The following is a 288,358-nucleotide window of genomic DNA, read 5'->3' as shown; positions in this document are numbered from 1 at the left end:
TGCGATGAGTTCTCTTTGCGTTTGCACGTGTTTTAAGTATTCAGGGCACTTGACGATTTGACTGATTTCATTCCACGAACTTCCAATGCAACCCCTGGGAAACTTGTGCTAATCAAAATAAATTATGGCGCAGTTCAATGCTTACAAAACACCTAATGTTCTTCAAATACTGCACAGTGTTTCTTCTATCTGTGCTCTGAGCATCCGTTTCTTTACGGAGAACTTCCAGTTCATATCATGTCGTTTTGTATTTCGTGTCATTCAAACCTCGGTTTAAACATTGCAAACACATATCCTAACGAACGCTTTCGACGGACGCTGATCTATAAAAAGTGCCAAGCCTTCTATAAGATTATTGAACTACTCTCTTTTGAGAGTGGGATTTGGCCGAGTCGTTCTGTCTTTTGCTTCTCCGCTAGGTGACTGGATACAGAAGGCTGTGAGTTCGAAACCGATTGAAAACATCGTATATTCTATAATTTTATTTCGTCAGAGGCAGCCGATTTCCAAAGAGGTTTTATACCACAAACGCACCTAAAAGTTAATGATCGGTTTCCAGCACAGCCGTTATTGTCATTATCTGCTTGCTCATTAAAAAGGTGTATATTATGTTCAATTCACACAGATATATCTGTTGGTATTTCTGTCGGACTTGCTTCAGCAGGGGTCATCATAACTACTGTCGTAGTCGTAGTTATTTGCAGAGAGAGGTAAGCCGAGAAATTAATTTTGTCTCAAAAGAATAAAGGTGGCAGATATTGTATTGACAGTGACAAGCACAATATTGGTAGCACTGTGACAGGAGTTCATGTATTTAAAGCACTTGAGCAAAGAAGCAACAATTGAGTAATTTTGACCTATATATCATGATTCTAATGTGGAAATAGTTGTTATATTGCGAGGGTCTTATCGGTCCTACTTCTACATTAATGCAGTGAAGTAATTGTTAAACAATGGTTTTACAATAAGTTGATGTCAATGCTGACGACTAAATTTCATCCTGGGCTAGAATTAATGTGTCAGCAAAAACACTGTATATTTTACATGATAACTTTGTTTTGTCAAAGGAATATTTTGTATTGCTGTATAATTAAGGAAGAATGGGTATGTAAAGTTTAACGTTTCGTAGAATAATGATAGCAACAATAATATCATTAGTAGCTACTTTTGCAACACTGAAATTGAATTCGCCCACTTTTGAAATAACATCACCCTCGTCACGTTTATATAACAACTGTGATTTTCGGCCACTTTTTTTAAATATGTATCATCATGCCAAAAATACAACTGCCGTCGACAGAATATATTTAGTCGGAAGAAAATAACGTAAAATCGAATATATTCCGCATATCGACAGCTGTACTATGAAGGGAGAAATATTAATGCTAGTAGTGATGATGTACCAAACAAGTAAATATACTGAACGAGACAAAGAACGATACAGCAATACACAAAATAGGTCTGTGCCAGTGAGTTTACTTAGTATACGTGTCTCAAATGGCTACCTCGCATTCCACCCATTCATAAAATGGACCATTCACATTATCCATGACCAAGGCGATTTTCAAGCTTGTCCTCATAGAACGAAGGATGCGTATCTTGACAAGTTTAAAGCTGTATTTATCAATTTTATGAATAGAGCTCTATTTTACATACATCTACACATACATGAAATATGTCTAAAATCGGATTGATTGCAGCAAAATGTTAAAAACATAATCAAGTCAGAATTCTTTTTATCAAGTTTTCTCTCTTTATTACAGGAAAAGGAGTCCTGAAGTTCAACAAGGCAATTACTATGACGACGCACGGTCATCGTCGCGTAAAGATGACATTTACGCGATTGTAGTCGATAAAAACAAGAATGCGCCTCCAATGTACATTGATGTGCTGCCCGGTTGTGACACATAATGCCGTAGAATTCTGAATTGGTGATCGAAGATAAATAAATTGTTATAATTGTGCTTGATTTAGACATGTGACATACATATCGTATGATGATGTTTCGCCGAGTCTTGCTGTTCTATAATTCTGGCAAATTGTCAGTTCATTTTCTAGAAGAAAATGGAAATCTGAATTTTGCTCAACGTATAATATTTGTGTCGATATGAGGTACAATTTTTGCATGAAAACGTCAATGGTAAAGCTATGCTGTTGCTTGACAAGGAAATCACGTGTCCACCATTAACCTCCTCTGTTTCAACTGTCATGAACTGTTTTTTGCGTTTAATTTTATACATAGTAGCAACTGGTAGAGTTGTCTAGAAATTACCCTTTTTATATAATATTTCAAAATCGCATGCACATTATACACCAGCTCATGTATTTTGGGTTTGGCTCATTCAGTTTTTACTTAGTCATCACTTTTAAATCCGATTATTAAAGGAAAAGAATAAAAATATTGTGCAGCACGGGTACACCTACCAATAAATGAAGTAAATACCCTTAAAACGTTATTTTACATCATTTTTCTTTTTTAATCAAGCTTTAACATTAGACGACTCAGCAAAATTAAATGAGCGAACATGAGTGGGTGTTACATGTCTGTCAAATATATTTGGTGTATATTATTCGTATAAATGGCAACAAAGGCCATTACTTGATACACAGAATTATACAGAATCAAATCCATTAGATTAGTACAACTTAGTTGTCGCTGAAAAGTCCAGTATTTACCAGGTGAGCCAGTCAAAAGCAATTTATAATTATTGCACTCATAATATATCGTCATATCAATATATCATATATCATACTTGGTCCTTGTCGACCTGTAACAAACGTATTGTCTCCATTGATGATCAACCAGTGCCTGTCAACCAATAAAATTATGAGAAATACATATTTGGTTTATCTTTTATGCTTGCCTATTATCATTAGTTTTTTTAACTTCAAATGACTTTTTATTTTACTACATGCATATTTTTTATTTATTTCACGTGACTTCCATATTATCATTAAGATCACGGAAGGTATAAAATTAAGCGTGTATATCAAACAGCCAACAGTGTCGACGTAAATTTAAAGTTCCTGCTGATTGTCTGGTATAAACAAGTGTATACATACGAATTACATTCTAATCCTTCTCCATCATCCTACTCTTTCTTGCAATATGCAGCAGCTCGGAAGGTTATGTTTGATTGGTAGATTGTATTTGACATACAACAACTTAAGAAGTCTGAAACTAGGGCTTTTCTGCACCTGATTGGCTGTTTAATTATTTATTTTTCTATTTTATTTATTTTTCTAACCATCCAACAGGCGTTAGCCCAATTACAGGATGAGGTATGCATAACCCACTAACCCCAATGGAGCACTGAGGAGTAAAGTGCCTTGCTCAAGGGACAGCACCGTGCTAGAGTCGTGAACTCACCATCCTCCGACAGTGAGTCCGTTACTCTGGACCTGCTGGGTCTTGAACCGGGTCTCGAACTCACCACCCTCTGATAGTGAGTCCGTTACCTAACCACTAGGCCATGGTGCCTCCTCTAAAAAAATAATTCAATAAGAACACTGAGTTTCAGGCAATCCATTGGCTAAAATCTTCTGAGACACTGAACATTAGCAACCAGTCATGGGAAATAGAAAACGCAGCATCCAATTTTTAGTCATATTTTATGTATGTGTAGTTGTATGTAAAATATAGCTCCATTTATGAAGTTGATAAATACAACTTTAAACTTGCCAGGATACTCATCCTTCGTTCTTCGCGGACAAGTTTGAAAATCGCCTTGGTCATGGTAAAGTACAGCGATTTGAGTGATAATGTGAATGGTCCATTTCATGAATGGGTACACTAGGTAGCCATTTGAGACACGTATACTTACTAAACTCACTAGCTCAGACCTATTTTGCATATTGCTGCACGAATGATTGTTCTTTATCTCGTTCAGAAAGAGATTCTAGGTCTCGCGCATCAACACGGCCATCTAGGCAGTGGAGCTGAACATTCGGAAAATGACGCTTGAGAAAAATAAATAAATCAGCATGACGACTTTAAACTCCGACCACGATGGTTGTGCTGACAGTCGTTACGGAGAATCAAATGTATATTGTGTCAACGTCAAACTTTTCATTAACAAGTAAAGTAAAGATGCAGGCAGGTTATACATGCATCATGAAATAAAGAAAAGTGCTACCCCGGCCTCCTATCAACTGGCCAGCTTTAATCAATTGATACACGCATGGTGTAATGTTAATATAGGGCCATTCGAAGGGACAGAATCGTCCTCGAGTGGAGGTTAATTGTTCAAAGACGACCAAACTGAAGGTAAACATGAACATTTACCAAATAAAATTTGAGCCCCGTTTAACTTTTAGCTATTGCAAAGTAAGAAACATCAGTGACAATCCAGGATTCCATGCGATCCCAAACTTTATCGATTCCGCTAGCTTCATATTGAGTCCCCGCAAGTGCTTGGCCAAAACATGTATTGTCTGGATATCTATCCCTTTGGCGCCTTCTACCTTAACGATGTGAAACATTCAAGTTATCGAGAAGTATCCCTGTTATCCGCCTTACATGGCCTTTGTAGTACTGTCCCTGTTTCACATTAATATTACGAAATATAATTCTCTCCTATCAACGATCACGTTATATGCTGGCATCACAGTCTTCTCTCTCGATGGAGTTTAATCAAAGGACTAACATAAAATTGCACAAATTGAGTTCTTTGCAGTTTGCTTATGGTCTACGATCTACAAGATACCTGTCTTTGAGCACTTTGTACTTCATCCCTCATTTCGTCACCGAGTTGAACTGACAACCCGCGACTTGATTTCACAGGGTAAATGAATATCTGGTCCAATTTCCCCACCTCTTCGAATTCTTTCTTCTTTGCCAGACTTCTATAGAGTAGAAATACTGTTGTAACAGTAGCACATGCCGTTACTTAAGTTCGACATGTTTATGGCCAAAAGAGTGCTGTAGTAAACGCGATCAGTGTTTTGGGTAGGGTGGCAATGGCACTATTGTCTTTGGTATATCGGTCCGTGTATGGTTATGATATGGCGTCGTTGATCACCCGGTGCTAAAGCAACAACCTTGAGCTAAACATTGTGAGAAAGAGAAACGCCACCAGATTTTCATAATATCCAAAGCATAATTACTAAGACTTTTGTTTCTATTGTTCCAGCCCTTGACGAGACTGATTGAAATTAACGAGTCATGTATTTGGCAGGTATTATTATTATCAGAATGGGAGTTTGAAGGCACGGTTCATACTTCAAAACTTAGCAGAGAGATGTCTACGTTATGCTCATGGCCCTGATCTGAACTTGAACATGTGATGCATGTCCGCGTACTGGAGGCATGGCAATTACGAAGAGTCACCCAATTCAACCTCCACTACACGTTGTTGAGCGTAAAGCACCAAGACATGAACACACCACCTTGTAAACATGCTCATCTTTATGATTCAATACGTTTGTAAAACCATTCTAAGTAGCTATGAAACACATCGAAGTTCTTTTCAGAAATAAAATAAAATTAACCTGAGTTTATTATTTTCATTTGACCTGTTTTTGCATGTAAATGGTGTGCCTTCAAAGTGATTCAGCCTTATATTTAGCCCTATGGTGTATTGTGTGAGCTCAGACAAGTCGGCCTACAACTAAGCCTTCGCCTGTCTTGAAAATGGTTTGCGATGTGATCATGGTTTTCTAGTGAACATGAAGAACCAATTGAAAACAAATATTAAGAATAGTAAATCCCCACAAAGGCACAGTTTTAATTTCATTTTTACCTCATAACTGATAAAGCAATCCATTTGTCTATTGCATCATCCAAAATATCGCTTCTTAATTATCATATCTATTTAGTTCATCATTTCACAGCGATTGCAATATGTAAGTTCTGGCATATATATGTGTCGATAAGCTGTGCGTTTTGCTCAACTTCTGAGAGAAGCTGGCACCAAGCGCCCTCTATTGGCAGACTGCGTAAACTGTATCACCCACGCTCAGAGATCCTTCCTGGTCGATACCTAGATGAACACCAAGTAATGGAGAGTCTTTGTACAGAGGTTTGTCTTCTTCCTTGCACTTACGATACCTGTAAAAGATTTATAAAAATTGAAAAGTAAATGACACTGTCTTTTCATCTGTTCTGGCAGTTTATAAAACCAAGGAAATATATGTATGTCAACATGCAACAGTTATACGGGTAGTTGAAAGATCGATATGAATGAATGAAGTTGCGCATATGACGACGGCTACAACTCTTGAGAAATAATTCATTGTTGTTTATTCAAAAGATTGTGTGACAGGAACAACATCACGCTGTATCTAAGCCATGTCAGCGACAAGTCAATTTTGGGTGTAAGTGTAGCAATTAATTTACACTATACAGAGAGTTGTATTCACTCACTTTTTCAGAGTGGTTATAGGTTCTCTTGAATCAGATGCTATGCCAGTGTCTGGGTCAACCGTGGTCACTAAACATCTGGAAATCAATCAGCATGCTGGTTAGATAACATCTTGAGGTGTGTGATGAACAGAAAAGTTATACCTCTCCTGACAACAAAAAATATGACTTCTACTCTGAACAATTCATAGGTATAACCCAGCTCATGAATGGGAACACGTTGCACTATACAATGTCTGTTGGTCATGGGCCAGCTTCAGTGAAACCAAGCCCTTCCCCCTTATTTTGGAGAGAGGGTTTTGAAAGTCTAACAAATATACAAAGTAAAATGCAGTTTGTTTTGCGATCTGGACACTTTGACAGTTTGAATGTATTGGCTGTATACGTTAATGCGGGGAAACACCCATAGGACCATATCTATCCACACAAGGGGTAACTCGGTCTTGTAAAATAACCTTTATGTACACATAATCTATCGGCCAGTCTCATATATTGCATTTCAATAGAATCCTACTTGTATGTGAACAAGCTGGAAAGGTTGATTGTCTTTTAAATTCTTCAAGGGAATGGATAAATTTCACCAATAGTATGTTTGCCCTCAGCTTGTGTATACAGGCACCCTTTAACAGTAACCTCTATCTGAACTTTGCATTGAAAATGTAAAGGTGTGATCATTAGAATTGGATACCTCACCTTTCATCACATTTCATATGGCGTAAAATTGCGCCGCCAATCTTAATAAATTTCCAATTATCCTGTGAACAACAAATAATGGGGAAAACGTCAACGCATGATTTGTAGAACTTGCACAAATATAATATTTACAAAATTATATTTGTTTTTTTTTTCTCATCGAAAATACGCGTTTTATTCATCCATTAAACAGTCAACAGTTATTATTATTATTATTATTATTATTATTATTATCCTTTATTTCAGGTCGATGACCCATACAATAAAAATATACACTAAAAAAACTACATTAAAATATTTAAGAAGATATACACTCAAAAAACTACATTAAAATATTTAAAAAGATCAAAAAATGGTGAATAAAAATCCCTAATAGAGAATACTCCGACTGTGTTTCCAAAAGGTGGAATGAAAATAAGAGTCGGAGTGTACACAGCTGTAAATAACAGTATTTCTGCTGGCCAACAGACGTTGACAAAATGCATATAACATCCTACGATGCAATGATGTAAAATTCAAAATATTTCTAATAGCAAAATTATGACTCATACTAACATCACGTTTAAGATCAAAAACTAACCGCATCGTATTATTATAGGCCACCTTCAATTTTGACATTTGTTTAACACTGTATTTACACCAAACATTTAAACAGTAAACACTGTATAAAAAACTTTTAAAAAGAGTGCACTTCACTTTCTGAGAACATCTGCCAAAATTGCGAACAATGAAGTTGGCTCTGACGTACAAACATCGGAGCTGCCTTTGCATATCCACATCATCGTCAACGGAGGAAGACATAACATATCCTAAATATTTTTTGCTGTTTACAAAATTTAAAGGTTTCCCATACAAAAATACACAAGGGATTCTAGCTGGTTTCCAAGACTTTGGAAAACTTGCCATACACTCTGTTTTTTCAGTGTGGAAAAGAATATCATGTTCATCTCCATAATGCTCACAGATGTTTATCAATTTCTGTAATGCTTTAGTTGAAGGACATATCAGAACTAAATCATCTGCATAAAATAAATGATTAATAATACAGTTAGCCAAGCAGCATCCAACACCAGCCAGCTGAAGCTTCCGACTTAAGTCGTCAACATAAACAGCAAATAAATTGGGTGAAAGGACGCTACCTTGACGCACACCGTTGATGACGCTAAAAGGTTTTGACTTGGATGATGCCCAACGGACAAAGAATAATTGTCGACTATACCAGAACTGTAAGATTCGAATAATGAAAAGAGGAATATTATTCCTAATCAATTTTCCAAACAGGGTCCAGTGGTTTACCCTGTCGAAGGCCTTGGTAGCATCCATAAAACAGAGAAATACAGGTGTATTCTGTCTTTTGTAAAAGTCAACAATTTCTTTCAACACAAAAATGCACATGTCAGTGGAATGATTTCTTTTGAAACCAAACTGGAGATCACTTGTTTTTAACGAGGTATCGATTCGAGATAAAATACATAACTCCAACAATTTCGAGGTAGCGGTGACAATTGCAATAGGCCTATAATTATCTACTGATGTCATGTCTTTAGATTTGTCTTTCACAATAGGACAAATAGTCGAGTGCATAAGGATCTCTGGTAAATAACCATGAATAAAAAAGCTTGTTAGACACATGCTCAATAAAACACAGAGGACATGACTTGCATAAATCAGATGTTCCGCAGCGATACCATCATTACCAAAAGCCTTACCCTTTTCTAACTTATTTAAACACTCTCTGATCTCATTAACAGTAACTACCATCCCATTATGAAAATTGATCTTGTCTAACGAAGACAACACAAATGCTTTATCATCACACCTTGGTACAGAATTCAGTAGATTTTCATAGTGATTTTTCCACATATTGGCGATATTCTCATTACCACTATAGCCATTCACACTAGTAGGAAGATGAGAGGAGCGGCCAATTGTAGAATGCACAGTATTCCAAAACTTACGTGAGCCTCCCTGTGTCAAGTTGTACGCCATAGCCTCCGCCCTAGCTTTACCCTCGTCTTTTTTGCAAGTCCTTAACACAGATTTAAATTTGGCGCGCGTTTTTCGCATGAGATCGAACAATGGACCAAATCGGGGTCTACCATTTGCCACCCAGAGTTTAAAAGCATCACGAGCGGCATTGTGGAAATTACGCACCTGTTCATTCCACCCGGGGACTACATTAAAACCAGGTTTGGAGGGCTTGGAAGTAGGAATGCTATTACAAGCAGCAGATTTGAGACAACCAATAACATTTGCATAAAACGTGTGCAACCCACGGAGATGGTCAGGATTCCTACAGTTGGGGTCGCGACATGTAAAAACTTCATTTGGAATATTAAGTTTGCCAAGTAAATACTCCGTAGATTGTTCATAAGTATGCAGATTTTGAGGAGTTGCTTTACTCCAGTTGGGCTTCACCTCAAGATCATTGCCATAATGTGGACTAGAAAATGTACGAACTAACCCTGCAATTACAATATTAACACAAAGAGGGAAGTGATCGGAAGATACGTAATCATGCAAAATACTGATATCAGAAATAGCGGTATGCACTGCATGCGTACTCAAAACATGATCCAACCAACTAGAACTACCATGAGCTTCACTGATATACGTAAAATTATCGTCATTCATACCAAGCTTTTCAACGTCAGACATGTAAAGATTGTTTTCACTGCAAAAAATATTAAGTTCTTCCCCAAACATCGTACCTTGATTGGCGTTGAAGTCACCGAGGACAATGACATTAGCAGTATCAACTTCATTAATAATATTATTGATTTTTGCTAAATAGGCCATAAAACTATCATAATTGTCATTTGAACAAGTCGGTAAATACACACAGATAATAAATAAATTCGTTAAAGATGTAGTTATTTCAGCACCAATGAGTCTAGTGTCATTCAGATACTTTATCGTGACATTTTGTCCCAAAGACTTACGCCACATTATAGCTACCCCACCAAACGGACGTCCAACTCGAATTCCCGAACTATCGTCCATGGCAGAAACACCACATGCATTGAAGTCCTGGTGAATGTTTGAAAGCAGCGAGAGTTCCGCTTTGCTCAGCCAATGTTCTTGAAGGAGTATTATGTCATGAGAATCACAAAGTCTTTTGACAGAGTCTATGGACGAGTTTATACCGCGACAATTGTATGATGAAAGGCGTAGTGTCATGAACGATCCTAGTAATATCTACGAATGAGTATTCCATCTGGCCAGATTTCAGGATCCCTAACTTTGTCCGCGAGATCACGTGTCGTTTCTATCAAAAAAGATGAATATGTGTCAAACTTTGCTTTCAACTGTTCGCATGTTACATTAGTCTGACAACGTCTTTTTATGTAATCTTTGATATCGCCAGGAGTTGTATCTGGTGCAAATCTTGTGACGAAAAGTTTGATCTTCGGATTCGGGCGAGCCACTTTAATGGAGCATTCGCCATCAGTTTTTGCAGTCCCAATAATTGGTTGAGAACGTCGTTTTGGGCGGCGAGATACTATAGTAAATTCACTTTCTTCCCTATTCGCAGAAAAATTCACGGATTTCTTAGTAGGAAATCGACCAAGGTGCGATGAAGTGTTACTCAGAGGTGCTTGCGATTGAACAACTTCAGCATAAGTGCCCGTGCTCAGCTGTTGCTGGTTCATTTGCGATCGGGATTCTATATTTTGTACACAGTGGGAGGAAGATGATTTCATTAAATTTGCCTCCGCAGCCGGTTCTGGTCTCAACACCTGCGGAATTACAACTCTCTTATCACACTCTTTCTGTGCATTTTCGAAACAAATTTTCATCTCACGAATTTCCTTGCGTAGTACATGCACCTCACTCGCCAAGTTACTCATCTCAGACTGCGTAGCGGTATCTCTCTGCAGTGACATTTCCTGTCTTAGGCATTTAAACTCAGCCATCATCGAGGAAATATCGATATGCGACACATCAATTGGGGGCAGCTTACTCAAGTCTTTAGCCACAAAGCACGGAAGATCCTCATTATCAAGTTCATGTAACAATTTGACCATATCCATTAAATTATTAAAACGTTTGTTTTGGCCTTGACGCTTGACCATCCTACCAGAATCATTGTTACATAGTTCGAACAAAGTCTTTTTAGCAGACTCAACTTCTTCATCACCAAAATGGTCACAGCATAGCTTTATCAACATATCGGTTGTGAGTGAATCCATTTTGTTCACAAGGAAACACAAAAGTTCACTGATTACCACACCGCTACTAGTTGTCCGTGCTCGTCCTTTTCCTCCCTCGGCTTTGGAACTGTTAATTCCACCACCACCAAACCGTTTCTTGTTACAGCAGTAGCACAAATGCATGTCACCTTGGCATAAATGCACTCTCGAAGACACATCACCACAATCCTCGCAACGTAGCGAAGCCATACTGACGGCTTGCAGGTGACAATGAAATCACCTTTCCGAGTATGTTACGTAACACTCTAACCCAAAAAACAGCTGTACAAACCGGCAGCTCTTCGAACGTCGCCCAAGAGAACCAAGAAAAGTCAGCCCGAATTCGCATACAGAGACAAAACTTTCCAGTTTTAACATCAACAACAGTGTCCAGGTACATTCATAAGCAGGTGGACTTGGGATAATCTGCTAAAGTCTGGTAGTCTCCACAAAATTTTGGCTTTCTTGCAGAGCAAAAATGGCGTGTACTCGACGTGCACTCATGCAAATAACAAATATATAACTTTCGACGATATGTTCACTGTTTTCGTCCATTGAATGGATTTTCTTACTGGGTACAGGTACAAAGAAACAAATATCAACCATTCGACACAATGCTCTGAGTGCAGTAAGCAAGGTTATCGCTGACACATGATTCCTCATTGCATCGTAGTTGTCAACAACCGACATATCACAAATACAGGCTGTAGTGTAAAGCTCAATACTGTGCACTTGTATATGATTTTGTGGTTTTGAGGTTTAAAGAAGAAACTGTATATTACAAACGAAACTAAAATACTTAAAGACATTAAAAGTTACAGCTTACGATTCTTACGAAATTGTAATGTACATCATAAATTTATAAATCGGCTCGTGATGAGTCTGAGAACTACTTTCTGAAGAAAGTGGACAAGGGGTATTAATGCCTTCATTCGCAACTGTGAACTGTCCTCATGATTGTTGTATGATACATATAGTTATCTAGTAATTGTATTTCTTATGAAAATTTGTACTTATATATATATATATATATATATATATATATATATATATATATATATATATATATATATATATATATATATATATATAAACACAAATTACTTCAAATACAAAGTAATGAAAACTGTTACTTAAGTTTCATGCATCCTGCAATCTTCAGACAGAAGTGAAAGGATTCCTAGCTCGGCACTCTTATATATTGATTGGGACGTACCATTCTGTTTATAGGTGGTGTTAAAATTCGATAAACAATATTTGTTTTGGTGGCGACATTTTGAAACCAACTCGGAGCGTTTGTTTAACAGTGTAGATTTGTCAGCATTGATAATGTGCAGCTTTTCTGATATACAAAGATTACATCGCTTGCTTATGTTAGAGTAGCTCGATGCTTTGTCAATAATTGACCACGAAATGTCAAAGACTTGGTCCTTACTTTTTAAGTCCTGAGTTGGTTTCAAAATGTCGCCACCAAAACAAATATTATTTATCGCTTTTGGAGTAACAACTGTTATCACGGGCATAATTTTGTGAAAATCGAAAATGTTATTTTCCCCATGGAAATAACACAGGAATGGCAGTCATTTCAATCGCAAATATCAGTAAATATTGGGTAATTTGTTCTCTAGTACAAACCTTTGGATGGTGAACCCCACCCCTTCAATTTTTATCCTTGACTTTGAAAGAGAATGATTGAAAGTTTGCCTGAGGAAAAGTTGAGCAAAGTTTAAAATCTTACATTTTAGAGGACTGGTGTGAACTACCTTCCTTAAAACGTTGTGAAATTAATATATTTCCTTAAAATAATTGTCTAAATCGTTTTTAAAATCTGAAATCAGTCCTCACCTCAGAATAAGCTGAGCAGCCAGAGACTACAATATTTGGCCGGAAGTTCCTGATGGAAACAGGCTTGTCCAGTTTCTGGTTCAAATCGTCCACAGTATCTTGACTCATCAGCGTGAATGTCCCGTCATCATGATATGCAAGCTTGTCAAAATATATAATTCAGATTAAAGACTGAAAATGAGCCTTTTGCTACACACTAATGTGAAGATCTTTCTATCAACAACTAAGAAGAAACTACCGCAAGATATCATAAGATTTAGGCCTCCAATGCACATTTCCAATACAAATATAGGACTGTACTCTCACTATGGTCAGATCAAGTGTGACATTTATTGCATTATTTTTACTTAGTCTTACACTGATCCGATGAACTGATGCATACATACATACATACATACATAGATAAATACAGAGATAGATACAGAGATAGATACAAAGATACATACATACAACATACATACATACATACATAAATACATACATACACACATACACTCATACACTCATACACTCATACACACATACATACATACATACATATACATACATACATACATACATCACACATACACACATACACACATACATACATACACTCATACACTCATACACACATACATACATACATACATACATACATACATACATACATACATACATACATACATACATACATACATACATACATACATACATACATACATACATACATACATACATACATACATACATACATACATACATACATACATACATACTACATACATACATACAAACACATACACACACACATTCATACATACATACATACATACATACATACATACATACATACATACATACATACATACATACATACATACATACATACATACATACATACATACATACATACATACATACATACATACACTCATACACACATACATTCATACACACATACACACATACACCATACATACATACATACATACATACATACATACATACATACATACATACATACATACATACATACATACATACATACATACATACATACACACACATACACACACATTCATACATACATACATACATACATACATACATACATACATACATACATACATACATACATACATACATACATACATACATACATACATACATACATACATACATACATACATACATACATACATACATACATACATACATACATACATACATACATACATACATACATACATACATACATACATACATACATACATAAATACATACATACATACATACATCGACTGGACACCATAGCCTCCTTTCTGATTTATTTCTACAAAGCTTGAATACTCACAACATCTCCTTTCTTTCCCACTTGTTTTCCTCTTGGCTTTTTAAATGCATCCCTGAGTGCAACCTTTTCATTTGCATGAAGCAGCTTATATCCAGAGCTTTTGAAATACTTGGAGAGCCAATCTTCAGCTTCTTGGCCACAGTAAATACCCTGTATGTCTTGATTCCATACTCTGCCGATTAGAGAATGAGGACATTGATATGGTGTACATTACTGTAACATGAAATGCCATTTCAAAGTGTATGCGTCAAAGGTCGTCCCACAAAAAGAGTAGAATCGAACATATAATTTATGCCACATTGAAATAACATGGTGCATATAGTGTAATATGAATTTGCAATTGATCTTTGATACTTTGAAGTTATCCATCTGTGGACATTAACATGCTATACCGGTGTAGTATAACAAAAATGAGAAATATAAATATGAAATATGGTTTTACATTTTCGAGCAGAGCCAGAAAATTAACATAAGGCACAGCTCTTGTCACTAAAGTATCTAATCGAACCTATGTTTGATTGGAATTTATATGTATTTGTTTTGATATGCCTAACGAATATATTGGATAACCTGTTTTTGATGTAAACAAAACTCAATGCCAGATGCGCACGCATGCACATAATTTATGATGGCATGGCAAAATTTGCAGCATCAAAGGGGGAGATTCATAAGCTTTATGTCTAAGGAAATCGATTAACTCTGCACAACTTTCAAAGGAGACAATGGACTAAAATTACGTATTACTAGACATTCAATGTCAACAATCACTGATGTGAGAAACTTTGCGGATTGGTGCTTTCAAACATGATTCAAACTTAATAATCTAGCAAGTAATATACTTTTGAACAATTGGTAAATAGATAAGAATAGATAAAACTTTGAAATCATGGCCCGCTACCTCCGCTATCCTTCGCTACTAAAATCTCATTTGCATAAATAAATCGTGCCCCATATCCTGCAATAATTGTGTAATAAACATCAAAAATGGTCTTTCACAATGTTTTTCTATGTCTGAAGTCATTCTAAGTCACTTTCAAAAGAAGGAAGATGTCAACCAAAATGACAGTTCTGACTTTCTAGCACTGACATTATAAGTTACAATTGTTTTTTTCTAATTTAAACTCCTGGTCGACAGCAACCTTAATATGTGGCTAAAACTATATATAAAGGGTAATGAGATTATCACTTTCAGGGATTTTAACGAAACAAATCCCCAAAATACAAATATGGAGATTCCGGTTGTTGTTGCACTTGATCACAAATTGTTAATTCTTTTGGAAAAAGTGAAATAATTGACCAATACTGTTGTTAACTTGGCAAAAAACTTATCACGCCATCGACTTGTTCGTACACAGGATGCATATGAAAAAATATCACAACCTTAAACCTTGTCTATTATTATAGCGATGCTTCTCGTTCATCCTCTTTACCTTGTATCCACAATTTTCGGGTCACCTTCAGAAACCTCTGAGACATCAATGGGTACTTTCAACGTCGTCATCTCTGGTGCATCCAGTAACAGATAACGACCGTCTTCAGAAAGACTTGGTGTGATCAGTATCATACTTTTTTGCTTCCTTATTGTTGTCATTTGGTTTTCCTCATCGACTACCAACCAGTGCCTATCAAATAATGAAAAATGGTCTTACATTAAAAACTTATTGAGCGGTTACATTTGATATACTTGCCAGAACTTAAGAGTACGCTTTATTTGTCTTTTTGTATACTCTCTGATAACACAGCCTATATGTGTATAATATCAGGGTTTTTGTTAAAAAAACTGAATTTTAGCCCAGACTATATTTCATCTAATAAATTGTATTGCTGTGTTATTGCCCTATTTGGACAGATTGTTTGAATTTTCCTTGTGTTTAGTCCTACCTTTAACCTCATCCATGGTTAACAATAAGTAGTAAAATCTACACGATTCACTGCATAGTAGGACTAAGAGCCACAGAAGCTTGACGCTGCCTTCCTTACAATGGTTTGCTTTGAAGCATTGGCATTAGACGAACTAGTCATATTGTCTAAATCGAGATGTTGCCAACACTGTCAGGTGCAATTAACAGCTAAGCGGTAACATGTGTCGATCATCGATGATAAAGAAATCAACTCTGCAAAAATTTAAACATTGTCTAGCAGACGGTCAGGCGTAGTCTAAACAACACAACCACATGTATGTCCAAGCACTGTCCAAGTCTTATTACTTGCTTTCAGGTGAAGTTGTTTTGACTACGTCTTGCCTGCTGCAAGACAATGTTTCAACTTTGGCAGAGTTAATTTCTCTGTGGTCGACTGGAATTACTGCTCAGTTGATAATTACACCTGACAGTGTTGGCAACACCTGAATTTAGACAATATGTCTACTTCGCGTAATGCCAAAGCTTCAAAGCAAACCACTGTAAAACTCCTTCAAGGATTGAAGTTAACCTTTTTCATTTGGTGGTGCAAGTTTACAACCATTTCTGAAAATCAGTTGTCCAAGAATCTGGTCTTTTAACCAAGCCATATGGCTAATTGTAAATTATATGAATACTGTTTCTGACGATCTGACAACCAAATGAATATCATACTCTAACATCATATCTCATGTGGATCATTTTTCATTTGGTCAGCCAAGCAACACAGTGACAGTGAAAGAAGGCACTTTCAAGCCAACATGTTGTATAAAACTATAATATACAATACTCAATTTTCTTTCTAGTTTGGCTTATCAAGCAGATTACTACAGATTACTAAAACCAAATAAACACAAGACGAAAAGGTACACTATACTCCATATCCACTCTCTCTTTTTCATCATCAAGAATGGCAAAATAAGATTAAGTATGAATAAATTATGTACAGCTGATGATCAACTGATCATTATTGTTCAAATTTCATCAGGTTCAGATATGATCACAGACTGGTATTTCAAATAGTTTAACAGCTAGTGTGTGCGGTTTCATTCAATATGACATGTTTGAAAAGCGGTAGTTCCTTGAGACAACCATTTGCAGACAAGTTTGGTTGTTGCAAGGACCTCTTGCACTAATTTCGAGACAGGCTGCTTGTTGTTGTAAACCCTGGCGCAAGCTAATGAGATAGCTAGATTGGAGTGAAGCATATTATAATGGCTTTAAGCACCAGTCCAGTTGTTACAAGTGTTGTTGGGTGTTCCAACCCTTGTAATAGCTCAAATTTGTATTCTACTGCTTCAAACTTTCAAAGCCAATACGGCGGAAGAAGCCAGTGCACGGCCCGCCGGCTACAATTATTGAAGCCACCCTTGTTATTGCATGACATATGATCAGCTGTGGGCCGCTGCAAGCCAATAAGATGATGGGTCTTTGAATGACCCTTTTGTCACCTCTGAGACGAATGCGTTTGAATCAGACCAATATTACCAAGCCATAATGTACATCATAGTCATAAATTCCATAGTGACAAACTCGGTGTAACAAACACAAACAGCACAGCACAGATAGACAACAAACAAGTACCGGTACACACAACAAAGTCAAATATGTACAAGAAAAACATATGGACCTCCGGTAAAGAAAGCCGAGAAGTAATGTCAGATGTTTTGAAAATGGTAAGCATATTCTGCCCCACTTGTGGCACCCGCCATATATCAATCTGTAAGTCATAATAGGGAGCAATCTTAATCTACAGACAAATGTCACCGATGCCATCAGTGATACATCATACTTATCTATCAGTTCATGACACCTGCCAAAAAAGTTTGAATGTAGGGACAAGCCCTTTTCTTGAGTAACCCTGATTTACAATCTTGCAAGAGAGATGTTGAGATGCACCAGGAGCATACGCATGATCTCACATGTGTGTTAGAACCAGGAACAAATCCTGCGCTTGGCCACGAACCTTTAAGGGAGTACCCGAAATCTTGCAGTTTCGTGTTCTGTCCCGATTCATGAACTGTGTTTATTACAGTCTGATTAAAATCAGATGTACACATGACAGCGTTCCACTTATAATCTTGTACATAAAAAATTAAGTTCTGTTTGATGTTGTGACTTGTTATTTGTAGGAAGGCGTACACTGTATGTTACTGTTAGAAAGTCTTACATGTACATGCAATTGTAATCAGACAGCTTCATCAATTGCTTTTTGTGCCCTCCTGCATAACGATGGGCGTGGTTGATACTAGATGTGGGTCCATAGCTGTGGTGTTTTCAGACGGGATTCCTGCCTTTCACGGGCTGGTTTTGACTTTAAATTTACGATTTTAACTCCTCCACGGGTTAAAATCTTAAAAGTCAAAACCAGCCCGCAAAAGGCAGGAATCCCGTCAGAAAACACCACAGCTATGGACCCAAAGGTAGGTTGATACGAGTATCCATGAGCGTAGAGGTGGCACAGAGACACTGCCTGCAAGGGTATAACAAAACCCGCTGAGGGTCCCGTGTGATGGAGGGACAGAGCATGATGTACTCAATTCTACACTTGTGCAACAATTGTGTTCAACGTCCAACCAAGAGCTTAGGCCATTTCAGTGTGGCCGTCATAAGGCAATTAACGTAACCTACAACCAATCATCTAAGTGTCGTGTATAACCACTGGTACAATATACCTGTCTGTGAGAACGTCATACTTCAACCCTCGTTTTGTGCATTCACCGTGTTGTACAGACATCGCACGACAGGACTTCACCGGATAAACATATATCGTGTCCACTTTTCCAACTTCTATGAATTCCTGCTTCTTTCTTAGACTCCTGTATAGCAGAAACCCTGTAGTGACAGTCGCACATGCTGCAAGTCCACCGATTATCAAAAGCTTGTGGTTACTTAAGTCCGACATCGTTTACGGCTACGTACCCACTGGTTCTCACACACTTATCACACGTTCCTGTGTATTGTGATGACTGAAGATCGCTACTACCTCACCTTTGTAATGACGGCATTGCTTGACTCCTCAGGAGAATGAACTTTACACCCGTGTTGGCATTTGTCTGTTTGGTGTTCGTGAATGCGCGTAGTTAAAGGGAAACAGTCGTCGGAACTGCGCCTATGCGAGTTTCTTGTTTACAAATTGTATTTCTAGATGCATTTCATCATCTTAGCTGCAACATTTAAATTAAATGATATAGATTGTGACAGACATGTTTTCACTTTCATCAATCACTTGGATAGAGTGTTGCCATGGGTCGTATGGGTCCCATGCGACCTTTAAGCGCAGTTTCGACGACTGTATCCCTTTAAACCGATCAAACCGTTTAAAGGCGTAACAGGGACTGCAGTATAACTTTTGGCTAGATATTTTACTACGCATGCGCAAATAGGAGCATCTCCATCACTACATCTGACTGTAATCAGACTATATATATATATATATATATATATATATATATATATATATATATATATATATATATATATATATATATATATATATATATATATATATATATATATATATATATATATATATATATATATATATATATATATATATATATATATATATATATATACATATAAAGCAATATCCTTACCCATTCTATGACCTCATCGAAAGAATTTCGCAAAATACTTTACTAGATTATTAAAACATGTATATTTGTTAGATGGATGTTTACGTGTGTGTGCATATTCTAAAACAAAGTCACGAAATGGCAAATTCTGCACTTCGAATATTTATAATTGGAGAAGGAGAGGATCATATGAGAGTATTTGGAGGATAAAAATTCGAAGCATTACACTTTACACCAAAAATGAGGAAGAAAGTCACATTTTACGTAACGGGCATACTCCGATTTCTCAGTCCATGTCCACCCGCCCGTGATAAAGTCAACAACGTTCTGTACGTTGATCAATTTACGCTGCAAGGTACGGCAAAATTTAACTTCAATGAATCAGACGATAAATGGCCTCGTTTTGTAAACGCTTTTTGGTGGAGTGTAATCAATCATGAAAACGATGTGAAGCCTTGATGAGATATGAGAAATATTTCATACTAACAGCGTGATTTTGTCCTGCAATTGGAAATCACAGAAATCGCTGTGTCATGCATATCTGTAACTTTCTCTAGCAAGGCTTTCTAGGTTGTACATGGCACTTATGTAATTTTTATTTTTTGGAGGTTTAATTTTTTTAAAGTCTGCTATCCCTTAGCCAAACTCGTATATAATTAATCCATGCACACTTCCGGGCCTCCGTCCATGGCGTGATAGACAGACTATGAATGTAGACTTTGGTCCACGTTTTTCAATGGCGACAGCTGAGTAGCGTGGCTGTGTTTGCAAGTCTCATCTAGTGTACATGTCATCACTGTAAGTCATCAAAAAATATTTACACAATCCACATACGTCATTAGAAAATCACAATGTTATCGTTTAGTTTCGAATAGACTATCCAAGGACAGGGCAATATTCATAGGCAGGTCGGCTTGACCTTGAAACTTCAACCGAGAGGTGATGTTTACTATCCAGTGTTTATGGTAGAGTGCGCCTCGTGGACAGAAATTTGGACTCAAAGATTTGTGCAATGCTGTTTTGAAGCTCACAGGGTAGTAAAGTTTTCTCCGTCTTATTTTCATTTTGTTTTCGCTAAAGAGTTAACACATGGGATTGCCACCATTTTGAATTTGAAATGTCAGTAAATACTTTATTCCTCTTGTGCCAAATTTCGTATGTTGACCCCTTTAACTTTATCATTGATCATTGATTTATAGAGGGAGTGGAATAAAGTTCTTTTAGGCTGCATTCATAAATAATGGTGGGGGGCTGGAGGAATTCAGGGGTTCCATATTATTTTTGACATTTTCAAATTCTATAGTTTGGTAGGTAATTCGATGAAAAATGAGTAACATTTTATGTCGTCCAATGGTTCTATTGTTAGTGGTAAGTGAACAAAATCTGGAACCATTTTTGTAGCATTTCAGGATTTTTATTTCGAAAAGTCTAAAAATATATGAATGCCATTGGGTTTTCATAAGAAACAACAAATAGGACTTGTAACGCGGGCAGAAGCTGTAACTGTTGCTATTTTTTCAATATTCTTTTGCAATATATCAAACACAGTTTTTTTGCTGTCTCCCTACAGCATTCTGAAACACGCAATATTCAGTTTGTCTACAAAGTGTATATGTTAACACTAATTTGGCAATAGAGTCCCCACAAGTGGTAGATCAAAAATGAATTGTCAAAATTTGAGAGTCAAAATATCTGTACCCCGAGGCGCATTCTACCTTAATGTCAAGGTATCTTTGGAAAAGAATTCCACCATGTTTTCCAAAATACTTTTATCCTTTTCGAAAACTTAGAGTAGTGTAAGCATATTTAAACGCGAGCAGATTTGCCTATCACATTCTTTTACGTTTAGTTACTGAATTAATACCTGGAAATCAACGTCTTCAAGAATTGCTGAAAGGGTTGTATCATGCGACTTCTTTATTAGAAATGTATGTGTAGAAAAATCGCATAAAATAAGCATATACGTTTAAATTGAGCCGGACGTCTTTCAGATACATGCAACTCAAAATCAAATATTCTTCAAAATCACATCAGTATCAGACGTGATAGAATATGTGCTGTTCGAAATATCTAAGACATCTGAATATCACAAGTTTAAGGTAGTATGCGCCTCGAAAGTGAAAGACCTAAACCCCTGCTCAAGCTTTCCTCAAAGAATATTTCAATCATTCTCTTTCAAAATCAATAATAACAATCGGGGTCACCGTGCAAATTTTGGAACTACAGAAACAAATTACTCAAGATTTACCGATATTTAAAATTCAAACTGGCAGCCATCCGTGTGTTAACTCTATGGGTAAAACAACATTATTTTCGATTTCGAAAAACTAAGCTGTTGAAAAGTTTTCTTTCACCAAGAGCTTTAAAATTAACCCCCACAAGCGGTAGATCGGAAAAGAACTGAAAAGGTTTGAGAGTCCGAATATCTGTCTCCGAGGCGCGATCTACTTTAAATTGAAACTATTCATGTACGCATAGGTACCATATGTACACCAATATCCGAGTCATGAGGTAACTGTACAATGCTGCAGTCAAACTTCACTCATCTCATCGTTTTCAAAACGTGTGATCTTCGGTCGTGCGGAATCTTTCTTGAATGGTCGGTGCAATGGAAATGCATCTGTCACGGGTCAAGAAACTTCAAACAGCACATTCAAGAAAATGATTTATGCACATATCATGATCACGGAGACAGGCGAATTGTAAATTTAAATATTACGACTGTTCATAGAAATAGAATGGAAATGTCGATATACATATATGAAATAAAGGAACACACAATACAAAGGAGGCATAATATATATATATTAACATAGGAACATGCTTTCAGAGTATAAAAAAATCAAAGTTATCAACCAAGATGACGCACTTATACCGGGTAGAACTTTCAAGGAAACGGTATGCTTGATTCAAATATGCAGTTACATACAATTTTGGTTGTAAAAACAGAAAATTTGAACGGTAGGGCCTTTAAAAACTTATGAAAAAAGTAGCCTGGCGCAACTTGTGCATGTATTCCAAACTCAAAAGTAATGCAGTTCAGATATTCATCAAGAGAGTGGTGTGCACTTCACCACAGAAAATCCGAATGTCATTTGTTCCTTCTGTTGGTGCTTCCTTGCGTTTTAGAACTAGGACCGTCTATTGTCGCATATATATGCGTTGGCATCGGCCTTTTTAGCACCAAGGTTTCATGGAGGGACTGTGTTTGTACCTAGTCAGTTAAAGGGAAGCGGTCGTCGGAAATGCGCATGTGCGACTTTCTTGTTCACAAACAATGTATTTCCTGCACTAGATACAGATACATCATGTCAAGCAACATAACTTCAACATTTAAATTTTACGATGTACATTATGACAAACATGTTTTAACTTTTCATCAATCGCCAACGAACTTTGGATACAGTGTTTACATCAGTCGTAGAGATCCCTGGCGACCTTTGAGCGCAGTTCCGTCGACTGCCTTCCTTTAACATGTCCGTTTATCTATATACCTGCCTGTCTGCGTACCATGTAATTGAATTGTTGCCATTCGACGCCAATTTTTAACATGCCGCAAGTATAAACACCTGTATAACCAATAATGGTATCAAAACAGGTGGGTAACCTCAATTTCATAATACTCATCTTGCTTGTATCGGCAAAGCTAGGAATATTATGTTAGATACCATAATAAAGTGCAAAGTATTATATTCGCACGACTTTGAAAACGTTATCCGACTTTTTTAAAGTGCATTTGTAGCGTGCTCATTTTTGATCGATTTCTCGCGTTATTTCTCGCGTCAAACGTCCCAATATTCACACATTAACCATGTTAACGGCACGATTACATTCTCAATGTCATATCACTTCAAAAGCGCCGTTTGTTCCGTGACATCCGTGACCTCTGGATATCCGGACTCAGATTCGAAACTGCCATACCAGTCTTTCTTCTGTTGTACTCCAGCGCTTGAAGACCGTTGCTGATTTGATCCTACCAAAAAAAGAACGGTGCCGTTATGACAGATTCTTTCAGACAGAAAACTTTGCCAACGAGTACAGTATATTCTACCCAACGACAATCACTTCCCACTGATGGAAATCAATTTATCTTCCTTGTTATAACAAGCTTTCGTCACTTTAGATTTTTTCTAAAATTCCCTTGAGCGCCATACGGGCAACGGTGTAAGAGTGCCATTAACGAACGGTGTTTGTCGGATTTTTTCGGAGATTTGATGCAAATGTTACAATAATTGCTTTGAAACTTTCAAAATGGCACATTCTCGAGTTAAAACGAAAGTGCAAAGATGAATGAAAGGAAACTTACTTGAATTCTGTATTTGGCGATGTTTCACACCAATCTGTAATTCCTGAAGGCTGCCCTCGACGTTGAATTGTGTGTCAACGCGATAACACAGACGAATCTAACAAACCAGAAGGAAGAGACGCGTAGTGATTTATCAGGAAGTATAAATTCATTTAAAATTCATCTTCTTGTAAAACAGTGAGATCATGCACTCTTATTTATAGGGTGGTAACAGCATCTCTCTCTCTCTCTCTCTCTCTCTCTCTCTCTCTCTCTCTCTCTCTCTCTCTCTCTCTCTCTCTCTCTCTCTCTCTCTCTCTCTCTCTCTCATGCACCCTCGAACTGGCATACACTGAGATAGTGAGCTGGCCCTAGATCCATCGGTGGAACAGCCCACGTTCCTCCAATCGATCCTGGGCTAACAGTGGGGATATATGTCCAAATAATTATCGTTAGGGACAGAAATCTTGACAATCAATAATCAGATAAATACTTAGCGACATTATTTCAAGGGCTGACAGGGGTAATTTGCATAGTTTAACTATTGTACAGGTCTTACCGCATTAACACAGAGACCGCAGGATATACAAGGACAGCAGAGTACACTGAGCAGGACACCGATCCATTTATCGTAGCCACAAATCATCTGGTTCAGGTCTTCGAAAAACATGTGATTTGTAATTCGAAGCTTCGCATACTTGCACTTGAAGTTTTCTAATCCCCTTTCAGCGAACCACGCCGTCAACACCTCACGAAAATCATACTGAGAACGAAAGAGACAATCATATTGATGGAGTTCCATTTGTCTCACACTTGTATCTCAACATGACAACCTTTCCGTCAATATGTTGCTGTATCAGGATGTGACAGATTCTGAGAAAATCGCTGCTTTTGCTCATCTTGAGTTCATGTTCATTAAATCAAAATTAAAGAGTTACAACGGACTTAAGCAGCCATTTTGAAAGTGAAACATCGGCGATGTTTTGTGTACATTGACTCTCAAACGAAAATAAAAGCACAGTCACCCAAATTCTTCCTTTGATGTCGCACAGACAGTTCAACTTTGAAAATTACGGAGGCGCCCTCTTGCGACAAGCTTGTATATAATATTATTATAAGTGCTTTCTTCGCCCACGCTCTACGGCTTATTTGTTTGTTCGGTTACGATCTTTCGACTTTGGTTTGAGCTATTGCCCCATGCAAATATTTTACATTCTTTGGTAAAGCAATCGAACCCTCAAGAATGATCACTTCACCAACATTTTTCTTACTTTTTCCATGACAGTACAGTCGCAATATTCCGCTCAGCAGAGTTGGATGCAGCCGTACACTTCCTGTACCGAAAGGTAGAACAGTATGGCCCCAGCTCACTAATTTTCCAGAAATTTGTTATTTCAGTTTCACAAATTTCTCGAAACCTTATGCATTTTTGTTTATGTTCACGTCTAACCGCGAGGTAATTAAATGAATATTTTAGTTAACTTTCTTGGAAATTTGAATTATTGCATCACTTACACTCAACAGTGGTTTAGACATTGTTTTTTTTCAAACTTCTGCCTCGCTTTTATGCCTGTTGTAAGGTTTTGTCATTTAAATTTCTATAATGATTTGATACCAAAAGACGAGGTCGTCGACTTATTTACCATGGGCATCCTTTGACGCAGAGCTCTCTTAATTCTTCGGTGACGTCGACAGGGCAAAAAATTCGCGAAAATCAATAGCTTTGTTCACCATTTCGTGGTTGTCTTTTTACTAAGCCTTAAATCATTCAAGTTGTCAGATTTTATAGTTTAACGCCCACTCTTTCTGTCAACCGTTCAGAGTATAGTACCAACATAGGTTGTCCTCTAATCCTTGGTTTACAGTCAGTCAGTTTAGTCCGTTACAAACAATATACGTCATCCTCCGGATAACCAATACGCTTGGCGGGAAAAACACAAACAATGTTCCGCTCAATGTTGACAATTTTATCGGAACATTTGAATTCCTAAGTTGTTTTACATCTCGAACATTTACAAAAAGCGTGAAGTAGTGTACTCGTTATTAGTAGTTTATTTATTCACTCATTTTATAAAGCCTGAAAACGCAAATCATCATCGTGCATGTTGGGTAATTGTTTTACGACGTCACATACTTACCTCTAGCATGTATCGTTTTCCATTCTGTATTGCATGTTTGGCTCTGTCGAAACCATTTTCCATCTGTCTCCTCATACTTGGGTGTCTGGTATTGCAAATTACTGCCCAAAAACCTAGACAATTTTGGAAAGATTGAAACAAAGTCACTTAAAAGTTACATAATTTTTCCTGATGTTTTTCCTGACCCCGTTTTAATTTGTCATCACAGGAGTCCCACATTCGTTTAATATGTCACTAAAATCGTTACAAAATCGTTCCATTAGTTGTAAAAAAGTAATAAAAGTGCGGAATGGTAGGGAGAAGCCCAATCCTTTTTCGTTACAATCTTACATAGTCGGACTTGTCTGTGTCATATTGCTCAGTGGTTGTACTTCGAAGTAAGAAAGACACTATATTCTGTTTTTCCTTAGGAGCCCTTCAGTTATTACTAGGGGTGGGCCGGAGGAATTTAGGGAAGGTCGCATTTTACAAACTTAGCCTGGAGATTACATTTTACATTACTAGGATAAATGCAAAGTCTGAACGAGTTGTGTAAAGAAACTTCACAGCAATCCCATGAGAATTGCAATAGCGGTCACTGAAAACAAAGAACACACAAAGCACTTAAGTACGCTGTTAAAACCATTATGGAGAAATTCTGGGACAAGAGACACTTCAAAGACAGCGGGCAGAAACAGGAAAAACAGCAATTATACAGTTGTTGTTGTTTTTGATGATGATGATGATGATGATGATGATGATGATGATGATGATGATGATGATGATGATGGTGGTGGTGATGATGATGATGATGATGATGATGATGATGATGATGATGATGATGATGATGGTGGTGGTGGTGGTGGTGGTGGTGGTGGTGGTGGTGGTGGTGATTTATAAATGTTCTGAACAGTGGCAGTGATTCAGACTGTAGTGAATTTACAAACAGTGACAATGATATAACAGATGGAATTCACGGTATCAGTATTAATCAAATTATGTTTGAATTGTGTGATTTCCATAGTTTCACACCCACTAAGTATCCCACAAATGTATGACTGCCTTATCAACCGATCTTACATATAAAGCTAAATTGACAGTGACTTTTCTTTATTTTAAGAGTATTTTTTGTTCTGTGTACCAACTGCAATGTCTTGTTCAAATCCTTCAGGTATGATGAAATGCGCAGTATTTGTCGCAGGCACATCCTAATTTGTACATTCAGCATTGTTATTGTTGAATATTGAATTCAACTCCTGACAAAAATTCATTTGTCAACAAAAACAATAGTCATTACACGTGTATGGGCTTTATTGACAAGCAAAATACTTGGCATACTAACATGCTATAGGGAGTTAGACAGGAAACAGCATTTGATACACAGGACAAAAAGTATGACCAAAAGTTACAGCAAATGTCCCTTTAATATCTTTACTTCTAATATACAAAAGTAAGCAATTCTGTTAAGGTTATACACACATTTCAAACTTTTAAGTTTGGAGGGGGAGGGAGGGGAGGGTCACATTTTAGAATGTGGCATCAGGGGAAGGGTCACATTTTACATGATGGACCAACGTCAATTTACCTCCGGCCCACCCCCTCATAATAACTGAAGGATACAAGTCTCCTTTTAGACTCCAGATATTGCCTGTTCATGTGATGCAATGTATTTTAAAACATGACAACCAATTTCCTCTGTGAATTTGCAATACTGTGTTTCGGAACAATGTTCGCCTACCATCTTTGAAAGAAACACAAAGAGATTACACACCCTTTCTCTGAAATATACAAGGTTTCCTTTCCGTTAGAAGACCAAACTACAATCTAAAATGTTTTTGCTTCGTAATTGTTTTCTTTTTCACTTCTGATGAAAAATTACTTCTACTTTTTACTTCACCAGGCGTGTGTTTTGAGAGCCTGGATACGACAAGATTTTGACTTTAATTTCGCAAACCTACCCTCGTCCGGGGCTTTTTCTTTTGATTTGGCTTCACATTTAGCGTCTATTAACATCGGTGACGATAACAAACGATTTTCCCAGCTTCGGAGATCGTCCAAATCTTCCACCATAATCGTCCTGCAAACGATAAACGACGAACTATATTTTTTATATATGCTATGCTTCATTTATTCAAAATGCAATGGCTATAGGTCACAATGTATCGCAAAAACTCAGACATACAGACACACGGACACACACTAAATCTTCTTATTTGTATCGATCTTCTCACAGTGGTGCTCAATGCAGGATTGCATTATTATTGTCTTCTCATTATTATTGTTCCAAACATACTTGATATGTTCTCATTTTTATTACATCACACATACATACATACATACATACATACATACATACATACATACATACATACATATACATACATACATATATATATATATATATAATATATATATAACATACATATATATATATGTATATATATATATAATATATATAATCTGCAATACAACATTTTTCACTTGCAGTGCACATAAGTGTGTGTATAGACAGAAAGATAGATAGATATATAAACAGACAGATAGATAGATATGAGCTACTTTAGAGCTGAAGTTTGTTTATAATTCAATAATAGTGGTGAAATCGTTTGACTTGGGAAAAAATATGTTTCCATTCTGACCACTCCATCCAAAGATCGTCTGGTCCATCCCTAACAGAAATGGTATACCATGCTGTACTCGGAGATTGTGCAACTATCAATCAATATCTTTTCATCGGTTGCCCATATTAATGGATACAAAACGCCATGCACCTGAGATGGCATTCATTTACACATTTTTGATTTTTTCCTCTCTCTCTCAAATCAAAGAGCCTCGCATATTCTGAATCGAAACTTTTCACCAACGATTCACGTTCTGTCGAAAGCCGCCTACTCTAATTAGTTTTAGCTGTGGGAGGCACAATGGTGAAAGGTCACTGAACGGTCTGCAAGAAGACTGACTAGAGGCATGTCAGATGATTAGCTGTCGCCGAAAGCGAAATTAACAAACTTCGTAGATGTCTTACAATGTTCAGAAGAATCTCTTATCCTACCACCGGTGTATTCTTTCACCCTTCATGATCTTTGAAGTTGAAATAACAGGCCAGGACAAAGCAAGACAATCCAAACAGACTCTCATAAAATTTTAGTGATAGATACAGTATGTCATAAAATCGCAATGCCGCCGCACTGACCTAAATACGAACGAGCACTCGATGGTACTGATCGGCGGTGTGGTCACGCCCACCCGCTTACCCAAAAATCACCGTCACTAAAGAGTGTCTGATATATTGTTCTTTCAATATATTTTCCTTGACTCATGACAGGAGTTATTGATTTCAAGCTATGATTACTTAACAGCTATAGCTAACCATCGTTTTTCCACTTGTGATGGAAGGGGCTGTGATTTTACTTACCGGCCATAATTGTGAGGGAAATGATCGCGGTATGCAGGTGAGCCAATGAATATGTTGACGTTTGTGTCGTTGTTGAAGGACGTATCACTTCCTTTCTCGACAAGAACGTCACTGATCGGATCGCTCAGAAAGTCATCCATCGGTGCCACCGCTATCATCAGCTGAGGGTCAGTAAGTGATGTGATTGAGTTCGACATTGTTTCCCCATAAAATAAAAAAAAACAGGAATTGCTCCAAGTCGGTGTCCCACTTCTCGATACGCTCTACTGCCAAGCTACTCTTTGACTGAGGTGACCGGATCAACCAATTGCCAGTCCTATATCACAGAGTCCGTCCAGAGGTCGATTGGATAAAAATTTGACCGTGCAATTGACACACCTCAAAAAATACCCGGCAACTTGAAAGTATAGACATTCAAAATCGCAAGAGAAACACTCAGTACCTCGGCCTCATACAGCTATAGTGCACCAATGGAGACGGTCTATGATACTGAGTGCGTAGACGGAAATGCATGTATACCAGTGACTGACATAGTTGGAAACCCCAGATATTTGAGCAATAACAGGTCACCTGGGTTCATCTAGACGACTACGACAAAAGCACGTGCGCCCTCTTATCAAACAAATGTCGAGGTTACGAGGCTAACAACAAACACAGCCGCACGGTTATGAGGTGTCTTAGAACCTATATGTGCAGCTAACAGACAAGAAATATTCTTGAAATACTGTTTATTCGAAAGGAATAAATATTTAAGCATAGAGGGTGGCTTATTAGATATGGGGAGAGTGATTCTGGAAATGAAATTGAGAGATGAAAATTGTTAATAGCTATTCAGCCCTGCTGATTTCGCAAAAACGTTCTCACCTCCTGACACAATGAAAGGTTACCGTGATACAATGCAAGGTGAACAAACGCTAAAAAGTTGAGAAAAAAATGAGTATGTTTTGCCAACTCTCTGTAATAATTATTTGTAAAAGTTTTGGAGATGAAACAATAAAGGTGAACAAACATGAAAAAAATCGCGAAAATTAAGCATGTTTTTGAGTTTTGGAGATGAAGAAAGGAACACCATTCTGACTACGGCTCGTAGGAGCTTATGGTGAAATCAGCTGATTTTATTCGGAGAAAGTTGGGGAACACTACAGACGAAAACACTATCTTTGGAAAGGAGAACTTGAAATCAGGGTATTTCGAACCGAGAGTAATAAACACAGGAAAGGGTCATAGGTGACAGGTAAATATTGCTTTATCTAAGGAGTTAATAAAACGCCTATCTCTATGGAGCTGTATTAGCCAGATTCTCTAAAGTAAATGGCAAAATTCAACCGCGTATGGGGTTTCATGCTTTCAAAATCTTAAAACTCTTCGCTGTGAACAAGTTCCTTTTTACGCATCTGCTATAATCCAAACGTTTGAATGGTACCCGTGGCGCTATTTCGAAAACTGTCACCTGTGATGAGTGTATGACTTTTACAAGTGCTAAATTGGAAAGAGGTTTAGCCTGTAGACACACCGCATTTCTGGTACACTGATCCGGTAGCAGGTCGTCTTGTTACTGTGAAGCACTTGATTTAAAAAGATCACGATGACGGTCACTGGCGAACGTCCGAGTGGAAATCGTGACCCGTCGTCTAGGTTACGATGAAAGTAGGGTGCAGTCCGTTCAGCCCGGGCGAGAAAGATACATTTATAAGTATGGCAATGAGAAAACAGAAAATAGGAAATTTCAAAAAGATTTTCTTTGAAGCAAACTGACAAGTTGTACAAAAGTACAAATACATATAGTTTACATTCTCAAGTAAGTTAATGCATGGGTGTTTGTACCCATCAAGCCAAAAAGTAAGAAAATGATCAATTATCTTTAAAAACCACCAGATTTGATTGATATTTGGCCTAATATTGGAATTATTAAATTCTTCAAAATAATGACTGCCTAAATGTTGACGAGTTGAGTCACGTGACCAAATCTGATAGTTTCCCGCCAAAATTTACGTCTTTTATTAATTTTAATATTCCAACCGTAACCTGTTAAATTTTCTTGATTTTCTCTGCACTTTTGGAAACAACATCTATCATATTCTTTCAAAAATACATGGCACTTATGAAATTCCATCTGTACTTCTTTCTGACATTCAAAACGTTCATGTAAAACGTCAAAAATATTGTATTTGTTGTTTTTTGTGAAGAAATGTTATTCAAAATCAATAATTTTGCATCTGCCAATAGTTTTAACACAAGTTTCTATCCCATTTTACATTAATTGGTAATAATATTTTAAATATTTTGATGTTTAACGGTTGGAATGTTCAGTTATTTGCAATATAAAATTTTGGCGGGAAAATAACAGATTTTGGTCACGTGACCTGACTTAGGTAACATATTATGATAAATTTCAACTTTATTAAATACGACACATATTTTTGGCAATTTTCAAAGTTTTCTGACCAGGTCTGATTAAAAAGTATGTTCAAACGAATTTTACATGTAAGTAAGCCTATGCCCATGCATTAACATACCTGAGTTGTACAGCTCAAAATGAAAGTGAAAATTGTAATAGCAAGTGAAGGGAGAGAGACTACGATTCAGCATCATTGTAAATGGGAAAGTAATCGAACTTGGAAAAAAATCTGTCGAAGCGTCGACTCAAATAGGCCTACAACAAGAGTCAATTCGGCACGGGAAGGGTATCTTGTGATGTTTTTTTAAATTAAATTTCTTGCAAGAAAATATAAATGTGAGGTTTCCAACAGACAAAGGGACAGCGTTTAGCATTCTGAGCGAGTAAAGGTCCAGTGTTGAACAAACTTCGTCGATTAAGTTTGCCGTATCTGGGACGCCCTCGCGCGGCGCTTTCTGCAAAACAGCCGCAAAATTGCCAACTCGCATGCTCAAGTTATGACACTGCCTTCTAAGGTCCTGCTAAAATTTATCTAATGAAAGGATCGAGTCATTAATTTGAATCCAGATAAACCCAATGAAGAATAGTGTAATGTCCATTTGTGTGATTCTTCATTGATCCAAGAATAAACTTGAGTATATCACTGACATCCTTTTTCTACTGTCTGTGAAATTTGATATATAATGCACCATCTAGAAATGCGGTTTCACTTAGTAAGATTTTAACCGACAGGAAATTGTCATGTAAATTAAAGCCCCAGTATTTGTAACTTTTAACCTTTTTTATGTTTGAAATTACATATTATTCTCTTACATCCATAGTGAAATTTGTTCAGTAAAGAAATAAGCCAAATTTGTGCTCCTGTAGTGACATACAAACGCTAAATATTGCCTGATCGAGTTGGATTGCCGCGCGGGTTTGTTGACAACTTGTAGGCTGTGCACGTGATCGAGAACGCCGATTCTGATGACATCATCGAGCCTGCAACATTCCTGGGGCCTTGCCATGCCACGCCACACTGCCTGGGTAATCGCCCATGGTCGCCGGCTGAATGACCTGCGAATGGTTTTATTTTGTTCTTCTCCGTTCAAATACGTACTGCTACTGTGTTTCAGAGGATACAGAACTTTGGCAGAGGAGGCTAACATTCTATTCTGGTACCTTGTGCGTTATATATGGATTATTCAAACTGCAGTCGGCAGTGCACCGATGCGCACCCTGCAGTTGGTCACTCAGAACTCCGGGTACCGATGTAAAATCAAGACGACACTGTATACACTTGGCTCACTTCTGTAGGCAAATAGCTATCAAAATTGAGTAACTTGAAGTAATAAATTTCAGCTGATTGTCGCTTTAGCGGCAAGGTGATTGCGACTGAATCGAAGCAACATAATTTGGCAATGTATGGTAGGCTGTCGAATGCAGTGAACGCGATGGCCTTTGGCAGCAAGTAAGGAAACCGTCAGTATTTACGACCTGGGGGTCATTCAAAAATTGAAAGTTATAAGGGGGTGCTCAAAATGTTTTTTCTTTGTCTTACTCTGTCCTCAATGACATAATGATTAGTTGATTATATATATATTACTCTGATACATATTAAATAAAAAGAAAATAAATACTCTAACAGTACAAATAAATATCAACTAGATGAAGCAAGGCAAAAAACTATAAGTAGCTGCTACTACTAGCAATACTTATTATGAAAGAGAAGATAGTGACGATGAGAATGATATCGTTGTTCATGTACGCAATGGCACCAGCGACATTAAAGATGAGGATCAACAGTGGTGATGATGATGTCACACAGTAGTTTTCTACAGTCGTTACCAGGGTTGGAAGGAGAGGCTGGATCATGGAGAAATGTTCTCGACAGATATCACTATAAGTGCACAGGATCTAGGACAAAACTGAACTGTTGTGAATTCATTCTTTATATTATCATAGAAATGTATATTTTATTTGACTTGAGTTCAACAACCATTTGGACATTTAACCGTACCATAATGACATGCTACCCATCCAAATTTAACAATACTATATGGTCGGAGACTGCTTATTAGGTGAGCTTTTATATAGATATTGTTACATGGGCTCAGGTAAGCCAAACTTTCTGTTAGAGAGGGGTTACTCAAAGTCATCATGGTTGGCTGGGGTGTCACTCAAAATTTCGGAGTTTCTAATGTAACTTCTCTGACCCCCCCAGATCGTAAATAATGACGGCTCCCTAAACAGCTGTGAACGCCCGAGTCAGAACGACCGGGACCGGTACACGCACTGCCGTATCTCAGCGAAAATCTAGAAAAAAAAACAATGGAGCTACTGCTAAGAAATTACAGACTCTTGGCTCTTGATGCATCAGTTACTGAGCTTTTATACTGGTTAAAAAGGCATTCTGAATACAGCGGTAAATTTCCTCCCAAACGAGAAAGGATAACACGCAGGCATTCTGCAATGGACGCCCGGCGGTGGCAGTCCCCGGGTAGGTGGGTACCCATGCTTGTTACCCAAGTTTGAAAAGTACCCCCTTTCCTAGAATATTTCTGAAAAAAAACACCCCCTGTTTGTGGCAAATCTGGGAGAAATTAGCTGTAAAAAACATACCCTTATTTTCAGAATCTAGGAGGTTAGTATGTTGACTTCTAGGGTTGACCCTGGAGGATGACTTTGTATACATGTACATACATCACAAATGTTTGTCCTCACCTGATTTTAGTCACATTCATACACAATCACTTCCTTATTTGTTTGTTTGGATTATGAAAGGACTACCCCTAATCTCGGAGGTTACTCTGAAAAAGTACCCCTTTTTCTCGATTTCACGGACCTAGAATCTCCGAGATGACTGAAGAAAAACACCCCTTTCCCGTGAATTTGGTAACGCGCATGGGTACCCACCAACCCAGGGACTGCCACCACCGGGAATGGACGCTGTCAATTTTACCTTGCTGCTGGCCCCACTCTAATCTCAGCCCAGCTGCCCCGCTGCACTTGTACAGTCTATGTAGTACAGCCTTACAGGACTAGTAGCCGGCCAAACACACAAAAAACAACGTCGCAGTGTAAAATCCGTAGGTCAGAACCGTTGATCATAAATTTTCAGAACCAGTGATGTTTAAAAGTTTTGTATTGATCACTTCATTTAGGTTTATGTGAATGACTTTCTCATCGAGCTGCGTCTATAATTGTCCCGGGCATTGTCCATGCAAATTTGAGGCCTGCCTTAGCTCCCTCCGATCGTCTGTAGACTACAGCCAAACTTACAGTCCTGAGCAAATTGTACAGTCGTGAAAGTCAGAGATGTATCATGAATTTTATACAAAATATATAAACAACAGAATCAAACCAAGAGGTTAGTTTGCTGTCGGGCCGGGTGCGCAGGGGACGACTTTGCAGTGAGGCCGGGATCTCTCTTGTGTTCGAACTTCTAAGCTTACAATGCCTGGAGCTCAATCGCATCGCAGCTAGCCGATACTTGTTGTACTACTGTAGTCCTTGTGAGGATTAGATACCCGTTACGTTCGATATTATTTTGAAATACTTTTAAATTTAATAAGTAAGACTTTTGTACTGCATTCAAGATATAATTTTTCCTTTCTGAGCGTTTTCAATTACGCCGTACGGCAACGATATGCGAAGTTGATAGGCTGTGTTGCCTGCAGCGTAGCCTGGCCGTACACAAAACTTCGTTTGAGTAGACGGAGCAGAATCAGTCCCGTCATTTATTTTCAACGAAGTTTTTATTATACTCCATTATGGAAGAAACGACTAGTTCAATGATTACAATGGTGAAGTGTTGAATTTTTATTCATATATGTTTTTCTCTCTCAATTCATTCAGCAAACTGATCTCCGTACCATCGGTCACAACGTGCAGTGCCTTGCATAAAGCTTACAATCGACTGCTTCCGTCGTTTGTTTAGCCATGGATGTAAAAAATAGATCTATTTTTACATCCATGGTTTAGCTGTTCAAGACCTTTGTTTGCACGGCTCACTATAGTCGGAACAATCTGTAAACACTTACATATTTATATCTTTCCGGTATTTCACCCAACTTTCGCGCGTTTTTAGCTGAGTCTCCAGTTTCGATTCACCAGACCTTTTCAAAGAGCGTATGGTTTCTACGGACGCCACAGTAAAACTTGCGTAGATGTGGTTGAGCATGCGCGGTGGTGTGATTACGTTTCGTTTCGTGTGTCAACAAAGCTGACTTCTGGTCCGGACAAGAAGTCATTTTTCACTCCTTTTACTGTAATCGTGAGGCGGGCTGGGCATGCAAACCATGCGATTCAGTATTAATTATGGTCTACTTTCACATACTGAGGATGTATTTTAATTAAAAATATGAAAAAAATTGTAAAAGTTACAAATACTGGGGCTTTAAAATTCTGCTCAAACTTTTCACAATCAAATTTCAAACCATTCCCTTTCAAAATAAAGAATACAAATCTGGGGTCAAGTGGCGAAACTTGGCACTAGGCAGAACAAATTACCAAATACTTCCGACTCTTGAAATTCAAATGGTCCTCATCCCTGAGTCAACTCTATTTGGAGAAATTAAAAACCCTGTGAAAACTTGATTTATTCAATGAGCTTCAAAATGAATCCCCACACGGGGTATACCAAAGAAGAATTGTAAAAGTTTGAGGATCCGAATATCAGTCCCTCAAGCGCATTCTACTTAAAACTAAAGAGTACATTCGATCCCATCAATAGTGTTTTGAGACGTCGTATCTCTCGCGTAAGAAATCAGTAATAGCCTGCAAAATCAATGGACTCTCTAAATCACGGGACTACTTGTGAAATAGGTGACCTTCTCAACTCTGTCACTTCTTGGGTCTAGTCTTAGAGTATCTGAGAGAATTGCGACCGGGACCGCTGGGTGTTTTGCATCATTGGTCCGCTTTCTTTGGCAACAACTTGAATACACGTGGCAATTCAACGTACTGCCAACAACATACTGACCCCTACATTGTATTTTCTTGACGAGGATAGCAAAAGAAGTGCCCCTTCCCTAACAGACAGAAAAATGTTCTGCTTCATTATGGCCATAACCTGAGTGTATACTGGTACAACAGTTACTATTCACGTAGTTGTAGTGGTTGCTTGCACAAAAATGAAAACGGAAAGCTGTGGACTACACAAGAAAAGCAAATATTCACCAATATGACTTAACATTCTGGATTAAGCGAGTAAGTTGTTATAATACCATGTAGTTTAATTAACACATAAAAGAAAAACTGGAGACGTGGATCGAATCAAAGAAATACACGAATTTATCTCGTTAGGAAGCTCATATCCCCAAAAAATAACGGAGCCAAACGTCACATCACAGAAAGGAGAGTTTTCACATGATTGAATTACAAGGACGGTGGCATGTATTCCAACAACGTTTGAAGTGGTTGACTTTGCCTTATAATCATACATTCCTGGAGATGCAGGTACATTCACTTCGCCCGCTAGAGACATCAGTTTACGTTCTCTGCTGGCACTGTGTTTCTGAGTTGCTATTGAAAATGTCTTGTTTGTCTTTCGTTCCAAAGGGAACGCCCACAGTTTGGTCCTAGTGGCCAGTTTACCGTCCAAAATCTCGGTCGATGCCCATAGGGAGGAAAGTTGCGCAACCTTAAAGCTTGATACAGACAATTCCTGAGTACACATGTTTAACTCACAATCAGTATATTTTAGGTTTTTTTTTAAATTTATTCATGTATGTATCCCTAGTTTTGGACTAGACGTAGTACACAACTAGATTCGCTGTGTCTTCAGTTGTTTCATGGACAGGCTGAGTATCGTCTAGAGTGACGTCATTCACTTCTTTCTCAGTCTTTTGGTTGGAATCATTTTGTGACGTCATGTCGGCAGCCACTAAAGTGGCGGGCTCGAAGGGGGTTGACGGTATAATCTTCTCTGGTTCATGATTGGTCTCGATTTCGTCCGGGGATGACTTGTCAATGGTCGTTGATAGTGTGTTGGTTTTACCTAAAGGAACGAAAAAGAGACAGATTCATAATTTTTCAGCGAATTTTACGTAAAATAGCAAATGCACCTTTCTGCGTACAACACAGGCTCGGCGCCGATTATTTTGGTGAGGTCTCCTGTAAGCTTGACTTGACAATGCACAAAAAGGCGTGCTTTTGTACGTACCATCCACAAACATGGATTAGGAACGTTTCGTGATTATTGCGTCCTTGAACAGAGGCACCTGTCAACGTCACACATTAGAGATTCGCACACAAGCCACGTGCTATTCCCGTTTAACCTCCATTTCTTGGAAGCTGATTAAATATTCCCTTCAGAAATCCTTATCACCACGAACGTAGGAATTTGGAAAATCCAATATATCACGTGAACTTCATATGATCATGGTTTAATAAAATCTGCATTAATCACAGTGAAAAGATGTACTTTCAACCATATTTGTAGTGTTCTGACACTTTCAGGTAAATTCACCCACGTTAGGAAAATCAAATGTTATCGATTACGGACATCAGTAAGGATACCTTTGTCTGTGAGCTCTTGGTGTGTGATGTCCATGGTAGCAATGGCGCCGTCGATTTGGGGACTGAATTGTGTGGTTTTCCCCGATAATCTTACATTGATATTCCGACAAAGCAAAAGCCGATGCAACTGTTCCAAGAAAATATTGAAAAGGGAAAAATGTTAGGTGACTGTATTTAATGAGATAATCTGATAATATAAAATATTTGACTATTTAATTATTGTTATTTAATTATTTATTTATTTATTTACTGTGTTATTTACTAGGTACATATTAATCAGTCCCATCAATGATGAAAATAAAATGTATGCACAGTAAGGGAATATACTGTCAGTAAGGCAACGTTTTGATCAGACTCTTGTACTCCTTTAATGGCAACGCAATATGGTGATGTCCTTCTGCCACAAACACTAAATAATGAAGTCTATGATTCAGCGAGGTGCTAACGTCAAGTCTAGTTACACGCCACGTCAGTTGGCCTCTCCAAGCTGGACTGTCACATTGAGGACACATAAATGTAAAGAAAGAATATAGACTGTATGGCGGACAAGAGGCTGCAACTGAAAAGACTTTAGTTAATGTTTAGATGATACTCACTGTATAAATAGAAGACGAACCGAGAAAACAAGCACAACAAAGAAATTTATCACGAGTTGTACCACAGAAGGCCTCTTCAATGTCTTCGTAGATGTAGGTATTGGCCATGACGATTTTGCCGTATTGGCAATGAACTTGATCCTTGACTTTTTCTGAGAACCATTCTTTGATCACGCCGCCTATATCAAACTGCAAATGAAACACTGGTTGGCAGGGTGATAACGATTTCGTCACTTTTGGCAATGAACTTGTTCCTTGAGACTTTCTGAAAAGCATGTGCAGCCTTTGGTCCAAACCGCCTACGCAAAGTGCGAATGAAGGACTGGTCAATCGCTTCAATCCAAAAATGACAGTGCAATTGCGTGACAACCAGAAACGTTTTCGCTACTTTTTTCTGTTTAACGAAAACTTTTCATTACTGTGAATATTCTTGTTGTTTAATGAAGCTTTCATCTATGCGGTGTTCTTGTTGCAAGCTTCCTGGTAACAGACTTATTCCAAGGCTGGGTGCTCAACACCCACTTCAAGGACTGAGCTCACAGCGACAGAAACTGTACTGGGCGATCAAGCAACCACAATTTGACCTTCCGTGGTTCCTTTCTGAACGATTCCTTTCACCCTTTATTGATCTCAAGATATAAGTGACCGATAAGAAAGTCGTAACTTGAAGTACGAAGACGATTACGCGCTCCTCAATTTTAAATATTTGACTGCGGTACAAAAGCTTAAATTTCACCGCGCATGCGCTACGAAAATGGTCCTTGACATTTGTCCCTTGTAGTTTAATGACACTTACCTCCAAAATGAAGCGTTTTCCAGCTTTTATCGCTGATCTTGCTTCATCCAAAGCCTTTTCTATTTGATTTTTCATGTGCGAATTATTAGGATTGATAATCACAGCAAAGTACCCTATCAAACAACGAAAAGCATCTCAGTCAGACCATGGAACAACGAGTGTGAGTGTTTGTGCTGAAAGTTCAAACTGGCATTTTATTTGAATACTATCAATCGAAAATACGATGCGGATTTTTTATTGTGATCACTTTAGCATGCAAAGATATTTGGCAGTGGTCTGGCCGAAGCCATGACAAGCACGCGACATTTATGTTTAATTTTCTTACCATTCCAGCTTAACCCTGCTGAAGAGCGTTGTGCTCTTAGCCAAAGGACACGCACGCGCACTTACCGTCTCGAACGAGCTGTTCTGAATGGTCGCCTGTTGGTGAGACTCTTCGACAGTGAACATCCACTAGACTTGGCTTTGACAGCAACTTTTCCATCCATCCTTCTAGTTCTTCAAGGGTTTCAACTTTAACAACACTGAACATGCAAATAATGATTGATTAAACATATGTACAAAGTGTGTACTTTGGCAGCTTGAGAAGAGATTAGGCCCCTAAATGTCTCTCTAATAAGTGGAACAGATGATTTGAGGTTGAGATGAATACATTCGGGCACTTTATTGTTTCATGCTTTGTTAACTGCCTATAGAGGGATACGCATAGTCAGTAAAGTTCAAAGGTCAGGTATGTGTTATTAAACGTTATTGTAATATCAGCTGCCTATTGTGTGTCGCAATCCGCCTGTGGAGAAAGTGTCCGTTCAAAAGAAAACACACGAAGGCGGCTGGGGTCAGGAGTTTGGTTCCGTAAAACGTAATAATTCATAGCTTTTATACGACTGACGTGTGTTTACCGTGTTTAGTGATCTAAATCAAACCTTTTATAACAAGGCCCAGAAAGAATTAATTCAGCCATAACCACCGCGCATAGCATATTGTATGCGCATTGTAACGTGCAGACTATAGAGTTACTGACTTTGCAATGAATTATTCTTTGAAACTAGCGCATTTAAATAAATTCCGTTGAAGGGCAAAGTCAATCAAATTACCTCGTGAATGTGGTGTTAATGCTAATATGTATATTACCCCGATTGGCCTTTGTCCACTGTACGCCTTAGCAATTGTCACGTTTTTTGGAATGAGCGTGTTTTCTCCCTTGAAAACACGACTCACTGGCACTAGGTAAATTGTATTTCGATATGCAAGTCCAGAACGTATATATCTAGACACAGCAGACCTAGAGAAATACGCAACATTTAACATTAATATTTCAATATGTGTATATTGTATACTTGTATGTATGCATACACACATACGTAAGCTTACGTACTTTTATAGGTATACACATGGTCCCTCTATCACGACCGGTGATAGAGGGACCGTGGTATACACATACATGTAATTTACTTACATGCATATATATATATATATATATATATATATATATATATATATATATATATATATATATAATATATATTATATATATATATATATATATATATATATATATATATATATATATATATATATATATATATATATATATATAAATATCTCTGTGTTAAATTGCTACATCACTGTTACTCACCCGCCGCAGGTATTTGGGAAATAGCCCTTGTATCCGGGCGATTGGATGAACACGTTTATCTTGTCATCTTGGCGATAAATCCGCTTGATACCGCTCTCGTACTTACTGACGAATATTTGCGAGGGTGGATCATTGTAGAATTCCAACATGGAAGCTACTGCGATCATAAGGTCTGTGTTGTTGTTGAGATCTTCGAGAGCTGCCATCTTCACGGGCTGTAAATGAGCTTGAAATTGAACTTGTACTCACTGGATTCGGGTCAAGATTTCCACAGCACGGAGAATCGCCGAGCGAAAAAATGCACCGTTCTCTTGTCCCCCAGTGCGTCAGTATCTACAGCTGAGGCTCTTGTTCTAAGGGGCGTATCTGGTAGAGCAGTGACCGCAGTAAATTGTATTCCGAACATTCGAAAAACAACCGGCTCACTGTCGCTGGAAAACTCCCCTGAACTTTCCGACGCGGCTTTGGTCAACAGCTGCCGACTTCCTTCATGGTTTCTCGAGACATTCCCGCGGCACGGATACTGATTTACGATGGTCTATGAAAGCTTAACCAGCTGACGGACTATCTATTTTTATCAAATGGTTAATCAGAACCAAATAGCCTTATCGTGTGGTCTTCCTGGGGGTTTGCGCTGCCCGTTAATAAACGCGAAGTTCAGTGCATGGTACCGATCAAAGGTCACGGGGTCACTCAGAAACGCACCACTGAGAAATGATTTTACTGGTTAGTACGGTGGGCGTGTTTGCCTTGGCGCTCAAAGTTTTGCTGGTAGATGGCAAGATTTTCAGTCGCCTGCTGATACATGTATGAAGAAAGAGTAACCCACTTACAAATGGAATGTAAATATTTAGAGGGCATAATTCAAATAGACAATATAGTTTTTAAAATGTTAATGTTTATCTCATTTGCCGTAGTATGACTTCCCTTGGTCTCGAGTGTTTATTTCTCTTTATTATATTAGCCCGTGGCCCTCTCAAGTAGTACATAGCCACAGGCCAGAAAATAATAGTAGTACAGATACAAGATGATCCGTCTGTAATCACAGATCGTATCACTTACAATCGTTTTTTCTAAACAAACCTTGTACTGTGTCACAGGGTGTGTCCATCATCTTCCTATAACATTGGCATTTTGACATAGTGAACAGAATAATAGCAATCATCGATTCGGACGCATGTTATTGGAGTTTTCAAATTAGCATTCCGATCTGATCAAAAAATATGAACAACTTTCTCCAAAAGCCATACATATTTAGTATTTGTTAACCATAATGAAGAAAATTTTGCATGACGTCACTTTTTACTTATTTCAACTATATATGGACCTCGCCGTGGCCATGTTTCTCAGACATGATGGATGCAATTTCTGATTTCTGTTATCGTTAAATAATGTCGTTCTTCGGAGTACTTTAATACTGTCACGTTTAGTTGAATCGCAGGAAACATGTTATGCAAAGTGTTCTATAAAACAGATAAAATGAAGAAATGTATGGCTAAGTAAGAGTCAACGCAATGACGTGTAGACTGAACATGCTGAACGCAAACTCTGACCAGTTTATGATCAGGTCGACGTCTTGACACCTTGCATTAATTCTGGCGCTTCCGAAGTTTACATGGATGAACTCAGAGCAGAGAGTGCTGCGAAAATACAAAATTACATTTCCTATGTGAGAGTACATAGAATGTTTTCCACTAATAATTGTCGTTATATGAGTACCTAAGTGGTATGCTGTACGAGTTCAGTTTGGATGTTCCTAAATTGCAAGCAACACTTGCTTACGAAGAGCATTACAGCCTAAGTTATATACGTTATTTATACACGTCATTTATTTCTACGGTCGACAAGGTGGTAACTATGGACAGATACAGGGAATTAACCTTTGGCAACTCAAGATGAGCCGGATGTTTCTTCCCTGACTCCGGAAAAACTCGCAGAGTATACATAAGGGGACAGTCCCGTCCCTGAATGAAATGTTCCTTTCTGACGTCAACTCAGTTGGATAATCTGCTTTGTAGACCTCCAAGCGACGTGACATGGGGAAAAGAACCCTAAAATTTGACTCTCTTCGACCAGTTCCTTGTTGTCAAAATATAAGTTTCCGAAGAAATTTTGAATGGACAATTTCGTGATTCTCGGTGCATCTCATTTCAGTCATTTGTTCATATATCACAACAACCTACTGCTCTGAAATCACGCAGGTGTATAGTCTCAACAGACAGAACCGAACGCTTGAGAATGTCGGTGAAAGCTAAACAAATCACAGAGAGAGAGAGAGAGAGAGAGAGAGAGAGAGAGAGAGAACGCTTAGGCTTAGCGCCTACACTGATCTTATCAAAATGTTGTCGACACGAAATTTCCTATAATGACAGGAAATACAATATATTCATCTTCTATAAAGCCGCCCAAAATTACGCAATGTCTTCTTTGATTTTAGTCGTAATATGGTTCTACTGAAAGAGCTTGTTCTTGTAGGAAGTGTCGTGATCGAATCAACCCCCGCAGTACAACTGCATGTTTTACAGTTCTTTTCTGCAAACCGTAGCATACTTCACAATATTTCATTTATTCTTATGTAACGACTTGCAACGGACAATTTCTGATTTCCTGAAAGAAATGTCGCGTGACTAATTTCATGCATTACATTCATAAACCAAGATAAGTAAAATTATCTTTGAAGTACATCTGATAACTTGATATGCAGCGAAAACGATCAGTTCTAAACTTTGGGGGGGGCATTGATTTGAGGTCGGCCTTTCAAAGTTTTTTCTATATATTTTAGAATCCTCGATAATCCGTGGCACACTGCCTGAATTTCATTTAACCCCCGTCATTTTAATTATAAATAATCGTCAAAAACAACAACAAAACAACAAGATGACACAATGCCATACGGGCGGGAGGGGGGGGGTCTCTTATGACAATGACATATAGTAGAGAAACACTGTTGGAAGGATTGTCGCGATTTGTCAAGGCTTCAAAATTGTCAATGATACTCTTCATCTATAGTCCAAGCAGACTTACAATTGTCGGTGTCATATTCAGACTTGGACAACCTGAAGATAACTATGTAGTTTGATTAGAATTTGACTTGCCATAGACATTTTGGCGTAGGCCTACACAGCATCATAAGAATACTGTAAATCGCAATGGTATTGCATTTAGCATGCGACGCAGACCTAAATTATTAGCTCTGAGTTCAACTAGAAACAGATGAGACGATGTTGCGACAGTGTATGTGTGATGTCTCGACACATAAACATAAAATCAATCAATTTGGTGTAAAATTCATAGCAAATGCCCATACTTGAAATACCGGTCCTTCTGCCATAAAGGTTGCCCGACGCAATAAAAAAATTCTAGCCCCTTTAAAGGTATACTGTCACCTGTTCCAATTTTGTCACATTACAATGGAAAAAGAAAATCTAACCAATCACAGATTTTAAGCGGGTGGCCGCTTTTTTAAAAACAGCGCCCTCACATTGGTATTTTGAATACCAAGGAACGCCCCTTTGACCACATTTGGGCATATTTAGATTACAGATGACTGTATACCTTTAGAGGTATACCGTCACCTGTTCCAAATTGCCACAATTACCAATCACAGATTTTAAGCGGGTGGCCGCTTTTTATAAACATCGCCCTCACTTGGGCATTTTGAATGCCGAGGAACGCCCCTTCGACCATATATGGGCATATTTAGATTACAGGTGACTGTAGGCCTACCCTTAAATCACAAGAATTTTGAACAACCTCTCCCCTTTTTGATTTTCGGAGGGAACCATCCCTTATTTCTTCTAACCCCCGGGTTTAAAACATTGACAGCTCCCTAGTTAACATGTTGTCTGTGCCATGTCATGCACCAACTTGTGCGCATAAGCACAGTCGCTTGTACACGACGGCAGCTGAGTGGTATGCTCAGAAAAGTAGGAAGTTGGGAAACGGAGTGGTCGCTATCATCATACGCACGTATCGCCGAGTGTAGAGACGGATTTCCTTCTCAAAAAGCCGCAATTTATTCAATAAATCAGCATCGATGGCTTCCAATACATTGGAAGCCATCGATGTTGGTTTATTGAATACAGTTTGACTTTTTTAAGGGGAAATCCGTCTCCGAACTCGGCAATACGTTCGTGTAGCGGCCATTCCGTTTCCCAACTTCCTACCACAGCATACAGCTGGTCGTGGTGACCATACTATGCGCAGATAGGCGATTGCGCAAGCCATTGAAATCCAACATGGCAGCGTACATGGTATTTCGAAATGGGACAAACTCTATGCATTCACCTTATCATTGTAATGTTTCTAAATATAGCAACAGTCGTTAATCTCTCTACATTTGTCACTATCTGGCCAGCTTCTCCAATCGTCATTTTACGCCATGTCCGATACAGGTAAGTATACGTTTAATATCACCCTGATATGAAACTGGTTTTCCACTGCTTGCAAGGCATGCAAGGTGGATATGTACAGAGAGATGTATTCACAGGAAATGCTTGAAATTTGTGACCTTTACAAATATTCAAATTATGTATCATAAACCCTTTCCTTTTCCCAAGTATGATTTATGTAGGAATGTGGCGAGAGTCACGTCGGGCAATGTCAAGGGAACCGTCTGACGGCCGACGGTCACGGTCATGAAACAAGGTCCAGACCACGGTCCCAGAGGGACCGTGATACGCGTGACGCCAAGACACTTCGCACCGAAACCAGGTCGCCCCACACGTGAACTATGTCCCAACACCATTTCGCACCAAAACCACCTCGTCTACAGTACTACCTTGTCCCACGCCACTTCGCCCCAACTACCAACTCGTCCTAAAACTATGATGAATCACAGCGTTGTTTCACATGCAACTTGGAAGCATTTAATACGGTTCCCAGACACTTCGCATCAAAACCACTTCGCACCATACCATCTCGTCCCATACCATTTCGCACCAAAACCACTTCGCACCAAAACAACCTCGTACCAAAACCACTTCGCCCCAAAAGTCACGTCGCCCCAAACCATTTCGCCCCCAAAACAATGCCACTTTGCCCCAAACTTATCGCCACCCGGTAAAGCTGAAAATAACCAACAACTGCTATCGAAGTTTCCATCACCTTTCTATCATCCCAGGACACAGTGAAATCTTGAAATTGTACACATTTCGAGAAAATGACATCGTGCGATTCCGCGCACGGCACCCGAGTTGTAGCATTGAGTAGTTTGCGTGTTCTTCTTTCTTAGTCTACTCTCTCCTACCTCCATGGTCTACTGTTTATGGTTTCATTTCATGCATCGATAAATGTTTCCGTGGTAGCCAAAATAAGTTGCATGTAAAATCAACGTTATGATACATCGTGGCATCGTTGTTTTAGGACGAGTTGATGGTATAATACTTTGGGCAAAGTGGTTTTAGTACGAGGTGGTACTTGGGGCGAAGTGGCTTTGGACGAGGTAGTACTTGGGACGAGGTGGTTTTGGTGCGAAATGGTTTTGGGGCGAAGTTGTGTGGGGCGAACTGGTTTGGTGCGAAGTGTCCGGACCCCTTTAATACTCCGGGGTCCAGACACTTCGCACCAAAACCAGTTCGCCCCACACAACTTCGTCCCAAAACCATTTCTACCAAAACCACCTCGTCCCAAGTACTATTCCGGAATCCCGCCCAACGCCACTTCGCCCCAAGCACCACCTCGTATTAATACCACTTCGTCCAAAGTATTGTACAATCAACTCGTCCTAAAACAACGATGCCATGACGTAGCATAATGGTGTTTTTACCTGCAACTTGGAAGCATTATGTGTCAGGACATTCTGGCTACCATAAACCATTTATTGTTGCATGAATCATAAACAGTAGAATAAGAAAAAAGAGACACGCAAACTACTCAATGCTACAACCCAGGTGCTGTGCGCAGAATTGCACAATGTTATTTCTCGAATATGTACACACGGTCACTCATGTGTACTATTTAAGATTTCAGTCTTTGATGACAGAAAGGTGATGAAAACTTTGATGGCAGTGGTTGGTTATTTTCAGCTTTACCGGCTGGCGATAAGTTTCGGGCAAAGTGGTATTGTTTTGGGGCGAAATGGTTTGGGGCGAGGTGACTTTAGGGGCAAAGTGGGTTGGTACGAGGTTGTTTTGGTGCGAAGTGGTTTGGGTGCGAAATGGTATGGGACGAGATGGTATTGTGCAAAGCGGTTTCGGTGCAAAGTGTCTGGGAAGCATTACTCCATGGGCGTACCACAGTAATGTGGTACGTACGCCCATTCATAGAGCTGCATGGAGCTAGAAATGTTTCAAGGCCCCATGGTCAAAGACAGTACTGTAGCTCGAGGTTTTGCCTGAGTACATGTATTTGGTTTTGCCGTCAGACCCAAATACCCAGGTAAAACCTCTAGCTACAGTACTGCAGCTATACTATACTGAGTCGAGATATTTTGGCTACCATGAACTATTTATATTTATCCTTGTGCAAAACCATACACGGTAGAGAATTACAAAAAAGAAAAACACAAACTACTAAAAGTTACAACTCAGGCGCCTTGCGTGGAATTGCGTGGTGCAGCACAAGCAAGCTTCAATAAGTTATACCGTGGTGTGATCTCGAGCCCTTCCACACTCTAAGTTGTGTTTGGCTGTGTACTGTTCCCCTTTTCCCCATTCTGCAACAGAATACAGCTGAGGGAGTGGTAGGGCTACTGAACAAATCATAGGTGTACCGTGCTGGAAGCTTGTAACATTGACTTGTTTTTTGCTGGTCAGCCCTTTTGTCATTCTACCTTGAGATACATGGATTTGTCCATATTTTGTCATAGTTTTTCAGCAAGACCTTCATAGGAAATGGGATGAGATCTCTGATTGTTGTAGAAGCTGTTTACTAACACATGTGAATTTCTCCTATTTCCAGATTCAGCAGTGAGAACGCAAAGTTTCAGACTAAATCCAGATGCAACACCCTTCCAACAAACATCAAACTATCAAACCAATCGACAACATATCGGTGAATTTCAGCAAGTGCCTCAATCTTTGCAGTCATCTGGTCACCGTGCGCAGGGTAATTATAGAGCACCTATGACCACCCATAGCTACCACAGTCACCATAATTATCCTGATTATCATGGCTACCCAGGCCCTTGTTTTACAGATCAATATAATAACTTTCCATTCCACCAAGCTCAAAGGTTTTCTTCACCTCAGCACTCACCGAGAGGCTACCACAGTCAGTCATACCAGAGACGCAGAGGAGGGCCACCTCATCTCAGACAAAGTGAACAACAAAGGTCGCCGCCAGGTCACTTCTACCGGAGAAGTGGTTATGACAGGCAGGGAGCTCGGCCAAAGCAATTCAGTTCAAAGAAAGAAAGAGCAGAAAATAAGAAGGATGGTGACGCTAGGCTGTCAGATCAAGGACAGGAAAAGTCTGACAGAAATGAGCAGACAAACTGTGATCATACAAACAGTGCAAAGATAAATACCGACAAAAGCATATCACCTGATGCGAACACAATCGCATCGCCAAACGTTGGAGTATCCTTCAAAGACAGGAATGACAAGTCGGGAAAGAAGCTCACCAGAAGTATGGAAGACCTTGAGTCAGCATCTCATGATTGTGTGCAAAGAGAAAGTGATTTGCCAAGAAGTGAGCGCGTAAAGTACGCTACTTGGCATGCTAAGGACAAAAGGAAAATAGAGCCGACTCAAAAGAATCAGAAAGATGTGTACAAACAGTCAAAGGATGAAATGAAAGACAAAGATGATGAGAGTGGACAGGGACAATCTCTGCCATCGGATCGTAGACAGTTTAGTTCGAATTCAGGAAAAGGGCTTCCCAGAAATGCTGGTATTGCATCAGGATCAAGTCAAAACACAGACAAAATAAAAACAGAACAGTCAAACAACAATAACAGTGCTGAGCCTCTTGCTGGGCAAGGAGGTCAGAGGAGTGAATCAGCACTGAGAAAAGTGAGAGATAAACCATGGAGAAAACATAAGGAAAGAGAGGGCGCCAAGTCTCCTGATAAAGACAAACCTTTTAAAAAGGAATCCGGTGGGAAAAGTAAATCTCTGAAATGCTGGTCAACACCACAGACTTCCAGATCATCAAGTTCAGGAAATTTCCAGACAAGAAATAGAAGGAATGCTGGTAATGTCTCGGAGGCTAGCGCCGAAAGCCAGACAGGTAAGAAGGTATAAGCTAGTCCGGAGACCCAACATGGGACCTTGTCACAGTTTTTCAAATAATTTAGTTGCAGTTATTTTGTGACCAAAATGATTACTGTTTTGCTGACCAGAGTGTATTTCATCATGGGGAATCCAGTATTTGGCTGTCACTATGCTGACAGACAAAATAGAAATGCCTTGCTGACATAACTAATGGTACACAAAGCGGAAGTTATATCATCAAAGGGATTCTGTTATGCCCATAGGCAGAGCATAAATAGACATATTAATTACTGGTGCCGTAGAGCAGTGGTTATATCACCAACATGAATTTGTTATGCTTAAAAATAAATATTTAGACATTGTACAACTGATGTTGCTTACAATGTATCATGTTTCAGTTAGCAGAATTCAACAAGTAACTCCTTTCAACCAAACATAAACATAGTAAGTTTCATCAATTTTGATCAAGTCCATAAGATAAATATACCTAATTATGAAAATTCATTTAATATTAAAATTAGGTTTTGGCTGAAGTAAAAATGTCTTTGGACTTTCAATAATGTTATATCACAGTATCTTTGATGTATATAGTAAGTTTCAACAACTACAATCAAGTTAATTCAGATATATATCCCTAATTGGGAAAGTTCATTAAATATGCAAATTCGGAATTAGCTGAAGTAAAAATGTTTAATGACTTTCAAAAATGTTGTATCATAGTGGCTTCAATACATGTAGCAAGTTTCATCAACTTTGGTCCAGTCATTTCAAATATATATTCCTAATTAACAAAGTTCATGAAATATGCAAATTAGGAATTGGAAGAAATTAAAACGCTTAATGACTTTCAATAATGTTAAATCATAGTATCTTTAATATACATACCAAGTTTGATTAATTTTGATCAAGTCAAATCAGACATATATCCCTAGTTAGGAAAGTTCATTAAATATGCAAATTAGCATTTATCTTTCATGTAACCCTTAATGGTTCCCACTGCTGATATATCTTGGTGTGATCAACATTTGTAGCAAATCTCATCAAATTTTGTGTAGTTGTTTTTAATATATATCCATTTTTTCTAAAATCATTAATTATGCAAATGAGCAAAAAGTATGCAAGCCAGACCCACCAAAAACTAATCAGTTCTTGCCATTTGCTAACTGAATATATGTACCAGATTTGATTCTGATCTGATAAGCTGTTTTTGAGATAATGGACCAACAGACAGACAGACAGACAGACAGACAGACAGACACACAGACGGACAGACAGACAGACAGACAGACATCGCTGCGACATATGCCCACGTGTGTAAACACGTGAGCAAAAAATGAGCAAAGTAACATCAGCACATGTTTACCTTGCCCCTCCCCCAAATCATTTAGTTTCATAGCAACAGTATGGATATGAATGCCCAGACAGGCAGTTTCAAATCATTTAATGTTACAATAGCCGGATTTGATGACGTACCTGGAAGCCCTTGGCCTAAGCTTTCCTCAGATCAATTCGCTATCCTTGGGGACTCCTCCAGTTAAGAAAGGGGACCCTCTAGGATTATGTTCGATTGACCTGTAAAGCTGTATATCACCTGATTCAGTTACGCCTGATTAGTTCTCAATGAAACCAGTGTCTCACAGGTTAATTCTCGACCGCAGGCCATCCGGGTACTTCTGGGTTCTTACGTCATTTTTGCGTCACAGCGCCGTGAAAACAAATAATTGAAGTTCGGATTTTTCAACCACCAAAGCAATATTCAAAGTTTCAATATACATAAATGACATAACTTTTAGTTCTGCTTTTTTTCCACACAATTTGTGTATCATTCTCTCTTCTGTATCGTCTGATCTCTCATTCACCTCGCTCGTATGCGTTTCACCTACTGACGTCACTCCGCTGTCGAGAATAAATGGATTCCATACAATTTACAGCAAATTAGATGACCGAATACAAATGTATACTGGTCTTACTTGTCATCTTTTCAGACAACTCAGATATTGTAACATCAATGAAGCTTGATAGAAAAAAAACTAATCGTGATATATCAGTATGATACAGACAACATTTTATCACTTAAAAAAGTTATGGCTTTTGAAAACTTCACTGTTAAGTGTGTAAGGCCCAGTGAACACTACATTAGTAGTTCAGAGGATCAAACATGTTGTTCATTACTGGCACTCCCGTAAAATAACTTAGCCAGGGAATACAGAAGGGTGGTGATGTGTTGCTTTTGTCTTGTGGACTCACTAAGATTTATGTATATCTGCACACAAAAATAGCAAATGGTGATTCTTTCATCATTTCATGGGGTGCAGAATTGTCTCTTTTTATATTTTTTATTTTAACCAGGGTCAATGATTGAATCTCTGAGTGACGGTAGCTACGAGTGTATGGTTTGCTGTGACGTCATCAGATGTGAGTCAGCAGTCTGGAGCTGTCAGAGTTGTTACACGGTCTTCCATTTACACTGTATCAAGAAGTGGGCCAGGTCTCCGGTAGCCACCCTAAAAGGTATGTACCTAGATTATCCTTGATAACAGCCCTGAAAAGGGATGTACACATGCCCAGGAATTAGGATAGGATGACAGTAATCATTGTTCCCTGAAACAATCTTAAACGGTACTTCATGGACCCAGAAATAGTGATCCTGCATTGTAACCCTGACAAAAAAAATGTATTCATGTACCTGGAAACTAGGTTAGAAACTCTGTGATCAAAGTTCCCTTTGGTCACCCAGAAAGGTACATGCATACACAACCAGAAACTAAGGCAGGGAGGTCATTCCAGGATATCCATTGTCGCACAAGTAAAAGGTACGTACCCAGAAGAACGATTGGACATTGGTCAGTAGGCCAAGTACCATGTAGCAACCCCAAAAAGGTACTGTGTACCCATGAAAAGGGTTAAAAAGCAGTGGGCAAGCCCCCTTTAGCCACCTCAAGCATTACTTGGATAGAGATCGCCATTCGAGTTTATTGAACCAAGTCATCACCTTCAACAGAAAAATAAGTTCCTTTTAATGGTTATTTGTCCCATGTGTTGTGTTGATTACATTGTAGTTGAGAGTGCTGATGGTTGGAGATGTCCTGCTTGTCAGAACGTATGCACCAAAACACCAAGTGTATACAGATGCTTTTGTGGAAAAGTTCGAGATCCGTCCTGGCAGCGAACAGAAACACCCCACAGCTGCGGGGAAGTCTGTAGAAAAAGACGCACAAACACGTCCTGTCCTCATACATGCAATATGTAAGTGTGTATGTATGTGCTGTAGAATTGTGTGTCCTGTGTGTGTTGTTAGGAACTGAGATAAAATTGTAAAGATGAATTTCACCATGCATCCTGTTACGATCTTGTTGGAGCGATTCTTAATACAATGGATAGCTGGCAGCTTAGTTTCAAATCAAACAATGTTTTCAGAAAATAATTCTCCTATTGTCTTCTCATCATGATATCTGTTGTTGTATTACAGATTATGTCATCCAGGGCCATGTCCAACGTGTCCACTCAATGTCACTAAAACATGTGCCTGTGGTAAAACAAAGTATCCTTTCAAAATCATCTGTATGTAATTCAGAGATCCATGCAAAGAAAATAATTTCTTTTCTCCAAACAATCAATTTCATGCTAAGATGAATGAAGTTGTCTCTGTATTTTGTTTTCCATTGAAAAAGCAAATCTATGAGTGTGTAAAATCTGATAAAAAATGACTGTTTTTAAGTGATATAACAGCAACCCTTACATCAGGGTTTATACCCAGGTGCCATAACAAAAATGCCTTCCATAGATATACTGCATGTAATCTCTATATCAGTGCATATACCCTAGGCTATTACCTAATACAGGGTGTAATGTTTTACCCTTTCACCACCATGGTTTGGCCCAAACCTATTGTTATCAGTGGTGACTGTGAACCTGTTTACGGGGAATTTAGGTGAACAGGTTAAATATGGTTTTCTCAAAATCATCCTTACACAGAAACTGTTTATATTTACTGGTGAGATATGTGGAATCGGACAGTATACTTCAGTGAACAATACAAATGTTTCATCGTACTGCATGTATTCTGATGTTCAGTGTACACTTATTAACAATGTTCCAATGTAATTTAAGTGGTGCATGGAGTCATTTGGACTACCAGTCAGTTGTGTACATGTTGCTTTATTTTGTGACAAACTCACAATCATGACAAGTACGACAGTTACGCACTGCAGACCGCTTCACAGACCTTAACTTTTTGAACAGAAAATCCATTCGCTGTGGTACAGCAAAAGTGGTCCACTGTGAGATGATCTGTGGTAAAACACTGAATTGTGGGATACACAGCTGTAAAAAAATTTGTCACCAAGACAAATGTGGTGCCTGTGATGTCATGATCAAGCAAGGTGAGTATTTGGTTTATTTACAACATATTAATACCGTAATTGTCACTGAAGCAAGCCAGCAATCTACATCAGTTGAACTTTCAGTGCTTTTTCACTTCTGCATGTGTAATCACTAATAACATTTTTGAATGTGGCAGGTATGAGTCATTGCAGTGAAGGAATTTTGATGAAACCATTTATTAAGATGCCTAAGTAGAGTTGTGAGCTACCCAGGTTGAAAATGGAAATTATGCTGCCTAGTACCTTCACACACTGTCAACACAACAGTGACCAGTGGATGCTGTATCATGAAAGAGATTTCATGACTGTTATGTTTGCAACCCAAGCTGCAAGGCATGTGAAATGCATTCTGTAAGAATTAGACTGAGTAGCAAAAAGTCGACATCTTGGAGGATACTGTACATGTAATGTCTTGGTATAAAAGGCTATGGAGATTTAGTGATGGCATGAATGTTCGGGTTGTTTTAAAGTGACTCAAAAATGTGTTCATGAAAGAAGTGAAGCAATATAATGTGCCTTCTACTTTTTTTTTTCTCTGAAAGAATGTTTCTGTGGGAAATCCAGTCAAGAAGTTGTGTGTGGGACTGAAGTTGACATAGCTGAGGATGGACCTGGTTGTTACCCATGTCAAGAGAAATGTGGAAGGTATGTCTGTTTGGATGTTTCTGAATACTTTTGCATTTGTTGTTTTATATCAAATTTTGGCAAAAATCAGAAAAAAATTTATGGGGGTATATTTTATAAAGGCAACAAAAGTTGACTATGGCCCTCAAAGGGTCAAGTTGGTGATACAGAAGGTTCTTCTGTTTGTTTTGTATTTGCTAGGCAACTGCCATGTGGTAACCATGTATGTCAAGATCAATGTCACGCAGGGCCCTGTCAGCCATGTCAGTTGGTACCATCAGTGGTCACTCACTGTCACTGCGGTCAAACACCTCTGACCTCACTCATGCCAAGTGGAAAGGTCAGAACATCATGTCATGACCCCATACCAACCTGTGAGGAGATCTGCAACAAGAAACTCAAGTGTGGAAGTGAAGGTGAAGTACAATGTATATCATGTTTGGATATTGCTTAATATGAGGAGCATGAATATGCAATATGAGTCATCATATACCCATGGCCATATCGTTTCATCCTAGTGACGTTTACTGCATAATACCAGCCATGATATTTCACAGTAAACGTTAAGATATGCACGATAAACATCATCCGTTTGGAGTTCTCCCGAACTACATTTTCAATTTGACAGTAAACAATGTAAACAAACAAAATGGCTGCCACTCTCTGCCTGAGAAGCGATGTCGCAGACGTGAAAATTTGAAGGGCTTTGAGGAACATGGATATTTCGGGCTGCTAAATACGGAAATAATGTGTTGAGTCCTGTAATGTTTTCCCTCGGTTTTTCTGTTAAAGTTCTTGTACTTTTTAAGACAAGCTTTAGCAAACATTTTGCCATCCACACGACCATGGTCTACCTCCGAACAGATTCCGAGCCCATGGCGTGACAGCGATGTCACGTGCCTGTAGACTCAGCAAATCTCAGTGTCATTTTCGCTGCGCCGGACACGAAATGAAGTCGAGTGTCTGACGCAGCACAAATGACACTCATGCTGATACGACACAGGCAATACCTCTAATTGTTATCAGATCTACATATTTAAACAATACTCATCATTCCGTGTTGCATAAATAAATACAATTTAGAATATGTGGCACTTAATGCACGATAGGTTTGTTTTATGAAACCTTTGACTTAAAGCCCCAGTGCTGCTAACTTTTGATGATGATTTTACCATTTTCATTTTGAATGTTAACCATAATTCCTTCTCCTCCCGAAAGAATGTTGATATACACAGTATCCAGCTTGTCAACTCAGCCCCTATGAATGTAAAGTGCATTGTTATTGTAGAAAAGTGACTTCTGGCCCGGACTATAATTCAAATGTAAACAATATTCATGCATTTTACACATATAGACGCTGAGTTGACAAGCTAAATAGTGAGTGTTTCAACATTCTTTGGGGAGTAAAATAAGAAGTTGCGATTTATAAAATAAAAATAATGAAAAAACCATCGAAAGTTAGCAGCACTGGGGCTTTAAAACTTGGCTTTCATTCAAAGGTTATCTGGTGTTAGGTATCTCTTACATCTAGTATGCTGTGTATCTCCAAGAAGTGTACCCAAACAGATGTCAAATTATTCCTAACGATAATGTGTATGCCTTAGACATTGGTAAAGGGTTATCCAATATGGCTATCACTTTATTAGGGTTGACAATCTGTATAGCGTACTCCAGTTACAGGGTAAATAGTAGAGTACAGTGGAACAGTGCCAGGTTTTCCAGAGATGGAGTATTCAGATACAGTTCTTGGTCTAGTCTCTTGTTGGGCTTTGCAAACTGAAAACACAGTGTACAGTGCCCCAAATTAATTTGGTGAGATGCCAGACTAAAAAGTTCTGTTTTTAAATACTGCACAAATGTAGATGATCCTCACTACTGCAAGTATACGTGCCATGAGGGCGATTGTGGTCCGTGTACCGGATCATCCACAGTCAGATGCCAGTGTGGCTTCATGGATAAAGATATGCCATGTGCAGAGCTAGCTGTCAAAGGAGGGCCGCCGCTTTGTGACAAACGATGCAACAAGAAACGGAAGTGTGGAAGACACCGCTGTAATCAAAGATGCTGTGTGGTGAGTGGAAATTAAGTTTATGACAAGTTTCAGTGGAAATAATTTGATCATTTGAATTCATTAGATATGTTCATGGAAATGTGACTTGCTAACAATACATTTATTTTCCTGCTGTGGTTTAATGCAAACTATCACTCCTCCAGCTGTTTAAATGTCACTGTAGATTTCCATTGTCTAAAGCCCACATGCAGCTACAGTATATTAACCCTTTCCTGCCAAGTTCATATTTCACCATCAGGTGAAGATGGTTAAAATTAATGAAACACAACATATTCCATATGGTGTATTTTACCATAATACTGCACATTTGAAAGCTGTTGAAAACATAAATACTGTAAACTTGATTTTTTTGGACAAAAGATGCTATAACAGACCAAACCAAGTGGGTGAAAATACGTCATGTTATACCGCTTTTTACTGACTTGGCTGATGAGGAAGTGATACTGTCTGGCAGTAAAAGGGTTAAGGTTGAACCTGTTTATGATAATGTATTCATTGTGTAACATTTACTAACATTGACTTAGTCTTTTATGGTAATTTGCAACATTGACACATGCCTTAACATTGTTTCACAAGGGTAACCCATTCGTTGACATTGCTTTACAACATCGACTTATTCATTTAGTTGATTTACAACATTGACTCATTCACTGACATTGACCCACAACATTGACTCATTCATCAACATTGAATCACAACATTGAATAGTTCATTTAATTGATTAACAACATTGACGCAGTCATTGACGTAAACTAACATTTGACTCCACCATTGACATTGATTCCATTCATTGATATTGCCAATGATATTACAATGTTGGCTCACCCATTGACATTGATTCACAACATTGACTCAACCATTGACATTGATTCACAACATTGACTCATTCATTGATTCACTGGCTTACATTGACACTGAAGGATAAAGAGCACAAGTGTCCATTGGTCTGTGGTCGCAAACTAAGCTGTGGTTTACACAAATGTGAGGAACCATGTCACCCTGGCAACTGCGAACAGTGTTGGCAAACAGGTAAATTTAGCATCACATATTTTGCAGAAAGTTTTGTAAGAGGAACACAAATGCAGATGAATAATATGTATGTACACACTCAAGTGCATTGGGTACTTCAACAAAATGTGTTGTAAAGATTGAATGTTGGGTTGATTGAGTGATGTTCAATCTTATTAAGGTTCCAAGACAAGAAAAGGACCTCTTTAATCTAACAATTCTCTGGTGGTTAATAAGCTCAGAACCCCCGTACATTATACATTTTCTAAAAGCCTAGATATAGGGGAAGATTTTGGTAATCACAGTGTCACCATTGTTTACATATCACGTGACAGGTAATTTGCATAACCTTTCAAAAATCTGTTTTCCCTATGAATGCAAGCTGTCACATCGCTCTTGAAAAGTGTGTCTCAGATTTTTTATATCTTGCTTAGTTTTTATTTGAGCACAATTTTAAAGAAATCAACTAGGGTTAAATTCACCGCTCTGGAAGTTTTTCTGGCATAAAAATTGTTTAAGAAGGTTTAAAAAGATTCTGAGACACACTTTGGAAGATCTTTAGAACAGCTTGCACTCACACAAATTTCAGCCAAATATCTATAGCATTTTAAAACCTGTCACGTGATAGTTATGTAAACAATGGTGACACTATGGTAACCAAAATGTTTCCCTATATCTAGGCTTTCCGAAATATATCATTTACGGGGGTTCTCAGCTTATTAACCACTAGAAAATTGTTGGCTTAAAAAGGTCAATTTCTTGTCTTGGAACCTTAAAAATCCATTGTGGTGTATTATTTGAACTGACACTGAGAAGTAGAGTATACCAGTAGACCCTCCAAAACAGGGTATGAGTAGATGGCTGGTTGTTGTCCCAAGACCTCAAGGTGACAGTGAAATCCGTGTCCACCCTCACAAGCATCTACTGAACATCTGGACTTTCAGTTCTTTCCATAAGCTTTAAGGATTTTTTCAAAACTTATTGTCATTCATGGCAATCTACATAAAATGAGCAAGTTTGGAAGCATAATGATAATGAACTGTGAATTATGACCCAGTTAGCCCTACAACAGTGGTGAAGGGTGGGTCGTTACTTTCATAGTAAACTCATAAAAATGTCAGGATATGGGGTCTAATAGGGTTATGGATTGAAATATTGACCAATACATGTCAATTCAACATGTTGTATAATCCATTTAAAATACACAGATCATAAAATCATGTCTACATGTAATTCAAAATAAGTTCCCTGGAGTGACCGACATGCAGGAAAGTGCAGAGTTCAAAGAACCTCAAACATTTTCTTGCAGGATTTGATGAATTAGCTTGTCACTGTGGTGCTACCATTTTGTTTCCACCAATACCATGCGGAACCAGAGTACCGGAATGTGGCCGTCTGTGTGTCCGTGAACACGACTGCGAGCATCCCGTACAGCACTCGTGCCACAGTGAAGAACAGTGTCCACCTTGTACATTTCTGGTGAAAAGACAGTGTATGGGAAAACATGAGGTAAGATCGCAATGCAGGAGATGCGCTTTGCTTAATTCTCAACGATGAAATTTCATTTAGGAGTTCCTAATTCCAATCACTTAACGTCAAGCGCCAAATGATTACAGCATAGAAATGAAATTTCTTCTCTGCACTCACAGAAGACGTGTTCTGTAATAAAATGTTTTTCTTTGTCAGGTTAACTTATTTGTTTCGTATATTCAAATCATCAGGAAGATACGGTCACTAAAGTAATTCATTTAGTCAATAACTTTTCTATAATAAAGAAAGAGTTAGGATTTTTTATTGTTTGTTAAATATGGGTGAAAAGACTTTTTGAAATCCACCATGAATTAAAATAATGGCAATATATAACATGACGAGTTCAAAGGTTAACCTTTTCAAGCCAAACCTTGTACCAGAGGTCCAAAATTACCACTAATAAAATATCATTTTGGGTCAAACCATGCTGGTGAAAGGGTAAAAACCACCCCCTTACACACACACACACACACGCACATACTCACTGTATTGCAGACTAAGCTTTGCATTTTTCTATAATTGCCAATTGCTCATTTGAGCATGTCCCAGTAGATGCCTGAAATTGCATATACATATTTGCTTTTCTGTCTGCAAGTTGAGCTGAAAGTCTGTTTTACACTCCTCTCTTTCAGCACACTTCAAATCATTGATAATGAAACAGATTTCTAAAATAATATAAAATTTACAAAATTAATTTCAATTTCAGGTTTGTTCATTGCAGATATATCAGTACCAGTACATTTTATATTTTAAGATAAACACTGATGATATGTCCGTCAAAAATTCAGTCAAATTGGAAGTGTGACGCTTGATGTATCTGATGTTGACTATATTAACTTGTCCTAACTCAAGCTAAATCTTGTCGCTCTTGTTCCAGATGAGAAGCAATATTCCATGTCACATCAAAGATATTTCTTGTGGAAGAGCATGTGGAAAAGCTCTTCCCTGTGGTCAACACAAATGTCTAAAGATTTGTCATAAGGTAAAAGAGTCTTTAAAATTATTGTCAGCATCGATGCTTTTATTCCCATGATTAATTAGAACAAAATAAACACTACCAAGACAATCTCAGGGTCTGTTGTTGTATGGTTTCCAACATTTGCACTCTGACCTTTGACCTCACACTTCCATACCCTGATTGCATTGGCTGAGTTTTACCTAAAGTTATATTTGGATTTTGCAGAAATGAATGATATAATGTATGAGGTAATCTAGCTGATGGCTAAAATATGGCAACTTTTGACCCTTTTAAAGTTCACTTGACAACGTATAGTTGACTCAGGATGACTAAAGTTCACACCTGTTATCAGGTGAAGTTAATGAGTAACAATATGAGATGATATCATGAAATGATTGCACAGTCATCAAGTATTATGCAAAATAGTGCAGTTGAAAGGTGACAGACAACCATGTGTGCATATGCATGATAACAGAGCTGATTGAGTTACTATAATTTTACCTTTACTGTGCAAATTGCGTGAGATTTCTGATATCCATTAGTATTACTCAGACTGGCTGTGTACTATATAATATACAATGTAGGTCAGACTTGTTGAAACTCTTCCATTTTTCAGAATGACTGTGATGAGGTCTGTAACCAACCGTGCAACAAAATCAGATCAGAATGTGGTCACTGGTGTGCTGCTCAGTGTCACCCAGGCAAGCCATGCCCAAAGATTGCATGTAAAACATTGGTAAGTGACGTCAGGATTTCCTATACCTTGTTCTTCTATGCAGGTTCCTAGAGTGACCTGACCCAGATTTGTTGAAATTATGGTGAAATGTGCATACTTATATTTTTGGAGCAAAATTGCTGGATTTGGTCAAGCAAAACATTTGTTTTGAGACAGTTGAGCTATGGTCAAACATTGGTACTTGAGTACTCAGACAAAGTGGCGCCACCAACGATATACTCCACCAACAGTCACCAGCCGGCACTGATGTATGCAAACAATCACTGGCTGGACTCTTTCCCATCCAAAAAGATTATATTCTAAAATTTGCTGCATATTTTCAAATATGTCTCATGTTCATTAGTATTTTTTTTATCGACAAATTAGCCCATACCATTATCTAAATTATCCTAAGTATCACGCAAAACTTTATCAGCCACTAAGTCGCTTGTTTTAATAAAGGAGAAAAACTGTTCATGATCTAGTTTGTCAGAATTTTAATGAGATTTTTGAAATTTTTTAGATCAAAATTACATGTAAATGTGGGAACAGACAAGAGAAAGCACCCTGTCTGCAAGGCGGAGACGCACTTCAAATGGTCCAAAACTTTCAAAGGTGAGATTTCAAATGAACCAATCCAGTGATCATAGGTCTCGGGCGACGGTTCATTTGATCAAGTGATGTGGAAGAGGGCCTATTCATTATGATTTCACAGTTCCAACATTAACTGAGAGAACAAACATTAGTCTGAAACACTTAAATAAGACCTTCAAAATTTAGTCCTACAGTAATGACAAAATTGATATTTTGTCAACCGATTGTCATTTGTGAAACTGTTAAAAGCTTTATTACCAATCATCCTCAGTGAAGGGTTGAAAGCTTTGTTACCAACATTGTCCTGGGTGAAACGAAATATTCACATGTCAAAGGATCTTACCACAATCTACAGTAATAGAGACAGGAGCGCAAAGACAAATTCTGTCCAAAACACCAAATGTTGTGTTGTCAATCGGATTTTCAGTGAGTCAATGTTTACTAGTGCTGATGTATGATACATGTATACATTTGTAAAATGAATCTAAGAACACTGAATCTAGGTTTCAGGACCTCTAGATTTATCTGTACAGTGGTTAAATGTCTCTATCCCTACTATAATATAAGACTAACATTTATGATGTACTGAAATTCTACATTGGCATATGTATACCTACAGTGTACTTTTACTGTACATTTACAGAATGGCAACATCTCAGCTGGCCAGTACCATGCATACTATACAGTCTGGACAGAGTGTGGATATCAGCAGCCTGATGCAGTCGAATGACGGACTCAAACAAAGACAGTAAGGGATCAACCATTTGGTATTGTGGGGTGGGAAGCTCAACGTAAATGATGGAATCAATGACCAATATCATTGGGCATTGGTGTAGGTTGCATAAATAGTAAAATTAACAAAAACTAAAATTAAGCATCTGTCTTTGGTGGTGTAGAGGGGAGGATGATGTGAGTGATTGAAAACTTAGGGATAAATCATTAGTATTTTAGGGGTCAGGTGGTTGATATAAAATGACCAAGCTATAGTAAAAGTAATGAGTTAAACAGATAAAAGGGCCAGGCATGAATTCTGTTGTAGACATTTTACAAGACAGAAATGAGGGTATATCATGTTGAGGAAAAGCAGGCATACATTTGGATTGACTAAATTACATGTGTATACACACATACATGTAGCAAGCATAGCCACTTTTAAACCACCATATCATTCCTGTTGACAGGTTGGAATGCACTGAAGAATGTGCTGTCGTGGAAAGAAATAGGTGAGATGAATTAATTGTGTGAAATTGAAATTTGTATAAAAAATTCCACTAGTACGTACTTGTATCCAAGACTCATGAAATAGAATTGGCAGTTTAGCCATGGTGTACATAAATGATGAAAGACTGCATTTTCACCGGCGGACTGACATCCATGGTGGAGACTTCATAGGTTTATCTGATAATGTACACTGTGCATTTCTATCTGAATGTTTCCATTCAACAGATGACATTTCATCAAAACTGATTCCTTGTAAATAATTCATTACTGATGTTAGTAGCTGCATGCTAATGATATTGGCTGTTGCGTGTTAATTGTAATAATAGTGACCTGCACTCAAGAGTACGAATAAGTTTACTCTGCTTGTTCAACTTCACAGACGATTTGCTGATGCCCTTCAGATTCAAAACCCTGATCTGTCGTCCAAAATCAGTTCCACAGTCTACTGTCAGTTCTTGAAAGATCAAGCCAGGTGAGTGAAAGACCTGTACCTATATTGCCACATGTTATTGAATAGTCAGCACATCTATGAAAGCATAAGCATGTGTTGGGGATGTCGAGCATCACAGAGGATGATGTCTTCAACATGAATGACCATTTTTGCCTTCAAAGTCCGGTAGACCACTGCACACCTGATTTTAAAGTGTAATACAAGATGTGTATTGATATTACAGAGTGTAACAAAGATTGTTTCACAGAAATAGCATGTCAAGTTGGCTTGATGAATATGTCTCTTTCTCCCTCTTATTTTTCTTAGACAAAATGCGACATTTGTAGCTTCTGTAGAGAAAGACCTTGCAAACTTGATCAAATCTTTGCAGCAGGTGAGACAATTATTTCCTCTTCTACAGAAAGAAACCATCCGATTATAGTAATCCCTGAAGAGTTGAAAAATTATATTACACTGGCTCATAATTTGTCTTCATAAAGATTAATATTAACATTTTACAACTTGGCCCGTAAACCATTGTGGTACCTACAGTGAATGATAGCAATCCAGCGTCCGTTTGAACACCGTCGGCTAAAGGCCCAAACGGTGTCCTGTGTGGCTACAATGTCTGTTCATGTGTCTGTTTGTTTGTGTGTCAGTCTTTCCGTCCATCCGTCTGTAGATGGATTTTGTTCCAGTCATTACTTAAAAACCATCGGTCAGAATGTCATGCAACTTGCTGCAATCCTTTATTAGCACACGGTGTCCACCTAAGCCTTAGTTCGACTGTTCTATCCTACCACTTGTTCTGTGTCACCATATTACATCATTTGTTGCAGTCTAAGCTGCTGAGGAAGAGTCATTCATTTCCAAACATGAACAGAGACCAGCGTAGAGTTGTTCATGAATTAGCTGAAGTCTACGGATGTGAAACGCAAAGTTATGATCAAGAACCAAAGAGAAACACCATTGCAACAGCTGTCAGGTAAGATACCAGTACCTAGGTCTTCATAAGAATGTCCATCAACAATCTGTCAGTAGTTGACCTGTTACATATTGCAAATCATGATTCAACTATTCAAAATTTATCTGGCATGCACTCTCATATAATGTTTTAATCAACAGTATTCTGCATGAAAAATGGCACAAATGATGGTAAATATCTGGCAAGTTTAAGGCGATACCGAAGGATTCAAATTGCTGAGCAACGGTTGCTAAGGGTAATTTCCAAAACAAATTAAAATACAAAGTTTTCATGGTTTTCTTCACGTAATAAAGATTTACAGAACCATACCATTCCAAAAGACGCATGTTTGTCGCGCGATTGGTCAGTGACGTCACACATATACAAATTTTCATAGCTCTACTTTAAAATGTTTCAGCTCCTACAAATTTGCACCAAATTTTCCAAAATTTCAGATTTTAACACATGAGAAACCTGTTTAGAGCCCCTAGCATGGATTTGGTTATCTGTTCAAGTACAAACGATTTTTGAACAGGAAGATATCTACTGTGTCATTTTGTGAAATTTTGAAGGGTTTTATGGCGATATCTCATAAACGGTCCGGAATTTTTAGAAACGCATGCTTATCTACATTCTCATGTATGACTTCAACAATCCTACCAAACGTCAGCTACATTGGTTTACGATTGAGAGAGTTGAAAGATTTTGAGCATTTTCAAAATGCCAGGAGTCGAAAATCAATAGAAACAACGGAACGGCAAGATTTTGCACGTGCAAAAGTGCGCGTTTGGAACGTTGCCAGCGATAGCAACCAACGTGCGCTTTGAATACTTCAGTATTGCCTTAATCAATTTTTCTATTGGCTTTGAAGGGTGAATTCATGACAACACACTGCTCTCTGTGTTGCTACAGGTATATACATTCCGGGCCTGTCATTTCTTTACATTGTCACACATGTGTCATGTGACTTTTTTAAACCAATGAAAATGTCTCATTTTGTCAAAACTTGTTAATGGGGTGTAACTGCTTGTGTCAACAGCAAACATTGACAAGAGGTGTTTCCTTTTGTGCATTTGTCAAATCTGTCTTTGTTGAATTGTACCAAACAAAATAATTCCAAAGTAGCAATGGTGCAGAGCAGTGATCGTGGTTTTGTTGGACGGAATCTGGGTTTTACTGTTGTTCACACAGTGACTGTCTTTTTGTCAACAGGAACAAGTCCCAGATTCCATCTGTAACACTCACCAGTCAGACACAGAAACTGCTACACCCTAAAGCACCGCCTCCTATACCACATTTCAGCAATGTTGATATTGTCAGGTAAGACCGTGTTTCACTGTATTGAGTTTGCATACATGTAGATGGTCATAGACAGTGAGAATATGTTGCTTTATTCAGAGTGTGAATTCCATTGCCAAGTGTTCTGTGCACTTTTCTGAAATTGCATTGACATTCAGACATGTGTACTGTGGTTTGCTTTGAACTGTTGGCAATACGGAACTTGACATACTGTCTAAATTGAGGAGATGCCAATGCTGTCAGGCATAATTATCGTCCAGGTACATATAGTAATATCAGTCGATAACAAAGAAGTCAACTCTGATGAAAGTTGAAACATTGCTTTGAAGGAGGTCATGAGAAGTCAAAACATCACCACACAACCACACACAACCCACTCCGAACACATCATTTGCAAGGGTTGATAGGGAATCTAGTGGTGTTGTTTTGACTACATCTGACCTCCTTCAAGACAATGTTTCAACTTTCACCGAGTTAATTTCTTTGTGAGCGACTGATATTACTGGTAGATGACAGTTACACCTTACAGTGTAGGCAACTCCTAAATTTAGACAGGATGTCTTGTTTCTGTATTGTCAACAGTTCAATGCAAACCACTGTAATTTTGCCAAATCTTTTGTCAGTTATAGAATCTATCTCTATTTGTGAACAAATCAGACTGCTTAGTTGTGAGGTATCTGGTGACATGTCATAATATATTAAAAAAGACTTGATGTCATATACTTTTGGTGATGACCAACTCACACTGGAAATACCATTATTTATACAGGCAGTAATGACCAAATGTTTTTTTCTTTCATAACAGGTCCACGGTGCAGGCTTCTAAGCAAAGCACAGAGATCCTGGATTCTAAAAAAGAGACCACTATAGACTACTTTGATATGGTGCAGTAGACTCAACAATGTCTTCATCCATTCCAACTCACGCTTGTTTGTTGCAAGAGATAATTTTACAATTGTTGAAAACTCAGCAATTTATGAAGGGCTACTTTGAGTTTAGGAAGTCAAAATTTACTATCATTCTTACAGTTTTCAAAAAGGTCTGACTCAGAATTTTCAGCTGTCATGTCTCTTGAAGTACAACTCTGCATTTGAGAGAAAGTACATATACACGCCTTCACCAAACTCTTGATCCCCAAGTTAACCCTGATTTCCTTGAAACATGTCATTGATAACAATGCATTGGGGCAAAACCATTGTGGGTAAAGGAGAAGTTCCAATATAGACGGTAGGCAAGTGGTATTTCTATTTGTATGAAAACAAATCAACAATGTGCACAGGATCAAAAAGAAGTTTACAGTCAGCACCCCATGGCTAAGATTGACATTGTATCACGTCTGAAATTTCCTTCCACAAGTAATGTCAGACCACAGATGCTGATTTTGGCACATCTTTCTCACCTTTGACAATTTGACCCCAATTGTGAAGTGACCTTTTATTGTTTCAAGGGCCACTGATTTTGCATTTATTTTACATGGAATTGTCGCGTGCAAAAATCTAAGCTCTACCAATAATAAGATGATGATTGGACCAATCAATATCAGAGTGATGACTCACTGAGATGGAAATTCTCTATCATAGACTCAAGTGAAAATGACTTATGTGTCTTGAATTAACAAATCTGGTCAGGGTATGGTCAATGACTTTTCCCTGTATCATTGAATGAACAGGGTATGAAAAGTACTGCATACACAAGTGATCCGGTCCCTGTAATATTTTATTTTCCGGCTTTTGTTTTGTTGTAGTTTGAGAAAGTCAAAAAGCTGAGAAATAAATCTACTGGTACTCTATAGCTACAAGTGTGATGTCTGACTCACGACAACAAGTAATAAATAAAGTTTAAGAATGAATGAGTAAATACTTCAGTGCATATCTTGTCTTGGCAATGGCATTGTTTGCTATTATTATGGCCCTTTCATTGCCCCGACATCCTCATTTTATTGTTTTGTCATGATTCAAATAGCAATTCAGTCCAACTTTTACACTTTTGACTGATATGATATGAGAATAAAACTTGTAGATTCACACCAGTGCAATCACCAGGATCTGAGGATATACATTTGAATGAATTTAGCGAGGCAGCATGTATATCTATATTGACAGACATTGTGTCAATACTTATGAGTATGATCTGCAGATTTTCAAGACTTGTAATTGCTGAAACTCTGTACAAGAGTGTGTAAATTTAATATTGAATGATAGTGAACAAGTTCTGAACATTAATTTTTTTCAACCATTTTTGCCTTTGTAAGCAATGTCATGACAGAATTTCCTAATGGTGCAACAACTCACAAAGCACAGAAAGTGTACAGATTCAAAAATGTGAACTAATTGTGAACATGAACCAGGAATTACTTTTTTCTGTGCAATTGATGCATGTGAAATCAAATCATATGTTCAGCATCTTTGAATCATAACACCTTAGTTGTAAACATTGCATTATCCAATTAAAGTTCAACACTGACGGAATTAAAGCGATTCACATGGACACCTTGTGCAGATTTCTTTCCAACAAAGATCAAAGTTGGTTGATTAGACACCAGCTTACTAAATGTATGCAACTGACTTGTTACATATCACTTAAATTTGTCTTTCCCAGTTGAGTGACAGCTCTTTCCTCAAATGAAGTTTTCAAGATATGGAAATTTAATTTGAATCCAATAAAGATGCAACTTGTGAAATTTTGAATCTTTAAATTGATTTTATGAATGACAGTGGCACAACAGAACAACAGTAAGAAGCAATTAAATATACTCAAGTTCTCAGAGTTAACTCAAGTATTAAATAGCTTGGACATGTGTAACAATTACAAGAGAGATTAAAAAGGTCCCTATTAAGGTGGTTCATTAGACCATTGACAGTGAAGGGTCTTCCTCTCCTGTTTATGATTAGACTAACCGCCATGAGATCGGGTTGTACTGTTCTGCTACCATGACAGCTGGTTGTATTTGTGTCACAGGAGTGCTGTCATGACAGCAGGTTGTACTGTTGCCATGACAGCATAAATTTGTACAGTTGCCACTTTACTACATGTAGCTGCTGCCATGATATAGGGTTGTTCTGTTGTTACTAGACTGCTACCAAAGTAACAGGATTTCATTCTTCCATGTTACCTATACCGTGCATGATCTCAGAGTACTGCAGTATTGGCAACTGGCTCAATTTGCATCTTTTACTTTACTGCCACCTGGGAAAGCAAGTTCTACCTGCTTCATTTTTAGTGCAACCTTGATCATTTGTTCCGAAGCTTCTGTGAACAATTAAGTCAATACAGTCAGGATATCAATGTGTCAGAGTTATATAAAGGTACAGAAGACACAATTTTGTGATGTCATAAAGTAACATCAAGCAGTTGAACAACTTTTGTCAGTTTGATAGTCCGAGGGATTGCAAGGGTGAAGGCGACAACATGAGGTCTGGATAACTATAGTTAAAATGTTTTGTATTTGTTCTTTATTCTCTGGTATATCGAGTCAGGCAAATAGCAAAATTCATCTGAAACTCTCTCTAACCTCCAAATTTCCTTCTGGAACCTGGTGATAGAAATTGGTGGAAATAGGTACTTGCCTCCTCCTGTCATGATCACAAGTGTATCACGTTACAACTGCCTAAAATAATGTGATATTCAGAGAACACCATCAAGAAAATCATTTCAACATAAAACGGACAGAACATAAACAAATATATTGTACTTCTGTTTTTATTGCTGTAAATTTTACTACCCTGTACGTATACATTATAACATACATGTACAAATTCAAATGTGCTGGTTAAACTAAGACAACATTGAATGACAAGTCCAGTCATTTCAGCATGTCTGATTTGCCTGAAGAGGACGATACCAAAGGACAAATGAATCTGATGCAGGAATGTCCTCTCATTTGAATATTTTTGATAACATATTGATTGATGTTGTAGATAATGAGTATACATGTACCGGGTAAAGCATGACTTTCAGAAACTATCACAACAGGAATTATCAACCTTGGAGCTCCGGAGTCTTTATGGACGGACGGATGCTCAATAAATAACCAGATATGAACTGAATATGCTCACGTGTTTTACAACAGGTTCATTAATAGTAGTACGCTTCACAGAACAATAAGATATATGTTATCACTAAAAGAAGCAGGTTTTTTTCAACATCGCACAGTACTCTCAGATTTTAATCACTAATTACAAAACTTTATTTAATATGCAAATGAGCTGTTAATTAAAATGACACTGCTTAATGCTTCATGGGACAATTAGATATCCATCAGATCAACATTTGTAGCACGTTTTATTTAATTTAATGCAGTAATTTTAGAGTAATGTCACTAATTACAAAGTTCATTAAATATGCAAATAATCCCTATATTAACTTGACACTGTTCAATGATTCATAGCACAATTAAATATTTATCAAATCAATATCTGTAGCACGTTTTACAAAATTTGGTGCCGTAATTTCAGAGCTATATACCTAATTACAAAGTTTATTAAATATGCAAATGAACCCTTAATTAACTTTACACTACTAAATGCTTTACAACACAGTTAGATATCTGTCAGATCAGTATATGCAGCAGTTTTCATCACATTTGATGCAGTTATTTCGGAGTTATATGACTAATTATAAAACTTCATGAAATATGCAAATGAGCTAATTATTAACTTGACACTGCTCAATGCTTCTCTGTACAATTGGATATTTATCAGATCAACATCTGTAGCAAGTTTCATCAAATTTAACGCTGTAATTTTGGAGTAATATCACTAATTACAAAGTTCATTAAATATGCAAATAAACCCTTAAATAACTTCACACAAGTAATGCTCTACACCATAATTAGATATCTGTCGGATCAGTATCTGCAGCAGATTTCATCACATTTGGTGAAGTTATATCGGAGTTATATGACTAATTACAAAACTTCATAAAATATGCAAATGACCTATTTATTAACTTGACACTGCCTAATGCTTCCAAGTATAATTAGATATATATCAGATCAATATTTGTTGCAAGTATCATCAAGTTTGGTGCAGTAATTTCAGAGTTATCTCACTAATAACAAAAGTTCATTAAATATGCAAATGAGAAGGTAATTGACATGACACTCACAGCATCATCATAATGTTCTTAGATTGTCATCCGTGAAAAGTTTCATGAAATTTTGGCAGTATTTCTTGATATATGTCTACACTGTCATTACCGTCTCCATAGGGAAACCATTGTACGAAAAAAAACGATATTGCATAACTTCATTAATATGCAAGCCACACTAACCAAAATCTAATAAGTTCTTGCAAGTAGCATATGGTACCTGTCTACCAAATCTGACTTGAATCCGTTCAGGCGTTTTTGAGTTATCGTGTAAACAGACAGACAGACAGACACACACACACACACTAACACACACACACACACACACGGACAGACAGACAGACATCGCTATGACAATAGCCCACGTGTTTACACACGTGAGCTAAAAAGGACAGAGTTGATGTCTTTTAGAATTATGTATACTGTATATTGTGCATGTGTCAGTCATATTGATCAGAACATTGAAACATGCTTCAAAGGTTACATGACTCGTATCATGCATGATTAACATTATCTGAGTTTTTGCTGATTTTTGGATGGCACATTTTTCATGACATTTCTAAAGCGAAAAAGACAGCAAGCAACTCTGTCCCGTCATCTAAAACCATTTGGCAATTTATGATGTGATCCGCATTAAGCAGTCGATAATAGTGCCTGAGTTATCGTTATGTCAAATGATTGTCATATAGTGGCATGGTGTGAAATAGACAACTACTGCCTTGTAATCTAAAAAAAACCTGGTGCATGTTTGGCCATTATGTGATATCAAATTATGACGATAAAATGGAAGTGATACTTGAAAGTAAATCGCATATTAGCGCCATTTTACTTTGTTGGCATTTACAGTTTCATTACAATGTGTAGCGTGGACAACACTTGCAACAATCAATGATTGCTTTATGTAGCTTTTTAACAGTCGCATATGCTTTTTATCTTATCCCTAGATAGTGGCCACTTTCATCAGGCCAAAAATGAAAAGGTTTTGTCTCTTATCTTCATGTTCATCAATGGTTAAGGCACTAGACAATATTTGTACGGTTCTGAACCATGAATTTATCCTACCAGAATCACCGTTCCATTTACACATTTAGGTCTTGTTGTTTTCACGAAAATATTAGTTGTTTTAAACTAAAAGAAATCTTAAAATAAAGAACAATGTCACTGCATCATTTTTGTAAAGGACAGTATGAGAGCAAAATTTTCATTTTGCTTTTTGGCCTAATGTATAAGTAGAGTTACACCAGTCATGCCAAGCCAAAATTATGAGCAAATCAATGGCCCATGCCATGCTGTACTAAATGTAATTTTTGATACTCACTCACCTACGTATACATGTGCAGTACAATGTTCATGTGCCTAGCATTTTAAGTAACAGTGCAATTTGGCTATGACACTACCAGTAATTGCAATAAACAACCGGAATGAAAATTCTTGACAGTCCACCAGTCAAAACACAATTAAAGAAAACAATTTACTGCTTTTAATGTGACTGTTTGTTATAACAGTATATGATTCTGATACAGTTTTATTTTAAAATGGTCACAAAAAATTTGCCTACAACCTTCAGAAATTATGACTTTGTCACTTGTCCAGCTAGCTGGTTTGGTTGAAGTTTAAATGTGTATGTAGTATTTGGCAAACAAGTATATACATTTTCACTATCAATATCAACCAAATGATAGAGATACAGACATTACTGCTGTAAATAATTTGTTTCATCAAAATCATAACATGGGGTATATTGTCAGCATTGAAACCCACATACTGTAACTGTGTACAATATTTTTTGTCAATATGTGTTTTGTTTTTATTGATGTATTTTTGTTCCAATTATATCAACATCTCCGAAAATTACAGCATTCACCAATATCAAGGCTTTCAGAAAATATACTTAATGGGATTACGAGCTCAATATTTGGCAGAGAATTTATTGTTTTAAAAGTGCCCATCACCTGTCCTGCATCCTTAAGTAGATGAAGAAACTGATTCACAAAACAAACTGAAAACATCGTTAACTGTTACAGTATACAGGGGGTTTATATAAAAGCTTATGATGAATCCTGCGAGACTTTCACAGCAACAACTTTTCTGTCTGGAATCCTTGTAAATGTGGTTATAATCCTGCTTGATTTAACCCTTTGAGTGCTGTGTTTTTTCCCATCAAAATTTTTATTGCAAAATTTTACCAATTTTTATGAACTTTTCTGTAATTTTTTTGATAATGTTGGACCAAGTGAACACAACATTTCATTGGCCACAGTTTTTTAGCTCCCATAGCCATATGTATATATGGCAATGGAAGCTATTCTTATAGGCTAGGGAAATGTCTGTATGTATTTATGTCTGTATGTCTGTGTGTCTGTATGTCTGTATGTCTGTATGTCTGTCCGTCAACATCAAAAACTCCAAAACCGCTGTAGATTTCATCTTGATATTTGGTGTGTACATGGATGATGGGCTGTAGATGAGATTTTGTTCAAATGAAGTTGTCATTGCCAAAAATATGCAAATTAAGTGAAAAAATGTAAAAACAGTCAAAATTGAAAAAACTCAATAATCACTGAGCAGATTACATGAAAAATTAGCATGTAAGTACTTTGGGCTGACATGAAATGATTGTGCACATCTTGGGTCAGTATCTTGGACTTGCTATTTTTCATGAATTTTTTTGTAATTTTCTCCCATTTTTGGTCAAAAATCTCCTGCTCTGAAACCACAAGTCCGATTGATTTGAAACTTGGTATGGAAGTGCATAGGAGTGACCTTTCTCAAATTTGGGCAAATCGTGGTGAAATTTGCATATTTTTAGTTTACACGTCCATAGACTCCCATGTATAAGGCAGATCTCCATAGACTCCCATGATAAGGCCACGAAAAATAAAAATTTAGTTTCTCATCGTATTCATATTGCAAAAAGGATGCAGTGACACAATTTTTAGTCCCCACGGATGAAGTCCAGTGAGCTTATAGATTGGGTCATGTCTGTCTGTTCGTCCATCCGTGAGTCCATCCGTTCACGCAGTTATCTTGGATATTTTGACAAAATGTCATGTGACCTTGATGACCTTTGATCTCAAATATACATATTTGTCCATAACTCAGTAACCACAAGTGCTACCACCCTTCATATTGGTATGATGGGACACCTTATGACGCCACATATTGTACCTCATTAATTATGCACATATCTAATTTTGAGCGAGCCAATAGAGCTAGAGGTCTGATTTTTGGTATATAGGGATAACTTAGCAAAACAATTTTTTTGACAAAATGTCACGTGACCTCGGTGACCTTTGACCTCAAATATACATATTTGTCCATAACTCAGTAACCACAAGTGCTACAGCCTTCATGTATGGTATGATGGGACACCTTATGACGCCACATATTGTACCTCATTAATTATGCACATATCTAATTTTGAGCGAGCCAATAGAGCTAGAGGTCTGATTTTTGGTATATAGGGATAACTTAGGGACCGTCTCAGATTGTCGCAGAAGTTCAAGAAACGAAATTTCTTCGTTTAGATCAAAACCCCCTCCCCCCTCCCCCTAAACGAAACTTCAAAAGTGCGAAATGTTCATGTCTGCCTGAGAGTACAATGTTGCATTTTGCTATAGCTACTAAAGACGTATTCCCCTTGCCACATTACAATTAAAGTAATCGATCAGATTTGAGTACTAACAGGGCATTTTACCGCATAAAAGTTTCATTTTATTTTACTTTCCCTTTTTGCATCTCTTGTGCTGTTGTTTGTCTTTGTGAACACGCAATTTGTACTTGGTAGGGGCGGTAAATAAGCGAGAAACTTTGACAAGGGGGCCCAGGCATGTTCAATCATATTGAAACGACTATGACCAGGTGCATAGCAAGTGACAATAAAGACATCTAGTGGTTAGAGCAGACGCTTATAAATAGCACATTTTTAAAAAAATGATACTTTTTGTCTTTGTATAATTTGATGAATGAAGTGTTTAGGATACAATGTTCCTATTAGTAAAATGTGTTTGGGGCACAAACGAGATGGAAACAGTTACAAATTTGTTGGCACGAGTGTGCAGTTTTTCTTTAATTTAAAATAAACACACGAAAACTTGTGATCACAAAATAAAAGTGCGAAAGTGAAGTTCACTAATTGAATGGAGGTCAAACCCCCTCCCCCCCTAAACGAATAAATTTCGCTTTTTGAACTTCTGCGACAATCTGAGACGGTCCCTTAGCAATACAATTTTTTTGACAAAATGTCACGTGACCTCGGTGACCTTTGACCTCAAATATACATATTTGCCCATAACTCAGTAACCACAAGTGCTACAGCCTTCATGTATGGTATGATGGGACACCTTATGGCGCCACATATTGTACCTCATTAATTATGCACATATCTAATTTTGAGCGAGCCAATAGAGCTAGAGGTCTGATTTTTGGTATATAGGGATAACTTAGCAATACAATTTTATTGACAAAATGTCACGTGACCTCGGTGACCTTTGACCTCAAATATACATATTTGTCTATAACTCGGTAACCACAAGTGCTACACCCTTCATGTATGGTATGATGGGACAGCTTATGACGCCACATATTGTACCTCATTAATTATGCGCATATCTAATTTTGAGCGAGCCAATAGAGCTCGAGGTCTGATTTTTGGTATATAGGGATAACTTAGCAAAACAATTTTTTTGACAAAATGTCACGTGACCTCGGTGACCTTTGACCTCAAATATACATATTTGTCCATAACTCAGTAACCACAAGTGCTACAGCCTTCATGTATGGTATAATGGGACACCTTATGACGCCACATATTGTACCTCATTAATTATGTGCATATCTAATTTTGAGCGAGCCAATAGAGCTAGAGGTCTGATTTTTGGTATATAGGGATAACTTAGCAATACAATTTTTTTGACAAAATGTCACATGACCTCTGTGACCTTTGACCTCAAATATACATATTTTTCCATAACTCGGTAACCACAAGTGCTTCACCCTTCATATTTGGTATGATTGGACACCTTATGACACCACATACTGTACCTCAATAATTATGCACATATCTCATTCTGAGCAAGCCAATAGAGCTGGATGTCTGATTTTTGGTATATAGGGATAACTATAGGAGAGAAATTTTTTTGACCAAATATCATGTGACCTCGATGACCTTTTACCTAAAATATATGTTTATGTCAATAAATAAGTAACCACAAGTGCTATGTCCTTTGTATTTAGTAGGATGGGAGACCTTATGACAACACACGCTTTACCTTATTAATTATGTACACATCTAATTCTGGGCAAGCGAATAGAGCTAGAGATCTGATTTTTCGGCATATAGGGATTAATTAGCAATATAATTTTTTTTTCAAAATGTCATGTGACCTCGATGACCTTTGACCTTGATTATTCATATATATGCATATTTCAGTAACCACAAGTTCTATACCCTCCAATTCTGATAGGATATTAGACCTTAAGATGTCACATCTTGTACCTCATTTATAATGCGCATATGTATTTCTTGGCTGGCCAATACTGCTAGAGGTCTGATCTTTTTTCCCGATTTAGAACCATAATTTAGACATGCCTCATGTGTTTCAAATTGGGAACAACGACATAGACCTATGTGCCCATAGATCTCAACATATACACTCCAGTGATACTTCTTAATGACCACATTTTCCTGCCCCATCAAGACTAATACTCCTATTACAAGTGGGGACTATGTCATTGTAATGACTTGTTGAGTTAATGGTTGTATCACAGTATTCGATATATCTAATTCTGTATTTTTCCATTTTATATTCTGAATAAATACATTAAACATATTTCACTGTCTCCAGTACATTACATTTAAGTATTTTCACTTCATGCACTTTATCCCTTTCACACATGTTCAAATATCTGACCAGAGAACAAACACTAAATAGTCCAGGATGGGAGCTACAGTGTCATTGACGCTATTTTTATCAAAATTTTGGCAAAAATTTGACAAAAATTGACTGAGGTATATTTTTGTAAGGGCAACAGAAATTGACTTTGGCTCAAAGGGTTAATAGGATGGTGAGACCTATGTACAGGCATAGTATATGGAGAGACTGTGGTACAGGGAATTAGTAACGCCCCTGATCACTGTCAATCGATCCACTTCTGTAAATGATATTTTATTAACAAAAGAGAAGTTGTACCTAGGGTTCAACTTGTATTGCCAGTGTTTCATATCTTAAAAATGGAGAAAATATATTATTGATGTAGACAAATGCATAATTTTGAAGGTGTTTGTGCGTAAACGTTCCATTAGCATGCTGACAATTGGCAAAAAGAGCCACAATAATATACACTCGCCTCTCACAATGACCAGTGTTTTGAATAATAATCCTGTTCAAACATCTGTCCATTAAACTAAAGCTGTGCGTTTCTGAAGTTTGACAAGTAAATAAGATACAATAATTCACATAAATATGCTTTACAATAGAAATTTTGAAAAAATATTGACTTTGTTGTATGTAAGCATTCTGTTCATATCGTTTGTATAAAAAATAAGTCTTTAAACAAATAAAATCTCAGAAATTCGCAAGTAAGGATGGAGTACATCATTTGGAGTAGTCAATTTATGATTTCATATAGAACTATATGAAATCATAAATTGTAACTTTACAATTTAACAGTAACATATGTTACAAAAGAAACACGATTCCTTTGGGTTTAAAATACTTGTTCTTAGAACTGTACTGAAAGAGTAATTTTGTTCAAGCTGCATAATAGAAGAATTCTTCAATGAGTCAATTGGGTTGCAAATGTAATATACACCCAGTGGAATGCACTGGAGTTACAGAGAAAACAGTACGATAACATAATGTTAGTGCCATAATTGAAATACCAGTAATTTTGTCACAAGAGTTTAAGATCAAAGTATCATGTTTCTCATAAACAGGGACAGAGTGGATCGGCAGAACTCTATCAGCCAGTCCCTATCAACAAATAATTTAGAGAACTAAACAGGTTAATAAAATAATGTCACAAGATGGAAGTTAATTAAGCTGGTCTCTCTAACTGCTACATAACATCTCTGTCACTACAATTAATTTTTATCTGTAAAATGATCAAAGCACCAGTAGAATTTCACCAAATAAATATGTGATAACCAACTGTATTAGGTATATGAGTGTACCTGTACAGTTTGAATTCCTCACTGAAACTGTAACAAAAAACACCTTATCACTCTAAAACAAATAAAATGCATCATGGGATACATCTGACCTCTCCATCAGGAAACATATACACCAGAATCAACCAATGAATGGCGTTCTTCTTGGCTGCCTCTATCGGCACAAAGCTCATACAGCTTGTGAAACCAGTAACAGAGACAATAGACTGTCATGGACATTAGTGACACCACCATGATGGCTAACCATATGTACAGCAGAATCAAACCAATCCTAGTTGAAAAGAGAGACAAATTTTTGTGAACTTTATATAGCAGCTGCTTATGCTGTTTTGCAATTACTTGTGTGCGTTCTCTTCAAATTTTGAAATTTTTGTGAAATTGTGAGAAATACATGAAAATTTTTTCATACACTGACAAATTTTCGTGGCATTCAATATTGGATATATATATTACAATGCTACCAAACTTTGATTGCTTTAGTCAGCTGTGTTAAAAATCTAAATACCTTAGATTTTGTCGAATAATCTAGTCCTGAGCTTATCCAACTATCAGTTTCAATGTTGGATGAGATTCTTCAAACTTTGAGGAGAGGGAGGGACAGTCTATCCTGCCAGACACTTAGGGTTATGGACATCAAAGTGTAGGGACAATTCTTTGTACAAATCAGTAGGTTCAAAAATGTTTCTGCATGACGGTTAAAGTTTCAGATCTACAAGCGAAAGTGAAGGATCATCAATTTTTCACATGAGGCTTACTGACTTTGTAATCCTATACAGCCACTGACCAGAGTGTGCTGAGTCTATCACAGCCATAAAAAATAGCTGACACTCTGAGGACAAGGGAATTTAGCCAGGATCACGTTGTCCTTTGCATTATCAGACACTAGCAGGTTACCATGTATCTTAACCCTTTGAACCCGGCTCGGTAGAAATGTCCGATGCAGTCATAGAGTACCAGGGGGTCAGGGTGCAAAGGGTTAAGAAAGTTTCTTTTTCTGTGAAGCCTGCCATTCTGTCTGCGGTTATTACACAGACCAAACCTAGTAGCTCAGAGTACTTTTCTCTTTGTATTGACTCACTTGAAAGAAAAGCACATCGCAGTTGGGTTTTTATTCCTTTTACTCAATTAATCAAGTTTCTCTTAGTTTGTCATATTTCTGTTGGATTATTTGGACTAAGAAACAATGACATATTTACTCATTAGGATGCCGTGGAACACAGCAAGTGTAACCATCTTCTGGACCATGACAACACTCTGTTGCTTCCTCCTCATCGATATCTGGTCTTGGACAAGATGGGAATGGATATTCTTTAGAACAGCTTTCACTCAAAACACCTGTGCACACAATAGAGAAATTAATACATAGATTTTTATATTATTTTATCTTTATATTATTTTATTATTTTATATTTTTTTTATATTATTTTCACCATAGACGTTTATATTTTAGGGTTTATATATTTGATCTGATAAATACATGTCAACCTGAAATTTGCATAAACTCTAGTTTAATATGGTATGTATTGAAACAGGCCTCTAATCTACACCCTTTAGGAAGCACTTGGCTCTGCATTCAGTACAGGTGTACCGTGGGCATGTTCTACATCGAAGAAACTCTCAGGGAGGGATCGAAAGTGTATTTTGGCTAAGTACTTTCCGTCGAAATTCCAACTTTACTATAGAATACTGGGTCAAAATAAATCATACGGAACCAAACGCCAGAGCAGGTGTGAAAAGTCTACATTTTCATCGAAGGTTCCTGTGTCACAAGTCTACATGAGGTGAAAAATGGGTCCAAAACAGTGATATGTGTGTGCCTTCCAATGGGAGCACCTTCCCTTCGGCATTCTTTGCTGATATGTCTATTTAAATTGGTTATAATCCATAGAAAATAGCAACATTCCTTACAGGAATGGTATACTCTGAGTACATTGTGAATTATAAAGGAGAGAATGGTGTACTGCCCTCTGTAATGAAAAGCAGACTAATTCCTACCTTTGACAAGAGACAGTCCGCAGACAAGTGTGATCCAGGCCGGTGTCTCTGAATGAGACAAATCCATAGTGAATGACTCTGTCCCACTGTCAATGTCATTTGCAATCTACATCCCATCTGTACGTACAAATAATACAAAAATAGAAAGGGAACAATCCAAATATTATTTTTTTATTTACAGTCTACCCAAATTTCCATATCTTTCACCATTACAAACTTTAGTTACTATCACTGTTTGAAAATGATATTTATGAATGTGTGGAGTACATATGAATGCATTTGGCATTTGACTTGAGGTGATGTTGCACATAACGCAACATATTTTGCTCCAAATCACTTTTTCGCAAAGATTCATTCAATTCTCAAGTCACAGGACATATAAAAAAAAATATTAACTCCAAATAATATATAACAAAACTGCAATTTGGTTTGTCAATAAAGTTCATACATTTTGAATAAGAGTCATTTCAATTCTACTTTATCATGATTTCAGTCACTTTTTTTGAATTTCTGTCTTTCAACCCCTGCCATTTAAGACTGAGAATAGGTGTAAATGCTGAACAAAATTGTCTTTCTTACTACATATACTATACTTTCAAATGAGATATTAAATTTCATATTAAGTATCAATTCTTTAACTTAATTTTTATCACTAATGCCAAAATTGAGGTTTTCTTCCCCAAATATGTACCCCTTCATCCTTCGAGTAAACTATTGTCACCATTCTAAACTTTAGATTCCCTACTTTAGATTCTGCTTTTAGAAAATATATATTATGAGGGAGTTTTCATGTCATCTTTGAGAAGAAATATTGCTTTGAAACAAGGTGTACTGGTAAAATGCAACACTACCTTAAGTGAAAAAAATGTTACACTGGACAAAAATTTACGGTCCAATTTACTGTGGCACACTTTTTCTCTGCGAATTTATACAATTTGAATATAACATTGATTTTAATATTCTGTGTTCAAATTTTGAAACTCGAATATAATCTACTGGTAGATGATTGGCATTCTAACATAAGTAAGTCGCCTCATAAAATTTAGCAACGTTGAAAAATGAAGTCTGATTCTTATTTTCCTTTAAGCAAACTTTTACGTTATGTCAGTATAGAGAGTCATAAGTCTGAGGCCACTCATATGGCGAAATGACTAGCAAAACAGCCAGTCATTTGATGAAGTTGTAAACAGTTTGGTGATAAAGTCAACAACAACAACAAGTTAGTTGTTTGTAAAAAAAATCCTTTGCAGTGTTTTGCTCCCTAAGACGGATCCTTGATAGATTCCGGCGCGCCGACGGTGCCCGGCTTCTTGCTGGCCATGAACCGCGTTGAGGGACATCGTTGTAACTGAATTCTAGGTCAGGGACATGTGTGGTACAATCATTGAGGTCGGTTCACACACGCAAAATGATAAATCAGTGAAGATCTCTGCTATCAGTGCGACCTTGCCATGTACTTGTTTATAGTGACATTATATACAACAAAAACTTGTCGTGGATTTTATGGATTTCACATGCTCTGTGCAAATTTGCCAACACTATTTGAAGACTGAGACTTTCTGGGATGGTGGGATGGATGCGCATAGAGACGTAAGCGATCGACATAGGCTATAGGCGCTGCTACATCTAATATATGATCAGATCATTGTCATCACTCACTGTCACAAATCCGTGCACCCACCGCGCGCCAACGGCAACGCGCAACGCTCAGACAACTTCAAGTTGGAGCAGACGATCAAGACCTATAAACGCCCACGTTTTGATGATCTATCATGAACCTGGAAATCTGACAGCTAAGAGAAAATAAAAGCCTGACCTGATTCATCAGTTCCCACTTCAGAGAGTTGGTTGTTACTTGGTCGTGTGAAAAGCAAAAGTTACCTCAAATGAACTCAGTCACATGACGATCTGCGGTTCAAAGGTCAACAAAGTAATCCATACGTCACACATGCAGACAGTCTGACTCTGATCCAATCATAATAGTTGTTTATTTGCATTAAAAGCTACATAAATTAGTATTCAGAACGTACTCAAGCCAATCACGCCAGTTATTTTGCATTTACTAGAATATAATTTACTTGTTATAGGCCTATATAGTATAATCATGACTGAACTGGACCGTACCAAACACGTTAATGACGAAACGAGCAGAAAACAAAATATGAAATAAATTATGCAATATATAGGGCCTAAACAAATACAGTAGTGGAACGCATATATGGTTGGTAATGTAAACGTAAAATAACGGCATATCTCTTCGCTTGTCGGCTTTCATACGACTACTGCTGATGTTCTGAGACTAAATGTATTATTATCCAATGACGATTACTCCGTAATCTTAGCATTTTTCACAAAGGTAGGCTATTTTCTAACCCTTGCTGACTGGTCATGTACAGTACTACTCGTGTACCGTATGCGTTTCTAGTATTTTCATGCCTGTGATTGTGAAGTGAACTGATATCGATCTCAGAGTCCCCTGACGATCACCACAGGTGGGTGCAGTGTTGCTTGGATGGTCGATCGAAAGTCGATTGAAAGTGTGAGGCAAAGGCTTAACCTCGGTAGGCCCTGGTGCTTTCCCGGGGGTGCTAGTCACAGATGCCGCCAACTAAAGCTGTTCGTGCGCCGTTTTTCAGCGGGCGGGGGAAAAAAACATCGATATTTACTGTTGGCGGAGAAGAAGTTTCATTATTTTCAGCGGGCGGGGAGAAGATGTTTGACAGTGGGTACGTGACAATACGTAGGGGGAGGGGAAAGCAGTGCCTGATAGACCTTGAGTGGAGAAGCGTCTAACTTAGCTTAGAGGGGAGCAATGCTCGAAGGTATACTGCTAGCTGCTCGCGTGGTTGTGCGTTGATCTGTTCGTTGAATAGTATTGGTCAACAAAAACATGACTTGGCGCTGGCCTAATAAGTATAAACAACAATACAAACAACAACCAGATGTCTGGGTACCCTGTGTTTATACCATTGTGTCATGTACACGTACGTGTTCAGCCGTTTTATGGGAAGCCCACCACCAGCGTGGATGCCCAAATGGAATTGATAGAGTAAATATAATAGTCCAAATTGTGATTTCTTACTTCTTCGTCGATGCAAGTATGTTCTCAGTGAGCCGGGTATAAACTGATTCTTGCTAAATTCAATACGTGGTATCGTCAAAGCTGGACAAACGCCGTAGTAACTATTCGTGAGGTCGGGGACGATTGATCTGGTTTTTTTCCCCTTTTCCTTCTTTTTTTCTGAAACGCATGCTAAATTATGCACAAATAAAACTTTACTAAACTTTAAAAAAACAAATAAAACAGATATGCCTGTCATCAACGTTAAACGTCTAGTCTACATAACTGTATGTGAAGCGAACGAAAATAAATGTACATACTAGAGGAAAGACCAAGAAATCGGACCACATTCTATACCCCTATACTTATACAGCTTCATTGGCTTCCAGTACATCATCGAATTCTACACAAACTTTTGTTCATTACCTACAAAACCCCGAATGGACAAGCCCCACAACATCTCAGGAATTTAATTGACACCTTGTGCTTCATAACGACACGAGTTCTTCGCTCATCATGTCTTCTGCACACACCCAGATGGAATCTGACTACCTATGGTCACCGCTCCTTCTCAGCAGCAGCTCCTTGCTTTGGAACTCTTTGCCCCTGGACATTAAACCTCTCATAATGTCAACATTTCAAAACATGCATGCTTAAAAGCTTGCATCTTCCAGAGAGCATTTTCATTTATAACTCTAAGCGCCACTGAGCATTGTTTAACTTTGGACACTTGGCGCTATACAAGTTTGCTGGACAGACAGACAGACAGACAGACAGATAGATAGATAGATAGATAGATAGATAGATAGATAGATAGATAGATAGATAGATAGACTTGGATAGGAATGTTCTTAAAACGGACACTTTGAAAGAATGGAAAACAAGGAATTACAAGTGTCATAATTGTTCGTTCACTATCTTTCAAATATTATACGAAGTATTCATCGACAAAGACAAATAGTTGCATCATGTTTTTGACCTCCTTCGGTATTTTCAATACGGCTCAGTGGAGCAGTCAGCCAGCCCCGCTCACATGTAAGTCTACGTGCTGGCGCCACCACCGACGAAGCGAGACACGTGAAACGCGTGCTCTAAACATGGCGGATGTTTTGAAACGGGCCAGGCTAACGTGTTGCTTGGCATCAAAGTCAGAGTATACTACTCTTCGCCGCTACACGGTGCATTCGACAGGATTTGATGCGTAGCTGCATTCTAAGGTAATCAGCGTGCACATGCCATGATATGTTGAGCCGTCGCATTGAATTTAAAAGGTTGTCGGACGGGGGAGGACCGATGGGGCCAGGCGCTCAGTCAGAAGATTGCCGCAGTGTAGCTGCAAAATTGTAGCTCTACGGTGAGGCGGTCGGTGATTTGGGTTTTTTGCGACCTCGCTCACCAGTAGAGCTACAATGCCGAAGGCCCTGAAGCATACAAAATAAGCACGCTGCACATGGCACGGCATTTTGATGTAAAATCCCATATATTTACTGCATTTGGTTATACTGATTTATCACTACTGAAGATTAAACACTATACTACACTAACCTTGTCGTGTATGGGGTTTGGTATTTGTTCAAATACGTCGATCGCGTTCCAAAAACATTTCTTGGAGCCGCCATTTCCACTTCCGGTAATGGCAGCTCCCAGAAATACGCTCAATGTTTTATGGAACGCGATCGACGTGTCTGTGCTTATACCAAATCCCATAAACGACAAGGTTAGTGTAGTATAGTGTTTAGTCTTCAGTAGTGATAAATCGGTACGACCAAATGCAGTAAATATGTGGGATTTTACATGAAAATGCCGCGCCATGTGTGGCGCGCTTATTTTGTATGCTACAGGGCCTTCGGCATTGTAGCTCTACTGGTGAGCGAGGTCGCTAAACCCAAACTCACCGACCGCCTCACCGTAGAGCTACAATTTTGCAGCTAGCCGCAGTGCAGTTCCGTAGCCGACAACTTTCCCAAGTATCTGCTGGCTATTTTCTCACTAGCTGTGGAGCCATAGCTGTGGTGTTTTCAGACAGGATTCCTGCCTTTTACGGGCTGGTTTTGACTTAAAAAGTCAAAAAGGCAGGAATCCCGTCTGAAAACACCACAGCTATGCACGGACCCTGTGCTGGGATGGGGTGGGGAGATAGTATTAGGGTAGCAGAGAGTCTCTGCTACCTCCATGGTATTAGTAAGGTCGTAAGGACCACGGTGTACGACAGACAAGGCGGAGACTTCTTCTGCCTCAATAGAAAAATAGAAGTTTCGAAATTTGTCTTTCATTCGAGGTACATGACAACTCTGTTATTGGATGCCAGACGTTTCTGCTTGGCCTGCCCAAATCTTTAACAATGTAGAAATCGTGTTGCATACGTCATTGTGGTGGTACAACTTCAATGTCACATGTACTGGTCCGCTCTCCACAGTACAATAAATTACACACAATCATGTTTGATTTGTTGTACCAACGGTGTTTGTTTTCATAAACTTTTTTAGTTCAGCATAAAAGCAATAATTTGAAGTCTCAAGATAATCGTTTAATTATATTTATTAAAATTATGTTTAAATATTGTAGTCTTAATTTCAAAGAATCCGTTAAATAACCATAAAAGTCACGTTCTGCAGGTACTACAAATGTCACACTTTTGGGAAGCAATTTATGACCAACTGAAGGGGTCATTCTCAAAAAAAGCATGTAAATCTTTTTTGTCTTTTCTGATTGGAAAAAATCAGTATCCTTTTGTCTCATAAGACAGGTGCAACTCATCTCTCTACTTTCCATCACTTTATTCTGTATAGCTGAGGACACAATCAGTGGAAAATTAAAAAAATGGTATCTCCTCTCTCAGTCAAGCATGATTTTCTGAATCGCATTCACAGGCATGCAGCATGTCTCTTCGCAATCAGTAATGATTACAGCATGGCTGTACAAAAATAGAGCTCTTAACGTCAGTAACGTCAGGAGGTATTTTTTGAAAAACTATTTCTTTAGGGAAATAGTTTTGACCAAATTTGGAAAAGTGCCTGGTCATGTGACCGGAGTGTCGTCTGCAGCTTTCAAACAATGGCGGGTAACTAGAATGTGATGTGCACCCGGGATGAGCGACAAGCCTCTCTCTAAAACAGATTTTCCATTTCAACAGCGTAGGAACTTGAACAGCTCATTGTTGAAAAAGATTCAAGTGCAACCAAGGATGTTGCTAGGCATGCCTAGAATATATTTTGGAAGAAATTGGTATCATGTGCTACTGTAATAGCTGTGGAAATATTGCCAAGTAAACTTGTCACAATGGATTGTTACGACCATAATATAAAAACATTAAAAACTATAACATGATATATACAAGATGAGCGTGTGGTTTGTTATAAAACACCTATAATCTGGTCTTTAGTAAGTTATAGCACCCGTTTATTACCCCTCGTGGCTGTGTGTTACAAGAAAACACATCGCTACAACCAACGGTCCTCGGGGAATTGCGATGTGTTTCTGGGTAACACACAGCCCCTCGGGGTGATAAACAGGCACTGCAGCCCTCATGACCAGGTAATAGATGTTTATTATTTTCTCATCCACAGAATACAGAGTAGAATATTGAAAGTCAAACCTGTGTCAGTGACATTGCAGTGCAAACTACAGAATTATGGCAGAAGCATCTGTAATAAAGCGATTAGACGAGACGGTCGTCAACAGAATAGCTGCAGGAGAAGTGATTCAGCGACCTGCTAATGCTATCAAGGAAATGATGGAAAACTGGTGAGTGAAGTCTGTCATGAGGCACAATAGCCTTCTCACTTGATTGAGATGACATAAATATCAAGATTGAGATGACATTAAAATACCAATAGACATTTAAAGTTGATTTTACATTTAATTGATGGTTAATTTTGGGTCATTTTTCACTTACTTAACAGATTTTTGAGAATTTAAGGTTTGCACCAAGCAAATATGCATGTATAATTGCACTTGTCTTCAAAGTTTCAAATGGCCTCTGAAAATTTTTCACTGCACGCAAATTGCAACCAACTTCATTCTGAATTTTAATGTATGTTAAAATGGGGAATGTTCTGGCAGTGCATATACATACGTGTTCGTGCGAGTTGCCTGCCACACATAAAAGAGTCTTCATGACAAGTTGCCAATTGAGATTATCACACCTTATGAAGACTCAAGGTTATGTTCTAAAATTTATTTCACAGCTTGGATGCAAAATCAACAAGTATTCAAGTAACAGTGAAATCTGGTGGGTTAAAGCTGATACAAATACAAGACAATGGTACTGGAATAAGAGTAAGTAAGTTACTGCAAAATTACATGGAGCAATATACCAGCAGAACTGCTTTTATTCATCATTATGCCACAAGATGGTGCCATTTTGATCAATACAGATTCTGATGTTGATTCAGAATCAAATACCCTGTCACTGCACTACAACTTGTTCTTTGAATGTCAAATTATTCATTTTCTTTCTATTTGCAAAATCTTCCAAAGAAGTTTATCTGCTTATATCTGAGATATTTGATAGTGGTACTGGATGGCAAAGCTGAATCACTAGGCTGTTTGTGAAACAAATTGCAATCTCTGCAATTGTCCATTAACCATTGATATTAGCGTGTAGCAGAGTTATATTACATTTGTGACAATGATGATGATAATCATGATCATGATCATGATGGTGATGGTGATGATGATTACAATGATGATGATGATGATGATGATGTTAATGATGGTAATGATGGCTATGATTTTTGGTTTCAGAAAGAAGACATGACAATAGTTTGTGAAAGGTTTACAACAAGCAAACTCAGGCAGTTTGAAGATTTACAAAATATAGCAACCTATGGTTTCAGAGGAGAGGTAAGGTTATTGAAACTATAAATATTTATCACAGTCATACAATCTTCAAAAAATGTTTTTGCCCCAATAAGTTCATAAAGTACATCTGACTTTGGGTTTCTGATTTTAGAGAGAGGTCTTTCCACTATGTTTTTTTTAAGCATCATCGTCACACTCAAATCATTTATGTTTGAAGTTATTCTCATGAATAATTCAGAATTCTAGTATAACAACTAATGATACTTTTGTCTTATAGGCCTTAGCAAGTATCAGTCATGTTGCCCATGTTACCATAACAACAAGAACAGCTGATTCAAAGTGTGCCTTCAAGTAAGTTGTGAAATTAGTACTGTCTTAGTGTGAATATTAGTAGAATATTGGAGTGGAAATTCAGATTCAAGAAGTGATTCCTTTGTCCACACCTTTCTGCCTCTCTTTCTCCTCTTTTGCTGGCTCCAAACTGTGTCAATTTTTGTGTTTAGTTTTAAAATTTTGAATTGAAGCAGTAGATAATTAAATATATGAGAAGAAAATTTTCTCCTTATAGGAATTTTAAACTCATTTGCTTTCTCATTTTATTTCAGAGGTAGCTATACAGATGGCAAACTGAAGGGACCCGTGAAACCATGTGCAGGAAACAAAGGCACTCAGATAGTTGTGAGTAAATTCTCCGAGTACAGGTCAAGGTTGAAGGGTCAGGGTCACACTGCCAGAGAGAGAGTTTGCAGTGCACAGAAATTGAAGACAGTCAGTTGAAAGCAGATAGACTGTCACTCTACATTTATTCACAGGCTAAGGTTCAGAGGTCATGGCAGGATAGATGACTTGGGGTAAACATCTGTGACATCTGTACTCAAAGAGCCACTGAGACTGCAGCAAATTGAGAGTCATAGTTATGGGCAAAGGTTAAAGGTCAGTGCTGTATAAAAGCGTGGGAAATAAAAACTATGTCTATGTTTGCATTGTTGGCAGGTTGAAGATTTATTTTACAACATCGCCACCCGGAGGAAAGCTCTGAAAAGTGCCAGTGAAGAACACAGTAAAATTGCTGAAGTTGTCAGCAGATATGCCATACACAATGCTGGTACTGCGTTTACATTGAAAAAGGTGAGAAAGGATTTTTGGTGATGTTACACATTTCATTGTTAAATACACTAATGTGATGTACCAGTCATGTAAAAAAACTGTACGAGTGGCAAAAATACAAAGACACTCTTTTTGTTCATACATAAGCATTTTAATGTGTTTTACAAATGTTATAACTAGTTGCATGCAAATGTTGCCCCGTCATTTGACCTGCAACTGGCCGTTATCTGCATTATTGGTATAATACAGGGATACAATAGGCCTACTTGGGAATAAAATGCCAGATTCTGACAAGAAAAGTGACTGTGTGGATGCTGATGAAATCATATTACAGTGGTATAGACAAATACATGCGGATAAATGCATGCACAAGGAGTAAAAAATAGTTCTGTGTACATTTCTGCACATAATTCACTGTGTACTGTGGTCTATTCAAATTCTGGGTCTCGCCTGTTATACATATATTGACTTGCTATGAGGGTAAACATGCATTTAATTCCCAAAGGGCCCTTGAGTCACCCCAAAACAGTCAATTATACAAGGTTGTGTCATCTTTGTTCATGTAGGCCAGAATGTGTACTGCTCTTTCAGTTTTGTCTAGGTAACACCTTTTCTAACTTAGGTCTGATTGGATAACACTCCACTACAATAAAATGAATTGAAATTTTTAGTTTCTATAGACTATCGAAACTAGTAGTATGGATATTGTTTATCCATGTTTCATGTCAAAATATCACTGTTTATGTAACCGTTAATTGACAGATCACAACAGATATTTTCTAAAAAGGTGTGTCGCAAAGTAAACTAGATTTGGAATTACAATATCATTTAAACTGTTTTTCAATATTTCGATAGACTGTAGTGGAGGGAAAACTAGTATGTAAAAACTTCATGGTGTCACATGTTGTTGGCTTAAACAAATGAATTTTCTCTTGATGGTTGCTTTTGGCAGCAAGGGGAGAGTGTTGCTGATGTGAGAACACCACCAAACGCAAGCAAAATCGATAACATCAGAACGATATACGGGACATCAGTTGCAAAGTAAGAAAGACAATCTATGAATCAGTGAAGTAAACATCACAGGTGGTTTTCAATCACTGCATATTGTTCATACATGACATGTAGTTTTGACCAGGCTAATCCATTGTATCCTAGTGTACTTTATAGAGAAGAAGACAAAACTGTACTTGTTTTCTGGAACAAAAATAAAAATGAAAATATTGCCAAATATTAAAGCTATATTTTCTTAAAGGTTGTATGTGCGTCAGGGATATTCAGCTCAAATTTTCACAATACTTCACTGGCACTGCTCAGCAGCTTGTGAACTTCTTGAAAGCTTTACTGTCTTTTTTTTGAGAAGACGTAAATTTAAACGGTGGTGAGTTGGAACTGCGCATGTGCGACTTTCTTGTTTACAAACAATGTATTTCATGCAAGATATCTACATGCATCACTTTAACACAGCTGCAACATATAAATTTTACGATATTCATTTTTAACAAGCATCTTTCAACTTTCATCAATCGCCAACCTACCCTAGATACAGTATTTACATCGGTCGTAGGGGTCCCTGGCAACCTTTGAGTAGAGTTCTGACGACCACCTCCCTTTACCTTTCCCCGGTTCAGTTAACATAGGGATAGTGGACATTTTGCATTAGTAAATTTTAGGTAAACTAGTTTTTTTAATACAAAAATTTGAATGGTGACCCTGATTTTCAATATTTTTTCAAAGAAGCAGTTAATAGTTTCTTTTGGAAACTCTAAGAAAGAGTCGAAATCCTTCAATTTCAAGGTTGTATCTACTATAAGGAGTCACAGTTGTTAGTTTGTAGTCATCCAGTCTGCCATGCCATTCCATTCATGTAAAGGACATGTAGAAGCAGTTCTCTCATAAAAGAAGAACATTTTGAATGGTATTCTAAAAACAATTTGTTTCTCTCAATATCAGGGAGCTGCTGGAGATATCTTGTGAAAGTTCAAAACTTTCATTCAAACTGAGCGGTCTGATTTCCAATGCCAACTACTCTGTCAGAAAGTGCATATTTTTACTCTTTATCAACCGTAAGTATAATCTGGCTGAAGGACCTGTAATTGATTTCCATCGCTGACTTTGGAAGTGTTGAACGAAATATTCCTAAAATAACACGTTGTTGACTGGTGTGAGAACAAGATCAGCTTGTGCGATACTACATATACAAATCCATGAGAACAAGTTCTGGTTTTTGAAAGACCAGGTTTTGTTGTGTAAATGTTGAGCTTGGTAAAATAGCGCCCTCAGTGGCAATTTGTAAATGTCCATGGTTCATGTTATCCTCGTACAAAAAATTACTTGTATACACCATATTCTTCACACTTTGTTTTTGACACACATCAGGGTGATTTTTAAACTGCAGATTTTGTCTGTATTCACAAACCATCACAGACTTTGTCCGTCAACATTAGGGAAACGGTCAAAATAGTATCAGTGGGTATGTTCAAAGTTGCAGGCATGGCTTAGTGTACATTGTTTCATGGATATTTTGAGATCTAATTTCACTAAAATTTTGATATTTTAATCACAGTCTGTCTCACATTTGATCATACTTTTACATTTTATGGTATTTCTGATCGTTTTAGATCGTCTAGTTGATTCATCATCATTGAGAAAAGCCATAGAAACAGTGTATGCGGCATATCTACCAAAGAACACACACCCATTTCTATATCTCAGGTAAGTGAATATTAAACACAGGTCTCCGTTAGAAATGTTTGATTTTGAATTGTAACTAAAGGATAACCATCCAGAAATAATGTTATGATCACATTATCCATTTCTTCATACAAGAAATATACTTGAAGTTGTTGTAAAAAATAATGGATAAGTGATTATTGTAAATTGTAAAGTTGTTCTTCGGAGTGATCATTCAGAAGAGTTTGCTTAGAAAGTGATTTATTGATACGGATCCGTTTTGAGTATGGATCATTCACGGAAGACATTTACACAGCCACAGACATAATGAGGGCAGATCATCAGTGTATGCAATAATGTAACAACACGTACCGGTACTAACATATCTTCAAAGAAAATATAATCTAGCTTCAGAACTTTTGGAATCTGATTATGGTGCTGTGTTGAATCTGATGCCATTGCTATATGCAATTTTGATGACAATAAATGTAGAATCTTGGAACAGTTGCGTGTATCTTTGAATCTTACAACGTTTCTGTGGGAAATGTGAATCTGTGTGAATCTCATGACAGTGGTGCATCATCTTCTGCTCTTTGAATTACAGTCTTGAAATAGCTCCTCAAAACGTTGATGTTAATGTCCACCCAACAAAACATGAAGTACACTTCCTGTATGAAGATGCCATTTTGGAAGAGATTCAAAAGTGTGTGGAGAAAAAGCTGCTTGGATCAAATGCATCAAGGACATTCTGTACACAGGTAATATTACCAATTGATTATTAAAAACAGGTCCATATGCATGCATTCTATGAACAGACAAGTGCGACAAATGTGGCCATCACGCTACTTACACCAAGATGATCTGAGCTATCATTCTGTTCTTATGAAGACATTCAGTGATATTTTGGTGATGACACGAAAGTTTACAATTGACACGCTATGGTCAAGACTGAAATAATGTCATGTATCACAATGTTCCTCCACAAGCAACATTTGCCCACAGGCTCCGACTTTGCTGCATTCTACATGTATCTTGATCTTAACCATAGTTGTCCTGACAAAATGTCTTGCAGCAGTACTTAACACACCACAGATTGTATTTTTCCCATATACAAAATTTCTACTAGCGCCAACTAGGCTTTATCGATACCCATGTGGCCACCTTTGTAATTGAAAGCAACTCTTTTGCTACAGTGAAACATTTTAATATCTTAGAGTAAGGCTCTTAGAAACATAGCTAACAAATCGTTTTCACAGCATGTGTCATTGAGCCTTGAAGATGGAATATGTGATAAGTTACATGTAGAGAGATGCCCTTTTTGTTGTATATTTTGGTAGGCTTTGCTGCCAGGACCTCCAGTGAAGGCATCAGATGTAAGCAAGTCCAGTACCAAGGACAGCAGCAGTAGTAGTACGTCATCTGATAAACCTTATGCTCATCAAATGGTCAGGACTGACGACAAGATACAGAAGCTCGATGTTTATCTTAGTAAAGCAAGTTCATCATCATCGTCTTCAATGACTGCAGCGTCTGGAAGTGCATCACTAAAGAGCACAGAGCATGGACATTCCTCTAATGAGACAAACATTGTTTTTAAAAGCACTTGTAAGGAGTCAGTAACTGCAGAGGATGACTTTGTGGCTGATCCAGCTTCAGATGAAAGTGCTGGGATGAGATGTGGGGAGTTGGTTCCAGGCGCTGCCGTAGGTGATGATGAAATTGTTGCCATGGAGACAGATAATGCAGCTGCTGCATCATCAAGGTACTCTTCAAAGTGAAAGGTTTTGTGGTAAGGCCCCCCCCAAAAAAAAGAAATGTTTCTGGTCAGGTCTTTCTTTAAAAAATGGTGCGGTGACGCGCATTTTTTTTTTTTTTTTTTCCCTCAAGGGAGGGAGGAGGGTCAGTTTTATAGTTTATCAATATAGTCACATATATACTGTTCATGCAGTCACTGATCATGCCCCCAAAGAATTTTCTCTTTCTCTTCAGCCATTTTGGGTTGGTGTCAGCTGAGCCACGGCCGCCGGCCACAAACAGAAAAAAAGGGTGACGCGCTGTTGTTCAAGTGACGCATTCGCTGACCAGAAACATTTCTCTTTTTTTTGGCCTTACTTGAGCTGAACAAAGGTTCAGTTTCATGTATTTGAGAAGGTGGCTACATCATAAAAACATTGGAAATAGTCCATCATAAACACTCCATACATCTGTATTTGTCCTTACTGAGTCATCATGATAAATGTCTGAAATGTGTGATTTAGGCATCATGTGTTAATGTACATCTCATTTCATCGTACATAATGTAATGTTCAATGCATGCAATTAAACACATACTCAAGCTGTGAATTTCAGGAAAAATAAGACACTTAGCTTTTGTTAAAATGGCCATGGACATACTGGTATATCTATTTATGTCTTCACTCGCATTCTTATGGGTTTACATTGAACACTTTTGTACTGCCTGCTGTCAAAAGCACCAGCTTTAACAGAAACATTTTAAAGAGTACTGGCACAGTACATCAGTCGTTGAGGTCTTCAACTTTTGATATTATAAGTCTGTCCATCAGTATATCAGTACTACTGGGTGTCTTGAGTGAATGTGTTACCACACTGAATCGATGTGAGCATGAATTAATGTAGTGACATCACAAGTGTAAAAGGTCAGACACCAAGCAGTGTTGTCTGGTCTTTAACGCTTCCAGAATGTGCAGTGATATCAAGATTAATGATACACTAATGCAGAGGTGCCCATTAAATGCTCTCCGAATATTTGACCAAATCACTGTTGATAATTATCAGTGTACAGGACTGACTGGCTATGTCTTTTGCACTGTGTATACAGATGGCCAACACTTGACAACTTTTTTTAACAGCAAATGACGGTGTGATTTTTTTCAGGTTGTCCGCACCTGAACGTAAAGAGGAAGACGTAACAGGCAGTTCAACAAGTAAACCCAGCTCATCTGTCAGACAACCTCATCGCAGAGAAATTAAACTGACTAGCATCCTTACATTACAGAAAGAAGTTGAGGATCAAATGCATAAAGGTAAACATGATATTTATAATTCAGTATCTGTACGATAATTATCTGTAATATCTGTATACAGTATCTGTATCATAAGGTATAAATTAATTTATGACTGGAAGCATACTCTATAACTTTTAAACATTCTGATAAGAATTATGATTAGTTAAAGATATGTTACATTTCCTACATGTCAGTTTCATTATGTTTCAAGTGCATTGCGTTTGTCATTCTCTTGGTTTTCAAGGACTCAGAGAGATGTTCAAGAACCACACATTTGTTGGATGTGTCAGACCAGATCTGGCTTTAATGCAACATCAAACGAAGCTCTATCTTGTGAATACAACCAAAGTCAGGTGAGTAAAACCTTCAATAATTATAACCTGGTCTATTATGGAACTAAATGCTCTTTCTTTAAAATTGAGAAGTTAGCTCTGAACAGTTCTCGGACTTATACAGTGGAATTTGATCGAGTGTCCGTTTTGCCTTGCCGAGCTCGACAAGTCTACATGTTGCTTATCATTAGAAAAGTAAACTTTGCAACAAATTGAGTCTTTGATGTTAGATTATACAGCGCGCGCGGCGAACGTTTCCCATACACTGTCTAGTCTACAATCATGACAGTCGTTTCAGCATGCCACTCATGCACAAGAAGCTTGACGCCGCACTATAGCTATAGTAGGCCTACATCATCAAAGTTTTCTTTCAGCTATTTGTGTACTTTGATTTAGGAAATACAACTCAGATAAAACTCACTGGCATATTTTCCTCGAGGAAAGTCCTCAACATCAACCGGACTGACGCTGGGCGTGTATGTTGTCGTCCGGGGAAATTAAGTGGCAAAATACATTGAATTATTTCAGAAACACTGAGTGTGTTATTCAATGGCACAAAATGTACCGTGTTGATTGAATTGCACTTGCATGTGCAAAATCAACACTTTTCTTCAAGTCTATTTTGTAGCTCAGAGAAGTGTCAATTGAGAAAATTTCATTTAGCTGAGACAAAAGAGAAAGCGGGATTAAAGTTTCATGCAGGAGTGTTTAGCATTTTCTGGTACAATATTCAGTGTTGTATCGTGTCAAACTTGTTGATAGAGTAGACTGCACTGGCAATGCTACAGACTATGCTGAAGGAACTGTTGTCGTGATTGCTGACATCGAGAGGAGAAGAAAAGTTTTTTTTTGAAAATAATTTATTTGTTTCTTCATAACGTTCCCAATTTAAAAGTAAACACCTAAAAGGAAACTGGTGATGTGCATGTAGTTCAGTGTTATGCTTGTTGTGAGTGACATGCTGAAACGACTGCAGTGATCGTGACGAGACAGTGTATGGGAAACGTTTGCCGCGCGCTGTAATCTAACACCAACCAAAGACGAAGACTGAATTTGTTGCAAATGTTTACTTTTCTAATGATAAGCAACATGTAGACTCGTCGAGCTTTGCAAGGCAAACGGACACTCAATCAAATTCCACTGTAAAACACATTTCATATTTATGAGGAAAATCTTTCACCTCCATTTCCCTGTATGTCCGTCTACATGCCTTATTGAAAAAAGTGGGAATGTACAAAGTCTGGTGGTCAAGGATAAATGATAACATAGCAAAGGAACCTGACAGTGAATGACCACTGCTGTCACAGTTGGTAGTTTAGCACTTGCACAAAGTGCAGTATTTATAATACCTGTAAACCTTAATGTTTGCATTGCTCTAAATACATGACAGAGGTAAGCATCATCTGCTAATAAGACTTTTACCATCCTACTTTTCTTCTTTTCAGCCAAGAGTTTTTCTACCAACAAATGATTTTTGACTTTGGTAATTTTGGGATCCTTAGGCTCTCTGTAAGTACAATACATTTTCATTCTCTGTGTTTATTAGATATCAACAAATAATCCCGGTATTCTTGCTATTTTCTTGGTATTTATGCTGATACAAGAGCCAACATTCATATTTAGTTTGTTTGCCATTACTTCTGTCTGTGACAGACAATCATTGATTTCCAAGTCAGTGTGTGATCTTTGGGATATTTAGACAGTACTTACTGATGATAAGTTATCCATTGTGTGTAATTGCCTAGCCATCGTCCTACAACAGTATCTGTGTAAATTGTTCATGATGTAAATGAATATTGGCAACATGTGCAGTATGTGTATCTTTTGTTTAAATCTATTTCATTGTTTCCAAGACAACAGTAAAGAAATCACCACCAAATTATCTTAGTCTGAATCACTGATCATACAGAGTACTCAGATAGTACATGAAGAGAAACTGTTAATGTTGTACAGATATTTTTGCATTGCTTCTCAACCTTAAAGGGGCAGTCCTCAATCCCTGGTTCTTGCATTAGTCCTTGTTGACATTTGATCCTAACGTAATCTTAGTCCTTTGATTTGCATTGAAATATTTATCGATTTACTTGTAGACAATGCTGATAAATGACCTAGCTCTTTAAACTTTCATTAATATTTACGTAAATTTCACTGAATGCATCACAGAATATTTGAACTTTTTTTCATAATTTTTATTCCAAGCTTTCAAAAAGGATTTGATATGTCCAAGATAGTTTATAATTATTTTCATGCAAATATGTTGAGAGTGACGAGGAAAAGAACTGGTGAGGTAGTTCCTTGAGTTACTCAAAATGATTGAAGCAGGGACTTTGTCTGAGAATCACACACACACTGTGACATATGGCTTATATTCAGTGATTTGACTGTTCCAATCATGACATATTATGTATTTCCAGAGTCCAGCACCGCTCTATGAACTAGCAATAATGGCGCTGGAATCAAGTGAAAGTGGATGGGAAGAGAGCGACGGTCCAAAAGAAGAGTTAGCACAGTACATCGTTGATTTCTTGAAATCAAAAGCAGAAATGTTACAGGATTATTTTTCCATGGAAATTGATGAGGTGAACAAGATGTAGTTTAGTATATTTATATTTTATAAAGTGAATTTTGTGGTATCAAATTAGCATATTGATTATCACCACTTTCCATTCCTAAGAGAAAGTAATCTTATTTATTTATTTATTTATTTATTTATTTATTATTTTAATAATCTATTTAATGTACTGATTACATATTAGTGTGTTTGTATCTTTTCACTTATGAAGATGGTCAGTTGTGTACCAAATATTTATTTATATATTTATTTATTTGTTTATTTATCTTGCTAATCTTCTCAACTTACTGATTACATATTTGTGTGCATACATTGTCTTTTCACAAAGGGTGGTCAGCTGTGTACCCTATATTTATTCGTTTATCTATTTATTTAGTCATTTGTTTATTTATGTAAGTAATCTACTTTACTTACTGATTACATATTTGTGTGTTGGTGACGTCTTTTCACTTTCTCAGGATGGTCAGCTGTGTACCCTACCACTGCTGCTAGACAATTACATCCCTCCACTGGAAGGCTTACCTCTATTCATACTAAGGTTAGCTACAGAGGTAAGTACATGCATATTGAGTACACTTTATCACTCACAGGGATTAGAGAATGATAAATCCACTGCCTGGTTGTTACTAACTAGAAAATTACAGTTCGAGTTTTGTCATCTTTGTGTGCTGTTAACTTTTTCTTGGCTGTCTTTCAGCACGTAGACTTACAAACCAAACTTAACTGATATGTTTCTGACTTTCTGAATTGTGCACTATCACCTTGCCATTAGTTGGTGGTGTGGATTTCTTCTTGCATATTCATGTAGAGCTGTAATGGAGACAGGCTTGGCTTGACTTCTGTCTGCATAGCTGGACAGTGTTCCAATAACACAAATGACACTTTCTCTGTTATGGTACAATCAGTGTGGTTGCCATAGTGTGTCTCTGAAGTTCTGCCATGTAAATTGATAAATACTGTCGTCATTCTGAAATATCTGATCACATCACACTTGTGAAGTGTACCCAGTCTAGTAGGTGTTTTCTCCTTCTAGCCATTGTATTGCATCTCAGTTGTAGTATTTCTCAGTCATTTTCATTCAACAAATCATTTGCATTTCTGTGATTTAGGTTGACTGGGACAAGGAGAAGCTGTGTTTTGAAACTTTTTGCCGGGAATGTAGTCAGTTTTATACAATTAAGAAGGAACTGTTACCAAATGGTGATAGTGATACGTCAAATACACAGGTACGTGAGATTTCTGATTCTTGGCACAGCTGTTATCACCATGTCCTCTATCAGATTATTTAGTGATATGGTAACGAATGTATAGCGTATTTATGAATGACAATATCTAATTGTACGTTGTTAGTTTCTATGAAAGAAGAGAGCTGAACACTTGCTGTGTTAAAGAAAGTGAATTTCTTCTAAATATATTCTGCATGTCCCTTTTTTCATTCATTTGTTTTGGAAATGATATTTCTGTCAGTACTTCAAGAGGTACAGCTAGTATTTCCAGTTTGGTTTCAAGTTAATTTCAATGACAGAATGTTTTCTCCCAATGCTTCAAGCTTTTCTCTCAGTGCTTTACTTATCAAAGCCTGTCATTCCTCTGACATCATCCAGTAAGCATGCACAGTTTATCGTTGATAACAACATCAAACCCACTTACACTGTTCTGTAAACATTTTGAAGAGCTCTCCCGCACAAAAATATCCACAAATTCAGTGTTGTGCATTCCACATATGCAGTGGTTTCTTATAAAGTTACCACATATTACTACTGCTATTACATTCATTCTCTGCGCTCGTTCAATTCTTTATCATACTTCATCATGTATCCCATATTTTATCATCATAAGATGTTCTGTTGAAAAGATTAACATTTCATAGTTGTACCAGAGTGAATCTTTAATTCATGCAACTCAAGACCTGTAATTAACTTCACATACTCTACTATATTAGGTTTGAGCTGAATGACTCCCAGAACATTAACCTGTTCACCCCCAATTTCTTGTAAACAGGTCTGCGCTCACCATCGATTACAATGGGTTTGGGACAAACCATGGTGGTGAAAGGGTTAAGTAACATAAACCAATGTGAGTGGTACCAGAACAACGTCAGCTTTTAGTAGTTATGAACTACATGTGGGCAGTCCATCAACATTTGAACAGACATGGAAAATAGCGCCCTCAGTTTTTTCCAGTTTAACTCTTTCACCACCATTGTTTCACCCAATCGCATTGTTTTCTATGTAAAAGCTGGACCTCTACAAAAGGAACTGGGGTGAAGAAGTTGATGCACGATAGCTATCTCCTCTCAAAATAGGGTTTGCACCCAAGCTCAAAGCTTATATACCCATTCGTAATTGTTTTGTAGAACTATCTTCATGGATAGTACGCCTGGAAAGTAATTACATGCCTAACTCAGTGTTTCCCATCTCCTATACCAATCAGCAGAGTCCACTGTAACTTGGTTATCAATATCACCATACAGCCAACTTTACAGCCATCCAAATGTCCAACTATCTATATATTGAATACCCTGGCCAATCCATGAAATCATCTCTGTCATTCTCAACATCAAATCAAAGGAGTTCATTTGATCTCATATTTACAATAATCCACTGTGAATCTTTCAGAGTGAAGACAGTGACAAGTTATCTCCATCATCATCACCAGTCAGCTCACACCAATCAGATTGGAAATGGACAGTAGAACATGTACTTTACCCAGCATTCAAAGCAGTTCTTTATCCTCCGAGTCACTTTGCAGAAGACGCTAGCATCCTTCAAATAGCCAATCTTCCAGATCTCTACAAAGTCTTTGAAAGATGTTAGGCAGTGTGGTTTATAGGGCAATGAGACAGTATCCAGTTGCATTATGTAGTTCATCTTTGATTCCACAGTGGACATGTATATGTGAATGTACACAAGCCTGGCAGGGTTTTACCCAATGAAAGCCATGACAAAAAAAATAGAGCATAATCAAATGCATTTTTTTACAAATTTTGTTTCATTAAATCAGTAACTTCATCAAGATCTTTATATCTGTTTACCAATTTACATCTAATCATCACTCATGCCAGAGCCTATTTTTGGGGCTAAACTTTCACAGCCCATGACGATTGGAAGATATCAAATATTCCTACAATTGACAGAGTGAAGACTGTAGCACTAGAAGGGAAATTGCATCATTTTCTGTGTTTCCAGATTTCATCAAAAAAGCACTTTTTCAGAAGACTATGAATAGCTGTTTTGAGGAGTCATAATTTCATAATGCCCCAAACTGTACTCTCAGAAAGTGACAGGCTTCCTGCATAACTTCATTTCAGTTTTGCTGGTCTAGAAATAGCAGGAAAATACTTTTCAAGCCAGAAAGTAGCAAAACTGTCATTTTATGCACTTACTCATGAAACCAATTTCATTTTATGGTTTGAAAGTGCAGGACATCAATTATCACAAGGGGCAAAACCAAGTAGTTTAAAAGTTAAGTGTAGATATGTGTTATATTTAAAAATATGGCATGGTCTTACTGCAAAACACTAACTTTGTATTGGATCAAAAATTCAATAAATCAAAGAACAAATTATATACCTAGGAGAGCTCCATCGAATTTGTAAATTTGAAACATTAATTTGGAATAGTAATTACTATTTCAAAAATGAATTTGAAATAGTAATGACTAGTTCATGACAAACGATAAAAGGACTGGTAGAAGTTCTCTCTGAAATAGCACAAGATGAACCATATTTTACTAAGGGTCTTATTTTGGAGAAGAACCCACTTATACATTAAAACACACAGCATCAGGAGATGCGTTAGAAGAACACAAAATATTAAAATTTATGAAAACAGACAGCTTTTTGAAGGAAAAGCATTAGGTAAAAATATACACTATTGACTTGCAATGAGGGCAACAGCATACATCATAAGTCAATATGTGTTTTATAACACACCTCATCCGCAGTCCTGCATAAAAACGTACCATACACAAAACTTGTCATGTGATATGTTGGAGTGGTTCAGCAAGAGATTTTTCCCGACAGCGTCGCAGTACTTTTGCAAAACGTTCAATGCACCTTTGATTATCATTTTCGTCCATATCAAGTCCTTGTTGGAAACCAGAGCATTCAGTTCTTCAGAAGTAGTGGCCGCAGACGACATCTTTGTTTACATTCCTGTTCACGCTTGCGCAAATGTTTTCAAAATCAGCGAGCATCATTTTTCAGAACTGATGCCTGGCTGGCAACAGTTCCGACAAATGATGCCCGATGACGTCGTTTAAGTGGATCAGCACAAAAAGAACGCATCCCACGTGACAATCAATGGTAGAATTAGAACGCAGACTAATTATGAGGTGTGTTATAATTTTTGAAGATGTGCACTAGGTATTTTACTCATAACAGAAGTAGCTTTGTTAGAGACCATTAAAGTGGTTACAAAGTACCTAATGTAATTCCTGATGACATCCTGAAAGGTATTAAGTGCGTGCTATGTAAGTTCCTATGTCAGTCTAATGACATTATCCTCAGGTTCCTATGGATTAAACTATCAAGACTACCTTTTCACTCAATGAAGTAATACTTGCCTCTCCCTTTCTTTGTCTTCAGTATTTTTTTCAACTAAGCAAAGTGCATCAGGTCCAGCAGTCGCACCGTATTACTCATCTTTGTAGAATGTGTGCAATGTTCAGTGTTATTATTGATGATGAAAGATTTAGAGTCTGGCCTAGAATTCTTGGAACAATAACATTTAACACATTGTACACAATTTGTTTTGTAGCCACCACTATAACTAAATATTTCAACATACTTCACAACATACTGAAGGGAGAGGAATAAGAAAAGTTAATGGTAATAAAATAGAAAAATGAGGAAAATCAATCAACGTATGGCAAACACCTTGAGACTGATTTTCAGAGCACTGACTGACACTCACTGTTATGGTTTATGGACGATCCTACTTATCCGGACAAAAAAATCACATGATCATTGATTATACGCCTTTCTTCATTGGCACTACCACTTTTTAGCTCACATTTGGTATACAATGTGAGGTTATCGTATAAGCTGAATCAGTTCATTTGCATCTAATTTGCATGTCTATATGTCTGTATATTTGTGGGTATGTGCGGATGTATGTCCATCACACACAAAGGCTCCCATACCGCCAAAGCTACCATCTCAGTATTTGGTGTACAGGTAGATGCAGGGGTTGAGATGTTAATTTGTTCAAATGAACACATCAGTGTCAAAAATGTGCAAATGAGGTAAGAAAAAGTGAAATCCTGCAAATGTGCAGGAGGCATGCCAGTGAGAAACAGGCCAACTCCACTGATCTTGACTCATTTCCTGTCATTGTTTATGAACTGTTACATATTAACAGACCAGCTGAAACCATAGACAGTAGATGGGGGAAGACCGTCTATACTAAACTAGAGGGGCTTGTTTCTGCCATGCATAAGCTGAAGTTGACCTCCAGTACCTAAAGTTAGACCTTAATTACTTTTGTCATTCTTGTTTTTCTGGTTTAAATATTTCTTGTTGTTTTTCTGGTTGTACTGTGCAGAAATCATTGTCATAACATCAACGTAGAATTTTCCTACACTGAACAGATAGAAACAAGATTTATTGTTGATCATAGGTAAACCATACTGGTATATACCAATTCTGATCAAATTTGAGCGACACCGTATAATTGCGGTATTTTTAAAGTCATGTCATCGCAAGGGAAATCCGTTTATACTGCTGCCATGAATGACTAATATTATTACTATAAATCTAAATACGTATCAATTTCATGTAGTGTTATCCTGTCATTGAAAACTCACTCAGGCTCCAATGGCAAAAAGTAATAGCTCAAATTCGCGTCAATGGCTGATTATCAAAAAAAGCCGTTCTCACTGGTTTGGCGCTCTGGTTAACACAGTAGCAACGAGCAAACATTAAATTTCATTTTATTACAGTAATGGTCGAAACAATTCCTAATTCAAACACTGTATGTTGGAAAATTGAAATTCTTCAACTCAATCACTCCAGTGTAAAATATTTCTCGTTGCCAACAACTTTCTCGGCCAACTTGAACAGCGCCACCCCACTTTTGAGCCAATGAAAAAACAAAGGCAATTTTGATTTGTGACTTTGAGGCGGTATACATTGTCATAAGCGTCAGCCATACGCGCCTGTTCTGTGGAGAGACTACAAGCGATTTGTATCCTTCATTTCATCGACCATCCTATGGTGATATTGGTAATTTACAAGATTTTTGTGCTGTTTAATACTTAAGTATTGTTGTTCGAACAGCATTTTATGTTAGTGTTGCCCATGGTGGCTTTTCGTTACACGTGAAAACCGACGCTTGGAACGCTTTTGTCACAAAACAAAATGGCGGCCTCCATGTAAAAGAAACTTTCAGTGAACCCATACAAAGCTAATTCTTTAGTTTCTGGTATTTCAGCCAGAAGATTCTAATTTTACAGTTTATTCGATGGCTCCAAACGAGTGACCGAAGGTATGTGTGCGACAATGTTTTCGGGAATTTCGTTTGCAAATGCAAGAACGGTCACCTGGTAAGAGTGTGGAGTTGCCCCCTCTGTCTGTCTTGTGCATGTTGAATATGGCTTGTCCGTGCTTTGAACAAAGTTCGGGAGAATCGTCAGCTCAAGCCTTGAGCTACTACTTCTCTGTTCCGTTTCCTAAAACTATAACGCTACGCAACAACTGTTCCAACAAAAGTTAACTTTGCAGTGCACTGCAGCATCAACATCAACAATCAAATTCATCGTCCATTCTCAGCTGACCTTCACATTAACACACGGTTGAATGTTTAGCAGATAAATAATAGGCTGTAAGAGCTCTGTCTTGTCATTCATACCACGGGGACATTTAGGCTTTAAGACCCATTTTGCCAACCTTTCAGGAAATTCATCTCTCTCTGGAAATGTGTTCCAGGTCTGCAGAGATTTTTGATTTTCACAGCATGATCACGTGGGTGCATCTGTGTGGCTGCTCTGTACCATTTTATGATTGTAGACCAATCTTTTGTTTCATGACATACCCTTGATTCATTGACCTTGACACAGACCTTTATAAAAGCAGAAACATGGAAAACCGACCAAACAACACCATCTACATCAACAACTTGAATGAAAAAATTAAGAAGGATGGTACGTATGTTTTTTCAATTTTGTACTTTCTAACCTATTTTAGCGAAGTAAAAGTTACTGTCTTCACAACTTGTAAAAATAATGCATGGGTGTAAGTTACACTTGTGTACGGTAAATTGTGTAGGTCGCAGTATACCAGGAACATTATACTTTGCATGATCACTTCAACCATGGTACCCTGGTCAATTCAACCCCAGGGATGTAGAAAATTTTGGTTACAGGTGGCAAAAATAGAAGTCCAGGTGGTTACAATTAGTGTATATGCACATTAGGTTTGTGCAAAATGTCCTGATTTTTTACCAAAACTAAATTTTCACAGCCAGCATATTTTAACTGACAGCTGGTTGTTGGCTTTTTTTACATCTCTGCATGATGTTGACATAGTATTTCCACTGTCCATGGTACAGGTGGCGGAGGTATTATAGCAGAGAAATCAAAAATACCAAAACAATGCCCTACTATTCATTATGAAATCTGATGTTTTAGCCCACAAAACAAGAATGGAATTGCCTAGTGTTTTTTACATAGAGTAAGATTTACTATAATAGCAAAGCAAACAAGGTTGAAGTGAATGTTGGGACACAGGAATGGGTAAATGAACACCCATGATAAGTGGGGACATCATGCTGCATTTGAACATACGAGATTCAAGGCTGTAACAGGATGTGCATTTCCTTTATATGTCTTGTAAAAGATGCTGAAATATCTCTTATATTGTACCTGTTTCAATCGAGAGAATGTCCGTTTTCTTTCAGAGTTGAAGAAGTCGCTCTACGCCATCTTTTCTCAGTTTGGTCAGATACTTGACATAGTGGCCATGAAGACACTCAAGATGAGAGGCCAGGCGTTTGTTATATTCAAGGAAATTGGCAGTGCCACGAATGCCCTTAGATCAATGCAAGGGTTTCCATTCTACGACAAACCAATGGTGAGTAATCCCTTCTAGTTTGTGTATATCTTGCGGATTTTGCCACTATTCTTGAGGAACTCCTCGTTAGGAATTGTTTACAAAATTGCTTCAAATGGACATGTAGCTTCCAAAATTCTGAATCTAGATCAGTTGTTTAAGTTTACAATCTTGATAGTCTTTAGGGTCTAGGACTTGTAGTAATTTTTGGCAGAACCAGTGTATGTGTGTGTGCTATCTTTATGAACTCTGCGTGATGTCAAATCATATTTTGTACAATTTACACTGGTCCGATGGACTACTTAAAGTGGAGAGTTAGGTATATAAGGAAACTTACGGGGAGTAGATTAATTTGACACAACAACATACTCCCAATATCCAACAAATTTTGTAGACTCAGTAGTGTTTCTAATCTTTGCAAGTAACATCGCACACACAACTTTTATGATTTCTGTGTAGGTTTCTTCTGTGTCAAAATCCCAGATAAAAGATACTTTGCACTTTGAAAAAAAGGCCAAGTATCCTCAACTTGAAGTTTGCAACTTTTTTCTAAATATCACCTCCAACAAGGAGTCACAACTGTTAAACTAAAGTCTATTGTTAACCAGTCCCTTCTGATGGAGGGACTATGTGTTAACCTAGGAGTCAACTTGAATGTAAAGTACCTTTGCTATTGTGATCCCATGGTCCTTGATTGTCTCCACTAAATACCAGTGTTCCCTTGTGAGCAGTTTTGAATGAAAGGTCACTGAACTTGCATGCACAAAATTCCCTGGATCCTAAAGATAGGAATTTGTTTCCTTACCCCTGTGCTTGTATTGTAGAGACGGATGACATTTACTTGCCTTCCATGTAATAATACTGAGAATTGTTTTAAAATGGCACATAGTCTGTCACAAGATATTGCCATTGTCACAAGTCACATACAGATTTATGTAGAGTGTGACCTTCCTTGTGTGAAGTGACCTTCCTTGTGTTTTAAGGCCGATGACCCCTACTTGTCCATTTTTATCACCCTCTGTCCACAGAGAATAGCCTATTCAAAGACAGACTCTGACCTGATTGCAAAGATGAAAGGAACGTATGTTGAAAGGAAACGAGAGAAGAAGAAGCCAGAAGACAAGCCAGCGAAAGGTCAGAGAATCAAATCAAATCAGTGATCTTGCGCATTTATGATAAAATCATTTACTTCCACAAGGAATATCGGTCTCAACTTCATATTATTTCAACTCCATATTATTTCATCATCCAAATGAAGTGCAAATTTATTAACCAAGCAGGGACTGCCAGTATGTCTTAACAATGACTCATTTTTATGTCAACTGCAAGTTCTTTTCCTACTCCCCAAAGCAAAGTTGAAACATGATCGATTATGCTTGTCAGCAGAATATCTACATGAGTATACACTATTCATGTTTACATTTGAATTTGTCAGGAGCAAATTCACTTTTCAACAATAACAATAGTTAACAAATTTACAAGCCGAGTTGAGAAGCTGAATACTGCATATCTCAACATGCCTTAGAGAGTAGAACAATAACCTTTGGTTGCAATTTAGAAATATAATAAAAATATCGAAAATGCCACAACTACTGTCATTTTAAGTGTTCTCATAGGCAGGATAAGTTTGCAGTATCTGAAAATACAGAATACTTCAGTGTTTTCTAGAACATCACCATCCCTGTCAGATGTGATGTTTTCTACTGAGAGCAAAAAGGTAGTAACTGTAATTTCTTTTTTTTTGACAACTACCACAGCTGTAGCGAACAAGAAATCCAAACCGCCACCAGGGACACAAGTGCCACCACCTGGTCTGCCAGGCCAACAACCAGGAATGCCAGGTCAGATGCCGGGAATGGGCCAACCAGGTATGCCGGGAATGCCACCGATGATGGGACAACCACCACCCATGCAGCAACAAGGTAAAACGCTTATCTGAAGTGTTTGCGTAAGTACAGTCATTACTTGCTGTGATCTTTCAAGTGAGATATGACACAGCAAGTGAGGCTGTTGGTAGGGTTTGCTTAAATTCTTGCAGAATTTCGTGATTTTCATCTGAAAAATGGCACAAAAATGGTACGGTAATCATTTTTTTTGCAATCAGCCTTCAAACCCATGTGAAATGACCAAAACTCCTTGTTTGAAGGAAAAAATCTGCTAGCAATTTTTTCTCATGAGCAAAAAGAGTAAGCATTTTGAAACTTATACAAGCAGTGACCTTCCTGCACGCAAGGTCCTTCATCGTTCTCTAAAGCTGCGAAAAATGGATGGAAATTTACAAAACTCATTATTTGCATATTTCTTTGTTGTGAAAATATATTCTATTGTATAGCAATTAATACAATCTCATTTGTTTCTTTTTTGCTCTCAGTACCAGGGGGAGCACAGCCATTGCAGGAACAGCCACCAAACAACATTTTATTCTTAACCAACTTGCCAGAGGAAACCAATGAAATGATGCTACAGATGTTATTCAACCAGTAAGTGATACATAGCCTCTCACTATTTTGTCCTTCTCAAGCGGGCGTGATGGGGCAATCTGAAGCATAATTTTCCCATAGAACCTTACCAGATTCAAAACCAATGTTATATCCTCCTAATTGTAGTACAAAAAGATTCTTATATGATGGTTCTACTCCAGAATGAAAAGGACATACAGTGTACTACAGATTGAGTACGCCCAAGAGATCATGTGATTGCCGTACAAACAAACCAACACTGTCAAACGCGTAATGAAATACACATATTTGTGCACGTTATTTTTTGTACTGTGGTCCATTCAAATACTAGGTTGAACCCATTTTATGAACTAATGTCAGGAATCTTGTTCCATGGATGAATATTTCACGTAAATGGAGAGTAAATTTTATCAGTTGCTATGCAGCGATATTGGAGATACCATCTCAGTGATTAGCAATATATCGTGAGTGATCACTTCCCAAAATTGGGTGCATGCAGAGTTAAATATTTGCTGTAATATGTGGCAGCCTTGTTGTGGCCTATGTATCTCATGTAAAACCACAAAAGCATGCCAAAGTGGGAAACAACCAGTTATCCAAAGTGATGCTCTATGGTTGGTTGATCATATGTGTTGGTGTTTGAATCTACCAATCAGAGGGTGTGTGTTTTTTTTAAGCCCATATAATGTGAACCTATTAGACCTGGTGTGTTGACACAACATCAACTAACACAAAGGATTCATCTTCGCTTTCAGATTCCATGGATTCAAGGAAGTTCGTCTGGTACCAGGACGTCATGACATCGCTTTCGTGGAATTTGAAAACGAGACGCAGGCAGGCGTGGCAAAGGACGCTCTACAGGGATTCAAAATAACACCAACAAATGCAATGAAAATATCATTTGCCAAGAAATAAGATGCCTAAACTTCTTAAATTCTATTTTTATTATCGTTTAGCTGTGAGAGTATTTCATGCCCTAGTCTCAGAAACACCACAAAGCAATGGGTACAGACAGTAGGGAATGCAATAGGTAAAACATATTTCACCTAGGTAAGGGGTACTGTATTCAGCTCTCTGTAATACTCCATTGGTTAAAATCTCTGCATGTAAGAGAAAATTGGTGCAATGGTGTCTCTTTGGAGCTGTGTGTATGGTAAGTTCAGTGTTGTTGAAGTTCAAAGGTCACCAGATGGGCTTTTGCAGTCGGGGGGCATTTGCACTGTTGCTTCTGACAACTTTGCTTCTGACAACTTCATTGTTTGACTATTCTTCTCAGTCTCGGCCGAGTCTTCAAAATTGTAAAAACTTATTTTTCATGTTTCCCAAAATATCCCATGCTATCACATAAGTTGAAATTCTGAGAGATGTTTTACATGAAGAATAATTCCAAGTCGTAAGCATTGCACTATTGCTTGCAGCAAGTTTCCTCCAAGGAAAACTATGATTATGGTGTAACATTTTGATTTGAGCAGTTCATGCTAAAAAAAACGTAATTTTGTTTTGTTTCATCACTCACTACCTGAAACCACATTCCTTATGCAGGCAGCCATACCAATTCTGTTCAGAAATTCCATGTTTTAAAGACGCTTTTGGATAAAAAGTTCGTTACCACCAGTAAAAAGAAAACTTTCTGGAAACACTGCCAGTCACATGGTTATTAATAATTTTCAGATATGCTTGTCTGTCAGTAATAGAGACAATCACATAGTTGTTTGGATAGGCCTGTCAATCAATAGTGATGTTCATAGTTACTCAAAACATCCTTCCCTACCCTATACTCTATGACATCACTGATTCAATTGCTCCCCGTAAGCATTGCACCAGGGCTTACAGCAAAAAGAAGTATTTCAGTACATTGTTAGAAGCATTGATTCAAAGTCAAAAATTTGTATGGACTTCTGCATATCATCGAAGATTCAAACTAAATAACAGATCGGTTTCACTCCATTTTGTTTGATGTAAAGATAAATTACACTGGTCATATTTTAAACGGTAAACTTTTTTGCATTGGAGGTTTTCTGGAAAGGGCTTCTGGATTAGGGGTGGGGGATAAATGTGTGTGCCATACTACCAGTCGTTAGCATTGCACTAGGGCTTACGACAGAGAGCAGTATCTTCAGTGTAGTGTTAGAACATTGCACTTTTGTCTAACATTGGCACTGAGTTCTACACATGGTCAGAGAGCGATGAGTAACAAACAAAAACAAACAGGTGATTGAAATTTTATGAGCAAGACTTCTTGTGCTCTGCACTGTTAAGTTGTTTCATATTTTTCCAGTGAAAGTTAATACTCATTGATGTGAAAAGTGTGTTTAGTAGAGAGGAAACCAAGGTTCAGGAAGTACCCTACCATAGGCATTGCACTGGGGCCTATGGCCAGGAACAGAATTGGCAGTGTTGTGTTAGAACATTGCACTAAGGTCTAACATTAGCACTGTTTCTACACATGATCAGAGAAAGCAATGGGAACAAATTATCATTTGATATTTTTTTTGCAAAATTGCCACTTTCAAGTATATCTTGAATAGTATTTTAAAGTTTTTCCATGTACATGTACTTCAATAAAATTCGTTTTGTACAGAAAGACGTAGCTGGTTTCTCATCTATATGGTTATGTTGAACACTTCAATCTTTTACACACACACCATATGTGTTTGTTGGCATGTTTATGTGAGCATGTAATATATGTATACATATTCTATCTCCTATAGACTAGTACCAACAATAAGCAAATGTGTCCAGTGTTTCATCTAGTCGGGGTGTGGGCGATTCACCCCCTATCAAATTGTCAAGGGGGGACCAGTGGCCCCAGGAAAGTGTCAGTCACACCTCAGAGATAGAACACACAAAGGGGTGGAATCTCCTCCAATATTCTGCCAAAGGGGTACTATTCCTCCCCCCCCCCCCTTTTTTGAGGCCCTCCTGGATGAAACACTGCGCGTTTTGCAAAGGGATGCTGCTGGCATGGTGGGATATCCTGGAATGCCCATTTGTTTCCACTTTGCCTTTTTGTTCAACAAACTGGTTTTCACAAACTTGCTCAGTCTACTGCCCTCGTGCTGCTACCATGGGCAAGGGGAAAGGTCAGCTGTATAAAATGCATCCGATGATTTTCAAGTACATGATTCCATAGCCACCCTTAATGCTGGATCATGTTGCAAAAGTTCAAAACAAATTGACATGCATATTTATGCCATTATGCATCTTGCGACAAGATGGAAATTGTTCATGGCTGTTTGATTTGAACAAAAAGTGACATGCACCCTGGGCAGCTACGTTGGATTGGCATTGCAAAAAGGCACCTGCACTCATGTACTGGCTTCTTGTGAAATTTAAACAAATTCTTACAGGTGTTCTAAGATACAGGAATGACACTGTGACGTGCATTTTCACATGCTAGTATTGGGAGCACTTTCTCCGATACAGCTCGTTTCACAGACGAGTAAGCTGAAATAGTTTGTCCAATATTGTAATTTTATCACACTGAGTACATCTTTTCATGAGAACATTCATCATTTGAAAGTTCTTTTGAACGAATCAGACACGCCTAGCAACCTGGTTACCATATTTGAAAATATCAGACAAGCAATATCGGAGATAAATTAACAGAATCAGGAAAATCAGCCTTCAAGTTTCCACGATATCGTTCATTTATCACTTGTATCAGTCTGATTGAGGACATCTGTACGAATTTTTATGCGTTTTAAAACCAGCACAGACGCCTTGAGTGAGGTGGTAGTAAAAAACACTCTGCCAATGCACCATCCGAACCTGAATGTAGCCATGATACAAATCAATATTCAAAGCTATTTTATCAGGTGTAACAATCAAATATTTATGTATGAAAATTTTGGGTTAATTTGAACAAATTTGAAATTTTTGCATCCGTTTGTCCGGTACGATGTATCGCAGTAATAGCTGCGGGAGTCGTAGCGTTCGATTTCGGGCTCAATTTGTAACACTTATTTGGACTGGGCGTATTTACTGTCATTTGAACAGTATAATGTTACACCAAATATAGTGATAATACGCACCACCTGTTCTTAACTCTTTGCAATGGACGAACATGCATAGATATCACAGTTGCTGATTAATTCAAATAGCTCCGGACACTAAACATGTGTTATGGTACATGGACGTGGAAAAGTACAGCCACTAGCTAAGTTTTCAGTAAAGGCTAGCTGTTGCGCACCTTGCATTCTTTAGGCTTGCGTGTACTTGGTCTGGTTACTAGGATATGGTAGACGCGATTTCGTACTAAATTTGCACAGAGAAAGCGAACTAATGAACACAATTGATGACACGATTTGTGACACGATTTCTATTTACCCACTTACATGAGTGATTGTACGCTTGAAGCCAGAACTTGATTTTGCCAATTTACAATGAAACGGCTCTCAGTTTCGGTTTTTTTCTTTTTTATTGACTTGATTGTTTGGTATTTTGCGTGTTAGACTTGCATCTCGCGTGTTCACATGTCCATGTAAACATACCACATTATCATACAATCGCCGTTTATTTTACATACATACTGACGAAGTTCTTGCCGTGATGGTTCGTAGAAAATCCAGTCAAATAGGTCGTCGGCTCATTTCATATCAGTGCACTCCCATTGAATGGGTGTTCGTCAAATCTCTCAGCAGTGAGCACATGTATAACTATTTACTTGCTAGTTTGTTGTGAGAAGACAAAAATCTCGTAATATGGGGTTTTATGATCAAGATTGCTAAGTTTGACTTCACACAGAAGCAAAAAGTGGTGTATCCAATGAACTCGCATGGTTTACTGCAGCACTGATAGTGAGAAAGTAGAAACTGAACATAAACTGTACTGCCTGTAAATAGGCTCACAACGCACGCGATAGAAAGCCAAAGGAGAAACATTTTTACGGGAGATTCAACACCTAGTGACTGGTAGAAAGTTACTGAACGGTCTGATTGGCTGAAATAAATCGCACATATGATCCACACGGTCTAATGTGACCATCATTACCACATAAAGTTCAAATAAACTGTCTCCGACAACAAATGCATATGAATAACACATTCGAATTTATTCAATTGTTTCTTTGCTTGCTTTTATTTACCAAAAGACAACGAGAAAAGAACAAATCCACGGGTAAATTTTGCAAAGACTTTAACATAGGCCAGCTTCAACGAGCTGCGCTAACAAGTGAGTCACAATTGTGTACGAAAAGTAGCGACTGGGAACGTCAGACGTACAGCACAGGCCGAGGCTAAGAAAATACTGTACCTGTACAGTTAGTCCAAAAAAAAAAAAATAGTTTGTTTCTCATCCTAGGCATCTTGCAAAAATGATGCGGTGACGCGGTTTTTTTTTGCTGCTACTTTTTTTTTTATTCAACCATCAACAACAACGCGCTTACAACATGAGAACATAGGAATGCATGCAGAGATAAATGCACAGCAAATTTTTAGCATATCAACAGTGCTGCTTTTTGACTATTAGTGCAGAATGCAGTTTTGATAGCTTTCAATGACATAGTGTACAGTTCTGAATGGAATGTTACAGCACTGTGTGATGTTCAATGTTCTGTCTAGTTCAGTTTTGTATATCATAAAATATTTTGTTGCTTTGGTATGATCTGAACGGTTTAATTTGTTCTTAGTTCATTTTTTTTTCGTTCCCTCTTGAGATGAAAAAAAAAAGGTTGGTGCGGCGGGTCTACATTGACGCGCGCGGGGGATGAGAAACAAACTATTTATTTTTTTGGCCTTAGTCTCAGACCATCAGAAAACTGAGAACAGTCATAAACAGTAGAGATTGAAACAGTTTCACTTCTGTCTATGGAACAGTCTAAGCCAAGCGTTTCCCTCCAAATTGGAGTAAAGTCGTCATCCATTATCTCATTTGCATAACTTTAGCGAATATGACTTTTGTCATCAAAGTTAGAATGTCGAATCCTACCGTCAAAGGCGAGAGCGTTCATTCAAGATTTGCATACAAATCACAATTAAAAAATACGAAGATATGTCCTTTTTGCCGTTTGATCTACTGTGAACGGCTTTTAGAAAAACCTCGTCAAAATGAATGCTACGATCTGTGTAGTACGAAGGTAGCTAATTCATACACTTTTGGCACAAGAAACGACAACATGGGATATGCGTTGTATATCACATGTCTCTACTTGTTAGCAATTCCTTTAAAATTTAACAATTCCCAACAATCGAAAGCGAGCACAATAGACGATAAGCGGATGGACTAGTCCGTTACGTCACACCTTCTTAAGCGGCAAGTGACGACGTTACCGTACACGCAAGCCGCTATTGTTCCAATAAGTCGTAACTTTTATCGGTGGTTGTTGGTGAGTATTTCAGTGTTGCTATTGTGGTAACCCTCTTTGTACTCTGCGTGTTTCGTTCGTGCTCCTCGTCAAAGCGTCGTTGTTCGTCATCTGTGCTCATTTTGGGAAACTTCTTGAGGACCTTTTCATCGTGTGTTACATATACAAGGACAACTCATCGACATGACAGTGTTGGGCGTTCGTTTGAAAATGCTAGAACCTTTCACGGTTCACGGCGTGAACCAACATTCCGAAGGTGAGTTTCGACGATATAATTTCTTGCAGTTAAGTGTCCTTGGTTGAAGTCGTTGATTCCATCATTTGGAACTCGAAACTCGTTCTTTGGGGGACGGTCCCTCTATCGGATGGACCGTGTTTGAGGTAGCACTATGGTGAGTCTGCGTTAGATCGATTTCCCTCACTAACCACTGCTCAACTTCATTTTACGACTTTCAGTGTCGACAAATTACTTGCAAACATAGTTATTTTCAGTCCAATATGGCTTCACACCTGACATGCTCAAATACACAAGACACCAATGTAGGGAAGCCCATCGGCGTAGCAAGTGGTCGTCGCTCACAAACTTTCAACCTGCAGCATACGAAATGTGGTGGTCGTTTTGAGGGTAGAGGCATCTGTGTGTTTTTCGTTTGAAAACCCCAAGAAGGATAATGAATAAAACCTTCGGAAAAAATACAGAAGATGTTACAATATATAAATACGAAAGCCTACACTAATTAAGTAGATTTTGCTAAATAAAAATGGTGGGTTTAGTGTAATGTTTGCGTCAAAACCAAATCACTTCATACATAATATATAACATGTGATCGTGCAATCAATGTCGCAATAATGAATTCCTTTGGAGTGAGTGGGAGCTGAGCTGAGCAGTAGTATAATTATTGGTAACACCGAAGGAATTACATTTCCTACCACGCGCCAACTTTGATCTTCGGCACCTAAGTGACGAGAGCATATTTTGCAATTAACCTTTTAACTCTAAGCCTCAATTTATTAGCTTTCGTGTTCGATTTGATCATACTCTAATCCCTCTGAGACTTGTAAATCTCTTTATGCCGCGCCATAGCGTTGAATGCGACATCTCTCGCACTCGTGCTGCTTCTGCAACGCCTATACGTGTTGTGACCTTTTTCGTTGAACTTCAAAGTTTCAATCAGTTTCATTGCGAGGCAAATTCATCATAAATTGGACCATAGATCCAAGCTTCTTTTCCCTATCATGGATGCTAGCCTCAGCGCCGGGCTCACGTGACTTCCACCAAGGTCGTACGTTGCCCCTGCTGAGAACATCACTTGAAAGTACTCCCTCGGAATCTCCAGTTTATGATATAAACCACTCGGCTACACCCGTTGATTCAGTTCAATCATTAAGTTTAATTTTAAAAAATTGCTGTTACCAAATCGACGTCGAAGTTGCATCGTTACATGATAATCGACAAAATGTGCATTATCAGCAAATTAAATATTATTCAATTAATTAGCGCACCGTGATAGCCAGGTCTTGGCCATTGTTTCTCAAATTCTGCGGAGACAGGTAAGTAACGGGTAATTTCTCAGTACACGCACTCGTCGCGTTACATGTACAATTGACGGTTGTCTCGATTGAACCGGCTTTAATTTTACATGTAAAACAGCGGTATTACAAATTCGTAACAAAATCCGTTAGGTAATGTCTGGTCAGCGGATGTTTTCCCTGGTTGCACGAACTAGCATTGGACGAATCACCATCATTGTTTCATTGTTGTAGGACAATCCGCCATGTATAGTTGTAATCTTAATGCTGACTGTAATTGGGTATCTGACAATAGTCCTGTCTTCAGTCACTGATGGCAGATGGGAAAAGGTTATTAGATGTTCCTTTGTTTGCTCTGAGTTCATTCTTACGCTTATAATGAATCATACAAAACACAATCTCGTCAATGGGTGTTCTTAAACTGGAATTAGAGATTTACCTTCAGGTAGTATGCGCCTTGAAAGTGAAAGAGTTAAACCTTTGCTCAAACTTTCCGAAATGAAATCTCCAACCATTCTTTTATCAAATAAACGGTAAAAATCGGGGGTTGCCGTGCAAAGTTTGGAACTAGCGAAACAAATTACCAAACATTTTGAGACATGTAAAATTCAAAATGGTCGCCATTCATCTGTGCTAACTATATGGGGAAGATTAAATTTTGGATTTTCGAAAAACTATGACAGTAAAAGTTTTCCTTTCTCCAAGAGCTTTAAAGTGACCCCCCCCCCAATAAGTGGTAGATCAGAGAAGAATTGTGAATATCTGTCCCCGAGGCGCGTTGTACCTTAAGAGACCCAGACAGTAATTATCTGGCTCCGAGTCGATCGCGAAATTTTGCTTTTCTGGGAGATAACAAGTGACTGCCTCATGAACGCCCATCTTTCCAAAACATTTTGTAAAAAGGAGTTGAAACACTGCAGCAGTGGAGATATAAAGACAAATCCAAAAAATCGGATGATAAAAAGATAGGATAATCACGATGAACGCACCGGATAAAAAGCGATGAAAATGCAGACTTTTCCGGTGTAACCTTCGTCAATGTGTGACGCTGTACAGGATGACGTCGTACAGGGTAACACTCCATACGTTTTATCGCGTTTCTTTTTTCGAGTGTGATCATCAAATTTTTATCTCGTATATAAAGCCGGTTTGTTGGTTTTATCTTTCAATCATCAATTTCAATCATCAATTATTTTAAGATTGAACCATTAAGGAAATTTTCTTAAAAAGCGAAAGATTGAGATATTTTTTTATCGTAGAGTCTCAGGCTGAGACCCTACGTCGACAGAAATCCATCGAGTTACATAATGCCGAACAAACAATTTCCTATATACGCAGTACTTCGACTCCGGTTCAGATCTTCAACCGATCGAATTGGCAAATAAAAGAACTGCAGCCAAGCGATTGTTCTGTTATTACTGGGGCTTTATTTATGAATATCGACCACCGACGGCATTGACGTCCACAAGACGACTGCCAAACTAGACCCACCTGTGTTCTCTGTCCCTAACTTTTAAAACACCCACAGGAAAAGTTTACCAGCGAACACTCAGGGGATGATCTGTTAGGTTTCTGGGAACCGGTGCCTATAGGAGTTTTCAGCCAGCGAATGGCATGTAACACAAAAAGTCAATCAAATGGTACTACAGAAAGACAAACAAAGACAACCAGTAGTCGAAATACCGGATGAGCATGTTGAATGCTCGAGGCTTTCAGGTGTACTGGCAGCATTATAATAATAAACTTGAAAACATTACAATTACGTCGTGAAAGACAACGAACTTTTTATCCGCAAATAATTCTAGATTTTTATTGTCCGGACCGTCCTCTAAACAAAATCGGTATTTTACCTGTTGATAATAACTTGATCGTTTCTTTCATATAAGCACATTCTTGTACCGATGAATGTAGCCCTGCTTCTTAGATGTATGTGAGAGCGGGGGGTGGGGGGAGGAAAGGCAGAGACAAACAGATAGAGAGAGAGAGACTCGGAGTAAGGAACTTTTCATTTTGATGTGATCTAGGTAGAAGTATGCAAATTTAACCTCATACCTTAGCTCACTAGTGAATGTGAAATCTATAGGACTGGTTTCATCGGAATAAAATGACGAGCAGTCGTTCTTCTGTAGCTCAATTTACAGACGTGTAACCTTTGAACTTTCAGCTTATTTGATTTGATGAAACTTAAATTCAACGTTTGCACTTTGCCTGGAGTTGCCTGCTCAGTGTTTCCAAAGAACTTGTAATTTCTGGCTTTCGTCTAACATGCTAGAAATATCCGTTTGTACGTTTTCATTTCCGTGGTGTTGTACGTTAGTCTATTTTATGCTTTCTTATTTTTTGTCTTTTCGAATGTAATCTAAATCTCGTGCTATATTATCTTTCTAAGCTTACTTTTGATTCAAAGGTATTGAATTTGTGTGAATTGGTCCAATTCTTTTGCTTAGTTTTATTCAATATTGTCATCGTTGCCTTAAAAGTTTCTATCAACTTTTCACTAGTGTGTCAGCCAAATTCTAAGAGGAAAATCGCAACCCTTCTGGCTTTTAGCACGTCATCCAATTTACCTAGCAATCATCACCCGACAATATCAGGAAAAGGATAAAATAATTGTATCCCTGAACATTTTCTCGCATACAGATGGACATTGTCAACGGTGTCAGTTTACTGAAAGTCACCATGTTATATAGAGTATGGTTATTTTTTACACAGTGGAAGCCGTGTAATTTTCAACTTATTCAAACACACAACTCAAAGAAGTGTACTCCTCAGATAATTACAGTAACATCGTATAAACTACTTTTGTGTTTCTTCAGCATAACACTAGAAGACTGAAATGTCTTGTCATCTCTGCACGTGAGGTGTATCCTTAGATCTCCAATTGATAACGTGCTGACAATCTCTCAACTTTCCTATCATCTATTTTATCATACGATATACTTCTTCCCCTTATTCCCATCATACAGGTTGCTACTAGGCATGGAAAAGTTCAAAGGAGGGTTTTCTTACGATTTATCTGTGCCCGGTCAAGTCGACCTATACGATTTCCCGCCACAACCCGTGTCACCGCTACCTGTCAAGAAGATGGAGCTAGACGAACTGCGATACGACCCACCCAAGCGCCCCTCTTCCCCGCCTGCGGGCGCAGTTGATCGGGACGTGGGTGATACTGGTTTTCTAGCGCTTCTTTACCAGTTTGGCGACACCGTCTCGGCGGCAGGACTACCGAGAGTTTTCACTGAGCGTTCGAGTCTGTGGAGTCGGCTCATCTACGCCATCGTCTTTGTCGCATCCTTCGGCACTGGCGTTTACTTCAGTGTTAAAATCGTTCAGGAGTTCCTGGAATATCCCGTCATCGTAACGACGGCATTCACGGCGGAGTCCAGAATGGATTTCCCGTCGGTAACTATATGCAATACGAACAGGGTAAGGTACAGTGCCATTATCGAGAGCAAACACAGCGACCTGGAATATCTACTCACGGACAGGAGTCTTGGGGGATTGTATTACCGTAAGTATACCCAACGTGCATATTAAGGAGCCATGTCATGGCCAGTAGCTTAAATTTTGATGATTTTCACACTATTATTGTTGTTATTTTAATGTCAACTACAGTTTCTCGTTCTACTCCTCAAAGGATGTTGAGATACACAGTATTCAGCTTGTCAACTCAGCCTGTATATGCGTAAACTACATGGTGATTGTCAACTATTAACAGCCGCTTGTGTCATTGTGTTCTTTGCCTGAACACAAATTATTTTAGTGAAAAAGTCGTAAAAAGTCATAACTACTGGCTCTTCAAGGAATCATTCTGTTACTTTGGTTAGAATAGGCATGCTGCCACCCGGGATTTGAAAACTAATGGGTCTCCTTTTTTCAAACGTCATTCACGAGCGGCAGCAACATTCAACCATTTAGCATCATAAAAATAGCCAGAGAATTCAAGTTAACTTTCACAAGGGACTCGAAAGTCTTGACTACTAAAGAAGATAAAAGTCCCATCAAATCAGTATTGTCTCATCAATGCAGTTTTTACATCTTCCTTCTACAAACCGTCCGTATTTACAACGTCTCCTTTGCCCCCAATTATCTATGTAATTTCTTCTCATATTCTCGCCTCCCTTTTTATGTTAGGCCTGATACTTTTACTGATGTTTAAGCTCTTTCCGTCTTCATCAGTTGGTATCAAAAATTCAAAATTTACTCGAACCATCTTTTTTTTTTCAACCACTAACAAGGATCGCGCGTACATTAGGTACTAACAAACTCAATCGATCGACATTATCATCCTTTCCGACTGCCATTCTTCGTGAAACCTTCAATCTGGACTTTATTGACCTCGAACGTTTATTTGGTCATTCTTTTTTCAGCTCCATGCCTGGAAGATGACATGCTGTGCGACACCAACGAATGCCTTCGCCGTTTCAAAGTTTGTGATGGAATTCGCGACTGTGATGGCGGAGAGGATGAAGTCAACTGCTACTATGGTAACAAACCCTCCTTCCAAGCTATGCGTTGAAATCGTGTGATGCGCGGCAAAAAGGGTTGTGTGTAGCTGTAAATAGAGCTTACAGGATTTTTAAACTCGGATTAGCATCACGAAGGCGCTTGAAATTCACAATCAATATATGCGACAGGTTTAATGTCACAAATACGCCTGAGCAGCCTACATAGAGCAGAAATTCACTCAAAATTTATCCCAAATTTCAATCCAAGTACAAACACATCGCCAGTCTCAGACGTAGAATCCCTTAAAAGTCTATTAGATAGTCTTGGCGGAATAAACTAAACGGAATATTCGAATCAGAGGCTAGGGGAAGCGGTCAAATAACCGTGCAGTGCCTCGAAGAGAGCGGGGATATCTTGGGGTTTATCCTTCTTTCATTGATAACAGGAAAATGCGTTTGAAAAGCGAGGATCATCGACACAAGAATTAGAGATATATGGATGTACGATGTTTACCAGCCTATGATGTGGCCTGCATAAAAAGGCGTGTGGCCGCTTTATTGCTTGTGGAGGAACTACAACTTTGAAGGCGACTTCCTTAAAACTATTCCATCACACGACTTCCCTAATTTTTGAACGTATGGTACTTGAATATAATTAGAGAGAGAATCTAGTCACTACAGCCTTTGTTGTTTCAAATCTGTTTCTTTTAATATTTTTGGCCTTTTTGTCGTCTAATCGCAGGGGACTGTGGGTATCGCCAGCATCGCTGCGAAACTGGTGGCGACCACGGTTACTGCATAAACCATAATGATTACGTCTGCAACGGAGAGCAAGACTGTTATGATAATTCAGATGAGAGTGATTGCGGTAAGTGATCTATGGATAGCGATACTCGGAGCCCTGAGGACTTTGTATAGCATCAGGTCGGATGACCGAGTAGTTGACGAGTGAATTAAATAGTTGTCTGCACTTAAATTTGATGTTTGGAGAAATATAATTGTGATTTTATAGCAGTGCGAGAGAGAGAGAGAGAGAGAGAGAGAGAGAGAGAGAGAGAGAGAGAGAGAGAGAGGAGAGAGAGAGAGAGAGAGAGAGAGAGAGAGAGAGAGAGAGAGAGGAGACCGACCAACCAACCGACCGGCAGACAGACAAACAAACAGAAGGGAGGGCGGAGTTGCGTTGTCGAAATGTAGAAGGTAACCTTGCGTTCATCAGCATTTGCGTACCTCCAAAGATAACGTCTTTTTCGGTCTCAACTCGTACGTAGATGATGGCGATTGTCTCGGGTTCAGGTGTACAAACAGTTCAGACTGCATATCTCAAACTGAAGTGTGCGATGGCACGTACGACTGTAGTGACGGCAGCGATGAACTCAACTGTACGTCAGGTAAGAGCTTTATTTAAATGGAATTTTTAATGAGTGATTGAGCAGAGGATTGTTACCTGTTCTCTGATCCCTGCTTCTGCTCACTGACAAAAAAAACGCGTACTTAGGCCAAAAAAAAAAAAAAAAGAAAGTTTCTGGTCAGGCCTTTCTTTAAAAAATGGTGCGGCGACGCGGCTTTTTTTTTTTTTTTTTTTTTTCTTCCTCCTCAAGGGAGGGAGCAGGGTCAGTTAAAGCACCAAAGCTTAGCGGCTAATTTGCATAATCATTTGCAAAATATTAATTTATATTTGCATATGGATGTAAGCTTGCACATGCATCCACACATACATGTACACTCACAACAAAATGCAATGGTAACACACAAGTGTGCAGTTTGAACATCATGGAAACTCTTTATTACACTTAAATAAATCATCACAGTATTGTAATTACAATTGCAATTAAAACAGAAGATTCAGATTGAAACTTTGAGAGCAAGAAATGGTTCGTCTGATTGGAGTTTCATTAATACATATATTGCTAATAAATTGTCAAAACTTGCCAACAAAGAGGAAAATTCACAAATTTAAGCTTTACACAATTCAAATGCAATTGAGTTTTATATCATTTTTGAACGACAAACACCGCGAATAATTTCAACACGGGGATAGATTTCAACCAGCGGCCCCCCCCCCCCCCCCCCCCCCCCCCCCCCCGCATAACTTCTACTTCCACTGAACATCGTCGTTCGATTCTTGATTTTAAAAATACCACCAAGATGATCACAAGACATGAACTAAGTACAACTAGAAACCCTCGAAAATCAGGTGTAAAATCTTTCAGAGAACGTGTCAGAGTGGAACCACACGCGACGCCAGGATCAATGTCAACACGTTATAAACCTGTCGACCAACATGGCCGCCGCCATATTGAAATTTATGCAATGTGATCGTGATCGTACTCAGACAAAACTCATCGTTGTACAATGATAATCAACCTCACCAGTCAACTCTTGTTTCTTTTGCGGTCCATTTCGTTGATCAAAGCATGGGAATGTGATCAAAGGCCTGCTAGTGCTACACCGCCTACCTCTGTGAACACTTGTCCGCGATGTATACTGTCTTTGTTGGTCGTAATAGTCGTTCTCTGGAATGAAAATTTGTGAACAACCCAGCCGATTCTTCTATTGTTTTAACGTTCCTCTCAACACTTCCGGACAACTTATCTGATGCATATCATACTTCACACCTTCCACTCTTTCACCAGGTTAAAAGTTGCAGTGAGCGCTTATGTGTAGACAACGCATGCATCAGCTGGTAGCTACGCAGAGCGTATGAACTAAAGGATGGCGGGAATATTTAAAGCGCAGCGGGGAGAATCAAAGCGTAGCGGGGGGGGGGGGGGGGAGGCGAAAGCGTAGCGGGACCGCTATGGCCTGGGGATAACACTGAGTTTTGTAGTTTTATCAATATAGTAACATTTAATGTTCATGCAGTCACTGATCATGTGCCCGAAAGAATTTTCTTTCTCTTCAGCCGTTTTGGTTTGGTGTTATAGTAATCAGTATGTAGTTTGCCACAGCCGCCGGCCTCAAACCAGGAAAAAAAAGGGTGACGCGCTGTTGTTCAAGTGACGCGCGCGCTGACCAGAAACATTTCATTTTTTTTTTTGGCCTTATATGTGAAAAAGTCGTCGTCAGCAATTTACCTTTTTATTCAGACGAAAACATAGGGAACCAGACATTCATCGCTCAAAATTATTTCTCTACAAAACCAAACTGAAGACAGGTCGTCGTTTTTTATGTATATAACTCTGTAAAGTCTAGATATTAAAGATGGAAACATTTTATTCCTGAAATTCTGAAAATGACTCTTGGATCGGATGACTCAAAGCGTGGTCTGTCCTAACTTCCCACGTCTATACGATGACAATACAAGTGCGACACATGTACATGATCAAAGTACACCAAAATATGATGTGTTATGAAAACACCCCTGTGTCACAATATGCCTCAGGGAAACAGCGATGTATTTCTGGTAAATAAACAGCCCCTCGCTGGGTAATGAACGGACACCATGGCCCATATGACCAGACAATATGAGTTCACCATCACTCTTTTTTCCCAACAGCTTTCACATGCATGACCGGTATGGTGAAGTGCGCCACCATTGACTATTGCATATACCCGAGTTGGGTCTGCGACAACTACGCCGACTGCAGTGATAGAAGCGATGAAGCACCGTTAGCTACTTGTCCTTCTTCGTCCGCAGGTAATATCACATTCCAGTCTGCATACATACATACATACATACACACCAGTAACAACTATATATATATATATATATATATATATATATATATATATATATATATATATATATATATATATATATATATATATATATATATATATAAGACGCTAATATCCTCAACCGTGTTCCCAGAACTGATACGTGTAGAGCGAGGGACATTACGATAGCAAGAATACTGTAATTTTCTTTCTAATATGTACATTTTGGTAACATAGGGAATACGACGGGTAAATTTGATTTCCCAGCTTTTTTATGATACATCGGATGCATAACTATATTCGAAAGTAGAAAAATTGCCGTTTGAGTCAGCATTTCCATAAGAGAGTGCCATTATTTCGCTTAACGTTCAATTTGTTTCTGGGATAAAAGTTGGAATGAATTTTACAGACATTGACAGTGACATACGCCAAACACTGTTGACTTCTGTTCACTCAAAAATGTAATTTCAGTTTCCCAGGCTCAGCGCTTCTAACATCAAGTCAGGTCAATTTTCAGCTGCTGTATTGTCGTATCATGCATTCCATCAATTAACTTTTCCCCATCTAGCACGCAAGCGACGCAGCAGCAGCAGCGGTGTGAGTCCCACGTCTTCAAGCGGTTGTTACTGGTGCTCCGCCAAGTACGGCAGCGACAACACGACCCTGCAGTGCTTCCCACTGTGGTACGAGTGCGACGGTTACGAAGACTGCGTCGGTGGCACGGACGAGTCAAACTGTGACAACATTAATTATCATTGTGAGTAACGAAAATTTCTCTCTGTGAATGAAATTTAACACTGATCAATGACATGGGTCATACTTTACAATTGGTAAATTGAGGGGGGCGTCACAGTTTAAAATGACTACTTTGACAGGGTCAACTTTTACAATTCTTACATTTCTTAGATTCCACCTTCCCATCACTGTAAGTAATGATGGCTCCCTTACTGCCTCGGAGGGCAAACCACATCATACCCCCTAACGCCTCTGCCATCTCCAGGTCTAATGTGCGCTGCGTAATATATATGAGTGTAAACATGTAGACACCCGTCATATAAAAAAGTACGCCTCTTTGTTTCTCCATGTTCGGATTTCCTTCCATTTCCGAAAAGTGCGATTCGATAGTCATTAAGCTTATCATTGCTTTAATGTTTTTGGAGACTGGACTGTATAACTATAGTGTCTATGGTATAGTCCAGTGGATCAATCAATTTATCAAACAGCTAATTGATCGATTATTTTCGTGCTCAAAACGTATATTTTTCCTGTTAAACTAAAATGCAGTTTCTGTCTCTGAGCATTAGACGTGTCTACTATAAGGTTATGTTCATTGAGGCTAATCACTTAGACCCTGGTAGCAGGGTCTATGGTTTATGGTTATATTGAATGACGCCACTTCACAACTTTCCCAGCTCACATAACGCTACGAATGTACCCTTTTCACATCATAACTCACTCACACACACACACACACACACACACACACACACTCTCTCTCTCTCTCTCTCTCTCTCTCTCTCTCTCTCTCTCTCTCTCTCTCTCTCTCTCTCTCTCTCTCTCTCTCTCTCGTCATATTCAGTGACACTTATTTACATCTTACCTGACATAAATTACGTTGTATTAAATTTACATCTTGACCTTTTCCAGGCCCCGATAATTTTTTCGCCTGCACTGACGGTGAGTGTATCCATGAGCAGTTTGAATGCGATGGATGGGATGACTGTGCTTCTGGTTCCGATGAAGACAATTGTGGTAAGCAATTTTCGCTGTCTGTGTATTTTGCAGCAATTTCCCTCTGGTTCCTTCTCTTGAAAATCAGTTTCTTTTCATGAACACTGACTGAAGTACAAGCTCTCCGCCGAACGTACGAATCGTAATTAAACCACACTCTGAGTTCAAAAATCGCTAATGTTTCCAATAATATATATATATATATATATATATATATATATATATATATATATATATATATATATATATATATATATATATATATATATATATATATATATATATATATATACATATTTTGGTTCTTATTGAAATGGAACGGACTAGTCAGCACGGGCTTGTCACGTGCCTCTCTGTGACATCAACAAATCTCATTGTTCTACAGAGGAACCAACGAGGAGCAGCAACTCGTCGACCATCAGTGATTTGTTTCAGGATGGATGGTACAGCAAATATCTACACATCACCGATGAGGAGTGGTTCTACGAAGATTTCGAGGATAATTACTTGCAGGAGAAATATAATGTCGGTTTCGAAAGAGTTTCAGTGAGTATGGCTTGGTAAACCAGAGACCCTCGATGGGAAAACTCTTCTGTCTGTACCAGTTTGTATGTATGTATGTATGTATGTATGTATGTATGTATGTATGTATGTATGTATGTATGTATGTATGTATGTATGTATGTATGTATGTATGTATACATTGCATGTATCTAATCTACCTACCTATACCGACCTACCTATCTATCTACCTACCTACCTACCTATCTATCTATCTATCTATCTATCTATCTATCTAGCTATCGATCGATCGATCGATCGATCGATCGATCGATCGATCGATCGATCGATCGATCTATCGATCGATCTATCGATCGATCTATCTATCTATCTATCTATCTATCTATCTATCTATCTATCTATCTATCTATCTATCTATCTATCTATCTATCTATCTATCTATCTATCTATCTATCTATCTATCTATCTATCTATCTATCTATCTATCTATCTATCTATCTATCTATCTGTCTATCTGTCTATGAATGCGTGTAAATGTGTGTGGGAATAGATACCCTGGAGTAAATAAAGCCACCTCTTATCTTTATCTAATAGTAATATGTGCACGGAGCGTGTAAGTATTATTTCTGTTCTCTGTTCCATATAGAGCGAAGACCCACCTGACTGGCACGGATTTGCCACTTTCAGCGCCACCGGTGACTACACAGATTTAGAAGATGTGGTCAAGCTAACAAAAGCAGAGATGGCCGACCTTGGACATCAAAATGAAGACTTCATATTACAGTGCACGTTCGATCAAACGAAGTGCCACTATGAGTAAGTACGCGTATGTGCATACTTTGACTCGAAGCTTTTTCGAGCCTCGCTTACAGTTTATTCGGAAACTCAAATATTTTCATTAATTTTTCTTGTCTACTGTTTGCATTGCCTGTTTTTCAAGCCTGTACAGCCATCGAATATTTCCCGATCGTCTTTTTATGAAAATCGAGTATTTACTTTCCCCTTTACAGATAACAAAGGGTACTGTGGCTATTTCTAATTTCAAATATACGTATGTTCTCGATAGTTTGTTCATGATTTGCTTATCTAATCCTACAATTTCCACGGTGAACCAGGATTTCATTTTTGATTATGTAAGAGAATGTCTTAAAATTTCGTGGAGGAAAGTGCGCGCAAAAAGTTAAACTCCCCGTTGAGGGGGTGTATCACCATATAGTTTTGCATTGTACAGTTGTTCCGTGGGAAACTCGAAGACAATATTGGAATGTCGTCGCAAACTATATTAATGCGCTGTCAATAGACTCAACGATTTCTATTATCGCTGGTATAATCGAGACGATGTACCGTGTGCTTTTCGAAACTTGTTGACACGATTATCATGAGTTTGTGGTCCTCGTTGTCAGAAACACCCAGTCAATAACAGTTAGTTATCACAATGTATTTGTTCTGGCGACATTCTAACTTGCGTGCAAAGTTTTAAAGGGACGGCTGATAGGCAATGTACCAAAAGAGACATTCGTCTCTGGACAATCTGCCTTCTCTCATACCCGTATGTTTTCTCCTGTGCTTCTTTCCCGTCATCTGTCATCTGGCCTGCTATCCCTGAGTCATTGGGTGTTCGTATGCATTCTCATGAGATATTTTTCTTCTCCCGGTCAGCATTGAAATGAAAATGTGTCCTTTTGTACTGTCGATATTTAAAAAGCGCTCATATTCACGAAACTTTACACAGCCAAGCAAAATTTTGAACATCTTAATTTTTGATATGTTTTGTTTTCAAATTTAAATTTTTAAATAGGGATTTCGAGGTTATTCAAGACGACAAATACGGGAATTGCTTTACGTGGAATCACCATTCTAGAAACATGAGCCTGAGATCAACTGGGCCAGGATCCACGCACGGACTCAAGTTGACGCTCTTCACCGAACAGTCGGAGTACATCAGTATATATGGCCAGGACTCCGGCGTGCGGGTGTCGATTCACGAAATGGGCACGACGCCATTTCCCGAAGACGATGGCTTTACAGTCGCCCCAGGCAAAGCCACGGGTGTAGGATTAAAACAGGTCTGGGAAAAAATTACACCATCATCGTTTTTTGAAGCTGTAACTTCTGACTAATTTTCACTATTCTGTTTCAATGTACCAACTACAGAATTTTACTGTATTCCGATCACCATGACCAATGCCCGGTGTCCTGCTTGCCAACGCAGCCTGTATACGTGAAATGACCATTGTTATTGTTAATAAATGTATTCTAGTCAGGACCTGAATACAAAATTTGAACAATAACAATGCAGATTATACTCATATAGGGTATATTTATGAGCTAAATATTAGGACTTTCTCCATGTTCAGGGATTCGAACCATAAACTATAGATGATACACAGAACAAACAAAATTTAAAAAAAATGACCAAAGTTACAGCTAATGGATCTTTAATTCTGTTTGTAACTGAAAACGTCAGTAATAGCTGAGGAAAACCAACATCTAGGATATGTGTACATCTATCTGAAATAAACATACTTTATAGGGCTATCTCTTACAGGGCGTTTTATGAATTCTAATCATTGGATGTGCGTCTCTTACATCCGCTAGAGGACTGAAACTCCCTACCTGTCGTTTTTCATCCATGCCATATAACCTATAACTTTTTAAAGCTTCCCCCATTATTTTTGTTTTCTTACAAGAATAATGTAAAATTGTTGTTTTTCTAAAATCATATTTAAATGCTAATTGTCTATTTAAATGCTAATTGTTCCACGTAGTCTCGTCTACACAGCCTGTGTGTTACCAGTATTCTGTTTTATCAGTGGTCGATGACTAAATTCCTATTGAAATGCTAACTGTTCCACGTAGTTTGATATGGGTGTGCGTCTCTTACATCTGCTAGAGGACTGAAACTCCCTACCTGTCGTTTTTCATCCATGCCATATAACCTATAACTTTTTAAAGCTTCCCCCATTATTTTTGTTTTCTTACAAGAATAATGTAAAATTGTTGTTTTTCTAAAATCATATTTAAATGCTAACTGTTCCACGTAGTCTCGTCTACACAGCCTGTGTGTTACCAGTATTCTGTTTTATCAGTGGTCGATGACTAAATTCCTATTGAAATGCTAACTGTTCCACGTAGTCTCTTCTACACAGTCTGTGTGTTACCAGTACTCTGGTCTATGGTCGACGACTAAATTTGAGCATTTTGATTGTACTAGAACCATAATTCATTTGTTTAACATAACATATCACACATTACACAATGCCCTGCATGTACTTGCAAAGTTAGCACGTATTTCAAACATACCTTGGGTGGAGAAGAATAATATGGCCTTGTATTGTGTCAATGCAAATATTTTCAAAAGTTGGTGCAGCGCTATTGTCCCTTTACAATCTCTCTTTTCTTTTACAATTTTAGTTGATAATTAACCGCGAAGATCCTCCCCATGGCGAGTGTTCAAATTCAACATCTTTCGAGTCGATGTATGGAGATGGTTATTCAGTTGCAGTGAGTATACTTCTCGTGTTATCCAGTCAAAGCCCCGCACTATCACAAAGCATTAATCAATTTGATGGAATTGGTGCAATGAAAAGGTTAAATTATTAATGTCTGTGACAGATGATAACTTTTCAAAAAATCCCTGCAATTATACACCAAAGCAATTGAGCTGAAACCTTATTTTATTACCTCTGTGTTATTAATACACAGTGTATCGTATTGTAAAAACCTGTGTGACAGCTGTACTGTAACCAACCTGTTGACGACGATTCGAATCACGCATTGGCCGGTGGATATATTAACCCTGTAACTAACTAACTAACTAACGATAGATAGATAGATACTGTAGATAGATAGATAGATAGATAGATAGATAGATAGATAGACAGACAGACAGAGACTGATAGATAGATAGATAGATAGATAGATAGATAGATAGATAGACAGACTGACTGATTGATTGATTGATTGATTGATTGATTGATTGATTGATTGATTGATTGATTGATTGATTGATTAATTCACTTATTATTTATTCTTCCAGGCTTGCAGAAAGCAGTGTTTGCAAGACTACATGGAGAGAGAGTGCGGATGTGTGGATACAATCATGATAAGCGACGTTCCACGATGCCGCATACTCAACCAGACCCAGGGTAAATTGTTTTGTTTCATTTAATTATTTTAAAAAGTCTAGAAGTAGAAGGCCAAAGACGCAAAATTTTGAAAAAAGCATGGAAAGGGGGAAAAAACTTTCACCAACCATTCTGGGCACCAATAATATCGTAGTTCTATTTTGAGAGGCTTGTTTTTCACTGGCTTGAGGAGGGCACTTCGCTTACGGCGGGAATAAAATTTAATTTCGATTGAATGTGTTTTATTCACAGAGATATGTCGCCAGCTGATGTATTACATGCTGCAAAACAACATGCTTGAATGTGAATGCGCTCTGCCTTGCAGGTAACAATCAAATTAAATTAAAAATAAAGTAAATTGACGCGCAGATTCACCCGAAATACTTCGGATTTTGTGAAACTTCACGGACATTTTCTCACCAAAAAGAACACCTTAGCATGCCTGTGTTCGTACTTTTTTATTTCGCTATTACCAAGGTGGCGTGCTGTGCGTCCAGTGTAAAAAATGTTGACACTAATACGAAATTGTACACAAACTAACTAATCCCTCTCTCTCTCTCTCTCTCTCTCTCTCTCTCTCTCTCTCTCTCTCTCTCTCTCTCTCTCTCTCGCTTCTCTCTGTCTCTGTCTCTCTCTCTCTCTCTCTCCTCTCTCTCTCTCTCTCTCTCTCTCTCTCTCTCTCTCTCTCTCTCTCTCTCTCTGCCTTACGTTTGGAAGCATACTAATCGTCCCACTAACCAGGCCTATAGGAGTGCCTACAACATCATTTTCCTCGTTAGCTTTACCGTTTGAGAACACTTTAACATAATTATATTATGAATGACGATTCTTACAATGTTTTTTTTTTCTTTTTTTTAGTGAAATAATCTATTTGAAGACGATATCACAATCTCTTTGGCCGTCCGTAACATATCTGGTAAGAAACTTCCAGAAATAATTCGAATATAGACATAAGCATGAACATTTTCACAAATCTTTGCGGGCCTAGTTGCTTAACGTCGCTACGGGGCAATGAGCTTCATTGACAGTAATGATAGTATTGGTGGGGAAATGGCGACCTATGATTTTCTCTAAAGTAATTTTTCTTTTCAGCCTCTTGGGCTTCGACAATTCGAATAACGTTACAAAAAGTAAACTAACATTTTGCAGACATTTCAGTGTTTCTATAGACTTATATTGAATGATAAATTTAAGACCGTCCTGAACTTACCACAATATGTATTCCAGAACAAATTCCTTTCGCAACGAAAATATGATGTTACTTTTTACAAGAAACTATTATTCTAACATGTTACATCTAAACTTATCAACAGTTTTACCTGTTCACCCCATTTTGACGTGTAGCGGCCCAACTCTGCCTATCGAAACAATGGGATTGTGCCAAGCTTTTGCAGTGAAAGGGTAAAACACCATGTGCATTTACTATGTTCGTTTTCTTCCATTTCAGTATCACCTGTTGAAAACCATTCACTCCATCAACGACAAGACAAAAGACATCAACGACTTTGAGCAAGCGCAGTAAGTGCATAGCTAGCATCTTCAGCCATACACACTGCCGGACAAATCTATCGCGTTGTGCAGTATAATTCTGAAGACAATATGTAATCATGTAGTTGGGGAGGGGGTGTTATCTTACTTTTCGGACCAACGTGATTAATTCTTGCAATTGTTGAAAATTCTCCCTCTATGCGCATGGATGGCGCAGCAAATATCAAACGTAGTATATGCTGTAAGGTTTAGCTTGGTGTGTTATTAATATGCGTACTGCTATTTTCGTGTACTATATGGTTGATCAAGGGTCTATTAGGGAACTCATACATGACTCATAGCAATACCATGTATGGCTGAGCGGTGAGGTGATCATTGGTTGACTCTCCATTGGTGCATTTTAAAGGTATACAGTCACCTGTAATCTAAATATGCCCATATTGGTCAAAGGGGCGTTCTTGGTATTCAAAATGCCAATGTGAGGGCGCTGCTTTTAAAAAGCGGCCACCCGCTTAAAATCTGTGATTGGTTAGATTTTCTCTTTTCCATGGTAACTGTGGCAAAATTGGAACAAGTGACAGTATACCTTTAAGTGTTGTGAGTGTGAACTGTTGCCCAGCTGTCATACCGGCAACTTATCTGTAATTAATTAACTGTGACTGTGAATTCCTCTCGTCCAAAATTAGGTCAAACTTGGTTCGCCTTGAGGTTTATTTTGAAGAGATGACGTATGAAACCATGAGTGAGACACCAAAGTACGAGGTAATTATACAGCATTTAAACTGTAATGTCTCTTTGTGATCATGGTTGAAGGAGTGTACTCCAGGGGAACGATCCAATCGTTTATAGAGTTCTTGGATCACAGATTCAAGCTCGGTGTCTCATCCCTGTGATGTATCAACTCTCCATCGGGCTGAACAAGAGTAAACGTGGATATTGACCCAATGTACAATAGACCTGTAGTGGACCCAATACGTTGTACCGTCTTCAACCGGTCCATTTGAATTTCGATTTGTTTTTCTCGTACTAAACTTAGCACGGTGACCTCCCCTTGATTTCAAAAGGGAACAGTGCAAAGTTTCCTTATGCAAAAGATTTGTGCAACATTTAACCCTTTCACCCCAGTTCCCTGTATACAGGTCCAAAATCACCATTGATACAATGGGTTGGGTGGAACCATGGTGGTGAAAGGGTTAAAGTTTTAAATTTTGGGCGCCTACTACCTTAATCTGATTCTGAAAATCCAAACTTTGTACCCTGGGCCTGGATTGTGACTCCTCATTTTGGAAACTCTGTTAAAGAATTCCCGAGAAAAGTAAAATCACCGCTTTAACCCTTTTCTCTTTTCTGAAGTTCATATTATCCCGAGCAGTGGGCAAACATATTTGTTGAAAAACCTTCAAGCTCCGCCACACTTTAAAAATGAGTGCTTCCGGTTCCACTTTACTTTTGAAACGAATTTTTCTTTTCTGAGTGCCGAATTCTGTTGTTCTCCACCTCCACACAGGGTGTGTACAACTTACTAGCTGAGATTGGTGGCGTCATCGGCATCTATGTCGGCCTGTCTTTCATCACCGTGGTCGAGTTTGTTGAGTTCTTCGTTGCTGTCGTCAGATACTTATTCAGAAGAATAAAAAGATCGATGAAAGTCGAAGCATTGAAGTAGTAAAAACGACACCATGTACTACTTCAACTTTCAAGTCATGATCATCCTTTGCCACATAAAATTTTGACCCATTGGCTTGATTTTTGATCCAAGTACCCCCGCGTTTTCAGAGATTTACACGAGCTTTTATCATTCCAAGCTTTTGCAGCATGTGGTTAGGATGACGAATAAGTACACGCTAGATCACATGAAAACATTCTAAATTAGTGTACTTGCCAGGGGTAGGTTTAGGCTGCATTCTTTTCATGTGCTTTTCACAGTAAGATCTAAGTGCCAAAAATAGCTATTCACTTCTCAAATCTACGTTTTATCGTCACGATGACATTCTCGCTTCCGATTTTTTAAGAATATTAGCGTGCATTATATATTGCTTACAAGGACAATTACGCTGTTCGGGGTAATTTTGCCCTTCATCTATTATTGCCGAAAGTGTTTGAAAAACACACCATTATTGCTGTATTTTCAATTTCCAATAAAAACAATTTTTATAACTTATAAATTATCTAAACAAACTAAGACAAGCTGCGTTCAAAACGTGTTGCTACAGAGTTACATATACATATATAAACACACGTTCTGAGGTTGTTTCAAACTGTCGCCACCAAATAAATATTATTTATCAAAGTTCAACACCACCTCAAACAAAGTATAATAGTAGGTCGCAACAACAATATCAATGAGAGTGCGAAGCTAAGGATAATTTCGTTCTGCTTATCTGTCTGAAGATTACAGGATGCAGGAAACTTAAGTGACAAATATTATTACTTTGTACTTGAAATAATTTGTGTTGTGGTATTATATATATATATATATATATAATATATATATATATATATATATATATATATATATATATATATATATATATATAATATACAATGGCACAATTACTTCAAGTACAAAGTATTAATATCTGTTACTTAAGTTTTAAGCATCTAGCAATAATCAGACTGCTAGATGCATGAAATTTAAGTAACAGATATTATTACTTTGTACTTAACGTAAATTGTGTTGTTATTTATAACGTTCTGCATTGAGCACTATAATTTCCCACAAGGACATCAGAATAATATATATATATATATATATATATATATATATATATATATATATATTACTATAATTTCCCACAAGGACATCAGAATAATATATATATATATATATTATATATATATATATATATATATATATATATATATATATATATATATATATATATACAGAGAGAGAGATTGTTGAAGTATATGTTAGTATGTGTATATTATTGGCATGAATTTTACATAATTTTCAACGTATTTCGTTTTCACTTTGTCAAAAGAAATGCAGTTTGTCACTAAATTTGTTACGTAAATAAAAATGTTGACTCGGAGAGAATAAAGAGTATCAAACAGACAACCTGAAGTATTCGTAGACGAAAGTGTGGTATACTGTTCTCGAAAGAAAGCTAATATTTGTCCCATAACTTGAGGTTTTTGTGTAAGTACTCTTAATGTTACACATGGAAAAGCTTTTTCCTGTTATAGTATTACATCTTGGCCTATGAAGAAAAATTCGTCGTCTTACAGATTTGCTGCAGGCAAAATTCAAAAAAGGTAAATATGGACGGGCGTGAGGCATTGGATAAAGGACAATAGTCCGTGGTAAACCCACAACTATCCAGGACATACAATGGCCTCCAGCAAGTGGGAGCAAGTAGCGTTACTACTTTTCATTTTTTTTGCAATATTCATCAGTTTGGAGTCAGGTTTATCTTGCAACAACTACAAACATGCAAGTAAGACTCCAGCTTTCATGACTTCAGCTACCAAGGAGAGTAATTTCCTGGTCAACAAATGGTCACATTGAACTTTTGCCCCTCTCAAAACACAACGGTCGCACGGCGAAACAAAATGGAGGCTGGACCGAAAAAACAATGGGTACGCATTGTTTCGTATAACCTTCATCGTTTATCATTCTGTGTGGAGAAATTTTAATCGACTCTGGTCCCGTAGCTTCTCCAAAAACCTCTGTTTTCAGCTTGTTTTATCAAAAATGTACGAGCAGCAAAAGTAAATTACGTGATTTTCAACTACAGTTTGCTGACGGAAGCTACGATTTCATCGCCATATATAGAAGTCATGGATATAGACAGTGATATTTGGACACAGAAGTCCTCCCCATTTGCGGGTACAACTTTTTTGTCGTGACAGAGAGTCGGCACTTATAAGAAACGACTAAAAAGCACGTTTCTTATAAGTGCCGACTCTCTGTGAAGTAATGATTGTAGCAAAAGATGCAAACAAGATTCGCCACTGTGAGTTTGAAACAGATCTAGAAATTGTGTAGGTGCAGGTATACATGAAAACCTGTAACATATTTATTGGTTGCGTTTCTAACCCAACATTCTCTGACATGTATACATAGGAAAGCAGTTTCAATAATCCCTTGAGTTTGTGTGCGGTTGTATCAACAACGACAGAGATTGCATATTTCTGTCAACCGCTGTGATAACAACCGCTGTGACATCGAACGGTCCATTGTTCAAAATGACGTAGTGTGACCAACATCCTGGAATGAACACCTGTCGGAAAGAATGAATACAGTTTAACCAAGTTCAACGCTCAAAGAACTGGCAACCATCACTTTTTGGATTAAGTGTTTTCCTTTGGTGGCTTACGTACAACAAGTTAGTATAACGGTCAATGCCGTTAAATCAAATCACGGCGCTCTTCATTGTGAACGTAAGATTGTTGGTAAGCGCTGTACAATGCGAAAGATCAGTGTATAATTTCCGAAAGGCTAACTTTACACGTTTTAAAACACTCTGGTCATGCATACCATGGTCATCAATGCTTGACATTGAAAACCTTGACCAATATGTTAAGTGTTTTTACGACATTTTGTCGTTTTGTACAGTGCAATAGACCAATGTACATGTGTTCTTAAAATAAAGCTTAGAGGGCGCAAATATCCCCGATCGTTCGATGCGGATCTAGTTGCTCTTCTTAAAGAGAAGGCGGATACCCATAGTCGATTTAAAAGTTTGGAAATCCAGCAACCTATGAAATCCATCAGAATTTTCCAAATTTAGGTCAGAATTGAAAAAAAAAACGGTAATTGTCAATTAAATATCACATACTTGTTGTTTGATATTTCCTAAAGAATCTGCTGGAAAGGATATAGATATTCAATCTTTGCCAGTAGAGATCATTTAACCTGAAGAATGAGATATGCATGTTTATGCATGATGTGAAATAACGCCCAGGTACACATCGATGTAACATTGCTTGCAGACGGAGTAGATTCAAAGAAAAAAGTAACGCAAAAGGTTGTGATTTCTTTACACGATAAAGAGTTCAATATTGAACGTTTCAGACATAAATATTTACATGTAGTTATACTTCAGCCATTCATATTGAAGGATAACCCTTTTACAGATACCTAATCGGTAAAATTATTCGATAGGGTCCAGCAAAATTCATGAAACTCTGTACAAGTTTGTGGAGGGGAAAAAGAAAAAGTATGTTGAAGCACATATAAAAACAATTATATAATCGCACTGAAATAAAATTTCCCGTAGAAATCCCTATTTGTATAGATCATCATGCTTGTGATCCAAGAAAAACGTTTCGTTTAATTTCACCATTAAAATAATGTTTATTTTAAAACTACTGATACACGCGACGATAAGGACCATGCATGAAATGTAGTTGGACGTGAGGGTTCGACTGAATGAATACGTCTTCAGTAGAGCAGGATTTTTAAAGAGAAAGTGTCATCGGAACTGCGCCGGTGCGACTTTCTTGTTTACAAACAATGTATTTCATGTACGATATCTAGATGCATTGGGTCAACGTAGTTGCAACATTTAAATTTTATGATCTACATAATGACAAACGTCTTTTGACTTTCATTGGATACAGTTTTTACATTCGTGAAAATAAAGCTCCAATACGACCTTTGAGCACAGTTCCAACGACCCCTCCCATAACTATATACAGAATCGCTATATAACCTGCATCTAAAAATTTCGTTTTCTTTCACAAGAAATGGGACTTTCATGGGTCTCTTCTTATCGCAAGCTTGGTAATCATGATGGTATATAATGTGTGTGCAAGATAATTCTCTGTTCCTTTAATACGATTTGTCACCAAAGTGAGTCATAAACGTCTTTAGGCGGTCGACCTTATTTTCGATTTCTGCAGTCAAAACACATATAACTACACAAGCCAACGTAAAGTTGGTTGTACAGGAATTTCAGACCAGAAGGGATACGAGAATTTCTCTAGTTTCATTATCAGAAATATATTTTTTGGGCCATAAAAACGATTACATTTACGTTAAAAGTGTTTGTTATATTATTATCCCAAACTTTTGCTGTAAGGAGAAGTCGACTTTTTGCCACCCACAATGCATTACAATATCATGAAGTTTGTCTCCTTAGCACATGACAAAATGTATTAGCAGTGCAATACGCTCGTGTGTTTGGATAATCCAACCACTTGATTTGTCCACTAGCACTTTGCTGATTGGGGGCGCACTTTGTACAGCAGATAATCCATCATATACATATCCGGAGGAGACATTTTGTGCATGCTCACGAGATTCTCCGAGCAACAATCTTTGCCCTGAACACGAGAGAGAGAGAGAGAGAGAGAGAGAGAGAGAGAGAGAGAGAGAGAGAGAGAGAGAGAGAGTGGAAAATATATTGTTCATGGTTCCAAGAATCAAAGGAGATAGTGAAATATAGTCACTTTGGAACGGTCTTTTTGAAACAGTTGCGACGTTTCGATCCGACTACAACGGAGCTTGATCACGTGATCAAGCTCCGTTGTAGTCGGATCGAAACGTCGCAACTGTTTCAAAGAGAGAGAGAGGGGTACATGAATTAACTTGTGAATGATATTATTAAGTAATATACTTGAGACAATGAGGCAACAAATTAATTAAATCCCTGTAAAATATGTCAAAAACTGCGTTTCTTAAGGTAAAGCTGAGCCTTTTTGACAGCTTTTCATAATTTTCCTCTATAAAACACGTTTGTGCATATCTTCGTACTAGTTACAATATAAGCCTTACCAACACGCGACAGCGGATTGTGTAAATTTGTACTGTTTTTGTATACAAATGATTTTCAGGACGGCCTATAATACGAGGAACAACAATGTCACCGGACATTACACAGATACGGGCTGCGTTGTTTATATCGACATATAGAACGAAAATAGTGAAAAATCAATCAAAAGTTACAGCCAATGGCGTTTTAAATATTGCATCTCGATAGAGCATTGTGAAATAGGGTGACTATTCAGAGCATTCTATTGTTAGCTCACGTGTGTAAACACGTGGGCTAATGTCATAGCGATGTCTGTCTGTCTATCCTTTTGTGTGTGTGTGTGTGTATGTTAGTGTGTGTGTGTGTGTGTGTCTGTCTGTCTGTCTGTCTGTCTGTCTGTTTACACGATAACTCAAAAACGCCTGAACAGATTCAAATCAGATTTGGTACACAGGTACCATATGCTACTTGCAATTGAAGAACTGATTAGATTTTGATTAGTATGGCTTGCATATTAAGGAAGTTATGCAATATCGTTTTTTCTCGTACAATGGTTTCCCTATGGAGACGGTAATGACAGTGTAGACATATATCAAGAAATACTGCACAAAATTTTATGAAACTTTTCACAGATGACAATCTCAGAACATTATGATGATACTGTGAGTGTCATGTCAATGATCTTCTCATTCGCATATTTATTAGTGAGATAACTCTGAAATTCCTGCACCAAACTTAATGATACTTGCAACAAATATTGATCTGATATATCTTATTATACTTAAAAAATTGAGCAGTGTCAAGTTGATAAATAGCTCATTTGCATATTTATTAGTGAGATAACTCTGAAATTCCTGCACCAAACTTAATGATACTTGCAACAAATATTGATCTGATATATCTTATTATACTTAAAAAATTGAGCAGTGTCAAGTTGATAAATAGCTCATTTGCATATTTTATGAAGTTTTGTAATTAGTCATATAACTCCGATATAACTTCACCAAATGTGATGAAACCTGATGCAGATACTGATCCGACAGATATCTAACTGTAGTGTAAAGCACTTAGTAGTGTGAAATTAATTAAGGGTTTATTTGCATATTTAATGAACTTTGTAATTAGGTATATAACTCTATAATTACGGCACCCAAGCCAGTGAAATTGGGCACAGATATTGTTTTGATAAATATCTAATTGTACTGAGAAGCATTTGGCAGTGTCAAGTTAACAAATAGGTCATTTGCATATTTTATGAAGTTTTTTAATTAGTGATATTGCTCCAAAATAACTGCACCAAATGTGATGAAATCTGCTACAGATACTGATCCGACAGATATCCAATAGTGGTATAGAGCATTTAGTTGTGTGAAGTTAATTAAGGGTTCATTTGCATATTTAATGAACTTTGCAATTAGTGATATTACTCCAAAATTACAGCGTTAAATTCGATGAAACTTGCCAAAGATGTTGATCTGATTAATATCCAGTTGTACTGAGGATCATTGAGCAGTGTCAAGTTAATAATTAGCTCATTTGCATATTTCATGAAGTTTTATAATTAGTCATATAACTCCGAAATAACTGCATCAAATGTGATGAAAACTGCTGCATATACTGATCCGACAGATATCTAACTGTGTTATAAAGCATTTAGTAGTGTAAAGTTAATTAAGGGTTCATTTGCATATTTAATAAACTTTGTAATTAGGTATATAACTCTGAAATTACGGCACCAAATTTTGTGAAACGTGCTATAGATATTGATTTGATAAATATATTTAATTGTGCTATGAATCATTGAAAAGTATCAAGTTCATTTAGGGTTAATTTGCATATTAAATGAACTTTCTAATTAGTGACATTACTCTAAAATTACAGCATTAAATTTAAAAAAACCCTGCTACAAATGTTTATCTGATGGATATCTAATTGTCCCATGAAGCATTGAGTAGTGTCAAGTTAATTAACAGCTCATTTGCATATTAAATAAAGTTTTGTTATTAGTGATTAAACTCTGAGAGTACTGTGCGATGTTGAAAAAAACCTGCTACATATAGTGATAACATATATCTTATTGTTCTATGAAGTGTACTACTATTAATGAACCTGTTGTAAAACACGTGAGCATATTCAGTTCATATCTGGTTTTGTATTTTATTGTATTGTAATTGTATTGTATTTAACTCAAAGAAACAGCAATTTGGGTAATGTTTCTTTTTTAGCGGAACTGCTCTAGCGAGTTATCTGATGTGTATATTCATCAGTCTCTACCTGTCTGTCGTCACTGTCTCTGTCTCTGTCTGTCTGTCTCTGTCTGTCTGTCTGTCTGTCTGTCTGTCTCTCTCTCTCTCTCTCTCTCTCTCTCTCTCTCTCTCTCTCTCTCTCTCTCTCTCTCTCTCTCTCTCTCTCTCTCTCTCTCTCTCTCTCTCTCTCCCCGGATCAAAATGGAAAATGTGAGACCACCGACCTCAGCAGACGGGTAGTATTCAACCCTGCTTACTCCTTCGGGTACCGTCATCTTGAAGTACGCGTCTAAAGGGATACGAAAGAATCGTTGTTTTCCATATTCGTCCCTCGAATCGCCATGTGAGACACCAAGGTTTTTCAAGCACCGGGCTAACGTTACGTCTTCGGGACCATATTCTGGCTGACGGCACAGGGAAGGATTTTCCAATCCGATCTCCACAAGTTTTTTCAGCACCGCCTTGCTCATAACATAGCCCGCACCTCCGTCTATATGAATTAGTTTAGTATTATTTTTGAGTATAAACTTGCGACCAAAATAAGTCAACTGTGTCGTGTCTTCCTGCTCCAGCATGTTTCGCAGATTTTCAACGATGACGTATGTGTCGTCATCGGCTTTCATAAACCAATCAGCGTCGTTTATATGGTGCTCATAGATGTACTTAAAAGCGGCCTTTACTTTTCCCCACAGATATTTATAACCCTCAGTCACATTTAGACCAATGACCGTCTGGTTCTGGTTTGTTTCACTACTAAAAAATAACATTTTATCACATCGCTTCCCCCAGGTGTCTCTCACTGCTGTCAGTCGTTCATCGTTGTTTGGTGACGTAGGTATGAAACACAGTATCCGGATGACTTTCGCGTGGGAAGGTCTTGAGATAAATTTTGGAACTTGAGACTGTAAAGAACACCATAGGTTAAGTGTTATTTTAATTCATCAAAGGTTTAGGCCATCAAACTTGCAAAACTATCGACAGAAAACGAAGGAGTAACACCATAATCCCGGTAAATATTTTGAAAACAAAGTAATAATGCGAGAAACAGATATTGACCATAAGTTTGAATGGGTACAGGTCGCAAATTGAGTGTCAGGGAAATTTTAGTTCCACGCAACCATTTGCATACTGTGCCGTTGATAACAACATTTCAATTGTCATGTTTCGAAATTAAAGTGAATCGAAACGTGTTCCCGGGAAATACATGTACTCATGATGTAAGTGAGTTTACTACTTCAGTGTCTGATGGACCGACTATACTTCAACTGCGTACGGCTTCATTTTCGGTTAAACGTGCTAAAGACGAGAGTACAGTACACATACAGATGCATTTTGTCAATGTTTTCGGACAAAAACTTGCAAGAACCGGGTTGTCTGACGTATTTATATCAAAAGTAAGTCGATAACTTTGACATTGACCATGAGGAGAAATCTCGAAATGCCACTAACAACAGTCTACAAACAGAAAAGTTGAGACATGCGCAAATGATCCTTAAACAGATCAGACGCAGCGCACTAAGTATTTGGCCTACAGGAATCCATCTCTATGATTGAGAAATACCGGCGGTTTTTTTATTCTGGGAAAGAACATAATTAACGGAAGTGAGGGCTTGAAAACGGGTTTGAAAATGATTGAGGAAAGTGAGGGCCCTCCAAATTTTACTCCGTGCAAATCATACAGATGTTACACGGAAATGGACAAAAGCATATCTTTCATAAAACTGTTTACCCGAGTCATTCGAAGAAATTGCTGTATTTTAATGACTGACTATCATAATTATGCAAAAGTGGAAATAACTTCAGGTTCATATGGATGACAATGATATGATCGACCACATTTTTATTGTTTCTGAGCACTGACCCTGACATTCAGTGTATGCATGGAACACGGCAGTAACAGTTGGCTATGATGGGATACTTTAAAGGCATACAAAGGGTTTATTATGAAAAACTAAATTTAGGCAAATTAATTCATCTTAAAGATATACTTTATATTGCAGCGAACTTCCAATATCCACTTTGATGTAAACGTATGCGCTGATTATTAACCTAGTCTAGTCGAGTACACACTGTCAGGTACATTTCTATCGGTTTTCATATATATACACAGAAATAACTAGTTTTGTACCGGAAAGTTTTAAAAGTTAACAAGTTTAAGACTGCAATTTTTACTCTATTTTAGGAAAGAGACTAAAATAATCCAACCAATGGGCTTATGATGTGCTTGGGATCCCAAACTCTCAGTCAATTAGAATGTGGAATCAATTTTCCTCATATTCAGTGTAATTGACAGACTCAAATATATTTAACATGTTATGAATGCTCACAGGTAATTCCTTTCAGTACCCCCGGAGCATGTAATGATTTACCAATGTGTCGTTGTGGGAAATCAACACCTTATGGGAAGCAGACATTTTCAAAATGAACAAGTTTTCAATTTATAGTTAAGGTAGTATGCCCTTCAAAAGTGTAGCACTTAAACTTTTTCTCAAACTTTCCTCAAGGAATCTTTCAACAATTCTCTTTCAAAATAAAGAATAAAATCGGGGTCACCTTGCAAATTTTGGTACTAGAGAAACAAATTACCCAACATTTACTGATATTTAAAATTCAAAATGGCCGCCATCCCTGTGTTAACTTTATAGAGAAAAATGAAAATTTTCGTGAGTAATTGAAGTTTTATCTATCGAACACATTTCGTATAACCTATGGCGAGAAAGAATTTCTAGAGAAACAATACTCTTGTATGAAGAATATGACTCAAAAAATGCCACGCATCAACAAGTTGGGATTGAATGTCTCCGCCGACTTTTTGGAACTTCTACCGGGCCAAAAGTCACTTCCGACTCATGTTATGCAGAACTTCATTCTTTTTGCATAACATACTTCATGGAGCGCTACACCCAACAACGTTGCGTATTTTGCTCAAAAATCACTTTTCCAATGCAAATATTCAGTCAATTTCAATTAATTTTTGATCCATGATTGAAATATTTGTTCGGGCTACCCTTGAGCTTGTAAAGCAGTCGTAAGTTGCATGATAAAAAAGTATTAATTTATGCAAATGTATGCAAATCACCCGATTTCCTGGCTTCTCTTTTCTCCAAATTTCAAAATTTCCAAAGAATTTAACTCCACTCTGGCTAGGTCAAATTTTCTGAAATTTTCACATTATGTTCTTTAAATGCAATATAGAAAGCGGCAATTTTGTTTGGCAAGACCGAGCTTACATTAAAAATAAGAGGTATTTTAATTTGCTAATCATGCTTTTCATCACTTTTTTGAGTATCAGTCTTTCAACCATGCCATTCCAGAATGAGGATATATTATGAAAAATAAAGTCCTTTTTTTATACATATACTCTTGTTTCGAGTAAAATATTACATTTCAGAAATAATATCAAGTTTTTGACTTAAATTAATTTTCATCATTAATAGCAAAAATTGAGGTTTTTACCCCAAATATACACCCTCTTCATCCTTCAAATAAACTATTACTACCATACTAAACTTCAGAGTCTCTGCTTTTTGAAAATATATGGTATGAGGGGTTTTCCTAGTCATCTTTGATGAGAAACATTCCTTTGAAAAAAAACTGTTGGCAACATACAGCTCCACCTTAACCCACGGGTATGGTTAATGCTACATGTATTTATCCCGAAAGGTTAGCAATTTATGACAGTCGAGAGAAATTATCAAAATCAGACATAGAGACGACATAATACGCGACAACATCTGACGACTGAATCATTTATTAACGAGGGAAAGACCAAAGTATCAGCCCCTATCTAGATCTGATTTTAATTGCGTTGAGTTGTCGGAAGCGTTCAACATTTATGCGGCATATCTGACGACAACAGCTGACTAGCAACGATTCAAATAACATCGGATAGTAGAGTATTTTCGACAGTTTGTAGGCTTGCCATCTGCTATCAGCCGATCTCCACTAAACTTGACATCGTTTACGCATGTATTCAACACCATGCAACAGTTGTTGGAAGGTTTAGAATCCGTGACAGTATGCCGACCGATGGCAATTATATTGAGATTTAAATAAGACATATTTTAATAAAGGACTATGAGTGTTTAGTTTTAGTCCACGATATTGTGAAAAAATAATGAATTAAATGTATGTTTTAGAAACAACTGCCCCTTGCTGGCACCCGCATTCATTCTCCAGTTTATTGACTAATGTATTTTCATCAAGGCTTTCTCGTGCTTACTTCTACCTCACACTTTGATGTACAATATACCACAGAAATACATGTGGGAAATGTAGTACAGCCAAATTTAACTTTCTTTTTCAGTTGGAATCTTACAGTTGTCAATTGTAAAATGGATTTTACCTCACTCAATTGAACCACTTCGTTCTTGAACAAAAAATGGGCCTTCAAGAACTTTTCCCGAATTGTCGATATTCCAACGGATTTATTAATAACTGGTGTTAATCAAATAACATTTGCGTGTAAAACTGTTTGAAATGGGTTCAATCCTCGGAGAGAGAGAGAGAGAGAGAGAGAGAGAGAGAGAGAGAGAGAGAGAGAGAGAGAGAGAGAGAGAGAGAGAGAGAGAGAGAGAGAGAGAGTCCTCAACTTTTCAAACATTTCCGCTTGACCTCAGTTGTGAGCAAAGTGTACTGACGTTGCAGAAACATATTTAGTACCATAAGGTATTATGACAAGTGCGCAAGTTGGTGTGTACACAGCAAACGTTTGCAGATGACTTTTCAGATAATTGTTTTATTACAGACTCACATTAAAAAAATGTTTCCCCGCAAGCCGTCAACCGATAAAGTGTCTGCCATCGTGCTGCTGTAAGATTACATATTTTCTAATCAACATAACTAATTGATTTTGCTTTGTACAGCACACATAGAAAAACTGACCGGGTTATTAATGAATGAAAAGCACCAGCTTGTGAACTAGAACACGTGTCAGGGACAGACAGTCGGACTCTCAAATTTCTGCAATTCGTTTCTGATCTACCACTTGTGGGGGCTCGGAGAAAGAAAAAATTTCACCGGCTTATTTTTTCGCAATCCAAAATTTCATTTTCCCCAATAGAGTTAACACAGGAATAGCGGCCATTTTGAATTGCAAATATCCCAACATGTTGGGTAATTTGTAATATTCCAAACTTTGTACTGTGACCCCCGATTTTTATTGTTGATTTGGTAAGAATGGTTGAAAGTTTCATTCAGGAAAGTTTGAGCAAAACTTTAAGTCTTTCACTTTCGAGGCGCATACTACCTTAACCACGGTTTTGTAACGAGATGGTTTAATCCTCAGCTCGCTGTTCCCGATCTCCGCGGTGGAGGGACCATTCACTGGCAAGGTTGAGAAATTGCCCTATCTTGCAATGTAAACTGATAGTGATTTTGACGATACGTACGGAGCATGAAGCAAACGAGTGGCCGCTCCAAACTACGAACGGTAGAATGCGTCCCGGGGACAGATTTTCGGATTCTCAAACTTTGACAATACTCTTCTGATCTACCAAATGTGGGATCCCATTTTGAAGCTGTAGGAGCCAACAACTTGAAAGTATACAGTGACCGTCTTATTTTTGTGAAATCAAATATTTATTTTCCCCCATAGAAGTAAAACAGGGATAGCAACGATTTGAATTTCAAATATCGGTAGGGTTATTTGTTTCAATAGATCCATAATTGCACTGAGACACCCGATTTTTAATCTTGATTTTGAAAGAGAATGTTTGAAAGTTTGCCTAAGGAAATTTTAAGCAAACGTTTCTTTCAATTACTAGGCGTTTAAAACTTCTTTAACTATTTATTTTAATTCTTCCTAGCCCAAAAGGTAATGACACGTGGGGAAAATAACACGATCTCTGAAAGTAGGCACTCTTTTCCATATCATATTTTCGTCATATGGCACGTTGCTGTCCAAACATGTTCAAACGTTTTCAAGCTTCATAGCATTCCGTGGGTTTTGTTACCTGTACTTTATGACACAGAGTAATATCATAGACAGAGTGGCAACAGCTATTGTTTAAGGCGTGAAGCGGTTACGTAAGCAATCCATGTTTGCCTCGCCTCACGAAGCTCTTGGCTCTCTTTCCGAAGAGTGCCGACCATGCACCCTTCGGTAATTTTCGGATTTTCACCAATTGTTAAGCGAAAGTATGTTCGACAAAGCTTGTGTTGTTGTTGTCGTGTGGTGCTGATCGGAATTGATGTGCTGGCGAAAACGGGAGTGTTTTGAGCTTCAGGAAAGTGGGTTTTACCGTTTTAAAAATTCCTCTCATATTTTTATGAATATATAATGAGTGTGTTTGAACCAAATTTGAAAGTCTTTTATCGATACTGTCTGGTTTTACTCAATGGTTTACGGTCAGTCATACCGTCTTTTACACGTGCGCCAAGAAAGGACATGTTTTGAAAGTGCTGGCGTGTTATGTTTTGATTGGCGTGAGGCAGTGTTTCTCGCCTGAGAGCTCACAAAGTAACTATGGTTGCTACGCGACTGGCAGTACGATGCCATCTCGTCGTATGTTTCGCATAATCTCGTGTAATTATCAACCACAAACCAAGCCTCCAAAAAGTTTAACACCTTTTAAGCTCATTTTAATATGAAAAGCCAATAGTCTACCGAGACGACCATGGAACAAAAGGCATGCAAGTGTTGCCACTCTGTCTATGATATTACTCTGTGTTTATGATCATAAGAATAGGATGAAGATGCACGCAACGAATAGCCTTTAAATCGATCTGTTTACAATATAATGCTTAAACCGGTTAAGATCACTGATTAAAAATGCTATATATTCGTTTTTGTTCAACATGTATTTATTGAGTGTCCCCGTATGGGCCAACTAAAGGGTATTATTATACATCTACCATCGAGAACGATAGAATTTAGCGTGCGCTAAAAAAGCCGTACGGAACGCGCGCCCGTTCCGTAACACGTACGCTTTCAAGGCGCCCCATTTCCTGCGGCTGTATCTGCGCGTTCACTGTAGAACGGTTTCAAGGGACCCCTTGGACGAGTGCCAGAACAAGTCTCGCGCGCGCTCTGTACGTACGTATGTGTGTAGTGCACACACTCCAAAACTTGCAGAAGCGCGTCCGAGGTACAAATAGCGTTCCACACTGGCGCGATAAAATCGGAAGAAAAATTGTTGACATTGCACGAAAACGGTCACTACTCCGACATTTTGATGCCCCGATCAGGAATGTAAGATGTATAATAATAAGGTTATTACGAAAATACCGCAAAGGATGCACTCGGACATTGGCGCCGCGCATCGACCTCCGCTTCACGTCGGACGATACGCTGCGTCAATGTCCTCTTGCATCCTTTGCGGTATTTTCGTAGTAACCTCATAATATGCGATACGAAAGAAAGAAAAGGGCGGCTTCGTTTTCTTAATTGGTGTATGTCTTCTAATTGGTGTATGTCTTCCCATCAGTACACAGGATTATTTCAATATATTTATCGACAGTTGTTCATTTTTTGGAGACTAATTAAGCTAATATGGAGGACTAACACCAAACAAGCGGCCCTTGTCAATGAGAGTCTTTTGCGTTCGGTACTTGTCTTGTCGATGGGGTGTATAGATGTTGTGAAATCGTAAACGAGTCCCGCACTTGCCCTTGCAAAAACAATTCCTGACCAAAATTGAGTTTTCTGTTTAGGAATTGAAACAGTGCCGGCACGGCGACCATGGTGTTTCCAGCTGTTGAGAAAGTTAGCCATATATCGGCGTACCAAACCGGACTAGAATTTATGCAACATTTCCTTCTTGCTTGTTAACAAATGAGGTATCCCGACTTATTCAACACATCGTTAAGGACAATTTGTGAAAGGGTATATTAGCGAAGACAGAAACACGATTCACTTTAAGAGCGAATAAACACCTTTCGGATTCTTCGAATTTTTCGAAAATGCCAACATTCGTACATACCTGCTGCCAACTCAAGTCTCTTGACTTGTCTGTTTCTCTTTGTCCCGTCGGTGAATAGAGAAACCATCGATTAATGCACATATACAGTGCTGTTTGAAAACACAAAAACAGCACCAGAGCAGCAGCCTTATTAAAAAATAGGTGCGACCTGATTTGACGATCCATGCCTTATGAATTGACACAATTATCGCAACCGCGCATCCAGCACCACATCAGCAAAGCGTTTTGCCTCTGAGAATGACATCATCGGTTGTACATCTTCCCATTGGCAGTAATTTTGTGTAAAATGAGTTGGAGTTAAGGTTATAGTTCATCATCGTATTTAAATATACTTTTGATTATTCACGCGTATCAAATTAAAATGACATCGTTCGTATGGTTCAATATACCGTGTACTATCATAAGTCGAGCGTAGAATTGAGTGCGCACGAGTGCTTGTATTGGTATATCTACATACGTACGTTCGTAATACATGTAAGAATGTACGTGCATCTTATTATCTGCCTGCCTGTCTGTCTGTCTTACTTTCATGGAACCTGTGATAAGAAGGAAACACAGAGCAAGGTAAGTGTAATGTTTGGAAAACAATCGAACGAAAGGTGTTGTCATTACTTCAACGTAATCCGACTTTGTATAACTATATTATCACAGGCACAAGCCATCTTTGTCATCTCTTGATAAAACTATCCTCTGACCCTTGTACGTCACGACATCCCGCGTCAATGCAATTGTGGTACGTCGGAACTTTTTTGAGTCGACGGCCGGTATTTCTCACGCCATCGAAATATGTGTCCGGCTTTCTAAAAATTGTAAAAATCAGTTAGTACTATTGGACTCAGACAGTTTTGTTCATATTCGTATATCTAGACTCAAATGACGCCTGAACTTTCAACGTACGAGAGTATTTTCACGCCGTAGACTATGACTTACAGTTTTCACTACAACAAAGGGAGGGGAAAATGTCAAGTGCTGTGCTCAGTCTGAATGCTGAACATCCAAACATCGTGTAGTGAAATCAATATTTTCATAGACTAAGAAAATAATAATCAAAACAATGTAAAACCCAAGATTGTAATGTCGTATATTCCAAAGCAATTATGTGAATAATTCCGGAAAAAACTCAAAGCTGGTCGCATTATCGTCAGTTTTTGTAAGCATTGCAACGTGCTTGGTCGGGTTGGGCGTTCAGGCCCGGTACAGAGTACAGGCTAATACACAAATATTAACGTGTTCTCGCTCACGCGACCGACGACTAACAACGACTGATCACTTGCCCATGGCATATTCATAACATTCCACAAGTAGTTCTAAAGTTCAAATGCGGAATAATGAATTCCTGGCTTATGCATATGGTACGTATACCGTCCACCTAGAGAAATACTCTTGACTTATGTTACAAAGCTCCGTTAATTTCCTACGAAGTTATTTGTATACCTGGGTCTTTCCATAATGATTTCGTTGCTGCAGGAAAAGTGCGAGTGTTTTTCGAATCTCCGTGTACACATCATTTTTACTCAAAATACGTGCTATTCCATTTTCCTCATTGTCCACAACAGTGTAAATCAAAGGAAGTCCAGCTATTGATGACATGTCACAACAAGCGAACCTGGGTACACCGTGTCTGAGGATTTTTATGTTCGGTTCTTTCTGAATGAAGTGCAAAAGTTGCAAGGTGTGTTAGTGTTGGATGTCCAGTAAACTGACTAGAAAATTTTTGAGATCAACATGACCTACTATGAATGACCTACTGGTACAGATTTTTAAGTTTTGACAAAATTGCAAATTTAGTAATCAAGCATTGAAAGTGACTACTGATGACGCGACATGTATTGATATTTATCAGACAATATTGGACACATGAAATAAGACAGTATGACATGAAGTATTGCATACTTTTTGGACTTTTATGAAGTTGTGTAGGTTGACCCTTGACGTGTCTCATTTTAAGTGACAAAAACTAACCGTGCAAGGAGATGTTACGCAACGTTTACAGACGTCATTAAGATAATCATTAATCAAAATACAAGACCAAAGACAGACATTGTAATAGACAGCCAGCATTGCACTTGAGTACAGGACATTGAATGGAACAGACCTGACACTGCCACTGATAGACAAGACGTGTATACATTCTACTACCAGAGTAACTATCTCTGATGAGGATTTATTGTATTACGTTTTTCACTACTCCTGTCAATAAACCCAATTCATACCAATATAATCGACACCCGTGTGAGGCGTGTAACATTAGGAGTAAATTAACGGCTCTTTTAACATCTGCCCTTTAAGGTGCTTAATTACCTTGTTCGGTTCTGTGTCTTAAATCAAAGGTAGCAACCAATATGAGGCTTTTTTAAAAGTTAACTGATATCATTTACTTATTCATTTACCTGCGAAAAAAACAAATGAAACGGGGAAATGCATATTAAATCAAAAGATAAAAGAAATGACTTAATGTTTAAATGTACAAAGAAGTTATGTGAAAGGAAGTTATGGTGCATTCACGAACAACCTTTTAACTAAAACGGCATCACAAATTGTCAAGGATTGAATATTCGAAATTTCAGAATAGGAACATGTTGCTATAGTGACATTGAGATAAACTTTTTTGCGAATGGTTCTACTCCGGAATAAAAAGACGCGTGGGTTCTACAGACTCAGTACGCCCAAATAATCACGTGATGCCGGTACAAAGAAACCCACATGTGTACTAACGGGTATGGAAATACACGTACGTTTATGCACGTTTGCGCACATGGCTTTGTTTGTACCGTGGTCGATTCGAATTCCGGGTTTGGCCTATTGTCTTGCAGTACGATGAATTACTCACAATCTATTTTCTTCGAATTACTTAATATTTAAAGCCTTATCACTTCGCATAATGACATAGCCTATTTTTATAGGATTGGGCCGGATTTCTGGTCGGCTACCCAATGGCGGTGTGCTTTCGTCCGCACTCATACAAAACTTCACCAATACTTCAAAACTTCTTAACCATACATCAACCATTATCATGATCTATAACCCACTCCTAATATCAGTTGTTGTATAATACATTTTATTTTATTCATTGCATGTCGCAAAATATTTATTCGAATGCCATAGGTCATGTCATTTCTTATCACACAAATATACTACGTACGTGTATTCTTACATACATAGACTAAATTCCGTTAGACAACATGACTAATTTACCCGATCCCTAACCGACTGATAGTCGAGCCTTGATCTGTTGGGTCCTGTCGAGGAGCACCCTCTAAAGTTACCCAAGAGGTGATAGTTCTAGTAACGGGATATGCGTGAGCAGTGAGATATGCGTGAGAAGTCAGATAATTCAGTACGACAAAATGAAGTAAATATGTGGGATTCCACATCAAAATGCCGCGCCATGTGTGGCGCGCTTATTTTGAACGCTACAGGGCCTTCGGCATTATAGCTCTACTGGTGAGCGGGGTCGCCAAAACCAAAACTCACCGACTGCTTCATCGTAGACCTACAATTTTGCAGCTACTTTGCTAATAACTATTTGTGCTGTACAATAGCTGTAATGTGAAGAATGTGAATAATTCTTTAGTTTACCTAGTAGAATAACGTATAGTCTAGTCGGAAGGTAGGGTTCCCATGCACCCCATGGATGTATTTTTTAACCTACATTTTTGTAATCCTAAGGGTCTATATTTAATGAATTTTGATGTTCCCAAAATCAAATAGTGTCCATGGGGTTCATTTGGCGCCATCTTTGCCGCCATCTTGGCCGCCATCTTGGATTTCAACAATGGGATAGGGGTCACGTATTTACCGCTCGACGGAAACAGAAAAAATAAAATACTATAAACGTTACATTATTTAGAAAGCTAAGATCATGGCCTTTTCATTGATATATAACTTTATAGGGATATATTAATATTCGAACGTCGATTAGACTTTATATCGCCCATTGACCGTAAATCGTAAAGTTTGCTAAATTTCACACCCAATAATTAAGTTCCCGTTCCTCCAAACAATTTTTCATAAGGTATTTATATATTTTTTGGAAGAACTCAGTGCAATAAACAAGAAAAACAACATTAAAAGTATATGTCTTAAGATTTAGTGGGTGCCTGAGCTTTCCAATAAAAGTATACTATGTTTGGAAATGCCCTTTTTAGAGCTTTCAAACAGTATAACATTTATATGGTTTCATGATTCATGGTTCGATTCAGAAAGGGAAACATTACCCCTACCCATGTGTTGTAATTTCGTACTTAAAAATCACTGAAAATCGACACAAACTGAAAGGTTTAAGCTTTGTAACTTTTAAATATGCAATTTTTCCCCATAAATCTATACATTTTTAGAAAGGTCTGATGCAGCACTTTAAAAAAATGTAACATTTTTATGGTTTCATCATTCATGATTCGAAACAGAAAGGGAAACATTACCCCTACCCCTTATGTTACACACGGATATATGGCATACCGCGTAATAAGAAAACAAGCTCATGCACCCACTAAATCTCAAGACACATACTTTTAATGTTGTTTTTCTTGTTTATTGCTCTGAGTTCTTCCAAAAAATATATAAATACTTTATGAAAAATTGTTTGGAGGAACGTCGAGCGGTAAATACATGACGCCTACTCCATTGTTGAAATCCAAGATGGCGGCCAAGATGGCGGCCAATATGTGCCAATTGAACCCCATGGGACACTATTTGATTTTGGGAACATCAAAATTCATTAAATATAGACCCTAAGGATTACAAAAATGTAGGTTAAAAAATACATCCATGGGGTGCATGGGAACCCTACCTTCCGACCCGACTATAACGTATAGCTATTTTATTGCAAGTTTCAAAAGTAATCGTAAATTTACCATAGTAATGAGGTCTACATGTACTACAAAAGGCATTCTTAAAGGAAGCAACTTATGACAGGTTGAAGATGTCATTCTCTCAGAAAAGTTGAAATGAAGGTAACTTCTGTAGTTTCCATGGGAAAATCAATGTCGTTTTGTTCAATATGACAGGTGCACTTAGTCGTTACATTGTTCAGTAAACTATTCTGTATGGCAGGGAAAATACTTATTAAATTGTAAATACAGGAAAATATTGTTAGAAATAGAAAAAAAGCAGCGACGTCAGAGCAAGGCTCAAATGTAATTTTCCATATCATTTAAAGTGTGCATTAAAAAGAATGGTGTACTTAAAAGTTACGTTTTCAATTGTTATAAGTAGAGATACTAGTCCATAAATGGAATTTCTACTACACACTGGCGATATCGGACACTTCACTGCGGAATTTCCAGGGATACAAATAATATGGGATTATTGAGTGTCCCTAATACTGTATATCAGTTCATTGCGAAAATCATGTATTTTTAACTCACTCTCCAAATTCACGACATAACCATTTTATCATGACTTACCTCATAAAGGAAATGTTAAATTCACGGAGTGTGAAATGAAACTACATCAACAAATCATCTGACCTTCATTTGGAATACGGATCAACATTATTATGGAGACGACTTCTAGTTTCTTTAACATAAATGCATAATGCATTTGCGACTGCTGCTGATGAATGTATCACAAAAGAGGGGCTCATAATTGGCTCCATGTGTCCATCAACACCTCTGTGATTGAGGGCGCACTTTGTACAGCAGATAATCAAACATATACATGTTCGAAGGAGAAATTCTATGCATGCTCACCAGATTCTCCGAGCAGCAACCTTTGCCCTGGAAAGGAGAGAGAAAGAGATGATGAACAATGAGGGCAGACAGGCAGAGAGACAGAATGGCAGATAGAGAATAGTAGAGACAAAGAAAGTAAAGTTAAAAGGAGAGGTAAATTATTTATCGCGAGAAAAAAGATGATCGGAAACCACATACCAGAAGACTTAGGCCAAAATATTTCTGGACATTTCTTTTGGAAATAGCATAGGTATTCCGGGCTCGTTTTCACTTTACGATATAGTCAAGTCAACCAATAAAAGCTGTGGCTTTTCCGCTAAAATTCGCAGGAATTATTGATTGTGAGCAGAACCATGTACAGTGTCAATAGGTTTGCATGATGGTGGCTTTTGTTAGAGGAAATACACATTTGTATTTGTGTTAGGCCGTAGTTGTGGAAACTCATCTTCACTCTTTAGTTTTGCGATGTTTATAGCAAGTTAGAATACATTTTAACCGGATTTTTAGCATACAATTCTAATAGCTAAAGCCACTTTAACCCTTTTTGAGCGTAGTGATGGCGAAGCTTCGATCAAATATTTTAAATTATTAATGACATAAACGATCCTCATCTCACATATGCAGTGCCATCGCATGGTCTGACAAGAGGTCTGTACCGCCATACATCCATAGAATGCATTCCCCGATACTGATTTCATGCTGTGTTCGTCTTGAGGGTTTATGGTTCGTCCTATATTGTTTCCTCTGTGGGCGCATTGTGTCTAAAACATTGTCTTCCAGTTTGACTTACTGCACAAAATCTGCCTTTTCTGATGACTAAAATAAAAGGTTTATGGACAGAATTGCCATTCTTGAAGATAGATTTCATAAATGTAGGGGCAAACTGCAACAATTGTAAAATATGTCTGATTGTAACCATGTCTGAAGGAAATAGGGTGGTTAGGACAGAAACAGGTCGTATGAGTCCTTTCTATTTTTACTATTTCTGTTCTCTATTTGATCCTATTCTTCCCTTTTACTATTCTATTCCACACTGTGTGCATTCTTCTCTCACTGTTTAATTTCATTTTCTTGCTGTATTCAACAAATAGCAGGCTTTCACAAAATCTTTTTCGTTAATTTTACAAACAACCAGAAGAACAGTGGAAAGATTCCATAATCACAACTTATATGGTCAGAGTTTGAGGAAGTACTTGCAACACGATAGAAACTAATTTGGATAATGAGATGGTGAAGTAATGTCTTTTAAATCTGCAACTTTAAGCTCATCTACTTTTCTTTTTCCGTTACACACTTGTTTTTATGAGTAATTTGTAATATTGCGACATTCAGTTATAGGTCACCTACACCCGTGGCCACTTTAGTGTTGATACAGACAGAAATTCAGCTTGTACAAAGACAAAATAGGCCCTGCCAAGGTTTGTAAATGAGAGCTAACCATTGGTACCCTATGTTAAAAATTGAGACACAAGATACCACTTCCATACATTAGTTTATTTAGGCAACACACTTTCATGAGCTCACTGCTGTAGCATCAAGTAAAATTGCATGTCCCATGCAGACAGTGTGTCTGGGGAAATTGAAATAAACAAGGCTTGTACATTGACCAGTGCGAGGCGCCAAATGTAAAAAAATTAATTTACACAATCAAGCTTTTTTTAGAGATAGAAAAGGTGGAAAATGTATAGAGAGAGAGGAATTATATATATATATATATATATATATATATATATATATATATATATATATATATATATATATATATATATACATACATATATACATATATATGTGTGCGTGTGTATACACAAACATACAGATACATTGCCCCACACATATGTTTGCGTATGCATACATATACATACATACATATAGAAAAAATACGCGCACGCATATAGCGTATTCATTCATACATGTAGAATACATACATACACACATACATAATAAGTACGCACATACATACATACATACATACATACATACATACATACATACATACATACATACATACATACATAGACTATAGAGCCTGGACAAGGGTCGAGCCTCGACGCGAAAAAATTTATATACATAGAACCTCGTTCTGACTTACTGATACACCTCGTTCTGACTTACTGATAGAGCTGCAAAATTTTATATACATAGAACCTCGTTCTGACTTACTGATAGAGCTGCAAAATTTTATATACATAGAACCTTGTTCTGACTTACTGATACAGCTGGACCTCGTTCTGACTTACTGATAGAGCTGCAAAATTTTATATACATAGAACCTCGTTCTGACTTACTGATAGAGCTGCAAAATTTTATATACATAGAACCTCGTTCTGAATACTCAGACTCGATGGGGAAATTTTACATACAGCTAGCTGGGAAGTTTTATACACAGACTCGATGGGGAAATTTTACATACAGCTAGCTGGGAAGTTTTATACACAGACTCGATGGGGAAATTTTACATACAGCTAGCTGGGAAGTTTTATACACAGACTCGATGGGGAAATTTTACATACAGACTCGTCTTGGATTAAGTGTAATACCTAGTGATGCTTGTGCTCAGAAAGCGTGATTGAACTCTGCCCGGTATTGTACGCGGCTAGACCCTGGCAAGACGAAAGCTAATACACGCATAGTGCTGGCGCTTGTGCTATTCAAGTGCATTTGAACTTTCCGGTTTATTTTGATCTAGTAAGCTAGCCACAACAATGATCGTGGTATTGCTATCAGGTGAGATCACCACTGATCTGGGCTGCTCGTAGCCTAGCCCCGTGTACATGTCTGTGTGTTCCCGGCGTTATACGGCTGTGGTGGAGGCCGTATAATGCCGGGAACACACAGACCTGTACGCAGGGCTACTCGTCAACCATACAACGGCGTCATCCATACAACTATCGTTCACTGAGACCGCTGCAGTCCGTCAGCTGTGCAACGAACTTTCGCGGTCTACACAGTTACGAGAATAAAGACAAAAAATTAATACTGAAATCTTGGTGCGAATAAACCCATGCACAATGATGGATGAAGATAAATTTGAGTAAAAAGACAGCAATTCTTGGTCTTGGACTTTCCTCGGGTCATTTGACACAAGGAGCATGGAGGTACACGCGAGCATGTAGCTAAGGGACTGGTCAGTTGCTTCAGCCAGGGGGGGGGCGGTGGATTCATGGGGTCACCCTGTTTTTGACGTTGGTGATGGGGGGGGTGGTCACCATGTTTTTGAAATGCCCAATAGGGGGGTCAGTGTGTTTTTCAAGTTCAACAAGGGCTCATACTTGCATAAAATGCATTGTGCCAGCCACAAATTCCAGCATTGAGTTTCATTTTTCGGCGCGCCCTTGGGCGCATTTCTTTAAAACATCAAACATATTTTTCAGCATGCCCTTCATATGAAAAGCATGGCAAGTTCCTGATACTTTTCTGTTTTCTCTATGAGAATTTAGTATCAGAAAGAAATATGCACTAATATTTCAATCACATTTTCCTTACAATAGTTCTGGACATCTGCTTATGCATAAAGAGAGTTGGAATACATACAGCTCGTTCAAAATATTGTACTCAAGCTTTAGAATTGACACTTTTAAGTTCCTATCTTACAACTGACATGACACCAATTTCATTAAAACACAGAATGACTGATTGTTGAAAATATACCCGTAAAAATTATATATATATATTATAATATATATATATATATATATATATATATATATATATATACTGAATTATTCAATTTATATTCCACCTTTTGTTTTACCTTTGTTTCACACAGGGGGGGGGGTCACCCTGTTTTGAAAAGTTGGAATGTGGGGTCACCCTGTTTTCGAAAGTTGGAATGGGGGGTGGGGGGTTCAGCTACTTTTTGAACGTCGGCAAAAAATAATCCAACGCCCCCCTAGGCCAAAGAAACTGACCAGTCCCTAATACAACGGTTGTGTTTACGAGAGTTAGAAAAGATCAGACACTCAAAACAGCAGTAAATAAGCGACGCTCAACCGACAGAGTATATGAGATTCATGGAAGACGGCATGGTGGTCGCAAGAGATCTCTTTCTACCTCCATGCCATGTTCAATGAATCTCATATACTCTATCGGCTGAGCGTCGCTGATTGACTGGTGAATTGGAATGTCTGATCATTTCTAATTCTCGTAAACACACCCAAGCACCCTGCTCTGTGTACCGCCATTCTCCTTGCGTCGAATGCCCCGAGAAAGCCCAAGACCAAGAATTGCTGTCTTGTTACACAAATTTGCCTTCATCCATCATAGTGCATGGGTTTATTGCACCAAAATTCTCAAATAAAATTTTTGTCTTTATTCTCTTCACTCTGTAGACCGCAAAAGTAGGTTGCACAGCCGACTGCAGTGACCTGCAGTGAACGAGCACTGTGTGGTCGACGCCTAGCGCATGTCCTTTCTTCTACGAACAGCCCAGATCAGTGGTGATCTCTCGTGATAGCAATACCACGGTCATTGTTGTCGCTAGCACAAAATAAACCGGAAAGTTCAAATGCACTTGAATAGCATAAGCGCTAGCACTATGCGTGTATTAGCTTTAGTCTTGCCAGGGTCTAGCCACAAAAAAGGCAGCTCACGGCTGGCCGGGCTGTGCGCTGTCTTTCCTAACGTGTTGCTGTGAAGCAGCAGCCGCTACAGGCCAGCACTGCAAAGAAAACAGGTCAGAAAAGCCAGCGCACGGCATATGGGCTACAATAATTGCACCTAGCCTGGGTCATTCTCAGCCCTGCCATGGTACCTTCTTAGCTCCATGGCCCTGCGGACGATACTGTGTTTTCCCAGCGCGGCGCGAGAGGCCTACCGAGTTCAATCACGCTTTCTGAGCACAAGCATCACTAGTATTACACTTTAATAATCCAAGACGAGTCTGTATGTAAAAGTTGCCCATCGAGTCTGTGTATAAAACTTCCCAGCTAGCTGTATGTAAAATTTCCCCATCGAGTCTGTGTATAAAACTTCCCAGCTAGCTGTATGTAAAATTTCCCCATCGAGTCTGTGTATAAAACTTCCCAGCTATCTGTATGTAAAATTTCCCCATCGAGTCTGTGTATAAAACTGCCCAGCTAGCTGTATGTAAAATTTCCCCATCGAGTCTGTGTATAAAACTTCCCAGCTAGCTGTATGTAAAATTTCCCAATCGAGTCTGAGTATTCAGGACGAGGTTCTATGTACATAAAATTTTGCAGCTGTATCAGTAAGTCAGGACGAGGTTCTATGTATATAAACTTTTGCAGCTCTATCAGCTAAGTCAGAACGAGGTCCGGCTGTATCAGTAAGTTAGAACGAGGTTCTATGTATATAAAATTTTGCAGCTGTATCAGTAAGTCAGAACGAGGTTCTATGTATATAAAATTTTGCAGCTCTATCAGTAAGTCAGAACGAGGTTCAATGTATATAAAATTTTGCAGCTGTATCAGTAAGTCAGAACGAGGTCCAGCTGTATCAGTAATTCAGAACGAGGTTCTATGTACATAAATTTTTTCGCGTCGAGGCTCGACCCTTGTCCAGGCTCTATAGTCTATGTATGTATGTATGTATGTATGTATGTATGTATGTATGTATGTATGTATGTATGTATGTATGTATGTGTGTATGTATGTGCGTACTTATTATGTATGTGTGTATGTATGTATTCTACATGTATGAATGAATACGCTATATGCGTGCGCGTATTTTTTTCTCTATGTATGTATGTATGTATATGTATGCATACGCAAACATATATGTGGGGCAATGTATCTGTATGTGTGTGTATACACACTCACACATATATTGTATATATGTATGTGTATATATATATATATATATATATATATATATATATATATATATAATTCCTCTCTCTCTATACATTTTCCACCTTTTCTATCTCTAAAAAAGCTTAATTGTGTAAATTAATTTTTTTACATTTGGCGCCTCGTATACATTGACCAGTGCGAGGCAATGTTACATTGTATCTCAATCTTAAACACATGGTGTCAATCGTAAACTCTCCTTTACAACCCCAGACAGAGCTAGTTTTGCCTTTGCACACAGAATTTCTGTCTGTATCAAGTAGCCTTGATCAACACTAAAGTGGCCACGGATGTAACATTCTTGAGAAAATTTGAAAAATATGGAGATCCGATTATCCCTAATTAGTTCCAATCGTGTTTTGCTTAAACAGCATAACGATCGAAAATATCAACAGCGAATAAAAAAATGTATAATTGCATTAATAATTATTGCTGTGTACATTGTGAACATGCTTTCAGGCAATAAGGTTGGTCGAGAACTGTTTTATTTTGTATAGGGTCTCAACCATTAGTAACAGCAAACTTTGGCAAAATCTTCCGTAAATTTTAACAATGCGAAAAAATATTATTTTGGGATCAGAGGGTTTCAATATTTGTAATTAGGGTTACTAGAAACCCAAATATTTTTATATGGACTAAAACGCCATCAGAATATCTAGCGATATAGGTGCATGTAAAACAGGCACAGAATATTAGTTTAAAAAACTCATTTTAGCAGGTTATAAAAAGTTGCAATTGTCACTGTAATGAACTGACAAAGAATTCATCATCAACCAAACATTTATTCTACAAAAACTGTTCACGCCGTTACAAATATGTAGTATTAGGGTATAATTCTTCATATTTTACTAATGCTAAAGATTTTTATACCGAGAAAGACATTATCAGTATGCTTGATTTCCTCATCGACAACATATTTGTTGAATTTGGAGGACAAATCTTCCAACAGTGTAGAGGAATTCCTATTGGTACTAACTGTGCTCCTATGCTTGCCGACTTATTTCTCTTCTCATACAAGGAAGAATTTATCCAGAACCTATCAAACAGAAAAAGGTTTCCTTAGCTAGAACTTTCAACCCAACATTTAGATACATCGACGATGATATTTCAATGGATTACTCCAAATTCAGTGACTATCTCGCTATGATTTGTCCTCCAGAATTGGAGATTAAAGAAACTACAGAAACGGCCTCTTCTGCTTCATATCTGGATATTTTTCTTGAATTTGACTCCAATAGTCACCTTTCTACTAGGCTGTATGACAAGAGAGGTGATTTCAACTTTAGTGTCATCAACAACCCACACCTCATCAGTAATATTCCACTCTCACCAGCTTATGGGGTATACATTTCCCATATTCGATATGCAGGAGCATACAGTTCATATGGTGATTTTGTAAAGAGACATAGCCATCTCTCTTACAAACTGTTAAATCAAGGTTACACCAGAGAAAGACTTGTCTCTACATTCAAACGCTTTTTGGCAGGTATCGCAAGCTGGTAGATACATACAATATCTCTCTTCGACATATGATCGCTGATGGCATCAGTGACTTTGGGCCTTAGTTGATGACCACTACTTATTTGACGTACAAATTGATATATGGCGGTGCCACATGTCGGGCAGGAAGCGCTTACTATTTTCGAAACACCTGATATCACTCCTTGGTCTTTACGACAGAGATCCGTATATCTTTCTTTCACGAATTTGGCTGTGTGGTGTGTATCGGTGATTTACTGTCTGTTCTGTGCTGTTTTGTGTCTATGTTCATTACTATTGTATTACGAATTTTGACCTAGTGTTATCGGATTATAGATGGGTATGATTGAGATTATTTTTCTCGATTACTTTATCCATGGCCACCTATTTTAATATCGTTCGTATCATATTACAAAAAAGTTTATCTATTGTTCAACTTTTATTTATTGATTAACAGTAGTCTAAAGTAAACCGTAATAAGAGTTTACATAGGATAAGCTCGGATTAAAAATTATAACAGCCTACCTGAACAGTAGGATAATATTCAATCTTGCGCTTGTACTTAGATACCGACATATTAAAGTACGTTTCCACTGAGATGCGAAAGAATCGTTGTTTTCCATGTTCGTCCCTCGAATCGCGATGTGGAACACCAAGCCTCTCCAAACACCGGCTCATTGTAACGTCTTCATTACCTTGTTCTTGCTGAGAGCACAGAGAAGCGTTTTTCAATCCGATCTCCACCAGTTTTCTCAGCGTTGCCTTACTGATCACATACCCTGCACCTCCGTCCGCATGAGTGACGTTGAGATTGTTTGGATTCCTTACTCTGTCACCAAAGAGCATGAGTTGTGTCGTGTTTTCCCGCTCCAGCATTTTCCGCAGATTTTCAACGATGACGTATGTGTCACCATCGGCTTTCATAAACCAGTCAGCATCGTTTATATGGTGCTCATAGATGTACTTGAAAGCGGCCTTTACTTTTCCCCACAGGAAATGACGACCTTCTGTTACATTGAGGCCGATGAGCGTCTGGTTCTCATTTGTTTCGCTGCTAAAAAACAACATTTTATCAACTCGTTTGCCCCAAGTTTCTCTCACTGCGGTAAGTCGTTCGGCATTATCGGGTGCAGTGGGTATGAAACACAGTATTTTGACGGGTTTGTTGTTGGAACGTATCAAACTCGCTTCTTTAATGTGAGACTGTAAAGGAAACACAAATTTATTATACTTAAATTATAGCTTCCAGCACAGCCATGGATATCGACTGGACCTGTCATGATTGAGCAAATATGAAGTACATTCATACATTTACCTTAAATTTTGCTAGAGAAGAACGTTGCACCATCAGGGAATCATTATTTAACATTCTGTATAGAACACTTAAAGGGACGGTGTCGAAACTCTGCTCAACGGTTACCAGGGATCCCTACGACCGATGTAAACACTGTATCCAGGGTACGTTAGCGACTGATGAAACTTAAAACATGTTTGTTAACAATAAATATAGTTAAATTTAAATGTTGCAGCTATGTTGACGTGATGCATCTAAATATTATGCATGAAATGCATTGGTTGTAAACAAGAAAGTTGCACATGCGCAGTGACGATAACACCTCCCTTAAATAGATAAAAAAGAAAGATGAACAACTGGTTCCTTTCCACAGACATCCGAGGTTTACGAGAAGGAAAAATGATGCCATTAAAAGACAAAGATGATAAAGTGCATCAACTGTGTGCCCTATAATTCAGTATTTAGATTCGGTCTGATACCCATGAAACACACATAATTGATAAGGGAAATGCGGGAAATTTTAGGTCCCGAGAATCTATATACGGCTCTGACCATGGTTACCCGGGTCGATCACATCATAGGCAAGAACTTCATTTCGTTATTCTTTCTTGTTTGCAATAGTTCAGACGATATGTATTATTCACATAATAAACTGTGTTTTGTTGAAAGTGTTGCATATATATCTGAATACATCGTTTGACATTTAGTTCAGATTAGCAATATTAGCCTGCAGCCTTATCGTAGGCTTCGGTTTTGGATTATTGATTGGAAAAGTTTATCCTGCTAATTTGGAATTGCTGCATTTTTCTGCTATTGTGTCAGCCATTTCGTAAATATACTACCCACTCTACACGCTTCAGGCTTTCTTTATTTGGAATTTTTAATAATTGCAGCAGCTATGGTAAAGACTGATTCTGTACTATGTGGGGGTTTTGGTCATTTAAACATGTCATGTTCATTGATTTCTTTCAATATTGTATTCAATACAAAACGCGTTCAGTGTAACATGAGGGGGCAGACTTTTCAAAAAGTTATTATATCGTTAAAAAGCAAAGTTAGGTTTCATAATGTCAATTATGTGTTACAATAGTTGTAATAAGAAATTTATTAAAGTTATCTTTATATCTTGAAAAGCCATGCAAATGTTGTTTATGGTTTTGGACAATTATGCGAAGGATGTATTTGACAGCCTAAGTACAACCAAAACTACAGTGCCGCATCCTTACATCCATATATTCTTCAAGGCATTTTAATTATTACCGTATACACTTAAAATTCCTCGTGTTGCTGCATTAAAGTATAGGATAAAGCCCGAGTACGAGGGCTCTTCTGGTATATAAAGTCCAACCCAACGATAAAATGTCGAGGCCGAGACATTTTATCGTAGGGTTGGACTTTATATACCAGAAGAGCCCGAGTACGAGGGTTTTATCCGACTTAAAAACTATCGCCCCTAACTTATATATTTTCGTTTTCAATGTTTTTACGTCAACCGTCCCCTTTGTCAATGTAACATGTTTAGGATATGAATTAAAACTTTTATTTGTGAAATAGCCTTCCAATGTAATGGAACATCCTATAAATGCCCTAGGGCACATTATATAAATGCCCTAGGGCACAGCAGATTTTGTGTTGCAGCTGGTACCCGCTGTGTTACCAAATTTGAATATTAAAATGTACCAGATGTCTACAGAATATGACATGTTCACTTTTGATTGGACAGTACTTTACTACAGCGCTGTCATTCGTTTCTGGAATTTGGTGACCAAGGCTTTAAGAGTAGATAAAACACCCTGAATTGAGCACTCTGATTGGTCAATCAACAGTAGATAGTTTTTAAGTTTCTGATATTACAGTTGGCCTTCCATTGCACAAAAATTAGCGACCCCATCCTGATTCATGCACGAATGGTATCGAACCCCGGAAACCGTTCCATGAAACATTATGACCCTTCCAACTCGCCTAGTCCCTTAGTTATAATCGCCGACTTTCTGCTGATACGTGATGGAGTAGACTACAATAGAGGAACAATAATCTATAACATCCTTACGTTTAATCTGCGCATAAATGATACTTGATAATGTCAGATTAAAAGCACAGTAATACTACGATAAACATACGTCACAGTTGGGATTACGCATGCTTTGGCACGCTGCATGGCATATGGCACTAATCACTAGATCCTCGCTATATTTAGATATTGAGCGGATTCCACTCACATTGAGGGTATTCCGTCCGGAAAAAGATTATTGCAAGCTCACTAAATCAACTTTATCCTGTCTCTGCAATTTAATCATTCAAAAGATAAAAACAAAATTACAAATTAAATAGAGATAGCGCTATGGAAATTCAGAGCCCTGTATCAAATATAGTACAGAATCGGGCCTACTTTAATTTGCTCGTGAATCTGCCATGGCTTTTGGACTCAAAAGCAGACTACAGAGTCTGACGACTTAGATATGGCAAAGCACTTGTAAAATGTTGCAGTCCGCCATCTTTTAAATACGCGAGTATTCAAATAATCTGTAAAATGTCATATAAAAATAATCGCAATTATACCAATCCATAATCCAATGACAGTAGGTCAGAATTCGCAACACAATAGTTGTAAACATAGACACAAAACTGCCCAGAACAGACAGTAAATAGACGGTACAAAAACAAAGTCATATTCATGAAAGAAAGATATATGGACCTCTTGCCAGAAGACCAAGAAGTGATGTCAGGTGTTTCGAAAATAGTAAGCCCATCCTGCCCCACATGTGGCACCCGCCATATATCAATCTATAAGTCAGATAGGTAGTGGTCACTAACTAAGGCCCAATGTCACCGATGCCATCAGTGATCATTTGTCGAAGAGAGATATTGTATTTATCTATCAGCTTGAGATACCTGCCAAAAAAGCGTTTGAATGTAGAGACAAGTCTTGCTCTGGTGTAACCTTGATTTAACAGTTTGTAAGAGAGATGGCCATGTCTCTCTACAAAATCACCATATGAACTGCATGCTCTAGCATATCGAATAAGCTGGGAAATGTATACCCCATAAGCTGGTGAGAGTGGAATATTACTTATGAGGTGTGGAAAATTGATGATACTAAAGTTGAAATCACCTCTCTTGTCATATAGCCTAGTAGAAAGGTGACCATTAGAGTCAAATTCAAGTAAAATGTCCAGATATGAAGCAGAAAAGGCCGTTTCTCTAGTTTCTTTAATCTCCCATTCTGGAGGATAAATCATAGCGAGATATTTACTGAATTCAGAGTTATTCATTGAAATAACATCGTCTATGTATCTATACGTTGGATTGAAAGTTCGAGCTACAGAGACCTTTTTCTGTTTAATTAAGTTCTGGATAAATTCTGCCTCATATGAGAACAGAAATAAGTCTGCAAGCAAGGGAGCACAGTTAGTGCCCATAGGAATTCCTATACACTGTTGGAAAATGTGTCCTCCAAATTCTACAAGTATGTTGTCGGTGAGGAAATCAAGCATACTGATAATGTCTTTCTCGGTATAAACAATTTAGCGTTAGTAACATTTTTAACAAAATATGTAGAATTATATCCTAATACTACATATTTGTAACGGCGTGAACCGTTTTTGTAGAAAAATGCTTGGTTGATGATGTTTTTTAAGCGTTCTTCCAATTTATTATGTGGTATTGTGGTATAGAATGTGGAAAAATCGAAAGTTTTAATAGATGTTATTTTTCAAACAGATCTTGTTGTCAAATTTTCCAAGAGTTCCTTCGAATTTTTTAATATCCACATTTGATTTATACCACTCCGAGAAAAGACAACATCACAGTATGCTTGAAGTCCCCGTTTAACAGTACAAAGAACAGAAGTCAGTATCTTCGATAACTCTGTTGTTGAACATTTTGAAGATCCTGCGATAAACCTAGCTTTGTAAGGTGTTTTGTGGAGCTTTGGTATCCAGTATAAGCTAGGCGACTTATTATGGTCATCCTTTGTTGTAATATTAAAATTATCCATGAATGACTTATCGTTTGCCAAAATTTGAGATTTGCTGAACATTGATTGTCTGTAAGCTGAGTTGGTGGAGGTCTTAGTTACACCAAGTTCGTCTATAAGACATTCAAAATAATACTTCTTACAGACAAATACAATGTTATTGGCAGCTTTATCAGCAGGAACGACAACATATTTGTCATGGATATCATTCAAACACTTAACAGCATCAGGATCTTTAAATGCAGAATAGGGTCTTCTGCAAACATGTGATCTTAGTCGACCAATACGGCCACGAACTATTTTCCTCACAGATTTGACCCATTCTGACAGTGTGTCCAACTCTACATCCCCCCTTTTAGCCCATTTCCTGGCATATTCTTCAACAGAGTTCATAATGATCTTAAAATTATGGTTCCAGTTGATCCTGCGACGTTCTCTGAACTTGGGTCCACAAGATAATATCTTACGAAGGTGATGATGTTCAACCAAGTTCAGATCACCAGTGATGACATGGCCAACTGGAGTGTATTTGAAGGGAGATGTAGAGCAGTCACAGGATGCTGGTGCTTGAAGGAATTCGTCAATTTTTAAGTGCCCCAATGCCTTATTGTAATTGAATATTTTATTGGAGATTGTCTTGGTGTATTGACAGAATAGGTACAGACTGGTTCTTAAAGTATACAGGTATAGTTGATGTAACCTTTTTGTTGTGAAGTATATTGCTGATATTAATGGCATCAATTCCATTGTTATTAAATGGAAGATGTATGAAATGACGATGATCATCAGTCATAGGTTCAGCACGAACAGGCTTGTATAGTCTGTACAGTGCAATATCAGCAATAATACTGACCAGTCTGTACGGTTGCTTGTTCGGATCTGTCAAAAACAATCCCAATGCATAGGCATGCAACCTTCTCAAGTCCTTGATGGAAAGAGCAAATAATGAAGTACGAATGTGATGGAGACCTAAAGGCTTCTGTAATAAAAGAAGTAGTTCATGAAATTTGCCATGGCTGTTGGGGGTAGATTTATCCAATTTAGGCAGATGGTAACGCCTATGTCCATGACTACGTCTTCTACGGACAGAAGAGTCAAATAGCTGCATCACATTCACTTCTGAACAACCAGGACTTGAGAGATTGCCTATATCTTTGATGTTGTAATTACAACCATAGGCCCTTGCGGTACCTAACTGTCTAATCCAGTGGTATTCTCTCTGTCTACGGAATGGTGAACTAAGTGTGGGGCTGTTGGTTGGATGGTATATTTTTTATGTATGTATATAACATAGAGTACGACATACGCAGCACAACACAACACGACGTGCAGAACACAACACAACACAACTTAGCACAGCACAGCACTAGCACTGTAGTAAGTACGGACTCAAAGGGGGTTTCTCAATTGTCATATTAATTATTAATGTACGAGACCTGATATCAAATCAGCTACAAGAACTACATTCAGTATAAAAGATGAATCTTTGATGAAAATTTTCAGTGTATGAACATGTTCCGCACAACGCGTGCTCACTGGTATGGAGGAATTCAAATGGCATGAACATTTTTTCTTTTCATGAAATGATGCAAATTAAAGAACAGCCGCTGATACTAATACCGGTTTGCTGTATAAGACAGTGTTTAACTGCAAATCCGCAAATATTTCAGGGACTCTATAAAATTTATCTCATACACCATTGGGCTCTCTCTCTCTCTCTCTCTCTCTCTCTCTCTCTCTCTCTCTCTCTCTCTCTCTCTCTCTCTCTCTCTCTCTCTCTCTCTCGTATGGATATCGCTTAACATTAATGGTTAAGCGCGATGCACGATACCGAGCTCATTTTATGTTATGAACGCATATGATAACTTCCGAATGTAATATGCCCTCAGGAAAAAATAACCTAGTTAAATTAGCTCGGCCTTTACTCACATAAAGAGAGAATTCTTTAGCCCAAGATGAAGAAGAAACTTCAAAAATGAAAGGGGAAAGTTTAACAGTTTATATACTGTACCTCGTTAAAATCGGCCTTCTTCCAAATCGAGCTTTTTGACTGCGTTGTTTCTCTTTGTCGCACCTCTGGGATGAGAAACCACCGGTTCATGAACATCAAAAGTGCTATTTGAAGACAAAGAAAAAGCACAAAAGCAACAGTCCTCTTACACAATCCTAGCGACTTTATTAGACGATCCATGCCTTATCGAATGACGATTTGCTATCGCAACTGTGCGTCCGACGCCAGATTGTCATCATTCACAGTAGCAACGTCTCTGTGGATGGCATCGCCAGTTGTACATGTTCTCATTGGCGGTAGATATTACATCAATGGTTTTTGGGTATAATTCACACCAGGATTCATTACTCTTTGTAGTTTGAGTTGAGGCTGTAGCTCATCAGCATATGCAAATTCGCTTTAGTATGGAGCTTGTCCACAATGGTATACATAACAGGACATTATGTGTACGGGCCAATATATGGTCAACAAAATATTCTTCTTATGCCAAACCTATAAAGATACACTATAGTACTCGTATGTATGTATGTATGTATGTATATATGTATGTATGTATGTATGTATGTATGTATGTATGTATGTATGTATGTATGTATGTATGTATGTATGTATGTATGTATGTATGTATGTATGTATGTATGTACTTATGTATGTATGTGTGCGTGTGTGTGTGTGTGTGTGTGTGTGTAGCAGCTTCTGCTTGTTGCAAAACATACAGTAGCATCGCACGTAACCAGCATACTTTCACGAAAGCAATTTATCTCATCAAAGATGACATGAAAACTCTTTTATACTATATATTTTCTAAATTCAGAGAAGCTACCGTTTAGTATGGTAGCAATAGTTTACTTAAATGATGGAGGAGGTATATATTCGGGGCAGAAAAATTAAAGTTTGGTATGAATGAAAAATCTTAAGCCAAAAACTTGATACCTTTTTATTCTTTTCGTAATATACGCTTTTCGGTTCAAATCCAACAATTATGTTAAAAATAATACTCGTCAGTCCCAGAGTAGGTCTCTAGACAATAAAATTCACAATATAAGAAATGTGTTCTGCCAGGTCAGGAGGGGGTGTCCCCCTCCTGCCGTTGGAGCTTTTGAAAAGTAGAGATTAAAATGGTGTTATTTGGCGGCACTTGGGGAGTATTTTGCGGGGGGTGGTCAGGAGGGGGTGTCCCCCTCCTGCCGTTGGAGCTTTTGAAAAATAGAGATTAAAATGGTGTTATTTGGTGGCACTTTGGGAGTATTTTTGCGGGGGGAGGTCAGGAGGGGGGTCTCCCCCTCCTGCTGTTGGAGCTTTTGAAAAATAGAGATAAAAATGGTGTTATTTGGTGGCACTTTGGGAGCATTTTTTCGGATTACACATCTTCCTCTGAAACATGGTCTTCTTGCTCCTCAGTAGCTTCCTATAATTTTGAAAATTGACTATTTTGGTTTCCTGGCTTCCCTTTCTACTGCGTGGTGAAATGCCTACATTCACTCCACCAAACATCATGCATATCTCATGATTTACAATTGATTTTGACAAGCTGAGAAGCTAAAATAAGCTAAATAATATAGTTAAATTTGCATATTTGTGTTTTTAGAGCAATTGTTGCCCTTTTTTGATCAAAACATCTATTTCTCTGTAGCAGCATGTCCAAATTGATTTGATGTGTATAGATGTGTTGAAATTTCAATATTTGTCTTTTTAGGGCAATTTATGCCATTCATGGTCAAAAAATCTGTATTCTCTGAAAGGGCTTGTCCAATTTCTTTGAAATTTGCTACACAAAAACGATTATTCATGCAGAGTTATTCAGTATTTGCTATTGAGAAACTTTCAAAGTTCAACCCTTTTGTGTGTTTTTGTGTTGGGATTTGTTGGATAGATGGCATTCTACGTAGTGTATTGTTGAATGTTAAAACATGTGTTGCTGTTGTTTTTTGAGGCTGTTTTTTGAGAAAAAAGAATTGAAAATGCCTTTTAAATGCAAAATAATACATAATGACTTGATATGTTGTTTATCATTATTGACGTGTTTCTACTTGTTCACCCATTCTTGCATTCATCATTGCAATAAAATGCTGGGAAAAAAATGAAACTGATGTGGCCTGCATCTGTTAACCTTGATCTTAAAAGGCAAATACAACTTTCTGTCTTGACAACCATACCATAGTTTCAATGTTTTACCTAGTGTACCTGCTTGGTTTTTACGCAGGAAACAAGTAGAAAACAGGCTCTATAATTTCATAATTTTCAAGTGATCAGAATACAAAAGTCCTGAAAAGATAAGATAATCACAAATTCCAGTATAAGGGATACAGTCACTCTAAATGTATAAATTAAATTAAAAATGTGCCGGGAGGATGTACTAAAAAATAAAGAAAGTTGCTTTCTGTCGGTAAAATCTAAAAAAATTCAAAATTTTAAAGACTTTTGCAGAATTTTTTTTACGCCTTTGTCTTCTTATTTATTTTTTTTTATTTTGCAAACTAGTTCAAAGAATTTTTTTTCCTAACTTTCTGCTCTGAAAATTTTTTTTTTCTGTTTTTGACCCCCTCCCAAGATCTAATGGTCCGTCCCTTAGTAGAATTTTCCTGCCCATGGAGAATGTAAAATGACATAATATATACTTTTTGTGGCAAATAGGGTATTGAAGCTTGTTTGTTGCGCTGTTGAGTTCTACTTACATGGGCATGGGGATGGTGGCGAGTATATAAATTGTTGGTCAACACTGGTGTATGTATCTACCGACGTGATCGTGGGTGTACAAGTATTGATTTAAGTCTCATAATTTGATCAGGGAACATATACTCACGCTCAATCGCAGTTATCAAATCTGTCTCAGTCTAAACATGTCGTTTTCAAATCACCTTTAGCGGTTATCCACAAACTTGTTTACGCGGTCGTGATGGGTAATCTTGTCCCTCGTGATATTATGTACCGATAACATTGCCCTTCACCCGATTGCGTATTGAAAAATGCTGGCGTTCAGCCCATTTTTCCACTCATAATACTGCCCTTCAACTTATTCTGGAAAGACCATGCTACCCATCACTCAATTCTTCAATGAAAAACTTGTTCTCATACTTTCTGTTTTAAGAAATACCGTCCTTCGATTTAATCAGACGTTCATTTATATGCAAGAGTGGGGAACCCAAATATTATCGGACGAGGCGTAGCCGAGCATGTAATAGGCTTTCCTCTCGGCAAAGCGTAACTAAACATTAATGGTTATTGCTAAACATAAATGGTTATGACTTACTGCTTGAAAGATGACTATGATGTTCTCAGCTATAATGGAAGGTAGCCTGATACCGGCTAACCAAACCGTACCGGAATGGATTACGGATGGGTATGATTGCGATTATTTTTCTTCCTGTGAAAAAGCGAGGTGTCTCAGCTGCTAATAAGATCGTTTTCAGAATAAGGGTAATTACTATATGTATTCTGGTCTAAAAGCAACATTTTTGCAATATTAAGGGGCATGAGAAAATACTTACACACTCCGATGGGCTAAGGTGGAGTGTCTCACACTCCTTTCTATTATTCTTATACCCTTTGTATAATTACGGGAACGAAATTGGTGTTTGTGCCGAACGAATGCTCAAGCCTCCTTTAGCGCACTTAAAGTGACAAATCTACTGAGAGTTATTAGATTTTGGCACAAGACTTTCGCGTTACAAATAAAACTTGATTAATTTTTGTACATTTGAGTATGTTTATAATGAAGTATACTGAATAAATGGATCACCAAGTATTGTAAAGGCATATGCGCGGTGGAAGAAACCTAGTTATCTTATGAACTCATTCTAAATGTAATGTGCCCTCAGGAAAAATGTAGGCTAATTAATAGTACGCCGGCCGTTAATCAAATGAAGAGAGAATTCTGAGACTAAAAATAAAGAAAGAACTTTAAAAGTGAAAAAATAGCTAAGTTTAACGTGTTTTTATACTGAACTCCTTAAAATCAGCCTTCTTCCAAATCGAGTCACTCTCTTGACTCCATTTTTTTCCTTTGTCCTATCATTGGAATGAGAAACCACCGATTCTTTAACATCAACAGTGCTACTTAAAGAAAATGAAAAAGCCAAAGTTTTCTTAAACAATCCGTGCAACTTGATTAGAGGATCTATGCCCTACATCGATGGATGGTTTGCTATCTATCGCAAGATTGTGATCATTCACGCAAGCAAAGTCTCTGTAGACGACATCATCAGTTGTGCATTTTCCCATTGGCTGTAAATATTACATCAATGGTTTTTCTGTACAATTCACAAGGATTCATTACTCTTCATAGTTTCACTTGAGGCTGTAGCTCATCAGCATATGCAATTCTATCTATCTATCTATCTATCTATCTATCTATCTATCTATCTATCTATCTATCTATCTATGCCAACCGAAATAATATGTAGTAATTCTTTTTTTATATCTTTTGTAATGTCGCGTCATGAAAATGAAAATGGAATGAAAAGAATGAACTTAATCATAACAGCAATAAGCTTGTAAAGCTTTAAATAATAAACATATAGAGTAGACACGTATGTGTATCATACGAAGATATTATAATTATGAATCAACATCGGCTTACTTTCGTGAAACTGGTGGTAAGAGGGAAACACAGAGCAAGGAAAGTGTAATGTTTGCAAAACAGTAAAATGAAAGGTGTTGTCACTACTTCAACTAAAACCAAATTTGTGTATCTGTTATCACAGGCACAAGCCACTTACGTCATCTCTTGAAGAAGTATTCTCTGATCCTTGTACGTCACGACATCCCGTGGTAGGTCGGAACTTTTTGTGTCGACGGCCGGTACTTGTTATGCGATATGTGTCCTACTTTTTAAAAAAATGTAAAACTCAGTTAGTACCATAGGAGTCAGACAAAATACACCCACTTGACAAAATTCGAGTCCTACAAGTTGTGCTTTAGTTTTTTCATATTCGTATATCTTAACTGCCGCCTGAACTTTCAACGTACCAGAGTACTTTCACGCCGTAGACCATGACAGACAGTTTCCACTACAACAAAGGGAGGGGAAATGTCAGGTGTGCATGCTGAGCATCCAAATGTCGTGTCGTGATATCAATATCTTCATAGACTACGGCAATAATAATCAAAACAATGTAAAATCCAAGAGTGTAGCGCCCGTATATTCCAAAGGAATTATATGAATAATTTGGGGGAAAAACCAAAGCTGATCGCATTATCGTGGGTTCTGTAAGCATTTCAACGTGCAGGGTCGAATGGGGAGTACAGACCAGGTAGAGGGAACAGGGTGGTACACAAACGTATTCCTCGCTCACGAGACCGGCGATTAATAATGATTGATAACTTGCCCATGGCATATTCATGTCATTCCACAAGTAGTTCTAAAGTTCAACTGCGGAAAAATAAATTCCTGGCTTATGCATATGGTAAGTATACTGTCCACCTGGAGAAATACTTTTGAAGTATTGACGTTGCCACCACAAGTCGAAGACAAGTGGTGCCACGGTCATTAAGTCAGTGGTATTTTCCTTCGCTGGACAAAGAAATATATCATGGAATAATATCTAATTACTTGAGTATCATGCATCTCGCAATCCTCTGATGATTACAAGATGCATGGAACTTAATGTAATTTATATTTATCTTACTAAGCTCTGTTAATTTCCTACGAACTTATTTGTATACCAAATTTTGTATACCTGGGTCTTTCCATAGTGATTCAAAAGCTGCAGGAAAACTGCAACAGTGTTTTTTCGAATCTCCATTTACACATTTTTTACTCAAAATTTGTGCTTTTCCATTTTCCTAGTTTCTCCACGACAATGTAAATCAAAGGAAGTCCAGCTATCGATGACATTTCACGACAAGCGAACTTGAGTACACAGTGTTTGAGGATTTTTATGTTCCATTCTTTTTCTCTGAATGAAGTGCGAAAGTTGCAGGGTATGCTAGTAATGAATGAAAGGCTCTTTTAACATTTGCCCTTTCGGGTGGTTAATTACCGTGTTTGGTTCTGTGTCTTAAATTACACGCAGCAACCAATATGAGGGTTTTTAAAAGTTCACTGATATCATTTATTTATTCATTTACCCGCGAAAAGGGAAGATGAAAGAAGGAAATGCAATCAAAAGATAAAAAGATACTCACAAATGACGAAATGTTGAAATGAGCGAGCAGTTATGTAAAAAAGAGCTATGGTACAATACGAACAACCGTTTAACCAAAACGTCATTACTCATTGTCAAGGATTGAATATTCAAGTGTCATATAGGAACATGTTGCTGTAGTCACACCAAGATAAACTTTCTTTGTGAATTGTCTTGTAGTAAAATGAATTACTCAACATCTATTTGATTTCTTCGAATTTAGGTAACTTTAATGATAAATATTTAGATATAACATTTTAATATTTTAACTGCACGTTTCAGAAGTAATCGTAAAATTTAAAAATACCATAATAGTATAGTCTCCATATACTACAAAAGGCATACTTAAAGGAAGCAACTTATGACAGATTGAAGAGGCCATTCTCTCAGAAAAGTTGACAAGAGGGTAACTTTTAACACGATTGGAACTAATTTGGGATAATTGGATTTTTATGTTTTGCAAGTTTCTCAAAAGTGATAAGCGCCATATGGCTAAATGTTGCAATATCGTAAATTACACATAAAAACAAGTGAGTAATATAAAAAGAAAAGCAGACGAGATAACATTTGTAGATTAAATCGACATTACTTCACGATCCAATTATCCAAAATTAGTTCCAATCGTGTTTTTTGTAGTTTCTATGGGAAAATCAATATCGTTTTGTTCATTATGCACTTAGTCTCCACGTTGTTCATTAAAGTATGCATACAGGGAAATATTTATTAAATCATAAATACATACAAAATATTCTAACATACAAAAAAGTTCCAATATTCAAAGCAGCACTGTCAAAGCAAGGCTCGAATATAATTTTCCAACTCATTTAGAATGTGAATTGAGAAGAATTGTTTAATAAAGAATACATTTTCAATTTGTATTTGTATTTGTATTTTCAATTTGTATCAGTAGTAATACTAGTCCATAAATTTTTCTATGCATTAACGACATCTCACACTTCACTGAGGAATTTTCCGGAATTACAAATTATACGCAATCATTCAGTGTCTCTCATACTGTGTATCACTTCATGTGTTTTCAACTCACTCTCCATATTCACGACAGTAGCATTTTATCTTGACTTACCTCATAAAGAAAATGTTAAATTCGTGTGAAATAAAACTACATCAACTCAACAAATCAAATAACCTTCGTTTGAAATACGGATTAACAGTATTATGGGGACGACTTCCAGTTTCTTTAACATAAGTACATCATGCATTTAGAGCTGTTGCTGATGAAAGTATCACAAGAGAGAGGTTCCTTACAGATCCTCACTCTGGGCTTGTTATTGGCTCCATGTGCCCATCAACACCTCTGTGATTGAGGGTGCACTTTGTATAGCAGATAATCAAACATATACATATTCGGAGGGGAAATTTTATGCATGCTCACCAAAGTCTCTGAGCAGCAATCTTTGCCCTGAAAATTGAGAGAGAAAAAGAGGATGAGTAAAGGAGGGCGGAAAGACAGCTTGACAGACAGATAGATAGAAAGTGGTAGAGACAAAGAAAGCAAAGATACAAGATGTGGTACATTATTTATCGCGAGAAAAAAAATGAACTGAAACCACATACTAGAAAACTAAGGGCAAAATCTTTCAGGACATTTCCTCTAGAAATAGCATAGTTATTCTGGACTCGTTTTCACTTACGTTATAGTCAAGTCAACCCAATAAAAGCTGTGGCTTTTTCGCTAAAATTCGCAGGGATTATTGACTGTGAGCAGAACAATGTACAGTGTCAATAGGTTTGCATGATGGCGGCTTTTGTCACCGGGAATAGACATATGTATTTGTGATTGGCTGTAGTTGTGGAAATTTTTTATTCATTGTTTAGTTTGACATATTTATAGCAAGTTAGAATAGGTAACAGCTACTTTAACCCTTTTTTAGCGTAGTGCTGGCAAAGCTTCGCTCAAGTATATCAAATTATTAATGACATAAACGATCCTCATCTCACATATGCAATGCCATCGCATGGTCTGACAAGAGGTCCGTATCGCCGTACATCAATAAAATGCATTCCCCGATACTGATTTCATGCTGTGTTCTTCTTTAGGGTTTATGGTTCGTCCTATATCGTTTGCTTTATGTGCGCATTGTGTCTGAATCATTGTCTTCAAGCTTGACTCACTGCATAAGCTATTCTTCAGATATCGCGCCAACAGACAGACAGACAGACAGACAGACAGACAGACAGACAGACATCGTTGAACAAGTGAGCTAAAAATAGGGTAGTTCGGACAAGAACGGTTTTATCTTATCTGAGTCCTTTCTATTTTTGCTATATCTGTTCTCTATTTGATCCGATTCTACCCTTTTACTATTCTATTCTACAATGTGTCTATTCTTCTTTCACTGTTTAATTTAATTTGCTTGATGTATTCCAACCAATAGCAGGCTTTGTCAAAATTCCTTTCTTTAATTTTACAAACAGCCAGAAAAACAGCGCCGGTTTTTCTTAAAGGAGGTATGTCAGGTACTAAAAACAGGTGATCCCATTGGCCCTATCAGCGTAATTGCAACATTACAAAAGCTGTTCTAAACCAGCAAATTACTCATGCATGTCATCGTTCCATCAACAGAGAACTAGTGGAAAGATCCAATCATCACAACATAAGGGTCCGAGTTCTAGGAAGCACTTAAGTAAACAGTATAACGAGTGGAAATATAAGACAGTGAATAAATGAATATATAATGCATTTAAAAATTATTGCTGTGTACATTATGAACATACATTCATGCAAAAGGGTTGGTTGGGACCTGTTTTATTTTGTATTAGTTCTGAACAATTTGTAACAGCAAAACTTGGCAAGATCATGCGTACATTTTAACAATGCAAAAAATTTTAAATTTGGGTCAGACAGTTTCATTATTTGTTTGTAGGGTCACCAGAAACCCAAATATTTTAAAACACCACTAAAATATCTTGAGATATAGGTGCATGTAAAACGGGCACAGAGTATTAGTTTAATGAATTTATTTTAGCTGGTGGTAAAAGTTGCAATCGTCACTGTCGTGAACTAACAAAGAATGCTCAATTACTTTATCTGTGGTAAATTATTTCAATATCGTTCCTATCATGTAACAAAACGTTAATCTTTCGTTGATTTTTTATTAATTAATTATTAGTAAGCAAAACTTAACCGTAATAAGAGTATACAAAGAAGAACTTTAAAGCTTGGATAACAGATTATAACAACTTACCTGAACAGTAGGATAATATTCAATCTTGGCCCTGTTATAAGATACCGACATGTTAAAGTACATTTCCACTGAGAAGTGAAAGAATCGTTGTTTTCCATATTCGTCCCTCGAATCGCGATGTGGTACACCAAGCCTCTCCAAACACTGGCTGAGTTTTACGTCGTCGGGACCTTGTTCTTCCGGAGAGCATAAAGAATCGTTTTTCAATCCGATCTCCACCAATTTTCTCAACGCGGCCTTACTGATGACATAGCCTGCACCTCCGTCCGCATGAGTGACGTTGAGATTGCTTGGGTTCCTTACTCTGTTAGCAAAGAGCATGACTTGTGTCGCGTTTTCCTGCTCCAGCATTTTTCGCAGATTTTCAACGATGACGTATGTGTCACCATCGGCTTTCATAAACCAGTCAGCATCGTTGATATGGTGCTCATAGATGTACTTGTAAGCGGCCTTTACTTTTCCCCAAAGGAAATGACGACCTTCTGTTACATTGAGGCCGATGAGCGTTTGGTTCTGATTTGTTTCGCTGCTTAAAAACAGCATTTTATCAACTCGTTTGCCCCAAGTTTCTCTCACTGCGGTAAGTCGTTCGCCATTATCGGGTGCGGTGGGTATGAAACACAATATTCGGACGGGTTTGTTGTTGGAATGTGTCAGGCTCGCTTCTTTAACGTGAGACTGTAAAGGAAACACAAACTAATTATACTTAAATTATAGCTTCCAGCAGTACCATGGATATCGATAGGACCCGTCATGATTAAGCAAATATGAAGTAAATCCATACATTTACTTTTGTAAAAGAAGACCACCATCAGGGAATCATCCTTTAACATTCTGTGTAGAACACTTGAAGGGAAGGTGTCGACGGAACTCTGCTCAAAGGTTCCCAGGGACCCCTACGACCGATGTAAACACAGTATCTAGGGTACTTTGGCGATTGATAAAAGTTAAAACATACTTGTTAACAATATATATCCTAAAATTTAAATGTTGCAGCTATATTGACATGATGCATCTAGATATCACGCATGAAATGCATTGTTTGTAATTAAAGAAAGTTGCACACGCGCAGTTCCGACGACACCCTCCCGTTAAAAGAAAGATGAACAACTGGTTCATTTCAACAGACATCCGAGGTTTACGAGAAGGGAAAAACGATGCCAGTAAGAGACAAAGATAAAACAATGCATCAGCTGTGTGCCTTATAACACAGTATTTACATTTGGTCTGACACCCATAAACACACCTAATTGATAAAGGAAATGCGGGGAATTTTAGGTCCCGAGAAATCTATATACGGCCTTTCACCATGGTTACCCGGGCCGATGACATCAGAGGCAAGAACTTCGTTTCGGTTTTTTTTTCTTGTTCGCAATAGTGCAGATGAAATGTATTGTTCACATACTAATCTGTGTTTTGTTGAAAGTTTTGCATACATATCTGAATACATCGTTCGACATTTAGTTCCGATTAGCAATATTAGCCTGCAGCCTTATCGTAGGCTTCTTGTTTGGATATTAAGTTTATCGAGCTAATTTGGAATTGCTGCGTTTGTTTGCTTTTGTGTCAGCAATTACGTAAGAATACTACCCACGCTTCATGCTATTGACGCTTTCTTGATGTTTACATTGAACAATGTGACGGAATAGAATGAAAGAATGCATGAATAGTCTCTCCTTTTCCCTAAATATCCGACAAAAAATGGCCGTCTGAAGGCATGTAATACAATCATAATTCCCTCAAGATATGAGTATGCGAGTCCTCGTGTCATTGGCCATCCTATCATTTACCACATGCCAAACCTGCCTTCAGGTCTAAAAGCCATGTGGTAAGGCAGTAATACATATTATTTTGAAGGACCTTAGGGTCACACAGCTTTAAGCATTACGTTACTTCGTATTGCCCCCCTGAACTCAAGCAGTGCTCTCCTGTCAATATTGTTATGCATTTATAGGTAGAAGTTTAAGATTTTCAGTATAAAATCGCTTTGCTCGTTTTGACGATTGTAAGAAACGTCATTTTAATATGAATGATGTCCGTATCGTGGGTTAGTGTACCATCACTATTTCTAATTATGAGCACCAGTTGTAAGCAAGGTAATAGAATTTTAACCTTGTATCTGCTATCATGAGGTATTAATTACATCATACTGAACAAATAGTTAGTAAAGAGGCACAATACAGAGTCTTGTCACAGGTAAAAAGAGTCGCCGCCGTGAACTATTGTATTTTTCTACCGCCATACCTAATGTTCCTTTCAAACGTGTTTAGAATAGTGTAGTTGAAGTAACATAGACTGATCCAGTACTTACGGTCATGATGCTTTTGTTCACTAATTGCTGAAACATTGATAGAGACCTATTCAGGCTGTCTTTTTTTGAATTTCTAATAATTGCAGCAGCTATGGTAAAGACAGATTCTATGCTATTTGGGGGGTTTTGGTCATTGAAATATGTCATTTGCATCTTTTCCATATTGTATTCAATACAAAACGCGTTCAGTGTAACATGAGGGGGCAGAATTTTCAAAAAGTTATTAAATTGTTAAAAAGCAAAGTTAGATTTCATGATGTCAATTATGTGTTACAATAGTTTTAATAAGAAAGTTATGAAATTTATCTTTATACCTTGCAAAGCCATGCAAATGTTGTTTATGGTCTTGGACAATTATGCAAAGGATGTATTTGACAGCACAAGTACAACCAAAACTACAGTGCCGCATCCATATATCCATATATTCTTCTACGCATTTTAATTATTACCGCATACACTTAAAAGTCCTCGTGTTGCTGCATTAACGTTTCAGCGCAGTGTTTTCAAGTATTACAGTTGGCCTTCAATTGCACAAAAACTGGCGACCCCATGCTGATTCATGCACTAATGGTATCGACCTCCCGTAAACCGTTCCATGAAACATTATGATCCTCCCCACTCGCCTAGTCCCTTAGTTATAATCGCCGACTTTCTGCCGATACGTGACAGAGTAGGCTGCAATAGAGGAACAACAATCTATGACAGATTTACGTTTAATCTGCGCATAAATGATACTTGATAATGTCAGATTTAAAGCACAGTTATACTGCGATGTACATACGCCGCAGTTGGTAATACGCATGCTTCCGCACGCTGCATGGCATATGGCACTACGTGCTAGATCCTCCCTATATTCTGATACTGAGCGGATTCCACTCACATTGTGAGTATGTCCTCCGGCAGAGAAGATTATTGCAAGCGCACTAAATCAACCTTATCCTGTCTCTTCAGTTTAATCATTCAAAAGATAAAAAAAGATTAACAAATTAAATAGAGACAGCGCAATGGAAATTAAGAGACCTGTATCAAATACAGTACAGAATCGGGCCTACTTAGCTCGCGAATCTGCCATGACTTTTGAACTCAAAAGCAGACTACAGAGTCTGACGACTTAGATATGGCAAAGCACTTGTAAAATGTTGCAATCCGCCATGTTTTAAATACGCGCGTATTCAAAAATCATCTGTAAAATGTCATATCACAGAGTACGACATACGCAGCACAACACAACATGACCTGCAGAACATAACACAACACAACTTAGCACAGCACAGCACTAGCTGTATAGTAAGTACGGACTCAAAGGGGGTTTCTTAATTGTCATATTAATTATCAATGTACGAAACCTAAAATCAAATCAGCGACAAGAACTACATTCAGTATAAAAGATGAATCTTTGATGAAAATTTCAAGTGTATGAACATGTTCCGCACAACGTGTGCTCACTGGTATGGACGAATTCAAATGGAATGAATATTTTTTCTTTTCATGAAATGATGCAAATTAAAGAACAGCCGCTGATGCTAATACCAGTTTGCTATATGTGGAGGCATCATGGGCCAGTGGCTAGAGCAGTGGACTCACGATCAAAGGATGGTGAGTTCGAGCCCCGGCATGGCTGTGATGTTGTGTCCTTTGGCAAGGCACTTATTCCTCATTGCTTCTCCCCACCCAGGAGTGATGGGTACCTGGTAGGACAGAGGTTGTTAGTGTGCGTTTAGCTCTGCTGCGCTTATTGGCTGCACATGTGAGCTGTTGTCTGCTCCCCAGGGAGTTGAGTGGTATCATATTAGGTCCAGTGACCAGGGGTAATAATAATTGTAAAGCGTCTTGATCACATCTACTTGTGGATATGTGCGCTATATAAGAACCAAATATTATTATTATATTATATTATATTAGACAGTGTTTAACTGCAAATCCGCAAATCTTTCAGGGACTGCAGAAAATGTATCTCATAAACCATTTTGTTGTCTCTCTCTCTCTCTCTCTCTCTCTCTCTCTCTCTCTCTCTCTCTCTCTCTCTCTCTCTCTCTCTCTCTCTCTCGTATGGATATCGCTTAACATCAATGGTTAAGCACGATGGACGATCCCTAGCTCATTTTATGTTATGAACGCATATGATAATTTCCGAATGTAATATGCCCTAAGGAAAAAATTAACCTAGTTAAATTAGCTCGGCCTTTACTCACATGAAGAGAGAATTCTAAAGCCCAAAATGAAGAAGAAACTTCAAAATTGAAAGGGGAAAGTTTAAGATGTTTATATAGGCCTATACTGTACCTCGTTAAAACCGACCTTCTTCCAAATCGAGCTTCTTGACTCCGTTGTTTCTCTTTGTGGCATCTTTGGGATGAGAAACCACCGGTTCAGGCACATCAAAAATGCTATTTGAAGACAAAGAAAAAGCACTAAAGCCACAGTATTCTTAAACATTCCTAGCGACTTTATTAGACGATCAATGCCTTATCGAATGACGATTTGCTATTGCAACTATGCGTCCGATGCCAGATTGTCATCACGCACACGAGTAAGGTCTCTGTGGGTGGCATCGCCAGCTGTACATGTTCTCATTGGCGGTAGACATTGCATCAATGGTTTACTGTACAATATACCAGCATTCATTACTCTTTGTAGTTGGAAATGAGGCTGTAGCTCATCAGCATATGCAAATTCGCTTTAGTATGGGGCTTGTCCACTATGGTAAAGATAATAGGACATTATCCGTGCTGTTCAATATAAGGAAACAGCATTTACGTCAAATATAAGGGTTCACTTGCAAACTTGCGTATACATATGTATGTATGTTTCTATCTATCTATCTATCTATCTATCTATCTATCTATCTATCTATCTATCTATCTGTCTGTCTGTCTGTCTGTCTGTCTGTCTGTCTGTCTATCTATCTATCTATCTATCTATGCCAACCGAAATGAAATGAAAATGGAATGAAAAGAATGAACTTAATTATAACAGCACTAAACTTGTAAAGCTTTAAAATTCTGGTGAAATGCCCATGTTGCAAAATTACAGAAATACCGTTGATAGTCTATAGAACAGTTATGTTTATTTCTTTTTTCGTTTAGTTTGAATATGGCAAAAGGAAAAATTCAATGTGGGCTTTCCGAAGTTTGCCCGACGTCGTATCCTTTAACACTGGTAACGGGAAGTAAGTATTTCACACCTTCGTACGTAAGCTCCCCACGGGGAGTAAGCTTAACTTCTAGGGTTTCCACTTGCATAATTAGTATCATACTCTGTTCACGCTAAACGCTCGCAACACTTGCAAACGATAAATGAATAATTGAATGCGGCGAAAATTCTGTCAAAACGATTTTCCACGTTTGCGAAGATATATTTGGCGTGAAATTCGGTTTCGCCATCCAAAGCTACAAGTTTTGCAGATTGAATCGCAGCGGCTAGCCGTCAGGCGGCGGAAAATCGCCGCCTAAAACAGGACGATCGCCGGGTGAAATATGAACAGATCGTTTCTTTTACCCTCTTTCATAGATAAGGTAATAATCTTTCTAATATTGAAAAGAAAACGTAACTAACGCGATGAACGGTTCAAATAGATGACATTGTCTTTTCTCGCTAAGTTACTTCCGAGTTTATCGCTTAACTTACGGCTCAATCGAGGTCTCCTTCTTGTCCTCCATATATCAAATCATGAGATGTACAATGCATTGTATTCTGTGATTTGTTCGTTTACATCCCCGACATGTATCGACTGCTCTGATTCGCAGTCAATTGCCCCATAGCCTTTCACAAAGGCGTCGTGAAGTTCATACCGTCGTCGATCTGGTTTTTATAAGGGATAATTACCGGCACCAAATGATTTTTTTTGTTCGAAAAAGCAATCGAAGCACAGAGAATTACGTCTGGTTGTTTTATCTCGTTTCTAGTCGTGAATTTGCGTAACGTGGTCTGTCTAGTCGATACTGATTGCCCATGCTACATTTCTTATGCATGTGCATGCCTTTTGTTCCATGGTCGTCTCGGTAGACTATTGGCTTTTCATATTAAAATGAGCTCCAAAGGTGTTAAACTTTTTGGAGGCTTTGTTTGTGGTTGATAATTACACGAGTTATGCGAAAAATACGACGAGATGGCACCGTACTGCCAGTCGCAGTTGAAAAGGTAAAGTCATTTTTTACTGTTTTTCAGGAAAGTTTGACAAGGCAGTACTTGCATTCAGAATGCGTGACTGCTATTGCATATGCAGTTTTAGATTCTTTGAGTGTCAAAGAGGTGCCAAAAGTGATATTAACCAAAATGACTGCTCTGTGACTTCAAAAGAGGGGTGCAAATATGGCTTGTTTTTAACATTTTTGACAGAATAACAGTTTTCCTACATAATTTTATGCCAATTTAATCCAACCTTTGAAATGAGATATGGACATGGACATGGAATTTTTACAGCGTATTAACAAGGTTAGAGACAAGATGACTATGGCACAATTTTGCTGTATTTGAAGTACTTTTTGAAAAATCACATTTTGAAATTTGAAAGAATTTTTAAATAATTTTTTGATATGTAAACCAATGTAAAATCATAAAAACAAATTTTATTTACAAATCCTGCCGTATACATCTTATAATTAATAGTGTCAACATATTTATAACTAATTTGGTAGTATTAAGTACTATCCAATTATTATTAAATTATGTAAAACAATATGAAAAATTAAATTTTAATATTTACTGGTGTCATATTTCAAAACCATGGCTGCAAATATGCAATTTTTATATTCTTTGGAGAAAGTATCAAGTAAGGGAGTTATCCTGAAAATTTGAACTAAATATCTTGATTCTAACACTTGAAACTTGACATTAACTCTGAGAAAAGAATTGGTGCAAAAATAGCCTTTACCGCCACCTTAAAGGCTCTTTTAACATCTGTCCCTTAAGGGTGGTTAATTACAGTGTTCGGTTCTGTGTCTTAAATTACACGCAGCAACCAATATGAGGTGTTTTTTAAGTTCACTGATATCATTTATTTATTCATTTTCCCGCGAAAAGGAAGATGAAAGAAGCAAATACAATCAAAAGATAAAAAGATACTCAGAAATGACGAAATGTTCAAATTTGTAAAGCAGTTATGTGAAAGGAAGCTATGGTACATATACGAACAATCCTGTAACCAAAACGCCACAACTCATTGTCAAGGGTTAAATATTCGAAATTTCAGAAAGGAACATGTTGCTATAGTCACACCAAGATAAACTTTCTTAGTGAATTATCTTTCAGTATAATGAATTACTCACAATCTTTTTTATTACTTCGAATTTAGGTAACTTTATAAAACATTTTAGATATTTTTGATATTTTAACTGAAAGTTTCAGAAGTAATCGTAAAATTACCATAACAGTACAGTCTCCATGTACAACAAAAGGCATACTGAAAGGAAGCAACTTGTGACAGAGTAAATAGGCCATTCTCTCAGAAACGTTTTCATCTGAAAATCAATATCGTTTTGTTCAATATGACGGATGCACCTAGTCTCGCCGTTGTTCATTGAAGTATGTATGACAGGGAAATACTTATTAAATCATAAATACATAAAAAATATTCTGACAAAGTTCCAATATTCAAAGCAGCGACGTCAGAGCAAGGCTCGAATATAATTTTCCAAATCATTTGTTGCCGGTTGTTTTAACTGTAGATAACTTCAGCTGGGAAATTAACTCGCTGAGAGGTAACACAAGATGCTACTACACAGAGACGTCGTAAGCTGAAGTGGACGATGTTTATTGCAAACGCTGTCAGCTTGACCGACCAGAAAGTCATGCTCTTACTTCCCAAAACTTCTCATTAAATAGACAATTTTTCAGGGCGTAACCTGAACATGTAAAATACATTACAGGAAGTAACTGTACATTGGCTAAAAGTATTAAAGACACTTGATTGGGTAAAAGATAAAAATCCAAGTACTTGATTGGAAGAAAGTTTCTAAAACATTCAGAATTATTCTGCTGAGTTGGCATCCCAACTAACGCTTTTTAATATTTATAATGTTCTTTTGACAAATGCCGACTTCTAAAAATAATAGTTATTACCGTTCCATGATCAAGACTTGTGGAGCCAGAATTTGATTATGTATGTATGAGCCATTGTTTCACGCCGAAGTCAATTAAATGATGACCACCGCGATGTAGCCATATCGGTGTCATACTTCATTGCTTTAGCTTAATTGTCCATTCGAGTACCAGTATCAATGTCAATGTCAGTAAACATATTTTGTTCGTATTTATCTGACCGATAGTGGCATTGTATGTTAATTAACACATTGGCAATGATACTCGAGTTAATAAAAGAACTACCAGTAATAATACTCCAGTAAACAAAAGAAAAGACCCTCTACGTTGTACCGTGTGAAATTGTTTATCCTAGTGAACGTTCGTTATGAGTTCAACAAATTGTACATATTCCCTGTAATACTTTTACTTTAAAAATTACAATCGTAACACATTTAGAATGTGAATTGAGAACAATTGTGTACTTAAAGTTACATTTGCAATTTTATTGAGCAGTAATACTAGTCCATATATTTTTCTATGAATTGACGACATCGCACACTTTACTGAGGAATTTTCCAGGGTTATGGATTCATTGAGTGTCTCTCATACTGTTTATCAGTTAATTGCGAAAATTATGTGTTTTCAACCCACTCTCGAAATTCACGACAGTAGCATTTTATCTTGACTTACCTCATAAAAAAAATGTTAAATTCGCGGAGTGTGAAATGTAACTACATCAACAAATCAAATGACCTTTGTTTGAAATAGGGGTCAACATTATTATAGGGACGACTTCCTCTTTCTTTAACATAAATAAGTACATGATGCATTTGCGGCTGCTGCTGATGAATGTATCACAAGAGGAAGGTTCTTTACAGATCCTCACTCTGGGCTCGTAATTGGCTCCAGGTGTCCATATCAACACCTCTGTGATTGAGGGCGCACTTTGTATAGCAGATAATCAAACATATACATATTCGGAGGAGAAATTTTATGCATGCTCACCAAATTCTCTGAGCAGCAACCTTTGCCCTGGAAATGAGAGAGAAAAAGAGAATGAGTGAAGGAGGGTGGACAGACACACAGACACACAGACAGATATAGAGTGGTAGAGACAAATAAGGCAAAGTTAAAATGAGTGGTAAATTATTTATCGCCAGTAAAAAGATGAACCTAAACCACATACCAGAAAACTAAGGCCAAAATGTTTCTGGACATTTCCTATAGAAATAGCATAGTTATTCAGGGTTCGTTTCCACTTATGTTATAGTCAAGTTAACGATAAAAGATGTGGCTTTTTCGCTAAAATTCGCAGGGATTATTGATTGCATGGGCCTAATGGTGGCTTTTGTTACCGGAAATGCACATTTGTATTTGTGACAAGGCGTAGATGTGGAACTTCGGCTTCATTGTTCAGTTTTGAGATGTTTATAGCAGTTAGAATATATTTTAACCGGTTTTTTAGCATACAATTCTAATAGGTAAAGCTACTTAAACCCTTTTTGAGCGTAGTACTGGCAAAGCTTCGATAAAATATATTAAATTATTGATGACACAAACGATTCTCATCTCACATATGCAATGCCATCGCATGGTATGACAAGAGGTCTGTACCGCCATACATCCACAGAATGCAGTCGCCGACACTGATTTCCTGCTATGTTCGTCTTTAAGGTCTATGGTTCGTTCTATATCGTTTGCTCTATCTGCTCTATGGACGCATTGTGTCTGAATCATTGTATTCCAGCTCGACTCACTGCATAAAATCTGCTTTTTCTGATAACTAAAGTAAAAGGTTATGGACAGGATTGCCATTCGTTGAGGGAGATTTCATAAATTTAGGGGCAAACTGCAATTCGCAACAATTGTAAACCAGATATATACTGAAAATGCGCACGTGTTTCAGTATATATTGCAATTGAATTTAAACCTTTGCCACGTGTTTGCAACTTCGTTGAAAGTGTTATGGTCAGCATCATGAACAATATTCATCATATATTAATTCCAAGGTATTAAGTATATGAATACATAACTAGCTAAAATAAAAATGCTAAATTTCGTTGACTGTTGTCATTTTATCACCTCTTTATATAGCAACTGTAATTGCCGTGGTTAAGTCCTTCAAGCTATATACGTCAAACTGTGAAACCATAATACATTATAAAAATTTTAAATAAGCTGACATTAAGATGCAAAATATCTTTCACTTATCACAAGCGTTTCGTACGTACGGGTTGAGATAACTTAGTTGGAGAAACGACATATGAACAATTGAACGCGAACATCTCACGAGAGGGCCCTACCTATGCGAGAAATAACGAGACAGTTATTTTCAGTCTTCAGAAGCGTGGCGAAAGTCGTGGAAGTTGGAGTGAACTGCATAAAATTCCAAAGTCCCTGATAAGTATCACTGTAATCGCTTGGTTTCACATATTTTGAAACGCCTTGGTTTATAATGGATTAGCATTTGATCGTTAGAAAGTCAAAAAATTTCGATCGGAATGCACGGGTATGCATCGCGTATGGCGCCATTGTTCGATTATTGTTGTCAAGGGCCACGGGTGTATGACGTAAAATTTGCAGCTAAATTTACCATAGTAGATCATTTTTTATCGTACTCAAACAAATTTTCTTACGTTCCTTATCGGAAGAGCATTTTTAGTGTTGTCTCAATGTAGGGGTGATTTCTGGTTTTTGTGCTTGGGGCTTTTTTCTCTATCGTTCTTTACGTGTAAACCTATGGAGAGCCGTATGTTGCATGGCAATAGTGCAGTGAACGCGTCGATCGCGTCGAACATGACATATGCGCCGTACATACGTTACTACAACGTTATTCACTTCAAAATTTTCTGTCAAATTTACGCTCAAAATCAAATAAATCTTATCGTAATTTTGTCGATTTTTTACCCGATTTTTTATTGTGTTGAGTGTGGTCTAATCGATCGGAATTTCTAACATTGCTTCAGTCGTATGACGCCTCCCCGTGCAGTCCCGGCCGATCATGAAAACTGGGTCAGATCACAACTGCTATTCAACGTTGTTCAACAATAACGTGTATCCACTTATAATATGACCAAGGTAACTGATGTGACAGTGGTACGATGTACTGTCCGAGTCAGAATCAGGTTGTGGAGTGACCGTGGTTGAATGGACAGCCACAAGTCTAATACATCGCGGCCGCGAATATAATTTACATGTCTGCCTAAAAATCAGTGGCAATCAGTGGCATGTTTATTCAAGCAAAACAAAGATCAATTGGTAGGTAACTATGGTAGATCATTCCTTATTTGCCAAATGCGTTGAAGAAAGTGGCAAAGTTGAAACACGGTCAATGTTAATTCAAAAATTTAAATTAAACCTTCCATATTTTGGTGACTGGCTATGCCCTTTTCAAGGTCATTGTGATTATATAAGCCTTGCTCTTTCAGTTGTTTACCAAACAGAGGTATGAGAAGTTATGTCACCTATATATATTCAAGCTAACGTTTTATTCTCATAAGAATATTTTTGTATCTTGCGTCACAGCTGGTACTCTAAATAATTACCGAAATAATTGTAAGCAGACTATTCGTCCAGTTGTTTGAACTTTTGACCAACATGTAATTTTTTTTTTTTCACAACCGCTTATAATTTCTTAGAAATTATTGCCGTTTTCACACTGCACAGTGAGGGTTATTTCCAAATCAACTTTGCAATGAATTCAAAAATGTTTTGGAGAAGGATGGGAATGTGTCCATGCCAACATGTACAGTGTTTTTGAGCATGTCGTTTTATTTTTGGACAACACAGAGTATTATATATACTTAGTAGGCCTAAAGGATTTCTGAGACTCACACAATTTTTGGATAAATTACATTTTTGGATAAACACAAATAATAACACGCCATATCGTTGTAATAAATACTTAGTGGGTAGCCAACTGAATGTTCTACAACGGGCAAACTGATTACTGCATAATTTAACTTTTATTAAAGTGTAGCATCAGGGTCATAATTTTAACATAGTGTAGCTACTGTCTTTTCTTTTTATGTTCACTTTACTGATGGCATACTTCAACCATGGTGTGATGCATATAATTAAGAGACATGTTTATGACACAAACCGCGATTACATTAATCACATACCATTTCATTTTTATCAAATGATATTTCAGAGTTTCATTCCAGAAATGCAAAATCAATACCTAATACTGCAGACACAACAAAGATGTGGTATTGAAAATAACACTTCAAACATAAGATATCATGGGCAATGATACTGTATTATACGATAGACCCTCGAGAAAAAACGGGACAGGCAACTGCCGTAAAGATCAAAGGGACTTTGGATTAGCATACGATCCTACTTGGAATAATTAAGATGTCTTAATGGGTCGGGGATGGAATAAACCTGGACCCGATCGACTGCACAACGTCCGGTTCATAAACACTGCATGCGGGTATACGGTAATTATGTTTTCGGATTACAAGTTTCTTCGGATTCCCCGCAAGTCTATTTTTAGAAAAAAAGGCGTTACAAACATTTTGAGAAGATTTCGTCCAAATGATTTTAAAGTATTTTTTACATATAAGTATCGAGATTCGATGCAAATAGAAATCTCCAGGGAGTCAGTATGTTGCTGTAAAGTGACAAAATTTCGAATACATATCCGAAACACATATCACTGCAGTTCCAGACTTAACAGCAGTTGGCATCGCAGAGGTGTTTACATTCCGCAATCGTCCGTGTATCTCCAAATTTTTCCTCGTTTTTGCAGTTTTTTAACCGTCAGAATATTTTCTGTGCGAGGAGTGCTCCATGATTCGGTAAAGTATGTATGTTAACTACTGAAATGTTGTTGTTTGAAAACTGTGAACGGTCAAATTTGCGAGGACAGCGTTTAGCTTTGTGTAAAATGAATGTCTACCTTACCGCTTCTGACTCCACCAACCGTTGTAGAGTCCCGATTTATCGCAAAGTTTCGCCTGACTGCGAAAGTCAGTGTTAAAATGTATTTTCTAGTACTTTGCAGGTGTAGACATGTGTAGTATATCCGAACTTTGGTGTTTCTTAGGTTAAAACAGTACCAAAATGTTAGAGGTCGTGTATTTGAGCTCCGATGGAGGAGTCATTTTTTGTATGCCCTGATTTTCATCACATTTTGCGTGACAGATGAAATAAAGGTCAGATTTTCGTTTCGCAGGACTGGGGAAGTGTAGACCTGTCTTACTTGTAAATGTTTTTTGTTATCGGAGATTTTTATGGTAGGGAATGTAAACTTAAGACGTCGATACCTAGCAAGAGTTTTCTGTAGCGTCTCTGGCTAAATTTACACTGTTTTTATTGTCTGGTGTTTTCCTGTTGGCTTCGGCTAGAATCCAAAATGTGATCTTCATCGTTACCAGAACATTCACCATGACTGGTATCAAAAAACCCTCAAAATTCTCTATGTCATTACTCGGAACGTGCCATTCAAGAGCAAAGTGTACATATTCAGAACGTCAGTTTGATCGTTAATGAGATTCAATGTTAAGTACGAAATATTGTTGTCGGGGACCGCTTGGCAAATAAGCTATATATTCCAAGATAGATCGCACAAAGAAACTACAGCGGTTGTCTGTCCCGTTTTTCTCAAGGGTCTATTATCATACACACCTAGTTTTTCATAATGATATAGCCAACATTCCTCAAAGGTGTTGGTTAATGTTTTTCTCTTTTGAGGAAATTTCTTTATAATGCAGACACAACACAAATATGCAGTATTGAAATGATCTTTGCTATGATGAAATATCATTTAACTATTTCATTATGGGGTGAAGAATGATATAATATCATATAAACGTATTTTATGAGGAAAGTAGTGTGTATAGACAATTAATGGCTAATATTTACCTCAACGCAAAAAATCCTAACTGCACATTCAATTTCTTTGCATGTAGAAATGCAAAAAGCCAGCAATATTTTAGTTATGTTCACATCTTAGCTGAAGGGTGGATTTCATTAATATTTCATCATATTTCTTCAATGTGCATAGCGTGCTTAATCGACTTTGACGAAGTCAAGAAAGGTATATCCCTAATACGAAAAGTTCGTTACATATGCAAATTAGTAATAGGACGTTTCAAAACCGACTTATGTCGTAGTGCGTGCAATATATATATATATATATATATATATATATATATATATATTATATATATATATATATATATATATATTTTTTTTTTTTTTATATTTTTATTTTTGCTAGTTCAAGATCAGCTGGAGTAGAGTGCTCAATACTAGAGTAGAGCTAAATACACAACTGAGTTGATCAGGATAATCTAAATTACATTTCCACCGCCGGCCGCCTACACTCATCGGGTGGCTGTGTTCGACTGATACGTTTGGGCTGCTGATTGCATATTTTGTCAGGCGGTGAACAATTCTATTTTTACTATTAATGTTCTCTACTTGATCCGATTCTACCCTTTACTATGCTATTCTATTCTACATTGTGTCTATTCTTGTTTCACTGTTTAATTAAATTTGCTTGTTGTATTCCAACCAATAGCAGGCTTTCTCAAAATTCCTTTCTTTAATTTTACAAACAGCAAAAAAAACAGTGCCGGTTTTTCTGAAAGGAGGTGTGTCGGGTACTAAAAACAGGTGCTCCCATTTGCCCTATCAGCGTAATTGCAACATTACAAAAGCTGTTCTGAACCAACAAATTACTCATGCATGTTATCGTTCCATCAACAGAGAACTAGTGGAAAGATCCAATCATCACAACATAAGGGTCCGAGTTCTAGGAAGCACTTAAGTAAACAGTATAACGAGTAGAAATATAAGACAGTGAATAAATGAATATATAATGCATTTAAAATATATTGCTGTGTACATTATGATAATACCTTCATGCAAAAGGGTTGGTTGGGACCTGTTATATTTTGTATTAATTCTGAACCATTAGTAACAGCAAAACTTGGCAAGATCATGCGTACATTTTAACAATGAAAAAAATGTTATATTTGGGTCAGACAGTTTCAATATTTGTTGATAGGGTTACATGAAACCCAAATATTTTAAAACACCATTTAAATATCTTGAGATATAGGTGCATATTAAACGGGCACAGAGTTTAATGAATTTATTTTAGCTGGTGGTAAAAGTTGCAATCGTCACTGTCGTGAACTAACAAAGAATTCTCAATTACTTTATCCACGGCAAATTATTTCAATATCGTTCCTATCATGTAACAAAACGTTAATCTTTCGTTCATTTTTTATTTATTTATTATTAGTAAGCAAAACTTAACCGTAATAAGAGTTTACATAGGAGACGTTATAGCTTGGATAACAGATTATAACAACCTACCTGAACAGTAGGATAATATTCAATCTTGTCCCTGTACTTAGATACCGACATGTTAAAGTACATTTCCACTGAGAAGTGAAAGAATCGTTGTTTTCCATGTTCGTCCCTCGAATCGCGATGTTGAACACCAAGCCTCTCCAAACACTGGCTGAGTTTTACGTCGTCGGGACCTTGTTCTTCCGGAGAGCATAAAGAATCATTTTTCAATCCGATCTCCACCAGTTTTCTCAACGCGGCCTTGCTGATGATATAGCCTGCACCTCCGTCCGCATGAGTGACATTGAGATTGTTTGGGTTCCTTGCTCTGTTAGCAAAGAGCATGACTTGTGTCGCGTTTTCCTGCTCCAGCATTTTTCGCAGATTTTCAACGATGACGTATGTGTCACCATCGGCTTTCATAAACCAGTCAGCATCGTTTATATGGTGCTCATAGATGTACTTGTAAGCGGCCTTTACTTTTCCCCAAAGGAAATGACGACCTTCTGTTACATTGAGGCCGATGAGCGTTTGGTTCTGATTTGTTTCGCTGCTTAAAAACAGCATTTTATCAACTCGTTTGCCCCAAGTTTCTCTCACTGCGGTAAGTCGTTCGCCATTATCGGGTGCGGTGGGTATGAAACACAGTATTCGCACAGGTTCGTTGTTGGTATGTATCAGGCTCGCCTTGTCAACATTAGGCTGTAAAGGAAACACAAGTTCATTACACCTAAAGACTATTTGCCAGCAGAACCATGGATATCGACGGGAACTGTCATGATTGAGCAAGTATGAAGTAGACAATACATTTATTTAACAAGAGAAGATCGTCCTATCGTCAGGGAAACAGCATTTAATGTACTGAGTAGAAGTCGAGGAACTGCAATTTTTGTCTTCACAAGTATAATGCATTGCAAAAGAGAATTCGAATTTCTCCTTCGGCGACAAGGAGTATACAGTTTTTGTGATGACCGTGATATTGCCACCTATATTTAAATACAGGCACATACTGACTAACTTCAACGGGCATTCGATCGGGGCATCGTAGCTGATCAGACTAGATGATGCAATTCCATACTTAGAAGGAAGTTGTATCGTTTTACTTGACCCTCTCGGAATTTCCAAATGAAATATGCTCTCATGGTTAACAGCGGTAAAGATTAATTAAACCATGCTAACTAACATACCTACCATACGTTCTCAATCACTAAAACTTCTTTCTCAGTTCAAAAATAAACATTAAAAGTACGTTAAAACCTGATGAATGTACATATTGTGACATACCTCCTTCCGACCGGCAAGCTTCGAACTTAAGTCTTTCGACTCCGATGTCTCTCTGTATTTCATCGGTAAACTGAGAAGCAAGCGATTTATGCCAAGAAACAATATTATTTGAAGACACAGGAACAGCATGAAAGCAAAACTCTTCTTCATTTGCAGTTCCATGTTTTTGTCGAGTGATACTATTTATCGCAATCGTGCAGCGACAGTATCGTATCGGGATTGTTGCCTCTAGGAATTAATTGTCTGTAATCCTATTACATTTGTGACAACTGCAGGCGTAATCGCCAGAAGATTAATCATGCAACATTCACATGATATGATTCATGCTAATAGTAGGACTTATTTTGCAGTTCATCTGTGCTTATTAATGATTTACAGCCATAACCGTTGTGACCGTTGCTTCATTTTGCGAATTGTGACGTAGCTAAGCGCGTAGTGTCGTCTATAGCTTTGAAACAACATGGCAGATGATGAGAGCATGATGGGTATCCGGGATGAGCGACGAGCCTCTGGCTTAACCAGCCGGCTGAAGACGTTCCATCCCAACAACAGAGGAACTTGAAGAGCTCATTGAAAACAAAGCCTAGACCAACAAATGCCGTTATGCGGTATGACAAAGACATTTTTGAGGAAGAAAATTGGCACTATCGTTACCACTGTGGAGAACCCGCCCATTTAACTTCTCAAAATATACAGCTGCAGCTGTTACCTCTCAATTCGTCAGTCTTGGGAGTTTGACTCACTGCCGAGAGGGACTTCGAGCTTGGACAGAGTAGAGACTCACAAGGTAGTTGAATGTCAATCGATGGTGGTGATTTATTGCTGAACTGTAAGATTTACACACCAGATATCCCCTACTAAAACTGAAAGATGGTGTGTGTTCCTCTCCCTTTAAAAGGAATCCTTGATCTGGATAATCCTCCAATCACTAATGAACTAATAATCCTTGATTGGTAAGAAGTAATTTAAATATTGTCTCATTAGAAAATGCACAATTTAATTTTCACTCATCGGGCATCAAACATACGACCTGATCTTTGTTTGAGGTAAAGCTCCCGTCTATTACCCTTTATAGACGTATGCTACAAGAAACCCGTTTCCGTACCTACGGCCTCAGTGAATAGTTTATATGTTTTTCTGCAAACGCACCGTCATCGTGGTCATAATGTGCGTTACAGCCCTCATTACCAGGTAGTAGATGTTCATTATAAGATGCTCATTCTGTGCAACGATTCGCAAAAATACTTTAAGTGACGAGCAAATAGATACGTCTAGTCCCTTTGTCTTTAAAAAAGGAAATCAGAGAGTATGTGTGAAAGACTTTTTGGCAAGGCAAAAGGCAAACTTTTATTTGAAAATGTGCCACGTCACGTGGCACACTCGGTTGATGAGATACAACATGGGTTATAAAACTAAAAAGGAGCAAAACAAAATTCTTGATGAATTTCAGTTCATTTCATCGAAATTTGCAAATACCTTAAAAATATATAAATATCTAGCTGTATCGCTATCGCTATTACATTATTTCGTTAAATAAAGAGATCAAAGGTGACTAAAAATCTACTGTCACTATGACATATATATTCTTGCAAACAATTAGATATTTACCTTCATATGGATCCAAACGCTAGATTTTATTCGTTCGTGAGCGTTCGGTAGGCTTGAATACTATACTCAATGGCTTCCTTACAGAAGGGATCGATGAATCAGAGGCAGCGAATAACCTGATTCTGAGAAAATAAATGTAGCAATACGTGCTTTTCCATGCCAAAAGATTATTCTGACGTAGTGATTTTTAAATTAAATTTAGAGGAAAGTAATGGCTACCTGTAAGTGCCATCCTACTACCACTTAAAATGTTCCCTTCATACCCATTAGAATGCCCCTCTTCCTACTGCAAAGACTGATCACTGTCCTCCCTTTGCAACCTGCCATCGCGCTTCCTATTTACAAATCCCTGAAACAACGGAATCATAATGCTTGCCCCTAATGGGATTTTCACAAATATCCCGCAGCCAGCTTTTCCCTGCCGCTGATAAGAAAATTCCCAACCAGTGTGTTCCTCGCCAACTGACACGAAAATATTACCAACCACCTGCTCGCCAACATATCGCTCACAAACAGCTCTTTGCGAGAATAGCTATGATGGCTGCCCCTGATGAATGTAAGCACCTCTGTATCGGTGTTCTGTGTCCGTTGTATGTTAAGCGCGCGTTTCAAGGCAATGTTCTTGATGTGTAAATTGTTCTGTTCAGATGATGATACTTAACTCCATCTCTGTCCGAACGTTGACCATTGAGCCATCAGCATGTGTACTCCTTAATGGAAAGAGTTCATACAGGAATCTAAGTCAAATTTTCGAATTCCGGGGACCACTACTATTCGTATCACTGGTCATCATCACTATTTGTTTTCTACAGAATATATTTGCTTCATAAGCGGAATTCTGTACCATCAGCTTATTACTGAGAGAATATTTAGTTCTAGGTCTCTGCAGCGGCGAAGATGCCAATAGCAACCAAATAAGAGATTCGTGAACTATTAGCAGATTTTATTTTATCGTTGACAGTGTCTATACAGAAGTGTCCTCTACAGGTATAAAGCTGCCACACCCGATTTCAACGATAAACTTTATAACCTTAATATCAAAAAGCTGTCCAATAAGATATCTTGAAAGTATCATATTTTTAAAAATATACTGATGTTGCAACATGACTACGAGCAATGAGCACACGCAATTTTGAGCGACATTCCGATATAAGAACTTATAGTAAGGTAATCTCACTGCCTTTGTATGAATTAGCACACCATAATGATTTACGAATGAATATATAGTCTCGTCTCGTCGTGTCTTGACCAGTCAGTCGAGTCTAGTATTTTTTGTGTGGTATATAGTTTAAACAAATTAAGATAGGACAGGCTTCGGCTTGCTTTTATTACTCTCCACTTATTTCAAATTGATTGTGCCAATTTTTCATGAATATAAACTGAAGTTTCAATAAGGATGTAAAATGTTTACCAACTGACCTAAGCCGAAGGAGAGTATACGATACTACTACTGCACTCAAACTCAGATACCGTCGTTCTAAAGTACACTTCTGATGGGAAAAGAAAGAATCGGTGCTTTCCACATTCGCCTTTTGCTTTCCGCATTCGCCTTTTGAATCGCTTTATTGAAAACCAAGCCTTTCAAAACACAGGTTCATCACAGTAACTAAGTCTTTCAGACTTCGATGATGCACAGGAAAGCGTTTTCCATTCTGATTTCCTTCAGTTTCTTAAATATCGACTTGTTTATGACATAGCCAGCACCACCGTCTATATGGGTTTAGTTGAGATTATTTTGGTTTTAACAATGCGAACAAAATAGGTCAACTGCGTCGTGTCTTCCTGCTCCAGCATGTTTCTCAGAAACCAATCAGCGTCATTTATATGGCACTCATAGGTGTACTTAAAAGAAGCTTTTACTTTTCCCCACTGATAATTATAACCCTCAGTCACATTTAGACCAATGACTGTCTGGTCCTGGTTTGTTACACTAGTAAAATAACATTTTATCGAATCGCTTCTTCCACCCCCAGGTCTCACTTACAGCAGTAAATCGTACATAGTTGTTGGATGATATGGGTATCAAACACAGTATTGGAACAAGTTTGTTCTGGACAGATCATAGGATTGCTTTTACAGCTTGTTGCTCTGAAGGAAACAGCAGATTTATAAGATAGAGCAAAGAAACAGTTCAGTGGTACTTGTGTATAAATTACGCGACTGCGGAAGTGTAAATAGTAAACAAGGGTAGGAAAGCATGGAAGTCAAGGTTCCCTTGTTACGAAGGTAGTTTGTCTCACACAAAGGTTAATGCATCAGACAGTCATCGACACAAGTAAAATTATGCATTAAACCAAAAAGAGCTCAATTATAAATGATTTGCATACAAATCGGATACAAAACATCGGCGGCATATGCGCAAAAAAGATAATGCGACATATGTTTGAAACATATTAAAATAATTAAAGAAGTAAATACTCAATGAATGAACAAATGAATTACATGTGATGGGTGTTGAACGTTTAACAGTGACTTTAAACTTTATTTATGACGTGTAAATTGAAGACCAAGAGCTGTGTTGATGTTCTTGATTGGATGTATTGTTTTATCTTTAATTCATATTTATCGTATGATCTGAAACATACCTTTTGGGTGTTGTATAAAAAAACAATATGAGAGGACGAAGAGCACAAGCACGGGGAAAGAGAGTCGTGCTACTGCTGTTTCTAACAACATGTAACTTATACACGAATGAAATAAAAGGGTGTGAACTTTGAAGGCTGAAAGCCTCTACACTGTCACATATATCCCAACATTCTCTCTCATAGGAATATCCCAATGGAAGACAAGTGTTAACTATATTATAATTGTAATTCTTTTGCGATGTTCTTCTATTCATTGTTCCGTTAGACGTTCAACAAAAAAGGAGAAAAAGGTATAGACGAGAATTATTATTATTGTGCTTCCAAAAGGCAGCCAAGCAGGGCGAAAAGGACGGGAATATTTAAGCCGTGAATTCCTGAAACTAATATGAGAAATAGGCAATTATCCTATTCTGCCTCTTATAGTGACGAATATGCGCAATTAAGTAAAGCTGCTACACCGGAGTTCAACAATATACTTTTTACCCTAAATATATTACCCTTAATATGAGACAGTAACTTTAAATATTATTATTGCGTGTAACTTGAAGACCGAGTGCTGTGTTGATGACTGTGATTGGATGTATTGTTTTATCTATAATTCATATCTATCGTGTGATCAAAACCAGACCTTTTGTCTATTGTATTAGAAAACAATATATCGGTAATATCGGGAGCACGAGTACGGGGAGAGAGAGGCCGTGCTACCTCTATCCCTAACGACATGTAACTTATACACGAATGAAATAAACGGGTGTGAACTGTGATGACTGAGAACCTATACAATGTGACATGTATCCCAACGTCCTCTCTCATGGCAATATCCCGGTGGAAGACAAGTGTAAACTGTAATACAATTGTTATAACCTCACAGGCTGATGTTAAGAAAGCCCAATGATGTTTTCGTAAATGTATGCGCAATGACAACAATATTGCAAAAAGGCGAAAACAATGACAATAAAAAAGAAGAATCTTTAAATTTAATTCGACACGAGGTAGTACCCATCCGTTCAACGATCTGGTAAGGAGTTCCTTTCCTAATGAATTTGTATGAAAAACCAACCCAATGAAGATTGAAAGAAATACAGTGTATTTACTAAACTTTGCTGTGCAGCAAACTATTAGTATCCCCTTCAAAAAAAGCTCTACGATGAACTCACAGGAGAAAACATTATATAGTGGGGAAGGGGAACGGACGAAGGTTAGTTTTTGTCGAGAGCGTTGTGCTGTGCCCTTAATCTCGCTCTTCATCGCAAGACTAAATGTCAAAATTTGCCTTAATTGACGCTAAAAAGTAGTCTTAGTGTACCATCAATTCGTCCAAATAACATAATTTAATATCCTACATTGAAATCCCACTATTGGCGCTCACATTGAAATCACATATTTATCAGGTTGCCCGCAATATGTCACAGGTGAGCCTGCATGATAAGAAGACATAATCAGCTTATTAGCGTCCAGATTTTAACTCACAAATACCGAAAAAACGTTGAATTATCTGTAACATTTACGTTCACATGTACCTCCTGTCTACTTCCGTTATATTTTGGGTACTCCGTTGTATTCTGTGTGGATGATGAGAAACCATGTGCCACTGCATGCACATTAGCAGTACCGTGTGAAGACATGGGGACAGTCGTAAAGCAGCAGCAACTTTCCTTAGCCATCGCTCGACTTGATTTAGGGACCCCTGCCATATCCATTATCACATTGTGTCAAAACCGCTGTGTTTGTCTCCAGTTCGCGTAGTCATTAATTTTACTTACCTAGGGAATTGCTCCTAAATTAACGATTCAGTTATTACTTTTTAAAGACCAAAGATGCGCAAATGTGACGTGGCCGTTTCCAATCAACATTTTCCCAACATAATTATCTTGATTTCATCGTTTCTCAATGTCTGATCACAGAAATGAGAAGCAATGGATTCAAAAGCATCAGCAGTGCTGGTGGAAGACACATAAATATTACTAAACCAACGGGTCTCTTTATATACACAGCAAATCAAATATCCATCCACATCCAGATTAATTGGAAAAGCCATGCCTCGTTGTTTCACTCTGCTTTCATCGCAACCGTTTCGCGTCTATTCACTGTTTGTGGCCATTAAAACCCGCAGGGCGCTTTGCCTTTGAGAATTACATCATTGATTGTCAACGACGGTATTGGGGTGGTTACCTACAATCCATCAGCATATGCTAAGGGGAGACTAGGATGGGTAGGTGCGTAAATGCAAGAATAAAACAGATGATTTCTTGTTTCAACTTCCCTGTGACAAAAACTACAAAATGGATCAGTGACATTAGAGCTTTCATTTTAAAGAGATCATTATTTGTGTAGAGAATACGATGAAATAACTTAAATTGAAAGCTTCTAGTTCTAGTGTCAATTGTACACTTAAATGGAAGTAAATATAACTTTGAAAGTTCATCAACAGAAATATTAACATCTCTTAAGATATAAGCAGAACTGGTTGAAAGGGCAGTATTCCTACCTCTTAAGCCGTTGTTAATTACAGTTTTACTTGCTTCAAGAATATTGATAAATTTGTCTATTATGTATACAGAGAAATCATAACATAACTCATTTGGAGTGGTCAATGATAAAGATGGTGGCGTTATCCATAGGTCAGGTGGGAGTGCATCCCAAATACAGATTAGAATATACATTGTTTATTATTACCTGAGAGATCATACCGATTTATTGCCACGTATTCATGGAATACGCTAGAAAGAAAATATTTCATTTCGTTTTTTTGACAACCAATATCCGAGTTAAATAGTATGATAGCTTTACCTTTACCAGATACTTGACACACAGTATCCGTTATCTTTTATCGACCACGAAAGTATACAGCCGCCACATCGTGAACATGTTATTAATACCGTTTTAAACGTTACTATTTTATATATTTTAGCATTGTATTTGAGTATCTTCTTTTAACGATACCACGTGACCAAGCGAGAGGACCACTGGCAACGACTAGCTGCTCTCCAAGTTTTGCAACTTTTTAGGCAATAGGCGACTTCTTATTAGTTAAGGCTGTATACCTTCCTATCTACAGATAGGTGAAAACGAGGTGCATCAACACTTTCAAGGAAATGTAAGAGAGGTTCAAGTCTCATTTTTGACTAACTGGGCGGTACTTTTGGTGGGGTTATCCAGGGAAAGACGAATGAAGTTGGATGCAATTTTCGAAATTGCTATTACAAATTAGGATCACCTTTGTAAAAACACCAAGAGATCATCACGTCTGTAAAGTTTGATCATGTTCACAACAGGGACTATTCTTACCATATCGTTCACTCAATGTCTGTATATAAAGATGTTGCTGATACATGCCTTTTTCATTTTAGAGAGTTATCTCTGATAGCAATGAACGGTGTTTCAAGAAAAGTTGTTTAAAAATGACCGATCAACAAGCTTTCGTAGGGCAAGATAACATGCGCTTTCTCGTAAAAATGTGCCATCATATACTCTGCAAAAAGTATACTCCTCGTAAGATTCTTTCTGTTTTGCATTGCATTGTACTCATGAACACAGGGGGCTCGTACTCCTTGTTTATTTGTGTCTGTGTTTGTTTGTGTGTATGTGTTTGTGTTTGTTCATTTGTTATTTTTAATAAAATAACAGCGAAAAGCTGTTTTGTTAATATTTGTCAATAAAGAGCAGTTTATTTATTTATTTGTTTCTTTTTGTTGATATGTATTTCGCTGGTGGGGTTAGGGTTAGGTTAGGGTTAGGTTAGGGTTTAGTGGTTAGGGTTAGGGTTACTTCACTCCCTCTATATATTCAGACAAGGGGAGCAACTGGGATTTCAACATCTGTATTATCAAGTCAAGAAAAACACACCAAATAAATGCCAGACAATTGAAATATTGGGTTTGTGGCAGCATCATGTCCTGTACTTACCACAGCTATCCTGTAATACGATGGAAAGGGCAAAAACGGCAATATTTAGCATCTTCTTTTTGATTCGTACAGTTTGTACGGCAAAACTTAAGTGTCACACCCTAGAGGGCGTAAATATACGTATGGCGGCCATTTTGTTCTAAAACTAAGTTCCCATAGGCTAAACACATGTGACGGTAATCTCACTGTCTTTGTTATGAATCAGGAGACCTTAGTAATTTATTTATGAATGAATGTCCAGTCTCGTCTCGTCGTGTCTTGACCAGTCCAGTTGAGTCTAGTTTTTTTTTTCTGTGTAGTATATGGTTTGAACCAAATTAAAAAGGACAGGTTTCGTCTTGCTTCATATTACTCTCCAATTATTTCAAATTGTGCCGCTCTTTCATGAACATAAACTGGAGTTTCAATAAGGATGGAAAATGTATACCAACTGACCTAAGCCGTAGGAGGTATACAATACTACTACTGCACTCAAACTCAGATACCGTCATTCTAAAGTATACTTCTGATGGGAAATGAAAGAATCACTGCTTTCCACATTCGTCACTTGAATCGCTATATGGAAAACTAAGCATTTCAAAACACATGTTCATCACAGTAACTACGTCTTTCAGACTTCGTTGGAGCACATGAAAGCTTTTTCCATTCTGACCTCCTTCAGTTTTTTTAGTATCGACTTGCTTATAACATAACCAGCACCACATTCCATATGGGTTTAGTTGAGATTATAATGGTTCTTAACCTTGTAAACAAACTAGGTCAACTGCGTCGTGTCTTCCTGCTCTAGCATGTTTCTCAGGCACCGATCAGCCATTTATATTGTACTCTTAGGTGTACTTAAAAGCGGCTTTTACTTTTCCCCACTGATAATTATAACCCTCAGTCGCATTGAGACCAATGATTGTCTTGCCCTGGTTTGTTATACTAAAACTAACATTTTATCATATCGCTTCTTCCACCACCAGGTCTCTCTTACAGAAGTAAATCGTACATAGTTGTTGAATGACATGGATATCAAACACAGTATTCGAACAAGTTTGTTGTGGGCAGATTATAGGGTCACTTTAACAGCTTGTTGCTTTGAAGGAATCAGCAGGTTTATAAGATAGATAAAAAACAGTAAGGAGGTAAATGCATCAGGCAGTCATCGACACAAGCAAAGTTATGGATTAAACCAAAAAGAGCTCAATAAATGATTTGCATACAAATCGGATACGAAACATCGGCGGCATATGCACTAAAAGGTAATTCCGAAGAGAATGTTTTCGAAGTTTCGACGCGACATATGTTTGAAACATATGAAAATAATTAAAAAGTAAATATTCAATGAGTGAACGCAAGAATTTCACGTTATGGGTGTTGAACGTTTAACAGTGACTCTAATATTATTTGTGATGTGTAAATTGAAGACCAAGAGCTGCACTGGTTGTGATTGGATGTATTGTTTTATCTTTAATTCATATCTATCATGTGATCTAAACCATGCCTTTTTAGTGTTGTATAAGAAAACAGAAAACAATATATGTGTAATATCGAGAGCACGAGCACAGGGAGAGAGAGTCGTGCTACGTCTATCCCTAACAACATGTAACGTATACACGAATGAAATAAAATGTTGTGAACTTTGAAGACTGAAAGCCTATACACTGTGACATGTATCCCAACGTCCTATCGCATGTTAATATCCCGATGGAAGGCAAGTGTTAACTATATTACACTTGTATTCTTTTGTGATGTTCTTCTATTCATTGTTCCTTTAGATGTTCAACAAAAAAGGGAGAGAAAGACATGATTGTACGAAAATGTCATAATGATGCTCCCAATAGACAGCCAAGCAGGGCGAAAAGAATGAGGATATTTAAGCCGTGAATTCCTGAAACTGATAAATAAGCAATTATCCTACTCTGCCTCATATAGTGACGTATATGCGCAATTAAGTAAAGCTGCTACATCGGAGCTCAACAATTTTTTACCCTAAATATATTACCCTTAATATGAAACAGTGACTTTAAATAATATTTATGACGTTATAAATTGAAGACCAAGAGCTGTGTTGATGTTTGTAATTGGATGAGTTGTTCTATCTTTAATAAAAACTAAAAACCAAAACCACACCTTTTATTTGTTGTATTAGAAAACAATATATCAGTAATATCGAGAGCACGAGCACGGGGTCGTGCTACCTCTATCCCTAACGACATGTAACTTATACACGTATGAAATAACGGGCGTTAACTTTGAAGACTAAGAGCCTATACACTGTGACATGTATCCCAACGTCCTCTCGCATGGCATTATCCCCGAGGAAGATAAATGTAAACTGTTACACAATTGTAATACCCTAACAGGCTGATGTTAAGAAAGCCCAATGATGTTTTTGTAAATGTATGCGCAATTACAACAATATTGCTAAAAGGCGAAAATAACGACAATGAAATAGAAGAACCCTTCAATTTAATTCGACACGAGGTAGTACCCATCCCCTCAACGATCGTAGGAAGGATTTCTTTTTCAATGTATATGCAAACCGACCCAATGAAGATTGAAAGAAATACACGTACATGCATTTACCAACTTTGCTGTGCAGCAAACTATTAGCACCCTTTCAAAAAAGCTCTATGGTGAACTCACAGGAGATATCATGGTAACTGGGGAACGGGAACGGACGATGGTCAGCTTTTGTCGTGATCGTTGTGCTGTGCCCTTAATGAGGTACTTCGCTCCTCATCGCAAGATTAAATGTCAAAATTTGCCCAACTTGACGCTAAAAAGTAGTCTTAGGTGTACCATCAATCTGTCCAAATAACATAATTGAATGTCCTATATTGACATCCCACACTGGCGTTCACATTAAAATCACTTACTTATTAGGTTGCCCGCAATATGTCACAGGTTAGCCTGCATCACAACAAGACATAATCAGCTTATTTTTATTGCGACATTTACATTCACGTGTACCTCTGTCTATTTCCGTAATAAGTTCGTGTACTCCGTCGTATTATCTTTGTGGATGTTGAGAAACCACCACTGCATCACATTAGCAGTACCATCTGAAGACATGGAGAAAGCCGTAAAGCAGCAGCAACTTTCTTTAGCCACGTGCACTGCTCGACTTGATTTAGGGACCCCTGCCAGATCTATTGACACATTGTGTCAAAACCGCTGTTTTTGTCTCCAGTTCGCGTGGTCATTAATTTTACTTACTTATGGAATTGCTCCTAAATTAACGATTCAGTTATTACTTTTTAAAAGACCTAAGATGCGCAAATGTGATGCTGCCGTTTCCAACCAACATGCTCCCAATTTAATTATCTTGATTTCATCGTTTCTCAATGTCTGATCACTGAAATGAGAAACAATTGGTTCAAAGGATCAAAAGTGCTGGTTGAAGACACATAATATCAAGAAAGCAACGGATCTCTTTATGTACACAGTAACTCAAATATCCATCCACATCCAGATTAATTGGAAAAGCCATGCCTCGTTGTTTCACTCTGCTTTCATCGCAACCGTTTCGCGTCTATTCACTGTTTGTGGCCATTAAAACCCGCAGGGCGCTTTGCCTTTGAGAATTACATCATTGATTGTCAACGACGGTATTGGGGTGGCTACCTACGAGCACTTTAACATCCGAATATTCTCAATCCATCAGCATATGCTAAGGGGTGACTATGATGGTAGGTGTCCGTTGGGTATACATTTAAGGGATAACAACCCTAGAACAATCCCGATAGTGGGAATTATATTTTATATATTTCCTTTATAATTCAGGCCGATGTGATTTCAATCCGTAACACACCAGGAGCAATGACTGGCGTCATCAGGATAAGCAAATACATGTACTTCCCCCTTATAAATCACTAACTAAAACAATGAAAAGAAATCAAATCGTAAAGTTGTACATATGGTCGTCTACATATTCAAATTTGTGTGTTTTTGCTTTTTTGCTCTGTTTTGGTACATTTGAACTTATGTTGTTTTTCTTGATTTTAGCACATTGGTTTTGAAAAATAAAAAATGAATTACAAGTTTAATAAGACAGGAGTACAGTGCAGCATTCCTTTCTGATGCCTATCGACGACTTTTATCCGAGACTTCCCCCGTGAGTTGTTATCATGCTTCGTGGGACTTGTCATCTAACATGTTTCAATTCATCTGCCATTTTCCAAGAAAAAAGGGTTATACGTGTATTTTAGGGCTGGTTCACGCGACTAGTGTTGCTTGATTTATACTATTTGTAATCAATCTACCATGCCTGTAAATCGATTTGATATGTGAACAGGGTTAAACGCTGCACATGGAAGATCCCAGTAGCTTGCATGGTGCGGTTACAGTTGAAGTTGAAGAAGAAATGCATGACGCAGAGCACATCGTAAAAAGATAAATGAAAGCAAAAAGAATGCAAAACCTTGTGCGTAATTTAATTAAAAGTGCTCTTCGTATACAGTGCAGACATCGCTCTAAAACATATAATAGCTGCATCTTTCTATCTATCTGCCAAGATTTTACGATAAAAATGCAATAAAAAGTGACAATTAGCTATCTTCCCTGATTGTATGAGTTGAACCCGTCACATAGTGGAAAATATTGGGTTGCTGTCATAAGGATATCCAAAAGCTACAAGTACTTTCTCTGTTTTAAATACAAAATGTTCGGATACAGCGAGAGAAAGTGAAAAGAAGAGTAGCTTTGTAAGTATACAGTAATGACAGAAATATTTAATTTTCATCATCAAAAGTATTAATAATCATAATTTATTATAATTTTACACACTAACTAGGACTAATAACGTCTGATGGCCCAGTGGTATCACCTGCATGCAGATATAAACACCAGCCCTGTACTTTTTCAGGACTAAACAATATGACAAAAACAATCTAGACAAAGGTTTAAAAACAAAAAGTAACATGTCGATAAAAAGTTTAGTCTGTTCATTCTTGAATTGGACAGATATTTATATTATTTATTTATTTGTTTGGGATTTTTTGTTTGTTTGTTTGTTTGTTTGTTTGTTTGTTTGTTGTTTGTTAATATGCTCTAGTCCGCCTTGCCATTGGACTGTCAATTACAGATGCCTGTGGGGAAATACATTGCTCATCAATAAATAATAAACAAGAAGATACAAGCAGTAACGGAAAAGGAAAGTGTCGGACATTTACACATAACCGTGCAAACAAACCGTTACTTTGCACAATCGAAAGTTGAATATCAACCACTTAAGAAAGATTCATGATGCTACAATCACACCAATACAAACCTTCCTAGTAAAATGCGGATTCATGGTGTCAATCATGCAACTGACTCTAAAGATTAATCACCATATCATTAACTTTAATATAAAATGTTTTGCACCATTTTTTGAGAATGAACTGAAAATACACTTGAAAGCTGCATCTGAACCAAGGATAAAGTGCATTAATTTTGTGACTTTCTAATTTTTTCAGTCTATATTCAGGGCTGCCCATGATTTCATTAGTCGTACTCTCGTTCAGTCGTCATTTTGCCAATCAGCAGTGCTCTGATTGGGGGCGCACTTTGTACAACAGATAATCCAACAGATACATATTCGGAATGGAAACTCGATGAACGCTCACAAGGCCATCAGAGCAGCATTCTTTGCCCTTAAATATGAGGAGAGAGAGAGAGAGAGAGAGAGAGAGAGAGAGAGAGAGAGAGAGAGAGAGAGAGAGAGAGAGAGAGAGAGAGAGGGGGGAGTCAGATCGATGTGAAGAGGTCCTGTAAATGTACCAAGACAAAAAATTAACACTTTCAACATTTCACTTTACATTTTATAAAGCGCTTTCTCTTCACCATGCGCAGGCTCTGTACGGTAGCTCAGAAGATGGTACGCTATCTGAACAGGTAAGTTTCCTGACCATGACAAAAAAGATGTTTTTTGAGTGCCAGAGATTCAAGGGGAGATTCTTCCAAGAAGAATGGCAACAGTAGAAGAAAGACCTTGACGACAGTCATTCTATCTCTTAGCTTCATATCGTGCAATTTCGCTAAAGCATGTGAGATCATTACTGACACAAAATTCTTTTACTCACTTTTGCAATGACGCTGTCAGGGTGTGACACTGATTGTAGTTTCTGTTTGTCGTTTACTGCGTGCATTGTGCATTAAAGCCTTGCTTTCGTTCTTCATTTTCTTTATAAGGACGCCAAACGTGTATAAATCAATTTACTGTACTCTAATGACACTTTACTCAAATTTTGTCCTGCTGATTTTGTTCTGTGTCATTTACAAGTATTTTCTCCTTTCCAAAGTGACGTTACAAAATCAAACAACAGAGTATGTTGGAGACTTGAGCTCTAATTCTGAGATACTGGAAACAACGCTATAAGATACTAGTTTCTAGCTCTTAAGTTCATAATCATTTATTGCTGAGCAAAACGATCCTTTAGTCAATTTTTTGCCGTCAACATGTAGTGCACCACACGTTTTTACCATATTTTACGTTATCTTTTATTATTTGCTGTACGCGTTCGTTGTCTCGCGCATAACTTACAACAGAAACAGAAAGTTTGCCTTAGATGAAGAATCAAACTGACAATTTTACATACCAGAAAACAGACAAGGTAATGTCTGTTCCTCGGGCAGTACTCGTTTCAATTCCGAAGGTACTGCAGGATTTTTAAAGTGTTGGAAATAGGTCATCAAATCAATTCCAGCAATCGTGATCACTCAAGGCAAGTAAATCACCGGGTCCATGATAAAATACGAAAGAAAAACAAACACTGGCAAAATCAACAGTGCAATCTCGAACCACTTGTTAAGTGAGGGTACCAGGTGTTCGGAATGGGTTAGCGTAACCTGCTAGCATGCTACACTCGTACAGATTGAATTAAAGCGACAAAGTAATTGTATGGTAATTCAGGTAACTGCCAAATTACTGTTATGACTCAAAGCCAGGAATACTGTCTCTCAACACCTGAGTAATAGACTTGTCATATTTGATATAAGATCTCCATATCTACTATAGAACCCCTAACATAATCTAGCCAACTTACTCTGTGAAAATCCCTTTCTCACTAGCTAGAAGACTAAACATCTATGTCTCACTTGAAAGTCTTCACATGAATCACAAGCTCTGCAGTATCTTTGAAGTTATGAAGTGTATACACAAGAAGCTGGAACATAATTTAGTGTAAACCCATACACACCAAAGTTGATTTGAATTATATAGACTCTCCTGCTCAGAGACAATCTAAAGATGCCATGCCATGACCAGCCCAACAAATTCATACGCACGCAGTTAGTTATGTTTGATGACGATTTGAAAAAAGGGATTCCAATTAATTCAGCTAGTAGGATCACACCACTCACATTGCATTTGTTAAACGTGTGTGATAAGATGTCACTCATTCCCTTTGCGATCAAAGGGAAAGGTGATTGTGTAGAGAGACATGGCAATCTCTCTTACAAACTGTTAAATCAAGGTTACACTAGAGCAAGACTTGTCTCTACATTCAAATGCTTTGATAGCAGGTATTGCAAGCTGGTAGATACATACAATATCTCTCTTCGACAAATGATCGCTGATGGCATCGGTGACATTGGGCCTTAGTTAGTGGCCACTACCTATCTGACTTACAGATTGATATAGGGCGAGTGCTATATGTGGGGGCTGGATGCACTTACTATTTTCGAAACATCTGACATCACTTCTTGGTCTTTTGGCCAGAGGTCCATTTATCTTTCTTTCATGAATTTGACTTCGTTTGTGTACCGTTTATTTAATGTTTGTTCTGTGCTGTTTTGTGTCTATGTTTACAACTATTGTATTACGAATTCTGACCTAGTGTTATCGGATTATGGATTGGTATGATTGCGATTATGAACAAACGAACCTATTGAAAAACCAGTTGAGTGGTTGTAGTTTTTCTTGAAAATCTAATAAAGCAAAGCAAAACTCGTTCTATTAAAATTGGCAAACATCTGAAATTACCAACATTTCCGTGAAAATACTTATAATTGTCTTCAAAAGAGTCGCTTTGAAACTCCATTTAAGTGTGTATTGCCAGACTTTTTTTACATTGAGAGTTCTTTGGAAAGAGCAGTTCGCAGGATCCTGTAAATTGGGGACGGTTACGTCAAGTTTGAATATGATTCTCGTTGATTCCTTTACTGAAGGGGACAATGACTCAGAAGCAGGGCAGATTTTAAGAAAATTATACCCAGAGGTGTTTTCCCACAAATGTGTTACTCTTACGTAGTAATTTAAAAGAAAAATTTGAGGGGAAGTTATACCTGCTCGTAACCACCATCCAGCTACGATAACCATTCATAACCATTAAAATTTCCCTCTTCCTATTGCAAAGCTGATCACTGTCCTCTCTTTGCAACCTGCCTTGCCGCTTCCTATCTGCAAACCACTGAAAACAACGGAATCATAATACCTGTCCAACTACGGGGCTCTTTACAAACGCTACAGATTTTTCCCGCTGTTTATGAGAATATTTCTAACGAGCTTGTTCCCCGCCAACTGACAAGGAAATATTGCCAAACCGCCCTCCGGTCGAAAAGTAGCTCAGATAAAACTTTTTGCAAGAACGGCTCAAGCTGCCCCAGCTGAATTTAAGCACCTCTTTATTGGCGTCACGTGTCCATTGTACATTAAGGTAATGTAAGACGAATTCGGACGCGCTCGCGTTTTAGAACGTTTCTGCGCAGATTTAACTTCGGCTTGCCGTAAATGGGTCATGTTGTAGCACATATTTTACATCACCTGTCATTGATGAAATTGCGCTTTTATCTATTCTCTTAGAAATGAATGTGACCTTGTAATATTTTGACGTCTAGGAAGCTGGTATTTATTAAATATAAGCGAAAAATTAATATTCCTGTTCCTTTTACGTGGCGCAGGTTACACATTCACCTGGAGATAATTCAAAAATAGCGTGGTGACACTATTTTATTAATAGGGCAAACTATTTAGTATGATGTCAAGATTTGATCGGTCAAGTTTGGTCAAATGACATTATTTGGAGCGATAGGAAAAAAAATTCGAAAATTATGAAGTGATAAAATTTTGATGTCATTTTGTAGTCGATACTAATGTTAAAATTTCTTTGGAAAAACGTTAAAAACTATATTTTCGATAGATTTGCTTCTTAAGTCTTGGTATTTATTAAAATTATCTAATTTGTTAAGCGTTTTATAATTGATTTTTTTAGGTCTAGCGAATTATCTCATTTTTATTTATTTCTTAAGACGCCGCTTTAACATCCGTTTCCATTGAAACGAGCCAGGCCACCCCCATTTTTTAATTTCAGTTTTAAGGTAACTACATACGTTTTAGACACTTTCAGATTTTTATTTTTTTCTCAATTGAACACGTCCCAAACCCCAATAAATAAACATTTTCTGAAAGCCTGATATAGAGCTATCCGACCAAGCACAGTACACGGTCATTATTTGCATAGGAGTCACGTGACAAGCGGTTTGCTGAACCTTCCAAAAACCGGTTTTTCCCGCCTTATGCAAACACGCTGCAAGATTTCCGGTTGGAATTTCTTCATTGACAAGCCTTGACAATATCCTTTAAAACCATGTCTGGGATTTTCTTTATATGCCTTTGTTTTTTTTTAATGCGTTCTTAAAGGTGTTAGATGAAGGTGCTTTTCAAGGAATTTTAATTATCACGCCATATAATTTGAATGGAGCCTCCGGGAAAAATTGCAGACACGATTTTGAAGAATAATGTCAAGGCTTGTCAATGAAGAAATTCTAACCGGAATCTTGCAGCGTGTTTGCATAAGGCGGGAAAAACTGGTTTTTGGAAGGTTCAGTAAAACGCTTGTCACGTGACTCTTATGCAAATAATGACCGTGTACTGTACTTGGTCGGATAGCTCTATATCAGGGCTTTCAGAAAATGTATACTTTATTGGGGTTTGGGACGTGTTCAATTGAGAAAAAAATAAAAATCTGAAAGTGTCTAAAAGGTATTTAGCTACCTTAAATTCGCACAACTTCTAAGAATATTTTTAGCAAAGTTCCAAGAAAATAACAATACTTTTTAATTTTGACGTACTTTGTCGAACCTAACCTTGTAACCTTGTAAGTGTATGATTCAGATGATAGTGATGGGGAGTCTTGGGCTCTACGGTACATGACTATTGTTCAGGAAAGGCAGGGCCACGGCCGTAGAGGTTTTGAGCCAGCAAGGTGCGAGGTATCTCCCCAACCTGCGGATCAATCGGCTATAGATAGACCATGGAGGTAGCAGAGAGGTTCACCCAAGCCTTCAGGAGTGGGAAATACAGATAGGTAGTAATAAGTATCATTTGGGGCTTCGAGTTTATGATAAATATGCCCAAACGAAACATTCTGAGAGCAGCTGTGTGAAACTCGAATTCATAACTCGGTCTGTCATCAGATGCCGATACGAGTCTGAGTAACGAGCCCGGGTAACGAGAAGAGAGCACCCGGTATACGCGGCACCGCGCCACGTTGAACTCGGCATCGCACTAAAATGTCTTGTGTATGCCCTTTGTTTTAAAAACGCTTAAAAGATCATGTAATAAACAACGAAATGAAACCACAAATTACGGAGAATAATAATTATCCACGATTATTTATTTCCCTTGTTGTTGTCCACTGTGTCATGGACGTAAAATAAACCTATACTGTGCATACACACGTTATTTGTGTCGGAAGTTTACCGGTACAATTAGTCAACGTCACCTTCCCTGCAACTGTAGTGGCCCGGGCCGTTTTGTCAGTGATGTACCTGAATATAATCATCATCGCCGGAGTTTTGATCTGCTTCTCCAAAGTTATCCGGCGGTACTGGCACAGCAAACGACCTTCCCGCGTTCCAAAAATAACAACTGATATTTGCGCTGCGTTAGTTCCGTGAACCTTGTGTCTAGTTTTTTTCTCTTGACCATATTTGTTTGTATCGCAGGATTACTAATTTCGTAATGAAGTCAGGTTGATTCGTGTATCTCCACCGATCTTCACAGCATAGTGGAGCCAAGCTGGACCGGGTACGCGGGCTCTCCGAGTCATTGATACCTACCAGACACTGTACCATACCGTCGTACGCATTTGGTGACATCGACACTGCACACGGCACTGATGGCCTCACATGACGTCATGTCACGTGACCATTTCGCGGCCAATATGAATTCAGATTTTTCGAGGACCTGTATTTCGAGTGTTTTATGTATGAAATATAATATTATAAGAAATGGATAGACAAAGTAATTTTAATGATTTGGGTATTATGGCTTTTACTAAACAACAGTATTAAGTTCAAATTAAAGAAAATCAGGTAATATATGGACTTTAAGCTCCATCTCCATCCAAAAGTTGTCTATTCGGCCATCAGCAAGTGTACTCTTTGATGGAAAGAGTTCATACAGGGATGTACTAGTTACGTCATCGAACTCTGATGACAACTGACACATTGTCATATTCGGTCAAAGCCATTTACACTTTGTGCTTGGAGAGCCCACGTGCGCTTGTTAAATACCCGGATTATCCACCAGCCTTTTGTTACTGAGAATGTATTCAGTTCTAGATCTCTGGATGTCAGCTCGACCAAAGAAGAGACTCGTGAGCATTTAACAGACTTATGTTTATCATTGATAGTGTTCTATACAGAGGTGCCTTCCAGTGGTGTTCAAGCTGCTACACCCGAGTACAACTATATACTTCACCTCTCTTAATCTTAAACAACACATAAATATTCTCATTATCTTAAACGCTGTCTAATCAGATACCTAGAAGTCTCATATTCTAAAAAGGAACATTTATTGCATGATGAATCAGCAGAGATCACAAAAAATGCACTACAAAACAAGCGACGAATGTTTCATAGAATAACTTATGAGAGACAAATCCATTTTTATCACCCTTAATAACTTAAATAGCTGCCCTCTAAAGCATCTAACAATTAACCGTCAGTCGTTTTCGTTGTCGATGACAATGGAAGTTGTTAATCTTAATAATCAAAATGTAGAGAGAATCTTGAAAGAAATAGTTAGAGGAAGTAAACAATCGTTAACTTCCCTTCGGCACTACGAGATTGTCGTTCTTCGAGAGACAGACTTCATGAATCTTAGGCTGAAATGAAGTACACGCGTATGGCTATTTCTTTTACTATGTCTTCATGATACAGGGTAGCTTTAGTAGATTTTATTCTAATGTAGTCTAGTCTAGCCTTCTCTAGTCCAGTCTGGCCGAGTCCAGTCGAGTCTAGTCATGCATTCTTGGGTATATACTTTGAGTCAGATTTAAAATGAGAGATTTGTTCGTGCTTTTATATTAGTAGAATTAATCCAATGTGTGCGGATCATTTAGTATATATAAAACAAACTTTCAGTAAGGATGGAAAATGTATACCAACTGACCTCGGCTGTAGGATAGTATTCAATCTTGCGCAGATTTTCAGGTACTGCCCTACTAAAGTACCCTTGTAATGGGAAACGAAAGAATCGCTGTTTTCCGTATTCGTCCCTTGAATCGCCATATGAAACACCCAGCCTTTCTAAACACTGGCTCATAACTACGTCTTCGGAGCCTCGTTGGCGCTGAGAGCACAGGGAAGCGTTTTTCATTCCGATCTCCACCAGTTTCTTTAGTACCGACTTGCTTATGACATACCCAGCACCTCCGTCCATATGAGATTGGTTAATGTTATTTGGGTTCTTTAGTCTGCGACCATAATAAATCAACTGCGTCATGTCTTCCCGCTCCAGCATGTTTCGCAGATTTTCAAGGACGACATATGTGTCGTCATCGGCTTTGAGAAACCAATCAGCGTCGTTTATATGGTGTTCATATACGTACTCAAAAGCTGCTTTTACTTTTCCCCACAGAAAATCATAACCCTCAGTCACATTTAGGCCAATGACCGTCTGGTTCCGGTTTGTTTCACTACTAAAAAATAACATTTTATCACATCGCTTCCCCCAGGTGTCTCTTACAGCGGTCAGTCGTTCATCGTTGTTTGGTGACATAGGTATGAAACACAGTATTCGAACGGGTTTGTTGTGGGTAGGTCTTAAGTTCGCTTTTGGAATTTGAGGCTGTAAAGCAAACAGAAGTTTATTAGATAGATAAAAGCAAACAGTACGAAACAAGGTATTTATATTTATATTGCGTCAGTACGGAAGTATGTTCGTTATCAAGTTACATTGATAGGAAAGCAACAAAGTCCAGGTACCTCAGTGGGGTTATGTTAAGAAAGCCTATTTTCTGTACATGTATTTGCGATGACAACAAATTGAAACAAAAGGCAAGACAACGACAACCAAAAAATTACCCTTCGATTTCATTCGACTCGAACAATACAAATAACGCCTTTATTTCATGTGTAATATTCGTTGACTGTAAGCTGAGATGAAAAGGACAGAGAGCGATGATCGAAGAACCCTGATGTACTAAAGGATTCCATTCATCATATACAAACACACGCTGAGTTATTATGATATAGATAATGCATGTCAGACGTCAGAAATACACATATAGCAACGTTTTCAAGATCCAGTTAAACAGAGGCTTCTCAATTTTTTTGGATTTTCATTTTGAAAACATTAATTGGAATTTAAATAAATTTACTTATAAAAGAACTACAAAGATCGACTAAATAACAACGAGCACCGAGAAAAAAAGTGTTTCCATGAAAACAAAATGCTTTGAAAGATGATAAATGTATTTTTTGCTCTAATGTGGTAAACTCTTATTGCAGTACAGTGAATATCATGCATGAGTGTTTCTATGGTTGTCTGGTCACTGTGTCTTAGTGAGAAGTCGTCAATGAATACCACTTTAAAATGTATTAATCGTTCGCTTGACGGTCTGGGGATGATTTCTGTGTCAAATGTACATGGAAACCAACCGAATGTTAACTGTAAGGACTGAACTCTGTCCTGTGATGAACTTATATCACACTGAAAAGATTTGAGATGAACTCACGGAGGGCATCGTGACACTGGCAGAGTATGGGTACTCACATTCGGGTGATGGTTAGTTTTGGACTCAAGCATGATGTTGTGCCCTTAATAAAGCACTTTACTGCCTATCGAAGTATTATTGTTCAGAATTTTGCCTCGAATGACTCTAAAAAGCAGCCTTATTGTACCACTAATAAGCTACCAAATAAGTTAATTTCAAAATCCTATATCTATATCCCACAATGGCGCTCACATTGAAATCATATATTTATTTGGTTGCTTGCAATATGTTACAGGATTACTCTGCATTATAAAAACAAGCTTATTAGCGTTCAAATATTAGCTCGCAAATACCTAAAAATACGTTGAATTGACATATTTACGTTAAATGTACTTCCTGTCTGCTTCCATTTTAAGTTTATTGAGTCGTTTTCTCCGTGTGCTGTCGGTATAATGAGTAACCCCTCACTTCCTGCACACTAGCACTACTATTTAAAGACATGGAGATAGTGGTAACGAAAGCAGCAGCAACTGTCTTCAGCCGTCACTTGATTACTTTTCTCGACTGAAGATTCAGTCATTATTTTTACAAAACTAAAGATAAGCATATTTCACGTACCCGTTTCCAACCGACATGCTCCCATCTGAAGTCTTTTGATTTCGTCATTTCTTTGTGTCTAATGGGTGAAATGAGAGACACCGGATTCATAAGTATCAACACTGTTATCGGAAGACAAAGAAACATCATGAAAGCAACGGATCTCTTAGGACATCTATCCATTTTGATTGGAAGTGCCATGCCTTGTCGTTGAACACCACACTCGAGTCGCGTTGATCCTCTGTTTATGGCTCTTTTACACCCACACGGCGCTTTACCTCTGAGAATGACATCATCGATTGTCAACAAGCCTATCGGTATCGGGGCGGTTACCCCGCGTACTTTAGCATCCGGATATTCCCAACCCACTAGCTTAGGCTGAGAGGAGGACTAGGGTTGGGTAGATGTCCGTTGAGTATACATTGATTGGGTTACAATCCCGATGAAGGGAATTGTTTTCTTTCTGCATCTTTCTGTATAATTAATATGGTTTGGATCCGTCACGTACTTCTTTGTGTTTTCTTGATTTTTCTGTCACGCATTGGAGCACAGGGGGCTCGGAAGACAAATTTTATTATAGTGGAGCATTGCCTTCCGATGCATATCGATAATCTATACCCGAGTCTTTCCCGTTGAATTGTTACCATGCCTAGGAAGACTTGTCACGTTGTGTTTTACTTTATTTACCATGATAATTCTGGAGAAAGGGTTATACCTGTTATGAGGGCTAGTTCACGCTACTGTAGTTGCTTGATTTGTACTATTTGAAATTAATTCCTCATGTCAGTCCACAGGTTGGTACGTTAACTTAGAAGGATGTTCAGCTGCACATGGGAGATCGCAGTATCTTGCAGCTGCACTCGAAGAAAGGGTGCCAAAATGATCAATCTTCCATCGCAAATGGTACGAAAAAGGAAAGAGAAGAAAAAACCTAGTAAGTAAGTTATTGCTAGGGCCTCTCGTTTTCAGTTCCAAGCTTCGCTTTGAAAAACGCTTAACTTGCGCATTATCACAATTTGTCACGAACAGATTGTCAAGGAAAGTACGAGAGGCCCCTGTAATCCACCGTCAGACGTGCAGGCACTGTAACAGACGCTATCGCTGTATGAAATTGTATGACGTTGTGAATTTTTCGGAGAGAGAGAGAGAGAGAGAGAGAGAGAGAGAGAGAGAGAGAGAGAGAGAGAGAGAGAGAGAGAGAGAGAGAGTGTGTGTGTATGTGTGCGTGCGTGCGTGCGTTTTTAGGGGGATAGCTCACCTTTTCTGAATTTTCAGTATAACTGTTTGGTTAACATTAGGTCAGATACGCTAAAGACAAGTACGAAAGTATAGCATTTGTAAACAGCTCTGTAAGCTGGTTTAAGAATTGAATCACTGTGCGTTTAGAGACGCAAACCATCGCTCTCGTGTAATTTTTTATAATAAGAGCATAAAGTACATATACGGAAAGCATAAGCATTCTAAGTATCCATGAATAGACTTGTGTAGAACTATCTTTTCGTTGTTTCTTTGACCTGTATGATCACAAACAATTAGAGAGCTTAGTTTTTTTTATCGGGGGGGGAGGGCAGGGGAAATCAGGGGACGGCGTTTTACAAAACGGTTAGGAAGGGATCAATTTTACAAGAGCCAGTTTTAGTGGTTTGCTGGTAAAAACTAAGGCAAAGTTCTTAAGAATATGACAAATATATTGAAAAATCTATTTCGGGTGACGAGCTCTGGTGGACAGTGCGCAATGTCGCATCACGCGACAATAAAGACTAGACTAAATGAGGGACACATACTGAATGTTTGAGGATTCTCTGGGGAGTAAGACAAGATGTTGGAGTTAAAACATTCTGGGAAGTAGCCAATTGTTACAGACAGTGTTTCCATAGTGCAAAGTTATATGGTTGTGCTGTTCAAATTCTGGCTGGCAAATGATGACTACATTGCAATTGTAATGTTTTTACTCATCTAATCAGATCAATACTTTTCAACAGGATGACATTTTACGATTGATGTATTGATTGGGTCGTATTTCCGAATGGAAACTTCGAGAGGTCAACTTTTACATTTTTTTAAGTTTCTTAAACCCCCTCCCGGTAAATAACGATGGCTCCCTTATAGTCTATTCTCAACGAGCCAGTACTTAAACCTTACCAGGGCGCGGCCACTCACTGCAGGGATACAGGGGCAGTGGCTAGAGGATTGAATTAATCCATTCACATAATCGTGGTTAATTGAGTTCTTCTTCACAAGGTGCTGGTTTTCATTCATTAATGACGCGATCAGTATTTCTAAGTGTACTCTACAAGTCATTATCGGTTCTGACTTAAGTAAGTTAGAAATCATGTTTCTGGAGAGTTGAATGACGGAAAGTCCATCAGCTGACGGCTTGTGAATATTTGCACAATTTTTCACGCGGGTGTTTGATCAGTGATCGGTATCAAGTGCGATCCGTACCAACTAACAAATTAGCTTGAAATGACACTTCAGACGTCGATTATTTAAATTCGTTGTGCACTCTACAGGAAAGTAGGTCCACGAAAAGTAAATGCGTACTTATCATTGAAGTCATATTTCTTATAACTTTGATACACTTCACCTTAGTTGTAGCAGAAAAAACAACCCAGGCCACGAAGCAAATTTTGAAAAGTTGAAAAATCTATGGATTGGTGTTGTTAGAAATTTGTCGAGGGATTTAAATGGCCACATGGTGCCATCCTCATTCCAATCATCTGTTTCAAACAGTCGATAAAGGATTTCCGTTTTTAATTATTTACCAAAAAACAAACAACTACTCTGGAATTTTTAATTCCACTTGAAAACTGGAAATTTGCCTACATTTGATATTCTTTTTTGTTGAAACACGGGTTAGCTCACTGATTGCGGCAAAATACGTGACTGATTGCGGCCTACCTTCTGAAATCTCATAACAATACTCTGAATTGCAAGTCAATTTTCTTAGAGAGTTTGGTAGTTCAATGAAGACTATGTGACTTACCATTAATACTCCATATATGAATTTTTTCGACTCTGTGAACGTGAGCAATAATTAAAAAGACATTTACTAATACTTACATGTATTTAGCAAATTCGATCCAAGCGGGGTCAATATAAATAGCATTTTAAGGACATTTCGGGCTCCCAAACGTGTATAACACCTTTTTTGATTCACCACTTGTGGCAACTCACTTTGAAGCTCCTTGAGTAAAAAGTTGTTTTCGGTGTTATATTTTTTCGAAGATTTAAATTTAATTTTCCCCATTCACTTAACACGAAGATTGCGAGCGATTTTGAATTTCAAATGTAATTTGTTTTTCTTGTTGGACAATTTGCAGGGTGACCCCTGATTTCAATGCTGGATTCGATAAGACAATGGTTGAAAGTTTTACTGAGGAAAGTGTTGGGCACATTTTTACGCCTTTCGAGGCGCATTCTACCTTAAACAAAAGTTCAGGGCTTGCTAAACTGGCACATCAAAAGAGCAGCCGAGGGCACATTCACGCATGTAAGTGTGCCTTTTCGCATACACTGACCGTACTGAAGTGACCATGAAGCGTCATTTATGTGTCGGGGCCAACCAGCCTTCTGCTCACAAGCTTTTCGTAAACATGAGGAACCTCTCTCTTCTTTAGGTACTATAATGAGAAAAAAGGATCATCCTTGATGTTTAATTACACTTGGCTGAGAGAACAGCCAATTTGCTTTGTTCTGCTACGCCTCGCTTGATACAACTTGGGATCCCCACCCTTTCTTATAATGAAGATTATGGTATGTACGTCGCCGATGATACCTTTTATACAGGAGTTTGAAATACGCTCTTTGTTTTATTTTCTTTTATGCCACGATGTTCTCTGTATTTAATCTCCCGGTGTTTGCATTTCGTGTTATCTACATGTAAATCAACGGACAATGTAGAAGCATTTATTATTCTTTCACTCAATATTAAATAATCCATTTATTCAGTATATTTCATTGTAAAACAAGTTCAAGAGTACAAAATTAAACAAATTGTAATTTTTTTTACGTTGGAAATTCCGCAGCAAAATCTAAAAGAAACTGTTGGTAGATTTGACGCAACCTGTCATGGATTCCAAACCTGCGCCGACAACTGTTGCATGCTGTTGGGTACATGTGTAAACCGTGTCATGTTTAGTTGCGATCGACTGATAGCAGATGTCAACCCTGTGAAATGTTAACAGCCTCGCAAATTCAATATGATCATAAATGCGGATGACTTTTAAAAATGGGGATCATTTTACCTTTTCTTGTTCTTTGTTTTCGTTCAATAAATTGTCAACTTGTATGCCACTTTTACATCTGATTTTGATCATATCGTTAAATTGTCAGAAATGGTTAAGCTCTTGGATTAGTAGAATTCCAAACATCGGTCGGTTGAGGTGGGATATCGCAAATGGGTTGGGAAATTTCTTTGTCACATGATCCTGTGGTATCCGGGCTCGGGAGAGACATATCCACTCAAACCACTGGTGTGTGATGATTGGATTAATTTTTTGACGTCCCTGTAACATTTGCAGGATTTCCAGTTAAATACTGTCTAATTCAGCAAACCGCTATAGGCAACAGCGGCTTTTATAACACACCTCATCCGCAGTCTGTGTTCTAATTCGCCAATTGATAGTCACGTGGGATGCGTTCTTTTGTACTGATCCACGTAAATGACGTCATCAGGCATCATTTGTCGGAACTGTTGCCTGCCAGGCATCAGTTCCGAAAAATGATGCCGCTGACGTCAAAAAACATTGGCGCATGCGCAAACTGGAATGTAAACAAAGATATCGTCTGCGGCCGAGCGAAGCGATAGTCGAGAAATTTCTCGGTTTATCCTACTTTCTGAAGAAGAACTGAATGCTCTGGTTTCCAACAAGGACTCGAAACGAACGAAAACTATAATCAAAGGTGCACTGAACGTTTTTGCAGAAGTATTGGCTATTGCGACCCTGTCGGGAAAAACTTTTTTTGCCGAACCACTTCAACATATTACATCATTCATGCGATAAGTTTTGTGTATAGTACGTTCTTATGCATGGCTACGGATGAGGTGTGTTATAAAACACATATTGACTGGCCGTGCGGGCGACAGCATACGTCTTTAACCCCTCGGGCCTGTGAGTCACCCCCCAAAAACAGACTGTTTCCCTCGGCTACGGCCTCGGAAACAGTCTGTTTTTTGGGGTGACTCACAGTCCCTCGGGGTACAGACGTATGCTGTTGCCCTCATGGCCAGTCAATATGTGTATATTGTTTCCTATATTCGAATTCGTCTATACCAGTGGTCACACGTCATGAGGAACATGTTCATTCACTTCAAATTTTCATCATATTTTCACCTATAATTATTGTTGTAGGGGTCTGAATTCGTCCTTTGCGAAAAATAAGCTTATCTCACACGAATTTAACGCCACAGGTAATCATCATAATAGGGTAGATTTTAAATTCTCTTTTCTTAGAAATAGTCTGCTTCCAATATTGTTCCGATATTCATTTCGTCAATTATATATACACAGCAATTTGCGTTGGACCGTTGGCAACTCGGGAACTGGACATACTGTCCAATTTAGGTGTTGCCGACTCTCTCAGCTATAACTATAATTTAGCGGCAATCTCAGTCTATCATCAAGAATCACTTCTGCAAAATTTGAAGCATTATTTGGAAGGAGGTCAGATCAGACACAATCAAAACATCACTTCCAGATCAAGTTAAAAAACGCTAACAAACACGTGATGCAAATCACTGTTAATATGTTAATATCACTGCCACCAAGGAGACTGCTAAACACAGTACTCTCTAATTTATCGTCTTATGAGCAGGACAGTGAAGATGAATGGCTTGGAAATTTTGCTTGGCGGTGTTGGTTGGAGGTTTTATTTTCCAACCCACAAACCAAGGCAAAACCTCGAGCTACTGTACAGCAGCAACGGACACTATACAGGTTGACCGATTTTCATAGCTGTGCGTTTTGAATGCATGGACCCCCCCCCCCCCCAAGTTCATAAATCTAAATTATGTACGTCATCTTTGGAAATTTCGCCAGGGATAGGGGAGGGTCACTAATGCCTGTGCGATGAAAAGTCGTGGCTTTTCTTTCTAGAAAATTCGTCAAAACAAGAAAAGTGACGCCCCACGTAAAGCTGAAAAGATCGGCCCTTTGAGGATGGTGCCCTGTTGACGGTATGCCAAGTGTTTGCTTGAAAAGAAATGTGTGACATTTAGTAATCCAGTATTTAATACAGATCAATAACTTTGTTGTGTGCAAATTTTTAAATATCGTCTGTGATGTTGATATTATGACGGAAAATTAATGCTCAACGTGAAGGATATAGTAAATTTGTCGTCAGATAGCAGTTCTCGTGTATGATTTTTTTCAAATATCCAATCACCATTTCTAAATAGTTAAAGCCTGCCGCGCGCGAGAGAAATCAGCTGAGCAAAATTTTATTCAAAGCTGTTTGCTCAGCAAGTTTACTCTCATGTACAGGCGATTTTTCGTGAGTTTTTGTCCTCGCAAGCAGTTGAGCAAGATATCGAACTTGTTTGATATTTTTGCCTCGCGAGGCAAGTTCCTAACCGTGTGCGCCGGACAAAGTAATTTTCCTCACGTCTTTTTTACTAAAGCACGCGCATGGAGATCAGATGACAGTCCAAAATGACCGCCGAGATTGCGCTATCTTCCTAATGAGCACAGCGGCCTTCGCGCGCTTGGATATCTTGCACGTTGCAACAGCTCGCGAGGACAACCACTCACGAAAAATCGCTCGCACACGAGAGTAAACAAGCTGAGCAAACAGCCTGGAATGAAATATTGCTCAGCTAATTTCTCTTCTGTGCGGCAGGCTTTATACGTACACATTGTCTGGCTATCTTCGTCTAAGGTATTACGTACGTAATACAGTGCACGTTGTATGTATCGCCGGCCGCCATATTGTTTGTAACGTATGTGCAACGATGAATGACGTAATAGGTTTTGCGCAAGTTCTCGCATGATTTTCTCTTTATTTCTTGCGTACGTGATTTTGCGGGTTTTTTTCTTCCTTTTTTTTACTTCCCTGCCTTCATAGCTCTAAAAAGTCTTAGGTAGGTCGGGTTATCGGAACAGCACAATTATTTTTGTTTGGCCTTACCCTCTATGGTATTTTTCTGTCTGTTTATAGGTCTACTATTATCAATCCTTCCGTCAATCCATTCATCTATCAATCTATTTGTCTGTCTATCTGCCGATTTATCCAGCATGCCCGTCCTTTGAAAAAGCAAGGCTTGTGATCATATTCATGACAAGTGGTGCAAAGGCATGTTCTCGAAGGGAAAAGCCAAGTTCATTTTAAAAACTAATATGATTAGTTCCTGAATGTAATTTGCCCTCAGGGGAAAAGTAAACTAATTAACCTACCTCAACCTTTAATGGCACGAAGAGATCATTCTGACGCAAAAAATACGAGGACTTAAAAAACGAAGGAAAAAGCAAAAATTACAATGTTTATGTACTGCCAGTGTTTTCTCTCGACTGTACAATGGGCAAATTGCGCATCTCGAGCCACTCTCTGCCCTGAAAAAGTTACTGACGGCGGGAAATCGACCACGGAGCACAGCAAGTAAAGACGTCCATATTATCAGTCCGGGTCATTTCCAAAATTGGCGATTCATTATGATAATGTATTCCAACTGTAAGTCAATCATCGACCAGATTACGCCATTAATCATTGTAGAGTTCATAGTAGAGGTCACGTAAGGGTCACAATCACCCGCCAATAGTGATCGACAGTTTTCGGCCGCTTATTAAGCCTTTGTCTTATGAATATCGACAAATTTCGACAAGCAACATAATCCACGTGTTTTGCAGAAGATCATGGCCATCAATGAGTCCTGTAATGTTAAAAATAGTCGAGATGTTTACGATTAATTTCTACCGCCAGTTTATCGATTTCTCTCAAGTACCGAGAACCATTTTGTAGATGTCCGTCATCTCTATTAGAAATACTGTTTTCAAGCTTATTTGTGTAAGTACGCATATGACATTTTGCTAGAAGTAAGAGCGATGGCATAGCTTTAAAATGATACCTAAGTTGTGGTTGTCCGACGCAGACTAAAATGGTACGCGATTTTTAAAATGTGTATTGACAGAGTGGCCACAAATGTTCGAGATTATGACAGAATACCGCGCGATTAATTGTTATTTCACAAACGACACCAGTATTCCCATGAAAAGTGCAACGCCAAGTGTTTTGGCAAAACTCCTCTTTCAATATTTTTCACACGGATCTACGACAATACACGAAAAAATTATGTGAATGGTGCAGTGGAGGAGTTTATAGCAAGATATTGTTCAACACACTACGGCGTACGTAACCACGGACGCATGTTGAGGTTGCCAGGATATACAAGTTTTACTGATGGCGCGCTGGCCGCTGATTTGCTAATGATAGGAAAACAATAATATGATGGTGACCCAAGCCCATATTGTGGTGACGTGTGAATATGCTGCCGTTTTTTGTCATAATACTCAATTGGAAACGACAAAGCGAGCCTATCATTCAGCTTGGGTGACGTGGAGTGTACGCATTGAAATGAAAAGTCAATGACTCAGTAGTGGTTCAGTCTCCATGGATACAAGTGCAATTTTATGTTTGTGTTTTTATAGCGGTAAAGTTTGAAAGCAGAACTTGAAACACTGTATCAATGACGGAATTATAGAAAATTCCACCTATGTTGTTACGTTTTAATGACGACCGATCTCGAAACCAATGAAACGCAATTGTTTGGTCACTGAATATATTCATGGATTTAAACCCCCGAATTTGGAAAAAATCGTGTCAAAGGAAACACATACGTCAATTCTGAGCCGGGGAAATCTGTGGGTGACAAATTAATAGAAGATGGAGCAGCAAAGTACATTACAAGCTGACAAACATCATGATGTCGATAATAGTATGGGTGTTGCATGCGACAGAGACCACGCAACTGAACTGCCTGACGATCGTAATGATATTGGGGAAGCGTTTGCTTTAGGAAGGCAAAATCAACACCAGCACTGCCCCCTAAAGTGTCAAGTCTGCCACCCGATGTTAATGAATGGCACACAAAGTGCTCCTTTCAATGAATATGCAGAGAAAACACTGCTTTATCTGTTTCAAGCTTCTTCCAACTCAAATCCCTTAACTTTGATATTTCTCTTTTGTCTCTGAGAAACCACCGTTTCATGTACACCAAAAGTGTTATTTGAAGACAAAGAAAAAGTAGAGAAGCACATCTTGAAGAAATAATCCATACGACTTGATTGGAGGATACATGGCTTATCGGTTTACGCTTGGCTATCGTAGCAATTGTTAATCCGGCGCCAGAATATGATCATTCCACAGGGTATTGTTAGCATTATTCGTCCTGAAGTTAGGGATATGATCAATAAATGTCATGCATTAAACTGTTTTTCATTATACAAGCCTTACCTGTGTCGCGTGTGTACCTATTACTTTACCCTAGCTATAGCTGCATAGTATTTCAAAAAACAGTTTATATCTCTTATTTACCCTCCCCACTCCCCTTCATTAACTTGTTCTGCCGATTACCAGCGCTTGGGATAAAGTAAAAGACCTTATGAGCTGCTAACGAGTTATTCATATTCATAAATTACAGACGAATAATGCCTGTAGTACCCTGTGATCATTCATACGAGCAAAGCCTCTGTGGATGACATCACCGGTGGTGCATGTTACCATTGACGGTAGATGTCACTCAATGCTTGTTCTTCTAGACTTTTTTTTAACTTTTTATTTGGTCCAACAACAGCCATGACTGATACATAAATTCCAAAAAGAATATACATTTCTGGAAGCAAATCTAGAAACAAAAGTTACCCTGCAGTTAGTTACATACAACATAAGAGAAGACCATTTCTGCAGATGAAAATAAAGTTTATCACTTGCTTTTGCAATCTTAACTTCTGTTTTATGTATATTTTTAGCTGTAAAATGAATCCAATAGCATTCGGTAATTGGTTATTTAATTTACAGTAATAGATATACATACGAACTTGCAATGCTATGAAGTTAACAACAAAACTTTCATCTGGATCCCCTAGAACCATACACAATAAATATGGTGGTTTCTTTAATTTAAGAGGTATACCCAGAATGAACAGAAGATCCCTCCAGAACTTGAGAGTTCAATTACAGCTGTGAAATAAATGATCCAGAGACTCCGTTTCAACCTTACATAAAGCACAAAGTGCGGTTGTAACATTCCGACTTTTTCCCACACACAAACTGGACAGGTTGGACCAGTCACATATATCTTAATCCTACTGTTCTCAATGTTTACCTCGTCAATATATCTATCGCACGCTTTTAGCACCTTTTATATTCTTGAACCTAATTGGCCGAAATTGGCTGCTCTGTTAGTCTTGATCATCCCTTTAAAATGGTTGGGTAGGTGATTTGGAAAGCAACACTTATAAAAGCTCTCATTAGCAGTTTAGCGAAACACCGGAAAGCACGACACATTGCAAGTACATGTAAGATAAGGGAACGCGGCTGCACAAATAGGCTATTAAATTATGTTGGGAGTCATATGGTTTACTGTTTTGTGATATATGGTCTGATTAATTTCGAGATTGTTTAGTGACTCTTTAAGTGTAGTACTGTATAGTCATGCTTTGCACTGTGTTGTGTGTAGGCTTTTTGGTGTTAGAAATTAGCCATGGTGGCTAGCCGGGTCGGTTATGTCTTAGACACTGTGATCCTTTTGACACTTTCGTTTCAGAAACCTAAGTAGTTCCTATGTCAGTCGTTTGAATTTATGTGCTTCGTTTGGTTCTTCTTTGATTGCTTTGCTCTTCTAACAGTGTTGTTAGAATGCACTTTGATTTTTTAAAGGTTTGTTGAAGACGCTGTTACCGCGTCGTTGCTCCAGGGTCTATGCTGCGATGTACTTCAGAAAAAGAAAAACCTTTACATAAGAAAGTTCAGGTTAGGCTACTCTTGGTCTTTTCCAGTAACCGTGAGCTACGTCCAACGTAGCTGATGCACCACAGGTACGATGCTGTGTAGACCTCTGTGCACATGTTTCGTTCTCTGCCTTATTACTCTTCACCCGATCGAGGGAAACATAGTGGAGGAACACAAATCACCGTACACAGACTTATGTGGCTACACATTTTGCCGACAAAAAACTACATATTAATAGAAGAAGGGCCTTGGTTGCTACTCTGGCGTCTGAACGCACATTAGTCCGCTCTGTGCTGCAGGGCTATAATCCGTCCACGGCCTAGTATAGCCGAGCACTCTTGACTTATAAAGGCCATAGGACTAATAGCTGACCATCGCGCGTCGGTTGATACCGTGACAGAAATTGCTTTAAGTAAATACTAGTAGTAACCTCAGTGATTTTACGTTAGTCCATGAGGAAAAAGAGTCGTCTTCTACCTCCAAGTTTAGTCGCTCACTACGATCATGGAGCCAGGAGCGGAACTGGTACCTCCATGCTATACGGCAAGCATTGTGGAATACCTTGGTCATTACATGCTCACTGTGTTTCGAATGTCGTTAGTTTTCCATAATTTTCCCTGTTTGATACACATTTGTGTTATATTTGCAGGGAAATTCGTGAAAGCAACAAATTTGTCTTGCTTTATTCGAATCATAACTGTCTTACAAAAAGTAATCTTAGTTCACTGTCCACACGTGGGGGTAGTCAACCTGATGTAATAGCCATTCCCCATATTTCCAATCGATATGAGTATGTGCGTAAAGAACAAAAGTAAACTCATGAATTTTAATAGACGAGGTGGGTATGGCCTCTTTGGGGCAAATGGGGAAAAGCTATCATGAAATTTCTGTGGGTTAAACTTGTTCAGCTGTTTGTCTGTATACAAAATATTGTGGAGTAGTTTAAATTGGAAAGCTCTCGCCTTACAATCTATTGATAACTTGTTTGTAACTGATACATTTCCTATCAGTTTAAACTATAATTATTAACCATTTTCTTCCAAAGTTGCTTGACTTCTCGGAATATCTATAATCCGATTACTTAAATTACTTTTCAAACTCTTTTTGCTCAAAGAATGTAATTTATAAATGTTCTTGTAGAATTCATGTGACTTGATGTAATCAAGTTAGTTTGAGTTTAGGTTGTAGCTCATTATCATATGCAACAACACTTTTGATACTCTTCCAGACTAGTCCAGTTTTTAACTTATCATCACAGCCATATGTGTACAGTCAGCATTGTTATTGCGTAAAATTCAATTAAAGTCCAGTTATTTGTCATCAATAACGATGATTATGATCTTTAGACATATACAAAGTATTTGCCAAACAGAATGTTTGTTGTTTTAGCATGCTGCGAGAAGCAGAACAAGAAACTATAGTCAATACACAGAAAAAAACATGCATGAATGGCCAATTATTAAATATACAATAATGTAAATTATGTTCAGTTTCCCAGATAAGTAAGAGAAGCCATTTTGTTTCCAAACCTTTTATATGTGATGGCAAAAGGGACAATGGCTGTAATGATTACCTTCATTATAGTTTGACTTGTAATTGCGCATAGAGCGCTATTATTGTTTATCAGGAAAGTTATTACAGCCTAAAAGTCAATAATAACATTTACATATAAATGAACAGATATAGTAAGTTTTGTCAGTGGAAATATTTGATAGTTTACCCACACACCACAATGAGAAGTGAATAAATATATCTGTGTGAAATTCCAATATCATATTTGTTGTCCAATCCCGCACTTTCAAATACTTGTAAAAACACAGATTTAGCAAGTTCAGTGTTTAAAATAAAATCATACTTTTTTCATAGAATGCCATGTATAATGAATCAACAATTTCGGTGAAATTCCAAATCAAATTTTGTTGTACACATGTGCACTTGTAACCATCCTACTCTAATCAAGTACATGTAAATCACTTAACAAATGTTTGTAATGCACAAATATTACTAGTTTCATATTGGAAAATATTGTTCAAAGTTTTCTCATAGACTACAATGTATATTGTATCTACATTTTTTATGAACTCGAAAAATCAACTTTCTTGTACAAACATTCATGCCTTCTATAGTTGCGCAAAAATGGTGACTATCCCCAAATGCATGCGTGAAATTCCATTAACCTTTAGAAATGCTCACACAAAAAATTGCAACCCACCCCTAAAAACACTGGCATCCCCCTATAATATCTGTTCAGTCCCTTAGAGGGGATTTCAAAATTATATCAAGCCAGAAGAGGTGAATTTGAACCCAATTTGAGTTTGTTACGGGGACAGTTAAAAAAATCTGAGAATTGTTTGTAGGATTCCCCACCAACACCACCACCCATCCTCAGGTGCTTGTGAAAGCAGGCGAAATTCAATATCATGGTCTGTACCTTTCTTTAAAATACGATTTTTTGAGAATAAATGTAAAATACATTACAAAACCAGTAGCCTGAATCTGAACCAAGGACGAAGTAAATTAATCGCAGGACTGTCCTTTTTTTGCAATGAAGATGCATCAATACTGCTGTGATCAGGGGTGCACTTTGTACAACAGATAATCCAGCAGATACACACAATTTATAAAGCACATACTCTACACGAGGCCTACAGTAGCGCTGTACAGTAGTGAGAAGAAAGTAAGCCATCATCTGAACAGGTTAGCATTCTGACCTTGACAAAAAAGAAATAATGATACGGAGTGCCGGGGATTAAAAGGGGAGATTGTCCTACGAAGAATGACCAGAGTAGGAGAAAAATCTTGTAAACAGAAAGCCATTCCATCTTATTATTAGATTCGTGATCGTGCAGTTTCGCTGAAACACGCGCGATTATTACCTACATAAACGGCGTGTGGGGTGACAATAGGTTTGCTCTTCTAACTATTAAGAAAAATACAATCTCTAACACAGATCGCAGTTTCTGTAAACTTGTCGTTTACTGCGTGCATTGTGATTTTTGTGCATTGTTTTTGATCTTCACTTTCTTTATAAGGATGTCAAAATGTATGAATTAATTTGCTATACCTAATGAGACTTTAATCAGATTGGTCCTCCTGATTTTGTTCTGCGTCATTGATAAGTACTTTCCTTTCAAAAATGACGTCACACAAATCAACTACAGAGAATGTTGGAGATTTTTGGGGTCTCATTCTGGGATACTGAAAACAATCTTGCCATAAAACAACTAAGTGGAGTAAATACTAGCTTCAGACCTAATTAATTGATCATTTATTAATGACATAAACGACCCTTTTCTTGTTTCTTTCGCCGTCACCGTGTAGTGTAACACACGCTTTGTACCACTATCCATAAAATGAATATATTCTCTGACATGATCACATTTCAAATTATCCTCTGCCGTTTTCAGTGCTGTGCGCGTTGTTTTCGAAAGTGACTTAGTACAGAAACAAAAAGTCTACCTTTGATGAAAAGTCAAACTGAATGTGTTACATGTCCTGAACGTGTTCTTTACTTTCCTGCTCAGTACTCGTTTGGCTTGCCAAGGTACTTTAAGATTACCAAAGTGTTGGGCATATAGACCAAAGTCGATTTGAATTATATAGACTTTTCTGCTCTGAGCAACCTAGAGAAGCCACGCCTGTGACAAAACCCAACCTTATACGCAATGATGATGTTTGATGACGGTTTTGCATAAAAGTGGAGTTTTGATTTAATCAGCTAGTAAGAGCACAACAAAATTCTTCATGAATATCTGATAATTCTTTTTGAATTGGCAAACGTTTGAAATTAAAAACAAATCACTATAATACCAGTATTTAGTAGCATAAAAGGATGTCGAAGTCAACTTCTGAAACTGAACAATCACTGTAACACACTTACTCATGCAAATAATTACATATCTATCTTCATACGATTCCCATAAAACTCTATTTGCGTGTGCATTGCTAACGTTTTGGAAGGTACATTGAGACTTAGTTGGTAATTACAGTCCGGAAAGTCTGTGGCGATTGGACGGTTATATCATACTTGAATACCATGGTCACTGGTTTCATTACTGAAGGGATGATGAATCAGAGGCAGAGCTGATTATGAGAAAAGTTAGCCAGGAGAAGGTGTTTTCCGTACAACATGTAATGCTGACGTACATAGTGATTGAAAAAATTTAGAGGAGAAACTGCTTGTAACCATCTAGCTACGATTTAAAATTATCCCTTCAAACCCACTGTAATTTCCCTCTTCCAAAAGCTAAGGCTGATCACTCTTCCATCTTTGCGGCCTGCCTTTACGCTCCCTATTTGCAATCCCCTGAAAACAACAGATTCAAATTACCTGTCAATCTATGGCGCTGTTCGCAAATTGCCGGCTGCAAACTTTTCCCGCCTGCTGACAAGGAGATTGCAAACCACCTTGTTCCCCGCCTGTGCACTGACACGGAAATATTGCCAAACGGTCGAAAAATAGCACAAAATCAACTGTTTGCAAGAATGGCTTAAGCTACCTCTTGAAGAACTTAATCACCTCATTATCGGCGTCAAGTGTCCGTTGTACATTAAGCGTGCATATTATTGCCAATTGTTCAAGTGATGCTACATTAGCAAATAAGCAGTACTATTTACAGACAAGGAGACAGTGGTAACGAAAGTAGCAGCAACCATCTTCAGTCATCACTGGACTTGATCTAAGAACTCGTGCCTTATCCACTGACTTATTGTAATCACAAGTGCTGCTTTTGTCTCTAGTTCGTGTGGTCATTATTTTACTTACCTTGGGAATTTACTTACACAAACAGTTATTATAAACTAAACATAAGCACATTTGACGTACCCATTTCCAACCGACAGACTCCGAACTGAACTCTCTTGACTTCGTCGTTTCTCTGTGTCTAATTGATGAGATGAGAAACAACCGGTTCATAAGCACCAACATTGTTACTTGAAGACACACAAACATCATGACACCAACGGATCTCTTAGGACATCTATCTAGTTTGAGTGGAGGTGCCATGCCTTGTCGTTGAACACAGCAATCGCGTCGCGTTGATCCTCTGTTTATGGCCTTTTACACCCGCAGGCGCTTTACCTCTGAGAATGACCATCATCGATTGTCAACACGCCTATCAGTATCAAGGCGGTTACCCCAGAAACTTTAGCATTCGGATGTTCCAAACCCACTTGCTTAGGCTGAGAGAGGACGAGGGCTGGGTATATGTCCGTTGGGTATACACTGATGGGGTAACAACCCTGATGACAGAAATTGTTTTCTTTCTGTATAATTTACAAGATTTGAATCCATCACAAACTCGTTTGTATTTTCTTGACTTTTCTGTTTCAAAATTGGGGGACATGGCACAAACAACTTTCCTATAGCCGTATAACTTTCTATAGGGGGAGGTTAATGAGCAATGACGTCATTTCTCTGTCTGCGCACCTTCTCTATGGAACTCATTGCCCCTTGAAATTCGTAATGCCAAGTCCGTTGACTGTTTTAAACGCGTTTTAAAGACTCACCTTTTTGTAAAGCACTATTACTAATGTTTTGGAAGGGTCACCATTTTACCGTAACCGCTGATGCTTGTTTTATTTTTAACGTTTTCTGGTACTTACTCTGTAGAATTTTAATAATGTATTTTGTAGTTTGACTGTTTTTACTCTGCAGAAATTTTCATCATTTTTAACCATGTACGTTTTTAGCCTAATTTGATTTTTTTTTTTGACATTTTAGTTTGTTATGCTTTGCTGGTATTTATCAATTTTAAATGTGTAAAGCGCACTGAGACGTATGTGTAGTGCGCTTTAAAGAAATAAATATATATTATTATTATTTTTTGAAGAGCGCCGCCATCGGCTCATGCGGACAGGTTTTGCTTGACTTGGTATCACGCTCGATTCTGAATCAACAACTGGCTGAAACATTCTGCACATGCGCAAATCGCAAGACAGAAAGACAACCTCGTAAACATTAAAACCCGGTGGAATTCTGTCATTTCTTTCGTAAGTTACAAATTTTTGAAAATCGCTCTCAAAAATTGGTGATTTGCCGAAGTTTTCTGGGCATTTTTTCTGTACTTTTTAGAGAACCTGGAGAGTGAATGAGATTTTTCATGTGGAAACTGCTAATTTTCCTTGTGACCTGAATACATCACCTAACATTTCCACCCACAACCAAGTCGGGAACGCGACTGTAAATGTATGGACAGGGTTTTTATGCATAGCCTATTTTCCGTCTTTTGACAAATAGGATTGGCTTGTTTGACCTAGAAAATGGAGGTGAGCGGTGATAGACCCTCTGAGGAGAAGCATATCTCCATGCTGACACGTCTATGCCGTGTGTGTGGCACATAAACCTAAAAAAGCCTGCAAATGTCAACTTATATGCCATTGAACTCATGAAGGTGTGCCAGTGTCACCACAATGCTGATCACGTCCGTCCAGGCCTTTCTGACACCCCCATGGCAGTACGTACGTACGCGTACGGCAAATCGTTGGCATACGACCACAAAATTACCTCTGAAAACTGTTTCACGCTGCACAATTCGATGACCCTCTGCTGGGAAGTAGTTATCCGACTGCTGCAGTCTTTTTGTTGAGGTTTTCCATTTTTCTCGATTGCCTTTATCAATGGGTCAACGCCAAATGTTTTGCCGTCGCTAGTCATTGTTTACGTATTGATTTTGAAATTCGCTGGATATTGCTGGGGTCAAGTCAGGTCGTAAGCCATGTGCGCACGAGCTCCAAATTACCAGCAGCCTCGGCGAAAAGTTATACGGCCATAGGGCTCTATGGGGAAAGTTGTTTGTACATGGGGTTCGAAAGAAATCCCTTATAGTGGGAGCGTTCCTTACATGCTACCGACAACCTATAGCCGAGAGTTTCCCTGTGAGTTGTTACCAATAATGTTTTACTTTATTTGCCATGATAATATTGGAGAAAGGGTTATACCTGTTATTGGAGCTGATTCACGCTACTGTTATTGCTTGATTTACACTTTTTGAAATCAATCCCTCGTGCCTATCCAAAGGTTGATACGTTAACTTAGAAGGATGCTAAGCTGCACATTGCACATCGCATTATCTTGCAGCTAGGATCGCAGAGTTGCGGAAGAAAGGGTAACAAAATGATCAATCTTCCACAGCAAATTTACGAAAAAGGAAAGGAGAAGAGAAAACCTAGTGAGTAATTTATTTAAATGTCCTCCTTGTGTACAGTTCAGACCGTAGCTTTGAAAAGCGGTTAACTTGCGCATTATCACAATTCGTCACGATCAGAATGTGAAGGAAGGTACGAGAGTCCCATGCAATCCAACGTCAGACGTGTAGGCACGGTAACAGACGTTATCGCTGTACGAAATTGTATGAATTTTTAGTCTTTATTCGAGAGAGAGTGTGTATGTGTGTGTGTGTTTTGAGGGGATAGACCTTTTCGTTCACAGGTTTGATTGCCCGTTATGACCGTTGAGTTAAGTGTAGCTCGGATACTTTAAAGACAAGTTCAAAGTATACATTTATAATCAGTTATGTCAGCTGGTTAAATAATTGAATCAGTGTGCGTTCAGAGTCGCAAACCATCGCTCGTGTCATTCTTTTATGTGAGCATAAAGTACGGACTACAAAATCGTATACAGCTTGTCAAAATTCGCTGTAAGGTTTCCTGCATAACAAAATACTGGAAAATAACCGAAAGTTGCAGACGTGTTTCAATAGTGCAAAGTTTTGTGGTTGCGTGTTCAAATTCAAGCGATTATGGCAGATTATAGCTACATTGTGATGTTTTTATTAATCTAATCAGATCAATACTTTTGAACGAGTGCAAGTTTACGATTGATGAATTTATTGGGTCATATTTTAGATGAAAACTTCGAGGAGGGTCAACTTTTGCTTTTTTACGTTTTTTAAATCCCCCGGTATTTAACGTTGGCTCCTTATAGTGTACACTCGTTGAGCCAGTTCTTAAACCTTACAAGGGCGCGGTCACTCACTGCAGGGGTGGAGGGGCAGTGGCTAGAGGATTGATTCATCTATTTACATAATCGTGGTAAATTCAGTTCTACTTCACGAGGTGATGGGTTCAATTCATTGATAACGCGATCAGTATTTCTAAGTGTGCTGAATAATTCATTATCGGGTCGACTTATGTAAGTAAGAAAACACGTTTGTTGAGAGCTCGACGACAGAAACCCCATCAGCTGACAGCTTGTGAATATTTACGCAATTTTTCAAGTGGGTGTTCGATCAGTGGATATATAATATATATTATATATATATATATATATATATATATATATATATATATATATATAATATATATATATATATCATATATATATATACTATAATATATGTATTTGTTACAGTGTTCAGCCAGTTTTGCTAGCATGGGGTCACAGTGACCCATAGTAGGTTGTGTGTCATCATGACCTGGTACTATATTTGGTATTAAACGGGCAAGTCAGGTGAGTGCATTGAAGGTAAGTATATAAAGGTATCTGGTGTTGTGTCCAATTGTGCCCACGTTAAACTTTCAGTATCATTTAGTTTACTGCTACCTTGTGGTTATAAACTGCAGGGCTCCCCTAAGTCACCAAAGTAGCCAACTCATTAGCCAAATCAAAAATCTTGTAGCCACTTTGAACAACGTTTAGACAGTTATGATCTCAAGTGTGGGCAACAGCTTTCTCGGCATTCACGAGTTCCAAATTTTACAAATCAAGATGTTTTGTGCGTTGTTTTGTGTGTTTTTCATGATAGTTTTACATTAAAGAAATATTTGTTCAGTTTTTATCACATTTATTATCTGTGGTTTATGATATTAAGGGATAGATAACTTTTCCTTTTTGAGGTAAACTTTTACCACCAGAAATAATTAGGTGGCAATTCTAAAAAATCTGGTAGCAATGTAAAATGTATATTACCACAGATACAGAATACTTTTGCAGCATACATACAGTCAGTGTTCACAGTATAACAACTTATCATACATGTAAACTAGAAGCTCCTCATGTGGCAAATTTATGCAGTCTTTAAGTCGTGACGAAAATTGTGTTAGCCACACAAATAAACATTTTTCATGCAGAAGAAAGCATTTGGTAGCAAAGTTGGCACTGTAGATACAAGTTTTGTTGCGTTGTGTCATAGTCGTGATCAAGCAGGCTCAATAGCAGCTGAAACATAATTAGTTTTCTTGAGACAAAGACGGTTACACCAGAGCAAGACTTGTCTCTACATTCAAACGCTTTTTTTGGCAGGTATCGCAAGCTGGTAGATAAATACAATATCTCTCTTCGACAAATGATCACTGATGGCATCGGTGACACTGGCCTTAGTTGGTGACCACTACCTATCTGACTTATAGATTGATATATGGCGGGTGCCACATGTGGGGCAGGATGCGCTTACTATTTTCGAAACACCTGACATCACTTCTTGGTCTTCTGGCCAGAGGTCCATATATCTTTCTTTCATGAATATGACTTTGTTTGTTTACCGTCTATTTACTGTCTGTTCTGTGCTGTTTTGTGGCTATGTTTACAACTATTGTCTTACGAATTCTGACCTACTGTCATTGGATTATGGATTGGTATGATTGCGATTATTTTATTACACAATGATATTGTTCATTTACTTTCCCAATGCTTTTAAAAGTGATCATTTTTTTTGATGATTATGATAAATTATAAGTGTTTTTAGAGCCGTATGTTCACGCAACTAGTGTTGCTTGATTTATACTATTTGTAATCAATCTGCCATGCTGTAAACAGGTATGATATGTGAACAGGATTACACGTTGCACATGGAAGATCCCAGTAGCTTGCATGGTGCGGTTACAGTGAAGAGAAACGCATGACATGGAGCAGATCGTCAAAAGAAAAATTAAAGCAAAGAAAATGCAAAACCTTGTGTAGAGCGTCGCTCTAAAACATTTAATACTTGCATCTTTCCATCTATCTTCCAATATTTTACAAAAAAACTGTAGTAAAAGGTGACAATTAAAGGGGAAATTTATCCAAAACTTTCTTAGGTAATCAGGTCGTTATTTAGTGAAAAATAAACAAAATAGTGTTTGTTTCATTCACTTTCACTTGCGCGTATTAGCGCAGTGGCCACAAGCTGAACGCACGGAAACCGGAAGTGACGTATCAAACTTGCTAGTCACAGTGGGTTCAAAGCGAGGTCACTTATAACCAAGCTCTTCTACGCCAAGTGGAGTACGCGTACGCGGTACGCAAACCTCAGCGCTCGACTGAAAATCATAATGGCGAAGATAATTGGTAATAACTTCAAACCTGAACGAGCAATCGATGATCCAAGACTGACATCGTCAGAAAGTTACAGCGACTTGAGTTCGAGAAGTGAATATTCTAGCTCCGATGACGAAGTTCAAATAACTCTTGGTGATCAATCATGCCTGTCATTGTCAACCAATCGCTGTGAAATCATGCCGACCGAGTAGCCAATGCTCTAAAGAGATCGACATGAATTCTAAAAGTGCAGCATTTTTAATGTGTAACAGAACACCCTGATGTAGCCATGATTAGATCAGTCCTGTCTACAGCGTTCCGTTTCTGGTGCCTGAGCGTACGTACAGTCCCCTATGTACAAGCAAAGCACTTGGGCCTGGATATGCCCCGGGCAGTTTTCTTTAGGCTTGTAGTTCAGTAGTTGGACTTGCAACTTTCGCTAAAAGCAGCCCTTCACAAAGTGGTATTTGCAGAAAACTTTATTTCTGCTCGACTTAAACATCGACACCGAGTGCTTGGCCCCTATATTCTGTAGCCATTCTACATACACTGTAGGCTAAGTGGAAAAGCTTACAGTTGCATACGTCGACTGCTTCAATGACCAAGTTTACGACGTCACTTCCGGTATTTTATTACGCCGCTGTTTGTTAGCCAGTGAGTGAAAGCACAGAGTATCATAAACAGAGTGGCAACACTTGCATGCCTTTTGTTCCATGGTCGTCTCTGTAGGACTATTGGCTTTCATATTTAAAATGAGCTTCAAAGGTGTTAAACTTTTTGGAGGCTTTGTTTGTGGTTGATAATTACACGAGATTATGCGAAAAATACGACGAGATGTCATCGTACTGCCAGTCGCGTAGCAACCATAGTTACTTTGTGAGCTCTCAGGCCAGAAACACTGCTTCACGCCAATCAAAACATAACACGCCAGCAGTTTCATAAACATGTCCTTCCTTGACGCACGTGTAAAAGACGGTATGACTGACCGTAAACCATTGAGTAAAACCAGACAGTATCGATAAAGACTTTCAAATTTGGTTCAAACATACTCATTATATATTCATAAAAATATGAGAGGAATTTTTAAAACGGTAAAACCCACTTTCCTGAAGCTCAAAACACTCCCGTTTTTGCCAGCACATCAATTCCGATCAGCACCACACGACAACAACAACACAAACTTTGTCGAACATACTTTCGCTTAACAATTGGTGAAAATCCGAAAATTACCGAAGGGTGCATGGTCGGCACTCTTCGGAAAAGAGAGCCAAGAGCTTCGTGAGGCGAGGCAAACATGGATTGCTTACGTAACCGCTTCACGCCTTAAACAATAGGTGTTGCCACTCTGTCTATGATACTCTGTGGTGAAAGTGAATAAAATCGACTCGAAAGCCTTTCAATGACCATATAGGTTTCATATTCCAAAATTAATTTTCAGGGTAAATTTCCCCTTTAACTGTCTGCCCTGATTGCATTAGTTTAACTCGTCACATAGTGGAAAAATATTGGGTTGCTGTCATGAGGATATGCAAAATCTACACGTACTGTCTCTGTTTTTAATCAGAAATGTTCGGATACGCCGCGAGAAAGTGAAGAGAAAGGTACTTTTGTTAGTGGACAATAATGACAGAAATATCTCATTTTTTTCATAAAAAGTATCAATAATCATAATTTATTGTAATTTCACAAACTTGCTATGACTGATGGCCCAGTGGTATCACCTGCATGTAGACATAAACACCAGCCCTTTCCTTTTTCAGGATAAAACAATACGGCAATAACAATATAGACAAAGGTTTTTAAAAAAAAAGTAACATGCCGATAATAAGTTTAGTCTGTTCTTTATTGAATTGGACAGATATTTATTTGTATTGTTTGTTTGTTTGTTTTGTTCGTTTGTTTATATGCTCTTAGACTAGTCTGTCACGCCACGGGACTGTCAACTACAGATGCGTGTTGGAAATACATTGTTGAACAATAAATAATAAAGAAGAAGATAAAAGCAGTAATGTAAAAGGAAAGTGTTAGACATTCACTGAACCATGCAAACAAAACGTTACTTTGCACGATCGAGAGTTGAATATCAAACATTTAAGAAAGATTCATGTTGCTACAATTACACCAAGACAAACCTTCACAGTAAAATACCAATTCACGGTGTCAATCATGCAACGGACACTAAACATTACTCACCATATCATTAACTTAATATGAATGTTTTGCACCATTTTTTTAGAATGAACTGAATAAAGTGAAAGATAAAGTGAATTAATTTTGTGACTTTCTAATTTTTTCAGCCTGTATTCAGGGCTGCCCAGACTTCATTAGTCTTACCCCGTTCAGTCGTCATTTTGCCCATCAGCACTGCTCAGATTGGGGCTCACTTGTACAACAGATAATCCAAAAGATACATATTTGGAATGGAAACTCGATGAACGCTAACGAGGCCATCAGAGCAGCATTCTTTGCCCTAAATATGAGAGAGAGAGAGAGAGAGAGAGAGAGAGAGAGAGAGAGAGAGAGAGAGAGAGAGAGAGGTTAGATCGATGTGAAACGGTTCTGTAAATTTACCCAGACAAACAATTAACACTTTCCACATTTCACTTTAAGTTTTATAAAGCGCCTTCTCTTTGTCACGCGCAGGCTCTGTACTGACGCTTAGAAGATGGTATGCTATCTGAACAGGTAAATCTCCTGGCCATGACAAAAAGATGTTAATGATTTGGAGTGCCGGAGATTCATGGGGAGATTCTTCCTAGAAGAATGGCCACAGTAGGAGAAAGATCTTGACAGACAGTCATTCTATCTCTTTCAGCTTCATTATCGTGTAATTTCGCTAAGCAGTGAGGTCATTACTGCAAACGATTCTTTTACTCACTTTTGCAATGACGCTGTCAGGGTGTGACACTGATCGTAGTTTCGTTTGTCGTTTACTGCGTGCACTGTGCATTAAACCCTTGCTTTCGTTCCTCACTTCTTTATAAGGACGCAAAAAGTGTGTAAATTTACTTACTGTACTCTAATGACACTTTACTCAAATTTGTCCTGCCGATTTTGTTCTGTGTCATTTACAAATATTTCCTCCTTTGCAAAAGCAATGTATGTTGGAGACTTGAGCTCTCACTCTGAGAAACTGTAAAAACGCGGTTGTATGATACTAGTTTCTAGCTCCTAAATTCATTATCATATTTCAATCACGTTTTTACAATATTTTACGTTCTCTTTTATCATTTGCTGTACGCGTTTGTTTTTCTGAGCATAATTTACAACAGCAACAGAAAGTCTACCTTTGATGAAAAGTCCAACTGGAAATTTACATACTAGAAAACAGACAAGGTAATGTCTCTTCCTCGGGAAGTACCGTTTGGCTTTCCGAAGGTACTTCAGGATTTTTAAAGTGTTGGAAATATGACATCAAATCAATTCCAGCAATCGTTGTTACTCAAGGCAAGTAAATCACCAGGTCCAAGAAATAATACGAAGAATAACAAATACTGACAAAATCAGCAGTGCGATCTCGCACCACTAGTTAAGTGGTGGTACCAGGTGTTCGGAATGGTACCCTGCTCGCATGATACAGCCGTAAAGATTGAATTAACGTAACAAAGTAATTGTACGGTAATTCAGCTAGCTGCCAAATTGCTGTTGTGAGTCAAAGCCAGGAATACTGTCACTTTGTGAAAATCTCTTTTTCACTAGTTTGAAGACTAAAAATCTGTGTCTCACTTGAAAATCTTCACATGAATCACACGTTCTACTAGAATCTTGGAATTTTGAAATGTATACACAAGAAGCTGGATAATAATATAGTGTAGACCCAAGTTTATTTGAATTATATAGGCTTTCCTGCTCAGAGACAATCTACAGATGCCATGCCATGACCAACCCCAAAAATTCATATGCCAGCTTGCAGTTCGTTATGTTTGATGACGGTTTCGAGAATTAAAACGGAGTTCAAATTAATTCAGCGAGTAGGATCACACCACTCACATTGCATTTATCTATTGAAAAAAACAGTTAATTGGTTGAAGTTTTGCCTGTAAATCTAATAAAGCAAAACAAAATTCTTCATAATATTTCTGATCGTTCTATTAAAATTGGCAAACATCTGAAATAACAAACTTTCCCGGCAGATACTTAGATATTTGTGTTCAAACGAGTCGCTTTGAAACTCTATTTTAGTGTGTATTGCCAGATTTCTTTTAGATTGAGAGTTCTTTGGTGAGTGCAGTTCGCAGGGTCCTGTGCGAGGGGACAGTTACATCAAGCTTGAATACGATTCTCGTTGATTTCTTCACTGAAGGGGACAATGAATCAGAAGCAGGGCAGATTTTAAGAAAATTTTACCAAGCCGTGTTTTCCCACAAATATTTTATTCTGACGTACTGATTTAAAAGAAAAATTGGAGGGGAAGTTATAGTTGCTGGCAGCCACCATCCAGCTACGATATGAAACGTACCCTTTATAACATTAGAATTTCCCTCTTTCTACTGCAAAGCTGATCACTGTCCCCACTTTGCAGCCTGCCTTTGCGCTCTTCATTTGCAAAACCCCTGAAAACAACGAAATCATAATAACTGTCACCTACGGGGCTTTTCCTGCCGCTAATGAGAAAATTGCTAACCAGCTTGTTCACCGCCAAATGACAAGGAAATATTGCTTGCCAAACTTCGCGCCGGTCGATAAAATAGCTCACGCACAAGTGTTTGGAGGAATGGCTTAAGCTGCCCTACCTGAATTTAAGCACCTCTTTATCGGCATCACGTGTCCACTTAACCTTAAGCATGCGTGACATTGCCATGTTCTTGATCCGTTCAAGTGATGCTACTTGAGCTCCATCTCCGTCCAAACATTGGCTATTTGGCCATGAGCAAGTGCATTTTTAATGTGAAGAGCTCATACAGGAATCAGCTAGTTATATCATCGAACTCTGATGGCAACTGACACATTGTCATATTCGGTCATTGTCAATTTCACTTTTTGCTTGGAAAGTCCACGTGCGCTTGTTACATACGCGGATTCTCCGCCAGCCTTTTATTACTAAGTTCTTCAGTTCTAGATCTCTGGATGTCAGCTCAACAAAATTAGAGATTCGTGAACGTTAAATAGATTTCTTTTTATCATTGACAGTGTTCTATACAGAGGTGTCCTCAGTGGTGTCAAGCTGCTACACCCAAATACAACTATAACTTTACCTCCCGTAATCTTAAACTACACATAAATATTCTAATTATATTATACGCTGTCTAATCAGATATCTAGAAGTCTCATATTCTAACAAGGAATATTTATTTCATGACTTGTGTTGAAATTATCACGAGCAATAATCACATGCTCTTACGAATAACATGCCGAAACAAAAACGTAAAGTGCAATAATTTTTTTAGAATCAGCAGAGATCACAAAATGCACTACAAAACAAAATACAAATGTTTTATTGAACAACTTATGATAGAGAAGTCCATCTGTACCACTCTTAATAATTTGAATAACTGCCCTCTGCCGATTATAAAAACATCTTACAGTGAAGTCAATCATTTTCGTTGTCGATGACAATGAAAGTTTTTAATCCTAACACATTACTCGAATATGTAGAGAAAATCTTGCAAGAAATGGTTAAGGAAGTTAACAATTGTTAACTTACCTTCGTAAGGCACCGACGTGATTGTCGTTATTTGAGAGAGACTTCATGAATCTTTGGTTTATATGAAGTACACGCGTATGGCTATTTCCTTTACTATGTCTTCATGATACAGGTAGCTTTGGTAGATTTATTCTAATGTAGTCTAGTCTAGCCTTCAAGTCCTAGTCTAGCCGAGTCCAGCGAGTCTAGTCATGTCTTGTTTAGTATACACTTCAAGGCAGATTAAAATGAGAGATTTGTTCGTGCTTTTATTACTGTCGAATTATTCCAATTTGTGCGGATCATTTCATAAATATAAAGTAAACTTGCAGTAAGGATGGAAAATGTACATCAACTGACCTCAGCTGTAGGATAGTAGTCAATCTTGCGCTGAAACTCAGATACTGCTCTACTAAAGTACCCTTGTAATGGGAAACGAAAGAATCGCTGTTTTCCATATTCGTCCCTCGAATCGCCATATGGAACACCAAGCTTTCCAAACACGGCTCATAACTACGTCTTCAGGGCCTCGTTGGCGCTGAGAGCACAGGGAAGCGTTTTCATTCCGATCTCCACCAGTTTCTTCAGTACCGACTTGCTTATGACATACCCAGCACCTCCGTCCATATGGGTTGGTCAAGATTTTTTGGGTTCTTTAGTCTGCGACCATAATAAATCAACTGCGTCATGTCTTCCCGCTCCAGCATGTTTCGCAGATTTTCAAGGACGACATATGTGTCGTCATCGGCTTTGAGAAACCAATCAGCGTCGTTTATATGGTGTTCATAGACGTACTCAAAAGCTGCCTTTACTTTTCCCCACAGAAAATCATAACCCTCAGTCACATTGAGGCCAGTGACCGTCAGGTTCAGGTTGTTTCACTACTAAAAAATAACATTTTATCACATCGCTTCCCCCAGGGTGTCTCTTACAGCAGTAAGTCGTTCATCGTTGTTTGGTGACGTAGGTATGAAACACAGTATTCGAACGGGTTTGTAGTTGGTAGGTCTTAGGTTCGCTTCTGGAACTTGAGGCTGTAAAGCAAATATCAAGTATATTAGACAGATAAAGTAGGACAGTACTAGAGTGTAAATTACGGGAGTGCGTAATTATGTTCATTATCAAATTACATAATTAGCAAAGCAAGGAACTCCTGGTACTTCCAAAGGGTGATGTTATGAAAAACCTAGTAATGTTATGTGCACGTACTAGCGATGACAATACATTGAAACAAAGAGCAAGACAGGGACAACAAAGAATTACCTTTCGATATCATTCGACTCAAACAATACAAATGACGGCTTAGTTTTCTGTGTAATAAGTCACTGTCAATAACGCAGTCCCCGCTTGGTTAATGAATTTGGAAACCACTGACAGAAGTGACAGTGAAGTGATATAGGTCAATGGAACTACCTTTTATCTTATCTTACCATAACGTTTTCACTTCCCGGAACTAAGTATGAGATTGCTCTGAAAAAGCAATTACAACGCCAACAAGATCTTCTGTCAATGACTGTCCCGGTAAAAAAACCCTTGACCTCGAAAGTGTTCAGCATGCTTGGGTGGAATGATCAGAAATAATGATGCTTTTGCAGCTGGCCATGTGATATCAGTTAGAGGGTATTTCTCATATTGCAAATGTCATAATTTTATGAAATAGTGATCCTTGTTGTAGTTCTTACTTTTTGGGTGGAAAGTTGACAGGTTTTGGGAATTTTTAGTTAGTCTTCAAGAGTAGCCTTAAGCTGATAGCCTTTCCAAATCATCTGTTTTGATGTGAGGTTGGAAGGCTGAAGCATTAATACTACATTCTTCAGACAAGCCATAGAAATCTAGACATTTGTTTTGTGAGTAGACTAATACTGGTGTAATTTCAAAGTGTAGTTCATTAGGTTTTCTGTCAATGTACAAAATAAATGAGTACAAAGGTCAGCAGTCGAATCAACAGTAACTAGAATCGCATGTACATTCCCTTCATCATTTCTACAATAAGAATCATATACACGGAATTGACCATTAATTTAAAATAATGCCATCCCATATTCCTGAATAATAAGAATTTGGTCTGGGGTGCAGTCTGGGATGCATGGTCAAATTTGTGGACAATGTTATGAGGGCTGACAGTATCATCACTAAATGTATATATTATATATATATATTATATATATATATATATATATATATATATATATATATATATATATAATATCTATATAGATATATATATATATATATATATATATATATATTGCAGATGATCATTCCCTATATATTATATATAATGCAGATGACCCTATATATATATATATATATATATATATATATATATATATTTATATATATATAATATATATATATATATATATATATATATATATATATATATATATTATATATATATATATATATATATATATATTATATATATATATATATATATATATATATATATATATATATATAGGGAATGATCATCTGCATTACAGTAAAAACGGGGCAACCGGAGTGGTCCTCTCTGACCTCAGCATTGACACATCGAGGTTCAACAAGCATATGGCTGTGGCGCTGCATACTGTACAACTCTTGGTACAATGTGACAGAAGAGAACAACACAATCACCTATCGCATTGCAGCTGGGCAGGATAAAACAAATAACGCTGCAACCTGGCAACTTCAACATAGGAATTCTAACGGAGGGCATCGGACTGCAAGACAAGATCAATCTCCAAAAAATAAAGCCGACGGGCAATCTCTAACTAGATCTTGCCAAAGATTGAAGATCGACTTTAGCGCGACAAGAGTAGGTGAAGTACTCTTCAGTAGGTGAAGTACTCTTGAGACTCAGTGCAAGGGTTAGAAATGGAGAGCTGTACTACAAGGGCTTGAAGCTGACATACAGCAGAGGAAGAAAACTATATTATTTTTGCAAAGGATAGAAGCAATGGTCGAAAATGTGCAGAACGTATTAAAGGAAGCAGGCTACCCAGCAGCCTCCCCCTTTGGAAGAGGGACAGGAGGATCCCATAGAAAGGACAAAGGCGGCACCTGATGTGTGTGATCGCGATCAGCCAGAGCAATGACTTGCTTGGCAAGCCTTTGATCCTAGAGGTTGTCAAGAAAATGAAGCCTGAGCTCATCAGCAAGCTCTACGCCATCTAAGAGACAGCGTTTAATGCCTGTATACGAAAGAATGTGTCAAGAACCTCGTTTTTATGGTGGTAAAGGCCTGGGCTGCTTGCTGCCGATCGACAGTAATGAGGGGCTTTCGAAGATCGGAACAATGATTTCCTTGTCAGGGTTAGATGAATTCGCTAATGTCAGCGCAGGGCTGATCATGGCCAAACAAGTCAAAAAAAAACAGGGGGCAAAAGGATCCAGGTACTAGTATAGACGGAAATGGCCTCTCGGGGGAAATGCATGCAGTGGACGCAACCATCCCCCACAGTACATAGGGCCGAAAGGCAAAACAGCAAATAGTCAAAATTGGCCAAAATGCCATTTTTGATATTCATAAAAATAAAAATAAAGGCATTATTCCATATTTTGTATTTTATTTCATAATATTTGAATAGAGGCCTATTTACTGAATAAAACAGACGATTACTGAAATGCAAATATTTTTTTAAAAGTTTTGGTCGAAAATGAGTGTTTACGCTAATTTGGAAAGTTATTTTTGTAAAATGTTTGGTTTTCACAGGTCAAGAATAAAATGTTAAAAATGTCTTTCTCATCTTTTTTTTGTCAAAGAAATGTCAATTTGTGAATGACAGGCTTCAAGAGTTAAATCTTGATTATGAAAATCTGGAAATTGATGATATTTGTCATTTTTCCTACCACAGAAACTACATAGAAAAATGTGTAGGTCAGCTTTTAAAATAATACAGTTCAAAAACAAAATTTCTGGCCAAATGGTATCTTTTACTCTAAGTCAAGAGAAAACGAATGATTTTCCCCAAAAGTCTTATTTTGCCCAATTTCTGCTTTTTTTAGGTTTGTGAGGAAAACGTGCTCTCACATCTTCAATTTTTTATCAACATAAATAATAAAGGTAACAGCATTTAAGATTACCAAAACTCATCAAATAATTCTTATTGGTGTGTAGAGTTGCGCTGTATGAAAAATATCTTGAATAAAAAAAATTTTGTGGACAAAAACCCGGCTTGAAAACTGTTATTTGCTCAATTTTTTTTCATGTTTGTTATTTCTTTTCTGCAATGATGCATAGTCAGTACATAGCATTTCAAATACAGTAAAATCACATGTTTATGGTGCAATGAACACCAAAGACCTCATCATCACTTTGTACGATGGGGCTTTGTTGACCATTGTTTACTCTATAGGTGCGGAAAAATACTGAAGACACACACTGGTGAACCTGGGTAAACCACCTTGAACGAGTCCTCAACCTTTGGGGAGCCTTTGGAGCGACTGTTGCGACAAGAAACAATTATTCGAAAAGACCAAACTCTTAAGTGCAAGGTTATGGCAGTGCAGTTGGGATTACGTTGTCTGGGTTATTCTCAATATGACTGCCTGCAATGGCAACAACTGCTTGCCCACAAACTGTCTGGCCAGAGGGAAGCTTTCAAAAGGGACAGATAAGGTGTATATATATATATAATATATATATATATATATAATATATATATATATATATATATATATATATATATATATATATATATATAATATATATATATATATATATATATATATATATATATATATATATATATATATATATATATATATATATATATAATATATCAAACCGTTTGATCCACTTGGAGACGGCCTTCTTTGGAGGAAGCATGCCAAAAAGGCATCTTATTCTTCAAGGCATTCACATCCTACTTTTTTCCCATGCCATGCTATTCGGATCCTATACTAGACTTTAGCTATTTCCCTTTCATACCCGCATGCATTACATTGAGAAAGCTTATTCTGGACTACAACTCTGCAACTCCGTAGTGTCATGGCCCTTCCACAGCCTGGCCCGATGAATATTGCAATACTCGTTCATACAGCGCCAGCCATGCATAAGCACAGAGAATTTTAAAATCATTTCTGTGAATGCACGAGCATTGGTTGTTATGAGAAAAGGAAAGGTTTCTTTCATTGGTTAAAGAAAACCAAAAGCAATGTTATTTTTTACAAGAAACTCACAGTGTTTCCAAAGATGAGCTCATTTGATCCACCCAGCTTCCTGGTCATTATATTTTCTCCCATGGTACTTCAAATAGCAAAGGTGTCGTTGTAATTTTCAGAAATGTTGACTTCAATATCAATAAGATGAAACATATGATAATAGTAGGATGATTCTTATGTCAGCTGACATTCATGACAAACCCTACATTTTTATCAATTTTATGCACCAAATACTGAGAGAGACCTCATCGACATTTGGAGAGTTCGGAACCCGATGACTAAACGTTTCACCAGGCTGAGACTTCGACCAGAATTGATTCAAAGCATTATTGATTACTTCCTTACAAGTAGCTCTCTTCAACAAGCTGTCATTGTGCTGATGTTGTGTCTTGTGTTTACTCAGATCACTCTGTTACCCTTTGTAGTAGAGATAGTCGAGTAAAACTAGGTCCTTCTTATTGGAAATCAAGCAACAGCTTCCTGATAGAAGATGATTAAACTAACTATATTTACAGTAACTTCAATTCCTGGGTAAATGAATGTAATAGTGATGATCCTATTCAAATGTGGAAGTTTCTGAAGTATAAAATTAAGGTGGCCTCCATCAGTTATGGCAAAAAGAATGCTAGAGAGAGAAAAATAGCATTAAGAGTTTAGGAACACAGCTCAGGCACCTTTAAGCTATGTTTGCCTCTCATGCTTGTGAGCGTAATTGAAGTTACTTGTAAAGAATAGCAGAGTGAACTTGATTATGTAACTGAAGGAAGTATCATTAGGTCTTGGTCAAACAGGTATGAATTAGGGAAAAAAAACACTAAATATTTTCTTGGCCTTGAAAAAGCAAAGTTCAAAAAATCCCATATCAACCAAATCATCAACAAGGATGGTCTAAAGATTACGCAATTTAAGGACATTTTAAAGGAAATTAAGACTTTCTAAACACACCATTACAGTAGTAATAATAATTAATATAAGTATAATATAGAAATAATAACGCGAATAATATAGGTTCAATTTCCGTGAAAATTTCACAGTTAGGGTATTTTGGGTCGAAAAGACCAAATATGATATCGATTTCACTGCCCGATGTTTCCATGTAACCATTTTAGGGGTTGAAAATATCAATTTTTCTAATATCCCATGAAAAGTTACTTTGATTGATATGAAAATTATCTGGTGGGGGAATTCGGGTCAGAGAACACAACACCAGACTTATTTTAATGTTTCAAGTTGCCATGGTAACTATTTTGGCTTTGAAAATGTTTCTTTTTCCCTTATTTCTATTAAAAATGTACTCGGAAATAAATCCCGATATTTTGGGAATAACCTCATTATTATACACCTTTTTAATCTAAATTTAGCTCGAAAAAATCCAAATGAAAGCTTTTAAAAATTTTTGGGGATGACCGTCCCGCACTGCACGAGCGATTGCGAGCAAACTGAGAACGCGTTAAGGGCGTCCGCTAAGCACACAGAATGAAATTTCAAACCCGCGCAGCGCATTGTACGTGTGAGAAATTGTAGGCCGGCAGCATAATTTCACCCGAATTCACAGGCTTTTGATTCACCACTACTAACGTTGTGAAGTACCCAATGTTTAGAAGTATTTCCCCGCATTGACGTAATGGTGTTTTGAGGTCAAAGGTCAAATAGCGTCCAATAACACCAAAAGTTATTGTACTCCGCGGCAAAGTTATTGGACTCTGCGTCCTCTGATACCGAAATTTACTGTACGAAGAAAACTCCAAAGATTGCAGACGCAGGTGTATAATAATAAAGATAATGTATATTGGGGCCATTCTGGTCAAAATTATGTTTTCCGTTATAGTAAAATTATGACCATGTAGTGGTGCATTATTTTAGTGTGACCTGGCGTGACCCCATAAACTCTATGACTAGCTAGATCCCTTTCCATGGTTGCAACGGCTTAATTTGAACATGGTGCCTGTATAACCCAGCAGGCCAAGACAAGGGGGGAATATTACAAGATATCACGTTAATACTGCCCTACTTGACATAGTTATAGGGCTCTCACTTGTGCGAACGTCGTAGGAAACACTTATTGCAACAATTTACCCTAAATATAAAATCGGCTGTCAATTAAACTGCGGTTGCTAACCAACCGGAGGTAAACAGTGAGATTAAACTAAACGTGCCCAGAAATACTAGCGCAATAGACTAATCGTTTTGGCGCGTGCCAACTCAAAATTATAGAAAACCGCAAAGACTAGTCGTTTTGGCGTGTGCCGGCTAATCGGCTAACAAAAAAACAGGAAACCGCAAAACCGCAAAAAGTGAAAAAGAAATGTAAATAGCAATGGAATAGTTTCTATAAAAATCTCTACATATGTATATCAACCTGAGGAATAATTGACCTGTAGCACGATGCTCAATCACGGTAGGCCTATAGCCAGTATTATTGTGAAAGGCGTTTAGTCATATCAAACTACTGACGTGTTACAAAATAATTAATCTTTCCACCTTTCAGCTTGGTGAAAAACGCATTCTATTGATTCGCCAAAGGCCTGTGGATTCGCTTATTTTTGCACAAGTTCTACATGGACATAGGAAAAAGTTCGACTTACCCTCTAGATTGTTGAGCATACAACTGACTGTTTCAGTGAATCCGACATGGTGAGAGTTCTCGAATCAAAAACTGTACTGTGACCGTGCTCGAATACAAATGTCTTCCCATTAAATTACGTCATTGTTATATAAGAGTTAGCATTCCAAAGTCTGTCACCCTGTTTTTTTTTCAAAGTTGGAGTAGAGGGCGGCATTTCCATCTGAATAATTGAACGACGTGAATCGCAAACATTTCCATCGCATATGTTCCGGCAGTATGTACAGTAGAAATACTGTTTACGCTGCAGTTACGTAAGGTAATAAGCTTATACTCCACAAAATGCCACAGGCGGCGTGAAGTTTCTGAAAGGATTTCCTGAACGTCCTACTTCCTGTACAAAACAGATTTTTTGTGGTAAACATGCTGCAAGCTCTGGGGTTAAACATACCACGCAGACTTTGTGTGCCACAACACTATATCCATCCTGCGCCGATAGTACCACTAGTGGTGCACTTGGTGATTAGAAATCTTTCTCTTGGTATGTCTACTGTTACGTGCAAAGAAAACGAACAAAAGGGTGAACTCAGCAGTTAACGTTTTAAACAAAATTTATTACAAAAATAAAACTAATTGCTAAGTCAGGGATAGAGTACAAGCTTTAAAAGTGTACAGACTACTTATCTCAGCTGGGACGGCAAAGCTCCAGTCTCAGAGTTGTAACAGTCAGTCGGATGAATGAACAGTCCTTTGGCTTGCAGGCTTGAAGCTGCACAAAGTCCACAGTATAAATCCAGCGTTGACAGTGAAGGTCTTGAAAAGTCTTGAGAATGACTACTGCTGGAGTTTAGTAACACACAAGAGACACGATCCCAAAAGTCTGACTGGAAGCAGTGCACGTCCCTTTATAAAGGCATATAAGAACAATCTAGAACTTTTATTGACATGCTAATTACTGTTCTAAAATTATCTCTCTTACACAACTAATCAACTTTCCAGAACATTCCAAACATGACTAATTGAATTCAAGGTTGTGAGGTCATTAAGGGCAGTGACCTTGAGAATGTTCTAGACTAATTGAACTCAGGTCATGATGAGTGTGGGGGAAATGACCTACATAACACACCCCCTCTTCAAAAAAAGAAAATTTTCAAAGAAAAATCTTTCTTTTACAAATGTAATCTTGAAAAGGATTTAAGTACTCAAATTTTGTTTTACTCTAAAGTAAAGTTTCTTGAAAGTGAACAACAATAAAATTTCTTGAAAGTGAACAACAATAAACTCTAAATACAAGAGAGACAGTCTGCAATTAAATTGTCTCTGCCTTTGATATGTCTAATATCAAGATTAAACTCCTGTAACATTAAACTCCATCTTAGCAATCTCTGATTTTTGCCTTTAAATTTCTGCAGAAAAACAAGAGGGTTGTGATCAATATAAACCACTATTGGCTGATTTGAAGAAGTAACATAAACTTCAAAATGCTGTAAAGCTAATATCAAAGATAAACACTCTTTTTCAATTGTAGAGTAGTTTCTCTGGGATTTGTTAAATTTGCGTGAAAAATAGCAAACAGGATGATCTACACCATGACTATCCTCTTGCAATAAAACAGCACCAGCAGCCGTATCACTAGCATCTACAGCTAATTTGAATGGCAAAGTGAAATCTGGTGCAGACAACACTGGGGCACTTTGCAGTATGGCTTTAAGTGTATCAAATGCCTGTTGGCATTGCTCTGACCAAACAAACTTTACTTTCTTTTTAAGTAAGTTAGTCAAAGGCTCAGTAATTGTGGAGAAATTTGGACAGAATTTTCTGTAGTAACCAGCCATACCGAGAAAGCGCATCAGTTGTCGTTTGCAGTTTGGTATGGGAAAACTTGAAATGGCACTGATTTTGGCATCAACAGTTTTACCTCACCCTGTCCTACAGTATGTCCGAGGTAAGTCACCCTCGCCCAACCAAACTCAGATTTGGCAAGGTTGACAGTCAACATTGCTTTGCTCAGTCTCTCAAAGAACTTCCGCATGAGCTTGATGTGTTCCTCCCAGGTGTCACTATACAGGACGACGTCGTCAACGTAAGCTGCACACCCGTCTAGCCCGGATATGACGTCGTTGATCATCCGTTGGAACGTTGCCGGAGAGTTCTTCATTCCGAATGGCATCACCTTGTACTGGAACAATCCGTCTGGTGTAACAAAGGCGGATATTTCACGAGCACGATCCGTCAGAGGGACTTGCCAAAATCCCTTCAGTAGGTCAAATTTCGTCACATACTTGGCTTTTCCCACTCGGTCGATGCAGTCATCAATCCTCGGGATTGGGAAAGTGTCTGTCTTTGTTAAAGTGTTGACCTTCCTAAAGTCCGTGCACATACGATAACTGTGATCTGATTTGGGAACAAGTATGCACGGCGAACTCCAGTTACTTTTACTGGGTTCAATAAAGTCATTGTCCAGCAGGTATTTGACTTCTTCCTGGAGATATTTCGCTTTTGTTGGATTCAGTCTGTATGGATGTTGTTTTACAGGCTTACTGTCCCCAACATCAACGTCGTGATAGATGACGTTCGTCCTCGTTGGAACATCTTGAAACAGGTGTTTATATTCATGGAGCAGTTCTTTCACCTGTTGTTGTTGTTCTGGCTGGAGGTGTGCCAACTTTGTAGACTCCAGCTTCTCCAGGATTTCTGAGTTCTGAAGCTTGACCGAGCCCAGCTTTGAGTTTAGAGTATTTTCACTCAAGTCAGTTTCAGTATCACTATCTTCATAATGGTTTGAACTGACTGCACTGACAGGCTGAGTTATAGTAGGATTATCCCTATCCAAATATGGCTTAAGCATATTTATGTGACATAGCTGTTTTTGTTTTCGCCTGTCAGGTGTTATTATGATGTAATTTAAATCACTCAATTTCTTATCGATTAGATATGGCCCAAAGTAACGAGCATGGAGTGGTTTGCCAGGAATTGGAAGTAGAACAAGAACTTTTTGACCTGGTTCAAACTTCCGTTTTGAGGTGCTTTTATCATATTTGATTTTCATTGACTGCTGAGATGACTCAAGATTTTCTCTGGCTAATTCACATGCTTTAGAGAGTTTCGTACGAAAATCTGACACATATTGCAAAATTTCAGACAATCATCATCGTCTGATAGGAATTTCTCTTTAACTAGCTTAAGTGGGCCACGGACTGTATGTCCAAATACAAGCTCAAATGGGCTAAAACCAGAGACTCTTGAATTGACTCTCTAACAGCAAAGAGCAGAAAATGAATTCCTTCATCCCACTGCTTCTCTGTGTCAAAACAGTAGGTCCTAATCATGTTTTTCAAAGTTTGATGAAATCGCTCAAGAGCACCCTGACTTTCTGGATGATAGGCGGATGACCTATACTGTTTAATGCCTAGCTGATCCATTACTTGTTGAAAAATACCAGACATAAAGTTGGAGCCTTGATCGGACTGGACACATTTAGGGAGGCCAAATAAAGTGAAAAATTTGACTAAAGCTCTCACTATAGTCTTTGTCTTTATATTTCTCAGTGGTATGGCTTCGGGGAACCGAGTTGATGTACACATTATTGTCAGCATGTACTCATTTCCTGATCTTGTTTTTGGTAGGGGCCCAACACAGTCTATTAGTATCCTACTAAATGGTTCTTGAAATGCAGGAATTGGCTGTAAAGGGGCCTTTGGAATGGTCTGATTTGGCTTTCCTACCATTTGACATGTGTGACAAGTTTTACAGAAATGTGCTACATCCTGCCTGAGATTAGGCCAATAAAAGTGACTGAGAATTTTATGATAAGTTTTCCTGACTCCTAAGTGACCAGCCCAGGGCGTTTCATGGGCCAGGCGCATTATTTCAGCACGGTAGGGCTTTGGAACCACAATTTGATGGTTTATAGCCCAATCGTCATCAACCAAAACATCTGGAGGTCTCCATTTACGCATGAGAATACCAGATTTGTATAATAGGAAACAGAGCTATCTGAAGTTTTACCTTCATCATCTACCCTGTCAAACAAAGACAAAATATCTGGGTCTTTGTGTGTTCTGCAATGAGATTTGATCTAGAAAATGTCTGACTTTGGTCAGCAGAAGTTTTACTGGAAGTTTCAAATCCACGAGGGATAACGGAATGATCCGTGTCAAACACCTGACTGAGAAAGGTGTCATTTAAGTCAACATCTGTGACATTATTTTTGAGAGTATTTTGATTCTCGGAAGTTTTCTTTGACATGGCTCGAGTAATGGCACATGAAGGAAATAAATCGGGTATCTCTTGTTCAATTGGCTCTGGATCCTGATCTAAACTAGGATTATCAGTCACAAGTGGATTAGTAATGACCTTGTCCCCAGCAAGGTCGTTTCCAAGAAGAAGGTGAATCCCTTCAAAAGGCAAAAAAGGCCTAATACCTAAAGCCACAGGTCCAGAAACAAAGTCCGAAGACAAATAGACATTATGGAGAGGAACAGGAATGTAGTCATTACAATCTACCCCTTTAATAAGAACTTTAGAACCTGAAAATGACTTTTCAGAAAACGGCAGGGTATCTGCCAACAAAAGAGACTGGGAAGCCCCGGTATCTCTTAAAATTTTGACAGGGGTAGCGGAAGAAAAATCACTAGAAAGTGATATAAAACCATCATGAATAAATGGTTCGAAAATACCAATAATGCTATCTTGAGAAGAATTGACCTTGACCTCATTAATTGGGGATAAGAGGGGTTTAACCTCAGAAAATGTGTTACACACATTATTAGACTCTAATTGAGTTGATGAAGAAATAAAGCCGGTGGGCTTAGATCCACTTTGACCACTTCGACCTTCACGTTTTCTTTTCAATTTGAAACAATCTGACATTAAATGGCCGTCTTTCTTGCAATAATTACAAGAAAGTGTACCGAACTGTTTGTCAGAAGGAGATTGAGACTTGGGATCTGATGATGTGGGAGTGTTACTTGAACTCTGTGAACTGTTGTCATTTGATTTTCTACTCTCCTTTGAAAAATTCTTGGATGAAAAGGAGGAGTTAAATTTACCTGCATTGTTTCTGTAGGAAAAGGACTGGGATGGTTTGCTGAGAAATGAAGATTTGTGAGTCAATGAATAATCATCGGCCAAACGTGCAGCAACCTCTAATGTATCTGCCTTTTGTTCATTGATAAACGTCTTGATATCACTCCGGATGCACCTTTTAAATTCCTCAATCAAAACGAGCTGTCGTAATTTGTCATAATTCTGACTGACCTTTTCAGAAGAACACCAACGATCAAACAGTTGTTCTTTTGTTCGAGCAAATTCAACATAAGTTTGATCTTTCACCTTCTCACAATCCCTAAATTTCTGACGGTAAGCTTCAGGCACCAACTCATAACCCTTGAGAATTAATTCCTTCACAGAATCATAATTTGAAGCCTGCTCTACTGACAACTGAATGTAAATTTCTCTGGCTTTACCCACCAAAGCACTCTGCAAAAGCATAGACCAGGACTCCTTAGGCCAATTCAGACTCTGAGCAATTTTCTCAAAATGAAGGAAATATTTATCAACATCCTTTTCTTGGAAAGGGGGAACTAACCTGAAATGCTTAGTGATGTCAAACTTGTCTGAAGGGAAGAATTTTCCTGACTGTCCAAGCTCTAAACGTTTCATTTCTAATCTTTCTGCCTATCTTTCTCTCTCTGTCTTTCTTCCATTTCTAACTGCATTTGTATTTTTTCTCTTTTCTATTTGTAATTCTAGTTTCTTGATCTCCAAATTTGTCTGCATTTCTAATTCTAATTTTCTGAGTTCAGAGGTAGACTCGGGCTCATAATCTTTCAGGGTGGATTCCTCAAATTGGCCTAAATCAACTAGATGTTTGGCAATACGGTACTGTATTTCCCTCTTGCGCATAGATCCTTTGACTTCTACTTTAAGGAAATTGGCCAGTGTTATGAGGTCGTCTTTTCTGAGGGAATCAAATGTGTCCTGATCAAGGTCATCCATTCCTCTGGTTTAAATTCCGCCATGATTAAATTTCGCTGAGTTCACAGTATACAGTAGTTTTAAAAAGGCTGGCAAAATGTTGTCAAACGGCTCAAAATGTTCGTATCCCGGACAAGCCCCCAATTTGTTACGTGCAAAGAAAACGAACAAAAGGGTGAACTCAGCAGTTAACGTTTAAACAAAAATTTATTACAAAAATAAAACTAATTGCTAAGTCAGGGATAGAGTACAAGCTTTAAAAGTGTACAGATACTTATCTCAGCTGGGACGGCAAAGCTCCAGTCTCAGAGTTGTAACAGTCAGTCGGATGAATGAACAGTCCTTTGGCTTGCAGGCTTGAAGCTGCACAAAGTCCACAGTATAAATCCAGCGTTGACAGTGAAGGTCTTGAAAAGTCTTGAGAATGACTACTGCTGGAGTTTAGTAACACACAAGAGACACGATCCCAAAAGTCTGACTGGAAGCAGTGCACGTCCCTTTTATAAAGGCATATAAGAACAATCTAGAACTTTTATTGACATGCTAATTACTGTTCTAAAATTATCTCTCTTACACAACTAATCAACTTTCCAGAACATTCCAAACATGACTAATTGAATTCAAGGTTGTGAGGTCATTAAGGGCAGTGACCTTGAGAATGTTCTAGACTAATTGAACTCAGGTCATGATGAGTGTGGGGTAAATGACCTACATAACACTACCACAAGACTGAAGTAAACAAGTTGCAGATTGTTTTGTGGTATGTTTGCCATGAAAGGCTTACGTAAATACAATGGTCACAGAGCACAGACTGTACAGAATCATGTGAAAGAATTCAAGGCTGCATGGTTACAGGGCAGCCAAATGAACGTGTGTGCCCAGCTGGCTTCTGTAGATGTACCGTATATCATATGCATGAATAAAGAATATACATGTTTGCACTCTAAATTTAATAACAAAATAGTATATTTATGATTTTTCAAAATGGGGATGTTAAACGTGAATACATATTTGTAGGACAAATCTTGTCAGTTTCCAAGAAATTAGGAAATTCACATACAAAAGTACCTGACTCTCCAAATGATACATGTACTTCTATACACAGTGACACAGGTGTCCGGAGTTGCCGGTGTACATGCATAGAGAGAATCTCTATGCATGTACACCGACAACTCCGGACACCTGTGCACAGTGACAAGATTTTACGAATCCAGATTACATCAACAATAGCACATATGTAAAGGTGCGGGATCGCTGGATTGCCAAAATAGCTTAATTTGAGCGATTTAGCAGCTATAGGCCCTAGCTATTGTGTGATCGAGGCGAGAAAAGTGACGAAGTTGATCTAATAAAGACGGGTATTCTGTTGATAACAATGTTGTTTCATACATAGGCCTACACTGTAGGCAGCCACAAAATCCCATGAAACCATTTTTCCCTGTCCATCGGGAAACGTTTTGAGCCAATGATCTGCACGATAATTCAATGTTAAATTCATCAATTTCATGGCAGCAACGAAAATCTCTCGAAAATCGGCCGTAATCCATGAAGGAAAAGAACTTTGCCACAGTTTGGGTAGGCCCCTAATAATACTAAGCGGACAGAGCATGTCAGTCACCGCGGTCGGAGAAAACACTCATTCTATTTGTGTCTTTCGACAATTATTTTCCGAAGCCATCATATGATCAGTATAAGCATGGAGGTAGGTATGGTATAAGTTACTATATCGCCGACTTAGAAAGACAAGGGAATTATTAGTCGTATTGCCATCCACTGTACAAATGATTGACATCTCACTCAACCTGCCGTGGACACGTACGTACGTGTCTCCAGAGAAACGCGCCCGAACAAAAATCTAAGAAATTGTTGAACTGGTATGTTGGATTTTTTGTATCTCACGCCTGTCGTATAGAACACAGTTTTTATCGAAATTGAATTCCCGTATCTCAGGGAAGGCACACTATAAAATAGTGCTAGTATAGTGCCTATGAAGAGTTTGCACGGTTAGCCCCGCGATCGAAGCGCCACTGGCACTGCTGTGCTAACTGCTATGTAATAGGGCCTACATAGTGTGGGGCTTAGTGTCGGGTCATAGCCACTGGTGCTGTCAATACACTTTTGCTTGGATATAGTCCGTCGAAAGCTGGAAGTTTTCAGTGAATTACTTTTGAATGAATTACTTCTCACAAAACTTCCACTACGATTCATGCTATGTTACGTACGTGTACAGCGATCGCGATTGCAAGGACTTTGTATCGGAAGTAATAGTATCACGCCTGATGACATCATAGATCATGTGAAGACTTCGTTGTGATTGGTCAGATTGGCGTGTCACAGGTCAAATCTCAGCGGCAAATCTGATATCAGAAAGGCAGTTACGACCCTTTTGAATTGCTGAATGCATCATCGCTGTTTTTCACTCGACTATTGACAAAATTTCACTGAAATATGCCGTTGGACATCACCTTGACAGCTTCGTATACCCTAGCTATGAATGTACAACCTATAGGCAATGTTCAAGACGCGTTAATTTTCATGTCATTGTCGTCACGATCGGCGTGTGGAGATCGGCTTGTGAACAATGGTCACCATTCTTATAACCATGATAACACCCTGAGCTGGCCGAGCTGAGGATCAAGGCGATCGTTTGAATTTCGGTAAGTAAATTTTCGAGTATCCTTCTCTGCAACGTAACGACGAATTTTATCTGTTTTTGTTCTGTGCAATTCTCGAGTAACACTGTCCAATTGTCTGAATAACTCCCGAGGTTGAACGTTGAGCGACAGTGTGAAAGGAGTGGCCTTTATCTGTTCATACCGATGTATTGATAGTGTCTATGTCTGGGGAATACATACTTCGACACTTTGGCGAAGGCACAGTCCCTCGGGGACTGTACCCAGGGTGAAACTTTTGCTTATATGTATACAAATTTCCCTCGATGTACGATATAAAACAATGAAAAAACAATACATTTAGGAATAGTTAGGTAAGAATTAAGTTCTTAAACTCTGACCTAGTATCGTTTGTACACGTGTTTCATGTCATGAAATTTGGTATACGTCTATTTATAAGATCATGCTGGACGATGCTGGACGTGTCTGTCTTTGACACTTAAGTTTCTTTTGAAATCTTCATTAATGTATTTTGACATTTGTTCAACGTTACCCGTAATATTTTGCTGGCATATTGTAAGGCGAAATCCAAATCAATGATTGATTTACAATATTTCATTGAAGTTCTACATGAAATCTTACAACACAAAACATGCATACAATATTTTCAGTTATCTTTCTGTAGCTGTGGATCACTGGTAGCGTTGTCCCCCCTCCCCATCTAAAAGTAATTTAGATTCACAGATATAGTAGTAAACTAGTTTTCATGTCACATGTAGTCAAAATCACCAAACATAATCGCTGGGACTTTTTCCTTTACATTCCTTTTTATTCCATTGCATTTTCTTATTTGTAGCTGGAAGTGACGACATGTCTTTGTGGCAACGGATGCTGAGAAAAAGCAATGCTGATGACAACTCTACATCACCAATCTCATAAACCCACATTGGTCCCAAAAGAGTAACCAAGCTTGCCAAGGCAAATATATAAGTGTAAGTACCGTTTGAAATATCTTTACAATTTAGTGACCTGGATTCCATTTCATGATATTTTCAAGACTAATTGTGAAAGGTATGTCAAGGCACTTGCAATTACATACTGTAGCAGATTAATCTCTTGGCATTTTGTCTACTGTACTGTACTGGTATATTGTGATTGCATGAATGTTTCTTTTCATTTTTTTTCTTTATTTGTTTTAGCCCTTTCTGTAGTCTACAGAAAGTAAACCAAGAGACTGAATAATCAACAGGATCAAAAGTAACTGTTCCCAATATTATGGTTGGATATGCCAACACTTTGTTATGAAGATGCCATGGATTAAGGGAGTTATGAAGATGCCATGGATTAAGGGAGATATCCTGTGAAAGAACTGTTGATGAACTTGTGATTTCTTTGTTTTGAGTCATTTGTTAGCATTTCCATCTGCAATAAATGTAAGGTAGGAATTCAATGAAAAACCTGGTAAGATTTTCTTTTGTTTGTGAATGTGTTGAGTGTTTGTACCTGTGGCTACATTCTGAAAACTTACATGAGCACAAGAATGAGTAGCTACAGTGTGAGTGGTCGTGGCAAAGTGTGAAGGGTAGGGGTATGCTACTGGGGGTGGGGCTACCCATAGGGTCAGCTTCAATAGCGGTATGTATACCGTAAATCCTGTTTGTGGCAAGTATACCGCAAAAAAATTCTGCAAAGCCTAAACTTTTGTGGCAAACATACCAGGACATGCATGAGTGTCGTGATAAGCATACCACAATATGTGCGCCGCAAAATCCATCAACATGCGAAAATCTCAAGCTTACCACAACATGTTGTGGTAAACTTACCGGGCAATTATGAAGACTTTACCAGAACTGTTCGCCGCAAGGCTTTAATTTTCGTAAGGGTTGGTACCTTAGACACTCACATGTGATATCCTGAAAAGTATTCTCTGCAGTAATTCCAGTTTCTGTTGACATTCCATCATTTTTAAAGCTAACGACACGATAGCACGAGATCGGAGACATTCTACTGTCACGCGCACGCACTCTCAATTGCGCATGCTCTGGGAATCGCGTCGCGCCTCTGAAGGGCGCGCGCGTGTTCCAACAGAGAAGAACGCGAATCGCAGGGTCTCTGCCAGACTACACTGGTTAGATTTATATAGTGAACTTTTAATGTTACCCCTAATGTATGGAAAATATTCGTTCGGTGGTCGCAGCATAGCAATTTCACTGCAGAGAGAGAGAGAGAGAGAGAGAGAGAGAGAGAGAGAGAGAGAGAGAGAGGCTTAATTTATATTGGAAATCTTTTTCATAGGGAGAGAGAGAGAGAGAGAGAGAGAGAGAGAGAGTTAATTTATATTGGAAATCTTTTTCATAGTCGTGACTTTTGATGGAAGAAAACTGCGCTGCACGTACATCAATGGGAAGTCACCCCTATTGACAAAATTAAAATATACAACACCTCTTTATCAGAATTCCCACACAGCCTCAATGAACTATTATTAGATTTCTATATAATACTTATAGCCCCTAAACTTGTAATAATAATAATTAATATAAGTATTATATAGAAATAATAACGCGAATAATAATAGGTTCAATTTCCATGAAAATTTCACCATAAGGGTATTTTGGGTCGAAAAGACCAAATATGATATTGATTTCACTGCCCCATGTTTCCATGGTAACCATTTTAGGGGTTGAAAATTTCAGTTTTTCTAATATCCCATGAAAAGTTACTTTGATTGTTATGAAAATTATCTAGTGGGGGAGTTTGGGTCAGACAACACAAAACAACAGACTTATTTTAATGTTTCGAGTTGCCATGGTAACCAGTTTGGGATTAAAAATGTTACCTTTTCCCTAATTCATAAAAGAACTATTGATTGATGTAAAAAATTGATAATAAGGGTTTTTCTGGTTAGTAAACCAAAAAAAAAAAATCACACTCATTTTAATGTGAGATGTTTCCATGGCAACCATTCAGGAGTAGAAATTAACAGTTTTTTAAAGATTCCACCTAAATCCAGTAATCAACAGAATGTGTTATATCAAAGGGATATTTTGGTTAGAAAGACCAAATATCCCGTGGAAAAATCCATTAATCAACAGAAATATTATACCAAAGGGTTATTTTAGATTAGAAAGACAAAATATGATATCCATTTTTACTGCCTGTGTTTCCATATAACCTATTTGCGTTTTAAAATTTCAATTTTTTTTAAAATTCCATTTAAAGTAATCCCAGTAACTATGCAAATGCTCTCCTAAGTGTATTTATCACAGCATGAACTCAATGTTCATTTTTGTTTTATGTTGCCATGGTAACCTATTTGGGAACCACAGCTTTTTTATTTAAACAATAGACCCTTGAAAGGGTCGATGTTTAAACATAATTCACTGTTTTTTATTTATTTTATGGATTTCTAAGTAACAACTTTTAACGTTTGTTCTATAATAATAATAATAATAATAATAATAATAATAATAATAATTGTAATTTCTTTGCCTTCATTCTAGGAAGAATAATTAAGATAATGTACATTGGGGCCATTGTTATCAAAATTTGTTTTCCGTTTATTTTAGTGTGTTTGAATTAATTTTATATAGACCAGAAATAATTTTTCAAACATTTTTAATTTTGTTTCATGCAGTCATCCCAAATAAGTGTTATAGAGTATAGTACCAACTTATTATGCATTCATCGAATTAATTTTATGCCTTCAAATTAATTTTATGTGCTAAAATTAATTCTACTTGAATCTCAAATTAATTTTATGAACCAAATTCCCCTTATCATCAGAAACAGTAACAGTAGCGCACAGTTTTTTTTGTTTTTTTTTATTTAAAACATAATTCACTTGTACTTATTTATTTTATGGATTTATAATTAACGACGTATAATGATACTCATTTTATAATAATTTATTTTGATTTCTTTGCCTCATTCCAGGAAGAATAATGAAGACAAATTATTTCTGATTGTTTAACTAAAGTAAAATTATGGCCATGTAGTGGTGCATTATTTTTTGTGTGACCTGGCGTGACCCCATAAACTCTATGATTCTGATGATTAGCTAGATCTCCCCTTTCCATGGTAGCAATGGCTAAATTTGAACATGGTCCCTGTGTACCTTGAAACATTTTTTTTAAACCCAGCAGGCCAAGACAAGGGGAAATATTACAAGTTAAATGTTTCATGTTTAATATTGCCCAGGGCTGGAAATTAACACTGGAGCAACCATATTCTGAAGTTAGTAGCCCGGTGACACTGGCTGGTAGCCCATGCGTATTTTAGATCAGGGGTATCTTTTTTCGTTAACCAGACAAGAAAGGGCTATTTTACAAGGTTCTGCCCATGAAGTGAATTTTCTAGTCTTTTGATGTGTATACTTGCACACCTTTAATGCCCAAGGAAACAGGTGTAATGGACGACAGTGGGATTCAAAAGTTTTGTGACCTATAAACAACCCGTTTCACTCTCATAGTTGTATGCAAATTTTAAAAGTCGTCATGACAACACGACAAAATATGGCCTTTTCAGCACTGAGATATACTGTAGCAGGGCTAAAAATAAACCATGGTCCTTCTGTTGGGAGGAGGCATACTTTCCGTGTCATTGTGATTGATGCATTATCAATTATCAAAATGCAACGAGAATGCATTTTTATTGGCCATCATACCCTGTGCCTGTCATTCAAGTACGTCAGTTCAGATATGGAAACTTTGTTGCAAAGTTCCACCGCACAGCCGGTCGTACTATATCGTCTCTACTATGGCAAATTTCTATGCCCAGCTGGGTTTGACTGCATTTATCTAGCTCGTCCCAAAGTGACGGACGCATCTTTCAACCTTTCAGCTTGGTGAAAACGCATTTATTGATTCGCCAAAGGCCTGTGGACTCGCTTATTTTTGCACAAATGTGCTACATGGACATATGAAAAGTTGTTGAATACTCACTGTTTCAGTGAATCCGCCATGATGAGAGTTCTCAAATCAAAAACTGTTGCCGAGCTCGAATACAAAGGTCTTCTCATTAAATTACGTCATTGTTATACAAGAGTTAGCATTCCAAAATCTGTCACCCTGATTTTTTCAAAGTTTGGAGAAGGCCGGCATTTCCATCTGAATGATTGAACGACGTGAAACGCAAAATTCCATCGCATATTATCTGGCAATATGTACAGTAGAAATACTGTATACCGTCGCTCCAGGTACGTATAAGCTTATACTCCACAAAATGGCCACAGGCGGCGTGAACTTTCTGAAAGGATTTCCTAAACGTCCCACTTGTTACCTTAGGGACTCACTTGTGATGTCTGAAAAGTATTCTCTGCAGTAATTCCAGTTTCTGTCAACATGCAAAGCTCAACGACAAGATTATAGCATGAGACGTAGTGTACAGACTACACATTCACGCGCAGTAAACTCAATTGCGCATGCTCATATTGGCAGACTACACTGGCAAACGAGTGCGCATGCGTGAAGGTATATTTGCAGCAAATACACTGGCATAGACTCTCCACAGTTGCTGTGCCTTATTTTGTGCACGCCCACGACTGCCACGATGGGCCTGCATTCGAACACCTCTTTTTCAGAATTTCCACAGCTTCAATGAACTGTTATTAGATTTCTATATAATACTTATAGCCCCTAAACTTGTAATAATAATAATAATAATAATAATAATAATAATAATAATAATAATAATAATAATAATTTATTTATAAAGCGTCTAAATCCACATAAACAAGTGATCAGACACGCTTAAAATACACTTGAAAAAAAGTAAATGTACAAAAGCAATTTTAAAAATGCTACAAAAATGAAATTCCAGATATTAAACAAAATTAAAATCAAACACGACCTAAAAATCTAATTTAAAAATGCAAGTCTAAAAAAATAAGTTTTCAGCAAACGCTTTAAAACTATTAAAGTTTGAACATAAACGGATGCTCAGCGGCAGAGCGTTCCACAATTTGGGAGCAGCGACACTGAATGCTCTGTCACCATATTTCTTTGTTCTCACTCTGACCGAACACAACCTGAAATGCTCTGCCGATTGCAGATTACGCCTTGGGTGTAAAGACTTAACATTTCTGAAAGATATTTGGGGGTAGAACCATGAATACATCTGAAAGTGATTATCAAGATTTTAAAAGTAATCCTTTGATGAACTGGCAACCACAGCAATTCCTATTAAAGTGGAGTGGTGTGAGCATGACGATTTGAAACGGTAACAATCCTGGCAGCATTGTTTTGTATGTGTTGATACGACAATTGAATATTGAGGTATACCGTACAGCAAATAATTACACATGTCGACACGGAGGTTATTAGAGCATGAACTAATTGTTCAGTAGTAGTCCTAGACAAATATTTACGGATGAGAGCAATGCGAAGAATGTAAAACATAGTGGACTGACAGATCGAGCCGACGATGGTTTTCATAGAAAGACATGAATCAAGAAGAACACCCAGGGACTTTGCATTACGCTTAGCTGGAATCAAAGCATCACTGATACGAATTTTCCTTGCTCCACTATCAGTGGGATCATTACATGAAGAAAAAATGTAAATATTTTTATTGATTATTTTATTGGAAAAGGGGATTTGCCTAGATTAAGTGATGTAGACAAAAAATGTTGTGACGGCCCGATCTCAAATACAGAAGCCCTGAAATCGCTCAAAAGTATGCCAAAGAATAAAATCCCCTAGCAATGATGGTCTCTCAGAATTTTATGCCAAGGTTTGGTCTTGTAGGCTCCTATATTATCAAAGCTCTCAATACCTCTCATGAAAAACGTAAACTCTCCAATAGTCAACAAGGTGCCATTACTCTTGTTGGAAAACAAGGTAAAGACAAGAGTCTCATTAAAAATTGGAAACCAAAAATGCTGTTAAACGTTGACTATAAAATCGGAGCAAAATGTTTGCAAAACGTCTAGAAAGAGTTCTTCCATTTAAGGAATAATGGAGTCTACAAAGATTAATGACTTCCTGGTATTTAGTTGCCATGGACTTTGAGAAAACTTTCGATAGCTTGGAATGGTCATTTATTCAAGTGTCTTAATGCCTTCAATTTTGGCACTTCCTTGATAAAGTGGATTCGTACTTTTTACTCAAATTTAACAATCTGTGTTATGATTTGTGGCCTTACCACAGGTTATTTTAAACCAGAGCGGGAAGTCCGCGAGGGAGACCCCTATCACCAGCTCTTTTCATTTTGGGATTAGAAGTGCTGTTACTTTCAATGAGCCAAGACATTACAATTAAAGGTATTGAGTTAAATGACACAATAGTCAAAAACTCAGCATTTGCCGATGATCTTACCTGTTTCATGGCGGATGAACTTTCTGTTAAAATCTCTTTTCACTTCTAGATAGATTCCATTTTTTCTCGGGCCTTGCAGTTAATTTAAGCAAAACTGAAGCAATGTAGTTGGGCAGGTGTCGACACAGGTATGAGGAGCCGTTCAAAATTAGCAAGTCCAAGTCCATCAAAATTGTCGGCGTTCACTTCTCTTACAATACAGAGTTTTCTTTTACAACCAAAATATTAGTGGTCCTCTCAAATGTGTCAGGCGTCTGCTCAATCTCTGGGGATCTAGGGGTCTTACCTTGATTGCAAACTTCAGATCGTTAAGACTTTAATTATTCCATAGTTTTTGTACCTTTACAACTTGATTACTATTAATACGGCTAGTTTTCAATCGAGGTCGAACCCACAACATACGGCATCAGTCGCCTAGCGGAGAGGCCACAGAGAGAACCACTCGCCTAAATCTCCACTCCCAAAAAAGAGTGGTTCAATTGCCGGCTAAGTTGTTACATTTTTCTGACTGAGACCGCTCCACACGTTGTAGGTTTCGTTAAGCACTCACGCACGCATACTCACTATCACACATCGCATGCATACAAACTTTATCGAGGCGAAGAAACGAATTTCATCGCTTTTAGTATTGTGATGTTAAAAGATATAATGGAATGATACACCACTTTATTTGGAAAGGACGAGATAGAGTCAGTCGAAACTCTTTATTCGTAGCATTAGAGATGGTGGTTTAGACATGATTGACCTATTCGCACAGTATAAAGCCTTTAAAATATCATGGGTTCAGAGATATATTTCAGAAGAAATGAATCATCCATGGAAATCAGCTATAAATTTTTATTTGAATTCAATTGGTGGACAACTGATTTTTAGATGCGATTACAGGGTTGATCGCCTTACAGTTCAGTTACCAAGCTTTTACAGAGAAATTTTGCTTTGCAGAGTGAACTTAATCCTTGTAATCATCTTCCCAATACACAGCATATCATCTGGAGCAATTCTGATATTCTTAACAATAAATCTGTCTTTATCAACTTCTATCTTAAGAAAGGCATTATATTCATTGCTGATATTTTTAATGAGTACAATACTCTTAAATTTTGGACGATTTTGTCTGATATTGGGTGCAATCCCAATATTTTCTTTCGATGGCAAGGGTTACTACATGCAGTACCACATTTGTGGAAATATCAAAGCCCAAAAGTGGTCAGACCTGAACTACCAATCTGTTTTATAGAAGAAAATAAGATCATCCCTTTAAAATCTTGCAATGTTAAGATCCATTAGAAAACACTTTATTACTATCTAAATTATATTTCTCTCAGTTTCTCGATATAAGTGAAGAGGAGTGGAGTGCTATCTTTGAACTTCCTTTTAAAGTAACAAAGAAACCAAACTGCAAGAGTTTCAGTGGAAATTCCTAATCTTTGCTCTTTTCCGTATGATCCTCCTAGAGTGAGTAGCAATCAGTGTTCTTTCTGCAAAAAAGCTGATGAACAATTGTCCACCTTTTTTGTGGAATGTGCATTTTCACAGAGTATTTGGAATAGCTTTTTGTCAAACTGGGAAAAATCTGTCAATGCACCGTCTGCTATGTCAATTAAACAGATCTTGCTGGGTGATATATCCTGTAGTATCTTTTGACCATTTATAATTATTACAAAAAAGACAATTTATGACCGTAAACTAAAAGACAAAATTCCCACTTTTGAGATTGTTAAGATTACAAAAAAGATTGAATTTTATATAACCAAGAGAAACCATTGTACAAGAAGAGCTTTGTCAAAATGGTAAAACATAGAATTTTGAGGAACTTTGCATTTTCGGGTCAATCACTTGCTCAATTTGCTCAGCCTTGTGTGTCGTGTGTCATGTTGTTTTCATTTTTGACGAAATCTTAATTGTTTCTGTATTACTTCCTGTCGACCTTGCATTGAACTGAACAGAACTGAAATGTAAGATTCGGTTTTTTATTAAATATAGAAAAGATTGCTAAGATAATGGCATGTTTCTGATAAAATTTATAATTAGAACACTTAAAAACTTTGTGAATTCTAAATTGCGCATCGTTCATGTTGTAAACACTTTTCGTATTGCGAAGTATTCTACAAATACAAAAGTTCCGATTTGTCAGAGAAACCCTGTGAAGTATCTCAGAAATCACCGGATTCAAAATTCATATTACCAAATGTTTCAAATTACTGAAAATACAAATTATTTACATGATCATTTTATATTGCCATAAGGCCTAGCGCCTCTAAATAAGTGGTAATGAATGGCTGTGTATACCTGTACAATGCATCTACCTACGCTTAGCCATGGAGGTTTTGGGTATATGGTGCGTTCGTTCCCGGCGTTACTGAGCTTCGAATAAAACTCTTCAAGATGCTACGAACATCTAATACAACACAGACACAAGATTGTCTCCTTAATACCCTCGAAGCGCTCGCAATCACATACTCGCTATCACACATCGCACATAAAACTTTAGTAGAGCAATGAATACATCGCTTTACTGAGCGAAAGACAGCCTTTGGATAATTCTGTGCACCAGCAGAGCCACCAACCAAGGGTTGGAATCTCTGATTTCCATGTTTGTCCCTCGAATCGTAATGCCGAACGCCAAACCTCTCCAATAAACTGGCTGATTTATACGTCTTTGCAACCTTGCTCTTGCTGAGAGCACAAAGAAGCGATTTCCAATCTGATCTCCATTAGTTTTCTAAGCGCCGCCATGCCGATGAAAAAAGCATGCACCTCCGTCCGCATAAGTTGCTTTAAGATTGTTTGGGTTCAATCTTTACTCTTTTAGCAAAGAGTATCAGTCACGTCGTGCTTTCCCGCTCCAGCATTTTTTCGCAGAATTTAAACAATGACGTATGTGTCACCGTCGGCTCTCATAAACCAATCTGCGTCGTCTACATGGTACCCATAGATGTACTTTGTAACTGACTTTTTACTTTTCCGAAAAGGAATGATAACCTTCTGTCACATTGAGGTCGATGACCGTCTGGTTCTGATTTGTTTCACTGCTCAAAAAACAACATTTTATCGAATGCCTTACCTGAAATTTCACTGTGGTAAATCGTTCGCTATTATCTGGTGCTGTTTGTATGAAAGACAGTGTTCGAACGGGTTTGTTGTTGGAATTGATCGGACTTGCCTCGTTAACGTGACATTGGTAAGAACACACAAATTCATTTCACTTACATTAATGATTCCAGCACAATCAAGGATATCGACAGCATACATAATGTTAATCCATACATTTACTTTTGCAAGAAAAGAAGGTAGCACCATCAGGGAACCATCATTTAACATTATGGTTAGAACACTTGACAAGTAAAAAAGAAGATCAACAACAAGTTCATTTCAACAGACACCCGAGTTTTACGAGAGGAGGGGGGAAGAGGCCAGGAAGAGAAAATACATGTATTATAATCTGCACCAGCTGTGTACCTTACAACACCATAATTACATTTGATTTGGATACCCATTAAATACATTTGAGAGGGCGCTGCTCCCAACACAGCGTATTTTGCTCCAAAATCTCTTTCTTGCAAATATTCATTATATTTCAAATAATTTGTTAACCAAAGATTAAATATTGGTTAGCTAGTCAAGCAGTCGTAAGTTGAGTGATAAAGAAGTGTATGTAAATGTGTGCAAATTACCCAAGTTCCTGGCTTATTTTTATCCCAATTTCAAAATTTCAACCAAAGAATTGAACTCCACTCTGGCACGGTCAAATTTTCTGAAATTTTCACATTATGTCCTTTCAATGGTATATAATAAAACGACTATTTTGTTTGGCGATAAAAATCTTACATTTTGAATAAGAGCATTTTAATTTTGCTAATTAAGATTTTATCACTTTTTGTGGTGTCAGTCTTTCAACCCTTGCCATTTTAGGATGAGGATAGATAATGCAAAATCAAATAGTGGTTTTTTCTACATATACTCTTCTTTCACGTGATGAAATGTTATATTTCAGAATATAGCGTCAAGATTTTGACTTAAATTCATTGTTATCATTAAGACCAAAATTGATGTTTTTTACTCCAAATATACACCCACTTCATCTTTACAGTAAACTACTGCTACCACAACTAAACTTTAGATTCTCTGCTTTTTGAAAATGTATAGTATGAAAGGGGTTTTCTTGTCATCTTAGATGATAAATCTTACTTTGAAGAAAACTTTGTTGGAAACGTGCAGCTCCGACTTAATTAAAAGGGACATCTTGAGAATTTTTTATCGGACCGATGACGTCATAGGCCCAAATTAAAATCTTTTATTTTTTTATATTTTGCAATAGTTTAGAGGAATGTATTCTTGAAATACTAACCGTCCACCGGCCGGCCTCGTCAACTGCCACTACCATTTCCCCTTCTTATATGTAAGAGTGGCCATACTGTTACAAACGGTTTCTGGCTAGCAATTCATTGATTTCGTCTTTTTATCGGACATGTCACAGAATACGCACAGCTCTTGGAGTAAGGAAACGTTACGTTGTTTGCATGTGAATGAAAAAGCTGGACACTTAGAAAGAACGTTCCATGCTGTTCTGATCACATTTTCATATATGATCAATGCGCGTTACTGAAGTGAAGCGTCCGAAAATAGGAAACTTGAATGAAAATGAACGAAGAACGATATTTTGTTTCACCATATTTCTAAAACTTAGTTTAGAGCCTAAATTAAAGAAGAAACTAGATTACTTGTATTGAAAAGTGGGTAGTTCACTTTTTCCTGTCAACATAGTTCCATGTGCAAGCATATGTGTGTGCCCGTGGCATTGAGTGAGTCGTTACAGCCCTGACGTTCCTATCATAGCACCAGCTGGATAAGATAAACGCAACAATGGAACATTAACACCTTTGGTGATTAAAAGTCTTACTCGGGTTTCAGGTACCATCCAAGTTAATGGAGCCTTCCCGTTATGTATAGTGGAATGACTAGTCTGTCCTTTTTCCTAACTATCTAAATAACTTGGTCGTCTTAAGGCATATGTATAAATATAATTTCCTTAACATGTAGATTTGCAAGCAAACGCAGCAGGAGATCGTTTGCACTCCTGAAACTGAGCTGATGCCCAATCTGCCTTTGGATCTAAAATCCGCGTGGCTAGGCAATAATATAATACATATTATTTTGGAGGATCTTTGGTTCGTATTGTTTTACAAATTAACAAGCATGTTGTTACTTCTAAACCCGAAACATTACTTTCTAGTCTAAATTGTTATGCCTTTAAAAGTAGAGGTTTATGATTTTCAGTATGAAATCACTTTGTCAATATCGACGATTGTACACTGATGGTAATATTCATGTTGTCCGAATTGCAGGCGAGCTTAGTATCGGTATTACATCTTGTACACCAGCTCTTGGATGGGTAATAAAATTCTGACCTTACACTTTTTATCATGAGATATCAATTTCGTTATACCGAGCAAATGTGCAGCAATAGTCACACAAACTGTTGTCACTGGTTGAGAGTCGCTGCCGTGAACAGTTGCATTTTCTGATCGGCATACCTAAAATTGCTTTCCAAATGTGCTTAGAACAGTTTATTTGGAGTATTACATACTGATCCAGTACTTCATTGTCATGATGTTTTTGTTAACTTATTGCTGTTACATTGATAGACACTTATTCAGTCTTTCTTTATTTGGAATTTTTAATAGTTGCAGTAGCAGTAGTAAAGACTGATTCAGTATGTTCTAGGGTGTTTTGGTCATTAAGTTGCAATATGGGTCAGAATTGACCTTCATGTTTCGAAGATTTAATTTTATTGAAAAACCCGTAACGATTTCTTTTGCACATTCGACTATTGATAGGAACACGTGGATGACTCTAATTTGAGTGAATTAATCTAATTACCGAATAAATTGCTGTTTTGGTACATACTATTTGCGACAGTAAAGCACATATTTGAAACATTTATACTATTTGAATATGTACGCATGCGTATTTCGTGCATGCTAACGATTTGCGAAATCGCAACATCGTGTCAACATGCCCAGCCTTCCCCACGGGCAAGCGGTCAGGAAGGTCTCTGCCCGCGCCGTGGGTCTCTGCTGACTGATTCAGCCTGGTGAAAACGGAAGGAATCAGCATAAAATGTCGGCAAAATAAATATTGTTGAGTCAGATCGAAAGATGGAACCAGAAAAAGAGTGACAAGTGAATACTGCACCACGTCGAGGGGGCACACTGTCTACAGTTTCTCACGAAAACACCAACGTCGCCACTGGGTATTATGCTTTCCACAACAAAGCAACTGGCCAATGCTCGAGTGTTGGTGCGAAAGCATGGGTAATTTCTTTGGATCACTGACAACAGCTGAAGCGGCTGCCGGCAGTCTGCGTTGATATGGAACCCAGCGAGGATGGATCATTGACCCTCGAGAAACGAAGGTCTGTTGAATCTGCCAGTGCAGTGTCACCAACACGGCATGAAAACACTATAATACTTACTGTAGTAGCATGGATTATTGCGTGTATTTGAGCTGAATTGTGCATAGATGAATACAGTCAAGAATCCATTGCTTGTCTTCAACAAGCAAGTATTCACGTTGATTCATCTGAATTCACGTGTATTATTCTATAATACAGGCAGCTCGTAAGTGTGTGAATTATTTTTCAGCTTGGCTTGTTTGCTAACCAGCCATTTCATCTCGTCTCAGTGTAATGTCATAACTTATTGAAAGGAAACCGGAACTGACGAAGAGTTTTGACGTAGAACTGGAACTATTTTATTGAATACGGAACCATGGCCAGGCCTCACTGAGTCGGTCCTAGCTAACTGCTGTTTCAGTCACTCCCCAAAGGAGTGACCGTAGGCCTGTTCTTCTTGTTAGTGACAGAGTTGGGCTCCGTTTTTCCTGTGAGTTAGTGTGTCCATTTATACAGTATCTTGGCTATGTCGGATACAATAAGACAATACTTTGATTAACCGAAATTAGAAAGAAAACCCACGCTATGAATAAATTAAAAACGGCAATAACAGCCCAGCATTAGGATTGGTTAAAATACAATAGATCATGGCGGTGGTACGCAGATACCTCCAGAGAAAAATAAGTTACCGGGTGAATTGTTAAATGTGTAAACGAGCAAGACCATTTTGTTGATAGCGTGCTGGCATGTCGTGGCGCAAGCATTGTTAGAGTCCCAACACAGAAGGGTTGCAGCTTGATCAATCACGTCCAAGACGCTAATGTATTGTGAGCGTGGAATTTTCCTTTGCACCAATTTGGAAGATTATGACAGTAGTCTCATTGATATCCTGAGCAAGCATTTCTGGCGTTAAATGTGATTTTGATGACTACTCAATCGAAAGTTTTAAGTCCATTTCTGATCGGAGTTAGGAGACGAACTCACACTTGATATGTGGCGAGTGCAGACGTAATTTAAAATGGTGTATAAAATGGCAGTTCCATGTGGTGATCAACTTTGCTGGCCAGTGGTGTTCCCCGAGCTAAAAGTAATAGTCACATAATATGCAAATCCAGAATTACCAACACCAGGCGGACAAAACGATGTGTAATGTGAACCGGGCCGTAGTCTCTCCGCAAGGAAATAACTGATTATTCAATAGAGTTAAAATAACTTATATCCGTTAACATCCATTGATAATATCGGATAAAATAGGCATTTTTTTCGGAAACAAAGAAAAACTGCAGTCTCCATCATCGATGGTCATGCTCTCATTTACGACTCGTCGACATGCTGACATGGCCATGCAAGACCAGACTACTAAGGGGCAAGACAGTTACCGATCTTCTGCAGTGGCGGATGATACTGAACTGGGCAAAGCTGTCAAATAAATATAGCGTGCAGATACCTCGCCTTTTAATATGAAAAAATGTAACAACATGCAACCGCGAGAAGATTGCGAAAACACTGTCAGGCACGCGGTGGACACAACCGGAGCGGTGTACGTGGTCCTGGACGCTTCATCGAACGCACACATGTGCATACGGCACGGCGCTGATGTATGGGTGAGAAAAATCAATCATATGATCATTTGTAGAGCTGTACTTTATCATATCGATATACTTATATTTCCGAAACATTATGATGCTACCAAAGTTAGGTAAACGCAAAATTTACAATGAATTATTCATTATATATGTCAAGTTCTGTTATTGTATCGACATCGTCCTTCCAACGTGCACTCTATGGAGACGTCATCAATCTTGATGGTACTGTCACGTGCACAGCAGTCAATGTTTTCTTTTTTTGAAAGTTTGTTTACAAACAGCTTTTCTAGGCGGCCGCAACGTATCACAATGAACGTGTTTGTGTGCCGGGATGGTGAGAGGTTTAGCTAAGAAGAGTACTTCATCGTAGTATGGTCTGTTTGCTTTAGTTTTACGAAAAAAAATCGACAATTTTGACCCATATTGCAACTTTTAAATATGACGTATTTTCAATTTTTTTAATATCGTATTTAATACAAAGCGTGTTCAGCCCGTTCTCAGAGTACATAGTTTAGAAAAAATGTTATTTTATAATAATAAAAAAGGTAGGTGTCGTCATCTTTGTATTTATATGTTACGATAGTTTTAAAAGAAAATTATATAGGTTATCTCTGTACTTTGCAAGTCGTTTAAATGTTGTATATGTTTTTGAACTGTTGTGCGAAGGATGTATTTGACAGCACAAGTACAACCAAAATTACAGTGCCCCATCCATATATTCTTCTGGGCATTTCATAATTTCCTAATACACTTAAAAGTCCTCGTTTTGGTGCATTAACATTTCAGCGCAATACTTGAAAATATTACAGTTGTCTTCCATTGCACAAAAATTGGCGATGCTCATCCTTATTTATGCACCAAAGGTATTGAGCTTCCCGAAACCGTCGCATTTAAAATTCCGATCCTCCCCACCAGCCTAGTCCCTTATTTATAATTAGAGACTTTCAGCTGATACAAAATAGATCACTAGTCTATAGAGGAACACCGTTGTATGACAGACTTATGTATCGTCTGCATATAAATGTCAAATAATACTAGACTAGATTTACAGCACGTTAATATAATAATGATGTCGGTATTACGTATGTTACAATGCATGGCTAGATCCGCGCTATTTCAGCGCATTCCATTTAGCCCAAACGTTGCCATTTGGCTGACAGTATAAGCATCCAAAACGAGAAAGATGTCGCCATGGAAATTCAAAGCCCGATATAATATATTGTACAGAATCGGGATATACTTAGCTCGCGAATATGCCATAACATTGGAACTCAAAGCTTACGAATAAGGCTACTAAGATACGCGGGTATTAAAAAATCATCGGTCTAAAGCCATACCACATAGTTATTCTTATGACACCAGCAGTACAACACAACACAACACAACACAACACAACACAACACAACACAACACAACACAACACAACACAACACAACAAAACACAACACAACACAACACAACACACAACATACAAAACAAAACAAACAAAACACAACACAACACAACACAACACAATAGAACAAAACAAACACAACACAACACAACACAACACAACACAACACAACACAACACAACACAACACAACACAACACAACACAACAGAACAAAACAAACACAACATAACACAACACAACACAACACAACACAACACAACACAACACAACACAATAGAACAAAACAAACACAACATAACACAGCACGACACAACACAACACAACACAACTCAACACAACACAACCAAAACTAAACAACACAACAATACAACACAACACAACACGACAAACACAACATAACACAATGCCGCACAGTAAGGCACAACACTCAACGGGCTAAGAAGTAAGTACGGACTTAAAGGTATTGAAATCGATCCCAGGGCCTAGGAGTGGCACATGTAAAACAGTGTGTATCTTTGCGTCAGAGGCGGAATAAATCTATTTATCCAGGAAATCTTAATCCCGACTGCTATGTTTGTACGCACATAGAGCCAGTCGACGTTAGGGACACAAAAAACAACACGAGGAACAAACAGGCAGTGGTTTTGAACAAAATCAATGTACCCGGTACTTCACCGATGTCTGTAACTCAGTACATGAAAATGTTTCTAGCTTGACGCACTTTGAACATAGCTCGTAACAAGTGACAGCGGAAAGCCCACAGAACTACGTGTACAACTATAACAGCCACTCATGTAGTTGGCGCTCAGTGAAGATTTTTCGATCAACAACTTTGACGGGTGATGGACTGACCTTTTCTACCGCAATTGTTATCTCCCTCGATTCAGCACAAAATTTTCGTATGGACTATTTATGCGGTGTTTACAGTTGTTACGTAGTGGTAAATCCTAGTCGTATTTACGACTGCTGCGTAAACAGTCACTGAATAAATTTTGCACGCATTTACGAGCACTGGATATTACTACCGTTTTTAATCGAAAACCGTCCGTATACGCACATGACAGTTGTGACAAAAACAACACAAAAAATCTTGCGTACATTGTTACTGCATTACTTTGACCAAAAAATCACCCAAATGCCGAACGGTGATCATACAGAACTCTGCTGCAGGTTTCTGGACTAAACGACCCCAAACCGACCGGGTCCCAGTCAACTGTGCCGGGCTCGACGTCTACTCTATCAGCGTCAACTCAAACTTTCACTCCAGAAAACTTTACCCCACAAACTGGAATATACTAAATTTACCTTGAAAAAATTTCAAACTTTGTATCGTATTGAAAAAATCTTACCGGGGCCACGGAGCAAATTAAAAAAACCAACAAACCCCAACAGAAACAGTGGAATGTCATTAGTGTGCAAGGTCGCTGTATTATATGTCAGGGTGAAAAAATCTAGCTTTGAAATTTCTGGACTGTACAAACGGCGGGGCAGAATTAGACAAGATTACGACCAATGTGTTACCGCCGATGGTACATAACGTACTGTTGATAGCAGGTAGTTCGGTGTCCAGTGAGAACACGATTCCGAATATATTACGGCTGTTGATTTGAGCTGCCTCCGATCGAAAATTTTCAACACAAAGACATGATATCAATAATTTTGCGAGATTATAAGTACCCGCTGTCTTCTCGCCAAATAGCTGCGATCAAGATCATTATGATAGAAGCAATTGACCGCCGAACACCTGCTTGCTGATCTTATACACAACGTGTAAAAATTGATTATTCCTGCTGAGAAATACGACAGCAAATATTGCAATGTGAATTTCTTACTATCTTCCTCGCAATGGTTTTGCATCTGTGTTTATTTTATCACGGTCACTGGACCATTTCTGACGATTTTTACTAACAAAGAATCAGTTCACACTCATCGTGGGAACACATTGCAAAGACGTTCACAAAATTTTCATCACATTCATCACATTACCGTAATCCCCGTTTCAAAGACGTAGGAAATGTATAATGATTTGTTTATCTTGAAAAATCCCGAACTGAAGCCTCTAAATACAAAATGATTTTTCTTCTGAACAACTTCCCGACAACTTTACAATCACACTCTGGTCATCACATGGCGGTTGTAACCGTACATGTGCTACTGCCAATGGAGAATCAAAAGACTTCAAATCAACAGTCAAAACGTACGGAAAAAGTATCAATATCCAAGCAATGTAAAACAATAATTTTGATAAGGTCAATTTATTGTATATTATAAAAAATCTCAAGACCACTCGGAACAGCGTAAGATTATGATCTCACTCATTCGAATACTACACTCACACGGTAGGGTAAAAATATGGGAACTCAGATCGTTATATACTGCTTCCGTCAAACGAGTCCGCTTATCTAAAGACGGCAAAAATGGTAAAAAAGACGGTAAAATGACCATAATTATTATTGCTTGTCTCTGTAAATTTTGCCGACTATTCGTTAGTAGTTGTCGAATTTCTTGAGTTTGTCCGAAAACTATTTCAGTGAATGACATAAGTTTCAAGACACCCGAGTGCGAACGCAATATCGATATGGAGATAGCAAAATCAGTCACAGACAATCGAGGAAGAACATAAGAGTCTATTAATCTGCGATTTAATTCATCCTAGGTTACCATGAAATTAAAAAAGGTAATGTTGTGCCCTGGTTGGGAAAGAAAAGTTGATTAAGTTTTCAAAAAAACGTCAGCTAATACTCGAACAATTTAGTAAAAAACTAGCTCAGAAAAACGTATAGAGAAGAACGACATCACCGATCACGGCGATCTTCAGATCTTTTATCATGTTTCAGTCTGAACGGTCAACATTTGATGCTATAATCTATGTCAAGTGTCTCTTTTTGGTCAAATCCGACAGAGATGAATCAATCACGATTTAGTTTCATCGACAGGAAATAATGAAGCTCATGGGCACCTGTATACATGTAATCGTGGCATGAACGTATCCAATGCCCGTCCACTGCATGAGCCATTGACCGTGCATCGCGAGCAAACAACGGTTTTGGATGTCACGAGAGCATTTTTTTTCGCAGTCTGTGAGCGGTTGAGTGGTTTGGGTAGGCTGCATACATGTAGATCGGAATCGAGTTGATTTCGGCGGAAAACAGTTAGAAAGTAGTTTTTCGTGCTCCGTCCAAATTGGATCCGCATGTTGCCGGTTTTGTCCATGGTAATCAGCAGAGCTGTGGTGGGAGGCCATATAACGCCGGGAATACACGTCATCGTACGCAGGGCTATGCCACAACATACTTCCAAAGGCGATCTATCGTAAAATATCGTACTGCAGGTCAACAAAAACATCACCCATTCACAGGCCTACAGGTACACATATCAACGAACAAAAAGGGAGAGGCAATCTGCTTGAAACCATGAAGTAGTCCGTTTGTGTCTGAATTCATTGAGGCGCGTGTTCAGTAACCGTTGGTCAAGTTTTTTCGTTCAGTAGTAAGAATCGTTTATTCATTGTTGACATCGTAATCGATCCGATGTACACAACAAATGTTTGATCGTTTGCACCTTTGCGCGTCCCCTCGTGATTGGCAGCTGTTTGAATGCTTTCATCTATTGTTCGTTGGACGCTTCGAACACAGCATCGAAGCAGTTTTGGCATAAAAAATCAACTTAAAATGGAAAAAATGAGAGAATTCGCCAACAGGGTGATGCCACAAGTATTCACAAAACGTAATATGTTGGAACAGTGCTTTAATTTACACCATGGTTGTTGAAAGATCCAGATTTTCGGGAGCATTCGTTGACGTTGTTACCATGTGCCACTCATGTTGGATTATGAATCCCCAGGGAGATAGGGGGTATTTATAGGCTCCCCCTGCCTTTAAAGGAATTTTCCTTTGTGGGGTCGTACTAATGTACACCGCCTGATATCAAATCAGCGACATGAATGACAATAAGCTTGTGACACTCTCAACAGAAAGCTGTGGAAATACATTTCCTTCGGTTTCTCTGCAAACTTGTCTCAGTCACAAGACTGTTCTCTGAAAAGATGCACGTCCGGTAAGAGATTGTTAAACAACAGATGTACGAAGACTACCCTCACAGACACGAGTTCAATTGCGTTTTAAGTCATTCTTCGTGACAGGTCGCAAAGTCGAGGAATTCAAATTTGGTCTTCACGGGCAAAATGAAATCTGAACTTTTCCCTCGGCAACGAGGCGTTTATACCTTTGGAGATGACCATGATATTGCCACATATATTGAAATGCAGGCACATACCGACAAACGAAACCCGACATTCGACTAGATATCTTAGCTAGTCAGACCAGATGTAACGGCACGCTTTGAAGGAAGTTATATGTTTCATTTTTCTTGACCCTTTAGGAATTTCCATATGAAATATGCGCTCATTGTTAACAGCTGTAAAGATTCAATTAAAATATACTTAACAACATACCTACCATACGTTCTTAATCACCCTAAAACTGCTTCCTGGGTAAGAAATAAAGATTCGAATCACCTCAAACAAGATAAATGTACATATTGTGACATACCTCCTCAAACCGGTCAGCTTCAAACTCAAGTCTTTTGACTACGATGTTCTCTGTATTTCATCTGTAAACTGAGAAGAAAGTAACATTTTGAAAATTGCTATTGCAAGTTGGGGTCACCTTGGTTAAAACACCAGGAGATCATGGGAACCTCTGTAAACCTTGATGATATTAACAACTTGGACGAGTTTTACCATATCGTTCACTCCAGGTCTAAAGATGTTGCTGATACATTCATTGTTCATTTGAGACAGTAATCTCTGATAACGAACAACACTATAAAAGGTGTTTCAAGAAACGTAGTTGTTGGAATAACGATTGCCTAATAATAAGAATTAGGCAGCGCTAGCGTCTTCAGTTTAATATCCAGAAATAATGTGTTAGACCTCGTACAGGCCAAATTCACCTTCACTACTTAATGAACTGGCATCCTGTGTTTGGGTATCAAAATTAATCATGTTTCCTGCAACACTTTGATATGCTGAAGACATGATGTTAGCCAATTTATTTACAACTAGTCTCATCGTGGTTGGCGATTTAATCCGAAGAAAACCGAATGCGTTATTTTTGTTTTTTGCAAACTGAGTCCACATCCGCTTTGAGTCTTTAGATGATGTAAGACTTTTTGAACGTCAAAAAGTACATTATTTGAGGCCTACAATATAATTTTTCAGTTCCAGCGAACACATTTTGAATAGAATAAATGCGTATAGAAAAGTTTTTTTAAGTCTCCGAGGTGCTTTAATCACACATTGTCACGGTCAATGTAACATGCTCACTCATATATGGAACGCTGCTATTTGGCCAGCTTTAACATCGGTATTAACTGCATACATGTCTCTATAATTGCTTACTTAAGCCTAACAGACTCAGACACAGTTAAGTAAAGCTGGTTTTAAATTTTGTCGAAGTAATCCCTTTTAAATGCACTTAATATTATGACAATTGAAAAGGCAATAGAAATTTTCTTTTGAGTCAATGAAATCGATGTATTATAGTAATTCTCGTTTCTTTTGTTTTTTACATGCATCAATGGAATATGCATTGTTTATGATTACCTCAGAGATCATACCAATTTATTGCCACGTGTTCATGGAATACGCTAGAAAGAAAATATTTCATTTCGTCGTTACATTGTTTGACAACCATTATCCGGGTTAAATAGTATGATAGCTTTACCTTTACCAGTACTTTACACACGGTATCCGTAATCTTTTATCGACCAGGAAAGTTTACAACCGCCACATCTTGAACACGTTATTAATACCGTTTTAACGTTACTGTTTTATATTTTTGCTTGTTATTTTATTTCTCATTTTTTTAGCATTATTCTGAGTGTCATCTTTTAACGATACCACGTGACCTAGCAAGAGGACCACTGGCAGCGACTAGCTGCTCTCCAAATTTTGCATCTTTTTAGGCAATAGGCGACTTCTTAGTAGTTAAGGCTGTATACCTTCCTATCTACAGATAAGTGAAAACAAGGTGCATCAACACTTTAAAGGAAATGTAAGAGAGGTTCGTCTCATTTTTTGCTCACGTGTGAACACGTGAGCATATGTCGCAGCGATGTCTGTCTGTCTGTCTGTCTGTGTGTCTGTCTGTCTGTCTGTGGTCCATTTTTCTCAAAAACGGCTGAACGTATTTCAGTCAAATTTGGTAGACATCTTCAGAATTCAAATGGCTAGAACTGAAAAGGTTTTGGTGGGCGTGGCTTGGATATTAATGAAGTTATGAAAGTTTTAATTTTTCTGTTACGCCGCGTATGACAAGTGAAAACAATCGACTGTTTGAGGGCGCTGTGAAATGTGCTTGTCCAGGTTGGCTACAGCTGGATAGCTCTGGTTTCAACCACGGTCCCTCCGTGTTTCAACCTCGTATTGAACATTAAAAATATGATATTTTATTACTCATTCAACTCACTATTCAAGATAAAATATCGTTTAGCAAATTAGCTTTATCCTTGGTAATTGATTGTTTCCCTCGCTGCTCGATCGCCAGAAATGAGTACATACTTTCTCTACCTAGCCTCATGGCATGGAAGTGCTGATGAATAATAACTTTGGGTCAAAGGTATTGAAGTGTCCAATCAGGTTCGTGCACAGAGTCCAAGGCCATGACCTACTTCATGTACTTCTGCACTGTTTTGATTTTGCTTCGCCAAGAAACGTGTTCGTCATTGTCCATAGAAGTATGTTTGCTCTCCTTGAGGTTGTTTGTGAAACAAATTCCGGGATAGGCCTTGGAATGCATACGATCGGCATCGCGGCAGTGCATGTAGCTAGCCCTACGAGTATGACGAGAGTGTCCGGCTTTGGCTACGCCGCCTCCCACCTCCGGTAGGCGGCGTAGCCAAAGCCGGACACTGTCGCCATACTCGTAGGGCTATGCATGTAGCGTACCATGCTTGTGTAACTGCCGAGCTCAACGTGCATTCACGGTTGATACTCGTGTACAATCATGATGTGTCAATTCTGATGAAGATTCATAAGTCTTACTTTTGCAGTCTTTTTTCCGTACGATAATCCCGACAATACGTGTTACTGTTAGACGAGGTGGCCATTTTATGATAAGTTTCAATACTGCACAGCTACATAGCGTCACTATCGTGTGATCGAGGTACAGCGTTGTTGAACGGGATACAGAAACTCTGCAGAGGGAGAAACGATCGTTGACATGAACAGTCAATGTACTTCAGCACGTAGTCCGCAGATAGCGGATCGAGAAAATAAACGTGTCCCAGTAAATAACGGAATATTTATGTACATTAACTCGATATTAATCAAATTTCCAGCTCATCGCAAAAAAATGTATTGCAAAGATTAATTGTCACTGACAAATACTGCACTGTATGGAAAAAAACAGTCTGTAGAATAGTTCAACTTCAAGTGGTATTACCCGAGACAAACACTTGTGTTGTCAATTTTGATTTCATTTCATAAACTTCATACTTCATCGAGTATCGTGCATTTCAGCCTTGTGAAGCCATTTTATTGATATTTTCAATTTTTGTCTTGGCTTTGTTGTGGAACATGTTGAATCATCTCCGTGGACATGTAGGCAAAAGTGTGACAGGGTCGAAGTGACTTGGGTACCTGGGGCCGACCAAAACCAGTGTGAATTACTGGGGTCAAAGCGGGCAGCGGCCGGGATGACGTGTTCCCCAAGCGAGCTACCTTCAGAAGTCTGTTTCATCGCAAAAAACGTCAACTTTTAAAACCCTCATTTATTTACTGATGTTATTCTCAGCATCACAAACATATACGCCTCTGCTATGTATCACAGCAAATAGTTATATTTGAGCGCCCCATAAATGGGATCCTCGTTTTTTTGCGAACCCGGAAGTGTGTCTTGCTCAATGCATTTCCTACCCATAGCGAGGGAAACTGCCCGCGTTCCCATGCTCCCATGCACCCTTTTTCAATGCCAGTGCAACGCCATCTGTGCAAAATTTGTGGTGGTATGCTCCCGTGTGATGGAAAACCTCTCTTATTCTAACAATGACGTAGTTGACTTTGGACTTCGATTTCGTAAATGTGATGTCCATGCAGTGAGTTTGGGTTGGCGCGCTTATAATGCAATCTTCGCCCGCCTGCGGTCCGATATCCCGCATTTATTAGCGATATTTATCTGTTTTGACTTGACCAAAGTTGGCAAAACTTGCTATGTACATTAAAGTTACTATGATACAAGATTATTGAAAGTCATTTGACATTTTTTTCAGCCAATTCCCAATATGCATATTTAATGAACCTTCCAAATTAGGGATATATACTGGCATTTACTTGATAAAATTTGGCGAAACATGCTGTGTACATTGATCATTATACCAGGTTATAACAGTATTGAAAGTCATTTTGCATTTTCATGTCAGCTAATTCATAATTTGCATAAATAGCTAACAAGCTTTCACGGTTTGGCATATAGAGCTTGAAGGACTTGACCAAAGGTAATTACACATGCTATATTGTGATACAATGACAGTACTCAAAGAAATTAATTATTTTTATTTCAGCTAATTACATATTTGAATACTTAATGACCTTTAGAATTGATCTGTGGTGAAATTCATTGTGTTGATCATAACACTTTAAATGTAGCAAAGCATGTAGCAAAGGTTCAAACTTGCACATAAATGCAATATATAATGAAACACGTGAGCATTTTCAGTTTCATATCTGGTTAACTAACTGGGCGGTACATTTGGTGGCGGTACTTTTGGTGGCTTATCCGGGGGAAAGACGAATGAAGTTGGATGCAATTTTTGAAATTGCTATTACAAGTTAGGGTCACCTTGGTAAAAACACCAAGAGATCATGGTAATGTCTGTAAAACTTGATAATGTTAACAACAGGGATTATTCTTACTATATCGTTCACTCCATGTCTGTATAATAAAGATGTTGCTGATACATGCCTTTTTCATTTTAGAGAGTTATCTCTGATAACAATTAACGGCGTTTCAAGAAAAGTTGTTTAAAAATGACCGATCAACAAGCTTTCGCTGGGTAAGATAACATACGCTTTCTCGTAAAAATGTGCCATCATATCATCTGCAAAAAAGTATACTCCTCGTCAGATTCTGTTTTGCATTGCATTGTACTCCTGAAGGCAAAAATTGTGATTCGTCGACTTTTGGCGTGTAGCCATAAACGACTTAAAAAGTAATTTAACTCGTGTAGGTGAGTGTAGTCTTTGTATATTGTGTCATAACTTCGTCATAACTGTTCAATTGTGGTGTAAGAGTGTTTATGTGTCTTTTGGCGTGTGAGGTGTTACAGTATGTATTTGTCTCTCGGCGTGTGTGGTGTGAGTATGTATGTGTCTTAGGGTGTTATGTGGTGCCAGAGTGTGTATGTATTTTCTGGTAAGTTTTGTTTGAGTATGTATGTGTGTTTGGCTGGGATAGTGTTGAACACGTACGCGCTTTCGGGTATGGGTGGTGTTAGAGTATGTATGTATCTGGATGTATGATGTTTGAGTATATGTATGTGTGTTTGGGTGTATGATTTTACAGTGTGTAATTGCCTTTGGTTGTGTGTGCAGTTACTGTACACACAGAGTACCATAGACAGAGTGGCAACACTTGCATGCCTTTTGTTCCATGGTCGTCTCGGTAGACTATTGGCTTTTCATATTAAAATGAGCTTCAAAGGTGTTAAACTTTTGGAGGCTTTGTTTGTGGTTGATAATTACACGAGATTATGCGAAACATACGACGAGATGGCATCGTACTGCCAGTCGCGTAGCAACCATAGTTACTTTGTGAGCTCTCAGGCCAGAAACACTGCTTCACGCCAATCAAAACATAACACGCCAGCAGTTTCATAAACATGTCCTTTCTTGACGCACGTGTAAAAGTATGACTGACCGTAAACCATTGAGTAAAACCAGACAGTATCGATAAAAGACTTTCAAATTTGGTTCAAACACACTCATTATATATTCATAAAAATATGAGAGGAATTTTTAAACGGTAAAACCCACTTTCCTGAAGCTCAAAACACTCCCGTTTTTGCCAACACATCAATTCCGATCACCACCACACGACAACAACAACACAAACTTTGTCGAACATACATTCGCTTAACAATTGGTGAAAATCCGAAAGTTACCGAAGGGTCCATGGTCGGCACTCTTCGGAAAAGAGAGCCAAGAGCTTCGTGAGGCGAGGCAAACATGGATTGCTTACGTAACCGCTTCACGCCTTAAACAATAGCTGTTGCCACTCTGTCTATGATGTTACTCTGTGCTGTACATGTGTGTTGTGCCGTTAGATTAATATATTATATATACTATGTCTCTAGGTGTATGTGGTGTTAGAGTATGTATGTCACTTAGAGTGTGTGTAGTGTTGCATTATATGTGTGCATGGGTGTGTGATGTTAGAGTATATGCTTCTTTGGGGGTGTGTGTGGTATGTATGTGACTCTAGATGTGTATTGTTTGAGCATGTATATCTTTCTGGGTGTGTATGGTGGTCGATTATGTACGCGTCTTCTAGGATGTGTGGTGTTATGTAGGCCAGGTTTCTTTTCGCATATAAGTGATCATCATTGTGGCTAATTTTGACTTGCATGTTATTTATTGTGTGGCCAGGTGTGTTAATGAGTTATTTTGGTCCTGTATAGACTCGCACGATGCCAAGTCACGCTCACTGCCGTGAATACTATTTCTATATTCATTTATACTTGGTTGAGCGACTATTGTGGGACTCTTTCGTGTACTTTCAGATTGTTAAGGTCTTTGAGAGTTGGGTTTCACTACTGCAAATATATTACGTTTTGTCGTCGGAATTAGAAACGT

The 288,358-nt window shown here is 37.9% G+C and overlaps 12 protein-coding genes, 2 long non-coding RNA genes and 1 pseudogene across 17 annotated transcripts in view; 7 read left to right on the top strand and 8 right to left on the bottom strand.

Moving 5' to 3' along the window:
* The window catches only part of LOC139139664 (uncharacterized), a 3,100-nt gene extending 390 nt beyond the window's left edge, over positions 1–2,710 (top strand). The window contains exons 2-3 of the long non-coding RNA XR_011553855.1: positions 626–710; positions 1,764–2,710. This is a non-coding gene — a long non-coding RNA (uncharacterized lncRNA). The remainder of the gene's footprint in view (positions 1–625; positions 711–1,763) is intronic.
* Positions 2,711–5,386: 2,676 nt separating this feature from the next.
* Positions 5,387–19,321, bottom strand: LOC139140726 (mitochondrial amidoxime-reducing component 1-like). The gene is made up of 7 exons (XM_070710113.1): positions 19,002–19,321; positions 15,859–16,050; positions 14,429–14,600; positions 13,093–13,233; positions 7,055–7,116; positions 6,365–6,439; positions 5,387–6,049 (listed from the first exon to the last, which is right to left on the bottom strand). Exons 1-7 carry the CDS (start codon positions 19,229–19,231, stop codon positions 5,923–5,925), a joined length of 999 nt encoding a protein of 332 aa, XP_070566214.1. The 5' UTR covers positions 19,232–19,321; the 3' UTR covers positions 5,387–5,922.
* A 2,472-nt stretch (positions 19,322–21,793) lies between these two features.
* LOC139140725 (uncharacterized) lies at positions 21,794–30,283 on the bottom strand. Its single transcript, XM_070710112.1, has 6 exons — positions 29,722–30,283; positions 28,265–28,383; positions 26,328–26,440; positions 24,749–24,952; positions 24,211–24,307; positions 21,794–23,877 (listed from the first exon to the last, which is right to left on the bottom strand). The coding sequence occupies exons 1-6, from the start codon at positions 29,916–29,918 to the stop codon at positions 23,750–23,752; spliced, it is 858 nt and encodes a 285-aa protein (XP_070566213.1). The 5' UTR covers positions 29,919–30,283; the 3' UTR covers positions 21,794–23,749.
* A 7,031-nt stretch (positions 30,284–37,314) lies between these two features.
* LOC139140724 (uncharacterized) lies at positions 37,315–42,343 on the bottom strand. The gene is made up of 6 exons (XM_070710111.1): positions 41,649–42,343; positions 40,403–40,536; positions 40,013–40,125; positions 39,217–39,405; positions 38,621–38,747; positions 37,315–38,099 (listed from the first exon to the last, which is right to left on the bottom strand). The coding sequence occupies exons 1-6, from the start codon at positions 41,852–41,854 to the stop codon at positions 37,849–37,851; spliced, it is 1,020 nt and encodes a 339-aa protein (XP_070566212.1). The 5' UTR covers positions 41,855–42,343; the 3' UTR covers positions 37,315–37,848.
* A 3,177-nt stretch (positions 42,344–45,520) lies between these two features.
* On the top strand, positions 45,521–68,287 carry LOC139140722 (transcriptional repressor NF-X1-like). Of its 2 annotated transcripts, XR_011554054.1 has the most exons (22): positions 45,521–46,042; positions 48,549–49,820; positions 52,154–52,315; positions 52,864–53,050; positions 53,274–53,345; positions 54,047–54,186; positions 54,729–54,831; positions 55,012–55,226; positions 56,673–56,881; positions 57,802–57,910; positions 59,199–59,398; positions 60,297–60,401; positions 60,994–61,113; positions 61,616–61,707; positions 62,330–62,434; positions 62,868–62,909; positions 63,287–63,379; positions 63,665–63,731; positions 64,177–64,322; positions 65,514–65,621; positions 66,406–67,877; positions 68,117–68,287. XR_011554054.1 is itself a non-coding variant. In XM_070710110.1 (21 exons), the coding sequence occupies exons 1-21, from the start codon at positions 46,030–46,032 to the stop codon at positions 66,491–66,493; spliced, it is 3,648 nt and encodes a 1,215-aa protein (XP_070566211.1). In that variant the 5' UTR covers positions 45,521–46,029; the 3' UTR covers positions 66,494–68,287. The 2 variants fall into 2 exon arrangements, 1 of the variants encoding a protein (XP_070566211.1); XM_070710110.1 differs by having other exon boundaries at positions 66,406–68,287.
* Positions 68,288–76,512: 8,225 nt separating this feature from the next.
* Positions 76,513–81,768, bottom strand: LOC139140720 (uncharacterized). Its single transcript, XM_070710108.1, has 4 exons — positions 81,671–81,768; positions 79,855–79,971; positions 79,056–79,194; positions 76,513–78,130 (listed from the first exon to the last, which is right to left on the bottom strand). The coding sequence occupies exons 2-4, from the start codon at positions 79,919–79,921 to the stop codon at positions 77,959–77,961; spliced, it is 378 nt and encodes a 125-aa protein (XP_070566209.1). The 5' UTR covers positions 79,922–79,971; positions 81,671–81,768; the 3' UTR covers positions 76,513–77,958.
* A 2,227-nt stretch (positions 81,769–83,995) lies between these two features.
* LOC139140721 (DNA mismatch repair protein Mlh1-like) lies at positions 83,996–100,994 on the top strand. The gene is made up of 19 exons (XM_070710109.1): positions 83,996–84,132; positions 86,482–86,659; positions 87,103–87,193; positions 87,662–87,760; positions 87,996–88,069; positions 88,324–88,396; positions 88,712–88,846; positions 89,778–89,866; positions 90,776–90,888; positions 91,444–91,537; positions 92,100–92,253; positions 92,833–93,257; positions 94,391–94,539; positions 94,766–94,874; positions 96,299–96,362; positions 97,268–97,432; positions 97,884–97,976; positions 98,535–98,651; positions 100,044–100,994. Exons 2-19 carry the CDS (start codon positions 86,547–86,549, stop codon positions 100,239–100,241), a joined length of 2,355 nt encoding a protein of 784 aa, XP_070566210.1. The 5' UTR covers positions 83,996–84,132; positions 86,482–86,546; the 3' UTR covers positions 100,242–100,994.
* Positions 100,995–103,539: 2,545 nt separating this feature from the next.
* LOC139140719 (U1 small nuclear ribonucleoprotein A-like) lies at positions 103,540–110,138 on the top strand. Of its 3 annotated transcripts, none has more exons than XM_070710105.1 (7): positions 103,540–103,613; positions 104,498–104,568; positions 105,324–105,496; positions 106,504–106,609; positions 107,233–107,397; positions 107,847–107,955; positions 108,690–110,138. In XM_070710105.1, the coding sequence occupies exons 2-7, from the start codon at positions 104,505–104,507 to the stop codon at positions 108,847–108,849; spliced, it is 777 nt and encodes a 258-aa protein (XP_070566206.1). In that variant the 5' UTR covers positions 103,540–103,613; positions 104,498–104,504; the 3' UTR covers positions 108,850–110,138. The 3 variants fall into 3 exon arrangements, with proteins under 3 accessions (XP_070566206.1, XP_070566207.1, XP_070566208.1); XM_070710106.1 differs by having other exon boundaries at positions 103,558–103,913; positions 104,485–104,568; XM_070710107.1 differs by having other exon boundaries at positions 103,564–103,651; positions 104,485–104,568.
* A 4,108-nt stretch (positions 110,139–114,246) lies between these two features.
* Positions 114,247–120,305, top strand: LOC139140718 (degenerin-like protein asic-2). The gene is made up of 3 exons (XM_070710104.1): positions 114,247–114,494; positions 118,735–119,279; positions 120,139–120,305. The coding sequence occupies exons 2-3, from the start codon at positions 118,748–118,750 to the stop codon at positions 120,285–120,287; spliced, it is 681 nt and encodes a 226-aa protein (XP_070566205.1). The 5' UTR covers positions 114,247–114,494; positions 118,735–118,747; the 3' UTR covers positions 120,288–120,305.
* Positions 120,306–120,929: 624 nt separating this feature from the next.
* LOC139140717 (acid-sensing ion channel 2-like) lies at positions 120,930–134,209 on the top strand. The gene is made up of 14 exons (XM_070710103.1): positions 120,930–121,084; positions 121,485–121,604; positions 124,442–124,630; positions 125,521–125,625; positions 125,990–126,150; positions 126,773–126,942; positions 127,925–128,192; positions 129,541–129,630; positions 130,166–130,274; positions 130,506–130,578; positions 131,112–131,169; positions 131,701–131,771; positions 132,428–132,503; positions 133,249–134,209. Exons 6-14 carry the CDS (start codon positions 126,869–126,871, stop codon positions 133,405–133,407), a joined length of 978 nt encoding a protein of 325 aa, XP_070566204.1. The 5' UTR covers positions 120,930–121,084; positions 121,485–121,604; positions 124,442–124,630; positions 125,521–125,625; positions 125,990–126,150; positions 126,773–126,868; the 3' UTR covers positions 133,408–134,209.
* A 1,611-nt stretch (positions 134,210–135,820) lies between these two features.
* Positions 135,821–162,639, bottom strand: LOC139141280 (glycoprotein-N-acetylgalactosamine 3-beta-galactosyltransferase 1-like). The gene is made up of 3 exons (XM_070710905.1): positions 162,097–162,639; positions 140,913–141,590; positions 135,821–135,967 (listed from the first exon to the last, which is right to left on the bottom strand). Exons 1-3 carry the CDS (start codon positions 162,637–162,639, stop codon positions 135,821–135,823), a joined length of 1,368 nt encoding a protein of 455 aa, XP_070567006.1.
* Positions 162,640–175,252: 12,613 nt separating this feature from the next.
* Positions 175,253–182,953, bottom strand: LOC139139663 (glycoprotein-N-acetylgalactosamine 3-beta-galactosyltransferase 1-like). The gene is made up of 3 exons (XM_070708531.1): positions 182,778–182,953; positions 178,184–178,861; positions 175,253–176,397 (listed from the first exon to the last, which is right to left on the bottom strand). Exons 1-3 carry the CDS (start codon positions 182,928–182,930, stop codon positions 176,284–176,286), a joined length of 945 nt encoding a protein of 314 aa, XP_070564632.1. The 5' UTR covers positions 182,931–182,953; the 3' UTR covers positions 175,253–176,283.
* A 24,661-nt stretch (positions 182,954–207,614) lies between these two features.
* On the bottom strand, positions 207,615–218,058 carry LOC139139662 (glycoprotein-N-acetylgalactosamine 3-beta-galactosyltransferase 1-like). Its single transcript, XM_070708530.1, has 3 exons — positions 217,738–218,058; positions 215,574–216,251; positions 207,615–208,830 (listed from the first exon to the last, which is right to left on the bottom strand). The coding sequence occupies exons 1-3, from the start codon at positions 217,915–217,917 to the stop codon at positions 208,717–208,719; spliced, it is 972 nt and encodes a 323-aa protein (XP_070564631.1). The 5' UTR covers positions 217,918–218,058; the 3' UTR covers positions 207,615–208,716.
* A 23,216-nt stretch (positions 218,059–241,274) lies between these two features.
* LOC139141279 (glycoprotein-N-acetylgalactosamine 3-beta-galactosyltransferase 1-like) lies at positions 241,275–249,746 on the bottom strand (annotated as a pseudogene).
* Positions 249,747–260,393: 10,647 nt separating this feature from the next.
* LOC139140716 (uncharacterized) lies at positions 260,394–262,139 on the top strand. The gene is made up of 3 exons (XR_011554053.1): positions 260,394–260,864; positions 261,676–261,811; positions 262,019–262,139. It is a non-coding gene; the product is annotated as an uncharacterized lncRNA (long non-coding RNA).
* The last annotated feature ends 26,219 nt before the right edge of the window (positions 262,140–288,358 follow it).

This window comes from Ptychodera flava, chromosome 9 (genome assembly GCF_041260155.1).
Source record: "Ptychodera flava strain L36383 chromosome 9, AS_Pfla_20210202, whole genome shotgun sequence".
In the NCBI taxonomy this organism is placed as follows: domain Eukaryota; kingdom Metazoa; phylum Hemichordata; class Enteropneusta; family Ptychoderidae; genus Ptychodera; species Ptychodera flava.
This window is presented reverse-complemented; position numbering and strand designations above follow the sequence as displayed.

Excerpts from the sequence above, each read along its gene's own strand:
- LOC139140726 (XM_070710113.1), bottom strand. The coding sequence starts at position 19,231 with ATGTCGGACTTAAGTAACCACAAGCTTTTGATAATCGGTGGACTTGCA. Across the intron at positions 7,117-13,092 it reads GCTGCTCAGCTTATTCTGAG|GATAATTGGAAATTTATTAA; the intron begins GTGAGGACTGAT and ends TGTTGTTCACAG. Across the intron at positions 6,050-6,364 it reads CCTATAACCACTCTGAAAAA|GTATCGTAAGTGCAAGGAAG; the intron begins GTGAGTGAATAC and ends AATCTTTTACAG.
- LOC139140725 (XM_070710112.1), bottom strand. The coding sequence starts at position 29,918 with ATGTCGAACTCAATCACATCACTTACTGACCCTCAGCTGATGATAGCG. Across the intron at positions 26,441-28,264 it reads AGAAAAAGCCCCGGACGAGG|GTTTTTGGGCAGTAATTTGC; the intron begins GTAGGTTTGCGA and ends AAAATTGTCTAG. Across the intron at positions 24,953-26,327 it reads GAAAACGATACATGCTAGAG|TATGATTTTCGTGAGGTGTT; the intron begins GTAAGTATGTGA and ends TTTCGTTCTCAG.
- LOC139140724 (XM_070710111.1), bottom strand. The coding sequence starts at position 41,854 with ATGGCAGCTCTCGAAGATCTCAACAACAACACAGACCTTATGATCGCA. Across the intron at positions 38,748-39,216 it reads GTTCGTCTTCTATTTATACA|TTGCATCGGCTTTTGCTTTG; the intron begins GTGAGTATCATC and ends TTCTTGGAACAG. Across the intron at positions 38,100-38,620 it reads CCAAGAGCTCACAGACAAAG|GTAAAACCAACACACTATCA; the intron begins GTATCCTTACTG and ends TCGTTCCTTTAG.
- LOC139140722 (XM_070710110.1), top strand. Across the intron at positions 55,227-56,672 it reads ACTCAAGTGTGGAAGTGAAG|ATGATCCTCACTACTGCAAG; the intron begins GTGAAGTACAAT and ends GCACAAATGTAG. Across the intron at positions 63,380-63,664 it reads TTCTTGAAAGATCAAGCCAG|ACAAAATGCGACATTTGTAG; the intron begins GTGAGTGAAAGA and ends TATTTTTCTTAG.
- LOC139140720 (XM_070710108.1), bottom strand. The coding sequence starts at position 79,921 with ATGGATTTGTCTCATTCAGAGACACCGGCCTGGATCACACTTGTCTGC. Across the intron at positions 79,195-79,854 it reads CGGACTGTCTCTTGTCAAAG|GTGTTTTGAGTGAAAGCTGT; the intron begins GTAGGAATTAGT and ends TTGTGTGCACAG. Across the intron at positions 78,131-79,055 it reads GTTCCACGGCATCCTAATGA|GATTGGTTTGATTCTGCTGT; the intron begins GTAAATATGTCA and ends CTTTTCAACTAG.
- LOC139140721 (XM_070710109.1), top strand. The coding sequence starts at position 86,547 with ATGGCAGAAGCATCTGTAATAAAGCGATTAGACGAGACGGTCGTCAAC. Across the intron at positions 88,397-88,711 it reads ACAAAGGCACTCAGATAGTT|GTTGAAGATTTATTTTACAA; the intron begins GTGAGTAAATTC and ends CATTGTTGGCAG. Across the intron at positions 97,433-97,883 it reads TTTCCATGGAAATTGATGAG|GATGGTCAGCTGTGTACCCT; the intron begins GTGAACAAGATG and ends TCACTTTCTCAG.
- LOC139140719 (XM_070710105.1), top strand. The coding sequence starts at position 104,505 with ATGGAAAACCGACCAAACAACACCATCTACATCAACAACTTGAATGAA. Across the intron at positions 104,569-105,323 it reads TGAAAAAATTAAGAAGGATG|AGTTGAAGAAGTCGCTCTAC; the intron begins GTACGTATGTTT and ends GTTTTCTTTCAG. Across the intron at positions 105,497-106,503 it reads CATTCTACGACAAACCAATG|AGAATAGCCTATTCAAAGAC; the intron begins GTGAGTAATCCC and ends CTCTGTCCACAG.
- LOC139140718 (XM_070710104.1), top strand. The coding sequence starts at position 118,748 with ATGGAAAAGTTCAAAGGAGGGTTTTCTTACGATTTATCTGTGCCCGGT. Across the intron at positions 119,280-120,138 it reads TCTTGGGGGATTGTATTACC|CTCCATGCCTGGAAGATGAC; the intron begins GTAAGTATACCC and ends TTCTTTTTTCAG.
- LOC139140717 (XM_070710103.1), top strand. The coding sequence starts at position 126,869 with ATGGCCGACCTTGGACATCAAAATGAAGACTTCATATTACAGTGCACG. Across the intron at positions 130,275-130,505 it reads CATACTCAACCAGACCCAGG|AGATATGTCGCCAGCTGATG; the intron begins GTAAATTGTTTT and ends TTTTATTCACAG. Across the intron at positions 131,772-132,427 it reads AACGACTTTGAGCAAGCGCA|GTCAAACTTGGTTCGCCTTG; the intron begins GTAAGTGCATAG and ends GTCCAAAATTAG.
- LOC139141280 (XM_070710905.1), bottom strand. The coding sequence starts at position 162,639 with ATGTTGTTTTTTAGCAGCGAAACAAATGAGAACCAGACGCTCATCGGC. Across the intron at positions 141,591-162,096 it reads AATATTATCCTACTGTTCAG|TCTCAAGTTCCAAAATTTAT; the intron begins GTAGGCTGTTAT and ends TGTTCTTTACAG. Across the intron at positions 135,968-140,912 it reads AATACTACCCGTCTGCTGAG|GTGTTCATTCCAGGATGTTG; the intron begins GTCGGTGGTCTC and ends TCTTTCCGACAG.
- LOC139139663 (XM_070708531.1), bottom strand. The coding sequence starts at position 182,930 with ATGTTTAAGAATACTGTGGCTTTAGTGCTTTTTCTTTGTCTTCAAATA. Across the intron at positions 178,862-182,777 it reads AGAAGGTCGGTTTTAACGAG|TCTCACGTTAAAGAAGCGAG; the intron begins GTACAGTATAGG and ends TTTCCTTTACAG. Across the intron at positions 176,398-178,183 it reads AATATTATCCTACTGTTCAG|GGCAAAGATTGCTGCTCAGA; the intron begins GTAAGTTGTTAT and ends CTCAATTTTCAG.
- LOC139139662 (XM_070708530.1), bottom strand. The coding sequence starts at position 217,917 with ATGGCACTTCCAATCAAAATGGATAGATGTCCTAAGAGATCCGTTGCT. Across the intron at positions 216,252-217,737 it reads AGCATGTCGGTTGGAAACGG|CCTCAAATTCCAAAAGCGAA; the intron begins GTACGTGAAATA and ends TTTGCTTTACAG. Across the intron at positions 208,831-215,573 it reads AATACTATCCTACAGCCGAG|GGCAAAGAATGCTGCTCTGA; the intron begins GTCAGTTGGTAT and ends CTCATATTTAAG.